This window comes from Triturus cristatus, chromosome 2_2 (genome assembly GCF_964204655.1).
Source record: "Triturus cristatus chromosome 2_2, aTriCri1.1, whole genome shotgun sequence".
NCBI classification, from domain to species: Eukaryota; Metazoa; Chordata; class Amphibia; order Caudata; family Salamandridae; genus Triturus; species Triturus cristatus.
The window spans coordinates 804,923,988-805,156,777 of NC_140582.1; the positions used below are offsets into that span (position 1 = coordinate 804,923,988).

The 232,790-nt window shown below is 45.0% G+C and overlaps 1 protein-coding gene across 1 annotated transcript; it reads left to right on the forward strand.

The window, feature by feature from the left end:
- The first annotated feature begins 49,291 nt into the window (after nucleotides 1-49,291).
- Nucleotides 49,292-231,448, forward strand: USP46 (ubiquitin specific peptidase 46). The gene is made up of 9 exons (XM_085642106.1): nucleotides 49,292-49,845; nucleotides 73,999-74,079; nucleotides 130,321-130,534; nucleotides 145,482-145,708; nucleotides 157,928-158,004; nucleotides 177,678-177,761; nucleotides 199,542-199,739; nucleotides 211,484-211,562; nucleotides 229,333-231,448. Exons 1-9 carry the CDS (start codon nucleotides 49,810-49,812, stop codon nucleotides 229,432-229,434), a joined length of 1,098 nt encoding a protein of 365 aa, XP_085498232.1. The 5' UTR covers nucleotides 49,292-49,809; the 3' UTR covers nucleotides 229,435-231,448.
- Nucleotides 231,449-232,790: the final 1,342 nt, after the last annotated feature.

Here is a 232,790-nt window from a genome sequence, read left to right on the forward strand (position 1 = left end):
TGAGGTATGTGTTTCTCCATGTTGGCTCAAACCGACACTTTCGGTTAGTAATACTTTCTTAAACATACCTATTTCTTTATAGCCTTTAAACTGGACACAAGCAACAGCTGTGCAGACAAGGAATATGGCACAGTCCATGGGTGGCCTAAATCTAATACTGCAATTTTTTTAATGATCTTTTTTCACCTCATTACTGATTAGACTAAATTTAGGCCTACCGAGGGACTGTGCCATAATCCTTGTCTGCACTACAAGCCCAGACAAGGAATATGGCACAGTCCCTGGGTAGGCCTAAATCTAATACTTTAAGCCTGTTTGAATATAGGACCAGGGCACAGCTGATTTTGAGTACAGTTTATTTAATTACAGCAGTTCACTGAGTGTTTCCCTTGAGACTGCTTGTGACACATCTACGGTTGTGGGTCTTTTGGCCCTAATTACCTAGTATGTACACTTGGTGCTTTGTTGTAACCTCATTGCCGTCAAGCTGACTATGTACATCATTTCTGATACATGGTTCTTTTAGGTGTCTTCCATTCTTATTCTGCCCTGATGATGGCCCCAATCTAAATAATTGTGCTAAGGAGTTGAAGCGTCAACAAAATTCTATGTGGACTGGTTTTAAATTTTGACTGTGTCTCTTGACACTCATACTATGAGTGCCATTTGTAACAACATGCTGTCACAATCAGTCACATGTATTTATTTTCAATAGAATACATGCGCCCTTTTTAATCACTTTACTCACTCTCATGGCACCGTTACTCTGTAGGAGCACCTTATCTTTTGAAAAAATATGAATGCTCTGTCATTTATGAATATAATTAATTAAATAAATCACTTACCGCATAATTGAAACACATCTAGAGAAGATTTCTTTATGTTGCTATAGCAGTGGAAATCCAAGCTAACACCTCCTCAATAGGGATCCCCTTTTTGATAATAAGTTTACTGATGAAGAAGCCATTCATTTCAGAATCATTGGAGGCCTTCTTTCAGACTCGTTTAGAAGACTAATGTTAAGAGAAAATTCTGATGGCTGCGAGAGCAGAAGAATGAGCAGACCGACAAGCTGCTTACATGAAAGTAGGACCAGTTCACAATGAATCAGCCCTGACCATGAAAAGCAAGCACATGAAAAAAACCTTGATGCACGTAACTCAACACCTTTAAAAAATTCAAAACGATGCTCTTGGTGTGGATTTCCACTTCCTTATAAAAGTGAATGTACAGCTATTGGACAGGTCTGTAAAGGATGTGGGAATTGAAATCAATTCATAACTGTGTGCCATGACGGAAAGAGAAGATGGACACAAGAACGTTTCAGAAGCAATCACACCCCGCCCACAAAACCAAAAAGCATCATCAACTACGACGAGTGGAGATCAGGCAAAACCCTTCATCATCAAGTTCATTGTACAAAGGCTCTTCAACGTCAATATTGAGCACTGCTGAAGAAGATAAGTGTGCCATAAAGGTATCAATCAACAAGCAGTGTGCCAGTGTTGGATTAGCTGCATGGGAAGATGATCAGAATTCAAAGTAAACATGCCAAGCAAAAGACCAGAATTCTTTTGGATACTGTTCCAAAATCACATTGAAAGTGAACAATCACCCAATAACTTTTATCATACAGTGTTGCGTTGATTAACATCATGCCTGTGTAAGGTTTAACGGGCTGTCAGGCATGAAGGTCTACATCTGAGCCACTGTAAAGCCAAGTGTCATTCTCAATGACAATGCGACACAAAAAGACATCGGTGTAGCCACCATACATTTTCTACAAGGGACTTCGTTGAGTGCCTGTTTACTCACCTTTGCCACCGCTGCTGAAATGGGGTTGATATCCCTCAACTACAACCTCTGTGCCCATTCTGAGATCACAAGCCAATTCCCATTGTTTTTCCACGGCCTGGGAAAACTCAAGAATATGAAAGTACAGCTCCATCGCAACAAAGACATTTGCCCTGCTGCTCAGCGACACCGCAGAGTTGTTTTTCATCCACAAGAAGCTGTGGAGAAAGAACTAGAAGCGCCCTTTAAACATGACATAATTGAACGCTCCACAGGCCCCACACCATGGGCTTCACCCATAGTCATATTTCCCAAAAAGGACAGTAGTAGATCTGTGAGCATTTGCGTTGACATGCGCCAGTCCAACAAATCCATTGAGCGAGAGAGAGAGACACCCTGGTCCTCACAAAGTGGATTTGATTATACAACTGAACTGACCCAAAGTATTTTCCCTTCTTGACCTGAATAAAGTATATCATCAACTTGAACCAGAGGAGAACTGCAGGTACATTATTACCTTTTCAACTCATATTGGGTTGTTCAGATACAAGAGACTGACCTTTGGAGTATCTTTGGCTGCTGAGATATTTCAGGATGTCATTTGCCGAGTAATTTAACCTGTCACACGTGCTAGTGATGACATATTGGTTTTTGGGAGAATGCAAAAAGAGCACGACAAAGCCCTCAACCAAATGTTCAAGTTACTCACTGATGCAGGTCTCACTCGGAATTCTGCAAAGACCACACCCAAGTTTTTTGTTCATATATTCTCTGAAGGGGGAATGATTCCAGTCCCAGGTAAGGTGCAAGCACTGTCATCCGCTTGCCCCCAAGATGTTACTATGCTGTGATTTTTCTTAGGCATGGCCAGTTATTGCTCAAGATACATTTGCAACTTTGCTACAACGAGTGCCCCATTAAAAGAATTAACAAAGTGAAATGTACCTGGCCATTGGTCCCCAGAGTGTGACAGAAGTTTCAGAGATATTAAACATGCGATTGAGAATGCAACTGAAATGACCTTTTTTGACCCCAAGTTACATCCTGAGAGAATGGTTGACGCAAGCCCAGTCGAGGTAGGGGCAATCCTTGCTCAACACAATGGTCATCCAAATGCTCAAAGACGTATTGTGGTCTAAGCCAAATGGTTTACTGTTGTCAGAGACCTCCAGGCACTATTTACAATTTTTGGAACTCCAAAGGCCAAGATTCCCCCTCGCATTGAGAGGGGGGGTTAAGACTTCAAGAGTATGACTATGAGATTATACACAAGTCGGGGAAAGATCAAAACCGCACAAACTGCTTTTCACGAGTGCCGATACATCATCACAGCTCTACATCCAAGACAGCTGAAGCATTTCTCAACTTTATTGTGAAATCCAGTACACCAGCGGCTTTGACGGTGGAACAAATCATTGCTACCACCAATACTGATAAGGACATGATCGTTATACAAGAAACTTTTCCACACAATCATGGAGAAGAAATACCTGACCCATTGCCGACGATGTTGAGTTTCAAAAGTTTTAAAATGTACAGGATGAGTTTTCTGTCAACCAAGAAGGCGTAATACTAAAAGGTTCGCAATCATCATACCTGAAAGTCTAAGGCGGAGAATCATCGAACTTGCTCATGAAGGACATCATGGTATTGTAGCCACCTAAAGAGCCTTACGAGGTCAAGAGTGATTCCCTCGGTTAGAGGAGCGAGTGGAGAAGGACCTGAATGCATTTCACATTTGCAACTGGTTGTCTCCTAAGGTTACACAGCAACCAGTGACAATGTCTGACCTTCCTGCCAATGCATGTGAAAGGGTTGCTTTTGACTTTTTTGGACCCTTTGGAAATGGACACCATCTAATGGTAGTCATCGATGAATAATCATGGTTTCCTGTGGTGGAAGACCTGTCGTCAGCAATCCATGACAAAAGTCATAGAATGCCTAGATGACATATTCGCGATATGCGACATTCTTTCAATTCTTAAGTCTGACAATGGACCGCCCTTTAATAGCAAAGAGTTCAGAGAATTTCTGGTCCAACTCAATTTCAGACAGCAAAAGAGCACATCTCTCTGGCCCCAAGCCAATGGTGCTGCTCAACGATTCATGAGTACCCCAAAGAGAGTCATTTAACAAGTGTCCCTGGAAGGAATCGACCTGAAACAAGCCTTGTACCAGGCCTCAGAGCCTTTTGATCAACTCATCACTTCACTACTGGTGAGAGTCCAGCCACCTGCCGCAATTGACGTAGGGTCGGTCCGTCAACACTGTTCAAGTTTGATAAAAGGAAAATGAAGACCTATGGAAACCAGCGTCACTATGCCCAGGAAACAGTCTTTGTTGAAGAAGACTGGGTTCTGGTTAACCAGAAACAAAATCAGAAAATGGACACTCCTTTTGCAGTCAATTCTCTACAGGTTGTGAAGCGCAAAGGACATATGGTGACAGCACATCGACCTGGACAGACCATCACTCAGGACATATCACATTTTTAACACCTACCACAATATTTGTTGAGTCCTGAAACAACGTGTGAGGCGATCCTGCCAGTAGGTGTGGCTCAAGTGCCTGAGCCTAAGTCACAGCTGCCCGATCAGGTTGGACGCCGATCATCTTGGATCACATGAGCCGGCAGACAAGTGCGAGCGCCTCACCGACTAATTGAAGAGATGTGATTACTAATGATCTGTGCCACTTTTTATTTAACAAAGTGGGAGGTGTAGCATATTGGTATCATATGCAGTAGGAATCTTGTGGTTCTGGGGTAGACTCCTGACAGAAACTGTGTAATATGCTGGAAGGAGTCAGAATGTGGTTGTCTGAAAAAGTATGATGTAATATGCAGTGGGTGAGTTAATGCTGAGGAATAAAGAAGTGTTTAACTATAGCTCCCGTGTGGTGCACCGCATCTGCATGCTCCGGGGTTGGGGAAGATGCTACAAACACTTCTTTTCATTAAGGATCTCTCATTTGTTCTTGGAGAAAAGCAAAATTTGGCCCTCCTTCTAAAACCTTAAAGTGGATCTGAACAATTAAAATTACTACTCTTTCACAGGCCTTCCTTTCCCTGAAATGATTACGGAGAACTGTGTAGCAAAATACACAGTTACTAACCCAACAAATTGATGAAAATAGTCTCCTGAATGGTTTTCTTTCAAGTTTCTGAGCTGGACCTAGCACTGAAACTGCGATGCTCATCCATTATTGATGATACCTATCAGATGCTAAACAAAAATTGATCATGTTTTCTATTCCTGTTGGACCGGTCTGCAGCATTCAATACTGTTGATCACAAATTACTATTCAATAATATAGTAATAATATGTCTACTCATTTTGGTATCAAAGAAACAGTATTCTGATTCACTTTATTCGGCTCATGCATAAAACCTTAAAAGTATTCTAGAACAATATGTCATTCAAAAAGAAATAGACCACATTTTACAATGCATGAATAAGAAGGATTAAAAGAAGGGGATAAATATTAGATCTTTGAAAAGAAGAAAGGGCACAAAGTGCCTTGCAATACAAAATGTCCCCAGTCAAACATGCTAGAACATGTGGGAGCCACTTAGAGCCACAAACGTATTAATCACAACAGGCCCTAAGCCTCACTGCTGATTTAAAAAAATTAAGAACATATAAAACAGTGTTGCCGGATAGCAGTTGTAAAAATATGAAAGCGGGGCGCACCTGCCTAAAATCCATTCGTTTCAAGATAAGAATGATAACATTTCTTCGGGGAATCTTATAAAAATGACCGAACATTATAAAATGGAGCATGTCCTGTGGAGACTTCCCGTCATAGCCACAGGACTCTAAGCTCTGGCCTCTACTACACCCCGAGGCTGTGCCAATAAAAGATGGAAAAGATCCAATCAAAACCTGGTTAATAAAAAAACGCTCATCGGCATTAAAGGCCCCTAAAAGATATGGCTCAGTGGATTGTACAGATTTCAAAATGACATACCTATGAACATTGGGTTTCGTCAACTCGCACCCCTCCCTTTTAATAGTCCTCAGAATAAAAAGGACTCATTTATTTGGCTCAGATCTTTCTTATGCACCAGTTCTGGTTCGGAAAAGAGTTCTGCTCTTCCCAACCTCCCTAAACATGTCTTTATGTAGTTAAGCCATGGGATGTGATGAACATGATCAAGGCCAATACACTCCTTTAGAATTAATTTACTTAGGGTGGAACCCTGATACAACCATAGCTTCAACCACAATATGAGGGACCGAAGGGCCAGCAGATCCGAGATTTAGGGGACTCCCAGCTCTTCATGGGCCATAAAGTTTGAGGTGCCCTGTGGCACACATAAAAGACGTTTCAAAAAGTTATTTTCCACCAATTGAAGTCCCTCCATAGTGGTGTGGCCCTACATTTTGCTGCCATAGGAGACTTTAGCTAGTTATGAAAAACAATTGGTCCTTCAAACATCACAATTCAAATGACGATAAATATAGACCGGAATCAGTACTATATTGTATTGAAGATGTCCAGCCGGACAATTAATTTAATGAATCAGGTAATTAGTACTGATCAAACACAAAGTGATCGAGTGGGACACAATCCTGTATCCTTCAAGAAAAAACAAAAGACATTCACAAATAAACATACATTTTTCAGGCAAAACAGGAAAAAGCTTTGAGCCAATACAAATAGTCAAGGCAAGCTTTTTGGTCAACAGCTGTTGCACTAGTTTTAACAAATCAGTTTAACGTGCAAGCTGTTAAAGAAGTCGACGACGTTTCGATCCATGGCTAGATACTTGGATCATCATCAGGACAAGGAGATTTGCAAGCCTGAGGTAGTATGCTGCTTGCGAAAAAATAGGAACGTGGAGGGAGGCAGGGGACATAGAGTTAGGGTATTTGAGGAAAAGGTGAGAAAAAGGTAGAGAACCTCCTGGTGATTCACACTCTGTGAAAGTGGGTGATAGGAATAACCGAGCGGAGTAGTGGTAGGTCTAGTTTGTAGCCAGTGTGTGATGGCAACAATTGGGGTGCCTAGAGGCAGACATGCCGGGGCTGGTATGATGTGTAGTTAGAGGGTAGCAAGTGATGAGAGAAGAGACCTCACGTGATTTGGTCATGCTGATAACTGTGCTATTCCTTGGAACGGGTGTTTTGGGAACAATTGAGCTGGTTTAAAATTATGTGGTAAGTTAAAAGTGTGAAAGGGTGGTGAAAAGATCCTGAAAACGGTTGCGGTAAAGCGTGATTTACAATTGCGGTGCTGATGGTATCAGCCAATAGCTTTTAGGTGATGCGGTGTCACTAGGGGTGAGCTCAAGAACGCGTTAAAAACCGGGCGGAATTGCGGTTTGTGAAGGTGAGAGCAAGGCACAACACATACGGTCCTAGCGCATTAAAATTGGCATGGAATGGCAGCGCGGGCTGAGGAGTTTAAGCACAATTGAATTCAAGGCTCAAGGACGCGTTATAAACCGTGGTGGGTTAGCGGTTGGTGAGGGGTGAGAGCACGGCGCATTACAGAGAACTGATTACACTAACCTGGATAGGCAGCGTGAGCTTGGAGAAGTTAAACAAAAGTGGGATCCAGATGGTAGGAAGAACTCTATTATGAGCGATCTGGAAAAAATAATGGGAGTTTAAGATGCCGCTGCGAGTGTGCATAAGCGTGCTACAAGGAAATTGAGGAAACGCTTACCGAAGTAAATTATCAAGATTGCTTTGTACGAAAATTAAATGTCGGAGTAGGCGCTGTCATGCAGGGATGGTCGGTTGGCATCTGATTAGACATAACGCTGGCTAGGTGCCGATCACACTTCCAGCCTGAACGGGAAGGAAGGATGGGCTCATTAGAGGTCCGGGAACATGTAAGGTGCTTGCGGGAAATAAGCGCAGTTGCTCAGTTGGCTTACCGGTAGCGTATGTCGATCACAGGCAGAGTCACCGGGATAAGGAGACGGCGGGCGAGTCGGTTCAAATACACTAACAGGCACACGTGATCAGGGGTGCGGCTGGCATGAATGTGCGCACGTGATCTAAGTGAAACTAGAGAAGGAATGGCACAGTGAACAAACTCCGGACAGCCACGCAGCACACAAGGACGCCATTCGCAACCACCACCACCTTATCAGGGCGGCCAATATAGTACTGATTCCGGTCTATATTTATCGTCATTTGAATTGTAATGTTTGAAGGAACAATTGTTTTTCTTAACTAGTTGATACCCAAGGTCCTTCCTACCTTGCAGGCTCCCTTGTTCACACTAAACGTAGGAGACTTTAGCACTACATTTTGCCTGATAAATCTGCAGGAGTGCCGCAATCGGTCTCTTGCCAAGATGTGAGGCAAAGTTAAAAATAGCGGTATTGGCACGCAGTAGATCTCCCCATTTCATTTTTTCGTCTAACAAGACTGACAAATATGAAAAACCCTCAGTACATTGAAGCACTGCTTCACCAATCCTGAACTGGTATTGCATTTTTGTGCGGGATCCCACCTGCATCACGTAGGATTTGGAGTCGTTTATAGACAAGTCCAAACCTTCCATGAAGGATGAAAAAGAATTAAGCAGAGATTGTAAACCTCTAGCAGTCTGGGACATAAGGACCGCGTCATTTGCGTACAGCAAGACTGGCATGCCACGCAGTCCCACCTGGGAAAAATCTACCTTAGTTATTAATAAGACCTGCTCTAATTTATTGATATACAAATTAAACAAAAAGGGAGCTAAGATACACCCCTGGCGTACTCCTCAAAGGAAAAGTACTGAACTGTTAAATCATACCTCAATGAAAGTTACCAAACTAGGAAGATCAACAACACCTTATGACACCTTACAAATATCCTATTAGGGTTCCATAGGGCTCAGTGCAATCATTTTCAATCTGGACCTGCAACCATGAGGTGGATTTCTAACTCCTTAGGCCTATTTTAACATCAGTATACTAATGACACACAGATCTATGTGAAGATCGATGATCACCTATCTATTGACTAAAAGACTGCATTGCTAAAGTACAAAGCATGATATCCTCTTTAAACCAAAACAAAACTGAATTTCTTATCAATAGCTATGATCCCAAGAAGCCCACTGTACTGGATTGGGATCTGAAACTAATAACAGCAGGTTTACGCTCAACAACAACCGACTGCTTCACATTGGAGACCAAATTGAACTAAGCTATGCACAAAGGCAACATGGCAAAAGCATCGCTCCACCAATTAAAACTGCTGAAATCTATCCTAAAAAAGTTATTCCCTCACATGATCTAAAACAAGGTGTTCTGACTGTATCTTATGTGGAATGTGGAATAGCTGCACTCACTAGCCTCCCTGCCATAAGGCCAGGCACTCTAAAAACTATCCAGAAAGTAGCTACAGAAGTGATCATTGAGACTTGGAAATGTGGCCACATCTCACCGATCTTTATAAAACTGAAATGGCTCCATCTTCAAGCATGCTACAGGTTCAGTTAGCCTGCATAGTTTTAATTGCAAATGTGCTGTTTATTCAATATGCACGGTATTTTGCCTTTTATGTTCCTTGATATATTTCATGTCACTATGCTAGTTTGTTTCAAACGTATGTTTATGTAATCATTGTCATTATTCCTGATAACACCTGGCTAATCTTAGGTATGTCACCAATTACGCAGTTTAGATTGAGATTTATGCAACTACTACATCTTACTCTTGCAGATGCAGTTTTCATGCTCTCCCACAAATGAGGCCCAGTGCCTACTTTCGCTTTGATTTGGCCTCTCAGGTTAATTATATGATTTTCTATTCCACCCGATTTTTAGATTCTTCTGTCTCTTTTGAGACATATATCCCTAATACTTCTCCCATTGTACCTTAGGTGCCCTAATCCCCCCTACACAGTCCTGAGGAAGACCCCCCTGTAAGGTGGACAGTTACCTACTTATCCTTGGGGTCGAAACGTCGACACGATTACCTTATTCCAGCTCTAAACAACGGATATTTTTGTACTGTGTTTTATTAAACTGCATGGCTATATGTTAATTATATGACCATCCATGTAAACAGTGGCTTAATAAATTAGCCTGTTTTGTATATTGTACTTTAATCCTCTGAATTGCACCAATTCTTTTGTTCCCCTATATATACACCATTTCCGCACAATTCACCTTTATCCCCTTACCTTTTTCTCTCTCCTTCTGGGCACATTGTTAATATTAGTTAATGTATTTTTTGATAACATTTGCTGAAAATGAGGGTGTGATTAAACAACACTTCTCAGTTCATTGTTGTTTGTATGTTTTCTTTTTTTTTTTTTTTTTTTTTTTTTTGAAAAACCTTTATTGATGTTTCAATCATTTACATGTATGGGCCTACAACCCCCCGGGGCCGGCCGCTAAATAATCAGGATAATAAAAGGCGAATGTCAACACAGGCGGCACCTCGGAGAGCGAAGTCTGAAGTTCAATATAGTCCGGCCAATATGCCGCGCAGGTAGGGCACCAGGAAAGAGAAGGTTTTTCATTTTATGATGAAACAAAAGAATAGGATCAGGTGCCAGACAAGTTACCAACAGTGAGAAGGGCCAGGATAAGAGACAAACAATTAGCAGCAATACAGTTAGGCGATGGTGCAGGCGCGAGAAAGTACGGATGGGGAAAGACATCAAAGAGAGTTGCGCCTACTGGTCCCCGTACCTAAAGCCCAGCGAACCCCCCAGAAACTGTGGCACACCTGAAGAGCAAACGATTCACAAGCAGGGTGGTGTATCGCACTGATCCCAGAAAAAAAAAAAAAAAGGCAAAAAGAGACAGTGGAGAAAAAGGAGGCCATGGAAAAGAAGATAAAGACGAAAGAGTCCCCTCCCCCATCCCCCCACCCTGCACCTCTGCAAATGAGTATGGCCCCACCCCCCAGCAGTGTGCCTGTCGCCCTGGAACTAGACCCGAAATATAGAAGAGACAGGGAAAAAGAGAGTGAGAAAGGGCCCACCCAGACGGGTGGGCGGAGAGAACATAATAAGTTGGAGGAGGGCCATCAAAACATATCCCCGGCTTCTCCCTCCCGCACGGTGAGGTCTCCCCCCAGCAAACAAGCAGCGGCACCAAGCCGATTATATCAACAAAAATAGGGGAGGGGGGGGGGATGGGAGGCATTACACACCAACTGTTCGAATGACCCCGGGAGCGCACAACCATGAGTCCGCCTATCTATGAAGTGACCCCCCTCGAAGGATCAGCCTCAGCCTTGACCACTTTTTGCGATTCTGCCCATACCTGCCCCTTGACCCAGCACCATGTCCAATGTCCCAAGGTATAGAAGTGTCCAAAAACAGTTGGGAAACGCCGCACACAGGTGGGGTGGAAGTCTCTTGGCATCCGAACAGACCGCTTCATGGAGGGGCATCTTTTCCAGTGTTGCCCGAGGATCTGCACTGCCCACAAGGACCTGAGAGGCCGGAGCAGCCAAATAAGATACACGGTGCTGAAAGTGTCCCTGGGCCGCCAGAGACCGCGCACGGGACAAGGCCACCATCTTCCGCGCAGGTCCAATACCTCCGGAGCAGATCAAGTTCACCGTTGGCCGATCACACGGTAGCATATGGTCCGAAGTGTCCGGCTGTACACTAAGCGCGGGGGGGGCCACAACATCTTTCTCTTGTGGGCAGTGTGGAAAGCCACTGCGTATCCGTGGACCAGCATGCCGCCACTGTCCCAACGCTGTTACCACATCATCCAGCTTCCCCCCCAGGACCCCGGCGCCATGAGCGAAGGAGTAATGAAGGGCATCCAGGGCTTCCAGGAGGTCGCCATATCCCAGAGCGGCTCCCTCCGATCGCTCCGCCACACTCCCGAAAGTCACACACCCCCCGTCCCGCTGCGTCCCAGCGGACAGGATGGCCGGCTGCATAATGACAAGATGGCCGCTGGGAAGGCCCGACTCATATAGGGGCCAGGACCAAGGGAACAACGCCTCGAGGGCCACGTCGCTGGAGACAGAGATCCCGGGACAGGCACAGATCCAGCCGTTGCGCGGTCACAGGCAACAGTCGCCTCCGCCACGGACCATCTCCCGCAAAAAGCCGGGAGCAGCCCGCAATGATCAAGGCGGGCCAGGGACGGCGCCCAGGCAGCTCACCAACAAAGGCAGGGGCAAACGCCACAGAATCCGGAAATCGTACACCCGGGCATGTCCTCAGTCCGCAGCGCTCAGTAGAGGGGAGCGGCCACGGCAAAATGCAGGCCGAGGGGGGCTCCACTCCGGTGGACCGGCTCCACCCAGGCACCACAGGCCGCTGTTGTTCAACTGCCACCCGGCCAAGGTGCCCACTCGAGGTCCCGGCTTCGGGACCGCACGGGCCGCAAAGTTCGATCGCTGATTTCTCCGGGTGTGTGGCAGTCAGAGACCTCGGAGTCACGCGGTCGGTTGCCACGTTCACTTACGGACACATTCTCGTGGTGCAGAAGAAGGATCTCTTGCAGGATATCCGTGCGGGGTGCGGAGGCTCACGGAGCCGGGAATCTACGCTGCCGTCTCGGTCGCCATCTTGGCTCCTCCCTCGTTTGTATGTTTTCTTGATGTATTGTTAGTTTCTCCTCTTGTGTTCAAACAGTGCTTACTGGGAACACTTCCTATTGTACTGCATAGTTTTAAAGTCACTGCAACTATACGCTCCTCACCATATAAGTAAGGAAGTTACTTTATCTGCAAACATAGGCACAAATAATGCTATCCTTGGCATAAAACAAGGCAATAAGACATCTACACTTACCCACTCTTTCTCTGACTTTGCTCCCAAAGCATGGTATAACATCTCCAAAACAACAAGACATGGCCAGCTTCAAAGATAAATTGGAAACCATTTACTCCTTACCCAACTCAACAACAAACTCATGATCTACGGGTTGTTGAATGCATTATGATGACCTTTGGAATATCTTGAATTATCATATTATATCGTATTAAAGGTCATCTTGCAATGCACATATTTTATGCAAATATGCTTACTATGTACTAAGTAACAAATGTTTTAATTGGTTATGTAAGAGTAATCTCTCATCTTGTAATTTACATTTTCATTTGTCATATTCTATAAACCCTTTATGTTACCTTTCAAAATATAAGACCAATCCCGTCTGCAATCAGTAAAGTATAGAAAATACTCAAAATAACTAAATAAGCTCCCCCAACTTTTTTTATCTTCCTATTATTAACATATTTTCACATGTATTCCGATGTAAAGGATGGAGCTTGCCTGGGCTATGTGAAGGGTAGAGGGTAACCTTTAACAGCCAGCGCCATGCGAAGAATAGAACTATGCTATGTGAAGGGGAGAACCTGACACTCCAGAGCCTGCACCATGGCCTTCTTCAGAAGCAGGAACACAGTGGCACTGCCCTGCTGGAAGTGTTCAGACCTCCTTCCCACACCCACACACACATAGCAGGATAGGGGAATACAAAGTGAACTATTAGCTAACATTACAATTTGATAGCTCTAATGTGCCAAACAAGAATCTATTTTCCAGCTGCTCCTCATATTATGCTCTATTCACAACAAATTAGTGAATCTACACCCTGAGATTTCACATGGATGTCGATTTACTCATTTTCAGAATTCACAAAAGTTGTCCAGGTTATGTCTGAAAACCTGCCACAGTCATGTGTTTCCAGGTGTAGTTCTGGACAACTTTTGTGAATTATATTTAGGGCTCCCAGTTTTAGGGTATTTATTTTTTTACCATTTACGTCTGCATTTATCCATATTTATTTTTGGGCCAATTAATTGGTATTTAGCCATATTTATTTTGTGTTTTGAGAATAAATAGAGCTGTAAAATTGTATAATTCGAAGTTTCTTTAACTCTTGGACGTGCATTTTAGTGAATTAAGCAGCCACTTACAACATAAGACTACACTCACAGGTACATATTAGCGTTATACTACAAATATGTTTTAGCATATTCCTGTGTTTAAGGAAATCTCATCCTGTTTTTTAACTCTCCATGCTGTCTATCTGCTCAGCTGTTGTCTGGAATTCATGAAAGACAGCATAGAGAGTCTCTCAAAAGAAACACAATGTTCTGGGTTTTTTCTGCTTTTAACAATAAAAACAGAAAGGTGACACTTTGTTTTTTGTCTGTATTTATCTGTAAAAGTCAGTAAAAACGAAAAACTGGAAGCCTTCGTTAAATTTTGTCACACGCAAATAAACACCCACATATTTTTTCATGCAAAATTGAAAATACACTTACTAATTTTTCTCGTTTCATTTTTTTTTTTTGTTGAAACATTTTTTATTAGTTTTTAAAGCAACAACAACTGTACATTACAGCATTAACTCCCATGTACCATAAAAGTAGCCCCCCTCCCACTCCCAACTCGTCCCCCCCCCTCCCCTCCCTGTGTCAGTGCGCCCCTGTCCCCCATTTCACCCTTGATGTGCCCCCCCGACCCTGGAGTTCAATTGCAGTTGCTCACCTCCTCTCTATGTAAGCAAATCGTCCCTCGTGTCCAGGCCTCCGGTATGTGTCTGGGGGCCGCCCCCATCCCCTTCCCAACTCAATCTTCAGTTCCCCTCGCCTCTTGCCGACCTGATGCGCTCCCTTCTTCCTCTACCTCAGACATCAGCCCCTGGAGCTCCACTACTAACTCTTCCCATGCCCTTGCCGTCGCTAACGCTTTCTCATCGTCACCCCTCAGAGCCACCTGCACCCGGAGTGTACCCTCTGCTCCCGCCCATCTCACTAGCGCTGCCCTCCACCGCACATAGCTAGGCCCCCCCCTGGACTTCCAGTGCAGGGTCAATTCTCTCTTGGCTAAGATTAGCCCCAGGTCGTAGAACTTGCTAGTGACCTTCGTGCGGCGGGTGTGGGGAAACCATAGTAACAAGCATGTCCCCATCTCCGGAGTGAGAGAGCGGTCTGTCATCTGATTCAGGCAATCTACTACCTCAGCCCAATAATCACCTAACTGTGGACAGGCCCAAAACATGTGGCGAAAATCCACCCCTTCTCCCCCACATCGAGGGCACTGAGAATGCGCTCCACCAAAATATTGCTGGATCTTGGCCGGCGTCAAATACGCCCTATGTAATGTAAAAAACTGAACGAGCTGGAATCGTGCATTCCGAGTCCCCTTCCAGGCCCTCCGCACTAGCGTAGACCATGTGGTTTCCGGAATCGTTTTCCCGAGGTCCCTTTCCCACTTTTCTCGCAGGGCGGCTAGAGGTTGCAAACCCTCTGTCGATAATCTGCGGTATAGGCATGTGATTGCTTTGGCCGTCCCTGCTGCCATTACAACATACGGACAACCCGCCGCGGTCGGGGGTTCTGACAGCCCCATGTTCCAATGCTTCTGAATGCTCGCCACCAAAGCCGCATGGAGCAGAAAATCCCCCTGCGGGAGCCCATAAGCGTCCAGCAATTCCTGGAAAGACAATAATGCACCGTCCCGGTAAAGGTCCCCTACCATCTGTACCCCCAGCTCCTCCCAAATCGCTAGCCCCGACCAATCTCCCCCATGTGGGAGCGCCGTACACATCCCAAGAGGGATTTCCGGAGCGTATGGGCGGACTATAGCTGCCCGTCTCTGGCACCTATTCCAGCACTGCCGGAGGGTGCGTTCCTCCAGGGTCAGCTGGGTTAAATCCAGTCGCTGCTGGAGAACAATCAAGGCCAGCACATGCCGTGGGATCAACCTGTCTCGTGGGCCCTCAGGGCCTCGATACTCCCGGGCCACCGCCTGTGTGAGCCACTGGAGCTGCGCCGCCAGATAGTACCATTCAAAGTCAGGGGCTGCCAAGCCCCCCTCCGCTCGTGGCCTCCTCAACGTGGTCAGCGCCACCCGTCGCCATCCCGACCCCCAAATGAACCCCGTCGACAGAGCCCGTAAGCGCGCAAAATATGACGCCGGGATCCATATAGGGAGTGTGCGGAAAAAGTAAAGAAGGCGCGGCAGCGCTACCATTTTCAGCAACGCTACCCTCCCGGCACACGAGAGCGGGAGTGTACTCCAAAATCCCATACTACCCTGTAGTCCCCGAAGCGCCCTGCCGACATTCCCCTCCAACAAATCTGCCTGGGTATGATAAATGTTAACCCCCAGGTAGCGCAAGCAGCTGCCCTCCCATCGAATATGTCCCGCCGTCCGCGGTGCACCGCCGCCCCGCGATAATGGGAACAGACACGTCTTACCCCAATTGACCCTCAGGCCGGACATGCGGCCGAACTCCTGCAACAGCGCGGTCGCGCCCCGTAACGCATCACGCGCGTCGCTCAGAAACAACAGCAGGTCGTCCGCATAGAGGGAGATGTAGTGGTCGTCCCCCCTCAGGGAGACTCCGGAATAAGCACCCCCTGTCGGGCGTGAGCAGCCAGCGGTTCAACTGCCAGCGTAAACAGCAAGGGGGACAGGGAACAGCCCTGCCTCGTTCCCCTCCGCACACGATAGGAAGCCGAGATAGTAGTTCACGTTTTCACCCGGGCCGTGGCCCTGCTGTACAACAAGGTGGTCCAACGGACAAAGTCCTCCCCTAAACCGAATGCTCGTAACACTTGATACAAATACGGCCACTCCACACTATCGAAGGCCTTTTCTAGGTCGACCGACAGTGTGCAGGCCTCCGGGTAGTCGTCCCGGTCCAGCTCCATCACTCGCAGCAACCGTCGAATGGAGGTGGCTGTGCTGTGCCGAGGAATAAAGCCCGCCTGATCTGGGTGGATCAAGGCGGTCATGTGGGTCAAAAGGCGTGACGCCAAGATTCTACTCAGGATCTTGTAGTCCACCGTTAGCATAGAAAGCGGGCGGTAGGCTGTGCGTGCACCCGCCTCGCCACCGGGTTTCAGCAAGGGTATCACGATCGCCTCCCGAGCAGAGGCGGGCAACTGTCCCAACTCCCATGCCTCGCTATACAGGGTCTGCAACTGTTGCACCAACAGCTCCGGGTATGTTGCATAAAACTCAACAGGCAAGCCATCTGCCCCCGGGGCCTTACGGCGAGCCATATGTTTAATCGCCATTCAGATTTCGCTCAGCGAAATCGGGCCCCCAAGGTCCTTTCCAGCGTCCGAGTCCAGTCGAGGCAGGCGGGCTGCCAACAGAAAATCAGCAAGGCCCTCGGGTTCCTGCGCCATAGTACTGTCATATAACCCAGCATAATAGCTGGCGAACCGCATATTGATTCCCACCTGGGAATAAACCGGGACCCCCCCCCTCCTCCACTAGTAGGAGTATAGGGTCACCGCGCGCCGCCGGGTTCGCCAACCATGCCAGAAGGGAGCCCACCTTATCCCTTTCCGCATGCGCTCGGACTATATAGGCTCTATGATCGTGACAACGAAGCTGCTCCATGGAGACCGCCACGTGTTCTCGCGCTTCCACCACCCCAGTCGCCTCGCCGTCCCCGTCTTGAAACTCCCGCTCCGCTTCCCGCAGCCGAGTCTCCGCTCCGTCCACCTCTTTTAACAAGGCCCTCCGTACCCCGGTAGTGGAGGATATGCAAGCCCCCCGGACGACCGCCTTAAACGCATCCCATTCCGCCGCTCGGGTCGTTGCCGTCCCTGCATTCTGCTCGAAATACTGCGTTATACAATCGCTAATCTCTGCCTTGAACACCAGGTCCTCAAGCAGCACGGTGTTAAGGCGCCACGTAGGGATCGCCTGCCGCTGCCTAGACCATCGCAGCATCCCCACGCACGGGTTATGGTCCGATATAGTCCTGGCTAAATATTCACTATGTCGCATCATAGGTTGAACATCCGGTGAGTAGTGTTTGCAAGTATATTATGGTTTTAAAAAAACTTGCTGCCTCCTTCCTGGCCTCCAGCAATTTTCTGAAACAATAAAAATTTCATGATAACTTCGGTGATTAATTTTCTTCCTAGAGAGAGATCAGAGTTTTGTCTAGTGGAAGGGTTGACTCCTGGAAAGGTAGCACAGTGGGTTAATGTGCCTGCTGCAAAGAACATGTACCATGCAGATCACAAAGTGCACTGCTTTAATGGGGGGACCATGATGAATGGTCATTTAATGTCAGCTGTAGATGATGGATCCCTGAACAGTGTCATGTATGTGCATGTTTGCATTGTGCTGAGGGGATTACCAGGTAATTGTTCACGCAGCTCTCTGATGGATGTCACATGCGGGTTTTCTGAGTCCCCAGATAGATCATGCAGTCTGTGTGTTCTCTTTTGCACTGCCAGTCACCGGTGTATTCAACTATGTAGCCTTGGACCGTGTCATGTATGTGCATGTGACTTGCATGATCGAGGTAACTATTAGCGGCGATACTACGTGTCTCTCGGTCCTCTTTCAAGTGCTTGCCGTCCTTTTTCCCCAGCAACTCCCCCCCCCCCCAGGGGCGGCAATCTGAGGGATAGCCCCGGGCGCCACAAGCTCTAGCTACGCCTCTGGTAAGGTTAGAGTCTGAGGGAACGATGAGAAAAAGAGTAGAGCATTGAGGGGGAGGTGGATTAAAGAGGGCCAGAATCAATAAGGAAAGATAAGATGCTCCGGGAGGATGGGGGGGAGAGATGGATGTAAATGAAGCAGAGCAGGGAAAGAAGTTATGAGGCTGGTGGAGAGATGAGCGTTGAAGGGATCGAATGGATAAGATGTGTGGATATAACCGAAACAGAACCAGCAAGGGAACATGAGTAGAGTGGAGAGAGAAGTAATGGCGAGAGGAGGATAGAAGAAAGCAGAACCACCCAAAGATGGTAAGAGGTTGGGCGGAGAGACACAGGAGGGGAAAGGTGGAAGTTAGATAGGCAGAACCAGCAAGAGAACGTTGACGCAAAAAAATAAGTACAGTCTAAAGGGGAGGTAAAAATTAACTAAAAATTTTCAGCTGGCTCAAAACTTGCCATCTTCGGGCATATGTTGTTGCAGCTTTCTCAAAACTCCTAGAAAAAAGAAATCAACTCCAAAACACTTTTCATAAAAAATTATTTACTAATTGACATTATGCTGGTTGGCTTCTGACAACTCTAGGAGACTGAAGTAGCATTTGGTGCTGAGTCAGATGATTTGTGGCTGACTCTTGATCATGGAGTTAGAGCAACCTTAATATTACTAAACCTTAGTGCCATATTTGGCACTGGTTCCCAGCCAATGCGTATAAATCCACTAGTACAACCTGTAATTTAAGTTATTCTCCTGGTGTGGCTTAACTCCATCCTATCTGGGGAATCTGAAACAATCCACTTCCCACCTATTTCTGTTACGTACTAAACCTCTGGCTTGTGGATTTTATTGGGTCTCCGCTATTTAATCCTTATCATCCCCAGTTAGCCTTACTCATACAGTCCTTTGGATTCTTGCTGATATCTTGCACATATTGATACCCAAACATGATTTCCCTCAGTGGCAATCCGGTCTCTGCTGAAGAATATGTTTGTACGTGAATGCTAGCAGTTGATTTCTGAATGAAGACAAATTCATTAAAACCTGATAGTGACAAATAAAGGGTTCTCATTTTTAAAGGATCTCATAGCATATGGTGTTCTCTTTGGTGGCTGGTGGAAGTAAATCAATCGCCGACATTGGCAGTGTCAGCAAAATAATCTTGGATTCATTTTGCAGCATCTTCTCTTTTTTTCAAAATATAATAACCATGTTTCATCCACTTGCGTTTACTACATCCATAAGCAACAGAAAATCATTCCTTTTCTGCCCTCTCACTACCATTTTTTTAAAACACATTTTATTATGTTTCATGTTTAACAGTTTACATCCATTAGAGAACCAGACATTTGGCATAGAGGTCTCAGGCTTCTCAAAGCAACCGGGTACATGAGGGCCATTTTAGATTCTACGTCCTGTCATAATGCCTTTCTTACAACAGTATGCACTCATATTGATCGTTTCTGTTAAACAACGTTTTACCCACAATCATCAAATTGTCTATGTAAAGGATAAGGTAGAAATACATGAAGTACTGAGGAAGAGAATAAGTGAAATGGAGCAAATAAACTAAAAAAATCCTCCCTCCCCTTCCCCCAATTTATCTGGCCCTACCCATCATTCCCTCTGAGCGACACACACGCTCCCCCTATTGCTCCCTCTGCCTCTGAATGGAGTGAATTCTGATTATGGACTTTTGAATGTAATTAAAACACCAGGCTGCGTGGGGGGCCACATTGTATGCGCTGGGGGGGCTTGGGTGAAAAGGAGGGCACCTACCGATCGAGCACCACAGGGACTGGTGCCGGTGCAAGTGCCTTGAAAGCTTCCAGAATAACATCCTAGTCCATGGAGATTACATTTTTACGCAGTCCGCGGGCTTCTTCGCGTCTAATTGCAGCGCTTTCTGCACCACCCTACCTCACTACCTCCCCATGCCATGCGTGGAGCGGTGGGGGTTTGGCTGATTTCCACCTCATGGTGATGGAGCGTTTGGCCATCAGGAGGGCCAGATCAACAAAGCGCAGCTGTACTTTCTGAGTTTTCGAACGCAAGGTCAGACCTAGCAAACAGCTACCTGCGGTACTTGGCACAGGGAGGCACGTCACCGAGTTGATTCTAGTGAGCATTTCTGACCAGAATTCAGCGGGGAACAACCTTTACAACGCAACTTTTACAACGCACTACCATTACAACGAAACTGTTACAACGCAAGTGGATTTACAACGCATGCCATTACAACGCAAGTCTTTACATGTAAAGACTTGCGCTAGATGGCGTGCTAACATTACAAATAGTGTAGTTTACTATCCAAACACCTTCCCTACTGTTAAGTGGACTGGAGTTGGAATAGTAAATTACACTTTTCTAATGTTAGCACGCCATCTAGCGCAAGTCGATGTAAAGACTTGCGTTGTAATGGCATGCGTTGTAAATCCACTTGCGTTGTCACAGTTTCGTTGTAACAACATGCGTTGTAACAGCACGCGTTGTAACGTCATACATCCGAATTCAGCAATCACCAGGCATAGCCATAGCATGTGAATCAGACCCGCTTCCTCTAATTTGCATCTGGGGCAGTGGTGTTGTGCATCCGGGAACATGTGATGTAAACGATGTGGGGTGAGATATGCCGTGTGTAGCACCATGTATTGGATGAATTTAAATTTGGCGTTCCGCTGGATTTATTTGGGGTGTTCTATAATCCCATTCCTTGTCAGTAAGCTCTTTACCAAGATCCATGGACCATTTTTTGCGTAAGTCCGTCAGGGGGATTCCGGTGTGTGCTTTAATGCTTTTGTATAACCATTTAGTGAGGTGGCGACCTTCTCCCATGAGGTAGATCATGTGCATTAGCTCGTGTTGGGCAGGTTCTGTCCTGAGTGGGGCCCAGTGTTTCTTCACATAGTGGAGGACTGCAGCATGTGTTAGACAAAGCGCGTCCGTGACCCCGTTGTGTCTGGTGAAGTTACCGTGGTCCATGAGGGTGCCCCCATCAAACAGCGCGCCCACTGTGGTGACCCCGCCCTCAGCCCAGGAGAGGATTCTCTGTGCGGTGAGTAAACCGGTAGGAGTGTTGATGCCCAATAGTGGTGTGTTGTCTGAGTATGAGGGCAGCGTCTCGTGTAATGGAGGGACTTTTTCCTGTTTGTGAGCGCAGTGCGAAGAAGTGTCGGGGTACAAGGGGATATACTAGCCCGCGGTAGTAATAGTGTGTGCAGCTCCCCTCTGCCTATTTCCTGGGATGTGTATTCAATTTCATGCAGGTTTCGCCCTGCCAGCCAGTACGATAGCCATTGGAATTGGCTTGCATAACAATATGCACGGAAATCCGGGGCGCCCAGACCACCCTTGTCTGTGTCCAGTTGTAATTTAGGCAGTCCCACCCTACGACGGCCGTTACCCCATATCAGTCCCCCGATCAGTCAATAACTGGTTCAGTGAAGTAAGTGTGGGAGTAGGGATCACCACCGGTAAGTTGGTAAAGAAGTATAAAAGATGAGGCAGAACCACCATTTTCGAGATAGCCACTCGGCCCATTACTGAGAGCGGCAACAAGGTCCAAAATGCGATCTGTGACCGTAGTGCACGGATGGTTTTATTCAGGTTACCCTCAATGAGGTCAGTTGCAGCTCTGTAGATTTGCACATCCAGGTATTTAAACGTGTGTGAGGCAACCGACAGGGATAACTGCCCGAACGGAATCGCCTCTGGGCGTTCCCCGGGGTGGAAAAAAAAAGCGTGCGACTTAGACTCATTTATGGTGAGTCTTGATAATTGTGCAAATTGAGCAAAAATATCTGGTATCGATGTGAGCTCCGTGAGTAGATCATTCGCATATAGTATGATGTTGTCTGCATAAGCGGACATCACATGCTTTATGTTACCGACGGCATATGCCTTTCTGCTCTGCAGACAGCCGTAACTTGAGGGCTAGAGGTTCTAAAGCTAGTACAAATAGTAAAGAGGATAAGGGGCAACTCTGTCGGGTGCCCCTACCAATCCGATATTCGCACGAGATGTGTCTACCGATGCGAGCCCTCGCAGTGGGGGCAGAGTATAATAATTGAACCCACTTCAGATACCCTGGGGGAATGCCAAACTGTCAAGTACCTGCAGCATGTAGTCCCACCTAAGAGTATAAAAATGCTTGCCGCAGGTCTAGGGTAAGACATCCTGCATTGTGGCTGTCCGGGGAATCGATTCAATGATGTGGTATAACCCCCTAATATTGAGCGAGGTGCATCGCACAGGTACAAAGCCACATTGGTCTGGGTGGATTAGTTTATGCAAATACGGGAGTAAACGGCGTGAAAGGACTTTACTTAATATCTTATACTCAGTTGTGAGCAGGGACAGAGGCCTGTAACTCGAGATGTCAGTCGCTGAGCGCCCCGGTTTGGGGAGTGACACTACTAGAGCCTGCATTGTGGTGTGTGGCAACGTCCTGTGTCATTGCAGATTAATATAAACGTTCTAACTGCGGCACTAGGGCATCCGAGAATGTAGCGAAGAATTCAGCCGGTAGGCCATCAAGGCCAGGGGCTTTATTGCAGTGGAGGTCTTGGATGGCCGCTTTGATTTCCGCCCGGGTGATGGGGCCGGAGAGATCGTCCTGTGCTGCTTTGTTTAGTTTGAGGAATGGGAGGTCAGCTAAAAAAGTGTGTAGTGATTCTTCCGCCAGTGGTGGGGGCGATTGATAAAGTGCTTGGTAGTACTCGCAGAAGGCGTCATTGATTTATCTTTGCGTGTCCACAGTGACCCCGCCCATCATGAGTACCTCATGTATTGGGGTGTGTGGGGGGGTCGTCTCTCAATATGCGCGCCAAAACTGGGCCAGCCTTATCAGCTTCCACATGTTTTGTGTGCGTGTATGTAATACAGTCAATTTGCCTCCGCGTTTCTGGAAGTTCTGCATGTTTTATATGTGTTTCCTGTAAGAGGATACTCTTAGTAGGATCTACTGCAGCTACCTGTTCCAATGCGTTCAAGGAGTTTTCAACCTCCTTGAGGTGGTTTTGCATTTCATGCCTAGCCCCTGCTGTGGTGCTAATGGCTATCCCCCTGATTACCGTCTTAAAAGCGTCCCACTCCACCAATGGCGTAGATGCGGTGTCAGTGTTTTCTGTGAAGTAATTGGTAATTCCCGTGGACAGTGCACTACGGAAGACCGAGTCCTCAAGCATTTGAGGCCATCATTTCCAGGTAGGGACAGGGGTGGGAATTCTGCCCCAGGCGATGGTGATCTCCAAAGGATTGTGGTCTGAGAATGTCTTGCCAAGGTATGTAGCATGCGTTACTTGGGTGGTGGTGTGAGCAGTGCAAAAAATCCTATCTATTCTGGTGTGTAGCTGGTGTGGGTGCGAAAAGAAGGAGTATTCTCTACTATTTGGGTTCCTCAAATGCCAGGCATCTCCCAGTGACCAGTTTTCCGTCTATTTGCATAGTGCCTCAGCCTGCCGCACTGTACCAGCACCTGGCAGGTGGGGTGTGTGATCTACCGAGGCTAACATCCATTACTGCATTGTAGTCCCCACCTAATATCCATCGGTATGCTGCCCAGTTAGCTAGTATTGGATTGAGACTTGTAAGAAATTTGTCTTGCTCAAATTTAGGAGCATATATGCCCCCGTGTACTACTTGTGTGCCGTCTAGCATACCTCTCACCAGAACATATCTCCCTAACGGGTCACGCGTTGCTCCAGCATTTTGAGGGGGACCCCATTCAAGATGCAAATGGTCACGCCTCAGGCGAAAGCAGAATAGAAAGTGGAGTGAACCAGCCCTGTCCATTTCTTGCGTAATTTGATTGACTCTGCTGCGGTGAGGTGAGATTCCTGTAGGAAAACTATAAGTGCCCGTCTCCTATTTAACTTCAAGCCCTAGAAATCCCAAGATTGGAATATGGGGCTATAGCCCTATGTGGCCTCCTCTGATCGATGACAGCCCCGCTAAGAGGCGCTATCAACTCAGCCGCAAGACTTATCACAGGTTCAAAAAGAAACACTCACATCTCCCCAGACCTTAGAGCCCTCAACTGGCTACCGTTCGAAGCTAGAATTCATTTGAAAATTGCATATATGATGTATAAGGCCTTACATCACAACACTCCAAGCTATCTATCTCAGAAACTGGTGCTCTCTGCTGGTAATAGAGCTTCTAGGAGCTCCAGGAATCTTCTACTGAAACCACAACGATTTGCCAAGAAGAAAACTTATAACCGGACCTTCTCGGGAATGGCTCCTAGGATTTGGAATGCTTTGCCTACAGCAACACGGCTGAACCCTTCTACTGCCTACTTAAAAAAAGAAGTGAAAGCGATTCTCATGGCTAAACTCACTTGAATTATGTACTTATCACTGTAATATTGGTGCAGATTGGGGTGTACAAATTCTCCCTACTTCCACGGATAGAGTAAATTCACAGATACACGCACATACACTCATCATACGCTTGGGCCCATTTCACTAACATACACTCAGATTACTCTATCAACACTGAACCTGTGGAAAGAAAACCCTTCTAAACACCCTGCATCTACACTTATGGTCGATAAGACCTAATTGACACTGTCTTGAGTCATGATTTAACCAATAATAATCAACAATAATCAAAATAGAGTACTCAATAATTGACAAGAAATAACCACCAACACAGTATCTCAAATAATGGTAATTTATATAAAATTAGTTCAAAGAAAATCAATTCAAAGGCAAAATCATTATTCTCATAATTACCTATTCTAGCTAGATGTCATAAATGGGTCAGGACAGGTCTCTCGATAGAAGTCTCTTAGGTCACCGTCCTCATAGCATCGATCCTCACCAACGCAAGTTCGGGAAAAAGTGGCCTCAGAATCCAAAATGCAACGAACGAACCCTCTCTAAGCTAACAATATTTATAATGAATTTAACAATAGAAGGCAACATAAAATGTTTTCGATATCCGCTGAACCGCTGAGCAAAGCGAGCAGGAAAGGATGTAGCATCGCTACATTTGGAAAAACTCCGCTCAGAAAAATCACAAAAATAAAAAGACGGAAGACGGAACTAAATCTTGAAAATGTTTCTTTTTCATGTTCATATTTCCTCGGAACCAGCATGGTGATCACAATGTTCATTGAGGCTCCTTTGTCTTCCAAGGACATTTGGATGTCCGCCCAGAGCTGCTGTCCTCACGGAAAACTTTTAACCAGGCGCAGACTGTGGTCAGATGACTCTCGACCATGTTCAGCAAGGCCTTCTCATCAAAATCTCAGCACTCAAATGTAGGCTTTAAACGGTAGCCATTTTTCACTAGGCCAAAACGTATCATCTTAATTAAAAGAGACAAAAACAACGTTACCACAGCATAGTGATTAAACAGTGTTAACCCCACTAATACCCTTATGTGAATGTAATTATCTAGCCTTTGCAACACAAGAAAAGCATTAGTACATGACTTCTAAAAAGCGTTTTTGTGCTTTAAAATAAAACAGCACTCAGCAACATTTATTAATAAAACAAGCACATTATTAGTAAACAACACAAATGCTTCCCCACGTATAGTTTTCTCTTGTTATTTCGTATTGGTTAATTAGAACATTTACACAAAACAAACAATTAGTAATTATAAATTAATAATTTTAATTTCTTTCGACAATAGACAAACCAGAGCTTAAAAAACCCAATAGATTTTCAACAGAAAACTCTGCTCCAGCAATCCCCCCTTTGGTGATATTATCACCAAATAAACAACCCAAAAAAAAAATTTGTAAAATGTAATCCCAATTTTTAGGAGAAACTGGAAATGTCTTTTCTTTTTGACAACACTAGACACCAGACTCCCTTTCATCATCCCTCTTTGTCTCCAAATAAACACTCTCCCTCAATTCTTCTAATTCTATTTCTTGTGGATCTCTTTTTCTTTTATTTCTCCTTTCAATATTTCTTTTAATTAATTTATTTTTCCCTCCCCTGTTTTTACAACACAAACACACCAATCTTAGTATCAATAAAGCAACAATTATACAAGTCAAAGGAAACAATATCTTACCTATAATAGTACTACCTATATTTGCAATAAAATTCTTAACAGCAACTATTTTATTAGCTATTTTAGTCCAAATACTCTCAGCTTCCAGTGGTACTAATTCTTCATGCAAGTCAGTAATATTTTTGATATAGACCTTCAGGTCTTTGCTTTCGTCTGGAATGTAAGTGCAACAATGTTGAACTTTCAATATTCCACAGACCCCACCCTCCTTGGCTAATAGAATATCAAGGGCAAGTCGATTTTGCATAGACATGGCACGTACGGCAATCAATTCCGTATTCACCAAAACAAACCCTCCAGCGGTATTTGTCGATAAGCGATCCACTACTGTTGACAGTTTCCGAATCCCATAAGCATTCAAAGAAATTCCCACTGCTGGAATTAAAGCTCCAAAAATGTCACCCACTATTTCTGACCAAGTTTCTCTCTTAAAACGTGTTAGTAAATTAATATGTTCTACATCTTCTATTCTATCTATATGAAAAATCTTCGGAAAGACCAGGCCCACATAACATGTGCCATACCAATGATCAGGCAACTTGTAATAAGCCTTGTTCCCACAAACATAATACACTCCTGGGAAAACTGGATCCTCTCCTCCTCTAAAACCCCATCCTGTCGCAATGAAGTATGTATCATGACACTCACTAGTCCCAACAAAGTATGTATCATATTGGGATTTCCTTCTTGTAATGCACAGCTTACCCTTCTGTGGTGCATCTAAAGCTAAAGTTGAACTAGCTCCATTTCTCAAGTCTTTTCCCATCTCAATATCCCAAATTGTCTCACTCACTTTGTATTTCTCTGCCTTTTCATGCATGCTCAATCTCCTTTCCTCCACCATGTTTAGGAAAGCTTTCTCCTCTTCTTTCAGACTGCAAGTTAAATTATTCTTAAAAATGTAATCTAATGTTAATTCTTCTTTTTCAATAAAAATCTCACCAAAAATGTTAGCGTCTTTAGCTGGATTCAGCTTTTCATTCATAGGCAATTGCCCAAAAATACTATCTTTGTTAGACATCTCATAATCTATTTTCCCTAGCAAATAAAAAACACTACTTAACACACTACAAGAAATTCCATACGTAGCTGGTAAATGGTGATAAGTAACACCCTCTGAAACGGATGCAGGTAATTGCATACAAACATAGCAATCCCTCACTTCCATTGTCTTCACATATTCATACAACAATTTCGAAAAAACATTGCTAGAAAAATCATTAATTGACCTATCTTTATGCATGTAAGTATTACTAATTCTAGTTGGAACTACTTTTTGTGAATTCTTCTCTACATTAGTCTCATTCTCAGTATGTATTTCAAATGTACCTATTGTAACTCTAAATGTAACTAATAAAGCTAAAACACCCCATAGTAGCATCAATAATCCAGTACAGCAACAGCACATTCTACACCATCTTTTCAAGAAGGCACATCTACTTTGATTATTCTCTATGTTAGCCATTTTACTACTTTGACCGTGTCTTTTGACTCAGCCTCTACTACTCCACTACTGTATCACTCTTTATTTCTGGATTACTTCAGACAGCTGAGTTTCAGACTTTCTCCTTTTCACTTTTCTCCAAGTGATTTCTTCAGTTCACTCAATTTGGATATTCATCACTTTTCACTCCTTCTTCTTCAGCAACATCAAATTGTATCAGATCATCAACAACATCCTGTGCATCCGACTCTTCTCCAATGTCAGTCAGGATAACTTTTAAGATTCCAACAGATTTTTCCTTTTCCTCAACCACTTTTCTCAAGATCCCCTCCGGATTGTCTCGATTCACTGTTTCTTCTTCTTCTCCTCCTTCAGACAGTGCCACATACGACCATTCCGGTGATCTGTACTTTTGGTTGGGTCTTCTAATTCTCTTTATCTCCTCAGGTTCTCTTGACTCCTTTTGCTCCTTTCTTTTTACTTCGTTTTGACTCGACACCTCATTCACTTGTTCAGCTTTCGATGTATTTGCTCTTATCAGTCTGTATCTCAGCCTCTTTACTCTGTTGTTAGGCCAAAAATCTCCTCTTACAAACTTTTTCGGTCTTGTTTCTGTATTATTTCTTTCTCCAATCTAAGTTCTCTTTCTCAGAACTCGACCTTCTGATTTTTCATTCTCACTTTCATCCAATTCTGTTTCAAATGCCTCTTGTTCTTCGGCAGTTTTCTTTCGCTCCACAGTCTTTTTCACCACTGTTTGAGACTTCCCTACTTCTTTCCCTCCTCGAGTCTCCGACACGCAATCTTCTTGCTGTCTACTTGTCCCTTCACCTAGCTTATCAGGAATGTTCCCTACACCTCCTCGGGGGTCTTCCGCAATCTGTCCCTCTCTATCTTCTTCTGACCCTACTTCTTCAGGTATAATCTCAAGTGGTTCTTCAATCTCCTCTTCTGATTCAGGAGTCTCTGTGGAATTACTCTTTTCTCTTCTTTTTCTTCCACTGCTTTTTGGAACTTCAGGCTCTCTTACAGAATCTGATCTCCCTTCTGAGACTCTCAATGGTTCTCTTGAAGTCTTTTCTACTTCTTTTCCTGAACTTTGATTTTTTCTCACTCGTTCTGGGTCTTCATCATCACTGAAATCTGATTCTTCAAAATACTCCTTACCAGTCCCATCCTTTGGGTTTGGAATTCTCAGAGTATGACTCGCATGTACCCAGTTTTTCACACCAGCACACTTCACTGCAGTTGTCGTAGTCAAAATAACTTGTCTTGGCCTTCCCCACCTTGGAACCAAGCAATTTCTTCTTCTGTGTACTTTAATCCTCACCCAGTCCCCTGGACTCAGATCATGAGCTTGCTTCTTCTCAAGTGTGGTAGCTTCTTCTCCAACCTGGTGAAACACAGAATGAACTGCGTCAGCCAGGCCTTTACAGTAATCCAAAATCATGTCATCAGTTATTGTCATCAACTTATTGACAGGTACAAATGCATGACGCATTGCACGTCCCATCAAAATCTCGTGCGGACTCAACCCAGTAGTTCTATCTGGAGTAGATCTAATAGTCATTAGCACTAGAGGCAAGACATCAGGCCATTTCATTCCAGTGGCTAAACACATCTTACCAATCCTGTTCTTGATTGTGCCATTTATCTGCTCAACAACACCAGAAGCCTCTGGCCTGTATGCACAATGTAGCTTTTGCTGTATGCCCAATGCTTCACAAATCAAACTCATGAGCTCATTATAGAAGTGTCCACCTCTATCAGACTCAACCCGTACCTAGGAATCAACTCTCTTAACAGTAACTTTGCCACTGTTATTCCATCATTTCTCCTAGTCGGATAGGCCTCCACCCATCTTGAGAACAAACAGACTACCACTAGAACATACCTCAGTCTGTTCACTTGGGGCATTTCAATGAAATCTACCTGCATTCTCGTGAAAGGACCACCTTCTCTACCTATCGTTCCCAGACTCACCACTGTCTTTTTCCCAGTGTTAAATTGCTGGCAAATCAAACATCTCTGACAGATGCTCTCTGCAATTGTCCTGAACTTTGCATTGTACCAAGTCTGTTTAAAAGACCTGATCATCGCATCCCTCCCCAAATGTCCCTGGCCATGATACATCCTTGCCATTGTCGACAGCATTGAGTTTGGCATGACTGGTCTGCCATCTCTATAGACACAAACATGGTCTGTTTCTCTTGGGGCACAATCTGCCTTGATCCAGTCTTTCTTTTCTTCCTTTCCTGCCTCATCCTGCAACTGTTTCACTTCATCCCACGTTTCTAGGACATTAGTAAACATCACAGAACAAAAAGACATTTCTCCTTCTCGTTCCCTATTAATCGAGTGATTGTTCTTAGCACAATATTGTGCAATGTCGTTGGCAAATCTATTTCCAACTGTCACAAAATCATCTCCTTGTCCATGAGCAGCACATTTTACAACTGCTAATTCTTTAGGCAGCTGTATCGCCTCAAGCAATTTCCCAATCACTTCAGCATTCTTTATTGGAGTCCCACTCGACGTCAAGAAACCTCTCTGTAGCCAAAGTTGGCCAAAATCATGCACAACTCCAAATCCATACTGACTATCAGTCATCACAGTCACTCTCAGATCTTTCCCAATTTCACAAGCTTTCGTCAATGCCACCAATTCTGCAACTTGTGCAGATTTCACTCCTTTCAATGATGATGCTTCCATCACTTCTGAAACCTTGCACACTGCATATGCTGCACTCAGCACACCCTCATCATTCCTCAGGCATGATCCATCTACAAACAGCACATGATCACTCTCAAGTAAGGGAAGATCCCTTATGTCTGGTCTTGGTTTTGTACAGTAATCCAGCACATCCAAACAATTGTGATCATCTTCTGTCTTCACACCCACATTTTCAATATCCGGCAACAATGTCGCTGGATTCACATTCACACATCTCTCCAGAGTCACATTTGATGCTCCCAGAATGACTTTTTCATATTTAGTCAGCCGACTATGTGACATGTACTGAGTTCTGCTTCTTGTCAAAAGAATTGCCACATTATGAGGTACGAATACCCTTACAGGATATCCCATTATAATTCCCTCACTCTGTTCCAGACTTCTGCATGTTGCAGCCACAGATTTCAGACAACCTGGTAAACCCACAGCTACAGGGTCAAGTGTCGATGAGAAGTACGCAATAGGCCTTCTCAGTAATCCATGCTTCTGAATTAACACTGAAAGTGCACATCCATTTCTCTCACTGCAGTACAATTCAAACTCTTTCTCATAGTCTGGCATACCCAAAGCAGGGGCTTCACACATTCTGCTCTTCAGCTCCTCAAATGCTGCCATTTGTTCTCCATCTAGTTCCAATGGATCTGTCATCTCACTTTTTGTCAGCTTAATCAGTGGCTTTGCTATCAGCGAGAAATTAATTATCCACTGACGACAATAACCCACCATTCCCAGGAACATTCTCACTTCCCTCTGGGTCTTTGGGGCTTTCATTTCTCTGATAATTCTAATCCTGTCATCAGTCACTTTTCTTAGACCTTTTTCAATATTGTGTCCAAGATAATGCACCTCTTTCTTGCAAAATTGCAATTTAGCTGGAGATACCTTTAACCCTCCATCTGCCAGATGATTCAGTAAAGCTATGGTATCTACTTCACAAGCTTCACGTGTCTTTGATGCCACAAGTAAATCATCAATATACTGCACTAGTACTGAATTTTCAGGCATAATCAAGCTCTCCAATGATTTTTTCAATAACTGATTGAATATCGAAGGACTCTCCGTATACCCCTGTGGGATACGACACCATGCTAAAATACGCTGGCCAAACCTAAATGCAAAAATCGGCTGGCTGTCATGATGCAATGGAATTGAAAAGAAAGCATGACACAAATCAATCACTGTGTACCACTCAGCATCATGTGGAATCTGATACAAAATCACTGACGGATTTGGCACAATAGGACAACATGCCACCACAATTTGATTAACTTTTCTCAAATCCTGTACAATCCTGAACTTCCCATTAGGTTTCTTTAGCCCAATTATCGGTGAGTTACACGGGCTACTCAATAGTTCTCTTAAAACTCCTTGCTGAATCATTTTCTCAATAATAGGAGTTATTCCCTCAATTATTTCTGGTGTCATTTTGTACTGAGGAATGTTAGGATAAGTAATTCCTTCTTTCACTGCAATTTTCACAGGATCTACATTATTCATCAATCCCACATCCTCTCCAGTAAAATCCCAAACTGTCCTTTTCACTGTGTCTCTCAGCTCTTGAGGCAAATCCTCCGGATCAAACACAGCATATGCACCAATTAACTCACTCTCTCTATTTTCTAGAGTCACTCGGTACAAAACATCCTCATCTGGTGTTTCAAAAGCTATTCCATCCGGTGTACAAAAAATTGTACAGTTCATCTTACAAAGCAGATCCCTGCCTAACAAGTTCACTGGACTAGTGTCACAGACAATAAATCTGTGCATGTCTGAAAATTTCCCTATTTGTACTCTTACTGGTTCAGTAAGACGTGTCTTGATTTGTGTATTGGCTACACCAACTACTTGGATTGCTTCATCCGAGAGAGGAAGATTTCTAATATCTGTTGACCTGACAGTTGATCTTGTCGCACCTGTGTCTACTAAAAAAGTAACACCTTCTTCATTTCTTTTTCCATCCACAAATGGTCCTGCCTGGTCTATTTCTAGAGTTGCACCAAGTATGCACTCTTCCTCCTCTCTTCGGCACCGTCAATAATCACCTTCAGACTCACTCCCTTCATTCTTTAACAAGTACTGCTGTACCTGGTTAGAGCGCCTTGGTTTGTTTACCTGCTCATCATTGTAGAATCCCGAATCCTGATTATACTTTTGTGATCCTCTATTCTGCGGCAAGGGCGGTTTTGGCTCTTGACTTTGCTGTTTCACAACAGAAGGTTGTTGCTGCTGTCGATTAATCCCTTCGTTCTGCACCTGTTGATTTAAGGGTTTACTCTCATTATTCGCTAATGGTGGATTGGTACATTCAGATCTCCAATGTCCCAGTTGGCCACAGTTGTGACACGGGAACTTTTTTTTGGCTTCCTCAAGATTCCCCTTTCCTTTCCCTGCATATCTAGGCCTATTCCCTGGATTATTTCCTGCATTATTCGCCTGTTCCACCAACTGTGCTTCCTGTCTTTCCGCAACTTTCACTTGTGCCCACATTGCTTTCTCTTTCAGCTTTCTCTGTTTTGCTTCAATTTCATCACTGAAGTATTTTGCATGTCTCAAAATCTCATCGATTTTCTTACTCTGCCAGTCCACTGTATGCTCACGAATTCTCTCACTAATCTCAGGTCTCAGGCCATATACAAATCTGTATACAAAATGACTCAAAACCTTGTCACCCAGGTGTTCATCCCCACTGAATTGTTTAAAAGCCAGTATCAGCCTCTCATAAAAAGCATGAACCGATTCTTTTGCTTCCTGATGTGTTCGATCTATTTTAACCCAGTCTGTCTCTTTTGGAGGTACTTTATTTTTCAGATATACGATCACCTGCTCATACTTTCTCATTACCTCTGGATCTGGTGCTCCTGTTCTCTGATCTCTTGGATATTCCTCAGTAGGCCAACTTACAACTATTTTACACTCAGCCCACAAGTCTGCTGGAACAATTATATCAAATAGACTATTCAGGTCAATCCACAGCACTTTTGACAATTTCACAAACCTGTCTACCTGCCTATACCACTCGACGGGTTTTTCTCTCAGTCGAGGGAAATCATTCGTAAATGATAAAATATCCTGTCTGGTCCATGGAACATGTACATATCCTCCTCCAGGTATTTCTCTCATAGGATAAGCATCCACTGTTTTCTCTTTTTCTCTCACAGGAAATGCTGAATAAGTCCTATCCCCTGATTCTTCTCTTTTCTTGTACCACCTATCCTTCCACTTCTCAACATCACCCCATTTTCGCAATAAAGCGATCATCTCTTTAATCTGTCCTGTTCTACCAGCACCATTCAGATTCTCAATATCTTTGTCTGTGAAATCCATCCTGTAAGACTTCTGCAAAGCTTTCACTTTATCAATGTCAACTCCGTGCTCATTCGCTATTGCTCTTAATCTGTCATGTGTATTTTTAGCTCTCCAGGTGATATTTTTACACATAAATAACAATTCACCATCATGATGATTTTTCAGAATTTCTGTAGGAACTGTCCCTGCAACAAGCTCTTCCAATTCTACACGTAACCTAGCCACATCAATTGCCTGTGAATCTTTATCCCTCTTTTGAAGAACTTTCATCCATTCATTCAAATCTTCAGCTGTTATTTCAGTAGATTTTCTCACTGGAACCACTTTCTTCTGCGGTTCTAAAATCGGCATCCCTGAACAACTAGCTTCACCAGCATCCAATCTTGAATTAGACTGTATCTCTAATCCTTCACTACATGTCTCATGTCTGGATTGTCTCAAATCATCATTTTCTGTCCTTTTTCCTGAATCTCCTGAAGGACCAGCCAAACTAGTCAATCTATTCCCAACATATGGAATCACCAAATTATTTTCACCCGTCCTCTGCTTATCAAAAACAGGCATAACCGGACCTATGGTTACAGGCACCGTAACAGCTTCTAGATTCTTTGTCAGCTCTCTAATCTTTTCAGTCAACTCCGATGTAGTTCTGGCTAATTCTCTCGTATTTTCGCCACTGCTTCTATTCTCTCTTTCCCTGAAAGGATTACCACTTCTTAACTCAGGTGTCACATTTTCTGTCTCAATGATACGCAATGTATCTCTTATCGGAGAAACAACTGGTGTGCTCTCTTCTGGTTCTGGTCTATATGGAGGTGGTCTTTTGTAAATCATGTCATTCAAGACTTCATCCTCATACTCATTAACTCCATATCTTCTCACTTCTGCCTCAGAAACCCTTTCTGTACCCTTCTCTTCAATTGTTCTCATAGGGTATAATCCCTCTGACATACTAGCATCTCGCCATCTCTTCATTCGATCATGATGAGTTTCACGATCATGTCTCCTCCCAAACATGTACCTATAATTTCCCCCAGACCTTTGTTTTTCTCGCTCATGTACTTCCTCTTCCCATTCCACTAAAGCCTCAAACTGTGTCGGCCTTGGTCTTGGGTCAAGACACAACATCTTTTCCCGCAAATTTTTCAAAACGGCCAGATTAAATGAACCATGTTCTGGAAATGCTAGAACACTGTCTTCTTTAGTATACCTAACCCAATTCTCCAACCATATACAGGTATGATACCCATATCTCGCAGCCATAAAGGATGCAGGTGTTTTCAATGGAGGTAACAATTCACCTTCTCTCGTTTTAACATCTTTATCCTTGTCAAACCAATTTTTAATCTTTCTGAACAAAGATTTTTTCTTTTTCTCTTCTTGGTAATACATTTTAGTTTTTACCAAACTTTCTAATCCCTTCCGTAATACAACTGAATAGTACGATGTTTTATCCAATAACAGCGCGACTCACACTAACGCACCAATCCTGGAGCGTCTACGTCACAAGAATACAAGGTGACTCTTTCCAATCCTTGCGCGGCTCACACCAACGCACCAATCTCAGCGCGAGCACTGTTCTGATCTAATATCCAATCAGAGCGCGGTCTGTTTGACGTCAGCAGTCGCTGCAGTCTCTCCTGCTCCTGTCTCCTGTCAGTCGTCTACCTCTCCTTTACAAAACTTCTCAGTAGACTTCGTGTCAGATTCTACAAAATCTATTAGTTACAACATATAAACATCTCCATTGTCTGCTTCGCTAACCAAAGAATAGTAAAGAAAATCTATTTCACAAGAATCCCGTTGACACAGTAGCACATCCCTCTACTCTGCCCTTCTAACATGCATTCATTAACTGTTTTCTCTAGGACTGCTCCAAAGAGTTTTACAATCAACTAAATGTATGAGCATTCACGCACATTCATACAAGAAAATGTAGTACATACACACAGAATCCTGCTTTTCCCGAGAACAGCGAACAATCTGCCCCACTACAGAATTATAACATACGTTAACCAAGCAGTGTTTACCTCTGCCCAGTCCTTCAGACAAGCTCAGAGAATACCTATTACTCCTCCCGCAATAAGCTTTAACGGTGAACCTTACGGATCCCTGGGACTTAAGACCAGAGTTTCACAGATAACCTTCGCTACCATACACACTCCTTTTATACCAGAAATATTTCTAATAGTAACACACAACAATGTCACTAATTCCGAACACAGACAATGTGACGCGCAACTTCAATTGTCACACGTTTTTTTTTCCTGCATACGTACAGGACCAACAATCCCGTCTTTCCCAAGAGCAGCATATACTTCCCTCTGCCCTACTACGGAACTGCTACCAGCTCCCAAATTCCAGAAGCACTACATAAAACTCAACATGACGACTTCAACATATAGTATTAGTACATATACCAACATCAATCAATAATCAATAAATCAAAAGCCAATGTACAAGCAATCTAATCAGATCAAGACAATCATCAATAACCATCAAATTCTGCTACCAGGAAATTGGTGCAGATTGGGGTGTACAAATTCTCCCTACTTCCACGGATAGAGTAAATTCACAGATACACGCACATACACTCATCATACGCTTGGGCCCATTTCACTAACATACACTCAGATTACTCTATCAACACTGAACCTGTGGAAAGAAAACCCTTCTAAACACCCTGCATCTACACTTATGGTCGATAAGACCTAATTGACACTGTCTTGAGTCATGATTTAACCAATAATAATCAACAATAATCAAAATAGAGTACTCAATAATTGACAAGAAATAACCACCAACACAGTATCTCAAATAATGGTAATTTATATAAAATTAGTTCAAAGAAAATCAATTCAAAGGCAAAATCATTATTCTCATAATTACCTATTCTAGCTAGATGTCATAAATGGGTCAGGACAGGTCTCTCGATAGAAGTCTCTTAGGTCACCGTCCTCATAGCATCGATCCTCACCAACGCAAGTTCGGGAAAAAGTGGCCTCAGAATCCAAAATGCAACGAACGAACCCTCTCTAAGCTAACAATATTTATAATGAATTTAACAATAGAAGGCAACATAAAATGTTTTCGATATCCGCTGAACCGCTGAGCAAAGCGAGCAGGAAAGGATGTAGCATCGCTACATTTGGAAAAACTCCGCTCAGAAAAATCACAAAAATAAAAAGACGGAAGACGGAACTAAATCTTGAAAATGTTTCTTTTTCATGTTCATATTTCCTCGGAACCAGCATGGTGATCACAATGTTCATTGAGGCTCCTTTGTCTTCCAAGGACATTTGGATGTCCGCCCAGAGCTGCTGTCCTCACGGAAAACTTTTAACCAGGCGAAGACTGTGGTCAGATGACTCTCGACCATGTTCAGCAAGGCCTTCTCATCAAAATCTCAGCACTCAAATGTAGGCTTTAAATGGTAGCCATTTTTCACTAGGCCAAAACGTATCATCTTAATTAAAAGAGACAAAAACAACGTTACCACAGCATAGTGATTAAACAGTGTTAACCCCACTAATACCCTTATGTGTATGTAATTATCTAGCCTTTGCAACACAAGAAAAGCATTAGTACATGACATTTAAAAAGCGTTTTTGTGCATTAAAATAAAACAGCACTCAGCAACATTTATTAATAAAACATGCACATTATTAGTAAACAACACAAATGCTTCCCCACGTATAGTTTTCTCTTGTTATTTCGTATTGGTTAATTAGAACATTTACACAAAACAAACAATAAGTAATTATAAATTAATAATTTAAATTTCTTTCGACAATAGACAAACCAGAGCTTAAAAAACCCAATAGATTTTCAACAGAAAACTCTGCTCCAGCAATATAACTATTAGTCTTTATTAATGATCTCCTGTTATCGGAATCACCCATATTTCTATGTTCCCATGCATGTACCTGTGTCCAACACAGCGGCGGTGCGTCCATTGGGGCGCAGGGGCGGAGCCCCACTTACCACACATGCACGCAAATCAATCCCCAGACCGGCAGCAATGGCAATGCAAATGATGCTTTGCGTCGGACATGAAGGGGGTGGGGCCGGGGGGCGAGCACTGACAGTTGAGAGTTGACAGACAGGCAGCGGCTCGCAATTTTATTGCGCATGCTCGAGTTTGTCTCACGACAAGCACGAGCATGCGCATTCGCCGCACTGTCTGCCACTGACTACTGTACTGAGAGGAGGGGGCCGAGAGGCCGAGGGTTGCCTCATGCAGCAGCCCCCCTCTCGGTATCCGGGCGAGCCCTATCCGTGCTCTTTCGCCAATCCAGGGCAGGCGCTGCTAATGCAGCGTCTCTGGATTGGCTGAGAGCCTGATACAGTCTCTCAGACCAACGAGTAACTGCTAATTGGGTGCCGCGCACCTATGGCCAATCATTGTGGCTTATGTCTGAACACAGTGACAGTGATTGGCCATGAGGTGCGCACTCCAGCAGTCGGTCGCGTCATCACGCACGCGGTGGTGCGACACTGTCTGCTCATAACCTCGTGGCGGCGGTGCGTTCAGAGTCAGGACCCGTCGTGTGACTGAGTGACTCGTGTGTCGTCGTGAAAAACTCGTGATATCACTGCATAAAAGTACCTGAAGTAAGTATATTGAGAAAACAATAAGAAATATGTACTAAAGAAATACAACTGAAAAAATTAAATAATAATACATATTTTTGGAGATGAAAATGCCATCTTGTCAAAGGGTAAGCTGATTTTCGGACTCTTCGGTGTACAAAGTTACCTGCGTCGTGGACATGCTGTAGCTCTTACACTGTCTGCGAGCTCCCCGCGCTGTTCACGTGCATCAAACTCCTCACGCCTAACCTTAACCTAGCTCCTCACTCTGCCCCAAGCCACACGCGCTATGTGCTGAATACTCCGCATAGTGTCCGTAAGTATAAAGCTCCCGACACAACATGTCGTCTACATCTGAGCTAGGCTAGCTTCTCACACCGTCGTCAAGCTCCCCTCAGAGTCCGCGCTAAGTTTCTCACACTCGGCCATGCGCGTCAAACACCTCACACACTGCCCATGCACGCCAAGCTTTCACACTATGCCCATGCACACTGAACTACTCGCACGCTCTGTCCGGGTGGGTCAAGCTCCTTGCAGATTCACGAGACGCAGTTTCACGCTATTTTTTCACGTTGGACTACTACCAGTGTTTTCACAGCGAATTCAAACGGGTGGGAACTTGGGAAGGGGTGATTGGACCATGCCAAGTCACCCCCTCCACACCTGCTGCGCGCCCTCCAAATATCCATGATACACAGACACGTTCGCCCTGGAGGGAACTGTGAGGCCTGGTCGTCGCTCTGCAGTTTAGAGTGTGGTGGCCGAGGCCTGACTCTCTTTCTTTCCTCGGCAGAGCGGTGTTTGTTTCTCGACCTTCATTGTCGCTCTGCCTCTTTCCCCCGAGGCAGGGCTGCGAAGAATGTCGCAGTGTTCCCTCTCCGGCCGCTGGGATCACTCCAATCTCAAGTAACTGGCCTGACAAGTTTTGCGAAACTGAAACCCGCAGAATTCACAAGAGCGAGCGCGGGGGTTGTGCTGGGAGAGGCCGGACCGATGGACGCCTCTCCCACCCTCTACAACAAAGGGAGTAACCAGACAATGTAAATAACCCCACTTTGAAATAAAACTTTTAGTGGCACCAATCATGCGAAGCAAGTGGGTCCAACCCTCCCTAGAAGAGCCGCCTTGTCCATCTATTCATCCTTTTGCCCTCACATCCATCTTCTAATACCCGCTATTTCACCTTTACATCTTTCAACCATCATTCAATCTTTTCCTATTCTATTCTATCCATCTATTCATCCACTCTGCCATCCATTTGTCTATCCATCCAGCCATCCATTCATCTAACCACTCTGCCATCCATCCTTCCATGTATCCACCCCCATCAATTCATCCATCCATCGATTCTCTATGCCTTCTATTCTGCCATCAGTTCATCCAATCATCCATTCTGCCATCTACCAATCCACCCATCATGCTTTCATCTACTCTGCCATCTACCCATCCATTTATCTATCCACTCTGCCATCAGTTCACTGGTCTTTTTACCCACTCATCATCCCTTTACTCTGCCATCCTTTTACCTGTTCTTCCATCCCTTCACTACACAACCCTTTCACTTGTCCATCCACTCACTTAGCCACCCCTCAGCCATCCCTTCACTATCCTATCATTTCACCTGTCCATCAACCTAGCTATTCACTCACCCATTCACCCACTCATCCATCTACCCATGTATTCATTCACCCACTCATCCATACATCATTTCACCCTTCCTTCCATTCACTATTCCTCCATCTTTCCCTCTTCTATTTACCCATCTTTCGCTCTTCTTTTCTCCTGCTTACTCTTCTGTTGACTTGCATTTCTTTATAGCAGTTTTTATCAGCTTTGTCTGGTGAGTTGCAGACAGAAGAGGCCCATAAAGAACCCCCCCCCCCCAGCTGAAGCTGCTAAAGCGGGGGTCCACAGCACCACTGCATACAACAGGCCCTCAAGAGTGGGCACAGGCCAAATACCAACGCTGACCAGTCTCAATTCCTCCTGATGCTTCTTTCTTCCACCACCCTACGCTTCCTGTCTCTTTATCTCAGTCTTGCAGGCTGTTTTTAATCCCAGCTTTCACACTTTGTTCGTGTTTTCTTGTCTTTCTCTTCCTCCTTCTTTCTCCCGTTACTGCCTTTCTGTCTCTTGCTAAAAGTCCGAGGATGGAAAATTTGTTATGAGCCAAAAAATTAGAACTGGTGACACAGGTAAGGCACTGACCACAGCGCATGCAAGCAAATGATGTATTTATTATAGAGTCAGGTTCTTTTGGAGAAGTTAAAGATGTGATGGGGAGAAATAAATTGTGAGCTCGTTGATGTGGAGAGTGGGCAGCACATACGTCTTGTTTGCCAGTTATGGGCCTTACCAAGAACTTAGTTAAGATTACAAAGAAGGCTAGAGTGTCTGTAACTCTGGATATTTTAGATATATTTACAGAGGGCTTAATGCACCAGCAGCTCCACCCACAAGATCCACCCAGAGTCAGAGATTCCATGTTCTAGAGGCCCTAGTGCGCGCAGTTATTTCTTTTTTTATCGCTCTCCTTTCCTTTCCTCTTCTCTCTCACTCTCACTACGTGCTCTCTTTCTCTCTCAACTTCCTCTCTCTCAGGGTAATGCCTCGTCTTCCAGCGATCGCTTATTTTAAGTCTCTTTCTTTCCGTTAATCCCCCTTCCGACTGGATCCTGTCCCACCTTTGCTGCCGGCCCAGAGCGGTGAAGGTGAGCTCGCAACTTCTGAAAGAACATCCCAGTGCAGGCCCGTTCCATCACATTACGCATATGTTCAAGGTCACACACTGTGGAAATTCTGCTTGAGCCAGTCACGACCATAGCCCCGGGAAAGGATTTACAATTATGGCGCGATTCCCCGTGCTCACATAATGCTTAAGCGTTGATCCCTAGGTGAAAAAGTGCAACCGCTTTGAGGGTCGGAAGGGGGGGGGGGGGCCTCCATACATGTTTCTGGCCATTCCCGGGGGCCTCGCCGCCTCTGCCGGCGGAGTCATTAAAGCATTTCACAAGGCAATAAACAGGCAGGAGGATTATGCTAATGAGATTCCTAGGTCCAGCTAGGGCTTTCTGCAGGACGCAGGCGAGCAGAGAACGGCCTGACAACGCTGGCAAATGTAATTTTGAATAGGTTCTTGCACATATTTACACTATTTCACAAGTTATGGTTCTCTGCTGCACTTCTTAATGTATTGATTAAAGGATAATTTGAATTTAAAATTGTGATCTATTGTATTCCATAAAGATACTGAAAGCTAAAGATCATATCATTATTACATTTAAATGTAAGCAGGTTCCAATGGATAATTTTAACGTAGCAGACTAAAAAAAAGTCTGGTTTCCCCGAACATCAAACAAAATAAATATTTTAAGAACACTGTAGTTATTTTATGTTAACTTGAAGAACTGACGCTGGTAAAATTCATTGGGATTACTTGTATTTTAAAAGCAATGCTTGTCTAGTTACAGCACGTTATTTTTATTTTCAGCACCTTCTAAAGCTTGACAACCCTTACCAAATTTTTGGTCATATTTCCGGCGAAGAACAAGACCTCCTTTGCTGCTCTTTCAACCCGGCTACGACCCAGCAAACACCAGAGTTAAAGGTAAGGAAACTGATGCTATTTTTTTTTAGATTGGAGTTAGAGCTATGTGTGTGGTCACTGTACATGGTGGTTGGGGTAGGCACACATTCTGAACATTGTACCCTCAGTGGATGGAATTTACTAACAGCCTTAGCCCTGTGATTTGGCCAATAACGGTTGTTAACAGCACTAACTATCCCTTGCCTTGTTCAAGGCCCTCAAGCAGTGTCTGTTTCAGTGCCTTCAGCAACCACTATGGCACACAGAGGCAGCAGGCAGTAAGGCTGTATTTTTAGCAGTCATGTTGTGCAAAGGGGAGCTGTTGGAGATTTATTGCGATACTGCACAAGATATATGTATTTATACTGAAATTTGATATTATTGCACCGCACCTTATATGTTGTACTTTGATTATTGGCAGGTTTCTTTAATATATATTGGTAAGGCCAGCATCGGCATCATGAATACAGTACAAGAGCTGATTACAAGGTCATTTCAGGCACGGCCACTTCAAGAGAAAATAGATTTAAAGCAATTGGGACCTCATCGGCCTGACCTAAAACTACAGCAAACTTCCCAGGACAGAGGAAAAATGTCCACACATACATTCTCAAACGCCTGGTACACAAAAGCTGATTGGCTTACAGGGTGCCCTTTAAGAAATTCTCTGTTCTGCTTCCCCTGCTTGCTGTTTGGTGGTGAGTTTTCTTGGACAAATCAAGGAGTAACAGTCTTGAAGAATTTGTCTGAAAAAATAAAGAAGCATTCACGCACAAGAAAGCATATGGAAAACCTGACTAGACTGGGAATGTTGGGGGAAGATGCTCCGATTGAGCAGCAGATAAGTGATGCATACCGCAAAGCAATACAGAAACACAATGAAGCAGTTGATAGGAACAGACAGATTCTATCCAAAATAATTGATTGCATTCGTTTCTGTGGTGCTTTTGAACTGGCATTGCGAGGCCATGATGAATCGGAAGGTTCCCCAAATCCTGGAATATTCAAAGGCCTTGTGGATTTAATTGCAAGCTTTGACAAGGATATGCGTCTACTGAGCTTAATTTTTCCAGAGCTGCCTCAAAAAAAAAAACTTATTGCGCAAAGCTATGATGGTGCGTCCGTAATGAGTGGAAGCCTTAGTGGAGTTCAGAAGAGAATTCGAGATGTGTACCCTAATGCTCATTATGTGCACTGTTACGCTCACCAACTTAATCTTATTATGCAACAGGCAGTATCAAAGATCACCGAGACACGGATTTTCTTTCAGGATATAGGAGGCATGGCAGCATTCTTCCCGCATTCCCCCAAAAGAACAGAAGCACTTCATGACATTGTAGACAAAAGCGTTCCAAGGGGATCCTCAACTCGTTGGAACTTTAACATCCGTACAGTCAACCTAATCTATGAACATAGAGAGTACCTTCTGAAATGTTTTGAAGCCATAGAAGCCAATGACGAGTTTGATTACAAAAGTCAGATTGAAGCCCATGGCTTTGGTAGAACACTACAAGACAAAGAGTTTCAGTTCTTACTGTTTTTATTTCATGATATAATGGTAGCTGTTGACCTGTTATACAATCAGTTACAAGCACGAGAGATAGATACTGTCAAAGTGCAAGTATATACTACTATGTTTGTACAAAGCATAAGCAAAGTGAGAGATGGGGTTGACAATTTAGACAGCAAACTGCCAGAGAAATCTATTTTCGCAAACCGCAGGAAAAACATCACCACTATGGTCCGAATTGCAAAGGAGATCTGTGACATTGTAATTGTGCAGGCAAAAGAGCGTTTTTCTTAGACAAAACATTTGGTGAGTGCCACATTATTGCAAAGTCAACAGTTTGCCAAATATGATGAATCCTTCCCGGAGCGTGCTCTGAATGAGGCTGTGGGAGCTTATCCTATGCTCAATAAAGAAGAGCTGAGAACTGAGTTGACTGTACTGTACGCAATGCCTGTGTACCGGAAGGCCACAAGTGCCTTGTCTTTGCTGGCTTTAATTCATAAACTTAATATGGAAAAGTCACTTGGAGAGACAGTGGCTTTACTTAAAATTGTCATAACCACTCCTATGACAACAGTCGAGGCAGAACGATGTTTTTCAGCCCGAGGCAGAACGATGTTTTTCAGCCTTAAAGAGGATTAAGACATTCCTGAGAAACACCATGCTTGAGGAAAGACTCAATGCTTTGGCAATGCTCTCTGTAGAGAGCAAGCTAGTTCAGAAAATCCCGGACTTTAACACTAAAGTTATTGAAAAGTTTGCTGCTCTTAGAGAGAGACGTGCTGATTTCATTTACAAAAAGTAAACAATTTTGAATGCTGCTACTTTGCAACCAGTTTAGTTTGTTAAATAAAAAACATCTGTGAGTGGAGGTACTCAGAAATGCATTGTATCTCGAAGTCTGTTATGAAGCTCTGTGGTTATACACTGAATAAGCAGCTACCTATGTTACATGACATCTCTTTATTAATGTTATAACCGCACTTTCACAATTGCTTTATTAACCTTCCTGCTTTCTCAAATTTGCTTGAAAATGCACCATTTCTCTTCTCTTTTTTCAAAATTTTCTCGGGGGGAGAACCCCCCCGAACCCTTCTTATAGGGGTTCAGGCTCGCTCGCTACGCTCGCTCGCAACGGTGAAGTATACCAATCATTTTATGCCTCACCACTTTAAAATGTCACCAGCCGCCCCTGGTCCAACATCTTCCTTGTAAAGCGCTCTGATACACGCAAGGGTCTTGTTCCCGCTATATAAAACCTTCAAATAAAAATATAAAAAGATAACTGAGCATGGATTCTATGCCTTTTATGTATGGATTCCAGGCCCCGCACATTCCAGGTGATAATGTTGTAGCTATCCTGTTTCTGCGTGTGAGCCATAATAACGTCGTGTCCCTGTCGATTATGAGAGGGCCGGTAGCGTGCGGGGTAGTTTCGTGGGTGGGCCAGGCTATTAAGAACTCTTGAACTATAACATGTAATACTCGGTCCAGCAGGAAAACTGTGCTGGTCCAAACCATGTACACAACGGTACTAACATTTTACAGTGTATTCATTGCATTCGCCGTAGGGGGTTGCATGTTGGTAGGCTAACTAGGGAGGTGATAGCACAGTGCGAGCTCAACCCAGCATGGACCAAACATAACATCAATCATATCAAAATCGGGACATTGGTAAAGATTACTTGCTGTGGATACATCAATATAAAATTACAGCACAGTCCATCTGGAGTTCGTGACATCTCACTACTGACTGACCATTATCCTTAGAAGCCATCCGCAGTTTGAGGTGTGATAGAACTAAATAATGCTAGGCTAGTCTCTGAGTCTGAGTGAACCGTGTTGTCCTCAGAAGAGTCCGACAAGATGTTCTGGGTTCTTTCCCGGAACTTGCTTGCAGCCGCCAGTGCCTCCGTGCGACCCTGCAGGGCCTGCTCCATTGTGGGGTTCTTAGTCTGGGATCTGGTTCCATGTGCATGGCGCCAGGACTGCCGGCTCCGCCTAGGTTTCGGAGAACCCGTGATGCTTTGTGAAGAAGGACCGGACCCCGATGGAGGGAACATGATTTCGAGCCATTCCTCCACCTCCTCAGGGGTGTCAAAAAACTGCAGTTTTTGGTCGTGGATTACCTTCAATCTGGCTGGGAATAGTAGTACGTACTTGACATTCAGTGCCCTGAGTTTTTTCTTTGCGTCCAGGTATAGGGAACGTTTACGTTGTACCAGTATGGTGTAATCTGGATATAGCGACACTCGCTGATTTGCGTACTGGATTTGGGACAGCTCCCTCGCCTTCTGTAGCAGTAGGTCCCTGTCTCTGTAATTCAAGATTTTTACAAACAGGGGACAGGGTTGGGTCCCTACCACCGGTCTGACAGTAGGTATTCTGTGTGCTCTTTCTACACAGAAGAAATCTGAGAGGCCCTCCGGTGCCACATGGTCCCTGAACCATTGCTCCATAAATTTGTGGCTTGTTGCCCCTCGCATCGTTCTGGCAGACCTACGAATCGGATATTATTGCATATGGCTCTCCCTTCTACGTCGTCCACTCTGTCCTGGAGCCCAGTTACTTGCCTTTGAAGTTGTGTAATTTGTTCCCCATGTTCTTTGTGCTGCGGTAATATTTCCGCTAGTGCAAGGGTATTGTCCTTAACGGTGGCAGCAAGTTTAGCATGATCCGCTTTTAGAAGGGTAAACTCTGTTGTCAGGGAGCCGATTTGCTGCTCGATGGACTTTCGGGAGTCTCGCACTTCCTGCAGAATGAGATCCAGTTTATCTGGGCGAGGCTCCATATTGGTAGGCGGGATACTGTTCGGCGGTTGCGTGGAGGAGTCCTTTTCTTCAGTGGGGTGATTATCCATGGTGTTAGTGTCTGGTGTCTTGCCTTTGGGTCGCCCCATTCTCTGGATAGGACTTGTGCAGTCCGGTTGGGAGGATCCCAATGTGCACTAAGCTATAGCATCTGGGGCGACCCCATGCCAACACATCCAGGACCAGTGGGAGAGGCCCAGGCAGGATCGGCAATGAGAGCAGCACCCGTCCCCCGCAGGAGACACGCTGCTTGCGGTGAGGTTGGCAGGCCCGACTGCTGTCCCACTGGTGTGAGTGAAGGGAACCCCCAGAGTCTCTGCAGTAACTGACCAGCCCTTGCATGTGTGCCAGGTGGTGAGGTTAAGTCTAACCCAGCAGTAGAGGGTCACAGTGCAGGTCTCCCTCTCTCCAGCATTATCGCGGCGTCACCAGGTGGAGGCTCAGGGCCGTGCAGGGACCCCAGCAATTGGGCAGGATTCAATGGGCTTCACTTTATCTAGCTGTGCACTACTGCAGAGTCTGGCCGTGCCGATGGGCCCCTCCAATGTCCACATTGATGCCACCACTGGCACACTCAGAACCCTCCGGGTTCAGTCCCACTCACAGTCTGCCTCAGCCCCACACCACTGCACACGAGGCACACTTCGCCAGGCGCCCCCGAGGGTTGCGGGGCGTCCGGTATGTCAAGATCTCCACTGAGGTCAAACAGGGCCACCGTCATGCTCATGGGGTACCTAAACATGTAGCGCTCGGCCGCTCCTCACCTTGTACGGGTGCTTTCCACAGTTCTGAGCTGATGCTCCAGCAGTCCGGGGCGGGTCCCCTCCAGTCGCCAGGAACCGCTCACAGCGAGCGCCAGCTGGGGCCAGAGGGCATTTCAGTGGCGTAGAGAGGGGGGGAAGAGGCCAAGCTGCAGGACCGACCAGCGGGCCCCACCCAGCAGGACACAGCCGAAGCAACCGCCACCAACAGTAGCAACCCAGTCAGGCCAGCTCCACGCAGTCACCATCAACCGAGCGCGAGGAATGCAGCCGGGAGGCCCGATCACCACTCAGCGGTGCAGTCTCCAGTATCAGGTAGGTGAGGACACCCCCGACCACTGCCCCCCCATCCACTGCAGACACCGCGGCCCCCACAGCTCCTGCCTCGTCCAGGCGCGCTCTCTTCTCCAGGTAGGGGGCACGCAGCCAGAGCAGCAGGCAAGCCTCGGCAGCGCTCTGTCCGCCCAGCGAGAGCCACAGGTCACCGGGGGAATCCACGGCCTACGCCCTGCAGCACAGCACAGCAGTCGCCGCTCGCCGCCTCCACTAACCACTCAGGGTCCACACCAGAAAGTCGCTAGTGTGTACAGCTGCTGGCGATCGAGAAGGGATGCCTCTGGTACCGCGGTGCTCTACGCAGCTCTGCTGGGATTGGAAAGTCGCCGCCCTCTGCTTATAGTTCCCTCTGAGTGGGCCGCGGCCCACGCGGCCTCCGTGTCACTCACAGCTCCCCTTGTCAATCGATGTGGCCGGTCAGGCTTCGGCGGCAAAAGCACAGCCAGTCAGTTCAGAGCCCCCCTGCAGGGTCCCCGCAAGGGTGTGTAAGGCCGATGTCAGTCGATCGGGTCGGATTTAAACAGGATTTCTGTGGTCCGGGCTCACTCACAATGTGGCCGCCATGATCGGCGGTTAGCCGCGCCCCCCGCCCTCTCACTACCATGAGGCTGTTATGCAGTCAATGATCTTATCACTAGATTAAGCAAATGCTCTCTTTTTTGGGCTTCCCTCCTGTTTTGCATTCAGTACCCTTCAAATCATTCAGAACCCTTCAAATCATTCAGGACCGTGCTAGGCTCCTCATCTGAGATGGCTGCATCGCTATGTCATTTCTTCTCACCTTTTTGCTGTCTGCTGGGTTTTTGGTCCGAATCTCTCTATTTGCAAGGCACTATCCACTTGTCATTGTGCACTGTATTAAAAAGGATCTATCTTTCGACAGCACTCCTTACGTTCAGTCCAGAACCCCAAACTCTGTGTCAACCAAACTCCTGTGCCATCCTAAAATGTAGATGGTCATGATTGGAGGCAGATCCTTCTCTTTTCTAGTTGTGCAGGACTGGAACTATCTCCCTCTTGAGCTATGGTGTAACTCCAGTCTTTTGGAAAAATACTCAAAACTGTCCTTTCTCCAAGTTAGTAAAGTCTGCACCTCTCTTTTGGACATCTCTTAGTGCCAGAATCAGAATGACCGGTTAACATTATAATTTTCATTCATCCCATTCAATAGAACAATAACCAAGTTTAACTAATTTAAACTACATTTGAACTTCATTCAATCTACTTAATAGCGATTTAATATCTATGTACGTATTTTATTAGGATTATTAATGCTATTTTAACCATTTTACTGATATCCAAACTAGGTAAGTAGCTTTTTGCAAAGCAGCTTTATCAATGCCATATGAATTATGGCCAATTAATATTACCTCCTATGATGTCACTTCCTGTGAGGTTAAATCTTCTGCAGATCATAGGGGCCTCGCATGTTCCTATTCTGCCCGGGGCCCATCATTTCCTAGGACCACCTTGGCAATGGGTAAGTTAATCGTATTTTAATGCTTCACATTCAGGCTGCCCAATGTCATGTGTGACTAATTCATTGTCTCCTGGCTTTTTTTAGTCACCAAACGTTGCATTCTGGGATTTTTAGTTTCGCTTGTAACCTTGTCTGAAGGTACCAACGTCCCCAGCGAGTGTCAGGTCAAGTATACGCAGCACTGTCAGGAAGGGTATAATATGCCGCTTTCACCCTCAGTTGACTGCGCTCTGAGTGTAAAAGATACAGTTTGTTGAGGAAATGCACACGACTATCCACTATTTTTAATTGTAAATTAGTGGCTGTAGTATCTGCCCGCACCTCAGTTGATTTAATGAAACGGAGTGTGTATAGAACCCATACGTCAGGCACGAGCTGCCTGCTGTGTGCCAATAAGGCACAGTCTGTGCACATACGATAATGCGACTCATCCTGTTCCATGTGAATGAAACATCCCGCCCCTTCGCCCCATCCTGTGTCCTGGATTCACGTACATAACGGCGAAGCGGAACTGCATCTCCCAGGCAGTGCCGAGGCGCCAGGCCCCACCCCTGAGCCCGGTCATTGGCAGCTCCAGGGCCCTCTCGTGCAAGCCGGGCTCCCGGTTGGCCTTCGCCGCTGCCAATCTCGGCTGACCCTTTCGCTGTGTCAGCCCCTCTGGCGCCGGGCTGTGCCTGACATGGAGCCAAGGAAAGAGCAGGACAGCCGGGGCTGCCGCCGCCACCTTGCCCCGCAGGCCCTTAGTTGCCGTTCCGGCCCTTGACACCCCAAGTGCAGCTGTCAGGCAGGGTGAAGGGCAGCTATGGGGCTAGGACAGCAGACCCGGGGGGTGTGAGAAGCGGCCCGCTAAACCATCAACTCAGGGGGCTGCTGTTTAGTCATCCTTGGCCCTTCCTCGCATTCCTGCCCACCACTAGCCGGAAGCAACGTCTCCACTCGCTCCATCAATGTCTGTAGTATCAGCACTGCCCACCACTACCACCCCCGCACTCCTCCACCTCGGACCCATGGCTGGTACCCCCTTGTAACGATGGCGCTGCAGGATCCCTGCACCCTCTAGCCCATAAATGACTGTCCGGAACATCGGCTCCCTCTGTAATATGGTGAGTACATGCTTAAGGGGTCACAGGTGCATGGTTTGTCCAGGGAAGCAGTGCTAAGCCAAAACACCAAGCTGGACTACACATTCTTGCTCAATACTGCGTTTTAATGTTGTATGTCCTCATTACGGTGCACGAACTAGTGCCAATTAATTTTGCAAAACAGTACTACCATACACGCGTCCTTATTGATTTAGAAAAGAGTGAGCAATTAGACATGAAGTGGTTCTGTGTGAACTAAGTAATTTGAACAGTTTAGTTTTAATATACTATTCTGATTATTGTGACTATGCCTTTTATAAGGAAGAAGACAAAAAATAAAGACTAGTTGTACTCTTGACATCATTTGAGACAACTTGTGATCTTTGGTGAAAGCTGACCCTCCGAGGTGGCAAGGCCTTACATGCAGGTTGTCATTTATCCTATGCGTCTGTCATGCTCATCTCGTGTACGTCTGCCACAAACCAAGTTGTGTGCTCACATTCTGTTGTGGTGGTACTAAATTATATAAGCATTGATGAACATAGGTGTTGTCTCTTTCGACTTTATGGTATGACCGTGATACAGCTCTTTTGTCCAGGTTCTTTGTGCCGATATAGGTTCCAAGTAGAAGTGCTCATAGCTTAGATCTAAAATGCCAACTTTTGAGTATACAGCAAACCAGTTAATTGCAGATGCCGTGTTTCTACTAACACGTGATTATGATAAGATTGCTGTGACAAGATTGGATGTTGCAATCCAAAAATGGCTGCAATGATCAAATGCAAATTAACTTAGTCAAATTGGCGGCATCTCCCATCACAGAAGGCATAGATTAATTCTGAAAGAAGACAGTGTATGTTAGAGCGACTTGTAAACTGTGACTTTAATGTGGGGTAATAAGGTGGTGCTGGCACCCACAGGCGTCTTTAGTTCCTTTGTGGTGGTTCTTGCAGACATCTAGAGATGTCTCCTGAATAGCAGTGAAGATCCAGACTTAATCCAATTAATTGAGGAAGCCTGTTGATCTAGGGTGTACTGTTAGATATTTAACTGGATTGGTTAAGCCTTGGTGAGGGAGTTCTAAAATCTTCGGGGCAAGTGTATATTTGCAGGTCAGTCTGGGCTAAGAAGTTTGTTGAATATCACCTCTCAGTGCCCCCAATCGGAATCAGTGCTGTGGAGCAAATTGGCTAACCATGGATACTTCACTAGTAAAATACATATTCTTGGCTCGTTGTGAATCCCCAATTAATTTAAGTCAGTACCCATAACATTTGTTAGTCACAAATGTATAGTGCTTTGCCATTGTATAGATGGCATATCACTGCCCCAATTTAAATGGCATCTGCACCACTTTGCATCACTACCAATGGGAGACTGGAGAGATTAGGAACTGTTGATCTCAACTGCTGTAGCAGAAGTGAACGGCTATACCCTTGGAGTGCTGGAACATGACCCAGAATTGTGTGTGTTGGGAGATAAAGCTGTAACAACAACAAGGTGAATGATGGAATACCTGAATTAATCTTAGCCACTGGCAATTGCTCAGGGCCGCATTCCAGTCCATTGTTTTTTTCCCCACCGTGACACTCTTGACAAAGTCCACCATATGCAAATCAGTTGCGGCCTTGAACCTCATGGGAATAGTCCATCCGAACTGCATAGCAAGGCCTCCTTCTGAAGGGACTACAGACCACCCCAGACTGGTTTGAACTATTGGTTAGCTATCAGAAAGGGGATGAACCACACAAGTCTCAATACCACAGTCTCGGAGCTTTTTGTCCCGAAGACCCTTAACCACAAGTTCACAGACTGCGGTGTTTGTAATCTCTGCTTAGTGTGGTTTGGTGGATAGCATCTGAGACTCTGGTATTGAGACTTATGTGGTTAATTCCCCCTCTTTGTGATAACCAGTACCTCTTGAAAGCTGAATGAACCTCTGCTTCTCTTCCCCCCCCCCTCCCATTTTTTTGTGGGATCTGTACTGGTTTTACCTATTTACATCTCATCAGTGAGATATAGTTTGATTCCTATGGCTCAGTGAGCACAGGACCCTTGTTGGGCATACCAGTCGCATTTAGTCTGTAAACTGCAACAACAATAAGATGATGGGTGAAATGCATGAATTGATCTCAGCCACTCTGAGGCACATTCCAGTTCATTACTTTTCGCCAACCATGCCACGCTAGAGTAAGGCCCACCGTATGCAAATCCGTACAGACCCTGCTCCTCATGAAAACAGTCCTACCCGAACTGCTAGGCAAGTGTACCACCCATCACTTTTTTTTATTTACTTCAGTTGCTTGTGTTTTGGTTCAGGGATGACCTTGCGTGGTAGTTCAGGCCTGACTGTTACTTCTGGAGCAGGGTCAAGACTGATTTGCTAATGGTGGGTCAAAACTGAGGTGGCATGGTGTGCAAAATAACGGCGTACTAGGAGTTAGCCGGGGTTAATTCAAGCATTCCATTCATCACTTTTTTTTGTTTATTACATTGCAATCCTCTGAGTGGGACTTGTGTGCCTAGATGTGGGTCCCGTTTACACGGAGCCACTGGAACCGATCCATACCCAACTGATGAGCCTAACTTAAAAAAGGTGAAACCGGTCTTGGGTTGCTTGTATTGTGGTACAGGGGGGACCTGACCTCTCAGTTGGGGCTGGACTGTTCCTATTGGAGCAGGATCAAGACTGATTTCATATGGCTGGGTCCAAATTGGGGTGGCATGGTATGCAAAATAACGATGGACAGAGATGCAGCCCGAGTAATTATCAGCAGCTGAAATTAATTCAAGCATTCCATTCTTCATGTTTTGGAATTCTTCAGCGGGACAAAAAGATAACACAGGAAAAGCCACTCTGGAGGGGGGGTGGCTGCCCTAAAGAGGTGTCCTGGCTGAAGGGATTCCTTGAATGGGATAGGATAGGAACATTAACTATGGGGGATGTATGGATATTAAATCACATGTTCTCCTCTTGAACAGATGGTTGATGAATTTGAAACCCATACATCGCAACTCTTTCCTTAATATGAGACATGTGTTGAGGAATACAAAGAAAAGCTGAATTCTATTCCCAATTTTAAACCACAATGAAAACATAGAAAACTAGGTTCTCTTTAGGCTCTAGAGGGCGCTGGTGATGAATTCTTCCGACCCCCTCGTGACTCTTAGAGAGTGATGGGAATAGGGTACAGGCAAATTAGACAAGGGACTATGGGTGTAGGCCAAAATGGAAGCTAGACAGGTGGTGGTCTCTGCAAGCTGCACCTCAATAAATTCAACTTCTTCCATAGTGTATTGTACTCCCAAGAAACTGTGGAAAATGGTAAGAGGGACTAGCCGTAACTCGCTGAGATGTAGAACGAGCAGAGGACCCTTACACATGTGTGTGTAGGAATGCTTTTTTTATACAAATGTGCAGTTAACAGATATTTGCAACAGAAATCCAATAGGGGCTACTCTCTGTATACACGTAAACTGGTTGCAATAGGTTTTGTTATGGCAGAGATATATCTCCGTCCACTTGAGGAACAACAGAACCGCTATGTAAGGTGATTGTGAGGGATGGCTTTTTATGCCTTTGCTGGGAACATGGTGGGACTATTTTGAAAAGGCAGCCTGTGTTCTTCCCCTGTTGATAGTACCACAATTGGAACCTGTTTAGAGCATATTCTGCTTTAGCGGTGAATAATGTGTTGAGCCCAAACATTTTTCCTTCAGTAATCCCAACTTTTCATGGGTAGGATGGTCATAATAGACTTGTGGTGCTGTTTAAATCTCTGTTTGAAGATTACATTGGTTGTCCTGCAACTTAGGTTTGGCCAAAGCTGAGTTTCTTTTTAGTGCACCTCGTGAGGTTGCCTTTCCGGCAGCCCACAGACTCTGCGTTGATAAAACAGAGTAATTTTGCAAATCAAGAAATGTGCTAAAGTGGTGGCACACCACTGTATGCCCCTCAATTGTGAATCTGGAGCATGCCTGGGTTGAGAGCTCTGCTAGATGCACATGACTCAGTACCTTAGCCAAGGAGCATCTGGGCACTGTCATTTACAGATGCTCCTTAGAACTGCCTCAATCTCATATTTTTGCAGGCTGGGTCTTTTCTTGATGTATGGGCTGTTGTATTTGCCAAGTTTGTGATATTTTACAACTGCCTTGATTATTGTTGCTTTGCCATGATAACAATGTCAATAAAGAAATATTCAACAAAAAAAGAAATGTGCTGAGGTGAAACCTTGAGACTCTGTTGGTTGCCTGTGCCTACTTGCGTTCTTCCTGCACTGTTTACATGGAGAGGTATTGTACCCAGTCCAGATGAAGTAGGATAGGTGAGTGATCCAAAACTTTACTTTCCAGAACAGAAAACTGTTAAATTGCTGTCAGAATCGAGTGTGGAACGAGATAGGAGCAGTTCTGTCGCAGGAGCTTTGCCCACACAACACAAGGAGTGTTCCTATTTAGCGAGGATACAGTAAACTTCAGTCCTCCATTAGACCATGGAGCAGTATCTGGTCCCTCCCTTTGCTTTTGCCCACTGGGCTAGTCCCATTCAGTATAGGATCCAAGGGCATTATTCAGCCCCCCTCCCCCAGGGAACCTGCATGGACCTTGTTAATGGATGCCAGGAACTGTGATCTCACAGCATTGGCTAAGGATAGAGGGGGGGAGGTGTGCGTGTGTGTGTGTTTTTCTCTCTCTCTTTACGGAACAAGATTGGGGCAGGTCAAATAAGCGGATCTGGATAGTCTGCTACTGCTCTCCACTCTACCCACCCAATCTCCTTTACGTTTTTCTGACTCAGTGGGTGAGATGCTCCCCTTGTTTCAGGGCTACTTCAAGGGGACCTTGTGGCCACCTATATTAAAACTTTCTTACACTTGACAAAATGAGGGAGACCGTTCACTTTCAGTGAAAGGAGATTTCAGTTGTATGGACTGCAGCATTTGCAATAACTAAATAAGGAGTGTCAGTCTGTGTGAGGGGCACCTCGAAGCAAAACACCGTAGGGTCCTAAATCCACCTCGCTGCCGGTGATCAGGGCCCAACCCTTAATCCTCAAAGACCAAAGAGAAATGAAGTTGGTTAGAGGGAAGAGAAGGCAGTACTCCAGACATTAAGTCTGTATACAATGCAGTGGGACATATTTAGGGAGGAAACAAACTGGGTGGCCGACGAGAAGGTGTAAGCTGTATCCCAGTCAGAATGACAGAGAGCATACTGCAAGTTAATTTATAATGACTACTTTATACAGGAGGGCGTCACTTAAAATGGCTGACCATACCACTGTTAATGTAAAAATGAAAGAGATACCAACGAAAATGTACGTGTCCTAGTACACAAGTAGAGGCCAACATGGTCTTTGAAACATTTAAATATACTGGTGCAGCAGAGTCCTATGGAAGTCGGCGTGAGTGACAAACATATACATACTCTAAAAAGCATCAGCTGGAAGGACAGTGGGTTGTTACATTTCAGCTACCAGCAATAAAAGAGGGAAACACAGAAAATCGCCCTGTAAAGTGCTGACCATTGCCAGTGAACAGGAGGCTCACTGATCTACTGCTTCACCAAAGGTTGAGTTGTAGAATAAGGCATTCTGTTTGAAATGGAATATCGATGAGTGTAGGCCAAAGTAGTAAAGGGTGATCAGTGAAAATAGGTCGGGGTTTGTTTGGTCCTCAGGAGCCCGGTTAAAATGGAGATCTTGATTGGGTCAGACCTTCATTTTCTTTTTTCAAATACTTTTTATTCCTTTTCATAATACAGCACAAACCATAGTACAGTCATAACTTGCAGGAGAGAAACATAGTGAGATTGCATACAGTCTATCATTCCATAGAATATTGGAGCTGAAGAGATAAATCCATAGCGTCCCCTCATTTTGCCATGGACAACAATCGCAGCATCCCTGTACTACATGGGTCCAGAGGCATTAGTGGTAGACACTCCAGCTACCAGACCTTCATTTTCAACCCACTTTCTCATCTCCGATTGCAGCATTTCTCTTTTGGACAATGTAGGTTCTGCAACTGAAACAGGATCTACCATGTTGTCACCCAATGCCCCCCCACACTCCCTGTGGCATCCATGGCTGAAGAGTTGAGCTTTTCCAGAAATGCCTCAAGACCTTATGGCTTCTGGAACTATTCCAAGCGCCTGACCCATGCCTACTAGGCCCTATAGAACTACGGACCTGCCTACTTGAACCACCACCTAAACTTTCGTCAGCCCACCAGACATCTCCGCTCTGCATCCTTTTCTCTAACCCCCACATACGACATAGCAGATGCGGAGGTCGTTCCTCCTACCTAGCAGCGACGGCATGGAATGAGCTACCCTTTCATCTACGGACCTCTTCCAGAGTTCTGAAAGTCCATGAAGAACCGTTAATCAACTGTACCATGCCAGCGCCTGGATACTCTCACAGGTGACAAGTAGCACTCTACAAATCTACTGGTTGATTGATTTATTCTACCTTCGAATATAATGAACATTCTGGCAGATTCTAGTCGTCTTTTTCATCTTTACGATAGTTTATTGTGAAAGGTCAGCTGCATCATACATTTTATTGGCTATGATAGGTCTTGACGTGTTATTTTTGCACTAGGTTTGGAGTGGAAGGATTGGATCCTCTGGAATTCTAGTGGAGGATTTAAGACATCATTTTTGTTAGCTCTGGTATAAATGTTGCCAGAAGGAGCACGCCATTTGTCGTAAGCCCTTCTGGTACACATGAGATTTAGATATTGTACAGACAAGTCCTGTCCTCCAGGCCAGTCCTCTTTTTCTGCAAGTTCCACAATATCTGACCCAGGTTGAGTTCTTCAGACATTTGTTCTTTGTGGTCCTTCAAAGCTGAAAGCCTTTTTTACATCTAATCCAGGCAGACCTAAAAGGAAGCTGTGTAGCCTACAGAGGCTTCACGTCCATGGCTGTGCTGTCTCTTAAAAATCATAGAGTATCAACTGACACTAATTCTTTCTGTGGTGTCTTGTTATCCTGCCCACTGTTGGAAATGGCTGGGGTGGGCTGTGTCTGAATTTCTTGCAACTGCTATTGGAAATAGGAGCTGGCGAGCAGACCTGCATTTAAAATGTGGTAATCCGAGACAGAAAGATGATTACTGTAGTGCAACAGGTGTGGCACCTCAATTAGGAGTTCAAATAATGTGGATGGTCACTATGCATCGGAAGCATCACAAAACAGAAAATACCGTGCAGTGATTGCATCTCTGTGTGTCATGCAGTGCCCACTGGTGCTCCTTGGTAGACACCTCAGTCTTACAACTGTGGCAGCAGAGCAGATGCTGCAAGTAGAGCATACATTACATGAGGATATAGAGCTCAATAGTTCCCTTTGCTGGGCCTGCTCTACTTCTGCTCTTCTCTCCTCACTGCAGTGAGTGGATGAGCATCACTTTGTCCCCGAGAGCTCACCCGATCTTCCATGCAACCCTCAGTGACCTGCTCAGTCCTCTGCTGTTAGAGTGAAGCCAGACTGGCAGGACACTGTAAAGCGGTATGCATCGTGCCGTAGCCGATGGGCCCAAAGCTGATGTTGCATCACATGCTGCGTCAGTTCTCTTTATCGCCAAATCAACAAGCCATTCGCTGCTGCCTCCTTGGTACCTGCATGCGCCAGGGGACATCTTTCACACACCCAGCTTCTAGTCTCCACTGTTAGTGCTAGGGAACCGCTGATACATGCACATGGGTAGCAGGGTGTGCAGAAATTTTAATGAGATCCCACCATCTTGAATGCTGCCAAGAACCTCCACAATTTGAGATCTTAAGATACCTGCGATGATAACAGGTCAAATGTGATTACAGAAGGGCCTATTTCTCAGAATAAACAGTTTTGTACCTTCGACACAAAGATTTAAGTAAGACCTGCTGACCTAGAGGAGCCACTAAAATGTATAGCTGAAGTAAAAAAATATTGTTTGGATAAACTTGGTGTTTTTAGTGCTGCAGCTTTTTGAATATGGTGTAGTGGTCTCTGTAGAAAGGCATTGGGCAATTTCTGTAACACTGAGCTCCCGTAATCGAGACACAAGAAGATAAAAGCATTCGTAAAGCTGCCCACCTACGGATTTGAAAAGAAGTACATAAATCGTTGTTGCAAGCTGATGGAAAAAAAATGAATGGGCATTCGAGAGAGAAGGTGATAGTTGGCAAGATGTAGGATCCCATGATGGCTATTTTACGAGAGAAATTGCTGATGCAAACTTTATTACTACTGGAACTTTACTCGATATTAATGAGCGGTTAATTATGCTCAGCATATCGCCAGCCTTCCTCTGTAACACTTTATATTCAGTTTATCCTACATAATCTCTTCTGGAGAGCCACAATGTCTGCTGTGTTGTATTAAGCGATCACAATCTGGCCTACTAGAAAGAGTAAAAACAAAATTAATTAGGTTATCAATAATTCTGATCAGATCAATTTTGCCAGGACAGGCATCCCAGCTAATCAGACAATTTGGCATTGGTGGCAGAAGTTTTACTGAGGAAGAGATCGGCAAACTGGTTACTTCTCTCTAGTGGGCTGGTTATTGAGACCTTGGTGTGTTGAAATCAACTCGAGTTGAAAAAACTGCAGCCGAAATCGGGGGGGGGGGGGGGGGGGGCGGGTGAGAAGTAAAGGTTTTAGAAGTATAATGAAGTGATTTTGCTATATTATTTTCAAGCTTATATTCCCAGTTAAATTGTTACGACTATTATGTTTGTTCCAAAGAATGGAATACTATCTTGACCCCTCCCAAAAGCTAGAAGAGAACTGTGGTTTATCTGGTTCCTTACAAACTGCTCTCTGAATTTGCTTTTCTGGGGCAACAGTACGCTGTGCTATACTAAGGGATTTGTAGAGCCCATGGTGACCTAGAGGCATCCTAGCGCTAGTTAGGAGAGAGAACACCACAGAGGACAAAGAAACGCCTGGGGAATCAAATTTTAGAACACCAGGTTTTTAGAGCTTTGCGAAAGCGCAACTCAACGTCCATAGCTTGGATTGCCTAGGGAAGAGAATTCCAGCGCTTGGCCATTTTGAAACTAAAGGACCGTCCTCCACTTCTAGCAGTATCCAACATATCCTTCAAACATTTGTAGGAGTACTACTTCAGGGTCTTGACCAGTATTTTGTAAAGTGCTCCTAAAAGTTTTAGATCCTGACAAAGTTTACAATAGAGAGATTTTTCCAGTTGCAAACCATCTTGTAATTTTTAAAACTTCAGTTGAGCAGTTGAGGTCATCAAGTGCCTCTTAAAAGGAATGCAAGGAGTCTTACCAGCGTTAATTTGTTATCTGCGGGATGAACAACCATAAACAAACACCGTTCAGCAACCCCAAAGAGTTTAACATTGAACATTTAATTTACTGCTAGGCAGAATATGTGAAATACTCTAAAATATGTGTAGGCAGCATGACCAGCCGCAGATACCAGTACCCTTCACAGTCAAACATCAGGGTGTCTATAGCACTGTGTTGTATTTGCATTTCCTAAAAGCGAGACATTCAACAGATTAGTTCAAATTTTGTGTATTGATATTAATGAAACGTGTAGTAAAGGACATTCTTTTATCTCTGGGTCAAAAAGAGTACAGATGGATACAGAAACTGACAGTGGACATTTAAAGATTGACTTAGTATTTCATTTATTTTGGAAGACCCCAAATACAAAAAAACAAGTTCACTGCCTGGATGACTGAAATCGATAACTGGATGAAAGCCAAAATGTCTCAAGCTCAACACCGACCATACAGAAGTAGCGATCTTCGGTTAGAACACCTCGCCATGGGACTCCAACTGGTGGTCAGCCGAACTCGGGCCAACACTCAGCAGCCTCACCAGGAGGTTCGGAATAATCATCGACCGTAAACTGGACATCACCGCACAAGTTAACGGCATCGCTGCCAGAATCTGAAGATGTAGTGGAAGACAGAAAAAACGTCACTCCCGCCCAAGTCACCAGCAAGTTGGACTACGGGAACACTCTCTACGCTGGTGTCTTCAAACTCCCACGCAGAACTCACATCACACTACACCTCTGAGAGCACCACTGGTTTCCGAAACACGAACGTGCTCATTTCAAACTACTCACATACACATTCACTACTATACAACAATATGGGTTTATTTAAGACCGTAGCTTTTAAGAACTATAACAATACTAATATATTCTCTGTGGTACTATTGCTCGTGTTCACTGAATCTAAAATATATATAGTATTGCAAAAGGGATTCAGTGGCAGAAAATAAAAAACAAAAGTCAAGAAAATGAAAAGCGTGCTTCTTCTGACAACTGTAAAAACATAGAGCTTGTAGTTAGTCATCCATATCTGGTGGGTGAGGGAAACCGTCCTTTAACCCCTTCCATGCTGCGCGAATTCCGCCGCTGTGCTGACGGTTTCTTGCGCGGGCGTGGTCATGACGGAACGGTTCCGTCATGAGCACAGCTCAACCGTGGCTCATGACGGAACCGTTCCGTCATGAGCACCGAAGGGGTTAAAGGACGCCTTTCGGTTTTTGGTGCTGAGTCTTTTAGCCTAACTTCTTCATCCAGACCGAGGGTTTTTGTCTATTTGATTTTGTTTGTTTGTTTATTTTCACTCCTTGTTGCAAAAAACGGAATTCTTCTTTTTGAGGGAGCTTACAATTATAGCAGAACGTTTCTACAGGGGGCCTGTTGCACTTTGTGGATGAGCTCCTCTAAAGAAGCACTCTTAAACCTCATTTGATAGGTTTTCAATAGAACCATCAACTGTTCGTATCTGTTTGGTAGAATATGCTGCCTATGAAGTGTGCAGAAGATTGTTTAGACATGTTCAATACATCAGTGGCCCGAGGCACCAATGTGAAGTGATGGGAAGGAACCCGGTGGCTATAGACCCTTCATCCGCTCAAAGCCCTCCAATAACCATCCTCCGCCTTGCCCATGGGAGCGGGTTATGTGGGTGCCAGACCCCACCCACCATCTATTTGACAATGATGCAATTATATAAAGGAGAAGTGCATGTACCAGCCATTGATCAAACCTTCTCTGTCCCCCATAAATTGTGCCTGAGCTTGGCATTGATGGCAGCACACCAGCCTTTATTGTCAACAGCATACTCTGTGCCTCGCCATGTCATCAGGGGCTCCTAAGGATCAATTGTGTTGGAGCCTCCCAGTGAAATTGTGAGTTACGACAGCCGGCTATCCTCCTTTACCACCGTGTTTCCGGCTTTGGAGGACAGAGTGAAATTTTTACAGCTGTCCCATCCTTCCACTTCACTGGCAACAAGTGCTTGGTGGACCCAAATCACTCACAGAGCAGTTGTCGCCATTGTGGTGAGTGCCATGAGCATTTGATATTTAGTACTGCCAAAGCCATTGAAGTTCAAAATTGTATGGGCTATCAAAGTGCATTACTACGAGCAGGACTTTAGGTTAATTGTAGCCTGGTGTTCATCACTGTAATGGTATCAGGATCGTTTTGCATCCGGATGTATTAAGCTTTAGGAAGCTGTCTGGGGTCAAAGACAAGCATATAATCAACGAGTGATAGCAGAGGTATTTGATTTGTAGACGGTTAATGCAATTGTTGGCTTTCCAAAGGAAATAACCTTTCTTTTTATTTTCCTTGGTCGTTTTTCACCAGGTGTTAAGGTTTTCATTCCGTTTAAATGTTTTTAGTATTTAAAATGTATCGTTTTTATTATTAAAACACACAAATTCGGAGCCCTGTGTTAAGAAAATGAACAAGCATTTGCAATGCAATAGGTCTCGAATTTGGTAGACTTTGAGGTGGTGGTATTGTACATGACAATGCCTTCTATTTATGTGTTTTGAAAACCTGCAAGCAGTACGTACCGCTTGCAGGTTTTCAAAGCACATAAATAAAAGGCATTGTCATTTACAATGCCAATACCTCAAACTCCTGCAAATGTAAGATCTTTATAGCAATCGCGCTTTAGCTGTAAAAATCGTAAGCTATAGCACGAGTACTGTGATTGCTTAAAAAGTAAAGAACTAAAATATCTTTTTTCTATTTCTTTTTAAGCATTCGCTGCTACCATGGTTTAGCTTATGATGTTTACAGCTGAAGCGTGAGTGCCGCACTGCTGCAGATGACTTATGGGGCAGGCAGTTACTGTGCAAGCTTTGATCAAGTGCAGAGAAAGGTCAATGTAAGGCTGATGCGGGTGAGATTCAGTTATAGACAGACCAGGTACAGGACGTATAGCTAACTGTAAGTGTTATTGACTTACAGGGCAGGTTTAGCAGAGGCAGTGCCAGTACAGACAACTGGTGCAGCGCAAGCTTCAGACACCAGCACAAACACACACTAAAGCAGAGGTTACTCCTTAAAGACAACACACAGTCCAAGCTGCTTTATTATTAATAGATGTGCTGGTCAATTATAATATTTTTTTTATTTTTTTTGCAGTTTTATATAGCGCAAACTCTATCCGAAGTTATCAGAGCGCTGTACATCAGAACCAGTTGTTTTACAGTTGGACACATTTGTTTTTAGGCACAGGGAGATTATGCAATTTGCCCAGAATCAGGGGGTGTTTGAGCATCAAGCCAGACTCGTACCTTGTTCCCTAACTTCAAAGTTGGCTGCTCTAGCCCATAAGCCACATCCTTTGCTCACACCAAGAGCCCCTCTGTTAGAAATGGGGTTTCTGGTTGGCTACGTTATACACCTAAGCCAGGCAGAACCCACCACTGTAGTCCGGGTTAGGAAGTTACATACCCAATATAACCCCTGCTCACCCCCTTAGTATCTTGGCAGAGCAGTCCGTCTTATCCCAAAGGCAATGTGTAAAGTGTTTGTGCAACACACACACACCAGTGACACACTAGGCACAATACAAAAAGAGACTCCACACAAGGTTATATAAAAAATATCCTTTGTATTGTTCTTAAAACTCATAAGACCACAATCACATAAATCACTGTGCCACTAGGCACTTTCCATGACGTTATATAGATCATAAATCACTTTGCAATGAGGCAGTGGTCATAGCAGCATAGGTAGTGCATTAGGGTAAAATAAAAAATCGGGGAGAGAAGTTGGCCTAACGGCTAGGGCACTCGACCCCAGACCTGGGGAACTGGGTTCGAGTCTCGGTAATGACGCTGAACTTCCTGTGATTCTGGGCAAATCATTTAATCTCCCCGTGCCTAACAAAAAATGAATGCGTGTCCTCATGTAAAGTAACTGGCGCTATGTAAAGCGCTCTGATACCTGATTGGATTCGGGTCAAGTTTGCGCTATATAAAACTCTGCAAAAAAAAAAAAAAATGCACCATCACTTCACATATTATGCAGGTCCTGAAAAAATACTTCTTATCCTTTCATTGAATGACACAACCTACATCTTCACATCAGGTATGCAGCAGTTAGGTTAGAGGCAATCACCCTTTGAACCTTCGAGTAAACACTCCAGTCAGGGAAATGCCTGTTCAGAAACACAGGCCACATAGCAGTCACCATATAGCCCTCATACCATGGGGATCACAAAGTCAGGTCTTGTAAACAAGGAGCAGCACCTGCGCTCCTACTATATGGTATACAGTGCTCTTGTTCTCATAAGCTACTGGGCCATCCGCCCAGCTACTACAGGGAATGCGGCAATTTCCCCGATGAAATGGGAGCCTAGGAGGTGGACTCTCCCAGAATGCCACTACAAAGAAGAAGGGCTTCAAAGGTATGTGCCAATCAGGCAGCTGCTGCAATCGTGCAGAGCAGCTGCTAACACAGATGCAGCGTGTTTACTGCGAGAAAAAACTACATGGGGGAAGTGACGCTACCTAAATGTGGTGGAAGGAGAAAGGGGCCAGGGGCCAAGGCAGAACACCACTGCCTCGCTGAAAGCCCTCCCTTGCAGTGGAGCGCGGTTGGTGTGGCAGCAAAGTTCCTGTATCGGTCTTGCAGGGAACGCCCTTCCCTGGTGCGGTCTCTGTCGGGTGGCTAGGCCCCACTCACCACCAGCCTCTTCTGGGACTCCACAGCAGCTGCAACTCTCGAGACGGCACCCTGGGGCTGCCGGAAATTGGGTGGAGACTCACTGGGCTTCGGTAGGTTGTCAAGCAACCTCCCGGACGGGGCTGCAGGCAGAAGTCACTGAGTTGGCTCCTTTGTGTAGACAACCCCCACGCTCGCCACACTGCCATCACAAGCAGGGGGGGGAGAGGGCTTCTTCCTTCTCAGCTTTTCCCTCCTGACCCTCCAGAACCACTCGGACAGGGCAGTGCTGCACATGCTGCCGGCACATGAGTGTTTTTCACACGCTTTCCCCAAAAACTATCACTACTATTCCAAACATGGTCATGCTACACCTTTCCATATCTTAAATTACCACTGAAGCACATATCAGGGAAGTCTCAATGCAAACCTATGAGAGGACAGCCTCACAGCAGTGAGAAACCAAATAGGCTGTTTGTCATTACCAGGACATGTCACACAGTTGAGGCACGTCTTACTTTTTACCTACACAGCACCTTGCCCATAGGGCTAGCTAGGGCCTAGCTTAGGGGTGACTTATATGTAGTAAAAAAGGGGTTTCAGATGTGGCAACCACTTTACATGCCACGTCACTGTGGCAGTAAACTGCACGCGCAGGCCCTGCATCAGCAGAGGCCTGACACAGGTTTGAAAGGCTATTTTGGTGGGTGGCGTAAGCAATGCTCCAAGCACACTAGTAACATTTAATTAACAAGCCCTGGGTATATGGGATTCCACTGTACAAGGATCTTACAGGTAAATTAAATATTCCAAACAGTTGTAGACCAATCTTACCAAGTTTACAAGAGAGCACATGCACTTTAGCACTGATCAGCAGTTGTAAAGTGCACAGAGTCATAAAACCAACAAAAACAGGTCAGAAAAAAATGAGGAAGGAAAAAAGTTTGGGGATGACCATGTGAAAAAGACCAGTTGTAACACCCTCCCTGACAGTGAGGCACAAGTCATACAGCTTTACTGTTGCACAAATGACACTGTGTGGAAATCAGGCAGAGAGAGAGGGAGACAGGCTAACATGGAGCAATGCAAACAGAGAAAGCCGGCAAGCAAAATGTTAGTGAACATCCTTCAAACATTGTAGACGTGTGAATACGCAAAGATGCTCCAGAAATCATTGCTATTTTTTAGCGGAATTGACCACATGCAACCGATTTCCAACTCCCCCCTTGACTATAGTAAATTCCAAGATGAGAAAAAGATATCACCTGTAAGGACTGGGACTTGGTGAGCATAGATCCACATGTACAGAGAGTCCTGGGAGGACTCCGCGTACCACAGAAGGGCTGAGCAGAGAAAGAGGGCAGCTGTTGGGGCCATGCTGCTGCAGTGCGCGCTGCTTGCTAAGTAATGAAAAGTATACTGAGCTGAGCATAAAGAAAGGTGCTTGGCTGCAAGGTGTTCTGCGCTGGTGTTCAAGCAATAAAAGTTAAAGTGCAGCATGGCGCTGGGTGGCCATGGGTCTTGCACTGGTTTAAAAAACAAAAAGTTGAGTTCGGCGAGGAGCGTGGCTGCCATGTAAGTTAAAGCACAGCATGGCCCTGGGAGGCCGTGGGTCACATGATGTTTTCACAGCTCAGCTTCCTTTTCCGCTCTACAAGCGTGCGGGGGGCAGTTGAAGCGAGGAAACAAGATTGCAAGCCACAAATGGACTTTTTTTAAACGTAAATCCTTAAGATATGCTTGTTAGCTTATCTTAAGGAATTACTGCCTCCTACAGGAGATAGGAGGCAGCCATAGTCGAAGAGAGCGAGTGAACAGGGAGGAGGAGTCGGCTACAGCCCAGGAAAGGGAGCAAGCATGCAGTTCCTGAGCTTAAATAAGCAAAAAATTCGAGACAAGTGAGCCAAAACTAATAAATAACTATCCTAGTAACAAAACATGTAACAGGGGGGTGTCCTCATGGGAGGGTACAAAATGTGACATGGTGGTACTAAGGAGGGAGTACTAAGCCTATTGACCAATAAAAAGCCACAGTTTCCACAGGACAAGGACACAAGCCAATGAAAAATGTCGGCGGAGAGTGTCCGGAGCTTGAAGTACAGTGTGCCTTATAGAGCATCGTATGTGCTGCTCAGGTCGACCTGAAAAGCACTACACGCAGGTTTATGAGGATTGAGAAAAAAGGCATGCTACAATACTAAAAATAAAAGAATGAAAATAAATAACACGTAACAGTATAGAAAACAAAAACACATATCACAGTTTGAGATGACTGTCAATTTAGGGTTGGTATTTTTGTCTAATTTTTGATTTCTCATCTTTTTTGGTATTTTGAGCGTTTTACTATTTCTTCTAGGTAACAATAGAGTTGTGATTTTTATTATCATTTGCTCGTTCTATAGGGTTCAAGGGCATCCTTGCAGAGCAAGTATTGCTTGGATACCAACAGAAGCCGTGGGAAATAAATTTTCAACCCACCCCCACAATGCAGAAGGTTGAGATTACAATAGGGCCGTTCATGTTTGGTGGTGGCAGCCAAACTCTTCAGCCCACCAGTGAAATGCCCGGCTGGGAGAATGGCCAGTGCCGCCCCCTTGGAGATACCTCTCTGACTTTTATCCAGTAGCCTGGTCCTGAGAGGCAAGCAGGGGCTCTTCTCTTAATAACAAAAGGAATATATTTTGATAACCGGCTCCAGTGCATTGCATTTATGCTGGTCTGATCTTTAATATTGTGATCATAAATCAGTGTTTGCGCACCGATTGCTGCATGTTTTTCTACATTCCAGTCACTTTATGCTTAACGCTTATAGCAAATAAACTATATCTGTGAAATACGAAAATGGGCAGTAATTCCTCATATGTTGGATTCCAGTACAAACTAATGTTTCTGATGGAAATATGTACAATAAATTGACTCATAATGAAATTAATAGCGCAATCACTACAAACGTGTGCGACCTGATTTTTTTGCGTTTAGCTCACTTTTCTTTTGCCAATGAACTGACCGCTTCTGAAAACCAAATCTGGATTTCTTTGGTGCCGCATCCCACACTGGTATGGGTATGCATCCCATGCGAGCGAGTCCAGCTCCCAGGCCACGTGTCACAGTGGTGCTAGCACTGAGGAGGCGCTCTTCCATGTGGGAGGACAATGCTACACCATCAAGGGCGTGACGGGGTGGGGGGCAGACTTCTTTGCATAAAGTAGGGGCATGGCTCAGCTTGTCAGCTCGAGTGTATGGGTATTGCCTGGGGCCCCATCGTCGTCCCTTGCAACCCTCCACCCTCAAAGCTCCCTTACGCCATGCGCACCATATAGCGGTTTGTCCCACATGTGGTCTTTACCTGAAGAAGGTCTCTGGCGAACAACATAGGCCTCTGGAGGAGGAGGTCCTGCCCCTCGTAGAAAGGCACATCCCTGCAGCTTCTCAAGATACTGCGCTCTATGCAAGGACATTGGGGCTGCGTGGTGGAGGCTGTGTATACCAGCACTGCAGCTACTGCAGCTACAGCACCGGCTCCTGGGATACGAGGGGGGCCACTAAACCACAATTCCTTCAAGCCAGGTCAAGAGTTACATTTCCCTAACCTAGACCGTCCATCGCACCTTTGGTATACACCACTGGGAGACTGGGGACTGTGGGATCCCTGTCAAGTGGAAGGTGCGCAATCTTAACCGTGCTAATCACAAGGGGGTGACATTAGCAACCCCCTTCTCACACCACCCCCGTAAAAATATGAACAAGCTGTCGCCGTGAAAGCGCGGGGCAGGAGATGTGCTTACGCGTGCACAACTCCAATACAAGCTGTTGCCGTGAGAGTGAAAGCGTGCCATGCACGCGTTCTGCTCTAGCGGCGCGAGCGCAGACAGGAGATGTGCGTAAGCGTGCACAACTCCTGTCCTCGGCATGCGTGCACGCCCTGTCCCCCTTCTGTTGAAAAACCGACAACAATAGATCTCGCCAAGGTGCGCAGCGCATGCGCTGCGTCGCCAGGCGAGACCTAAAAGGCGAGCAGCGTATTCGCTGCGTCGCTAGGCGAGATCTAACAAGGCGTGCAGCGCAAGCGCTGCGTCGCTAGGCGAGATCTAAAAATGACTGTTGCTGCTACAGAAATGGTTCTCTGATGACAGCCAAAATGTTTTCCTCAATTATTTTAAAAAATGCAAATTGTCAAGATACTTTATCCTAAAGCTACAAATTTATTAGAAACTACTGAACCAATCACAAAATGACCGCTTTCTGAGTAAAGTTTTATCTCCCTGCTTCAGATTTGGTCTAATTCCAGTCGGAGGTTTTTACTGTAGGAGAAAACAAACATTCATGTGGGACGTAAAATGAATGGATATTCTCAAGTTTTTTTGTGATACTACTTACATGGCTGTTAAAGATTTTCGAGAAACTGTTACATCCTCCTTTAACCTTACAAAGAGATAATGCAGTCTCCACAGACAAAAAGATAAGTGAGATGACAACTTCTCTTTCATAATTACCCAATAAAGAAAGAACCTATTCTACAGAGAAGGAGCTTCATTATAATACCCGAGTTACTGAAAACCAACACAATGGCTCCCTAAAGTCCACCCAACTACACGAATTTCAGATGTAAAGATGGATAACCACGCAGAGTGCAGGCTCGGAGGGGGTAAGATTAGCATCAATTACTTTTATACCTCAGGTTGTCATCTGCTATATTCCCAGAAAGGAATGTCTTTTTATTGATCTTTAAAAGGTATTAAATCGAAACTGTATTGTAGTCTTTTATAGCTCCTATTAGACTTATTAAGGGCACCTGCCCTCACTGATGTGTTTGCTGCATTAACTGAGGTAGCCGTTCTACTAACTTACAATCACATCTATTCCTTTGTCAGTGTCATGTAAATCAGAAGGTTTAACATTGTGCATAGGGGTATTTTCATCCGGTTAGTCCTGGAAGCTCTCCTCGAGAAATCACCTCCACTCCCAGTTCCCATGAAAGGAACTAGTTACTTAGTGTTATCGCCGATTCACGTGTAGTCTACTCCAAATAATAGAGACTCGTAGCCAGGAAAGAGCAGAGCATTTGTTCTCATCCCTCGTGGACGGAGTGCAGGCAGAGACCAAAAGGCGTTTTTCCTAATTGTGGAACTGCTAAACAAACCGCATCCTGACCCGCCCAACTAAAATCGGTTAGACAGCCCAGGTGCTTTTTCCACTTTAATAAATGTCGTGGATCCTATTTTTGTTACTGATATTTTCTTTGGTGCAAAAAATTTAACTTGTATTTTTAGGTGCCTTAATTCTGATTATTGGTCTATATTTTGATAAGAGAAGCTTAAAAGCGGTTTATTATTGAAACAATTGTATATCTCTATATACGTGGGTGTATGATTCTAAAGGCTTAGTCATTCCTTAGTTCGTAGGGGATACCAAGAGAAATGTATTTTGTTCTTATGCAAATCTAACAAATGGTCAGGTTCACAATGGAGCTAGGTATAAACATGCCAATTTACTAACTTAGGGATTGATTTCACAATAAGTTGTGTGCACCGAAGCGTTCTCTAGATACACATGAACCATAATTTATGAGGCAACACGTTTCCTGATTTTGCCTTCGTAAATATTTTCTCACCTACCCATTTTGCTTGTATAATGTGATTTCTGTGTAAGGAAATGTTGTCACTCTGTCAGGTTTGTGTGAGTTACAGGCTGGGTCCCAACTTTGTAAATATTTGCACACATTTTGTTGGTAGTCTCCTAGCATTACAATGTTATAGATTTCCTCCTTCCTACAGCAGAAGTAAATGTGTTTCTTGTGCGGTGAAGGGGAAGATGCATCCCAAAAACTGATGACGTATGTGGGTGGTTTTCTCCATGAGAGCACCCTTGTTATCGCGGTTTTGGGAAGCGCTAATAATAGCATTAAGATTAGTCAAGAGGTCATCCTGGTTTGGTAACATTATGAAGGCTCATTGTGCATAAGGTTAAGGAAGACTCTGAAATGTTACCATCCTTTCATCGCTCCACAACATTATTCCTTTCATTGCACACCAGAAATGCTCAGTGTAGAAGTGCAAGTACATGTTTACATTGGATAAGTTGCCCTAGTGAAAAACCAACAGTGCCTTCAGTGATGTGATCGTAGTCTTTTGGACGACAGCCATTCGAAAGACTAAATCGCCTGGCCAATGCAAGACCAGGCATTCGTTTTTAACTGGTTCAGTGTTGTTGTTAAACTGAATAGCAATTAGGTATTCTCTTCAGGCAGACTGGTTCCTGTGGCCCATCTAGCAATATAAAAAAATAATAATAATTCTAACAGATCGGGAACAATAATACTATTACTTAAGCAAATGTAGAAACAAACACTGCATTCAAAATCATCAAACACAAATGGTGGCAAGAAAGGCCAGAGCTCACTCCACCAACTCTGAGATAGTCTGATCTTTGAAAGATTCTTTTTACTTCACAGTTCCAAAACCAAAAAAACTTACATCCTCGCGAGTTTAACAGGCACTTGATTGATGATAACCCTAGTCAAGTCCTAATTTCGGACTCTTACTCTGACAAGTGGAATCTTGGTTCCTGGAAATAAACCTACGTTGTATAATATTTGTGTTGCTGTGTGCTGCACGTCCCACACTTGCACATTGGTTGGTTGGTTGAAAGGACTATGGCAGGATAGAGACAAGCCGAACTTATCACAAAAGTGAGGATGTTCTCAATTCCAGACCTTGCCCATTCAATCCTGTTTGCTAAAAGTGCGAAGCTGCTCATAGATCTGTCAGTATGAGAGTGCTGACTCGTTTACCGAAGCAGTTTTTTGGCCCAGGTATCAATACTTCCACTGCTGCCTGGTGATGTCTCTTTTTTTTTTCTTTAGGTTTTAGCACTCTGTGGGACTGCATTTTCTTTGCTCCTGCCACTGCTTGTTCATCTGCCCCTCTTCCCAGTACTCCATATCCCGTTCACTACCTTCAAGTATTCTTTTTTTTTGGGTTGTGCTACTAGGCAGCTCGCTTCCTTTTTTAGGTCTCGGGACCATCCGGTCGGCAGACCGGAAGTCCGGAGATTTAATGTTTTTGAGAAGAGGGGCTTGCACCCGCCCCTCTTCTCCCCTGTTCTCCATTGGCTGGCCTAGTAAATGCTGGCCAGCCATTGGAGAAGAGGTCCAGTCACTCCGTTGAAGCCCCGTCCTTTTCGGATCGGGGGGCGTGTTTTTTCGTTGCTTTTCGCAGGGCGTGTTTTTCTCTCCTCCAGCCAATGGCAAGAGGAGAGAAAAAGAAACACGCCCCCGAATCCGAAACCGAGGCTGCGTTTCTCCGAGGCAGTTCTTCTCTGCCTCGGAGAAAGGCGGTGGTGTCCCGGCGTTGCTCCCTCACCTTAAATTGATTGACGGGAGTGTTCTTATGCGTGAGAAAATCATATTTAGGAAAGTTTTGCTGGTGTGCACCTGGAAATTTCTGACTGCCACATGTTTCAAGGCATAATCTGGAAAACGTTCGTTAATTTGAAAATCCGAAAACCTGCACCCAGGTGCGGTGGAGCCCAGTGGGTGAACATTTCTGGATTTTCTGTGAATGAGGTCATTGAATATCCAATAGGTAAATTTACATATCAAAAAGTCTAAATGCAATTCGTGAACATAGCCTGCTGTTGTTATCCTCCTGCCCTTGAACACCCCATAATGTACATTTCTCGGCTCCCAGGATTTGTATGTGTGTCGTACATTATTCGTGTCAAATGTTAAAAGGCAAGTGAGTGCAGTCAGTCAATAGTCAGTCCGCTGTATTTCACTTTTAAGGCTTTCCACTTTCAGGCTGTTCGTTACATGGTTTAGCTCTCTTTTAAAGTTTAGTGTTTGTGTTTTATAGAACACGAACCCTGCGAAACGTATCGTTAAAGTACTAGTCCCCATATGATGGTAAACAAGCAAACTACGGTTTCAAACTCCAGAGCCTGCAGTGACTGGCTGCATGCAATCTACACTTGGCGCCCAAAAAAAAGTTCATTCAGCACTCCGCAGTGTCTCCTGGACGCCTATTGAGGGACGGCGGGGTGGGGTGGGGGGCTTTGCACAGAGCCATGCTAGGGCCTGATTGGTGCAGGGCTCTGTCCCGGGATGAGCATGCGCATCTTCTCGATGGCGGGATTCTGGGGTCTTTTGTGTCCTTTTCACTGGGTGCATCTGTCGCAGAAACCGGTGCTTGCCACTGTTTTTGTTGCTGCAAGAACACTGTGACTTAACAGTTACATGTGTGTACCTAAAAAAAATTATCGGCTTATGTCCCCAAACAATAACTTACTTTCGTTTCGTTTGTAAGTAACGTTGACTTTTCAGTGGAGGGCGTGTCCGGGTGACAGACGTCATAAAACATTGAATGCCCGTTTTAACAAGCATTTACAATGCAATGGTCTCTGCATTGGTAAATTTAGAGCTATTGGCATTGCTCATGACATTATTTTTGTTTGCTTTTGTTTTTAAAACATTTAACCCCTTCAGTGCCCATGACGAGCTGGACTCATCATGGGCTGCAGTGGCGCTGTGCCCATGACGAGTCCAGCTCGTCATGAACTCCGCCCGCTAATGCAAGGCGCGGCACTGGGCGGGGAAAGGGGCGGGCATGCAAGGGGTTAAAGAAACGGCATTGTCATGAGCAATGCCAATAGCTCTAACTTTAACAATGCCGAGACCGTTGCATTGTAAATGCTTGTTTTGCACTAGGGTGCACTTTTTAATTTCCAAGTATTTTATTAGGTTTTTTTTAATAAACAGATACATTAGCATTTCTGTCACGAGGTTAGCCAAACGTAGTTTGTATTGCAGTGATTACAGGTACTTGAGATATATGTTTAGCTAATCCCCTCTACATTGACTTGCTGGGGAATTAGGCAAAGGATGATAGAAAGAAAGAAGCAGGAGAGAATTTGGTGAAAGGAGGAAACAAGAGAGGTTCTGTAGCAATGAGTCTAATGGGGTTTATAGCCATGTGACAAGGCCGACACCTCGTTAGTTAACCTGTGGCAGGGCTGGTAGTCCTACAAGGCCCCCCGATGCCTCTTCGGCCCATGGTGGCAACGCTCCTACTCGCTCAGTCGCCCCCCCCCCCAAGAGGGCTAGGGAAGGAGGGAGCCGGAATGGATTCAAGGGGGTTCGTAAGAGGGTGCACTTTTTGATTATTTTATTAAAGCCATGGCTTGACAGTTTTGTTTTTGTTTAGGGAGGTGGCTGGTGTCCTCAGTTAGGAGTTAGTTCCTTGGTTTTCATGCTGTGCCCATGGTCTTTTGTTCCTCCCATAGGGAGGAGTTATATGCTGTTGCGCATTAGACTTTCTACTTGTTTGTTTAATGATTTTGCTAAGTACACATGCAATTATTTGTTTTGAATTAAGAAAAACCCTCCGTCTGTATCTACCGGACACACCAAATGTGCCCTTTAGATCTTAACCCCTGTTTGCAAGGCAATTACCCATCTTCTTGACATCCTGCAGGCAATGCCCCCTGCGGGGTCACCAGGGGCTGGTAGGGTTCCCTCTTTCACTCCCGATACACAGCCTGCAGGATGCAGTCTTTGAAAAACATACTCCTGCAAGGAAGCCTTACAAGGCCATCCCTTCCCAATTCTCAAAAGAGCTCAGAGCAATGTTATGGCATAGGAAACAAGATGAGTAAACCTATTCACACATTTCCAGTTTCTGCTGAAAACAGTGCAGGCGTGACATGCATACACCGCAGGTACTTTATCCTGCAGTCCGTTTGAGGGCTGCCTGCTTGCAGAGATCTTAGCTCCGCATTATTGTCAGCTGAATGCAGTGCACGGGGTGTCGGATGGACATAGCTGGGAACCCTGAACAAGCGCATCGGGGAGCACGGACACCCTTACAACACCGTGCAGTTATATGACCAGGGACGCAGGTCTAGCTCTCTTCCGTTGCTGGGGACATTGGCATGCCTCGTGGGCATTCTTTCCACTGTTTACATCATTTCCAAACTAACGGTGAGGGTAGCAGATCTCGCATCGGTGCTCTGAATCGCGGCGCTCTGCAGTGTCCACTGTAATATAGGCCGTGGCCGTTCATTGGAGCATTCTTTAGCTACCGCGAGTGTGGTTCAGTTCCTTGAATTGCCTTCGTCTTAACTGTTGAAGCCACGCCGGCCGCGGAAAGCGCAATAGTTGTAGCACATGCTGTGTTTTCTAAAATGTGTCTCCTAATTGAACCGCGTTTTCTTCTTTTGTCAGGGCACCAATGCCTCTGCTCTGGAGAAAGACATCGGTCCAGAGCAGTTCCCCATCAACGAACATTACTTTGGGCTGGTAAACGTAAGTAGCCATTACAAATCATGTAAAATAGTCTTGCCTACTACTGTGGTATTGCTCTTTCATAAAGGAAAAAATAACACTACAAAAAGTAGTGCCCACAAATGTTATCGCTAACCTGAATAAATGGCTGATTCAAGTCTGTGTGAAATCAGATCTGTTGCTTTCAACTGATTGAACCCGTTATGATTATTTTTTTTTTAACTCGCATACTCCGAAGTTTAGTAGTGGGCACGTATTAATTTATCTGAATAACACCAAACAACTCAAAAGTATCATTATTTAGTGTGCAAATCTCTTTCGTTATATACTGTTTGTTGGAAATGACACTTTTTGCAGTCACCCCCAAACTTTTTGCTTAGAACTCTGAGCACTTTACCACTGCTAACCAGTGCTAAAGTGCATGTGCTGTCCTCTAAACATGGTAATATTGGCTCATACCCAATTGGCATATTTGACACTAGTGGCTGCTACTGAACAAGGGTGGTGGGGCAGGGTAGGGGGAATAAAAAATAAAATGACATAGCTGGGTGCCGCCAGCTGCCGCCTCCCCTCCGACGTCTTCACCGCATCGCAACAGTAAGCACACAGCCTTCCAGAATCCCCTTGCCAATCGGTCTGAACACCGTTGTTCGGCACTCAGATGGGGACAGGGAGGCTGTGCATGTGCCCTATCAGGCTGTGTAATGCAGCCTGGTGGGGAAAATGCGAAGTGCGCAGGACTCTTTTGACCAGCCCAAGAGGGTCGGCCAAACTGTCCTGTGCACTTTAGAGTGTGCTTAACACTCCTGCCCTGGCCAGCCCAGCCCCACCCACCCTACAAAGAAGCAGGAAGGAAAACTAAAATAATAATAACACTAGTTATTATCATTTTAGTTTTTCGTTTTAAACTGCTTGCAGAGCAGTGGGGCAACGCTCCTCTGCCTTAGCGAAGGAGCCGCCGCTGATATTTTATTTACCTATAAGTCCTTAGTGAAGTGCACTACATGTACTCGGGGCCTATCAATTAAATGCTGCTAGTGGGCCTGCAGCATTGATTGTGCCACCCACTTAAGTAGCCCTCTAACTATGTCTCAGGCCTGCCATTGCAGAGTCTGTGTGTGCAGTTTGAACTGCCATTTCGACCAGGCAAAATGAGCCTTTTGCCAGGCCCAAATCTTTCTTTTTAATACATGCGTCACCCCTAGGGTAGGCCCTGGACAACCCAGGAGGCATGTTGCAATGTATATCAAAAGCAGATCATGCACTTTTAAGTTTTACATGTCTTACTACTTACTGCAAGGCCTGTTTCTCCCATAAAATAACATTGGGATTACCTTATTACATGTTATAAGTGAATTTTCCAAATGTTAAGATATAAATGTTCAAGTTTGGTGTCTCTGAAATCCTAATTTATGGGGAAGTTGGATTTTAAATAAAAATTCTGAAATGCCGCTTTTAGAAAGTTGGCATTGTTTTGCTTAAGCCATTTGGTGCATGTAGTCTGACTCTGATCACATGACTGGGTGTTGTTGTCAGTTGGGGTTTGTGTATTTCTCCTAGACAGCCACACACAATGGGAGCTTAGGTGTGTCTCAATGGGCCATAGCTGGCAGGATGGGAGAGAGGAGCTGGGCACAGCCTCACTCACACCTGAATAGGCTTTGTCCTGCCTACACAGAAAGGGCTGCAGACCCCCTGCAGTGAGTCTGGAGCCACCGCAGAAAGGAAGGACCTCTGTGCACTTCAAAGGCATGTCTTTGAAGTTTCTCCCACTTCAAAGGCACCACTGGGTAGAAGTACTGAACCTCAGACATCACCACTTCAGTATACTTTTGAACCTGTGGACACTCTGCCAAGAAGAATGACTGCTGTGCTGCTGAAGGACTGCCACTCTGCTGGACTGTTGCTCTGCTGGACCCCTGTTTTGATGTGCTGGCCTGCTGCCCTCCTTTCTGGTTGAGAAGATCTGAACCTGCATCACTTGAGTCCAAAGTGACTCCACGGGCTAGTTGGCTGGCCCCCTGATCTGAAGCCTCTGAGACATAACAGGCTTCCAACCCCTGCACGTGGATTCTGCCATCTGTGAGTCTACCCTGCCAAGTGGTACAACTCCAGTCCTGAACCCTTGGAAGTGGGCAGGAAGTACTTGCCAGCCGAACCTAAGCATCATCTCTGCTGAGAGACGCACACCCGAGCAAAACCGATGCCTCTCCTTGCCTGGGCGGCGCATCCCTGAGCTTGACCGATGCATCGCTGCTACTGCATGGATTGGACCAGTCGCAAAAGACTCATCGCTGCTGCCTCCTGCATCTTGGTACCGATGTATCGCTTTGGAACCGCCGCTGTGGGATACCTTTCTTTGCGCAAGCTCTTTGCACCCCTTGTCGAAGGCAACCTCAACGACAAAACTTGGCATCACAGCTTCACTGCACATCTGAATCAATCCATTGTCCTGCTGCGCCTTGCACCTTTGGCACTGGACTTCGCAGCACAAGCCCTGTCAACAGGATCCTCGACACAACAGGGCCACGCCCCGCAGCCTCTCCACATCTCGGAACCAAAGCATCGCCTCTGCTGGGTGACGCATCCTTGACGTAGATCTATGCAACCAGTGGGCCTAACTGGGTCCCAATAGCCAGCCCGCACTCCTTCGCGGTTGGCCTGAACTTGTGACATTGTCCTGGCCTGGTGCGACCAGATAATTCCCAAAAATGCTTTGTGCTTTTGGTGCTTTTTTTCACTATAAACTATAAAAATAAATATATTCGGTTCTATTAATTGGATTTTTGTTGTTTTTGGTCTTGTTTTATTTATTCAAGTTAGTTTTATTTTTCTAACCTAGTATGGAAACATTTTGTGTGGTGTTTTACTGTTTGAAGTGTTGCACAGATGCTTTACACATTGCCTCTAAGTTTAGCTTTACTATTCTGTGCCAAGTTATCAGAGGGTGAGCATAGATTAATTTAGAGTTTGTCTGCCCCTTACCCTGATTAGGATTGTGGTTGCTGCTTGACAAGGGCTCATACCCCAGTCAACCCGTAACCAATTTCTAACACTGTTGGATCGATGTTCTACATTTCAGAGCATCACCTCTCAGTAATCAATGATTGTTTTGCTGAACGTCAGCCATCAGGAGATTAAAGATCAGGTTATCTGTTCACATCGTCCGGCTGTAAAATACACTTTGAGTTGGACAATTTCTAAATGGCATCTTAAGTTTGTTTACTATCAGACACGTTTCATTTGCATGTGGTTGGATTTTGTCAGTATTGGTACAGTGAGTGGAAAATGCACAGTGGATTGTAATACAAGTAATTACTAATATCCGAGATTAGTTTATTTATTTTATTTATAGAGTTTTATATAGCGCGAACTAGACCCGAACCAGGTATCCATCACTTTTGTTTTCTCAATGGCCTTAATAAATGGGACTGCTTTTTTATTATTTGAAATACAAGATGGTCCTGGGCAGGATTGTCTGGTGACTCTACTACTATCCACATTATCTATATAACAACTGGCCCACATGTTACCTATGGAGATGGTAGGCATGATACTAGAAATAGTCAATCAATTTGGGGAGTTGCTTGACCTGTGTGTTGGTTGTTCTAAGTTAGAGATATTTTAGACCTGGGTACTTGGAGAAAATCGGCTTATATAGGTAAGGGAATAGTGTGTGTTGTTTGGGAGCTAATGTATAGAATTTCATGAATACCTGCTACAAAGCATTAGAGGAAAGGTAGCTGGGTCCGGGGGTCTTGTATCTTGCTTCCAAGTTTCTGCCCTGGTTGCGGAAGAGTCGTCTTTTGCTCAGCCAGCGACTGCATTGTTGTGTTGGGGCCCAGTTTCTATAATAAGTGTCCTGTGTACTCTTGTACCTCTTCCTTGTAATCCAGGTGAGTCTCTTAGGTGTGCTGTTGTAAAATGGGGTAGAATGTAATGGGGTGCACGCTGGTTGTGTGCTGTTGATTGTAGAGTGTAGGGGATCATTTGGGTGAGGAATTTGTGGCAGCTTCTGTGGTTTGCTTGAATAGGTGTCTGAGTATTGTCTGTCTCTAGTGTGTGGGAGGGTCGTGTTTAGGGCTGTGAGTGTTATGGTGTTTGTGGGGTGTTGGGGGAGGATATGGGGATTTCAATGGAATGCCTCTCCCTGGGGCAGTCTGGGAGTTTAGGGGAGTAGTCTGGGTTTTTTGTGTCAGACCTGAGTGGTGAGTTTCCTCAGTGAGGGTTCATCCCTATTGCTTCTATTTTTGGGTGAGGTTAAGCTGTGTGGGTCTGATATGTCTGACCGGTGGTGAGGGTAGCCTAACAGTCTTCTTGTGGTTGTAGCTTCCATTTATGTGTAGAAATGTTGGTTAAATAGCTCCTCGTTGGTGCCAGAGGCTTGGGTCAGGATATTTCCATTCTTGTAGATGGAGATCGATCCTGTAGCTCTAAAGGCCAGAGAGGGCTGAATGAATAGTTTGTGGCCAAGCAGTATATTGGTTGCCTTTGCTACATGTAGTCAGTACATCACTGTGTATTGGCAGTGTGAATCGCATTTCCTTCATTTAGTTGTCTTGTTTCTCCTCTGTTTGCCTTTGTGGACTACGGCCTCGGTTAGAATTGTCACCCATGTTTGCCTAATATCTGCTTGCCCAGTCTTGTACAGTCCTGGTCCGTCCTGTCCTGTCAAAGCATACTCGTTGGGACGACTGAAGCTGCACGAGCAAACTCGGAAGGCGGTAAAACGGATGACAACAAATTATAAGGGATAATACTGATAGATTGGGAGAGAAAAACTAACGAAGACAAGGAACTATTTGGGGAAACTGTGAAGGAATTACAACCGGTTAAAAGATGACACTAACCATACCGACGAAACAGCCCTGAGGAAGTCGCGGCCACCTGACTTGGGCGACGAAACACGTGTTGGCTAAAAAAAGAACTAAACCAGAACATATGAGAATAAACGTAACAAATCCAAAGAAAGACAAGTATTGTTGATATCTATTATTTATGTAAAAAATCAAAAAGGGAGTGGACCACTTGTCCTGTGTAGCCAGGGTCTTATCACTGTTATTTCCTTCGTAAAAGAACCCTCATAACTATACACAGGTACCAGAGGCGGCATGAACTGGGTTACCGCTTAAGTGTAAAAGTGCAGCATCATCATAGGGTCTTTTTTGAATGTACGCTGCCCTCCACCCGGAGGAAGACCATCTGGTTCAACAGTAGTGTCCAGACATGAAAAACAAAAAATGTGAGAGGGTTCGTATCTAGTGAATTAAAATCTCTTGGTCATTGTTTCCATAGTGACTTTATTCTTGAAAGCTTGATCAGAGAGTTAAAAGAAAGAAGTGCGGGGTGAGACGGAGTTACTGGTCTGCCGTACTTTTCATGGTATAAGGGTCAACATGTTTCAGCCTTCTGCAAGGGTCTAAAGGCTTTCATCAGGACCGTTATTTGTAGGAAGGCGCTCTGTCGCTCCTAAAGTGAGAAAACTTGTCACTTGTTCTGAGTAGAGGGGTCAGATCAATAGTATCTGTACCTAGAAAAGGTAGAAAAGGTTACTTTCACCAAATTTTCTTGATTCGAGGCCATGATTTGCTGCTTCATGCGATCGTCTAGGGCAACTACTTGTGTGAAGGGAGGTAAGTGAGGATAATATGTAAATACAAAGCAAGTAGGCGAAAGCCAGGGGCAGTTACGTGAGGTAAAGAGATGCTAATCTCGGCGGGATGAAATTAAAAATTAAAATCATTGTTGAAAATTGCCTAGTTCATAATGATTCGAGGGGACACGTTGTGGATAAAGAATTACAAAGCCCTGTAGATAATATCATTCGAGGTATGTTTGTAATCATGCGATGGACTCAAAATGTCATCATAAACATCATCATTAATAGCGAGTTGTCGAATGTGCCGCTTATTGCGACGTGAGTGAGATGAGCTTAGTCACATCTTCTAAATAACCAGTCGTTGATGTTTCTAACAACATGCTACAGTAATACGTCAATGCGTGTTTACCTCAGACAAAGTTAATAATATTCATACGTGGATGCCCGGAGGCAGGCCGAGAATTCATTGCTGTAGTTAAATGAAAAAGACAAAAGAGGTAAATTAGAAAGACCTTACTTTAGTTTGGACGTTGTTCCAAAACAGCGGCGGCCATCGGAGCTTACCGATTCTCGCACGTTCGGTGTCTGCATCTGCCTCTTCTCGCGGTACACCCAACCAGAATCGTCCGTGTAGGCTTACCATTAAAAGGTGCAGAGGTAGTGGAGGTTGAAGAAGGACTCCACGTTGTACGGTTAAGATTGGCAAAGTGTCATGGTTGGCACGGTACAAATGTGTGTTGGAACCAACATGAAAAAAGGGGTTGTTACTGAGTGGGATTGTATACACTAATCTAGTCGAGACATTGCTGTTCGTGATGTAAAATTATACTTTGTTAGTGTGTGATGTTCCCTAGGGAAACTATCATGATTGGAATAAGGTATGGTGGTAGAGAAACTGCGACACTCTCATGATTCTGAGATCGAATGGTGGAATAAGTATTCGTTATGCGTAATTAGCGTGCCTTGGTGAATAGATTAATCAGGTACTGCATTCTTGTTTGTTTCAAATATTCATGTGATGGAATGCTTAAGTGGCTAAGGTGTACCATGGGATATTATCGTTGAGGCCTTGTTTGTCCGTGGACAAACGGTCAATCCAACGTTGTTCTTTCTCGTACAAAATACGTTCGGCATTGTAGTTGACAGTTCTCAAACTTTCTAGGACTACCCATTTTAGATCACTGGTGGCATGGTTGTTCTCTATGAAGTGTCTACTCATTTTGGTAGTCGCTCTTTTGCAGTTCACGTTGCTTTTATGTTCTGTGATCCTCAATTTTATTTTTCGGCAAGTCATTCCAATATATTTGAGGTCACAGGGGCAGGTGATCATGTAAATTACGTGGGTAGTATTGCAGTTGGTATGTTGTCGCAGTGTCCACGTAAGGTTGGGAAGAAGTTTGATGGTTTTGGTCACTTTTGTTAGGCTGCAGACTGAGCACGTCCCACACGGATAGTGTCCTGTGATCGGTGCAAGATTCCATGCTGCTGTTATGGTTTCTGTACTTGTTTGCAGAGCTGGTCTAGTATGTACTAGAAGATCTTTTATGTTCTTTGTTCTTTTGTTTGCAAACCTTGGTTTAGGCCATTGTAAAGTATCAGAGGTTAGAATTCTCCAATTTTTGTTCACAATCTTTTTCACTGTGTTGGACATAGTATTATATGTGGTGACACACGTTAGAAGATCCTCTGGTTCTGCCCGTGTGGATGTCTGCAAAAGATTTTCTCTCGGTTGGTACAGGGCTCTTTTCTGGCACTTCCTTATGATTTTTACTGGATAGTCTCTTTTGATTAGTTTTTCACCCAATTCTTTGGCTTGAGTTTTGTAAATTTGAAGATTGCTACAGTTCCTCTTGAGTCTAAGAAACTGGCTGAATGGTAAATTGTCTCTGAGAGGACGCGGGTGAAAACTATTGTAAGACAGCAAGCTGTTCTTTGCTGTTGGTTTGTGGTACGTCTTAGTTTGGAGGAGGTTATTCTTTGAATAGATAGTTATGTCTAGGAAGTCAAGTTTGTGTCTGTCGAAAGTGCAGGTGAATTTTAAGCACTCATCTCTGGAGTTGATCCATATAAGAAAATCTTCTAAAGACTCAGCAATGAATTCTCGGCCTGCCTCCGGGCATCCACGTATGAATATTATTAACTTTGTCTGAGGTAAACACGCATTGACGTATTACTGTAGCATGTTGTTAGAAACATCAACGACTGGTTATTTAGAAGATGTGACTAAGCTCATCTCACTCACGTCGCAATAAGCGGCACATTCGACAACTCGCTATTAATGATGATGTTTATGATGACATTTTGAGTCCATCGCATGATTACAAACATACCTTGAATGATATTATCTACAGGGCTTTGTAATTCTTTATCCACAACGTGTCCCCTCGAATCATTATGAACTAGGCAATTTTCAACAATGATTTTAATTTTTAATTTCATCCCGCTGAGATTAGCATCTCTTTACCTCACGTAACTGCCCCTGGCTTTCGCCTACTTGCTTTGTATTTACATATTATCCTCACTTACCTCCCCTCACACAAGTAGTTGCCCTAGACGATCGCATGAAGCAGCAAATCATGGCCTCGAATCAAGAAAATTTGGTGAAAGTAACCTTTTCTACCTTTTCTAGGTACAGATACTATTGATCTGACCCCTCTACTCAGAACAAGTGACAAGTTTTCTCACTTTAGGAGCGACAGAGCGCCTTCCTACAAATAACGGTCCTGATGAAAGCCTTTAGACCCTTGCAGAAGGCTGAAACATGTTGACCCTTATACCATGAAAAGTACGGCAGACCAGTAACTCCGTCTCACCCCGCACTTCTTTCTTTTAACTCTCTGATCAAGCTTTCAAGAATAAAGTCACTATGGAAACAATGACCAAGAGATTTTAATTCACTAGATACGAACCCTCTCACATTTTTTGTTTTTCATGTCTGGACACTACTGTTGAACCAGAAGGTCTTCCTCCGGGTGGAGGGCAGCGTACATTCAAAAAAGACCCTATGATGATGCTGCACTTTTACACTTAAGCGGTAACCCAGTTCATGCCGCCTCTGGTACCTGTGTATAGTTATGAGGGTTCTTTTACGATGGAAATAACAGTGATAAGACCCTGGCTACACAGGACAAGTGGTCCGCTCCCTTTTTGATTTTTTGCATTAAACATAGGAAGCCAAATGGACCACAGCTTCTTTTTCCCTCCCCTTTGATAATTTGTTATTATTTATGTAATACATGTTGACATTAGCGTGTGCTGGGAAACCAATTTTTTGTTCAAACTGGGTGACTTTGGTCATCCAAATGGGGAGTGGGTGATCACTCCACCTCAAAGCACTGCACATAAATAAATACACAAAAACTTTCATGTGTACGTCTGTAGAGCGCCACAGAACCTTCTGCAAACCTCACCCACCTTAGCGTTTATTTTGCTACATGTCGTTTAGTAGTCAACACTTCACTGTGTAGTGGCTGTGTGAATTGCATTTCCTTCATCTAGTTGTCTTGTTTCTCCTCTATTTGCCTTTGTGGGCTATGGTCTCATTTAGAATTGTCACCCATGTTTACTTTAAATCTGCGTGCCCAGTCTTGTAGAGTCCTGGTCAGTCCAGACATTAGAAAATATACGTTGGGTGTCACCATTCCCTTGTCTATATCTAATAAGCCTCCTCTGTATTGGACTCTAACCTAATGTCAATTTTGTCATGCCTTTATCTATATAAAGCTGTAGCTATACTGCGACAAGTCCTTCCAGATGTGTTTGTCTGTTTGAATGATTTTTGTAGTTAGCAATAAAAGGGCGGGGACAGTATTGTTCCCAAGATAATAGTTGAGTTTCTCATATACTTAATTCTGCAAAGTGTTTGGGCCTTGGTCACAGCGCTGAGCGTGCAGATATTGCTACTGGTGTGGCGTGACCAGTCCGTTGTAGGATTTAGTAGCATTGCCTCCGCCAGTAGATTTTGCCTTTCTCTGTCTAGAGTGTGAAGGATTTAGGAACCTTGCCTCCACATGTGGTTTTTACCTTTCAGAGTCTCTATCTGGGTAGTGAGTTTAGGGAGATGCCTTATGCCCTTTGTTCGCATGTGCACACATTACTTTCTCTGCTGTTCTGCTAGTGTATTCACGTTTGTGCCTTTGCTCACTGTGTCACTGGATTCAAACTAGCCTGGCTGATGAGGGGTGTTATCCCAAAACCGGTCCCAAGATCCTTGTTTCCGGTCCAGGGAGGACCCGGCTTGGCAGTTCGCGCTAGAATGTTCCCATGAGGAGCAGGGGCATTACTGACTTGCATATGGCTTGGTCCAAATTGGGGTGGCGTAGTGCGTAAAAGAACAAGGGATTTAACCCAGATCCCTTGACTGGGGTGAATGTTTGATTTATTCTGCATTCCGTCCATTATTTGTTGCTGCAACACCTTTCATCCTAAGTGAGATGGGTATGCCCAGACGTGGATCCCTTGCTCACTGTTCCACTGGATTCAAGCTAGCCTGGCTGATGAGTGGCGATATCCTGAAACTGGTCCCAGGATACTTGTTTCCAGTCTAGGTAGGACCCGGCTTGGCAGTTCTTGCTGGACTGTTCCAATGAGGAGCAATGTCGAGGTTGATTTGCATATGTCTTGGTCCAAACTGGAGTAGCGTAGTGAGCAAAAGAACAATGGCTTTAACCCAGATTTCTTGACTGGGGTTGCTAGTTTGATTTATTCAGCATTTCGTCCATCATATGTTGCTGCAACAATTGCAGAAACTTAGGCCCATGTTTGTTGGGGGCTTGGGGGTGGTAACCCTCTCCTCTGCCATGTTTTGTTGAGTTTTGTCCCCCCCCCTCTGTTCAGCAGCTTACGGTGTTAATTTTTTCCTGGGGTTGATAGCTCCTACTTTTCTTCAGTTCTTTTTATGCATGTTTTCAGGTCCTTGCCTAATCTCCTACTCGACTGCGAATTTGTTGTTTCCTCAGTTCAGCTTTTTTCTCGGGTTCTATTTGTGTCTGGTGATGTCTTAATTTTTTGAATGTAACTATAGTGTCATCTGGTTGGTCTTATCTCACTTTAGGGGTAAGAAAGACCCCTGCCGATAGCTTCCCTTCTCAGTCTTGCCATCCATGCATGCCCATTGACCGCCTTATAGATTGTGTTTAGGCGGCCCTTTCAAGAAGCTATATAATTTCAAAATAAAAGCAAAGGACCCACCTTTCCATACTGTGTGCAAACCCTGGTCTTTATGCTGAATGTAATTTGGGATTGCCCATTGTTAAATACATTTTGAGAAAATACCTTAATAGATACTGTGCTCTTCATCATTCCATAGGCGCCTACGTAATGAACTAGATGCCATTTTAATTTGTTATCGATTCAAAATTGCAAACGGTATGTGGATAAACATTTTTTTGAAAGTGACCTACACATAAGCACATTTTTACATGTGAAGTGGCCCAGTAAATGGCCTCTTCCGTGCCCTGCAAAAACTTAAAATGAAAAAAAATAATAAACATTTTTCAAGGACTGTGAGGTGTGGGGAACTGCACAGTAGCAGGTGGGGGCGAAACAACGAGGAGGCAGTGAGAGAGCAATTCAGGCACTTGAGGCTGGAGACAAAATAATAAAAAAAGGAATAGCCAGAAAGGGGTGGGGTAATACAATGGAGTCATGGAGGATGAGGGAGCAACGTGGAATTGTTCACAGGGGCAAATATATAAAGGGGGTGGGGAGCAGCACACAAGAAAGAGAGGTAAATGAATCTGTGCGCACTCATGGATTTCTAAAAGAAAAAAGTTGTTCCCTAAATATAAGCAGTGGCAGCCATTTAAAAAGATGGCAGAGAGACTATGCTCCAAGGGAGGGCCATGTACAAGAAGAGGAAATAAAGGAAGCCATTCAATAAGAAATAAACAAATGACAGTGACAAAGCTAACCAATGGTAAACCATGGACAGGCTCTGAGCCTAATTTAAGTTTTTGCTATGACCCACAAGGAGTTTTTCACAACCAGACAGCTAAAAGCTGTCAGCTGGGAGAGACTTAAAAATGAGTAAATGATTAAAGAAAAATGGAGGGATTACAAAAGTAAATACTAAAGAAGTATGAAAACCTGAGAAATGTTAATTAAATGAATAGATGGTGGAGGGCCTAAAAAAACTTCCAAAATGTAATTTCTAGACACAGTCCTCGGAAAATGAGAGACGTTCACAATACATGTGTGGACTAACATGAAAGCGGTTTCAGATCATTAAAACATTTTTATATTAGTTTCTCCATGACCAGAGTCTGGCCTTTGGATTCATTAACATAGTGCAGTCATTTACAAGGTCCACCCCCAGGCTGATCCAGGGCACTAAGGCAATATGGAGAGTCCATGTGAGAGGGCAACTAAGCGCAAGGTGCTCACGGGGGGGGTGGAAAGCCAAGCAGAATCAGGGCCTTGTGGCAAGTTTCATCAGGGGGGTACGAGTCCCCACCAGCAGCGGGAATCTAAGCCAAGATGCAGAGGAAACCCAGCCCCCCCCCCCCCGCTTCCGTATTGAGGCCCCACAATAAGTCTGAAGCCCCAGTGTGGGTTCCAGGCACCCCCTCCAAGCCAGAAGTGCAGAAAAAATGTCTTCCGAAGCAGTCGGTAGTCCAGGCGTGCTGCACTCTAGTTTCCCCTATGCAATGCCTTCAGGTCTTACAAGGTGTTATTGTAGAAGCACATAAATACAGGAACTCAGTACTCGTAATACACTCTTTATTATCTTGAATCCACCAGGCTAACAACACTTCGCCTCTCCAGCTCGTCCCCGACATCTGAATCAAAAAAGTACACTCCATTCATTACCCCATTTGGATGTTATCAGTTTAATAGGATGCCTTTTGGACTTGCATCTGTGGCTGCTGTTTTTCAAAGGCTAATGTTCAACCTGTTAGGGAAGGAGGCAGGCATCACATTTTTCCAAAATGACATTTAGTCTTTGGTGGAGATAGAAGTAGTCATGACTCAAGGTTGTGGAAAGTACTGTAAATTTAAGCTGGAAAAGGATTAATGGTGAAAATTTCTAAATGTAAATTCACACAGGAGAAGGTGACATACTTGGGACATGAAATTGGAAGCGATGGAATAAAACCCAAGGATTACCTCATCAATGCAATAAAGGATACCCCAGTTCCAAGTCCTTGGTTGGTTTGATCAAGGAAAATTACACATCATTTTGGATTCTAGTAGTTCGGATCAAGTCAATCAATCAATCAGAACATTTATAGAGTGTGCTACTCACCCGTGAGGGTCTCAAGGCGCTGAAGGGAGGGGGTGAGCTGCTACTGCTCGAATAGCCAGGTATTGAGGTGTTTCCTGAAGGTGAGATGGTCCTGGGTCGTTCGTAGGTGTGCGGGGAGGTAGCTTCATGTTTTGGCTGCCAGGTAGGAGAACGATCTTCCGGCGGTGGTTCTGCGAATCCGTGGGACGGTGGCGAGGGCGAGGCAGGCGGAGCGGAGTTGGCGGGTGGGGGTGTAGAACGCGAAGCGGCTGTTGAGGTATTCGGGGCCCATGTCGTGGAGCGCTTTGTGTGCGTGGGTGAGGAGCCTGAACGTGATCCTCTTGCTGACGGGGAGCCAGTGCAGGTCTCTCAGGTAGACGGATATGTGGCTGTGGCGAGGGATGTCGAGGATGAGTCATGCGGAGGCGTTCTGTATGCGTTGTAGTCGTTTCTGAAGTTTAGCAGTGGTTCCTGCGTATAGGGCGTTTCCGTAGTCCAGTCGGCTGGTGACGAGGGCCTGGGTGACGGTCTTTCTGGTTTCGGTGGGGATCCACCTGAAGATTTTACGGAGCATGCGCAGGGTGTTGAACCAGGAGGACGAGACGGTGTTGACTTGCTTGGTCATCGTGAGGGAGGAGTCCAGGATGAATCCCAGGTTGCGTGCGTGGTCCGTGGCGCGCAGCCCAGCGCTGAGGGCCACCAGGAGTCGTCCCAGGCGGATGGGGATTGTCCGAGGATGATGACCTCCGTCTTGTCTGAGTTCAGCTTGAGGCGACTGAGCTTCATCCATTCTGCGACATCTTTCATTCCTTCCTGGAGGTTGGTTTTGGCGGTGGCTGGGTCTTTGGTGAGAGAGAGTATCAGCTGGGTGTCGTCGGCGTAGGAGATGTTGACGTTGTGTTTGCGTGCGATGGCGGCGAGGGGGCTCATGTAGATATTGAAGAGGGTTGGGCTGAGCGAGGAGCCTTTGGGTACGCCGCAGATTATCTCGGTGGCCGCTGAGTGGAAGGGAAGGAGGCGGACTCTCTGGGTTCTGCTGGAGAGGAACGAGGTGATCCAATCCAGGGCCTTTCCTTGGATCCCAGTGTTGAAGAGGCGGGTTGTTAGGGTGCGATGGCATACGGTATCAGAGGCTGCCGAGAGGTCCAGGAGGATGAGAGCGGTTGTTTCTCCGTTGTCCATCAGGGTCCTGATGTCGTCGGTGGCTGCGATGAGGGCGGTCTCGGTGCTGTGGTTGGCACGAAATCCGGACTGGGATGGGTCGAGCGAGTTGTTTGCCTCGAGGAATGCGGTCAGCTGTTTGACGGTCTTCTCGATGACTTTAGCCGGGAAGGGAAGAAGGGAAATGGGGCGGAAGTTTTTGAGGTCTTTGGGGTCCGCTGTGGGTTTCTTCAGAAGGGCGTTGATTTCTGCGTGCTTCCAGCTCTCAGGAAAGGTGGCTGACGTGAAGGAGTTGTTTATGACGTTCCGGAGGTGGGGTGCGATGATGATGTCGGCTTTGTTGAAGATATGATGGGGGCAAGGGTCCGAGGGGGAGCCAGAGTAGATGGTGTTCATGAAGTGGGTGGTGTCTTCAGTGCTGGTGGGGGTCCAGGCGCTGAGGGTGGTGGTGGTGGGGGTCGTTGGGTCGGTGACTGGAGGCGGAGTCTGGGGTCCGAAGCTGTCGTGTATGTCTGCGATCTTGCGGTGGAAGTACGTGGCAAGGGAGTTGCAGAGGTCTGGCGACGGTGTGATGTCGTTGTTGCTGGCGTTGGGGTTGGAGAGCTCTCTGACGATGTTGAAGAGTTCCTTGCTGTTGTGGGTGTTGCTGTCTAGCCGCTCTTTGAACGATGACCTTTTGGTGCGGCGGATCAGCTGGTGGTGTTCGCGAGTAGCGTTCTTGAGGTCTGTCATGTTTTCTGTTGTCCGTTCGTGGCGCCAGGTTTTTTTGAGGGTACGGCAGGATTTCTTTGATTCTTCGAGGGCGTCTGTGAACCATGAGGTTTTCCTGTTGCCGGTCTTGCCTGGGGGGTTCTTCAGTGGGGCGAGGTCGTCTGCGCAGTTGGTGATCCACTGTGCGAGGTTGTGGGCTGCGTCGTTGGTGTCAGCGGTGTCGGCTGGCGGGTTCTGGCTCAGTGATGAGAGGAGCTGGTCTGTGGTGATTTTGCTCCAGCATCTGCGGGGGGTTTGTTGCGTGCGGTGGTGAGATGTATTCTTTTTGAAGGTGAAGTGGATGCATCTGTGGTCGGTCCAGTATAGTCCGGTGGAGTGGCTGAAGGAGACGTGGTTGCTGGCGGAGAAGATGGGGTCGAGCGTGTGGCCAGCGAGGTGGGTGGGGGTGCTCACCAGTTGTTTGAGTCCGAGGTTGTCGAGCAGGGTGGTGGTGTTTTTGTCGTTTTTCTCTAGGTGGAAGTTCAGGTCCCCTAGGAGGATGTATTCTGGTGAAGCTAGGGCGTGCGGACTGATTAAGTCGGAGATGGTTTCGCTGAATTGTGTGCGCGGGCCCGGGGGTCTGTAGAGGAGCGTTCCTCTAAGGGTGGTCTTAGGGTCGGTGTGAATCTGGAAGTGTAGGTGTTCGGCGGCGGAGAGTGTGTCTTCGGCGTTGGTCGTGACGCTGATGGTGTCCTTGAAGTCAAGATAGTAGATGAAGGATATATGGCAATGAATATGCTAAAAGAATTCCCTATAGTTTCAGGACAACTTTAGGTAACCTTAAGGGATTTGAACACTATCATTTAAAAAACCAATGCTAATCCATAATGCTTTGCATGCGTGGGTTTGAATCCCTCCCTTGTCGCCACATTGTCGTGTTTAGAAGCACATAAATACAGGAACGCAGTACTCGTAATACACTCTTTATTAGCTTGAAGCCGCCAGGCCAACACGTCCTCTCACCAGCTCGTCCCTGCTGTTCTCAAGTACCTTGATGTTCAATATAGAACATCAAGTCATCTAAAGAATAACATGGCAACAAGAGAACATAAAACGGGGCCTCACCTCCTGCTCCCAGGCCCAGTCCGCTTAACACAGACAGTTCCCTGCCGCACCACCACCAAAGCTCTCTCCTTGATAGTTCAGCGGGAACCCGAGACTGGCACTTTATAAAATCAATGCGGGGCGTGCCCAGCTCAGCAGAAGGGCTCGACGAAGCAGGGACCACACTCCCACGCGAGCACCGCATTAGGCCCCAATCAGCTCTGCAGTGTGCGTCGTCTCTCCACCTCCAGTGCCAGCACTCAGAAAGTGTTGGTTCCCCTGTTCACCTCCTCGAGTTTTGTCCTGTGTGGCAGCTATTTAGACTGGCCTGGTCGGTGGAGGGAATGGAATGGAGAGACACAAAACCACGTCTCACTCGTCCGCCATCTTGGCCGTGCGCCCTCTTGTACATGCTTAGACAATCTTCCATGTGTAGGTGATGGAGCGGAAATCTCACGTTAATCTCTCCTTGCAAAAGTACCATGACCCTTGTTTTCCGCCCAGGGCGAAGGATCTTTTCCACCATGTTATGACCAAGAGGATACTTACATAAACATGAGCGTATCAAATGCAAATAAATATTTTGGTCAATAATGAGAGTTTTTTAAGTAGTTTTAAAGGTATTTATTTTCCAATCAAAATGTACGTTTCTCTGACTCCTCATTCATTAGTCATATATCAATCCGGTTACAGAATTGAAAATAGTAAAAATAGAATCAGTACAGGGCATATCCTAAAAGAAGGAATCCCTATTCTAAGAAAATGAGGCATAAATCAGGTCAGGCAGAACTCATAAAGAGTTCAAGAAATACAAACCAAGAGTGAGCTTGTCATGAAGCTAAATCAATAATTAATTGCAAAATAGGGCAAATAAGTCTTGGCAAAGCCAGTTAGTCATAGCATAAAGGCTTTTTAGCAAAAAGCCTGCATCTAAATCTGCCCTCGTTCACTCACAGCTGATTTTTTTCTCTCCTCTCGTTCAGCTACATCTCCGTCTGAGCCTCTCTTCTCCCCCCCCCAGAGGCTTCCCACAGCAGCTCCTCTCTCTGCTGAACTCAAAGTCCTGACAAAAAGAACCCAAAAAATCCCCCACACCTCAGCTAGGAACCCTTATATAGTTCAGCAGAAATGTTTCAAAACATGTGACATCTCCATCCAGTTGAAGTGCAGAAAGACAGCAACACACTCGGCTGACTGCTCACATCATCAATCAGGCGAGTTCTTAAAACAATTGTGAATTTTGCTCTAAAGGATTTCATCCTCCCGATAAAGAAACTATTTAATTTTCAAATAAACAGAAAATATTTATTTCAACAAAAACTTATTTATTTGGGCTGGAGACAGTAAATATGTTTTAGAGTAATAAGAAAATGTGCGCTGTGCAGTTACTCTAGTAATAAAATGAATGAGGCTTTGGTTAAACAACTGAATACTGATAAAAGCAAATTACAGGCTGTGAGTTATAGGAAGCTTCTTTCTTTCACAGAGAACAGGGAAGGGCAAACATTCCATTTTGATTTCAAGGGCAGTGCTAATGCTTTCAACGCAAACTAAATCAGAGCTAAACTGAACACATTTAAAGTAAAAAATCAATTGATTGTGCATGGGTTTACATCATTCATTAAATGAAAGCATCTGACCAGGCCTCATGTTTTCACTTTTCCAGCACCAAATGTCTGCGTGCCACTTTTAAAATGCAGTTTTATGTCTGAAGCTCAAGGCAGGTTTTGTCATTAGTAATGCTTAAATCCATAGGAGAAATCAATGCGCTTTCAACCCACCCTTTGATGATTCTCAAATCATCACACCTTAAATTATTTGTAAATCATTTTGCTTATTTCATTTCACATGTGACATTTGTTCAAAGAGCACTCTTATTAGTTCAGTCAAATATATGTTTTCTCTACCCAAGATATTGCTTCTTATCTTTAGTGTATATAGACATGGTAATTTCATTAGCAGACTTAATTTCTATCAGATGTATAAAGAATCCCCTAAAACTAGTATGTTCAGTATCACTTATTACAAAAAGCTGAGCACATAGCAATTTTATATCTATTTCTAAGGCAACACAAGGTTTGTCTGTAACCAGATCATGTATAGCCAAGCTCAAAGGTTCCGTGCAGAGTTCTGCAAGTAGCTACTTGGAACTGTTTGTTTTCTGTAAAATAAGTAACAAAAATAATAAAAAGGTCCAACAGAACAGTTTTTTTTCTCTTTTCTTTCATCATTCAATTATTGTTTTCTTTTCACCTCTTGATAGTTCTCAGTTATTGTTTCAGCTATTTCCTCGCTCTTTTTGTCTCAAGCTTGCAATCAAGATGGTGCTGTATAACTCTGACAGAGCACCATCAATCCTTTGGACTTTTCCAATCCTTCCACTTTCATCTTCACCATGTTCAGATTCAGACGTTTCAGCTATGGGTGCAAATGATTTTTCAGGGGACCACTGCAGAACTTTTGAATACCCCTTTATCCAGCTTTTTTTCCCACCTCCACTAGTGAGCCCACAGCACTTGCTCCTTCTTCCGAGGCTGGACCTAACTCATTAACCATTTTGACAGCACTTTCATCTGAGCCATTTTCCACTTTTTGCTTTTCCAGTCCCACCTCAGTTTGCTCTAGTGCTGCTTCAGACTCTGTGTGTTCCCTTACATCTTGACTGACCCTCTTCCGTGGCCTTATGACCACTGCTGGCATCTCTTCTGGAAGAGGAGCTGTTTTATCAAGGAGACATGGGACCCTACGTGTATGAAAGGCATGCACCCAGTTTTGGAAGGCCACCACACTTCACAACAGTTATTGCGACCAGGATCACTTGGAACAGCCCGTTCCATCTTGGTTACAACCAAATCTTCAGATTGTGCTTTTTGTTCCCAACACCATCCCTCAGATCAAGGTTGTGGCACCGTCCACTGTGCAGATCTTGTGTAGCAGCTGCAATCTGGTGAGAAACTGCACATTCCATATCAGCCAATCCTTCGCAGCAACGGCTTGTCTTCTCATCTGTGGTTTTCTCAAGTGCATTTGCATGTACATATTCAAGCCACTTCAGTGATGTTGAGACACAGACTTCGGCAAAGCGAGATTCTGTGGTGTCTTTGTGTTACTTGATTATGCTTGAAATTTCAGGCAGATAGTTACAATGCAATCTTTGTCCAATCTGTAGTTCTGTACACACCATCTTTGAGGACTCCTTGATAGAGAGAGTCTTTTGATTTGATTTCAGAGCAACTGGCAATCTATACCTGGACATCAGTTTTTGCAATAACACATTTGCTACTGTGTAGTTGTAATTTTTCTCATCTGTTCTGTTTCAACCTTTTTTCTTCCTCTGAAACATTTTCATGAACCCCATTTAACTCCACTAAGTGTAAGTTATTGACATCAACATTAGATAGACAGTGTCCTTCGCAGATTCACATGTGAAAATTCCATTGAATGTATAGGCTAACAGGACACAATATTGTGCAAATGAATTAGCATCTCTTTCCCATGACAATAGTGCCTCCCATTTGAGCTGTTGGACTGCATGCTATAGTGAGGGCAGTCAATTTTGTATTGTATGAGGTAACTTCTGGAACCCATTAAGCTTTTACAACATAATGTATCGGTAAAACAGCATGTGCTGCTCCTAATGTCGCATTGTTACCTCTCAAACATGGGCCATCTACAAAATGGACATGGTTGGCCTCAATAAGGGGTTCATCATTAGGATCTAACCTTGGCTTTGTGCATAGATTCATGACACCTAGGCATTCATGTTCAGTTTCATCACAAACAATTTCATTTGCTGGCAGTAGGCTCAATACATTTAAATTTGGACATGTTTTGATCACGGTATTATTCAGTAGTAACCCCACAGAGTAAGGTACCATTTCAGGTACTGGACAGTCCCTCATTATATTCTCACTCTTTTTGTGACTGACATCAACCCCAGCTACTAAGTTAAGGCAGCTGGGCATGTCTGTGTCGTTTGGGTCAAAGGTTATTGGGAAATAAGTCGCAGACTTTTAAACATATTCATGTTTTTGACCAGTCATTGAGGGAGCGCAGCCCTCCCTCCCACTGCAAATTGGTGCATTTTCGTTTAAATAAACCGGCATCCCTAGTGCCAGGGCGTGACACGTTTTCTCTTTCAATTTTAGGAATGCTTTTGTTCAATGGAAGCGGATCTGGCACATCCTTCTGTGTCAGCCTCAGTAAAGGCTTAGCCACTAGGGAAAGGTTTGGTATCCACTGTCTACAGCAGGCAACCATTTCCAAAAGCACCCTGACTTCTTTCTCAGTCTCTGGTGACACCTTTCTAGCTCCATTTCCAATTATGGGTCCCAGATATTGTTCTTCTTTTTGACAGTACTCCTGACTATCCTCATGCAAAGGCTCTGTGATATAAACGTGGCGATAATCAATAACAGTAAGCCATTCTACAGTACATGGAATGTGAAAAAATGTGTTGATTGGATTCGGTACTGTAGGACAAAATGGAACAATGATGCTGTTAATCTCTTGCACTCTTCTGTTCTTCCCATTTAGTTTCTGCAAACCTGTGATCAGAGAGTTATATGAACTCCCAATAAATTGCCTCAAAAATCCTTTATCTCCAATTATGGTGAAATTCCTGCAGCTGCCTCTTGTATTAAATTGTATGATGGTGTTCTTAAATACGTCATCTGGTTTTAATTTGACTAAGACCGGTTCTGCACGTTTTATTAATCTGTCCTCTTTCTCTGTGAACACCCATACTTCTGGGTTTACTATTTCTTTCAGATCAGAAGGTAATTTCAGCTGTCATTTCTGAAAACAATCCTACAGGTGTTGGGCCATTTTAAACTGTACATTCCCATCAGGAATCTGATATTTAACATTGTCCAGTGTACAGTTAACTGTGCTGTTTAATTTGCAATACAAATGTTTTCCTGTTAGGCCTATAGTGCTTGAGTCACAAACAACAAATTGGTAACTTTTCTCAAACAAACCTAATTTTCCTGCAACCTTCTCTAAAACTGGGTGTGGAATCTTTCTGTTTAAAACTCCTACAACCTGGGTATTCTTTCCTAAGTGGGGTACGTCTGCAGCTTCCACTGTTCTCATAATGGATCTGGTAATGTCAGAAATGTTAGGACTAAAACTTTCATTTTCAAATACAGCAAACTCTTGAAACGGTTTCTGATTTTTGTTTCTGAAAATAATTCATATTTTCTTTGGACAACTGATTTAAATTATTTTAGCGTGTCCCATATTTTGTGGCAGCATCTCGGCTTGGAGAACTTGTGTCATTGGTACCTGTTTCTGAATTGACATTTGCTGAACTGGGACATTTTGCACCTGTATTTCCCGGTTTGCGCATTTCCATTTACTGCATCAGATGTAAGTCTACACTTCCTCTTCCAATGCTCAAATCTGTTATAAAGATGGCAAAAGGTCGCTTTTTCCAACATTGCGACATGCATACCTGAATTTGCACCAACTAAAAAATCTCTACCTCTAGCCTGTGAAACAGCAATTCTTCCTTGAGGACCTTTTACTCCTGCTTGTGGAACAACAGCTTGTAACTCACCTTCATTCTCTGCAAACAACGATTCTGAAAATGTCTCTGAGCAAACGCCCTCTGTACCATCATATGTTTTTCCTTGAACTCTTTCTGCTTCATTCCTTGTTCAGCACTACAGTACCCTTCAACCTTCAGAGTCCTATCTAGCAACTTTCTTTGACAACAAACCAATATTTGCTTCTTGTGCACACTGATATGATTAGAGAGCAATAATCCAATATCAAACTGAGACACAAAAAAATCTCATGTCGCTGGCATCATGACATTCTCTCCCACTGCGTGGTTTAAACTCTTGACACACTCCATCACAAAACTCATGAACCCATTCGTTTAGTTCTTGTGTGGTTTTATTAATCTGTACTTAATTAATATCTTTTGGTGGCACTCGGCCCTTCAGAAAAATAATCACTGCTTCATTTTTCTCCACAACAACAGAAGTTGCTGCATTCATGCAAACCTCTTTTATTCTCTCCTCACTTGGCCCTTGCAAAACGTTACCTTCAAACCACAATTCAATTTGCATTGCAGTGTCAAAGTACATTTTCAAATTTATACAAAACACCTTTAAACTTTCTACAAATGCATCAACTTGTGGGTACAACAGCATAGGCTTGTCTCAACTTTGGGAATGCGTTCACTAATGCTGCAAGTTCACCTTTGTTCCATTGTACATGAACATGCACCTCTCCCACTTTTTCTCTCAATGGGTGAGCTAAAGCTTCTCCATCATCATGTTTATTATTTTCCTCAACAAAGTGTGGTGGTTTCTTTTTCTTCTCCTGTTTCCTTGCTAGGTCTGGTGGTTTGTTTTTCTTTTCATGTTTCCTTGCTCACTTGTCTCCTAATTTCTCAAACCCATTGCATTAAAAAATACATTTCACCATTGCTGTAATGGGTGATTGCATTCATGAAGAATGCATTGTCTCATTTGCTTTATCATCCATATGTACCCTAAAAACCTTTCTGAAATGGAAAACTTCCTGAAATTTCAATTTCATATTTTTGTGCTAAATCAGTCAGTCTATCATGTGTAGTTACTGCACATATTGTAATTTCCTTACTCAGGGAAATTAATTATTTTTCCAGACATTGGTTCACACTTTCAAAATAAATGTTTTAATATGAAACATTTTGGTCTCTCTTTTTCGGGGTCTGGGTTAATTTGTTCCATCATGATCTCTATCTTTTTTATTCCTGCTGCTACCTCAAAGCATGGTTGAAAAATCCCATCTCCAAATATATTTATTTTTCCCTGGGCTGATGGTTTTGTAAAGATCATTTTCCCCCATCTTGCAATGCTTGAACTGACCGGGCTAGTTTCTGTTCAATAATCTGTTAATACTGAGATGTTGAGCTATACCATGATGTAAATACTCCTTCTACAGCTCTTTGTGCTTTTTGAGTAGGGACCATATTAATTAGGACTGTCACAATTTGTCTAGGCACTGTCTGTGCAACTACAGTTTGCAGTATTTGTACTGAATCAATCACAATTAAAGCAGTAATACCTGGAGATATCACTGTCAGTATTGCAGCAACAGGTGGTGGGGCAATCTGAAATGTCTGTAAAGTTCTCTCAATCTGTATTTCTCTTGATTCAACAGAAACAGTAGCCACTGTAGTACTTGCTGGTACACTATTATTAGTATTTGTAGTGGGGACCAAATAAGGTGATGGACACTCAGTTAACAATGCATCCAATATTTCATCCCTTAAATCACTATTAATTTGAAGCTTTTTGTCATCCTTAATTCCCTCCTCCGGTATCTGATCCATTACCTTTTTATCTTCTCTTTCCTTGTCTCTTGCTGTTTTTTCCCACATGCTTAAGGCTTCAAATTGTGTGGCTCTAGATAGTGACTTTATTTCACATAACATTCCCCTTAATCTGTCAATAATTTGTAGTTCAAAAGAATTATATTTTAGAAAACTCAATGGACCCTCATTCTCCGTAATCTTTCACCACTGGCAAACCCACAAACATGAATTTTGTCCCAAATTTGTTGACACAAAATGCATAGGCTTCCCCCCCCCCAGGAGCATCACAAATCAAATTTTTCACATTACCTCCCACCAGTTTCTTAAAGTCTTTAAACAATTTCATCTCTGCAATAATTCAATTCAACGTTTTAATCAATTTTGTAAATGCCAAAATATCTTTCCTTCAATCCTGTCCCAATTTTAAATTCTTGAAGACTTTCATCCAATCCCAATACACTAATCACAGCATACTCTGATGTTATTCGACTCCCTGCAACAACTGCCCCTCCTTTACAATTTCAGTTTCTTCTTCTTTCTCAACACGATTTAACACAAAACATAAAACAACTTTGTCTGCTCCACTAAAAGAATTCTAGATCCTCACGCAATCTGAAAATTTCATTCACTCCCAAGTAAATGTCGGCCAGCGCGATTTCATCCTTTTGAGAAAAAATCTTTAGTATTCCTCCTGGTGCACTCTAGAAGAAACTCCCAACAACTTTAACTCGTCACACTTTCAAAATGTTCCCTTCCTCTGCGCTGGCAACGACGTCTCATGTACAGCACCCACATAACCGCAGACAAACACACTTTGGGCCCGATTACGATGCAGTAAGAAATGGCTCTGACTGTCTGTCGGAGCTATTCTTACTGCATCGTAATCTCCATTTTGATGGAGTCTTTCAGAAATTATTCCAAACAGGAGTTCCAAATGGCTTACGACGGGCTCAAAAAGCCCGTCTGCCATTCGGAAGGCCTTCTGCAGTCCCTCGGCCAACTCTTTCCGGCTGAGGGATTACAATGGCAGTTTCCCATTGTCCTTCTGTGCCAACCTATCTGACACAAAAAGACATTGGGAAACTGTCTTTGGGGGCCCCCAGCAGAGCCCCCATGGGTGCAAGGCCGTCAAATGGTGGCCTGCCCCCTGTTGATCCCTGCACCCGGTGGGAGGCCCCTTGAGGCACCTGCCACTGGTGCCGGGATGAATAGCACCCCTGCTCTTTGCTATAAGAGCATGCATTCCGTTTGGAATGCATTCTCCCATAGCAAAGTATAGGATTGGGACCGAACAGGGTTCGGTCACATCTTAATAGCTGGGCGGGAACTGACGACAGGAGGTCGTTCAGTTCCATTACCAGAGCAATGTCGAACAGACTCCGGTCTGTCTGACATTGCAATTGGGCCCCTAGTGTATGCTACACTAAGACCCATCCGTAGGTGCATATCCCGGGATCTTACGCCGTTACAGACCCGTTTTCAACTTTAATATAACAACCACCCTAGTCTACACAAAACACTTAAACATTTCTCTGCACACTAACAATAGTTCACAACCCTATTGATTCTTGCACCATTCTTGAAACGGTCTTCTCGCATTACCATCCAGTACCGCTTTGCCATTCTTCAAGTTCCGGGCATTTTAATCAGTAATCCGGACGTTTTGAGGATTTGGACATTTATTCTAACTTGGGAAATTATTTTGTAGCTCCATTCAGGACATTAACCTCAACTGCGCTCCTTTTGGTTAGGTTGTATAACCATCCTCTGCTACCAACTGATGGAGCAGAAATTTCACAGTAATCTCTCCTTGCAAAAGTACCATTACCCTTGTTTTCCGCTCAAGGCAAAGGATCTTTTCCACTGTGTTATGACCAAGAGGACAATTGCATAAACATGAGCATATCAAATGCAAAAACATATTTTAGTCAATAATGAGAGTTTTGAGTAGTTTTTAAAGGGATTTATTTTCCAATCAAAATTTAAGTTTCTCTAACTCATCATTTATAAGACGGATATTTATCAGGTTACAGAATTGAAAATAAAAAAAAACAGAATAATTACAGAGCATATCATAAATTGCATACAGCAGGTTTCATAAAGGAAGCATAAATGATGATAGTCAGAACTCATTAAGAGTTTATGAAATACAAAGCAAGAGTGAGCTTAGCTTGAAGCTAAATCAATAATTAATCATTGCAAAATCTCCCATGAAGAGAAATAAAGCATAGGGCAAATAAGTCTTGGCAAAGCCAGTTAGTCAAAGCATAAAGCTTGTTTTTTTTGTTTTGTTTTTTACCAAAAAGCCTGCATCTAAACCTGCCCTTGTTCCCTAACAGCTGATTTTCTCTCTTCTCGTTCAGCTATATCTCCATCTGAGCCTCTCTGTTCTCTCCCCCAGAGGCTTCCCACGGCATCTCCTCTCTCTGCGGAACTAAAAATCCTTTTAAAAAGAACCCAAAAAAGCCCCCACACCACAGCTAGGAAAGGTTATGTAGTACGCAAAAATGTCTCCAAAAATTGAAGTGCAGAAAGACATTGACACCCTCAGTTGACTGCTCACGTCATCAGTCAGGCGAGTTCTTGTAACACATTTGAATTTTGCTCTAAATGATTTCATCTACTAACTTCCTGCTAAAGAAACAATTTAATTTTCAACTAAACAGAAAACATTTATTCCATCAAGAACTTATTTTTTTAGGCCGGAGACTGTAAATACATTTTACAATAAGAACAACGTGTGTTCTGTGCAGTTACTTTAGCAATTAAATGAATGACGCTTTGTTTAAACAACTGAATATTGATAAAAGCAAATTACAGGCTGTAAATTATAAGAAGCTTTTCTTTCATGGAGAACAGGAAAGGGAAACATTCCATTTTTATCTCAAGGACAGTGCTAACACTTTCAAATCAAACTAAATCAGAGCTGTATTTCGGCTTTGCTGCACTTTAAAATGCGTGTTAATTCAGTACAAATATATGCTACTTTGAAAGTTTAAAACACATTTTGCAAATTAAATCTACATTCTGTAGTGAGGTCAAATCTAAACTAAACACATTTAAAGTCAACCATGAGTTAATTGTGCATGGTTTTACATTATTCGTTAAATTAAAGCATCTGACCAGTATTCATGTTTTCACTTTTCCAGCACCAAATGTCTGCGTAATGCTTAAATCTGAAGGTTTATCTACGCGCTTGCGTAGGCTTTGGTAAAGCTATCGCCCCACACAGATGCACATGGCCATCACAAAGGACAAACTACTGTAAATATGATAGGTAAAATTGACCCAAATAAGTCCACAGTTGCTAAAATGATATAATTGAACGCTTTTTAAAAAGGCAGTATTTTTTATTTCAAATAACCAATCCCCGAAAATGCACCCCCTTTGGAAATGGTCACCTGAGCAGATTTATGTGCGATGAATGCAAAGTTGTATGAAAAAAGGAGACAAAAGCCCTTTTCTTTGATACGTATTCTGTGCCTTCAACTGGTGTGCATTCAAACAAGGGATTTCCCTCACTAAATCTCTTTCCTTGGCTCGAGGCTCCATATCACTCGAGCATGCAGAGAGTAAAGAGATCACAGGGGAATGTGAAGAATGCGTGTCAATTGGGATATTGGACATACTTCACAGCTGACCAGCTTGCCACCTCCCTGAGCCAGCACCCTCCTGCCAACTCAGCGAACCCCAGCCAGGCCGCCGACAACCTCACGAAGTGGATCAGCAACTGCGCGGACGAACTCGCCCCACTGAGGACCCCGCCTAGCAGACCCGGCAGCAAGAAGGCCCCATGGTTCACCGACGAACTCAAGAGCTCCAAGAAGAACTGCAGAGCCCTCGAGAAAGTCTGGAGAAGGGAACCGACACCGGACAACAGGACCTCCTTCAAACCTGCCACCCGGAAACACCACCAGCTGATCCGCGCCGCCAAGAAAACAGCATTCAAGGACCGGTTGGACAACAACGCACACAACTGCAAGGAACTCTTCAACATCGTGAAAGAGCTTTCCAACCCCAGCGCAGGAAACAACGACATCACCCCATCGCAAGACCTCTGCAACTCCCTCGCTTCATACTTCCACAACAAGATCGCGGACATACACAGCAGCTTCAACAACCAACCAACACACACCATGACCGAACAACCGCCCCCCACCACCACCCTCCACGCCTGGACCCCGATCAGCACCGAAGACACCATCCGCACGATGAACTCCATCCACTCCGGATCACCGACCGACCCCTGCCCTCACCACGTCTTCAACAAGGCCGACGCTGTCATCGCACCCCACCTGCGAGACATCATCAACACATCCTTCGACACCGCCACCTTCCCTGAGAGCTGGAAGCACGCCGAACTCAGCGCTCTACTCAAGAAACCCACAGCGGACCCCACCGAACTCAAGAACTACCGCCCCATCTCGCTCCTCCCGTTTCCAGCCAAAGTCATCGAGAAGACCGTCAACAAGCAGATGGCCGCCTTCCTCGAGACGAACGGATCCCTCGACCCCTCGCAGTCCGGCTTCCGAGCCAACCACAGCACCGAGACCGCCCTCATCGCCGCCACAGATGACATCCGAGCCCTGATGGACAAGGGAGAAACAGCGGCCCTCATCCTCCTAGACCTCTCCGCGGCATTCGACACGGTCTGCCACCGCACCCTAGTACGGCGCCTCAGCAACATCGGCATCCAGGACAAGGCGCTGGAATGGATCATCTCCTTCCTCGACGGAAGAACACAGAGAGTCCGCCTTCCACCGTACAAGTCAGAGGCCTCCGAAGTCATCTGCGGCGTCCCCCAAGGATCATCTCTGAGCCCCACCCTCTTCAACGTCTACATGAGCCCCCTCGCGGCCATCGTACGCAAACACAACCTCAGCATAATCTCCTACGCCGACGACACCCAGCTGATCCTCTCCCTGACCAACGACCCCGCCGCCGCCAGAGCCAACCTGCACGAAGGGATGAAAGAGGTAGCCGAGTGGATGACAACCAGCCGCCTGAAACTGAACTCGGACAAGACGGAGGTCCTCATCCTGGGCTCCTCACCCTCCGCCTGGGACGACTCCTGGTGGCCTCCTGCCCTGGGCACCGCACCCAAACCGACAGACCATGCACGAAACCTGGGCTTCATCCTGGACTCCTCCCTCTCCATGACCAGGCAAGTCAACAACGTCTCCTCGGCGTGCTTCAACATCCTACGCATGCTACGGAAGATCTTCTGGTGGATCCCCACCGAGACCAGGAAGACCGTCACCCAGGCCCTCGTCACCAGCCGACTGGACTACGGCAACGCCCTCTACGCCGGTACCACCGCCAAGCTCCAGAAGAGACTCCAGCGGATCCAGAACGCCTCAGCCAGACTCATCCTCGACATCCCACGAACCAGCCACATCTCCGGACATCTGAGAGACCTTCACTGGCTCCCCGTCAACAAAAGAATCACCTTCCGCCTCCTCACCCACGCACACAAGGCCCTACACGACCAAGGCCCGAGCTACCTCAACAGCCGAGTCAACTTCTACGCTCCCAAACGCCACCTCCGATCAGCCAACGACGCCCTCGCCGCCGTCCCCCGCATCCGAAGAGCGACTACAGGAGGAAGGTCCTTCTCCCACCTGGCCGCCAAGACCTGGAACTCCCTCCCGACCGACCTGCGCCTGACCCAAGACCACCTCTCCTTCAGGAAGAAGCTGAAGACCTGGCTGTTCGAGCAGTAGCGGCACCCCCCCCCCCCCATCCCCCCAGCGCCTTGAGACCCTACGGGTATGTAGCGCGCTTTAGAAGTGTCACTGATTGATTGATTGACTTAGTGAGTCTCTTATGGAATCATTTTCGAGAAGGATGTAAGGTGCAAAGGCAACTGCAGGACACCTTACTTCCAATCACGGACCAGGGACAGGAATGAGAATCGGAATGTCCTAGCACCTGGATATCTTGCTTTATCTCATGAATGGCCTTGAAGACTGAAATTTCAGGCTATGCCAATTCTGGTGGGGCCTTAAATAAAGCAGTCACTCCAGAATAGAGTGATACTTCTTAAACATGAGAAGGTATGCAGAACACTCCACAGGACCCAACACAATTCAACATCCTTTCCAGTTTTATCCTTCTTTTTAAAGGTCCAAATGGAACTCTTCCAACATGCCACAGTGACTTAATGTGGAATGCAGACCCTACTGTCAACAAGCAAACTCTTCAGCAAGTACTTGAAGGAGAATCTTGAAAACTGCCACTGAGCGTCAGCCATTGATTGTTTGGTGCATATTCATCTGCTTACATTATTTGTGCATTTGAATGCAAGTTGTCTCTCTTTGCTCCTGCTTTGCCTCGGTCTGAGATACTCATGCATGTCGGACTGAAGAGCTGAAGCCCTTTGATAACCTGCCCCAGCAATGTTACTATTTCCCAGTGGACATGCACCAAGCAGCATCCGAAAGCTGTTTCATATGATACAATCTACAAAATGATTTGCACACTTAAGTGCAACACAAGTGTGCAAAAAGACCATGTGCAATCACAAATGATCTATGGACATTTTATACTGAAGATGGAACTTTCTTCCCTAGAAAATCTGCCAGTTCTAGCTGTAGTGACGGGAACATGCATGGTGCCACAAAGGCTACTGGGTGTGTCAAGATGAATATGGCGATCACCCACAACACTGTAATTGTCTGAGCATTCATAACCTTTTTTTCTCACCCAGTTTGCTCATAATGGGTTTTGTCCTGGCCATTTCTCAGTGTATCAGCAAAGTGATGTCCGGCAAGGTGGGGGTAAAGGAAGAATATGAAGGGACATGAAATATGCGCCATGCCACTTGTGGGTGGTCTTGTTTCTGCATGCTGAGTAAAGCCAGCTCTTTATTGGAGACCAGTAACATCAACTGACTTAGCCCAGGGACAACAACTGACAATAGGACACTTTTGACTTCAAGAATAACCTTTTAATATAGGATCTCTCTCTCCCTCTCTCTCTCTCTCTGTCTCTCTGTCTCTCGTGCCATGCACAAGCTTCACTGTCATTGGCTGCCAACACTCCAAACCAGGAAGTGTTGGCAGCCATCTTGTGACTCGGTAGAAGCGAGTCTCCAGAAAACCGAGAAACAAAGATCTAAAACAAGAGAAGGGGGCAGTGTAGAAACACCCTGACCTCCTAGGTGTGATGAGGGGGTCCCAAAAGGACCCCCAGGGCCAAAATAAGCATAAAAAACAATCTGCTCATTTGGCGCTGGGGTCGAAGGATCCCGTGTTTTATTTTAATGAGGTCCCCGGGTAGGTAGGTCCCGGGGGCATTGTTAAAAAATAATAGCGAGGCTTGCTGGGGCTGCGGGGGCCCGCTGTGGTCCCCTCCGCTCTGGGACTTAAGTCATGTTGGGAGGGGCATTGCGCGGCCCCCCTCTTGGAGCCCTGCATGTGCTTATAACTTTGGCGTCGTTTGACGAAGGTTTACGAAATTATCCAAAAAGTTTCTCTTTTGATCGGCTCCTATATTGAAAGTTTGGGGGTTATTGGTCTAGGGGGGTTTGAGAAAAAAGGGGGTAGCAAAACGTGTTATCTCCATGCAATTTCCATACGAAACTTTAGAGAACACTACAGGTGAAACTGCTGAACGGAATGACGCCAAATTTAGCAGGGAGAAAGGCGATTGTTCAGAAAGCACGCTTTTGTTTAAATGGTGTAAATCAGTTCAGTAGTTTTAGGGAAATATCACATTTTACAGATATTGACATTTGAGAATTCTGACATCTGATTGATTGATTGAGTAGTTACGAGCACAAGCTTGCGGCTGACTGGCTGTGAACTGTTGAAACTAGGAAGTGTTGGCAGCCATTTTGTGATTTAGTTTGCATCTGTCAGTGTAGAAGCCATCGGGTTCGTAGTTGTGTGTGTGTGTGTTAGTTAGTGTGTGTGTTAGTTAGTGTGTGTGTTAGTTAGTGTGTGTGTTAGTTAGTGTGTGTGTTAGTTAGTGTGTGTGTTAGTTAGTTAGTGTGTTAGTTAGTTAGTGTGTTAGTTAGTGTGTTAGTTAGTTAGTGTGTTAGTTAGTTAGTGTTTTAGTTAGTGTGTTAGTTAGTTAGTCAGTCCCCTTTCACGCTGCCTCTCCCTACATCAGCAGGTCGTGGCTATGCCTTTACAAGCCAGTGCGTCGGCTCGGAGCTCTGTGAGTCAGTCTGTCGGCACGATCCACTGCACTATCCTAAAACACTATTTCCAGCACGAACTTTCAAACACTGCACTACTCTAAATCCTAAAACACTACCCGCAACACAATCCACTACAGTATACAAACACCACTGTAGTACCCTAAACCAAAAAACAGTACCAGTCCGTCGGCTCTCAGCTGTGTGTCTGCGAGCTGTCTGGTCCGCAGCTGTGTGTCTGCGAGCCAGTCCGTTAGGTCCATAGGTGTGTCTCTGCTAGCGGGGCAGTTGGCCCGTTGCTTTCCCTTTGCGAGTTAGACCCGAGCTCTCCCTCTGTGATCCAGCAAACTGCTGTGGGTTTGCGAGTGGACGACCCGTAGCTCCTCTTGTGCGAGGTGAGCCCACGGGCCGCAGCTCTCCCTCTGTGAGCCTGCCCGACGGCTCACAGGTCTCCCTGTTATAGCCGGATCGCAGCTGTCAGTCTGCGAACCGATATTGGGATTATAAGGCGGCTCTAAAAAGAACCCTTGTGTTTATTAGTTGGTGCTACATATAAGTGTGGGTGCACAGCTTCAGGTTATTCAGAAAAACTCGATTTCCCTGATCTGTGAAGTGTACTCCATCACTTGTGTTGATATGAGCCATATCGAAACGTATGTTGTTGTAGATGGACCCCATTCTATGGTCTCTGAGGTATGCAGACACAGAGCTTTGTTAGCATTCTTCCTAGATTTTTCAATCTGAGGACAAAATTGGTTTGACCATTTCCACTTCTGTCTTTGGCATATATTGGAATATACAAAGACAGTTTGAGGGAAAAGCAACATCAATTGTCGAAAGGTGTCCTTCATATGCATTTCCAAACCTATGCCAGTCAATGTGCCTAGGTCGTTTCCACCACAGTGCACAATCATGAGGTCAGGGTGTTGGAGATTCAAACAGGTTTTAACCAAAGGCAACAATTGGTGCCACTTCAATCCTCTCTGTGCAAACCATTTAATGTCCACATTTTGTAAACCTAGGTCTAAGTCAATACGTCTCTGTTCTGCATACCTCTTGCACCAGAAAACATAGCTATGTCCTACGATCCACACCAGCATTTTGAAGGTATGGCTGGGAGGTACGGATAGATGTCTGTAGCTCATGCAGTCCGTTCGTAGAATAAGAGATATGTTTAAAGATGGGGAACTACTTTTTTTCCCCATACAAAACGATAACTGATTGGGAGATGAAAAGTATTGTTTTTTAAAAATAGGGTGCACATTCGTTTTGTGGAAAAGCATGTTTGTGATTGGTTAAGAAACAGCAGTTTAAACGTGGAGTACATATCATAGGATCAAATTTGCTCAACTCAACCACACCTGCTACTTGCATTTGGCAGGCACTGTTTGAACTTGAAACAATTGTGAACTTTTAACCTGCACGTGCCGTTAAATGTTCGAGAAAATGTTGCACAAAAATATCGTAAGGTTTAAAAAAATTGATGAACTTTTAACCTCCACGTGTTGTAGAATGTTCTAGAAAGTGTGTTCATAGAATACATTGCACTTCTGACTTCTATGTGTCCTTGAATATTAAAAAAACTGTTTATATGAAAAATTAAAAAATAACCAATAGAGAGAAGTTTTGCAATCTAAAAGAATCAAGGAACTATTCTAACTTTTTCTTTACATGTATTTATGTGTGGAGCAACAAAATTACAGACACAACAGCACCAGGGAGAGGAACAAGCAGGGAGTGGGGGGATGGGGGGAGATGGGCACAATGGCACACATGCACAATTAAGTACATCACAACTACAGACAAACCATGGCCAAAATGAAACACACCAACAAGGAGCACAAGTCACACAACCCGCCAACATCACACCATTGAACAAGCACAGAAGTGAAAACCACAGTACCTGAAAGGGAGAAGGGTGAACAAAACCTCATATGAAAGGACATCTCACACACAATGCAGCACACACACATAGGAAGCAGAGCACACCAACATCCAACACAATGTTGTCCAAACACAAACATTCGCACAATCGAACACAGGAGCCATATGCACTCGCCTGTGGCAGATAAACGTCCAAAAGCGTCAGTACGAAACAGGCACATGAGAACGCATAAGTACAAACCCACAGTCCGGATAGGGTAGCAATTCACGTATGGCAGGCAGCCAGAGAGTCCGTGACACACACATTGGCATACAAATGAAGACACAACACATTTGGAGACAAGTGATAATGTGCAAACTTTATTTAAAAAAGTGCGGGTCAGTACGGCCAAGAGTAGTGCCACGATATGCCTACAAATGCAGCAGCATGCCTGAATAAGGAACGTAGGAAAATGTCCATGTTCACCTCGGGGTAGTCCATCACCAACACACGTCGGTGTCAAGCAGCGTTGGTTGTTGTCCGCGCCTTGGACATGAGTCGACGCCAATGCAGCCATGTCCACTGTCGTCTTGCGACATGTGACCAAATGCACAAGATCCAGACGGATAATCTTACAGATTTTCTTCAGAAACTACCTCCATACAGGCCGGAGGTGGGTTACACCAACATTGACTTAGCCAGTCAATCCCTTAGTAACACCCTCCAATTGGCTATTGATCACCTGGCTTCAGAACGTAGGGAAAGAATAAAGCCCAGAAATAAGGGGGCCCCCTGGTTTAATGAAGCCTTACGGATACATAGACAGAGCTTGCGTAAAGTGGAGAGACAGTGGAGGAAAGCGTATAACGCCACTGATCTGACCCTTTATAAAGCTGCTTTGGCTTCTTACAAGAAATTATCACCTCCAGGAAAGCTGAATATTATGAGGCTCGAATTAGAGACGCCTCTAATAAACAGAAGGAAACCTTCAAGATCGTAAAGGAACTTAGTAGAAAGGTCGGTGTCAAATCAACATTAATACCTTTCGACGTTGACACCTTGCAGTCCTTTTTCCTGCAGAAAGTGACAGATCTTCTTCATGAGATCGATAGATCTCCTGCTGCTTTGAGCACTCAGGGACTGGCGTTGCCCCCCCATCTCACCAGCTCAATTTCTTACACACTTCCCCCTTTTGGACTCAGAAGCTTTGGTCTCGCTGATAAATAAAACCAAATCTGGCTCACCGGCTGATCCTTGTCCACCCAGGATTTTGTAGCTGGCTCTCCCAGTCTTGGATTGTCAGATTCTCACGCTTCTCAACAATTTCCTGGCCACCGGCCAGGTGCCATCTAACCTGAAGGAGGCTAGAGTCATCCCTCTATTGAAAAAGCCAGGGGCTGACAAGGCTGAGCTGAAAAACTATAGGCCTATCTCGCAACTCCCTTTCTTGGCCAAGGTTATGGAGCAGCATGTTCTGAAAACACTATCCGGCTTTCTTGATAAATCCGAGCTCCTTCACCCACGTCAGGCTGGCTTTAGAGCCCATCATAGCACGGAGCTAGTTATGTTGTCGGTCCTTGATGATCTTAGATTAAATGCTGATAATAGAGAGCCAAGCGCACTTGTGCTCTTAGATCTCTCCGCAGACGGTCAGTCACTCTATCTTACTGACCCGACTAATGGACTTGGGTTTTAGGGGCTCGGTCTATAACTGGTTAAAATCCTTTTTATCTGGACGCTCGCAAAGGGTTCAACTCGGCGATTGTATTTCAAACAGAGGTGACACGCCATGTGGCGTGCCCCAGGGCTCTGCACTGTCCCCTTTACTCTTTAATATATACTTACGACCCTTAGTAACTGCACTGTCTAATTTGGACTGCCGAGTTTTTAATTACGCTGATGACACTCAGCTTATCCTCAGGATCGACAACTCGGCCCATGCTCAAGAGACAGTCCAAAGTATCCTAAGATTTACCACTAACTGGATGACGGTTAATTCCTTAAAAATTAACCCTGACAAAACGGAGGTTCTCGCCATTCCAACAATTAACAACTCTTGGAGTGGCTTGTTCTGGCCCAAAGAACTTGCCCATCACCAGTTGTGAAAAGCCTGGGAATCAAGATTGATGTAGAACTTTCTTTGAGCCACCAAGTCTCCTCAGTGGTGGGCATTTGCACCGGCGTCCTGAGACTACTGAAGAAACTGGTTCCCCTCCTATCAGTTTCCTCTATGAAATCCATAGTCTTGGCTACCATTTTATCGCGCCTTGACTATGGGAATGCACTCTATCTTGGACTCCCTCTGAAACTCACAAACCGACTCCAAGTTGTACAGAATGACGCCGCTAGGCTGGTCTTTAGCCTTCCTAGGAGGACCACGCTTCACCCCTGTTGCTTAAGCTACACTGGCTGCCCGTTAGACAGCGCGCAAAATTCAAGGGCCTATGTATTGCTCATAAAACCCTTTATGGTCACACCCCTAGCTATATTAGGGAACGCCTGGTCAAGTATGTTCCAGGACGTTCACTCCGTTCTGCAGACACCTTTCAGCTAGTCTGCCCTCGGAGTAATTTGGCTACCAAGGGTGGACGAGCTATTTCTGTTATTCTGCCACGACTTTGAAACCAATTGCCGGATGCTTTACGAAAGGAACCAGGTCTGCTCCCCTTTTGGAAGCTGCTGAAAACTTTGCTGTTCAAAGACATATTCTAACTTCTCCGTCACCAGGACTGTCCGCACTGGTTGAATGCTAATCTCCTTCTGTCAGCGCTAAGAGACCTGTTGGTATACACGCGCTATATAAATCAACTTACAAATACAAATGATGTGGCGGGACACGTGCAATGTGGCACATCGAGGCGTGGTTGCAGGTACCTTGTCACTCGTCCATGAACGCGAGTGCAGCTGCGTAAGCCACTATCTCTAATGAGTGATGGTTGGCCACAATATTTGACATGTCGTCTACTTAATCCATCAGCTGACCAGTACAGATGTACTGACTCCAACCACTGTACCCAATGTACACCAAAGCAGAATCGGAGAGTGGGTCAATTTGCTCACTGCATACTACGACACGTGCAATCTCCCAGGCCCAGTTCCCAACATGCATTCCAAACATCCATGCATGTCATAAACTGGCATCAGCAGGACACTCATGGTCGTGGGCCAACAGGGGGCGCACACATCCGTCGTAATCCATGTCAGCTACCCACACGTTGGAGAGGCACACGTCCATGCACCACTCGGATAGGCCAGTGCGACATTGCCTCACAGGTTGAATGCAGGTGACATCCACAATGCGGAAGCTCAGCCGGTAAGTTATCCGCAGCACTGCCAAAGGCAGTGCACCCAGGACATGCAGCAGACGTTTAAGGTATAGGTGGACGTGAATGGAGTCTACCATGTGTTCGGGATGCCCTGTTATTGAGTCAGTGGCTCTGCTTGTAGCTGCACTGGCTTGCCGTGTGCCAGTCTTGTGGATGAAATGGCACAGCTTGGTGCAATGAGCCTGGTCTGTGTGCAATGGGTGCAGGGCAGGGGTGTGGTGGGAGTACGTGTGAAGGCCATTTCATGCACGCTAACTATGACAAAGGACTTTTGAGTGTGGGATGTGTACTCGTTCTCAAATCGGGCAATGCGTAGTGTGGGAGACGGATGGAAATATTATCGTATCTGTTGCGGGGGGGGTGGCCATTTGCAAGTTCCTTCTCGGAGCAGCAGATGTGCTAGCGCAAGATAGCTCAGCCAAAGAACCTTTCATCCCTACAGTAACTTCTCCAGCTGCATTCATACAGCATGTGTATAGAGGCCGGTCATGGGTGTTGTGGGATGTCTGCGACCCTGGTCATCATGGATGAGATGCCCAGCACGTGGCACATGGGTGGGTTCACTGTGTTATGTTGCCAAACAGCTGCTCCTCCCTCCCACGAGCCCCCACACATTTGTGCGCTGCACTGTTGTATCCCGTGCACTCCTACGGCACACCATTGTAATGCCTATTCGCGTATGTCCTGCGGCATTCCAACCACACGGTGACACTGCCCTTTGGAGGTGGTGCATGCCACTTTACAACATCGACTGCTGCGGCCCTTGTGGCGGCCACACCAGAACACAGAGACACAGTTACCGCACTTCCTGCACACGGACATGTCCGAGACACCCCGTTCCCCTTGCCGGATAGGCACACCCTGCACTGACCTGTGTACGCCGGACCAGCACACGCCGCTTGTGCATGCAGGAGGATGCGTGCGTAGCTTCATGTCCAGGCTCACTGCCAACGCTGAGTTGACATGGTAACGTCTGCTGAAAACCGCACACTGTGATGTTGCAGGGCCCGTGCCCATTATGCTAACACAATGACCACATGGACACACTTGCTCAGATGCGGGTTCGGGGGCGTTGGCGGTCCTGGGGTTGTTGCGATGAGTGTTGTGGCCCTCATGGGTATCTGTGTATCATGCTCATTGACTATATGGCACCTTTGGGTGTTCCGGTGTGGCTCTTGGCTGTGTTCCCTTCCATGCTGCAGGTAGTCCTCCTGCTTAACACCAGCAGAAAGCAGGTGTAAAATCCCTGGTGCTAATGCGGCTTATCGCCGGAATTTGTTTCCCATCGCAGTTTTTGCCTTTCGTTGTGAAAGTTGTGATGTGGTTTTTTCGTGTACAGAAAAATAAACGAACTGGGCAGTGTATCCCGTCAAGATCCAGCACCTGATCCACTATTCCCAATTAACATAAATACAATGAGATTTCTTCATTGATTTTGTGTGTACACTGTAAATGCACCCACTACCACAGTGCAATTCAATACAGGATTTTTGTATGTAGAATAAATCGCAAAGGTGCACCTCATGTGTTTTTGCATGGGAACTCCTACTCTTCATCTCATTATCAGCACTTTAATGCAACTAAAGTTGAGATAAATCTAACCCACTATTCAGAAGCTTGTGCAAACTTCAGACATCACCAGTATTCCCACGATAACTGCCCCAACATTTAACACCATGGTGGACACCACCAAATAACAGTAATAAGAACGTGAAAGAGTCACACAGCACTTAAGTAACCCCCAAAAACTTTATTGAAATTTAACAAACTCAACACAAAACAACAAGGCGGAAGACTCCTGTCGGGTCCATCAATGTCGACGACACAGCCTGGAAAATAAAGCACAAAATAAGGACGTGTGTAATGCGCATATCAAAGGAGTGAGACACCGAGAAAGAGAGATGGGGAAAAAAGCCAGAGCGGAAAAGAGAGGAAAGGAAGTGAGAAAGGGAGAAGGGAGAGAGAGAGTGAGAGATGGAAGTGAGAGAGAGGGAAGTGAGAGAAGTCAGAGAGTGAGAGAGAGAGAGAGAGACCTCCGCCCCTGCGCATCCATGACCAAATAATTACCTGCTGCCACCGGAGTGTCTACCAGTGGGCACTTCACGTGCCTGTGAAAGCTCCAGGGCCCGGTCCCGCCACCGTGGCTTGGTGCACATTATGTGGACCAGCTCCGCGGCCCAGCAGATCCCACACATGTCGCTGAGCGCGGAGTCATCAATGGCGGAGACCACATCAGCTTCTGGTGCGCTAACCCTGTGCAACGCAAGTCAGCGCAACGTGGTGGAAGGCTGCTGACAGCCATACAACTTAGGGTGCGACTAACCCTGTGCAACTCAATTCCGCGCCACATGGTAGTAGGCCCCTTACAGCCATATCATCTTCGGGTGGTACTAACCCTGTGCAACTCAAGTCCGTGCCACGTGGTGGTAGGCCCGTGGCGGCCGTACAGCTCAGGGTGCGACTAACCCTCTTCGCAACTTTTCATGGAATCTTTATGATTCAGACCTGTGGAACGTCCACCATCCAGTCCCCAAAAAAGGATGTGACGTTGTCGATCCATTATATTTGCATGGTCACATGGCCTGTGACGCATGTGCCGGATAGATGTGGTGTGTGCAAACCTGCCGTCGGGGAGTGGCCGTGACATGTTGACAACTAGACCACTGACCTGCACACCAACAGCGAGTACGCCTGCGACAGGTAGCTATGAGGGGCCAACGTCCGAAACGTAATCGGAGTGGCGTACGACGGAACAGGGCAGGGATCGCCACAATGACTCTGGGGGCTCTGGGCGTGGTTCAGTACATGTCCGGACAAGGAAGTGACTAATGCGTGTGTCCCCATTGTAGTGTTTACGGCACCAGAAACACAATAGGCTATGTAGCATACTGTGACTGGCATCCCATTAGATGAGCATCATTGACGTAAGGTGAATTACTGTCTCTACTATCTTCCACATATTCATACATAAATTAGGGTAGACATAACACAGCAGTGCGTCACTGAATGTTTATTGCACATCCAGTGGAGTTTAGCAGCTGGAGTGGTAGAGGGACAGGACAAGCACCCTTCACAATATGGGCTCGTGGAGGGCGAACCAGAGTCCATCCGGGGATGACGGGTACCGCGGAACTGGAAGGGTACAATCCCCAGTGAGGTCGCTGTGTCATTGGTCATTGAAGAGGATATGGCAGGCCATGTCGCGGACCAAGGCGAGCGCATCAGAATGTAACGTGGGACAATGGAAGGTCGTGGGGCCATGTGTGACACCAAGGATAAATAGGCCAGGTGGCGGAAATGAATGGTAGTGCCTTCTTCTGATCTCCAACCCGTCCACGTCCTCGTATGTGTGCACTGCCCCACCTGTGGGTTTTTCTGTACCAGCTGTGGGACTGTGTGCCACTGACACATGAGTGGACAAAGGTGGATTGTCTTCCGCACTGTGTGCCACTGATACTTCAGGGGGCGCAGTGGATACGCCTGCCACACTGTGAGGCACTAACACACCAGGGAGCAGAGATGTGAAGGGTGTGGAGGCAGCAGCATTCATCTGCACCATGCCTTGTGGCAGCAATGCCATGATGAGGATCTGAAGGGCATGGTAGATCCCAGCTACATTTCATGTTCAGCGGTGGGTGCCATCCTTTACGCCTCCATCCACAGCATGTCCTCCATGAGCCTCTGCATGTGTGGCAGGTCACAGCATTTAAAAAACTTTGAAATTCACAGAAAAAACCATAGGTTTCAGACACGTTCTAGTTAGAAATTAGCATTTAAAAACCTTAGAAATTCACTGAAAAAACCATAGGTTTCAGACATGTTATAGTTGGTTGGACATTTCACTCATACAAAACCATAGAAATTCCCCTGTTATAGTTAGTTCAGCTAACTATAACTTGCGCACCCGCAATGCACTGCTGATGACGTTACATATTACATAATTCATGACACGTGAAAATCTGATGCACCTCCTCACACTCTAATATAACCTTTTGATACATCCACTCTAAAATATAGAGTATCATTTTAAAAATCGACACCCCAATACCAGTTACTGCATACGCACTCACTGATTCCTAGGTCTAGACACACATCCACTCATTCACTCATACAGTCCCTCATACCTGCAGTCACTTATGAATACAACACTATCATATGCACTCATACGTCTATACAGAGACTCACACACTGCCACTCACCTATGGAGTTATTCACACACCTAGTCAGTCATGCAAAGAATCAATCACACTCCCGTTTACTCACCTATACAGTTATACACACACCACCTTACGTATTTATACAGGTTCGAGGCATGTGGGCTGCTGAATTCATATCTGTGCATAGATCGCCGCCTAGTGTTGGGTCCGGATGTTTGCACGTTGTTGTCCTGGAAGAGTCTTCGAAGTATCCTGGGATAGGTGACTCCTCCCCTGGACTACAGTGCGCATGGGCATCCTCTCCATCCTCAGATTGGTTTTTTCCGCCATTGGGTTCGGATGTGCTATCTTGACTCAAGTTAGGAAAATCTTTTTTCAGGCCAAAAGGCCTTTAGTTCGCGTCGGTACTGTTCTCGATCGGTATCGATAGTATCTTTGTTAGTTTACTAACTTCCAGAACAAACTTTCGCATCTTACCCGACCGTCGATTCGACATCAACGATGGAATCGAGGACACCATTCAAGAGGTGTCCGGTATGCAATGCGAAATATCCCCACGTCGACGTCCATCCGGTGTGCAACAAATGCCTTTCACCGGATCACGACGAATCTACATGCATGGCCTGTGCCAGATTTCGATTCAAGAAGACTCTACGGAATCGACGAGCGGCGAGACTCGAGGCGCAGCAAGCGGCACCGGCCCCGGCCGACATCTTCAACGCCGAGACCGAAGATGTCGAAGAAGTGGAGAACCTACCCTCCAGTCCCGTTTCCGAGCATGACTCCGGATCGGAAGACGTCGACGAAACACTCTTTCGCAGAGATGAAGACGACACCGAGGTAGGAGACTACAATGAGGCCTTAGGGGCCGAAGAGAGTAGCTCCGGTGACGAGCAAGGCCTACAAGTTCAGACTGAAGAAAGCCCAGTGCAACAGTCTATGGCTCCGGTCGAGGGATCGCCTTCGGGCCTTACCCAAGACCTATCCCGCAGTTCTTCGGCCCCGCCCTCTGGCCCGGCCTCGGACATTCAGCGGCAGCCATTAATGCCAAAAACGGCTGGTTTCCCTTCTTCAAAACCGAAACCGAAAACTGTATTGGTTCAATTGAAACCGAAACCGAAAGTGGCGCTGGTCGGATCGAGGCCCTCCACACCTTCGACGCCAGCAAAACACATCGGCACCGAGCACACCAAACGAGACTTCGGTGCCGAACTCGAAGCGGCCGACGTCGGAGTCGACATAAGGAAGAAGGCCTTCGGTACCACCAAACCTGCTCGGCTCCCGGCACCGACGCAATCGACTCCGACCCCAAAGGTCAAACAGCCTACTGCGTCTCACACCGCTTCCACTGCGACGCCAAAGCCACACTCATCGAAAAAGTCGACGGCAGCGCGCAACCAAGATGGCCGCGTAGGTGCGAGGCTCCCGAGGACCTCCGCGACCTCCTATGACTATCCTGAACATATCCTGTCCTAGATGAGGGGACTGTGTTGGTGAGCCTGAGCTGAGGTGGCACCCGTTTTCCGCTTCCAAATCGGACCTCGGACACCAGCTTTAGCACCGATTGAGGTTTGCGGCCTACTCCTAACCGAACCCCGGATTTGCGCTGTGGGGCGATCCAGTGTCAAAGTGAACAACAGCGGCGGGCAGGGTTGGTGGCTCGCGTACCCCGCACTTTCACTTTCGCACCCCCCTTGCTGTCTCTGCGAGGTTGGGTCGCGGGGCTTTGTGTGTTGGTGTGGCCTCGCCGGGGGACCCTGCCTGCCCGCCGGCTGTGATCCGCCCCGCAGATCTGGGGTGGCACCCCCCCGGAGCCCGTGGACCGGCTTGCCTGCCCTTCACGACGTGGCTGGTGCGACCGGGAGACTGGGACCATGGCCACGAAACAAGATGGTGACCGGGCAAAGATAAAATCGACCCGGCGTGGCGCAGCCCATCAGTCCAACAGCATGGATCGATATACCCTCCAGAAGGGATCTCCCGAGGTGCCACGCAGGTCCCCTGAGGGCCCTACTGATGCCCCCGATCTGCCCACGGATCTGACTCTGCGGGATGTCATGGGCGCCATCGCCGAGATGTAGGCCTCGGTGGGCCAGCGTTTTGATACACTGGCGCAGAAGATCGACTCGGTCCTCGTGGATGTTGGCCTGGTAAGGGCCGATCTCTCCAAGACCAACGACCGAGTCGATTCTTTGGCCCACACCGCATCGGGCCTTACGACAGATGTGGCGGCCCTACTAACGGAGGTGCGCCGGCTTGCTCGGGCGAGTGCGCTGATGGGTCGCCACCTGGAGGACTCCGAGAGTCGGGCCCGGAGGAACAACATCCGTATCATCGGGGTGCCTGAGGGACGTGAGGAGGCGGCGGCGGACCTTTTCGTGGAAGACCTGATTGTTACCCATCTCCAGCCACGGGGGCTGAGTAAATTCTTTGCTGTGGAGAGGGCCCACAGGGTTCCCGGGGGAAGGCCTAAGGTCGGAGCCGCCCCGAGACCTCTCATTGCCCGGATTTTTAATTTTCGGGACAGAGACGCTATCCTGCAATCCTCCAGACTACAGGGACCGATTAGACTTGACAATATGGACATTAATTTTTATCCTGATTTCACCCCTGCTGTCCAGAAGCAGAGACTGAGCTTCCTCGGTGTCAAGCGCCGTCTTCGGGACCTAAACCTCAAATACGCCATGCTTTTCCCAGCTAAGCTGCGAGTGGAGGTGGATGGTCGCACGCACTTTTTTGATCGTCCCGAAGCGGCCGGGGACTGGTTGGATACTCTGTCTGGGGATCGGGATCGGGGTGGCGGGGGGGGAGCGGCCGGGGGAGAGGGCTCGCCGGATCAAGACTGAGGGACTAATATTAGGCCTCGCTCGGGACAAAAATGATGCCACTTTTGACCATACGTCGGTTCGCTTAAGTTCCCCTCCTATGGAGGTTGTGTGGGGTCTCTTGGGGGTTCTCCCTCCTCCTCTGGGGGTCTAGTTAGTTTACCTATCTATGGGGCGACAGGCACACTGCACGTTGGGGGGGCTGTCTGGGCTCATGCAGGGGTGCAGGGAGGGGGGAGTTCTGTTGGGGTGGGTGGGCAGGGATGGGGTGTTGTTCGTTATTATCACAAGGCAACCCTTTTTTTGTGTTGGTTCTACTGTGCTCTCAGGGGGACGGATGATGGTTTCTGTGTATGATGGGGGGTAGGGAATTAACTTTGTTGTCTTGGAACGTTAATGGACTGGGGGACAGGATCAAACGAGGTGTGGTCCTACAGTATCTGAAGCGACTCTCGCCCGATGTAGTCTTTCTGCAGGAGACACACCTTATTGGCAATTCCTTCTGCGCCATGAATCGGCGTGGCTACCGCCTCGTGGCCCACTCGGGCTTCACGTCAGGCTCAAGGGGTGTGGGTATCATGGTAAAGAACTCGCTCCCGTTAGAAATTGATGAGGTGCTCCACGATGATAGGGGACGTTACACTGTCTTGGTGGGGAGAATGGAGGGCAAAGTGGTTGTCTTTGTGTCAGTGTACGTCCCACCGGGGTTGCAGTCGACCACCTTTGCAGACCTGGGGCGCCTCCTCCTTGGCCTTCCGGGGGGGCTTCTGGTGGTGGGGGGAGATTTCAACGCGGTGGTTTCTGGGACTGTGGATCGTCACCCCCCTAGGGACCTCCCCCGGGCACAGGCGTGGCTACCCGGCCTCTTGGATACACTGGGATTGGTGGACTGCTGGCGCTTAAAACATCCCACGCAGCTGCAGTACACTTTCCACTCGGGGGCCCATGGTAGTCTCTCACGGCTGGATTATGTCCTTGTCCCGGCGGCCTATGTCGGGAGGGTGGGGGAGGTGCGCCATTTGGCACGGGGTATCTCGGACCACTCCCCGCTTCTGTTGCATTTCGATGTCTTTCCGAGGGGTGAGAGCAGGGTGGTCCCAATCAATTCCTGGTACCTGCGCGACCCCACCATTCGCGCTGACTTGATTAAATCCCTCCAGCGCTATTTTGATGAGAATGTGGGGTCAGTGCCTTCGGCTATCTCCCTGTGGGAGGCCTTCAAAACAGTACTCAGAGGGGAGGCCCTATCCCTTATTTCCCACGCCCGGAGGCGCGAGCGGGAGGAGGTGACCCGGGTGGAGGCTGAAATAGCTGAGTTGGAGGGTAATCTAGAAGATGGGGTGACGGATGCTGCACTACATGTCCTCCAGCTCAAACAGGCGGCTTATAGGGCCCTCGTTACGGAGGCGGCCAGGGGCCTTAGTAGAGAGCAACAGGGGCGACTGTATGATGTGGGTGATAAGGCTGGTAAACTGATAGCGTGGTTGGATAAAAAGGAGAGAGCGAATCGTGTGGTCCCGCTGATTGAGAAAACGAATGGTGTGTGTGTAACTGAGCCAGAAGAAATTCTCTCCTGTTTCGCGGATTATTTCCGCGAGGTGTATTCCCCGGTCTCTTCTTGCTCTGAAGAGGATTCCCGTGCCCTGCTCAGGGATATCGCGCTGCCTTCCCTTTCCGGGGAGGACAGGGTGTCGCTGGACGCCGCTCCCACCTCCGACGAAATCGCCCTCGCCATACGCTCGGTCGCTTCTGGCAAGGCCATGGGCCCGAATGGTATCCCTATCGAGTTGTATAAGCTGCGACCGGATACATTGGCGCCTCACCTCCGCGCAATGTTCCTGGCGGCCCACTCGCTGGGCTCCCTCCCGCCTGACCAGCGTCTGGCTACAATCGTGGTGATCCACAAGGAAGGGAGACCTCGGGACCGGGTTACTTCTTATCGGCCTATCTCACTACTGAATGCGGAGCCCAAAATTCTCGCCAAGGTACTGGCCAATCGGCTGGTCGGTGTGGTGGGAGATCTGGTTCATCAGGACCAGTCTGGCTTTATTCCCCATCGCAACACAGCCCTTAACCTGCGGCGTTTGCATGGGGTGCTCGCGCGCGTCCCATTTATACGGGAACCGGCCATTTTGGCGTCCTTGGACGCCACCATGGCGTTTGACACGCTTGAGTGGCCATACATCTGGGCGATGCTTGCGAAGTTCGGATTTGGCCCAGGGTTCATCAGTTGGGTCAAACTGTTGTATTCGGGCCCATTGGCGCAGGTGGTCGTGAACGGAAGAGTATCGGCCCCGTTTGAGCTGGGCCGGGGCACGCGACAGGGCTGTCCCTTGTCGCCGCTTCTTTTTGCGCTTGCCTTGGAGCCCCTGGCGGAGTGGCTGCGGTGGGAGCCTTCCATCCGTGGTCTCCGTTGGACCCCCGAGTATGAGGACCGCGTATCCCTATACGCTGATGACATCCTTCTGTACCTAGCCTCCCCACGTAAATCACTTATAGTGCTGGTTGATGTTTTACATTCGTTTGGGCGTAACTCCGGTCTCGTCATCAACTGGGCTAAATCGTGCGTGTATGTTCTCTCTGGGGAGGCTCCTATTCTCCCGCGGGGCTGTCCGATCCAGATCGCCCCGCAGGGATTTCGGTACCTGGGTGTCTTCATTACTCTGGACCCGGAGGCCCGGTATGAACGGAACCTGCTTCCCCCCCCCCTCCAGCGCCTGCGGGTAGATGTCGCACGCTGGCGGCGCCTGCCGCTTTCGCCGCTCGGCCGTGCAGCATTGTTCAAGATGATGTCTCTGCCGCGTTTCCTGTAAGCTTTGCAGAACACTATGGACTTAGTCCCGGCGCGCTACTTCCGTGAGGTGGAGAGTCTGCAACGCCGCCTGTTCTGGGACGGGAGGCCGCGTATTGCCCTGGCGAAGCTGACGCTCCCATGGTATGACGGGGGGATTGCCCTCCCGGATATTAAACGGTACTATTGGGCCTCCCAGCTCGCTGCAATTAACCATGGCCTATACAGGCCCGCCTTAAACCCGGCATTCGAAATGGACAAGATGCTCCTGCCAGGTGGCGACTACAATCGAGCGCTCTATTCTAGCGCGCCCGACGCTCGTCTGACGGGCCCCACGCGTGTCATGGTGCAAGTCTGGCACGCGGCCAATGCAGCTATGGGGTGGAAGGACCGTTTGACCCGGGCGTCACCACTATACGCGTCTGAGCGGTTAGGTTCCCTGTGGACCTCTAAGGGCTTTGAGAAGTGGGACATAATAGGTATTAGTAAAGTGGGGGATCTCTGGACGAGGGGAGGATTTAAAACGTTCGATATGCTGCAGACGGAATTTCAGTTGCAGGGCAGTGAATACTTTCGGTATTTGCAGGTCCGTCATGCGCTGGGCTCCGTCTTCTCGGACGTTGCCTCCATCCCGGAATATTCCCCCCTGGAGTAGAATGCTGGATGGGCACGTCCCGGACAGCACGATCTCACTTATATACAAAAAGCTGATAAACGACCGCTCGGGCCTGTTGACTGCCCTTCGTGCGGCTTGGGTTGCCGACGGGCTGGAGTTGGACGACGAGGACTGGACCTCCGCGGTGGCCTCCCCGAAGGAGGTGGCCATACCGGCTCGCCTTCGCTTCGTCCAGCTCAAGATACTCCACCGGGTCTACATGACGGGGCCAAAGCTTCTGCGTATGGGCTATGCTGTAGATGGGTTGTGTAAGCGTGGGTGTGGTGCTTTGGGGACCTTTCTGCATATTTTATGGGAGTGCCCGGAGGTGGAAGGGTACTGGCGTGGTGTACATGAGGTGCTGCGACTGGTTACGCATGTGGCGCTGTTGCCTGAAGCGAGGAGATGCCTGTTGAATGTGTGGGAACCGACTGATTACTCGGCGCCGCAGACGTGGTGGGTGACTCTGGGATATATGATAGCCAAGCGTGATATTGCTCAACTGTGGGGATCCCAGAGGCCCCCGACGGTCTCGGCCTGGAAAGAACACATGGACTGGTGCATGTTTCGAGAAAAGGTGGTGTATGTGACGAGGGGTAAGCCTGGGACATGGGTGAAAGTGTGGGGCCCCTGGAACGCCTACCGCGGGGGTATCTGTGCACCACCGTTGCTGCCTGATACCTCGCCAGCCCCATCCCCTTAGCCGACTCGTTCCCCCGCTGCCGGGCATTGGGTTCCCCCAGTCCTCGCTCTGTTCTCTTCCCCCTCTTTAGACTTCTGTGGATAGTTGGGATCCCCCCTCTAGGGGAGCACGTGCTGCTATTTTCGATTGTGGGTTGCCTTGTGGGTGTGGTTTTCTTGTTGTTTTTAATTTAAATGAAACCGCATAATGGGGTCTGGATGATGTGGCTTTTGACGTTGTTACCTATTGGGAAATGCTCCTCCGTAACACCACGTGTTCCACAAATGTATGTCGTATGCTCCTATCATTGCTAGCGGCCGGCCGGAAGGTTGTAGGCCCATACTTGTATACTTTTAAGACTTGTAATAAACGGTTTAAAAAAAAAAAAAAAAAAAGTCGACGGCCATTCCCGCCCCTCGACTCGATGACCCACCGGCGCCGAAAAAATCCACGACCGCCTCAACAGAACCGGTCGGTGCAAAAGACTCGAGGGCGCTCCAGACGCGACCCATTGCTGCGCAAAGCACCAAAAAGAAAGTGGTCCTCCAGGACACGTCGGGCTCCGAACCAATTAAAGCTCCAGCAGCCTCTTCGACACCAGCCAACATTACTTTTGGCCTGCCACCATCCACGGCCCCGAAACTGTTCCAAATCAGGACACGGGTGACCCATACCACGATCACGCCTGCCTAACGCTGTGCGGAGACGTCTCCATCGCATCTAATCGACGCCGACACCGGCAGGATGATTATCCACAAACGGAAAATAACTTCGGAGCCGGCTTTGGACTCCTTCAGGATTCCACTTAAAAGAAAGCTGCCTGTGGCTTCAGAACCAGTTCTTTGCGAACCTTTCCACTCACCCTACCTGGATCCACAATCCCTCTCTCCCACACACTCCGACACGGATGCGTTGGTGGACTACATGGGTGACCAAGTCCCCTACCCTGGAGACATGGACCCGGACGGCCAACAGGACCCTGATCAAACTTGGGATGACCCTGTGGACCCAGGTGCACCTATGGATGCACAAGACCCGCAACTCTATGGAGCAAAAACATCTCCCACAGAGGACACGGCAGCGTTCAACGCTCTAATTGAACGTGCTGCGGCCAATCGTGGGGTGCAACTTCACTCGGACACCGTCGAGGACGACTTTCTTATGGATACTTTTGCATCCTCAGAAAGGAATATAAAAACTCTACCCATGTTGAAGGGTGTCCTCAAACCAGCAAAGGACATCTTCAAGGAACCCACCAGGGCAAGAGTGATAAACCCCAGGATCGACAAGAAATACAGATCAGCGCCTGGGGACCCTACTTACATCAGGGGCCAATTACCTCTGGATTCCATTGTCGTTGCGAATGCTCGCAAGAGGGCACACTCACAAGCAACAGGTGACGCTCCTCCCCCGGACAAAGAGTCCAAGGTGTTAGAGACCTCTGGCAAACGGGTTGCCGCCCAGGCAGCCAACATATGGCGCATTGCCAATACTCAAGCACTCCTCGCTCGCTACGATAGAGCGCACTACGACACATTAGAGCAACTAATCCAACATCTCCCTGACCAATTCAGAGAAGGTGCAGAGATCCTCATCAGAGAGGGACAGCTCCTCACAAACGCATCCATCAAGTGCGCGCTGGATGCCGCAGACACAGCTGCCAGGGCCATAAACACTAGCGTCATGCTGCGACGACATGCCTGGTTACGAATCTCCGGATTCAAACCTGAGGTGCAAAACAACATACTCAACCAGCCTGTCAACCCCGACTATTTATTCGGCCCGGAGGTTGACACCACACTAGAGAAAATAAAGAAGGACACGGACACTGCAAAGTCCATGGGGGCTCTCCAGACTCAGTCCTTTCGGAGCGGCTCCTTTCGTCGCCCCGGAAATAGAGGAGCGGGTAGAGGACAGGGGTCACAGCAAACATACAACAAGGGCAATACACAAACCACCTACGATAAAAACACCCGGGGTGGATATCGTGGCTCCAGTACAAAGGGCAGAGGACGCGGCTACGGCAACACCAGGTCCTCCCCCAAGAACAAGCAGTGACGCCCTCTCCCTTCCTCCCGACCACATAACACCTGTCGGGGGAAGGCTACAAAGGTTCCTGTCCACGTGGAACTCCATCACCACGGACAGGTGGGTCAAAGATATTGTCAAATACGGTTACTGTCTAGAACTAACCTCCACTCCACCCACAATACCTCCAAAAAACCGTCCTATGTCCTCAGAGCACTTAACGCTCTTACAGCAGGAAGTGCAAAGTATGCTTCTAAAAGGCGCAATAGAGGTCGTACCCGTCCACGAGCAAGGTACGGGGGTGTACTCCCTGTATTTTTTAATACCGAAAAAGGACGGGTCACTCAGACCTATATTAGACCTGAGACCCCTAAACAGATACATTCTTTCCGAGCATTTTCACATGCTCACTCTACAGCAAGTCCTCCCGCTGCTCAAGCAGGGAGACTTTCTAGCCACACTGGACCTCTAGGATGCGTATTTCCACATACCCATTCACCCATCACACAAAAAATACCTCAGGTTCACTGTTCAAGGGCAGCACTACCAATTCAAAGTCCTTCCCTTCGGCGTGACAACGGCACCAAGGGTGTTTACAAAGTGCCTAGCTACTGTGGCGGCACATCTACGGAGGCAGCACATACACGTCTACCCTTACCTGGACGACTGGCTCGTTCAAGCGAAGTCAGCCCAGCAATGTGCCAGCCACATGTCCCGCACCATTCACCTCCTTCACAGTCTGGGGTTCTCACTAAATTACCCAAAATCCCATCTACAGCCCGCACACGTACAACAGTACCTAGGTGCGACTATAGACACTCTGGCGGCCACAGCTCAGCCAAATTTGGTGAGAATCAACAGCATGCAAATGCTGATTTCAAAGTTCAAACCACAGCACTCCCTTCCCGCGCGAGTGTTCATGCAGTTGATAGGCATGATGGCCTCCTGCATATTCATAGTCCCCCACGCGAGACTACATATGCGCCCGCTTCAGGAGTGCTTAGCACGTCAGTGGAATCAGGCTCAAGGACAGTTGAAAGACCTAGTGTTGGTGAGCGGTCGGGCATACAACTCTCTGCATTGGTGGAATCCACAAAACCTTTGCAAGGGCCGACCGTTCCAAGAGCCTGTCCCACAGATGATACTGACGGCGGACGCGTCTCTCCAGGGATGGGGAGCTCATGTACTCCATTACACAGTGCAGGGACTATGGACACAACAACAAAAGAAGATGCACATCAACCTTCTAGAGCTGATGGCAATCTTCCTTGCTATGAAAGCATTCAAAGTACACTTGTGCAACAAAGTCGTGTTGATCCGGACGGACAACATGACTGCCATGTACTACATACAGAAGCAGGGAGGAACGCACTCTCCACAGTTGTCTCATCTGGCTCAGAGCATGTGGAAGTGGGCCATTCAAAGGAACATGTTCCTCATGGCAGAACACCTCCCCGGCAAGGACAACCAGATGGCGGATCTGCTCAGCAGACACAGCCACCAGATGCACGGGTGGGAGTTACACCCATCAGTACTCCAACCGTACTTCCAGCAGTGGGGTCATCCAGAGATAGACCTATTCGCGACAAGCGAAAACGCAAAATGCCAAAGCTTTGCCGCCAGGTTCCCACATCCGCAGTCGCAGGGCAATGCGATATGGATGAACTGGTCCGGCAGATTTGCGTACGCTTTTCCCCCAGCACCACTGATACCGCTGGTGGCACGCAAACTGCGTCAACACTCACTGACGCTCGTCCTGGTTGCTCCAACGTGGGCACGCCAGCCGTGGTACACCACCTTTCTCGAACTTTCCGTGGTGCCGCATCAAAGGCTGCGGATCAAACCCGAGCATTTGACGCAGAACCATGGAGAGATTCAGCACCCAGATCCGCAACAGCTGAACCTGGCAATCTGGCTCCTGAAGTCCTAGAGTTTGGCTACCTCAACCTGCCACCTGACTGTATGGACATCATTAAGGAGGCCAGGCGACCCACTACCAGAGCTTGCTATGCAGCCAAATGGAAGAGGTTCGTCATTTATTGCAATAATAATGACATTAACCCGCTAGATGCATCCATCCAAAACATTATTTGTTACCTATTACACCTATACCGATGCAATCTGGCGTACACCTCTATACGTGTCCATTTGACCGCAATATCAGCCTATCTGCAGACCAGGCAGCACCTCTCTCTATTCCGAGTGCCTGCCATCAAAGCATTCTTGGAAGGACTCAAACGAGTCATTCCACCAAGCCACCCACCGGCTCCGATGTGGAACCTCAACTTGGTCCTCACACGCCTGATGGGTCCACCCTTTGAACCTCTACACTCATGCGAGATTCAATTCCTTACCTGGAAAGTAGCTTTCCTAGTAGCGATGACTTCTTTGAGGAGAGTTAGTGAACTCCAGGCACTAACCGTTCAAGAGCCATTTATACAGGTTCATGCCAACAGGGTCGTACTACGTACCAACCCCAAATTCATGCCAAAGGTGGTATCGCAGTTCCACATGAATCAAACCATTGAACTGCCCGTTTTCTTCCAAAACCCACAAACTGTCGCAGAAAGGGCACTCCACACACTAGATGTCAAAAGGGCCCTCATGTATTATATCGACAGGACCAAACCCTTTAGGAAAACACAACAACTTTTCGTTGCCTTTGCCCCACACCACAAAGGTAACGCTATCTCCAAAGCAGGAATAGCCAGATGGATCGTTAAATGTGTTCAAATTTGCTATCAAAAGGCTAAACGCACTTTAACGATTCCCCCACGAGCCCACTCAACACGTAAGTTAGGGGCCTCAATGGCTTTCCTAGGAAACATTCCTTTGCATGACATGTGTAGAGCAGCCACCTGGTCCACTACACATACATTTACCAAACACTATTGTGTAGATGTGCAATCAAAACAGCAGGCAGCTGTAGGACAGGCTGTTCTCAAAACTCTTTTTCAGACCGCTGCAGCTGGCACTGGTAGCCGCCGCTAATAAGAGGGCACTGCTATATATTCTATGCACAGATATGAATTCAGCAGCCCACATGCCTCGAACTGAATATGCTACTTACCAGTATGCATCTGTTCTTGGCATGTAGGGCTGCTGACATTCATATCGCCCTCCCTCCTCCCCGGCGCCTGTAGCAGCTGCAGCTCTCAGAATTACTGTAAGCATGGTCATCACTTTCTATATCTACTCCATCACTGCCACAATGGCGAAAAACAATCTGAGGATGGAGAGGATGCCCATGCGCACTGTAGTCCAGGGGAGGAGTCACCTATCCCAGGATACTTCGAAGACTCTTCCAGGACAACAACGTGCAAACATCCGGACCCAACACTAGGCGGCGATCTATGCACAGATATGAATTTCAGCAGCCCTACATGCCAAGAACAGATGCATACTGGTAAGTAGCATATTCATTATTTTGTCCTTGTAATCTGCCTGGTCACCTGAACATTCTTCTACAGCCAAATGGGCATATCGTAATGATCCCCTTGCTCCTCCATATGATAATGACAAAGCAAGGGGATTGAATCATGACTGCTGTAATGTAGAAGGATATAAATAGAACCATACAATTCCTGAAGAGTAGTTTAATCAGGTAGCAAAGTAGAAAGGTGATGCAGCTGAAGCTGTGGGGGGGGCCTATAATAACCCACACCAACTTTTGCAATACCTAAGCAAGTGTGAATACTATAGTGATGGGCCCATAAGTCATTCTCATTTCTGTTTGCAAAAGCAATATCAAAGGTCCTCCAATGGATCTTTGGTAGCGCTAAAAGGGACTAAGTGAAGAAATCAGAGAACTATTCCTTCATGAGGACCTGTAATGAAGAAACAGCTATTCATAGATTGCACAACAAATGCATCAATATTCTGACAAATAATTATCCTAAAAATAAGTCATGACTCCGGGAAATCACAACAGACGCTATTCTTTCTAGGTACCTTTTTGGTATTATTTCAGAAAATATGAATGGTCATAACAAATACAAATCATAAGAAACACTTTTTTCACAATATCACAGGCATAACACAAGTAGAGTAATTACAATCAGAGTAACTTGGAAATCATCAAATTCAGGCGTGAAATAAGGAAGGAAGAGAGAAATAAGGAAACATCAGGATAATCACAGTTCAGTTACCTCTCAGTGAATTAGAGAAAACTAATGCACAGCGTGCAATTAGTCTAGAAAACTATCTCCACGGCCGTAGGAGAATAGTATGGGCAGCACCACCAGATGATGATGTGCAAAGTCTCTAGGAAAAAGTTCTCCGCAGTCAGGATTGCCAGCCAGGTCAGGAATCCGCACAGCACAGCATACAGCATACCACGGATGCAGGACAGGCCACCAGAATGTGAAGGAGCCCCAGCTGGATTTTCCCACCAGCGTCTTTGTGCTTGAATATTCCTGCAGTTCAGGAAACCTAAGGACATTAATATTAGACACACAAATTAATAATTTCTTCTCATTCTATTACTATTCATAATCCTATAAAGAAATCTTCCATTCTACATATGTTATTCTGATTCTTAAAAATACGTGCAGCCTTGCACGTTTTCGGTCGTACCTTCTAAGTCTTCACGTTTTAGTAATTTTGTTTTTCACACATATTAGTAATTTATTGAAACACACACATGGGTAGATTTCTCGAGCAGATTTTTATTAGCAAAAATCATGCCCCTTCAAAGGCAATGAAAAACCCACGAAGGGAGAAATGAACGACAAGTGAAGCTGCTGTCCAGTTGAGAACTCCTGAAAATAATGATCCACTGGACAACAGGAACACTATGGATACAGTATGAGAAGACATGAAAACTCCATCAGAACATCACATATTAAAGGGATACAAGAATGACCAATATCTGCCTCACTCAGTATTTACAGCACTTGAAGTAAGAGGGAGACAGTGACAGTAAAGAAACCTATTTTTATGGGCTTGAGTTTGGCTAGCTAGGCTTGGATATTTAGGGCCCGATTCTGATGCGGTTTGGAAAGCTTCCTGACCGAATAAGTTCGGGAATGGTTTCCGATCGGATTGGGACAGTCCAACCGACCGAGTACGATGCATCTGGATGCTTCCAGATACGATTTGGTTTGACTCCCATTGACTTCAATGGGAGCCTTTCTTCCGGCCAAATGCATAGGATCCCATTGAAGAAAGGGTTGACTGGGGAAAATCAGGCACCCCCTGGTGCCTGCCACACTGTGCATGGCTGGTAAGTGGGGACCCAGGGGTACCCCCACGGGCCCGATTGGGAAGACTCCAGGTTCAGGGGGTCCCACTACAGGCCCCCAAAGTCTGATTCCGACTGTCGATTCGAGTCGAAGGGCACGATTCGGAAAGGCTGTCCAAATCCAGCATTGTACTCGGTTGTTTGTAACCGCAGCCTGTAGAGACGTACAATTCTGCTCCTTACGGCTCGGTCATTCCACATGCCGTCTGTTTTTTTCCTAGCGCCTAACTCATATCGTCTTCGGTCAGTCGGAAACCATTCAGAGGCGGTCTGAAAGACATGTTCCCGATCCGATTTGGACAGAGCCAATGCCATTAGGAGGCCTTTCGCCCCCGCATCAGAATCAGGCCCTTAGTGTCTCAGGCTGTGGGCTAGGTTGGTACCATTTTTCGGATGGAACACTGAACAGGTGCAAGACATTCCAGAGATGCATGCGTATGTTTTTTACATTTTGAAGCCGCCACAGTACACCCTCCTTGAAGCCACTCCTGTAGCCTCACAGTATCTTCTGCAGGGCACAGCTTCTCTCACTGACCCTGTTACCCATTGTAGTGTGGTGGGGTAGGCCCCAGGGTTGTGTGAAGGACCACACACACACATTGATTGCAGTGGTGGTCTTAAAAACTGACCACGCCCAGCTCCCGGGCTATTTATTCACTCTGCCGGCCGTACGCCAGACACTTCCACTATGCTTATGCTTGCAGGGGGGATACAGTATGGTGTTGCCCAACTTCCGGCAAACTACACCCATCATTCACCCTTTGGTTCTGTGAGATGCAGCGGTTGTAGGCTCAGGATGAGGCTGAGAATCTCTGTGCACATGACTGTAAAAACAAAAGTGGGACTAGAGGGCACCACAGAACGTTGCTCTGTGCCAAGACAACAAATGCGAAGCAGACAATAAATGCGAAGGTTCGGAAGGCCGCAGAATTTGGGGAGTGCCTTTAGTATGACAGGCTCACACTGTCGGTGAATGAACTGGAGAAAGTTCTCTTTTGCCCGTTTTGTTTTCTAATGTATCCGACACGTACTGCTGGTGATTAGTGCATATGCTATATTGTGACCCACCTGTCATGCTTAAGACAGTACACAACACAGAGTGCAGTATTGGCAACATTTTTACCAAAGTACAACTCCTCCCCTCCTGCAGCGCTTCTCAGGGATGTTTTAATTTTCTGGGATGAGGGTGGTTTTTTCCGCCTTAGAAGTGAATAAAAGTTTGTTTTTGTTGTGACGATTACTGAATTACTAACTCTTATGGCTAGTTTCGCAACATGTTTACTGTATCCGTATCCTGCTGGATCTGGTCTGTGACATTTATACTTGGTGTTCCTTGCTTAGTACATCAGAGAGAACATTCTAGAAGGCTTCACTTTGTGTATCTCTTCTAAAAGCTGCCCTGCGGTCTGGTAAATATCACTTCGGACAGTCATTCATCATTACCCCTTGCTTTGACAGTTTGGGAACACGTGCTACTGTAACTCGGTGCTTCAAGCCTTGTACTTCTGCCGGCCCTTTCGTGAAAACGTGCTGGCCTACAAGGCCCAGCAGAAGAAGAAAGAGAACCTTCTGACCTGCCTGGCCGACCTCTTCCACAGCATCGCCACTCAGAAGAAGAAGGTCGGGGTCATTCCACCCAAGAAGTTCATTTCAAGGCTACGCAAAGAGAACGGTGAGTGGCTTTCCAATCTTTCTAGTGTCTTTGCAGAATGCTCATGAGATTATAACTAATGTCTCAATTTAACGTACTGTTATGGAAGCCCTGGCTTGTTTCAGGCTTATAAGGCCATTCATTACCATTATATGGCCACTGCATTTTACGTTTTTCTTCAGTGTGCCAGATGTTATTGAATAAAGAACTGTGCAGGCTCCAGCCAAACATAATTACATGGCCACATTGTTCACTCAGAATGCTGCTTTTCACTGTATTTATTGCTGTGTTGATTGCTTTTTTTTGTGTACATTGACATGTGCGTGCTTTTTTGTTGTAATTGGTATATAGCTAGATTGCTATAGAGCATAGCTGTAAACAAGGCTGCAGGATAGCCGAAACGCTTCAGGGCAGCACAACCACTTTGAAATAAAAGCAATTTGAGCAGCTTTCCAAGAAGCGTCGCCGTCCTTGATTAAACGAGGAATTGGTTGCACAAGTGTGTGAGAAAAGGCCCTGTTCTGCAAGAGGCTGGAGCAGCACTGGTACCTGCTATTGCGGTTTTCCTCAAGTCCAAGTAATTGGAACGACTCCAGCCCGCCTCGCAGTGCAGACTACGCCATGGGCTGCTGCCTTGCAGCTCGTGACTTCACGAGGAGGCAGGTTCACTGCAACATTGCCTCACGGCCTGGCGGACCCCTGTAACCGAGGCTCGAACGTCAAAGGGGACCCTAGGACGCCCCAGGGCACACATACAAACAGGGGGAAACCACTTTGGACACCCCGTACTTTTGTTTGCATCAAGTTCGTCCATCATGCACTTAGACTCCATGTTTTACCAAGCGGAATACTCACCAAGGAACAGTGCTTTCTGGGAACTGCAGTTTCCATCTGGCTGTAGTGGTCACTCGACCATGTGATTTTGGTGAAGCAGACTCCTGCCAATAGGAGTGATCGAGGCAATTCAAAGGAGGGGTGGACCTACAACCCTGTCAGTAGCGGCATCGGAAGAAGGCTATTCAGCCGAAATGCATTATGCCCGATTCTGCCTAATTAAAGGTCTTCAGAAATTCCCCGATGTGGCCTCTGAACTTTTTACTGGAGGGGTTGTTGTGTATATGTATGTGTGTGTGTGTGTGTGTGTGTGTGTGTGTGTGTGTATATATATATATATATATATATATATATATATATATATATCCATTTTTTATTTCTCTCTTCATACACAAGTTTCTGAAAAAGGGGGGCCCGACCCTGCCAGGGTATGTGTGTAATATATATATATATATATATATATATATATATATATATATATATATGTACACAGAGAGAGATACATGCTCGTATGTCATTGTTTGTTTTGCCATTAATTATTCTTTTTATTTAATTATTTTTGCTTTATATATTTATGATTTTTAAAAAGATATTACGTGTATTGAATAGTTAACATTTGCAATACATTCTGTATAGTCATGTTTATATGTTGTGATATGAGTGATCATAATAAATAGAGGCCCATAAGCAGGTGGTCAAGTATTTATATGTAATAACCTATATACATTTTGAGCATGAATAGAAGACATGTATATATTTTATCCATAAGTCATATACACATTGGTTAAGTATAAATATAGTAAAATATATGTTTGTACAAATAAATGCACATATCTGAATACATACTTATGTTCAAAGTATACTTGTTTGCAAATACACAGATATGCACGATTGGTCTCTTGTGCATATTATTGCTGTACATTATTTCAAATATGGTGGTCATGTAGGGAAGGGGAAGAGCCAGCTCTTCTGAAGAGAAGATGGTTATCTGGGGTTTTATGTTGGGGATAATGAACCCCATAGTTCCGCTGCTTGAACAGAGAAAGATGTTCCCACCCATGTTTTTCTTGTTCTGTGCTGGGATTGTGAGGTGGGACGCAGATCTGGAGCAGAGGTTTCTTTGTTATATGTATTTGGGGATTTTTCTTCCTGATCAAAAGTGGTCCTGTTCCATGTTTTGCTTTGTGGGTGATGCAAAGCATCTTGAAAGTTGATTTTCTAGCAACCAGTAACCACTGTAGGGCCCTTACAACAAGGGAGATGTGGGCTTGAGGTTATGTGTCGGATAGTCTGGCAGTAGAGCTTTGAATTCCTTGTGGTCTTTTCATAGTTGATAGAGGTGAGCCATAGTTGAGGCCATTGGTGTAATCAAGTTTAGATAGTAGCTTGGACCTTGTGGGGGAAAAATGTGTCGCAGAGTTTCTATAGTAATGAATCTTGATCTTACTAACTTATGTTCTTGGGCATTCATTGAAGGCTTTGAGTAATCCGTCCTGCATGGTCTAATCCCAACAGCTGTGTCTGAAACAATGAGGGTTATGCCTTTTCTTGGCTGAATCCTTTCACACTATTACGGTCCATCTTTTATTTTGGGGCTATGGGAGGATTCTGCAGCTGAATACTTTAATTTACTGTCTCGACAGGTTGTTGACTGACATTCTGGTGTGGTCAGTGCTAGATTTAGCCTATTAATTTGCCTGGGTGCCTTTCAGAAACCACTCCTGTATGTTTGTAAGTAGCTACAGCACAGACCTATGTAGCTGCAAAGCAGTCTTTGTCTTGCATACTGTGCGGGATCTGAAGCTGACTATTTTCTGTGCAAAAGCTCAGGAACTTGGAGTTGTCAGCAAGACATTCCAGATTCACCCCTGGAACCTATTGTTGTTTGAAGCTGGTAGAAAGGACTGTAACTTGCCTTTTCATTGGGTTTAGCTGAGGTGTTGTGGCTACATGACACCTTTGGGTACAACTGATTGTTATATACATGTTAGTGAATGCTGATACTTGCTGGCAATAGAAAGGAGCCTCTGCAGATGTGTGTACTGTACCCCAAAATTTGTACTTCCTACATTTATACACCCCAAGATTTTACCTCCTCTGGTTCACTCACAGATTAAATTGCGTGTTATGAGGAAATAAATATTCAAACAAGGAATCTCAATAATTGAGATCTACCTCAATAAAAAGTTAAAGGTTTTAATTACAAACTTCAAGAATAAGCAGTACAGAGTTAATGCCATAAAGGCTCTCAAGTGCAAAGTTGTGCAGAGTATGCAAAATCTGAAATTATTTTAAGTCCCAAATAAGGAACAAAATCAAAAGATATTCTGACAGCATCCCTAGTAGAACAGGATTGTCTTCTGGCTTGCACCCTAAATCATGGGCTTCTTAAGAACAATATTTGCATAACAAATTGGACAGACTATGAAATAGTCATGGTGTGAGAAAAAGTATAATTTATTTAGCATATCTGAACACAAGAAAAATACACACCATTATCTTAACACAAAAACACTATCCCATTTCTAAACGTATTCCGCAGCCTCTATACCAATTACATCTGGAGATATCCTAATATGAAACATTTAGCAATGGACTTTTAGCAATTGAGTGGACTAGTTTTCACTACGGAAGGAACCTACATAATGTATCAAGTCACAGAGTAGGGAAAAGCCCATCGAAAGCTGTGTAATCAGAAAATTGGAAATAAATTACTACTCATTGGTTTGCCCATGTTCTTTGGAGCCTGTGGGAAGATGATGTATGCAGGGAGTGCGGGGGAGCAGGAGTAAGTGACAAAGATGGCTCCTAACAACAAAATGTGGCATAACTAAAACATATTATTAATCGCACTACTATGCATCATATGAAATTAGTTTCAACTGTAATGATGTTAGTTCAGCCAATATTTGCAGAATCATATGTGAAAAGGCATAATCATTGTAATTATTAATGAACAAAACATAAATCCCCTAAACAATCTAACACCAGTGACATTATGGACGTAGACCTGAAGAATATCTGTAGTAGCTTCTCTGTAGCTTGATGTCCATGCATGCTGTATTCTAATGATGTAATTGTCATGACAATGGAATGCTATGCTTTGAATACCAGGAGCTATTCAGTTCCTGGAAGCTGTGGAGATGAACAGTCAATAAAGTAGTCATTCTCACACTTACCTGGCCCTGTGTGATCGCTACAAATTTAGCGACGAGTTGGACTGTTCCTCTGTCCACCCACGTGTGCAGCGTTGTTTCCTGTGTTTCCAGCCTTTTCTCCTGTGTTTCCAGTCCTTGTGGATCTGAGTTGGTGTCAGTCTTTTTACAGTACTGCGGAAAACCACTGTTCCTGGATGTTGGCAGTGAGATTAAGCTTCGTCTCATTTGTCATGGATTGCGCTGGATACTTTGTGCTTTCTCTTCCTGATCTGCATCTCTGGTGAGCCACGTCTGTGTTTTAAAATGAACTGCTGTGTCGAGCAATATTAGAGAGATTGTTCATTGTGGTTGTCACAAGAGTGCAGGTGTCGTCGTGCTGCAAGTTTGGAACTCAGTTTTTGGTTTGGAGAATCGCTAAGGGAAGAAGTGGTCGTGTTTCTCCCCTCATGCCCTGTGTGCATTGACCGTTGGAGTTCACTGAAGGAGAGATCCTTTGCCTGCCAAGGTTTTCCAAAAATGATGACGTATTAGAATCTTGTTCGAGGAGACAAACGCGGCGTCAGCAGAAGCTTCCGTTTCACCAGACGCTTCGCTCTGTTTCCTTGGGAACTTGAAGCTTTGACGAGCAGTGCGTGCTTGTAGCGCGTCATCTTACGTTTCCAGGGTGACGGCTTGTGACGCGTCTGAGGAGTTTAATTTTATTCGTCTATCTACCAGGAAGTTGAAAAGCAGTGTGTGCACGAGTGCGTCAACAGAGGCTTACAAGGTGACTGATAACACGAAGGAAGTGAGTCTTCTCTGAAGTAGGAAATGATGCGACGTATGTGAGGAAGCCTTCATCTGAGGGAGTGTCCTTCATCAAAGTCGGGAAGCAGTGTGTGCGTGAGCACGTCACCGGAGGTTTCCAAGGTGATAGTAAACAAAAAGGAAGCGCATTCATTAATTTCACAACAATTATGCTCATTTCCCCGGCAAGTCTGCGCGCACTCCTAAGACTTGAGTGTTTGTTTTTTCAAATGGACATTTTTCATTTCTGGTTTTCTTCTTCCTTATTGGAGGTGCAGCGATATATATAACACTATATTTGCTGCAGTGCTGTGTTTTATTAATGGGGAAAGAGGACAGTGGTGACTGTTTTTATTAACAGTTTGGCATTCACATTTTTTTTCTAGTGAAGAGACAAAGTGAGGGTTTTTGTTTTTTTCAAGGTGGTGAATTCTTATCAATTCATGAACTAACATCATATTTTTATTTTTGCAGGTAGCAGTTGGACTATTTCAAATGTGACAATTCTTGCTTCTTGTGTTAATTGTGTTTTACTTCAAAGGTATCCGGCTGACATATCGCTTTTACCTATCCAACATATCCATTTTCAAGTGTATTTATATTTTCATTTGGTGCTCAATATGCAGAACGTGCAACCTCCTCCTCCTTTTTTACAGTTTCCAGGTGACCCGCCTGTTAAATGGAAAGTGTGGTATAGAGCTTTTGGAAAATATTTAGGCGCTATAGGGGGTTCGAGGTTCAGCGCAGAAAGGAAGCGTTTTATTCTAGAGCACAATTTTGGTTTCGAGGATCAAGCGGTTTTAGAACATCTTCCTCCCTTAGTTGCTGTTTTGGGTGAAGAGGAATTGAATGTATTTGATCAAGCTGTGGGCATGTTGGAGAAACAGTTCGATGTAGAAAGCAGCATAGTTGTTGCTAGGCACAAGTTTTTTACCAGGAAGCAAGAGTGTGAGGAAAGCATTGTGTCTTGTGTTGCTGCTTTGCACATTCTGGCTTCGGAATGTGAATTTGAACAATTAACTTCTCAACTTATTCGTGACCAAATTGTTGTACATTGTTGGGAGAAGAAAGTTCAAGAGAAATTACTGACTTTAAAGAATCCCACGTTGGATGAGACGATTACTATTGTCAAAAGTGTTGAGCTTTCTCAAAAAGCATCGAACGAACTCAAAACTGAAAAGAGCGCTATGGCTGTAGTGAAGGATCATAAAGATCAGGGTGAAAAAATTCAGATAGACAAAACTAAAACACAATCTGAGCAAAAATGGAACAGATTTGTCTCCACTAAGATTGAAAAAAAAGGTTCTTATTCAAAGAATGTATATAATAAGTGTGGTTTTTCCATCGCATTTTCCCAATTCAAAGATATGTCCGGCAAAGAATGCGTTTTGTCGAAAATGTGGGAAGCAAGGTCATTTTGCCAAAATGTGTGGTTTCCGAGGAGTATAAATGTTGTGTATTCTGAGGAACCCAAGAGTGATTCTATATCAGAAGTTATTAGTTCTCTTACAGATTTTGTAGTAGTTGTCAAAGATGATTCTGAAGATTGTGCAGATCCCATTGTAGAGGTGTTGGTTGATGGGAAATGCCTACACCTATTGGTGGATTCGGGGGCACGTATGACCATGATCACAGATGAGTTGTTTGAGAGTACTTGGGGGAATAGGCCTCTTAATCCTCCTGATAGAAGTCCTGTCTCCTATGAAGGGAGGAAAATGGACCCACCAGGGTTCTTTGTGACTTCTGTAGTTTTTAAGGATAGGCATATCCAAGGGTAGGTGGCCAAAAAGGAGCTTAACATTCTGGTTTGGAACCACCAGGGGTTGTTTGGGATGACTCTTAGGCCTGGTACTTCTGAACAGGTGTCGGTGGTGGATGAACAAACTGAAGGGGAGAGTTTTGTTTCTTGGTCCATGAAGTACCCCAATGTTTTTCGTGACAAGCTTGGTTGTTTTAAGGGGTTCAAACATTTAATCAAAGTCAAGGAAGGCGCTCTCCTGATCAAACACAAATTACGCAATGTGCCTTTTAGTATCGGGGATGATCTCTCATTGGAACTTAAGAAAATGTGTGAGTCTGGAGTTATTGAACCGATCGAGTCCTCATTATGGTTATATCCCTTAGTGGTTGCGCGCAAAAAGAATGGTACTCTTAGGATCTTGCTTGACTTGCGCAGTCTCAACAGAGAGATTTGGGTGGATTCTCACCCTCTTCCTCGTATTGATGACATACACTCAAAATTTGCTGGTGCTGTGTTATTCTACAAGATTGACTTAGCGTCTGCATACCATCAGGTTGAACTGGGCCCAGATTGCAAGCGTGTGACTGCTTTTGTATCACCAGTTGGTACCTTCCAGTTTAGGAGGATGCCTTTCGGGTTAGCCTCGGCAGCCTCAGTTTCCCAGCGTGTTATGGAAAAAGTTTTCGAGGGTGTCACAGATGCTGTTATTTTTCAGGATGATATTTTGGTGGCTGGGAAGAACAAGGAGTCGCATGACAGGAATCTGGCTGAGGTTTTGGGAAGGTTGGAAAGTCAAGGCATTGTTGCTAACAAACTTAAATGCGTTTTTGGTGTTGATTCCATTGAATATTTGGGACATCCTATTTCAGGAGACGGTATTGTGCCAAGAGAAGGTCTCATCGAGGCTATTTCTAATGCTCCTTGCCCCACTTCAAAAGAGCAAGTTTCTTCCTTTTTGGGTTTGTGTGAATTTTACACTAAGTTTATTTCTAATTTTGCTGCGAAGACTGTTCACATGAGGGATCGCCTCAAAAGAAAATCTGTGTTTATTTGGGATAACTCATGTCAGGAAGTTGGGGTCATGTAATATTCTTACTCCTTTTGATCCTCCTTTTCCATGTACGGTGTCTGTTGATGCTAGTCTTGATGGACTAGGAGGTATGATCTCCCAAGTCAAGCAAGGAAAGGAATTCACCATTGGTTTTGCTTCACGGGCTCTACGCCAAAGTGAGAAGAACTACTCAGTCATTGAGCGAGAATTGCTTGCGTGTTGTTGGGCTGTTGAACGCTTCAAGTGCTTTTTATGGGGAAAACATTCACACTCCTTACTGACCATAAACCCCTCATTCCTATTTTGGAGGGGAAGATTGTCAAAGATCACACTCCCAGGATTGCCAGGTTGAGTTCAAAGCTGCTGCAATACAATTTCGGGGTAGCACATATTCCTGGTGGGCGTAATACACGTGCAGATTATCTTTCCAAGTCTCTTTTGCCTCTGGGTAAATCTGAGCATGATAATGATGCTGATGAAGATTGTCTGATTGCTGCAGTCGATGCTTATGGTGTGACTTTCTCTGAGTGCGATTGGTTTCGTGGTATGGAGTCTGATTCTCTACTTTAGAGAGTTAAGGATTTTATTGTTTCTGGTTGGCCAAAGGAAAAGCACCTTGATGGTGATCTACACGCTTTTGCTAAGGTTGCGGAAGAGCTTACTTTGGAGGGTGGAGGCATAATCATGCGTGGGGATAAGTTTGTTCCTCCTGAATGTCTCAGAGGTCGCATCATTGAGTTTGGCCATGAAGGACACCTTGGGCAGACAAACACTAAAAAAAGGATTTGCAGTGTGTATTGGTGGCCTTCCATGGATCGTCAAATTAATGAGGTGGTGATGTGTCTAACTTGTTTCACCAGTGATAAGGTTGTCAAAATTGTTTCTCCCCCAGTACAACAGATCGAGGCACCTGAAGGTTCATGGTTGAAATTGGCCGTAGACTTTGTGGGACCTTCTAATGTATTGGGGAACAAGTACAAGTTTGCTCTTGTAGTTGCTGACTATTTCAGCATGTGGTGGGAGGTTTGTTTCATGACAGATCCTAATTCACAGGAGGTTATCAAATTTCTTCAAAGTGTGTTTGCCAGAGAGGGTTTCCCAAAAGAAATTGTGTCCGATAATGGGGTACAGTTTACCTCCAGGGAAATGTCTGAGTGAACGAGCAATAATTTGTGTTGAAGTCTGGGTCTTGGTTAAAATTACTGGTGCCTCCTCTTCAACAGAAGTTCTTAATGCTGAGTGGCAAAGCACGTGCAGTGTAACATGTAGCATTTTTTAGTAAGAAAAGAATAGCTATTGTGTATGCTAAAATACTCAAAATTTGGTTGCTTTCATCACGAAATGTCTGTTACCACAGGCTGATTGCCTCGAGCTGCATGAATGCTCATATGTAGGAATTGAACTAAGAAATCCCCAATACAGTAACTTGCCCTATTTACCAGCTGAGCAATGCAAGTGTTTAGGCTGGTATTACTAGATGGAACATGCATACGTTATGAGAAACTGCTATATAACTTTGGGTTGAAGTGAGGAGGGGTGACTATCTTGTTCGGTTCTAGTTAACCTTCACTGTTGCTAGTCTACAGCAAGCCTCCAGAAGCCTAACTACTGATGTGCCGTCTATGGAAGTCTGCTACATATATTCTCTAGAGAGTAGGTAGGAGTTGAAGGCATCCCAAATGGAATATGAACGCTTAAACTGACCAGTATTCATTTGAGCTTGCAGACATTAACTGATGAAAAATAAGCCTATGTTGTCTGGAATAGTTTTTGGTTGATTTTGACATTGAAATGTAATTTCTTATTACAATTGATCTCACATTTTTATAGGATTTTTTTAAAACTAACCAGCTGTTGTATGGAGTGCTGTGGATTAGATGGTGACAGCTTCTCTTTTACTCTTTTGTAAAATTTCTATTAGGGCTTTTAGGTTAGAAGTAGGAGCACCGTAAGTCTTCCTTGCTTTTGCATTGGAGCCTCTCGGTAGGTCAGTGCTCCACTGCAGCTGAAAACAGACAACAAGGTCTCCAGTGTTACAGATTGCTTACTGACACTGTAGTAATCCAGTGCTGCAGAGAACGGACCGAATAGACTCTGATGCTGCAGTGCACTGAGGCTTTAGTGTTCCAGTGCTACATCACACAGACACTGGGGATCCAGTAATAAAGATGGCTAGCTTTGCTACAGCTCATAGGCACAAGCAGCTCTAATACTACAGTGTATGGTCATGGAGACTCTAGTGTTACAATTAAATCCTCTGGGCTAAAATGCTGCAGATACTGTAGACTGCAGTTCTATAAAGTACAGACATGGGGACTTATTATGCAACATACATTCCTGGGAATTCCAGTGATAAACTTTTTAAGCACTGGGTTCACTGAGCAACATTTTACAGGTACTGGGGGCTTAATGCTATAAATGATAAGTTTATTTTGGCCCCGATTTTACACCTCGCAAACACTGTAGGCATTGTGTTGCCCCACTGCATCTGGTCTCTCCTTGGGTATCTATAGTCCTACCCAAGAGAGGGAGGGCAGGTAGGTATTTCCCATGTATAAATTGTTGTCCCCACCCCAATGCTCTGCTGCTAAATTAGCTTGTTTTGAGAGCAGAAAAGGAGTTTAGCGTGTGCTTCACATTAAAGTAAATTTTTTTATTCTCCCTTTGTTGCTCTCCACTTATCCCACCCTTCATTTAGGGATATCCCAACCCTTTGAACTGTGAAGGAGGTTGTCTCAGTGTTTCTTCTCAGCTAGGGTCGAGCTGTATGAGACAATTCGATGAAATGGAGCACTAGGGCAGACTAGTCCAAGTTAAAGAGACCCTGCTATGGAGGATGTGTCTGGAACATAACTGATATATAAATGGAAGGAGAGCTTAGGTGCACAGATTGTAGTGATATCATTTTTAAAGTATTTATAATTTTGATGAACTAGATAGCTGGGAGAGTCATATCGGGCGACCTTGAATCCACAACTAGGGTGCTGTATGCTGTTTGAGCTGGAGGGTGCAGTCCTTTGCACAATGAGCTTTACAATAGGGTTGCTTTCACTGTCAAGGTGCTTTCTAGAGGTCATTAGAATCTTTGTAAATTTTCACTTATTTCCACTTTTGGGAAGGGAATAGATTTTGAAAATACTTTGAAGTCTTGGGACTTGAGAATTTGAACACCACAAGGAATTGCTTAATATAGCCTTATAGCCCGCCGTAGCGGGTTACACTGGCTATTAGAACATTGGAATGTGGAGCACTCCATTGCAGACAATGAGTGCTCCGTGCTTCTACGGGCCTGTAAAGGCCTGCAGAGCAACATTCCGATGTTGTTTTAAACAAAGGCCTCTCGGAGCTTGAGATTTGTTTTATTTGTTAGAACATTCTGCCCTCTTGTGGCAGAATGTTCCAATGGCCTTATAGCCCTTCGTAGCAGGGCTATACCAGCTATTAAAGTCCCGGTCCCTTGTTAAAGTCCCTCGCCTTTGGCATGGGCCTTTAGTGCGGGAGCGGGCCTATAATAGCCGGTATAGCCCGCTACGGCGGGCTATAACGCTATATTAGAACATTGGAATGTTGGAAGCTCCATTGAAAACAACGGAGTAGCTCCGGGCTTATAATGGCTGGTATAAACCCGGAGCTCCAACATTCCAATGTTTCTTTGTTCACAGCTGTGTCTGTGAACAAAGGCTCCAGGGAGCCTGAGGGAATTTCAATCCCCTCGTGCTCCTTAAAGCCTTTGTTTTTTTTATTTGTTAGAACATTCTGCCCTCTATGGACAGAATGTTCTAATAGCCTTGTAGCCCTTCGTAGCTGGGCTATACTGACTATTAAAGTCCCGCTCCCTTGTTAATGCTGGGCCTTCAACATAGCAAAAAACATTAATGATGCTAATAAGTCTCATAGGCAAAAGCTTTTGGCTTTACCAATGCTAGTCTTGTTTTACTGTTTGTTACAGCAGTCTTCATTTTAAACACACGCTTTACAAAGTATGAAATTTCACATCCTAAAAGAACAGGAAGAAAGAAAACTACAAGTCACATTAACACAATGCTCAAATCACAACAGAGGTCCTGTTTAAATTCCCTCATCACAGAAAAGTGTGCTTCTTTCTTTACTGCTCAGAAACCTTGTTCAAGTGTTTATCATGTGTTTTACTATTCCAAGTTATGCACGCTCCTTAACTGAAGTCTTTTATAATTTACTACTGTGCTTGTATTGCTTATGACAGTGACCTGTTTCTCGTCACCGGCACAGTGCCCGACGCCACTGAGCGCATCCTGGTTTTTAGGTTGAACTTTTGCAGCGCATGCGCTGCTCTGCGAGGCATGCTGTATTCGGTACATGGGCTATCGGGGACTTTGAACACGCCCACCGCTTTTGGTTGGTTAGTTGACCTGCTTTTTTAAATTCCTTTTCTCTGGTTGGTTAATATTGTGCATCTGTCCCGCCATTTCGGTGTTTGGTTCCCTCCCAGTGGACATCACCAATTGATTATTTTGGTTGACCAGCTCTGGCCAGCTCTTAAATCCTTGCTTGCAACCACCCCCTGCTTCCACTTCCGTTATGAATATATCAACATATCTGCACTGTACAGGGTTGCTGCTGGAGATCACACGGGTCGTCGGTGGGTAAGCAGTGTGGAGTGCACATGTACATTATATAGCTTGTGTTTGTTTATACAAACCCTCATAACCGTTTCTGTGCGCTTTCTGCAGAGGTTTTTGACCAGTTGCGTGTGTATGTATGAAAATGTGTACATGTATACTTTAATGTATGTCAGCACTTGTGACACTTAGTTGAAAGTAGTGTATCTCTCTAGCTATACATTTAATGTATGTGCTTTGCCTCATCGCTGATGAAATCTCTCAATTAAGTTCATATGTATATGCTCAAAGCAGCATCCATCCATGTCATTATCTGAAGGGGGAACATTTAGGCCCTTTTCTACAGGCCATTGTCCTGCTGTTGAAGAATGTCATGAGATCCCATAGGTAATATCAAGCTTAAACAAGTATTTGCAATGCAATAGGTCTCGCATTACTTAAAGTTTGACCTATTGTCTTTGCAAATAATAATTTAACACCAATAGCTCAAACTTTCAGTAATGCAAGACCTATTGCATTGGAAATGCTTGTTCTTTTAAGTCTCATGATAAGAACAAAGACACTTAATTCTCGCGTTTGAGGCGGACATAAAATCCATAGCATCAGAAAAACAGTTACATTCCAGTGGCTGCTGAAGCACTATTTCAACATGAGCTTCATAGGTGTGCAACGCAGTACCTTGACAGTACCCTCTTTCTAAGAGAGCTGATTGTCCATTACAGTCTTGATCAATCTGTTGTATTTTCTAATTTTCAGAAGGACTGTGTGAGCTGGATATTTGTTTAGGCTATGTTTAATGTTTATCACTGATTCTGGTAGATAAAATGTGTTTTGGTATAGGTTGCTTGTCAATCACTTAGCTTCTAAATGTTCAACACAAATTACACTATGGATGTGCAAAATTCTACCCAACAACCTGCTTGGGAGGGGGATAGGAGAGTTCATACTCCCTGCCAATACATCCCTTAGTCTCTTTGCTGTGACTGACAAAGTTTTGACAGTTCTAATATTGGTGTTTTTTTGGGGTACATAACTGCTCTAGTTCACAAAGACATAGCGTAACGAGGAAAAGGGAAACCTGTGGCTATTGATGACTTATGAGGAAGTTAAGATATGCAGAGAGTGATGTGGAGGTACATAAATCAAGCCTGCAACACATAGCACGTGAGAGGGAGTCGTATTTGACTTTGAGGTGAAGATTTTGCAATTACAGTATACTGAATAGTATTCCTTATTAATATGTTTACTTATGTAAATATGTTAGCATTGTTCCTAGCACTATAGGTTGGCCTTGCAAGGCCTGTGTGTGCCCTGAGTGCTCCCTAGAAACACCACTGCATCCTCCTTAAGGTTTCTAGAGGCACTGCTGCCTTCACCCTCCAACTTTGTCCTTTGTCTTTCATTCCACATCATTCCCCCTGATCTCAATGTATTCTTCACTCGGTCTCCTTTTCCTTTCTCGCGTGATCACCTATTCCAAGTCCTCCGCTTCTTTTAGGCTTTTTCCTCATATTCCCACTTGCTAATTTGCTGTCCACCGCTTACCTTCATCGTCTTTCCTTCCTTGTTCTCACTAATCTTTCCACCGACTTGCTCACGATGGGACCACCATATTCCTCCACCTGTGTCATCATCTTCTCTTGTCTCTGCATGGGGGTATGCCAGGCATTTGTACTGGAGAGATATTGCCTTCTATATGTTTGCAGTTTCTCAGAGACCTTGTCTTCTGCATCGGTGAATGGTGTACGAAAAAGTATATCAGCCATAAATATAATCGAGATATGGAACCCCACCTTGAAAATAAGAGACAATATGTTGCAGTCTGTGATTATATTTTCACAGAACTTCTTGTTAACTTGAAATAATTAAATTAAGTAAAAATGGGAATGTGTTACTTGATATGCCTTCACAGAACAAAAGGACTCTATTTTTAGGTCGTGCTTAGCAGCAGCGCACATGCGCTGCTCGCTCTGCGCGGCATTCAATAGTAGCGTATGCTGTGTAAGCCTCGCCTACTCTCTGCCCATGCTTTTCATTTGCTGGTGTCATTGTCCTTGGTAAATGCTGGCTTCCTATTCATTATGAGGCTTTTTAGTTCCTCCTTTTTACCGCCTTGTCTCCATTTGTAACTGCCCGTGAGATCTCGATCTTTTACTGTGTCGTAACTCGGGAGCTTTCATTACCAGTTTCGAGAATTATTTACTTAATTAAGGGGCCCAGGGTGCCAGCTTCATTAATGGTGGCCGCTTCCTAATGTAATTTGCATTTTGTTTTCTGTTTCTTTAAATTAATTTCAAACTTTAATACGGAGTGCGGTGCCCACTTCAGGGACACCGCACTCAGTTTATTATTATTTTTTTTTTATTTAATACCGAGCGCGGCGCCCGCTTCAGGGACACCACACTTGGTTTATTTTATTATTTTTTTGAAAATCCAATACAGAGCGCAGTGCCCGCTTCAGAGACACTGCACTTAATTTTTTTTTTCTTTTCTTTTTCTTTTGTACTGTAATGAGCGCAGCGCCCGCTTCACGGACACCGCGCTCTGCAATGCAATAGGTGTTGCTTTTGGTATTGTAAATAACAATGCCTTTTAATTTTTTATAAAAGGAATTGCCATTTACAATGCCAATAGCTCCAAAACTCGCAGTTGCGAGACCTGTTGCATTGTAAATGCTTGTTTATTATGCTTCATGTTAATTTTTTTTAATGAACTTTGTCGTTCCATTCAAGATTTCATTTTTGATGCGTCAAACGATGTCTTGAAACAAAATAAATGTATTGTTTGTTTCTTTACACAGATCTTTTTGACAACTACATGCAACAAGACGCACATGAATTTTTAAACTACCTGCTAAACACCGTGGCAGACATCCTGCAGGAAGAGAAGAAGCAGGAGAAGCAAAATGGAAAACTGAAAAATGGCAATGCTAATGAACCGGAAGAGAACAAACCCGAACCCACCTGGGTGCACGACATCTTCCAGGGCACGCTGACAAATGAGACGAGATGCTTAAACTGTGAAACCGTAAGTATTGAGCTATTTGTACATGAGAAGCAACACTACTAAATAACCTTTGGCACTCTGTCAACTATGGTTTGATTCATGTTAGATAAATTAAGGTACCTCAATAATAAACTGATTCGGTTTTCTGTCAGAAGGAGGATTGTGAAGTTAATACGTTGGCACATATATAATTTGACATTTTATTTTGCTGTAAACCCAAGCTCTAGAATACTAATGTTTAATGTCACTATACCTAGTATTGTGTTTTCATACAAACGTATCTTTTGGATCTTTACAGATGTTATCAAGTACGGGCCGCTTCTTTGTGAAATCATTGTTTTGTGGAATTTATTTGGTTAATGTTCCACTAGAAACCATGTAATCTTGTATTAACGCACTTGGTTATCATGTGTCGCACAACCTTCTAATACATGTTTTCCTCATACACAGCCAGCAGCAGCTTTTCTTAATCAGCACCAGGCAGCTTTGCATTAACGTTACGGTCCAAGGGACAGATCATCCCATCATTAATACCATAAAACATTCTTCATCTGCCCCAGACCTCATCAAATTTCCTCAGGCATCCCCATCCCATGTAGGCCACCCTCTTTACGTCCATGCTCTGGCCATTTCTGTCATCAATTTCTGTTAGTCTGGATCTGGCCATTAGCCATTCCCTGGCAGTGTCTCCTTTCTATAACCAGCCCCAACATGCGAAATGCTTATTAGGTTCTGGTTAAGTTCATTTCACTCCCCATTCCCAGCACAACAAAGTGAGGGGGACAAGGAATAACCTGACCACGGATTGCGGCCAGTTCCGATGTTATGTCCCCCAGAAAGCTTGAGTCCAAGAGCACCCTCGGATTGTGTTAATAAACGCACCAACTATCACTTTACGTTTTAGACGTGTAGGGCCAGATGTACGACTGTTTTTTGCGGTCGCAGACGGGTTTCAGACCCCTTTGCGACCGCAAAAAATTAGTTGGCCATGTACTATTCCCATTTTGCGACTCGCAAAATAGGAATAGTGAGGCGCTATTAGGAAGGGGCGTTCCGAGGGCGTCCCTTCCTAATAGCAAGTCCTCCAGGTATGTCTAACTCTTTTGCAACCGCAATTGCGGTCGCAAAAGAGTCTCGGTTTACCACCCTTCTCAGAAGGGTGGTAAAGCACTCTCAAACCGGAGGGGGTCCCCAGGGGACCCCTTCTCCTTTGGGAATGCAGGGAAAAATATGTTTTAAGGGCAGGCACTGGTCCCAGGGACCACTACCTGCCCTTAAAAAATTAAACAAACGTTTCATGTTTTTCTTTTTTTAATGCATCCCGTTTTCCTTTAAGGAAAACGGGCTGCATTAAAAAACATAAAAACTGCTTTATTGAAAAGCAGTCACAGACATAGTGGTCTGCTGACCCCAGCAGGCCACCAACCCCTGTGAGGCTGGCCATTCCCAATGGGGTCTCAAATTGCGAGTGGCTCATGAATATTGATGAGCCTCGCATTTTGCGCCCCCTTCTCCCCCATTGGGAATGTCTCTGACACTGTTGTACATTGGATTTAGCGCCTCGCAATTTGCAGCTCGCAATTTGTCGCAAAATGCAAGCCTCTAAATCCAATGCTCGTACATTTAGCCCATAGAGTTTTGGGTTCTACCTATTTTGTGAAGTCCACTTATGTTATAATATGGCCTATGTAGGATATTTAGCTGGATCAACTGCAACCTCTGTTTTATGGCTTCTTACCTCGAATACATAATAGGTCCCTCGAAGTCTGTATCCTCTAAGGGACCCACATACTCTCCCTGAGAACCTCCAGTTTCTGCAGAGTGTCCGGTTGTAAATGAGCAACGCTTTCTTTTTATCAATTCCTCTCATAATAATGCAAGTTTCCAGAGGGGTAATTTCAGGCAGCTCCTAGAGCCTGTCTAAGCTGTCTGTATTTGTACACCTGAGTGTTGGACAGTTCATATTCTTTCTGGGGTGTATTTTCACTGATTCTGAGATCTCCCACTTTGGATCTTCTTAATGATTCCCTTTGCTGGAAACCATACCTTTTGGCTACCTCTCTAGCATTTCTTTATAGTGTGATGTCTCTTGAGACTCTACCTTGCAAAGCCAGACACCTGGGGTGCTGTACTAGTCAGGCAGTGTCGCTTTTGTAGGCTTAATTGCTTTTGATTTATTTTCCAATACATGTAGTTGAAATGTGTGTTGCTCTACTGGGAGACTCTACTCGTGGCAGGGTCCTGACTACCTGCGATCTCCCAATCATTGATAACTTGGAGCTGGAAAGCCCAGTAGTATGCCCGTTTATCTGGGAGTATGAGACACATGGCTGAATTGTAATTTTAGGCGTGCCTCCATCCCTCAGTAATGTGTGGTGTTTTTTTCTGTAGCCACAGAAAGAAGGAATCCGGGATTGCAAAGGGAGTGTTTTGCATCACTTACAGCAGCTTTGCTAGTGTAATAATTTTAAAGATTGCTGCCTAGCCTAATTTAGTGAGCGGAAGTGTTTGCTGCTGTTGTGCATCTGTTTGGAAGTCCTGTATGACCACCTCTGAGCTTTCCCTTAAGAAGCATAGAGGGTCTGGAGTAAGATATATCCCCAGGTACATGAACCCCTCATCTGTAACCACTATGTGAAGTATACCACTTACAGCATAAATTTAATCAGTGTGAATGGGTATCGACTAACTCCAATTCATGTCGTACCCAGACTGCTCTTTGAATTCTTTTAAAAATTGAAAGCATTAACCAGACTGACCTCTGAGGTACTGTCACGTACAACAGGACATTGTCCACATCTATTGAGATCTTCTCCTTATTCCAAGGTTTCTTTTACGAAGAGTGGGTTCACTCGTGTATCTCCTATTAATTACTATAGTCCTGAAGGTGGGCTCATGGATTGGGACAATTTGAGACCGAAACGTCGACAAGTAGCCAATCTCTGTTGGAAAATATTTTAACCCGCACACATTCTGTCTTAATGCTAAGATGAAGATTCCCTTGTTCTCACTTGAGAATGGGTTTCTGATACATTGACAAATGTAAATGTGGAACAGTGTAGCCTTTATTGGATAACACATTGTCAGTGTATGGTGTGACTTCATTTTTCATTGAAGCTTAGCATTTGTTTTGCTTTAATATAATTTGTTGCATTAAACCAGTATATACACCAATCTGTGTGATTTTTAGGTCTCGCCTGAGCCAGCACATGCGCTGCTCTGCGAGACATTTAGTAAGTGGGCTTTTAAAAGTGCTACCACACGCTTTTGCTGGCCTAGCGCTTGCCGTTACACGCGCGGGCAGCCGGCAGCTTTCAGCGCCCGAGGCGCCATCTGGAACGCGATCACTTTCACTTTTGCCGCTACTCGCTTGCTTTAATTTTTTTATTTCCCGTGATTCTTCCGCCCTCTTTATCATGCCATGTGAAATAACAGAGCAAGATCGGTTTGTGAAGTAATAATGTGAACTCGTGCAGTGCTTTAACCACGTCACTGTTGTTATGTGCATAACCATCTTGAAATGCACTGACACTGTAGTCGTGAATATTATATTACAGTAAGCCGCCAGCTTTTAGCGCCTGAGGCGCCATCTTCAGCGCGATCACTTTCACTTTTGCCGCTGCTGCGCGCGCACCACTCGCGTGCTTCGTTCGACTTTGTTCCCAGGCATGTCTCGTAAGTCCGCGACTGACGCATTGCACGCCCCCAGTCCGAGAGCTCGTTCGCCAGGGCTTCCCAGCAGGATCAGGTTACTGCGCCCATAGAAAACTTTCCCCACGCTGAGAGCCGAATATCACTCTCTACTCCTCGGTCCTCTTGAAGAGCCTCGGAAGCAGATTGAAGCTGATAAATCTGAAACCGCGTCCTCCTTCGTGTACGCTCGTGTGCCCCGCCTCCTGGCTTCTCCCGCTGCTCGTGCTACAGATCTCTTGGTAGTCTCTTTCCCAACATGGCAGCTAAACTCTGCATGGTACAGCCTGCCTCTCTCCAATCCGTGCATCCCTCCCCTTACACAGCCTTCGGTTTCCAAACACGCCTCTACTGGTGCTTGCTTTGGGACCGAGCTTACTGATATTCGACACGCTACATATACCATTACAGCCTGCACACCAAAGGAAACATTACGGTACCTCAAAGTCATATACGCTATATCCCTGACAGTTGTTAATTTAAAGCATTTCCGTTTACCAATATATCTAATAAACTGCAAGGCTGCTCCTGAGCAAGTCTCGGAGCCACAATGATTATAATATATGCCTTTTAAAACTGCAATTTAATTAGTGTTCTTCCTAAAATAAGTAAATTCAAATAATGAGTACAATGCACTTTCTCCCGTTTTACATCCTTCTGGAAATGTAACTTTATATTTTGCTTTTTAAATGTTTCCTGTTAGTTCTGCAGCAAAGTATCAGGAGGGAGCGTTGTTTGGAGTGGACAGATTGGGCGTTTGCCCTTCCCTGCCAGCTTTTTGTGTTTTTGCCCTCACCACTACCCATTTTTCTGTTGCTTTTCATTTCCCCTTCCCCCAGCTCTGCTACCTTGCTGCACCTACGTGTTGCTTCCTTCTCTTCCTCTGTCACCCTCCTCTGCTCTTCTGTTGCTTTTTGTCCTCCCACCATTTCTCCATTGCTCTGCCACCCCTCCTCTCCCTTGCTTTTCGTCCACCACTCCCTAGCTCTTCACTGTTGCTTCTCAGTCTCTTCCCTTCCCACTGATTATTTTTCTTCTTAATAAATTATTATATTTTTTATATAATTTACATGCATCTCTCTCTCTAAATCTCTCTCTCTAAATCGCTCTCTCTCTCTCTATTTAAATCGCTCTCTCTCGCTCTCTCTCTCTCTCTAAATCTCTCTCTCTCTTTATAAATCTCTCTCTAAATCGCTCTCTCTCATTCTGGTTGTTTGACATGCTAGCTGTCTATTTGGGAGTAGGACATAGCTGATACTCAACAGTTACTATGTAAACAAGCACTGGCATAGCCAATAGGTCTCGCTTTTGGGACCTTATAAGTGTTTAGCCATGCAACAGTTGATGTTGTTGCACCAAGGATATTGTGCTGCATAACTAAATACTTATAAGGTCCCAAAAGCGAGACCTATTGGCTAAGCCAATGCTTGTTCTTTTTCTGTCTAATTGTTCCATGCAAATATTACTAATTAATGCAGGATGCCACAAAAGGACATCTAAAACAGACTTTAACCTTGCAATTTATGTACTTTTGAATGACTCCCTTGGTGGCAGTTTGCCCCATCGATAGTTTGATACCCTAGCCCACAAGGGACTATTGGGTTGCCCTTTTTACATACAATACATTGCACTATCTAGCATAAATCCAGTTTGATCTTGATGTCTGAGTGTTGTTTTGACTCTACCTAACCTTGTAGCCAGAGCTTTTTCTAAAATCTTTAATTTCGTGTTTCAAAGTGAAATGGGTCTATACGAGGCACATGTGTTTCTGCGTTTGCCTTTTTTGTATGATGGAAATAACTGTGTGTCAGAGGTCTGGTAATAGCTGACCCGTCTCTCTAGCCTCCAGAAATAAATGTAAAAGATGTGGCACAAGCAAGGGAGGCAGTCTTTTATATAGTTGCAAAGGAAACCAGTTGGAAGTGGGCATCTTTCTAATTTGTATTTCCTTAAGGCCTGCTGTTATCTCTTCCAGTGTAAGGTCCTTTTCTAGGAATGCTTTGTCTTCCTCACTCAAGTGGGGAATCGCCAAGCGACCCAGGAATGCCACTATTTCCCCTTTACAACTGGAACCTTTGGCTCAATATAGTCTCCTGTAGTATGTATCAAATCCTTGAGCTACTGCGCAGTTGATCATGGCTACATCCCCTTTTCCAGCCATATTTTGGCTGTTCTTATAGACTCTTCCTCTCAACAGCCAGCCATGCCAGTAAGTGACCAGTTTTGTTTCCTTCTTCCTTTAACTTCCTCTGCGTGGACAGATAATATTGCCTAGCCACGTCGTGAATCAGATTGTGATTCTTCCCTTGGTACATGTGACCCTTTGTTTAAAAAATAAGAAAGTGTCTTCCAAATTCCAGGAGTTTGTCTTTCAAATCCGTCATCTGTCGAACCCTACGCTTCTTTTTCTGTGCTGTACTGCTCTAGGCTCTATCTCAGAGTACCGTCTTCTAGGCTTCCCACAGTGTTACTTAGGACTCAATGGAACTTGTATTAGATTTGAAATATTGGGCAGATTCAACTCTGCTCCTAGCCATAACCTCATGTCTTCCAATTTGGTACACATTAGATCATTGAAATTGCCCCCCACTATATGGCTCGATGCATTTGATTCCAATAAAATTAGGCCTGTTTTATCAAACACCCTCTTTGGCAACCTAGGTGGGGCATATCTACTTATTACCTTCAATTTCCACCCAACCCATGTGCCTTGTATACCCACATAGGACCCCTCAGGGTCTATCCATCTGTTAGTAACCTGAAAGGGGGGGAAGGGGGCTTAGCTAGTATTGCTACTTTTCTATAGTCTTGTGCAAACCCTCCCCCGCCCAGTCCTTTAAGGTGTACTGAACCCTCTTCAGACACTATCTGTACCCTATAGGGTGAGTCGTAGCAGAATGAGGTTGGATGAGTACCTGTGGCTATATAGCCCCACCACCCCTCTACAATAGTCACTCATTAGGGTGACAACGATCTATATTTACATTGCCATCTATCCTTCCTTGTGACCATTTACCATGTGATCTGCCAGTTTGTGTGCTGTTACAAAACCAAACATCAAAATACCTGCAAGTTTACAACCACTTGCTTCGCAAACTTTGGAAGAGCCTGTCGCCTGTCATACTTACTATTCTCACTCAACCCGTTTCCCCAAATGACTCTAAATGTAATAGCTCATGTCCCTCACCCCATTAGAATAAGCCTGCTTAGCATTCTTTTTGTTGTCCCTAAAGGAATCCTCAGGATCAAGAGGATCTACAGTGTTCTCGATCATGTGATCTTCATCCACTTCATAGGGCATGGGGTGATCAACTTCCGTTGTGGGGTGGCATGAGTCTACTGCAGGATCCCCTGTCTACTCTGTGTCTGCAGACCAATCGTCCCAACTTCCCTTAACAATATATGTGCATCTCCCATAAGGAAGGCCTATAGAGCCCTGAGACAGGGAGTTGTGTATTATTAAGTAGGACATATAATTTGTATATGCCTTAACGGCAAAACTTCCAAATTGTTGTTTTTGAATGAATGAATGCATGAATATGGGGTTTATAAAGGGCATAGCTACTCCTGTAAAAGTGTCTCAGTGCGGAGAAACCCGAAGTAACTGAAAAAAGTAGAAGAAGAGCCTTAAAAAGCCAGGTCTTCAGAATAGCTCTAAACTGAGGCTGTTTTTTGCTGTGGAAAAGTTTGTACTCCCATTGGCTAACACAGATTTACCGGCCGACAACTCAGCCCACTAACTTTTAAGTGGGACTACTAAAATGAGAACTTTAAGGTATCGAATTAATCATGGCATTTAACCCAACTTGATGCCCAATTCGAATTTAATGAAACTTTGATGGAAACTTTTAGAAAATTGCCACTCTGTAGCCCAGTTTGTCCAGTTGCCTCACACGGTTGCTGGCCACCAGAGAGCCTTCTGCCCTCCTGGGGAGTGGCGTGAATGACTCCCAAGCTCGAACAATTATAGCCTGCTACAAAGGGAGGTGTCACCTCCTCCTTGCAGGAGCCAAACTTCCAGGGTGGGCTACCAAGCTTCTAACATCCAAGGAGTGGTTCAAACATCTTGAGAGTGGGATGAATAGTGCACCCTGGGATTGCTAGATGCCTCACACAGCTGGAAATCAACACACGGCGGGAGGGAATCTGGTAGCTCATTGGCTAGTGACCTCCTCATCCTCCCCAGGGCACTTTCTGGGTATAAATATGGCACCCCTGGAACCCTGAACATCAGATCACGGTAGAACTGGGGAACGGACCAAAGAAGGACTGCCCTGCTGATCCCTTGACCTGGGAATAGATGCTGCACAATCTGCTGGACTACACCTGCAGCACCTAGCAAAGAGAAGACTGCACCTATGACTCCTGGCTTGAGGAAACAACGCTCCTTTGCACTAGACCAATTAAGTGATTCCAACTGTCAGTCGGGTGACCCCCCCGTGACACTGCGTACCAGGGCCATCGAAGCTGAAGAAGCCCCATCCGGCAAGTTTGTAGCCACATTCCTGGAATTCTGGGCACTTCGAGAGACTGATCCTCAATGGCCAAAAGTTGCACCAGAATACTCCGAACCCGGACGCGTTTCCTGCTTCTGGATTGGTCACCCCAATGGACACAAGCCTCCCACCAAAGGATACCTCTGGAACCGATGTGTACGGAGTAGTGTATGTTTGGGATGTCACCAAGGTGTCAGTAAGAGTGTGGGTGTCTGAAATAGTATGAATGTGAGAGCGGTCAAAAACAATTCCATTTGTGTTTTGTTATTATGAAATTTGGGAGTGGTGTTTTGTTATTATGAAATTTGGGTGTGGTGTTTTGATGTAAGTGTATACATTTGTACAAAGATGTCTCCATAAAGATTTATTGAAAACAAATAAATAAAAAAAGAATAAATGATTTAAATAAAATTAAAACTATTAAATAGATTTGGTCGTCAGTGATAAATGTTCAGACGCCACGGTTGATTAATTCTGATAAGTAAGAATCAGTATTGGCATTTTGATTGGTTTGTCGTTTTATTGGCTCAGCCTTACTGATTAGGGCCTACCCCATCATTTTTTGCTCATCTGCAAGACATGTTCCCAGTATGTTTCCTTTATCTTACTGGCTGAATTTTTGTTTATCTTAGTTGGATTCTCCCAGGTGACTGCCATATTTGACTGGATGCATAAAGATTGCACGACTCTCAACCACGGCGTGTTACAGGATTTATCCCCAAAAAATTAGTTCTTGCAAAACTTTTTTTTAAGGAACAAACTCCCAAGTTGTTGATCTACTAGCCCAATAGGTCAGGATTTTGGTACGTGCAATATGGTCAATTTCCTTAAGATCTAAATCCCATCATAAAGTAATAACAGGTGTGCTAGCTGGGACATTTAGTAATGTTAATACAAATTTACTAACTAAAAACCAACCTGTGGTGGTGTGTGGGTCCACACAAAAAAAGACTATGGAGAGTGATCTGCGTGAGCTGAGGCGCATGGGCTAAGCATTTTCGATTGGGAAGCGCAAATAGCGGTCATCACAGCTGTATGCAAGAATCGTGACCAGGGCTTACTGTACCACTGCAATAACAAACTGCAGCTATGGTGGACTTTGCCTCTGCAACTACGAACTGTGTATGAGGTAGACTATGCCCTGCAACTAGGATTTGGACCCGAGGCGGGTTGCATGCCACCCATGAGCCTGTGCCTGAGCTGGACCGTGTGGCCCGTGTGGCCAACATCAAGAACTGCACCCAAGGTAACCTTCTGCTGCAGAGGAGGACTTTGCTGTGTCTGCCCCGGTAGTGTTGTGACCTTTAACTCTTCTCAGCCCAGCTGCTACACCTTGCTCGAGATCCAGAAGCGGGTTTCTTATCCACTGGAGACCCTTTTGTGAGGTCGTCGGACAGTGACCTCTCATGTTTTCTTATACGCCCCTTTGCTAGAATGCTGCTCATATCTCAAGCCAGCATGCCTCCTCTCATGAGGGAGGAGAGATGCGAACTGCAGCTGCCAAGAAAAGGACTCTCAGGACAGTTCTGTGGTGAGGCTGATGAAATGGCGACATATTGAACAAAGAACACTACAAACTGAACTAATGGGTAATTTGCGCAAATCCTTGATATAGGCCCAAGAAATGAGCTACGCCCCAGTGGGAGACAATGACTAGAATTGCTAAAGGGGTGGGACACCCAGGAAAAGGGGCGAAATGGGGCCAGAATCTGGCACAGCAGTGCAAGCACCAGTATTTTTCTTTACTAAAATAATTCACTGGGTTGGACAACCGGTTTTCACACTGCTGGGTGATTGTTGAGTTCTGAGCTTTAGCACCCACTGCCCCCCTGACAAACCTGTGACTGCTAGTCATTGCTACCACTGAGAGTCAAGTGTTGAAGGGGTTCAACTTGGTCCAGTTTTGCCGAGCCATAGTAAGACAGACCCAAGAACATACGATGGAAACTATCCCAACCCCACGATCCTGAGGTGCAGTAGCCCCTGCTTGCCCCATTTTAATTTTATGCAGTTTTATATAGGGCAAATGCGACCCAAATATATGGAAGTGCTTTACATGAGCACTAGTTACGTTACACGTCACTCGTCACATTCTTTTTTTTTTTTTTTTTTTTTAATTTAGGCATGAGGAAATTAAGTGATTTGCCCAGAATCACAGGATGTTGAGCTCAGATTCGAATTTGGTTGGCCCTAATGCCACATCCTCTCTACATGGCTCCCTGAACGGGGCCTACAAGGCACCTATCTATGAATGAGAATGCATCCTGTTTTAACAGAACCTGGATCTGTTAAACTTGTCGGTCTGTATATTTGTACAACTACTGAAAATCGGTTAAGTGGTCAGAATTTCTGCAGTTGCAAGTTAGTATTCGGAAAGTGGGCTGGAGCTGTTATTAGAGCTGCTGTTTTAAATGTAGTGAACACCCACAAAATAGTAATTTTGTAGATATCCACAAACATTTGTAGTATGGCCTCTTCGAGGAATTATCCACATGAAAGATCTGTTAAACACACTTGAGGAGCCCATGGTGCTAGCTTGCATCTGCCACATCTCGCAGCTGCTCATTAATTTAGTGTTGGAGAACTCCTAAGCTATGTCATGTACCTAAAATGATAGTAGTGCATGGAAAGTGGCAAAACAAATCCATAGCTTTGTTACCAAGTAGGAAAATGTATCCATCCAAGTGAGGTTTCCTCGATTCCTGGAACCTTAAGATGAAGAGCTTGAGCTGAGTGGCGAGACCTCCAAGGATCAAATCGGGTTCAGTTTTTCTCCAGGAATATTTGACTACTCTCCATGTATGATCGAGAGAGAGAGAAAGACAGAGATCGACAAGCAGTGATTGACCGAGATTGAGATCAACTGGATGAGACATCCAAGGGTGGGTGGCAGAGTGGCTCCACGTACCCAAGTCATTCTTTCTGTCCTAGAATTATGTTGGACATTGGGGTCATATTACAGTGCGATTACCGGTGCAATTTTGTCTGTCATTTCTGAATTGCAATGAATGTTTGGGTGTCGGTGCAAATTTGCGCTGCTGTTGGGACCAACTTACTGGCGTATACAATTGCTTTGACGCCAGTTTAGGTGGTTCAAATGTCAATGCAGAGCATCACCAATGCAGTTTATATGATCCAGTCCCTAGCAGTCACACGATGGAGCAGACTGTTCTATATGATAGTGGGGCTGTAGTGATATAAATGAGAATAAAAGCCTATCTTGACTACTGTAATGCCATTTATTCAGAAATGGAAAATGAGTGATGTGTGTTTGTTCTCTTGTGCAGTGAGTACTCGCATTCTACAGGACATACAGGTGTGGAAAAGAAGGATTGTGAGCACAGTATTTGCTTGACGTGGTCAGCCTGTGGCAGTTTCTTTCGAAGAAAACCAAAACTTGTATCTCAACAACCAACATTGCCACTTAACTGATTGCAAGTTAATTGGTGATTTCTAACATTGGCGATAATCGTTATTTCTGGGATGTTTTCCAAGTACATGCGGTTTCTAAATCTGAAGTCTCCCATTTGAATGACTAGCGGCCTAAACTTACACCACATGACAGTTCATTTTCTTTATGAATCGGGCTCTTGTGTATGCCAAAATTAATCTAAATTAATTTCATTTAGTAATATATGCGTTGACTATTTGCCGATCATTCAAATGGAAGCAAGTGCAAGGCGATCATATGCAATTGCTTACACAACGCTTATCTGTGGATCCACTTGTGTATACAAGTAGTGTATTTATTGTTCATTGATAACTTCTGAGAATTCGTTTCTTCCAATCTCTAGAGAAGGTTTCCAAACCTAATCAGCCTCTTAACCCTCATTGCTAATCCTAGTTTTGGATGCATTTTCAAGGTTTCTGTTCCCTAATGTTCCCGAAATGTGTCAGTTGCTTGCTTTATTACACCTTTTATGCTTGAAATGAGTAGGACCCTGGTTCGAAGAAAGAGCCATTGCTTTTAAGTTCCATTTACCTCTGAAGTTATCTAGACTTTTGTTGACTAAAGTTATTTTGTCCCTAACAAAATTATTTGTATTTTATGTAGGTAAGCAGCAAAGATGAAGATTTTCTTGACCTCTCTGTTGATGTCGAGCAGAACACTTCGATTACGCACTGTCTCAGGTAAATGTATGGAAAAATTTAAATTAACTGTATATTATCAAAATTGAATTTCCTACCGAAAATAAGAATGTAATTAATATTCAGCTTCCTGCTAAATAGACCTTCTGTCTTGATGTACCTGACAACCACAGACACCTGATACATAGCCTCAAGATGGCCCCCGAGTGGGAGCTCTTCCTGAGAGCTCCTGGTTTGGGGATTACCTTATCGGTCGATATCCCTACAATAACCAGCCATCCAACATCAACATCCACTTCCTCAACTGAAACAACACGCAAAACAGATTTTGTCGCCGCTTACCTGAAGAAACGAGCTGCCCAGATCTCATCAACGCTCTCTGCTGGATTGGGCCAACGGGACCGACGACACTCGTCCCCTAGCAGGCCTCTACAGAAGGGATCCACCGACGTGCCTGCCTACTTGCACAGCCTTTCTCTACCGGTGCCGATGTGCCCTCCTTCCACACATCCACAACCCACGCGTTGAGACGGTCCCGGCAGGGACATAACCACAAGCTGAGACTACCCTGACGTGGACAAAGCAGACCCTCCATCTACAGAATCTTCCCCCTGCCGCTTTCGAATCCCGCATCGGAGCAGACAACTTTAATCTGGTGCCAAGCCTGTCAAGACCGTCGTGCCTAGTCTGTAATGTCCCTCAAACGGACCGGTTATGGCTCCTACCAGACCGTGAATCAGGAAATGGTTATCAGGGTTTGGTCTACCTCCGTCCTGACTGGTACTGGCTGCCTCTGACCGGACTGCAACCGGCTGCCAATCCTGAACAGACCTCTGTGCCTCGCCCGCAGCGACCCACAAAAGGACCCTAATCTGACTCCAAAACAAGACCAAAAGCGGGTGAGTGGTCATAATGGCCCAGTGGCCTTCCGTAAAATTATGGAGGTCGTCCGAACGTCCAGCTTTCTAGGCTCCCGATCGACCTCCCACCCGCCCAGGCCCTGTCCCCGAGGTGAACAAATCCACCACTCGCCCCTCTGAGCGGGACACGGGCCCCAAACGTCACAGCAACTCCACCACTCCGAACCATCACTTCGAAGCCACTCGACTAAGCCCCAACATCGGCTCTCCCTGCCAGCTTTTGATCCCTCTGCCCACCGCCATGTTACGGTTGCTGAAGCCCTCTGTACGATAAGGGATGATTTCTGCCCTTCGATCTGGCCTCCGATCCTGGCCCCTCTCCCAACCTCCACTTTCTACACTCAATTATCAAAAATGAGACCGCCCAACCTTGCTCAGAGGTTGGTATTATCCGCCGACTGGACCTCCTTCGTCACAACGTTCTGTGCTCTACTGTGGTGCCTTGATGTTTACCTAACTACGAACAGCTCATTGTCGTCAATATATGTGCGGATGGTTAACTCCGCCTAACTCTTATCGTTGATTTGTTTGCCACTCTGAGCCCTCCTCCTCCAATCTCCTAAACACGGTGTGCTCTTACTTGGTATTTTGCCTCCGAGAAGGGCGCCGATTCTTCACGTTGCTTTGTTTCTCACTCTCCTAAATACTATGCTCCTAATCTGTTTCTGCCCCCGAGAAGGCCGCCGACGAAGTCGATAGTGAAGCCGCTGACCGGACCACCCACGACTCCCAACACGGGGCTCGTGGCTCTTTATTTTATTTTGCTGTGTATTGTTTTGCTTCTTTCCCTGACCTCCCATATAGCATCAACCGAGGCCTGGCTTTCTGGATATATCTACGCCAGGTTACCTCTATTTGCTTCTTTGCTCTGTCTGCTTCTCCTCCTCCCTCCATTCGCTCAAACACCGTGCCTTTCCTTATACTAGAATCTCACGACAGAGCCGATTGTGCAGCCGTTGGCTGGACCAACCACGACACTCCGCACGAGGACCTTGGCTCCTTTGTCTTTGTTTTGCTTTGATCTGTTTCTCTCCCGGACCCCACATGTAGCTGTAGTAGCGTCGCCCGTGACCTGCCGACTATGGATATATCCCCGCCAGGTAAACACCTCTCTTGTTTCTCAGCCCACTAATCTCTGAGCCCTCCTGCCCCAGCTTCTCGGCCGATGCTGAGAGGAACTGCCTACACTGGGTCTCAGCTAGACAGCCCTCCTCCCGAGCGATGTTGATATTTACTTGGTGTACGCACCCGGCGCCTCAAATACCGCTCTCCTCACGCACGCAGAGTGCCCGTAGAGTTAGCCCCCGCATCTGCTCGACTCCACGCTTATAATCCTTAATTACAAATTAAATTCAAACTACCTAGGCCCCCCCCCCTGCTGATCGCTGAAAGAGCCTTCGTGACGATTGCGCCCCGCAGGGCAATTGGTCTGTCTTCACTCTCCTGCCGAAAATTATCACTCTCCAACCCGCCTGTAAGTTGCATACACATGTTTAAAATGGCCGCTCCAGTCTGCTGATGGGCTCCTGATTGCTACTGTAAGATCACGCCCGGCGCATCATTTGCCCTGATCTCGCCTGCCGTTGAATGTTCCACTCTACCTGGCTCCCCTTATTACTGCCCTTAGGCCTGCCCTCGCTCCTCTCAGAAAAGCGCACTCTCCCTGACTCCCTCTAACAGTACCATGAACTGCTACTACCCCTACCCTCTCCCACACTCTATGGTTTTTGGCATACTAATTAGAAAGGCGCATCCCTTCGGCCCTTCCTATACCCCACGCCTTAACACCCTATCCTGCAAGACCTATACCACTCACCTTAACACGTTATCTTGCAAAATTCAACACCACTGAGGGTCATTCACTGGTAACCTTTTTACTCCCACCTCTCTATTAACACTAGTCGAAATAACCCACACCAGCATGCCACCTTCCGCTCACTTCAGAATGGACGCCAGACTCCAGAAACTAGGTATCAATAGGCATACAATTAATTACCTAACCAACCTCTCCAAAACCGCGAGTAAGTCTCTAAAACATAGACTACTCAAAGCCCACCCAGAAACCCTTATCTCTGACCCCTACTTCTGTCCAAAAAAAGGAGCGATTTACTAGTGACCTGATTTTTCACACTAAAAGAAGAGCTCAGTGGAGGATAGCGCTCCACTCTTTACTCAATCACCTCAGCTAAGAAATTACCCCACTGTATTAGATTACTGGTGATACCCTCACCCACTTTTAGAGCAAACGCTACCATCTCTATTTATAACAATGGGATCATACTCATTCAGGCCACAGATCGCAACCTGGCCATCTTTGACAAAAAATTCATTAAGAAATCGCTGGACCATAACGAAGCACCTACTCACCCGTTGAACGACCTTCCACTAACTCCAACCCAGGGTCAACTTGATCCCTCTCTATTGTCCCACAACCGCCAGTCAAATGCCCCTCCTACCTCGAACAGCTAGCTTAAAGCTCCAACCCCCTCACATGGGCTCCTCATACTCATCCACAGGGCCCCGACTACCCATAATTCCCCTACTCCCCTCCCGCCTGGCTGATGAGTCTGCTATCCCTAGCCCGGATCACCGCTCCCATACCTCCCACTCTCCCCTCCCTCCGAATGATCTCCTGCCTAACTGCCGTTCCCCACTACTTCTTGGCCCGCTCTCCACCTGGATTGCAACGCCCACTAACCCCCCCTTCCCCCTCCAGCCCCCAATCTCCTTGTTCTCCTCTCCATCTGAGACGGAAATCCTCCTCAGAGGATTTCTCCCCTCCCCCTCAGCCCCTCTCAGTGAACTCACCTACGTCCACCACAGTGAACAGCACTCCTCCTCCCATCCATGAACCACACACGGATCCGGCTGCTAATCTCCCAAGATATAAACCAGCAACTTCTCAAGCTCAAAACTGCCATCCAAAATCTCTTTATCACCACCGCTGACCTGGCCCTTGAGCTCGCTTCCAACAGGACCTCGCAAGATTCCCAGCATTCTGCCCTGCACCACCATTTCCCATCTTCCCATGTCACAATGTGTCCTAGTGACCCAGGGCTGAAACCCACTGGCCAGAACTGGAATACCCTCCCATACCCTAACGCTCCATCTCGAGCAGCCAGCTATTAGAAACAGACATTCTCTCCCTCCTCCGAGAGTACAACGACCCACATACGGCCTTCTCATCCCCTTCTGGATCTTCTCAAACCACCACTTTAAATCCACCAGAATTGAGCGGTCCCAAGCAAGACAACTCCGAGACCATACAATGTATCACACCTAACCCACAAAGAGCCCCCAGACTTAACACCAACACCTTAAACGCCAGCAACCTCTTGCAGGTCCCTGTTACACAGCCCTCTGTCATTGAACACAAAGCACACCTGAAATGCCTGCTACTTAACTGTAGATCAGTGGTGAAACATGCCACGGACCTTTCAGATCTCAGCCTGGCTCAGGTACTCGACTTATCCTCACCAAAACCTGGCTCAATGACTCCTGTGGCCCCATCCTTTACATTCTAGTCCCGCCCAGCCACAACATTATCAGACTTGATTGAGTTGAGAAAACGGGTGGTGGCATAGCCTGTATCCACCACAGCTCTCTCTCAGCAAAACAATCCTCCTCAGCTAATCTCTCATTCTGTGAATATCTTTCCCTTGATATAACCACCAAACATAGACCCATATGTAGCCTGAAGATCTCCTACCACCTGCCGGGAGACAACCTCCTGTTTATTGAACAAACTATGGAAACCATATCCTGCAACCTGGGGCGACACTCTTTCCCTCCGCCCCCTACCCCCACCCCCCCTCCCCCCCTCCCCCCAATAGATCTTCCTTGGAGACTTCAACCTTCACTGGAATGATCCACATGATCAGGCAGTTAATAGTCTCAAAAACTTCCTAAGCAATCTCCACCTGTCCCAAATCTGTGACACTCCCACGCACAAACTAGGCTCAACCCTAGACCTAATCATCGCCAATCCCAATTCCATTCATCTCAACTCTATTCTCCCCTGTGACTGGTCTGACCACCACTACACCTTCCGTATCCTTGAAAGCTGGAACTCCAAAAGTTCACAACTACTCAAACATAAACAGTGGAAAAGATTACTACATAATACCAACATAAATGAACTCATCTCACACTGCATAATCTCCCTTCAGATTAGACATAGAAACGTTCACGTCCTCACGGAACACTATAACAACTCCATGTTGTCTGCCCTCGATGCAGCTGCACCCCTTCAACTAAAACGGATACCCATCAAAGACTCCCAACCATGGTTTAATGACAGCCTTAATTCGGACAAACGCAGCCTTAGATTAGCGGAACGTGCATGGAGATCAGCTCCATCAACTGAGCTACTAAAAACTCTTAGACTAAAAAGGAGCAGATACAATAAACTCATCAGAAAGGCTAAAGCAAATTTCTTCAAAACCCAACTTGACAAAGCCAAAAAACGTCCAAAAAGACTCTTTGAGCTGATGAAGTCACAATCTAATAACACTTCAGAACAATCACCTCACATCTCCCCCTGCCCTCAACCGAACTGTGAGGCCGTTGCTGACTTCTTCCTCGCTAAGGGGAATAAGATCGAATCTGACCTCAAATCGTCTCTCATCAAACTCGCTCCCTCTCCGGACTATCTTGACCCCTCCCTACCCGCCTCCTACGCTGTCCTTTCTCTCCCCTAAAAACAACGCTTCTTGGAGCCAATTCACCACCTCAACGAAACTGCCATCCTCAGCATTCTATCGACCCTGAAACCCTCTAATCACTTCAGTGACCCCCTCCCGCCCAACTTCTTTAAAGAAATAGTGGGAACACTAGTCCTGCTCTGGTCTAAGATCATCAACGCTTTGCTTTTCCAAGGGGAGATCCCGGACTGCCTGAAGGCGGGCCTAGTTCTCAGTATTCTCAAAAAACCTGCAGCTGACCCTGATGACCTTAATAACTATCGACCAATCACAAACATCCCTACCCTGGCTCGAGAAATGTGTACATGATCAACTGCGCAAACACATTGACCAATTCCAACTCCTCGACCAATACCAATTGGGCTTCTGCTCTGGCCACAGCAAGGAGACGGCCATCACTCATATAGTGGATGATGCCCTCTGTATGCTCGACCAGAATGAAGCTTGCCTACTAATACTACTCGATCTCTCATTTGCTTTTGACACGGTCAAACATGACAACCTCTTGGAATGTAGGATGGGACTCTCAGGCACTGTCCTCAAATGGTTTGCCTCCTTCCTCGACAACAGAACACAGAGTCAAATCCAATCAAACTATACCATCTCCAGTCTCTGCACACTTGGTGTTCCACAAGGTTCCTCACTCTCCCCAACACTCGTCAACCTTTTCGTGGAACCACTGACTGTAATCCTCAAATTCCAACATCCAATACCACATGTATGCGGATGACACCCAACTGTACATGAAACTATCTTCACCAGAAGATAACCATTCTCTCAACGGAACCCTGCATAAAACCGTAAACTGGTTAACCTCCAACCACCTCAAACTAAACGCTCTTAAAACTGAATTCCTCCTCATTTCACCCACTAGGCAAACCCCCACTGTAGTGAACTTCCTCACAAACCTCACTGCTCTCAACTGCACACCACACATCATTGACGCCACTAAATCACTTGGTGTTGTTCTAGATAAGAATCTAAACATGCAAGACCACATTAGAGCATCGACCAAAGGAGCGAACTACCATCTAGGCATCCTAAGAAAACTCCAACCTTACCTCCCACAAGATGACTTAAAATCGGCGGTGCAAGCACTTGTCATTTCAAGGCTCTAATATAGCAGTGACGCTATGCGGTCTCCCTAAACTCAGCCTAGCCCCACTCAGAGCATCTCTGAATGCTGCGACTAGACTTGTCACTGGCTCCAAGAAATCCAACCACATTTCGCCGGACCTGAAATCACTCAACTGGCTCTCACTCGAGGCAAGGATACTATTAAAAATTGCGTGTATGACCCATAGAGCACTTCACTTCAACACCCCTCTATACCTGAAAAATAAACTCAAACTATCTGGTAGTGCTCGGTCCTCAAGGCAGCACTCTGCTCCTTAAGCCAAAGAAATTTAAAAAACTGAAAACCTACAAACGCACTTTCTCCAGCTTTGCCCCGAGAATCAGGAACTCCCTACCTGTTGAAACAAAACTGATTACATCAACTTTTGCATTCAAAGGGGAAGTGAAGGCTCTACTGATGAACAATTTGCTGAACTAGTACTCTCTCCCTCACCGTCCTGGCTGGCGTAATGAGTTACCAACTGCCCTATGCTACAGCCCTGCATTGCCCTCTACTGTGTTATTGCTGTTCCCAATGTAACTTGTCGTAACTGCTACCTGGCCTCTGTCACGGCCCACATTTGCCCGTATTCATGTCAATGTTGCTCCTGATGTATATTCCCTAATTGCCTTATCGACCTGTATCCTCCTCAACCCTCATGTAAAGCGCTCTGATACCCGCTTGGCTCATGTTCGCACTATACAAAACTTTTTCATAAATAAATAAATAACCAGGCATTCCCCTGTGTTAGGATTGAGGGAGCTGCAAGGTTGGAAGCTGGTTTTGGTTGTCCTACGGTGCAAGTTCTCCTCCACTGCTACACCTGCCTCTCGTGGAGTACTGTAGCCTGACCACACACCTACGCTGAGCTGCTGCCTTGGTGCTCCCTGCTGCAGAGCTGTTAAAAAGTACCGAGAAACCGTAGTTTGGGAGGGGAGGAACCAAACCCTCCTCCTGATAAATGTTGTACACATCTGAAGGGTTCTTCGCTGTAGGGTGGCCCACACAGAACCATCTCCCCTGGGGTTGCAGTCAGTGCCACATATTGTTGGCTAGCAGCAGTATGTGGGCCTAGCCTGGTACTGGGACATGACGCAGTGTGGCAGATGAGTGTGTGTTCTGTTCCTTTCCAGTCCAGAGGTTTCTGCTGCTCCACAGACCATGTTTCTACTCTTCCAGATTGATAAATGCTCAGCCATTTGATGCGCTGGGCAGCAGTGGCTGGAAGCCACAACACGTATAATATTTCCATTTTACTGTTTGTAAAGCTAGTGTGATGCAATCTAGACTACGATAGGATATATTATCTGGGTTAGTTTTCACAGCATGGCAGAAGTCCAGGGGCCGAAATACTTATTTAATCACTTGTAATGTTGCTCTTAACAGCAGTCATCGTACTGCTGACTTCACGGTGGCTGGCCGTACTTACCGAGATGGAGCAGCTGCTGTCTACATCTTTTATAATAACGAGGACCATTACCTTTGTATGACACAACATCAGCACCCTGCTTGTCTACTGCGATACAGAGGCCCAGCCTTGGGTTGTGAAGGGGCATTCAATCTGTGAGAGTGCACACGCCTTGCACTTAGCTGTCCGCTGAGTATTTTTCAAGCTCTCTGGCTCGAGAGCCAGACCAAAGTGCTTAGTGGTAGGTCGTTAGTACATACAAGCTCGATTGTGGAAGAGGAGGAACCCATTTCAGATTTACCTTCAGCCTGGTGAAGTGCACTTCCCTTTTAACCAGAGCCCACACTAAATTCCATTGAGTGTTTTAAACATTTTAAAAGCACATCTCATCAGTGCAATTTAGTTTTCTTAGATTTCTAATTCAAAGAAATGCAAACCATGCTACATCTCAAATAAGAAATGTAACCTCACTGAATGATAAGGACATTCATTATGTAGTGAACTAGCAGAGGTTGCAGGAGTAGGCTCTCAAGGAGGGAAGGGACTGCTTCAAGAAAAGCACTGCAAGAGCGTCGTGAACCTGTATGCCCAAAGGATGGTGGTTGCAGAAGGTAGAGAGGCAAAGTGGTGCTGAAGAAAGCGGCTGCAAGATTTTGGTCATGCGAGGGCTGGAAGTGTGCTGACGGCTGCAGCAGAAGCACAGCATGCCGCATAAAGAAAGGCCATTGTGGAAGAAAGGGTGATGTAGGAGGCGCAGGGCTGAAAGAAGCCTGGAGGTTGTATGTGGGAGGAGATGTGAAATGAGATACCTGCAAAGGTGGCCGTGGGGGATGGGCTAGGTTACAACGCACATGGAGAGATGAGGATGCAAGAGGCCTGGAGAGTGTTGCACGTGAGATGGTGGGAGAGGGTCTGGAGCCGCAGGACAAGTATAGACCTCTTAGCAGTCGGCTACAGGAGTGAAGGCGTTTTCAGGACTGTGTACAAGGAATTAAGCTGTAAAATGGAGGCAGAGAGCTGCCGGGTTAGGGGTCCACAGGATGTGGGGGGTGAAGGGGAAAAGTGGCAAGTAATGGACTGCATGGGGCAGCAGGAGGAAGGGGACCCTACTATCAAAGGGTGAAACTCTAGGAGGACCGAGGCAAGGGCTGCCAAAAGAGATGTCGATCTGTTAGAGGCAGAGATGTTGCAAGCAGAATGATGGAGGAGCAGGGAGTGCTACCGAATCCAGAGTTGCAGGAGCTGTGGAGTGCCGCGTTCTATAAAAGAGGGGGATTAAGGAAGGGAAAGTAAGACAGTAGCAGGAATGGAAGCGGGGTGCTGCAGGAGGGATAGCTGCACAGGAGTAAGGACGCAGTTAGGATGCTGCATAAGGTCCTTCTGACTGCTGTGTAGCCGGACGGCTATCTCTGTTGTATGAGAGCTTGCGCTGACCAATCTGTGTCTGAGGCCTGAGCATATTCGGGATGGATGTGAAGACTGAGCCTTTAAGGTTGGTGCAGCGCAATCTGGCGGATAGCCCTGATACGGGAAGCCTGAGCATGTAAAATAACTGACCTGATGGATGGCCTTGCGTATAAGGCCAACCCTGTATGTTTGCAAGATCTGTAACACAATGAGCATCTGCTTTGTAAGCACTCCAGCATGCTTGAAGACTGAAAGCTCTGCTGTGTCAGGCCTAAGGCTGATGTTTGAGCCTTTAAAATGTATGTAACTTAGCGGATAGCTTTATTTTCTGAGGCCGCAGCAAGGTCTGTCTTAACCCAGAAAAAAATGTGTTTTGTAAAGATGGGAACTGTGATAGCGATGTGATATAGTCCATAGCTCAGTTTGATGTTCAAGCTTGTGAATCTTCTCTAAATTAAGAGATAGTCTTTCTGTTTGAAATCCAAGCTTGTGTTATCAATCTAAGCTGAGTGAGAACAATATTTTAAGAGAACACATTTTCTGCATCATTTAATAGGCCAATCAAGTTCATGCCTTTGCATATTATGTTAGCCCTTTTCCTTGAAGTAAGAGAGAGTGGACAGGTACACTAGGGTATTTAGGTACGGTTAATAAACTAAGCACAAGTGACGATTCAAATGGGATGCGATCACAGGGAGATGACATGTACGATCATGGAGAGACAAAAGCTGATGAGCTTGGGGAATAACTATAAGGGAGAATCTTAGGATGAACAGCAATAGGAATGAGGAATCCTTGAGGAGAGATGTCAGGTTTGAGCTACACTGCGTCAGTCTTGCCTGGATGAGGCCCACCGGCTTGGGAAGCCTCAAATAGAGGAGTATATGAATGGGCCCTCCTCCACTGACTCGTCACTCGTCACTCAAGAACTTGAATCCAGGGTGGTGCCTGCCATCACAACCCCACACGTGAAGCGTTTCGAGACCGGCACTGAGATAGCTGAGTCTTTGAAGAATGTCATGGGTCACTCCACGCTGCATGCATACACCCGGAGCAGTAAACGCATGCTCCCGTGATTGCGGACATCCCCTTGCCCAAATTAAGCCTTGCAGAGTGGGAGACCCTGGACCACCCACTAACAACTGTGGAGATTAATGAAGCCCTCCCCACAGAATACTATCATAAAACGTGGCAAATTATTATACCTCCCATTTTAAATATGTACCTTGAAGCCATCGACGGAGGTTACTTTCCTACGGAAATTGACCTGGCCACTATTGTGGTCTTGCTTAAACCAGGTAAACCACCTGACAGGTGCACCTTTTACCAGCCCAACTTCCTTATAAATGCGGAAGTTATATTGTTTGCGAAGACCCTGGCGAGTCTGCTCACCCCGATCTTGAGCCACCTAGCACATTTGGACCAGTGCGGATTCATTCCCCATCGTGGCATCAGACACTGCATCTGGAGATTTCACCGGGCACTGGCCCACTTTCGGACTCTACAATGTGCCACGGCGCATATGCTTCTTGATATCGAAAAGGTCTTTGATTTGCAGGGCTGGGCCTTTCTACATGAGGTCTTGGGCAAGCTGGGCTGTGGTCCCTGATTCTTATTCATCTGAATCTTATATGCCAGACCGCAGTTGCAGGTAAATGGGGCATTATCAATTAGATTCTGGATTAGCCGAGGTATGAGACGGGGCTGCCTTTTGTCCCCTGTCTTGTTGCTCTGGCGATTGAGCCATTGGCGACTTGGATACGGTGTGACGCCCAGGTTTGGGATTTTGACTGAGGAATAGCCTTGGGGGACACAGCAGCTATATGCACAAATGTCTTCTGTTTATGGCACGCCGGCTGAAACTGGACCCCGCCTTCTTTCCATTTTGGACACCTATGGAGCCGTGTTGGGGCTGCAAGTTAACTGGTCCAAGTCACTCCTGGTTACCCTATGAGAAGACAAATCCTGCCACCCTTATCTCCTCATCCAACGCCTTAGTTTTCAATACCTAGGGATCCATATAACTTGGAAGCCAGACCTGTCTTGGACCCTCATTCTCGGGCCTCATACCGCTGTGGTGCAGGAGGACCTAGATAGATGGACCAAATTGCTGCTCTATCTGTTGAAAAGTTGCCTTATATAAAATGAGGGTCCTACCTCGCTTAAGGTATAGCCTCCAGAATTTTCCATTCTCCATACCAAACCTTTTGTTCAATGCCATCATTACTAAAGCCCATAAGTTCATCTAGGCCAGTAACCTCCCCCCCCCCCCCTCCCCCCATGCCTTATTCAAGTTGAATTGTTGCATTATCTAGATTGCACATACTACATACCAAGATGCATAGCAAGCTCGGAAATGCTTAGATCCCAATTGCACTAGATGCGGGGATGACATAGGAGATTTCTGCACCATGGTCTGGGGATGTCCCATTATTCAGCAATACTGGCGTATTCTATTTGTACACTCGGATGTTCTGGGCTTACAGTTTGAAGACTCCCCTAAAGTCACTCTACCCGGGATCCTGGATGACCTGGGAGGCCTCAGGTGCGAGTGGGTCTTGGTGGGTATGGGGACATTATGAGCGAAAAGAGAAATTGCCAAACCCTGAAAGAGGCCGAACGCCCTCCAACTGAGACTGAAGAGCTGGCATAAAAGCCTGTGTGCAAAGCTGGAAGAATTGGTGTGCCTGTGAAAACCATCTAAATGCCTTTAATAGTAGGTATGCCTGCTGTACCAAACACTCGTACTTGGCACTAAATTAGGACCCGACGAATTTTTCTTGCAAAACCCCACTTTATGCATAGCGTGCAAGCCCAGAAATGAGCCAGGAAGTGAGCCCAACCATTTTAAGGAAGGAGTAATGGGTTGGTACCTTCACCTTATCCTTTGGATCCCATTATAGGGACAATGCACTGCATTTTACAACATATTTTTGCAAATATACTTAACAAAAAGTCGCAACATTTTGCGCACAGTTCATCATCTTATGCACAGTCAAGGAACAAATGTAGAATCATTAAGGTGTTTCTTAAGTTCACAAAACGTTCAAAGGGAAATTTGTGAAAGTGGTCACAATGCATTCATACATAACCTTTGAACTTGACATCTCTTTTTTTATAAGAACATTTGAACCGATTTCCTATAAAAACACTGTGCAGGCCCTCCAGGGGAGCCCTTAGAGGTTGTCCATAGAAATCCCCATACAACGTGATTACCCTCTGCCCCACCTTAAGCATTCTCCCTCTCCTTCCCATAATAAGACCACCATTTTCTCCATATCTTGGAATAATATTTTTTTTGGGGGGGCGCCCATGTGCTATGAAGATAGATTCGTCCAACCGGAGGTTCTGGGGAGCACTAATTGCAGCTGGACCTCAGAGCCTGAGAGAGGAGCCTGTCTCCTAGGCAGGATACTGACCGCGTTGATGGCAGCAAGATAGACCAGGCTGAATGAACCTTAGACTAGAACAAGGGGAGAAGCTCTGTGGCTTGCGTTGAGACGGCCTGCTTGGAGAGAGAATATTGGAGCCGTGAAGGCTGGGTGAGCCAGTACTGCTGTACACCATCACTGGTGCTGCTACGTCATCAGACAACTTTCCCTGTATCTTCCTGGGAGTCTGTGTGACTGAAAGGCCTGGAGTTGCATGAAGAGTCCAGACAGTACTGCGACTCGACTCCCTTGGTGCTGCAAGGGGGCCCTTCCACCACTGCTGTCATATTGTGCCCTCCCACCCCCAAATATGGCCTCATTGTGGGAGTGTTAGATCCTTTTACTGTAGACTGCAGGGCCACAGAAAAACGTACTTCTGTCCTTCGCATGTCTGACCTGCGAACTTCTGGGGAGAGGAACAAGGGAAGTGGGGTGATATCCTAGACCAGAGCTACACCGACACTGCATTCTGATATTGACGTACTGTGATGTGCTTTAGTATCACTTCTGTTTATTATTAACAATCCTCACTTATTGATCTCAGCATGACACCGACAACCCATTCCGTGCCATCCGCGTACATACAATGATTTAGATCAAGGATACTGGTAACACAGGAAGTCGCCTACAACCCAATAGGGCCGACCACGTTTTTTCTATAGAATGGATTGACGTTCATAATGAGAAGAGTTGCATAAGAAGGACTGATTTTGAAGTAAGATTAAAAAAAAAAAAAAATGCCTCCTCCCCCTTCCTTTGGAACTGCCATTAGACTGAGAGATGTGCAATTAACCCACGTGTCCCTCCCCCAAGGCCCCCTCAAGTACCCGGCTGCTAATGCCCTCCATCACTCAGAGGGCGAGGGTTCTGGGATCAATCGCAAGATGCAGGGATGGGATGAGCAGGACAGCTCTTGGAATTATTTAGAAAAAATGTAACTAAAAGGGGCCCACAGTTCTTCATAAGAAGAGCCCTCAAACGTCCCCGCCATGGACAATCGCTACTTTCCTAGAAGGAGCCACAATTGGTGTAGCCAGGCTGTATGGACTGGTGTTTTGTCTGTACCCCAGGCTGATAGTATAACTCGATGAGCTGCATTCAATTCAAGGGCCATCTGTCTCCCTCGGATTGAGCGCAGTGGGAATATCAATGCGTTTGGGAGCCCTAAGAGAGTGTAAGTGGGGAATCGTGGGATAGTAGTGTTGAAAGCGATGTCGATATCTTCCAGAACTTGGTCCCAGTACCTAGTCAATTTGGGTCAGTGCCATAGGAGGTGGAGCAGAGTCCTGGGGTTTCCACATCCCCGCCAACAGTCCCCCGAGCAGTCCTCATTCCACCTCCAGATGCGGTCCAGCATAATTGCAGTAAGAGATGATCTTATACGCTGTTTCAGTGTTTACTACTCTCTGTGCTGTTTGGTGGACACTGTAAAAAAATGGAAAATATCCTCTCATTCTTTGCCTGTAATGGGTCTGCCCACTTCAGCCTCCTATGGTTTTTGGCCAGGGGTCCTCTGTCCTTGCCCCGCTTTACCCAGGCAGGAGTAAATCTCCGAGACCAACCTCTTATCATCCGACTTAAGGAACAACCATTCTCCAAACGGGGTTATCGGCCTGCTTGCACCCATGTGTACATTGGGACTCCTCACCCAATGGCGCAATTGCACATATGAAAAACGGTCTGTTTCCAGCAAGGAATAGTCGATCTTAAGTAGGTCAAACAATATCAGCCCATCTTAATCGAATTGGCAGCCCATTCGCTTACAGCCTCCATAACACCCAATGTCCGAAGCTACTTTGTGTGAACCCAGGCGGAAAGTCCAGATTCGTAAAAAGGGGGGGGTCATGGGCGAAGCGAACATAGTGAGGCCCGCTGTAACCGTCACTTTATCCCAAACCTTAAGAGTCGTTCATGTCACAGGGGAGGAGTACAGGCCCTAAGCCATGTGCCAACGAGACAGCCACACTTCTTTCTATACGTAAGAGCCCACTACCGCTTGATCCATGAATACCCAGTGTGATTTGTTTTAAATGGTCTCTCCAGCAACCGGAAAGCTGCTTAATAGTTGCAGATGACCACAATCGACAAGTAAACATTGCTTGTCAACCCCCACCCCACTCTGTGCAGAATGCCTGTTAATGTAATGCATACTTCCGGATGAACATTGGTGCAGCAGCAAATCATAACACAACAGTGAAAGAGGAGTTGATTCTCCGCTAAGGGAAAGTTCACTACTAAACCATCAGAAGCTGCAAGATCGTCAGCACCCGCTGAAGCGCAGCGACATGGACAATGACACCCTTGCAACTAGCTTCTCACCCACATACATTATCCTGCAGGCAATCGGTGACACCAGGGCAGCACCAGGGGAGCCCATGGTGAACAGGGATCAGCAGTGCTTTCCTCTGGAATGATGTCGATCAGGGTGCAGATCATGCTTGTTGTTACCCAAATGCAGGTGTGTGACGAGCATTCCTCCCAGCAGTTCAGATCTCTCCGGCTGCATCAATCTATATTAAGTTGGTCACTGCATGGGAGCAATTTACCAGGCGTGACTCCATTAGAACATAGGAAATGGAGACTTTGAGAAAGGAGACATCTCAAGTATTCACAAAACTCAAATCCATAACACAGACCTGTACACCTATTTAGGAATTCATAAGCGAAGGTCCAAGACCCCCTGAGGACATGGACTTGCACGCAGCATTGATAATGGTCCCGTTTCGAAGACGATTTAATTGTAATTGCTTTTATTTCCTCATCGCTTACTTGGATCGATTTCCACGAAAGAGCGTTTTCTCATACTTTAAGGTTTGCGGAAACAAAACGCAAAATGAGTTTTCATTCAGTGCTGCATTGTCCTTGCAGGAAACACTGAAATCGCCCTATGGTTTTGCACCTACCGAGCCAATGAAACGTACTCTTGTGCCCCAGTGAGGCCATGTGGATTAAATGCATTGCATTGACGAGGGGACACTGAGTACTTCCGGGTCTGTGCTGGCACTGACCTGACGAGCAGAAGTACACACTGTGCATTGCATCTACAACCGAAGTGGCTGCCGCCTGTATGTAAATCACAGCACTCCGCTACAAAAGGCGAGGGTGTAATGAGCTTTATTTGTCCCAAAACAGGAACCTGATTTGTTTTCTTTTCTTCAAAATGCAAGACTAAAAGTAAAGTTTTACAGTGTCCTTCCTGTCCTTGTGTGTTTTGTTAACTGCTTCGATTTGACAGATATCTTGCTTTCTTCTGTATACACGCCCCTCCCCCCTCTTTCTGGCTGTGCTAGAGCATGAATGCCCTCAGACAGGTGGATGAGGGTTTTGGCGTCTCTGTCATATTCGCGGATAGTGATAGATGTCAGTCCCTTCAAGCTTCACAAAGTAGGTGTCAAAAAATCCTCAAAGCCCCTGAGCAGCCTCATCGACGGGTAGGCTCCACCTTTCGTTAACCCCTGTGTTTTTCCAATCGCAGGGGGCTGGTCCATAACTGGATAGGAAGAACCGGAATTGAACTAGGAGGAAGCGGATCATTTGTAGCGGCTTGGAAACCGTAATTCTGTCTACCTTTGCATTATGGGCCTGATTTACCCAGAAAGTAGTACATCTGCACTCCCAGATTTACACCCACTTGCAAGTATACAAGTACTACTTTCTGAAATTAACAAGCATTCCCATGAATATGCATGGGAAGCTGCGACAGGGATTGGTCTCCTGTGTAATCCTGTGAAGGCGATGACATTTCTAGAAAGGTCCTTTTCCGGCTGTGCGGATTTCCCTGTTGTGCAGCCCCGCTGCAAACGCCCAATTTTCTTTCTCCATGAGGAAAATATTTTCCCCCACAGAGAAAGCCCTTGCTCTACACCTCCACTCCTCCTCAGTATGATCTGTTGTTTACCTTCCTACCCTGAAGAGGGATTTAGGGCAGCCCTTGGCCGGAGTAAACATCTAGCCCTTTCCGGGGCGGAAGTGGGAAGGAAAGGGATTTGTGAATGTCAACAGTCATATTTGTGGACGTTCACAAACTTCCAAGCTAAGCAAGCCTTGGAACGTCAATTTCATACTCTGGTTCTAGTGTACTTTTATTTACCATCAATCTTAAGGGCATTAGCATTATATAAAGAGGCCAGCGTGCACGCTTACCTTAGTATTGTTTTCTTTATCAGGAGCTTTCTGTCATCATGTGGAACTGAGAATCGAACATTTGCACTACAAGCGAACACTAGAGCAGATAGATCGGTAAACCCTATTGCATCCAGCAGTTACAGACCTTACCGATAGATCGGTAAGCCCTATTTTGCCCTCCGGTTACAGGAGTTGCACCCAACGGTTACAGGACCTACCGCTAGATCGGTAAGCTCCAATGCATCCACCGGTTACAGACCCTACCGATCGATAGGGAAGCCCTATTGCGCCCACCGGTTACAGACCCTACCGATAGATCAGGAAGCCCTTTTGTGCCCACCGGTTACAGGAGTTGCACCCAACAGTTACAGGACCTACCGATAGATCGGTAAGCTCTAATGCGCCCACCGGCTACAGACCCTACCGATAGATCGGGAAGCCCTATTGTGCCCACCGGTTACAGGAGTTGCACCCAACGGTTACAGGACCTACCGATAGATCGGTAAGCTCTAATGCCCCCACCGGCTACAGACCCTACCGATAGATCGGGAAGCCGTATTGCGTCCACCGGTTACAGGAGTTGCACCCACCGGTTACAGGACCTACCGATAGATCGGTAAGCTCTAATGCGCCCACCGGCTACAGACCCTACCGATAGATCGGGAAGCCGTATTGCGTCCACCGGTTACAGGAGTTGCACCCACCGGTTACAGGACCTACCGATAGATCGGTAAGCCATAATGCGCCCACCGGTTACAGACCCTAGCGATAGATCGGTAAGCCATAATGCGCCCATCGGTTACAGGACCTACCGATAGATCAGTAAGCCCTATTGGATCTCCATGCACCTCGTCTGTCTGCCACCCTACCCAACTCTGCAGCATCCCCGGCCCGACTGTTGGTCTTCTGGATGCTGAGCTGAACTGTGATTGTTACTGAAGAATAGTATGGTATTGATATTTCAAGGTGAAGAAAAAGACTTGAGTCCTCTTCACGTGGTTTAACATTCAGTAAACTAAGTGTTTTCCGAACATTTCAAACAGGAAATGCGAAGATTTTGAGAGGAAATCCAGACTTATTCTTTGCGCTTTCGATGGCACTATGATGAATTTCCCCTGCCCCCTCTGTGTGTGATCCATGAATAAATTCACAGACAGTTCTTTGATATTAAATCCTATAAAATCACTGGTGCAGGACCTCATTTCTGCTTTCCACTAATGGCGGTCATCCTCAATATTGTAGTAACTAGATGTGTCTGAGGTTACTTATCACATCATTTGATTACCAGTGCATTGTGCTGCAGTTATGCGTATCCAAGTTTGTGCTAGCTACGAGCCACCATGTTTTGACCCATCTGAGTTGCTGACGATGGGGTGGCCTTGTAAACATTATTTGTTGTGCCTAAATAACACCAAACACAAAATAATAAAGCCCTGTTGACTTCAGTAGTGGCTCAGTAATTTTGAGAGGTGCGGCTCTGTAGTTAGTAATTACTGCAGTTGGACTGTACCTGAAGCTGTTGCAAACCAACCACAATTACGTTAAATATATGATGCTGCCCCGATACCGCAATGACTGTGCAGGCTGGTGTTTGTGCTCTTTTGACCTCTGTGCACAACAGCCTGAGCGCTTAGTCATTTCAGTGTAAAGCAATAACAAGGGACTGCTATTGTATGTAAAAGTAGCCGAACCCGCTTGCCTATGCAAGAAAACTGGAAAAGAGAAAATAATCCAAGTCTAAAAATAGAAGCCGCGACCAGCAATGGCGCAGCTGCCTGTCGACGCCGATGGGATTAGGCAGAACAGGTCAGAAGGAAGTCCTGATGTGTGACGCTAGGTCAGCCTGGTTATTTATCCGGGAAAAGAAGGCAGAACGAGTTGTACAGAACGTTTCATACAACTCTGATAACTTCAGAGACTGCAGGATTCATCATTTGGAATATGCATCAGTCGTTCTTTGCAGAGTGGTCGGCATATGAACATTCATGTGCCAGATAGCAGCCCGAGTACCTCAAACAGACCGTAATTATTCGCCAGCGTGGTATTTCTGCGCCTGTCGCTTTTCCTTCTGGAGGCATTTAAACATGTCCCTGTTGGTGAGAACCAGCCCCTCTCAGCGACTCTTGAATGGGTTGTTAAATCCTGGGATGTAGTGCCTGGGCCAGGTGAGCAGCCCTTCTCTCAGGCACAGTAACTTCTGCCCTGTAGTTAAAGCTCCCATACCATGCCTCTTTCTACCGACATTCTCTGTGTCTTTTGGTAAATCGCAGCTCCGAAGTGGCTTCAAGATGGCAAGGTTGGTTGTGAATTGTTTGTAGTTGTGAGTTGTGAGGCAAACCCATGGCGCGTTTGTGTGCATTTAGTGGTGTGAGACGTGGAATATGGAAGAATGATCTTTGCACAGTTTAGTATTAATGGTCACTAGTTGAACCCTAGGTGCATTTGAGAGAAAGAGCAGTAGTTGCTTAGGTCTTCTGCTTCAGAAAAGTAATTGGTACCCTTAATATACAAATGCATGTGTTCCATAATTATGTTTTTGTTCTGGTTGCCTTTGCGCCATCTGTCATAACCCTGAAATTCATTTTGTAAAATGTTACTTTGCAGAGACTTCAGCAACACAGAAACGCTCTGCAGCGAACATAAGTACTATTGTGAAATCTGCTGTAGTAAACAAGAAGCTCAAAAAAGGTAGGATAAACCAAATATTTGCATTTTTAAATATATGGCTAACGCAGTAACCAGCTTGAGAAAGACGGCATGAATTTCAGGACGCAGGAATGCAGAATTATCTCATACTGCTAAAAGACAAATCCTTTATATTGCTGTTCAGCGAACTCTCTGACGAGGCCTGCTTCAGAACTCTGCTTGAAGTCAGCTATTTAGTCTCACTCATCCACCTTTCCCCAAGTTAAAATTTTAATTGCCTCTTCTCTCTTTCTTTGTTCTCTGTTTCATCCTATCTTATCTAAGTAATGTGCTGATCATTGTTTTATTAAAGTTATCCAGCATTTCTTTTCCAGTATACACCCTGTTCTCCATTCTCCTGTTTCATCCCAGTTTGGTTTACTTTCCTCTTATGTCTAAACTTGATGACTGCCTTAATTACCAAACCACATCCCCTGTCTATGGAGGTCAGACTGCATGGTCATGTCTGGGTTAATATCTGTTTCAGGTTTCCTTAGCCCTTCTGAACTGCTGCCAGCTCTTGCTACATACTCTTACGTCTATGGTCTCTTACCTGCTTAAATTTCCTTCTTCTTTTCATTTTTGAAATGTACTTTACCATTAAGTAAAAAAACAGCTTGATCCATTATTGATAACTCACTGTTAATAGGTCTGTCTTCCACTGCTTTCTATATAAAAGTCAATAGCATTTCTTCTACATTTTCTTCCTTTCATAGCTTATTTTATTCTCTGTTGTCACTCCTTCACCTGTTGTCCATTCAGTCCCTCCACAAATATGATGGTTATTTTACTATTGGCCGGGTGTACACTCAAGTGTTAGTTGAAGCGATTTACTTTTATTGGATGCATATGTTTGACTCACGACGATGCCTTGACACCGCAGAGGGCACCACCGCAATGCCGCACCGCGACCCTGGTCTCACCGACGCCGCCACCGAGCCGCTGCTCGCACCGTGTGGGCATCTTACTCCTCACCGCCTCGCTTCACGACGACGCCTTGGCCTCCCCGATGCCGCCGCACCACGCCGAGATCGACGCCGCTGCTTGCACCGTGGGTTGAGGGCACCGCTCGTAAAGTTACACGACGCACCGCCCTCATCTCGCACCGCAGCCATGGCCTACCTACGTCAGCTCCATTGACTCCAGTTCGTCAACCGACGACAACGCCTCAGCAACGACGACACCGCTGCGTGCACCGTGACGAGCACCGCCTTCATCTCGCACCGCGACCCTGGTCTCACTGACGACGCCATCTGACGCCGCCACTGAGCCGCCGGAGGGACCGCACTGCACCGCTGCACTTCACACCGCAACACCCGACGCCTGCCTACGCCAGCGCTCCTGATCCCAACAGAGAGGAGATCGGACCTGCAACGCGTGTTACTTCGAGGGCTCCGGCGACTCCTGCACCGACCTCCGGAACCGACGCCTGTGGACGCCGTGTTTTCGGAAACTCAATGAAGAGGTCGGCGGCGCCCTGCATTTCTAAAAGGTACTGTTTGCGGGTCTTCCCAACACCGTAGCTGGCCCGCGACGCCGTGGTCAGCCATGACAGTTTGGATATGTTTGCTCACGACGCCGTGAAAGCCCCGGATGGAGCTATCGACATCAAGGAACTGTTTTTAAAGCTTATTCTGACAACTGTAGATTTTTAGGTACTGTATTGTGGATTTTTTTTTATCGTTTTTGGTCTGGTATATAAAAATATTGGCTATTTTTCTAAACTGGTGTGGTGTCCTTTTGTAGTGCTTACACTGTATTACTGTGGGTTATGTGTAAATGCTTTACACACTGCCTCTAAGATAAGCCAGGCTGCTCGTGCCAAGCTACCAAGGGGGTGAGCAGGGGTTATTTTGGGAGTGTAACTCCCTTATCCTGACTAGGAAGAAGGGTCCCTATTTGGACAAAGGTGCGAGCCCTTGCCAACTAGAGACCCCCATTTCTAACCGTGCACCTCATGAGTGTTGCTTTGCTGCACTGGTAATTTAGAATGCATGCCTAAGATGTGATCCATTATGTATTTATGCTACATGCAATGTTGGCAGTAGTTACTGGTTGTGATTTTCACTACTTGTGTGTTCTAATGGTGATGACAGTGGCCCGATTGGCATTGTAATGTATATAATCCCCTGTAAAGTAATACCTATTGCCAGGTGGCACTGTGTATATATGTGACTGCGTTCCAATGTGTTTTATGAGTAATACAAAGGCTATTTTTACATAATCTTGTGTGGAGTGTATTTTGTGGTGTGCCTAGTGTGTCGCTGCTGTGTGAGTGTGTTGCGCAAACGCTTTACACATTGCCTGATAATAAACCTGACTTCTCGTGCCAAGCTACCAAGGGGGTGAGCAGGGGTTATCTTCAGTGTGTAACTCCCTTGCCCTAACTAGAGTAGTGGTTTCTGCCTGGTTTAGGCGCTTGCCCTAGCCGATCAGAAATCCCACAGCGCGCAAACGATAATGTGTGGAAATGTCATCACCTAGTGTATTGGTTTGTTTTGATGGTATTAAAATATTTGTTTTCACCAAATTATAGAATTATAAAAAAAATTCCTTCATAGGTACTTTCCTAATTCTGATATATTCTGAAATTTATGCACAGGTAATTTACAGATATTTATACTTTGTGTGCTAGAAAAAAGCCTTTTCATTCAGAGCAAGCTTCACATAATTATCTCACTTTGAAGTCAGAGAAAGAACAATAAACACCAAGCTCCCTCGGAAGACCGAGCCTTTGATCTCTGTCATTGAAAAGACAGGAAATGTGACCCGATAAGAACAATATTTAAAGGTCTGTTTACAGCAAATGAGCACTCATGGAAGAATACAGTAAATAGGCTATATCCACGGGAGGACTAACTCAAGCTGGACATCCTAAAACAAATAAAGCGACACAAAGCCAATGGTAAGCAGTGGGCAGAATGCATTCCCAAGGAAGCGTTTAAATGTCTTCTAGATGTCTTTAGGTAGACTTCAACCTAAAAATGATAAACACGGAAACTACACAGGAACAAGACACATGGCAGGACAGGATAGCTCTACAAAGCTGTGAAGAGGAGTTTCCGTCCCTACAATAGCTCATGAATCTAAAAAAAATGAAAATTGCCCCCATGCTTTGGAGAACCAGAAAGTCCAACTACTCTCTAACCATATGTGATAAAGTTTTAATTTGGTGAGGGAACCTGTCATGTGAATAAGACAACCACTCATATTGAGAAAAATAAAACATCTCCAGTGCGGAAGTTATGTCACTCGCTTCAACTGTAATTTGGAAAATACTGCCTCTTTTGTTACAGTGCTAGAAATTATTTGAAGAAATACCGAAGTCATGTAATCTGTATAGATTTCTCGGTGACTCCTCGTATGACTGATCTATTGTGATGACATGTTGTTAATATTTTATTGACTCTGGGCCTACACAAAGGACAATCCACTTCGGACGGGATACGTTCCCTACATTGGCTGCCTATAAAACAACGCATAGATTTTAAAGCACTCACATATGTGCATAAGGCAATCTATGGTGGAGCAGCTGAAGGTCTTGAAATGTTTTTTATATCATATGCTCCTTTGCGTGACCTAAGTTCAGCCACTCAAGGCTTGGTCAGAGTACCAAAGATTAAAAGAGAAGGCTGGGGTGGCCGCACAATTACATACTGTGCAGCCAGACTCTGGAACAAGCTGCCCCATCTATGAGGCTCCAACCCAACCTTTAGATTTTTAGAAAACATTTAAAAACCAGGCTCTTTGCAATGACATAGGCCGTCATACTCCGCCTTCCCCCTGCTACAGCACCTTTCAGCGCCAAGACGCCTCGGCGTTCGAGCGCTTTAGAAATATATATACATTGTGGTGCATGCCATTTTGACTGCTGCATGCAGCAGAATATTTTATGAGAATGCTGGCATTGCAATTTTCTGTTGACTGTTCAGCAGAAACCTCAAGTCTTCCAGTGGTAGAGGTACCTTTTCTGCAAGCAGAGTAAAAACATGTAAATATATGATTAGATACAGCACCATATGGAAGCCACTAAAATTGAACAAAGTCTGCTAAAAACGACCCATCTCTCATTCTCAAGGTTGATAAAATGCTTCATGATCATTTCAACACCTAAAGACAATTCAGCTTGTGGTATGCATTATGTAAGTAGTTATTCTTATTAGCACTACCATTCTTGTTGTTGTTAGTTAATATTCCTCCACTGGCTCTTGATACACAAAGACGCTCAATTCAAACTCCTCACACATACATTTAAGGCACTACACACACTCGGGCCCCAGTCGCATTTCCTACCACCAACCACCCTGACACTTCCATTCAACAGGACTCCAACTTGCACACATTCCACACGTTGACAGAACCAGATCAGTAGGACGGGTGTTCTCTTACATTGCTCCTAAAGCATGGAATAGCTTCCTGCTCTGCATCAGAGCCTTCTCCCCTCTTCTTGAATTGTGCAAGAAGCTGAAGACCTGGCTTTTTTAATTAACCAAACTACCATAGGCAGGGCTAGACACACAAACCGACTTAGCGTCAGGGTACCCTCATGAGTGGTCATGTCCTTTACAAAAGCACATAGCATAACATAACGCCTTTGAGTGTGTTATTCATGAATGAAAGATTGTTGCATTGCCACTGTGTCGCAGAACTCATCTAGACTGGCTTAAAGTAACCTGAAAACACTGCCTGCACAGGATTGCTCAGTAGGTTTGTGTTAGGGTTGCAGTCCAACTGGCTTTCTAATTCAATGTTGAGTCCTTGCATAAGAAGGTTAGATTGTGACACCTGGGGCTTTGTGGACCACCAAGGTTTTGTATCCGCTCTCCAGGCTAGACTCTTAAAATACACTGTATGGTAGCATGTTTTCAAAGGCGCACATAAACCCGCCAATTCGCACATAATACTAATGTTGCATGACCTCGAGACAAAACCTCATCTTCCCTCTAAATTAAACTACCAGTAGAATCCAGTTGAACATTACTCGCGCATAGGACCTTCTGGCTTATATACCACTATCAGTGAGTCTTACATTGACTTCAGTCAGACATGAGAATTGGAACACTTGGTTCGACACCAGTTATGTTTACACTGCCAAATTGCTTGATAAAGCTACTTGGAACAGCTGAAAACAGTAATTGGATCACCAAATCTTCTAGACCCTCATGGCAGCCGGGTTTGGTCACCTTGTTGGTATTGAATGTCGTGATGTAAGGGTTACTGGAATGTGTTTTGTCACTGGAACCATTTGAATGCGATGACAATGATGGAACCTGAATACCTGAGGAGGTAGTGAGAGGAGGACCGGAGCGTTTGAAGGATGCAGGGCCGGACTGGTATGTCCGGGCACCGGGCAATCCCCCGGTAGGCTGGAGGGGGTGGGGGGCCGGTTTTGTGACAGGGGGCCGGTTCTATTGCTGGGGCCGATTTGGCCGTGTGGAACCGACCCCTGCGTGTGTCAGAGAGAGACAGTCATTACGAACAGCCAGGCATTACCTTTTCTTTGCTCCTTTCGTTTTTTTGCTTCTCTGTGAAATTGATCCAAAAAAGAAATAACAGTCCTGGCAAGTTTCACGCATCAGGCGTATGCGTATTTCATCACGCATGCGCACTTTTGCAAAAAAATAAACCTTTCGCAATCGCATGTCTTTCTGAGCTCCCCGGCACAGTCGTGGCGTTGTAACAGATTTACCCGACGAGGGCACCAGCGTGATTAATCATGGCTGTTGGTTCCTGATGCTGCAGCACAAGTGGTGAACAGACTGACTGCAATCTCAATAAACTAGTGGCAGGCTACAGGGGTGGTAATGGGAGTGGCGCCATGACAGAGTTCTGTGCCGTGGGTATTTTATTATCTCCGTCAAACACTTGAGGGTCCTGACCGGCGGCGGCCTCTGGAGTTGCTCCTCAGCAGCCTAGAAGCACACCAGCCCCTCCTGTGCAGCTGCTTCGAGCGACACAATTATGCCGATGTTTATTGCAGAGGTAGTCATTGCGGCGAGGTCCGGCCCGTACAATTACCGCTCCTCGAGTCAACTCACATAGTAAGTTGCGCCTCAGTGAGGTATCAGTTTTCTACAAAGTGTACTTTACATTTTATTAATAGTGCTAGCGCGCTGCCAGTGGTTCCGGGTCTAATAATTTCAGTGCCAGTCTGTGACCTGAGTTTTTTGGACTACATAGTAAAGGTTGTGCTGCTTATTCACAGCGAAACCCTCTGCTGTGCAGTCCCAGCTATGTTTTTGCTTACACGAGTGGCATCGTTCAATAAGAATGCAAAATGTCTTCAATTTGTAGCATTCCTTAAAAAGTAAAAATTTCTTTAATTGCAAATTGTCCTTGATTTATGTGTGGTACAACGTTCCCGTCGTGCGCTCTCTATCAACATGTAACTAGCGTGTGTGGCAGAGTTGTTTTTTTTTTTTTTACAAGACATGCGAATACAGTGTAGGTGTCTTATTCCATTGTTGTAAAGACAGAGGCCTAAATTGTCACAATTGTCTACTCTAAGCTATTAACCTAAGTTGTGCCAATGTAGCTTTGTTTTTAGACTGAATTAATCTATTTAGTAAACGGGTTCTCTTGGTTTCTTCTAGCGAACTTAATTCAGCACAGCTCACGTGTTCAGTTTCTATATAGTAGCTCGTAGCTCTCCGTGACAGCAAATTCTGAAAACAAATGTGTGCAGGGGCCCTTCTGTTCATCTGGGCACTGGGCAGTGTGCGGGCTCTGCATTCACCTTATAATGTTATGCAATTATTTCATAACCTGTTGCAGAGGCCTGCTTGGGAATTGTTTAGCAGTGACACAAGTGTATTTTAAACCGAACCCCTCTTATTTTGCACATACTCCGGTTCCTATCTACATGACTGTGTTTTTGTCTTAACGATTGCATTTTATTTCCCATGGGCTGTTTCTTTAGTACATTGTGGCGTCTTGAGGTCACCTAAAAGCGATCTTGGGAGTTTTGTACTTCGTTTTCATGTTACACCTGACCTAGTGCTGTCATCCGTACCGGAGTGTGCACGTGCCCTGCACTCCACATGCGACCTAAGCAGAATTTTGCTTGTAAGACCTGAACCCTTCTGGTTTTATAAATGACAAACCAAAAACCTTTTTTTGAAAAGCAGTATGAAGACGGAAAAGGGAGAAATGGTCCCTTAAAAATAAAAACATGCTTGGACTAATTACAGTTCACATTTAATGGTTCTAAAAATAATTTCTTAATTACCATGATTGATCATCTGTGTGCAATTTATATCCCATGAAGTCTTAAAACACAAGCCTTTTGCTAGCAGGTCCCCTTCCTGTAACATTCATCTTAGAAAGGGGCAGTAGGTTAGTAAGTTTGCAATTCAGGGGCTCTGCAGCAGCTTGAAAGTCTTTCCAAAGCTTATTACTGTTTTTAAGGGCGTAAGTTCTGATATTTTGCTTTTTCCATGGACGTATGTGTTTGGTTTTATTTCAGGGGAAAATGTCTCCGGTTAGTGCCCTTCCATTTCTGGTGCTTTGCTGCAGTTTTAAGACCTTGTTAGCGTTTCTTGTTGCTCAAATGGGTGTAATTTCTGATATTTATCTGTTTCCCTAATCTTCATTACTTGATTTTGCCCGCCGCGAAACAGTGTCACTCATAGTCATTGAAATGTCACTCATAATTTCACTGAAATTATGAAAATGTCACACATAGCAATCTGAAACCTTGGCAGCTATGAAAACATGTTTGCTGGAAACGTCCCTTTTTCTGATATTTTTCAATTTCTAAGTGTGCAGCCTCGGAGTGGAGAGAAATAAAATATTCAGAATATGAAAAATAACTAACTAACAAACTAAAGCAAGACAGGGTGGTTGCAAGGTTGCCAGATTGATTTATTCACACCTAAACCCATTAGCGCCACTTTACAGTGTATGCCAGGGAAGCGCTACTTTTGTTTTCTCATCTCTCAACATTGCTTAGCCTGGGTGGGAAAGTGCACAATTTCTGGAGGCACCGAAATACCTGCTTGAACGGTGAATTGGAATTGGAAAACAAAATATGTACAGCGGCTTTATGTTCACGAACGTGGTCTTTTTAAACCATACTGCTTATGTTTTGTAAGGATATAAGCATGGGCACTGAAACGGGTCCCTTCCGGCCCTGTAGTCTGGCCTTAACTTTTCAGGCAAAATCTAATTTCTGAATAATGAGTGTAAAAAGAAAAAGGTAACCATGTTGTTCCTAGTTACATTTCACATAGTTTACTAAATCTTGCATTCCCTATGAGAGTTTGCTTTTTCTAGGATGTTGTTAACTTTTTTTTAGGCAGCATATTGCTCTTGTCTAGTGCGTGATTTGAATTGAGTCACATCTAGGTGTTTATAGCGGGTCAGTGCAGTGCAAGTTTCTCTCAGTGGGGCAGTATGGTGTTCAGTGGGGGAGAGGAGGGGGCACTATTGTCAGAGCTGCTGAATTTGGAACTGGAGTACCAGGTTCAGCCTTCATGACCAGTCCGCCAGACCACTCTCCTAAGGGAGCACATTCCCATGCTAGACCTTAGAAGGCCCCACAAGACCATAGAAGGCCCGGTGTCTTAGCACCAGCAGGAGGACCCTAACAGTGGCAAGTGTGGGTTAACCTAGAAGGCCTGTCCGCCACAATTTATTCTGAAGTTCACTTTCAGTCTTGCAGGCAGGCCTATGAAGCAGCACAGCCAAGAGCAACAGTGACTCTGTCACTGAGGTCACAGGACCCTTGAGCAGGGTGGCTCTAGGGCAGTGCGACCGCACCAGGCGCTGACCAGCCACGGTCCGTGCAGGTAACAGCAGTGGGGCAGAGGGGCCAGGTAAGAGGGGATTTCGAGGGATGATGCAGAGGGAAAATTAAATAAATAATTAATTTCCCTCTGCATTGTCTCTCAAAAGCCCCCTTTACCCGGCCCCACCACCCACCGCTCTTACCTGCACAGACCGCGCCTGGCGCTGACTTCAGGTGGGGGCGTTTTGCAAGTATAATATGGTTTTAAAAGCACTTGCTGCCTCCTTCCTGGCCTCCAACAATTTTCGTCAACAATAAAAATGTCATGATAACTCCAGTGATTCATGTTCTCAGTAGAGACAGAAGGTGTTTAGTCTAGTGGACGTTTTGACTCATGGAAAGAGGGTTAATGTGCCTGCTGCTAAGAACATGTACCATACAGATCACAAAGTGCACATAATGTAAATAGTGTAACTGCAACAAATGAAACTGGTCCTAGGATGCTTGTTTCCAGTTCAGGGAGGACCTGGCCTGGCAGTTCGGGCTGTACTGTTCCCATTGGGCACAGGGTCAAGACTAATTTGCATATGGCTGGGTTCAAACTGGAATGGCATGGTGAGCAAAAAAACAATGGATTTAGGCCCAGATCTCTGTACTGGGGTGAATGCCTGACATTGTTCTGCATTCTGTTCATCAATTGTTGTTTTTGCATAATGTAAATAGGTCAGTGGGTTCCTGCTTTTGCCAGAGAGGCCCTATTGTTACTTGCAGTTAATAAGTTTAAATCCTAACATAGAACAGTGAGCTATTAACTGTCATGTAAGAGCTGCATGCAAACTGCAAGGTATAAATTAGATTGTTATGGTTTTTTCCCCAGTCTTCCATTATCCTAATGTTAGAAAAAATGGTTCATTTGGGTAGAAATCAATTCTGATTATTAAAGAGAACCCCCAACCATGGTATTACGTTTTAAATTCTGAGTTTGTGTTTCTCCAGACCAATCACTATTAAGCTATGATGTTTACCAGTATGGTTGTCATGTGACTCCTACACCTTGTAGTCCTTTTTCTTATGTAACATTTCCTATACAGTGATTTACACACGTATGATTGATTGTCTCTGTGTAATATGTGTGATGTAAAGCGCTCTGACACCTACATGGGTATAAGTGGTGCTGTACATTTTCTGATACTTTATTATTTTGACATTTTCACACATGCTAACAGCCTCTGCAAAGATCTTTAACTATTAGTACCAGCGGAACATACAACTGCAGCAGTGAGAAAGGTGACCAGTCAATCTTTTCATGGGGCCCTCCACTTCAAAGCAGCACAAGTCACATTTCTTAGTAACTTCTGATACGTTTGAGGTATAAACAATTTATTTGTTAAAATCGTCCAATTATGCAGCAGATGATGTATTATGTGGCGCTGGGCGGCACTGTATGGGGGCGTTGCGATCAGGCCAGAGAAATGAATTAAAAGCAAAAGGGAGCAAAAGGGTCCTAAAGGGTCAAGGGGCAGCAGGGCTAGGCCCCGGCCCGGTTCCCCAGCATAGTGGTTTTGTTTGTTGTGAGCAGGGGCGGAGCGAGGTGGTGGCTGGCCTCAGGCTCTAGGCCAGGCAGGCTCTGTTTGATGACTCGGGGAGCGGCTATCCCGGACCCCGATCTTCCATGTAACTTAGCCAGCCATGAGCATCACCACCCCTCAGAGGTCGAAACATGCTACATGCATCAACCTGGAATCCTGGAGGACCTCGAGGGCATGTGGTGAGCAGGGGGCAGGAGGAGACTGGGAGCCTTCGTTATATTTCGGCTAAAGCATCACTCGGGCCTTTTCTAGAACTCATTAGAGAATACATACACAGCAAAACTAATTGGCAAAAAGTATCTTGCCTCACTCAAGGGAAACCTAACTGGTCTTCTGTTACTTTTTTTTAAAAATTATTATTATTATGGGCCTTTTTTCCTCAATGAACTGAGAAATTCAGACACTTCCCTTTTCAAGAACTATTCAGTGAGTGCACCCTTATGGCAGAACAACTCACCCCAAAGGGCACCCAAATTTTGCAGTTGCACCAGACTGCTACAAATATCAGTCATTCTTTATAAAAAAGCAAACAAAAAATGCCTCAGCCCACACACAGCATTGCTGCAAACAGGTTACCAAATGTTTAAAGTAAATAAAGTGGGTGTTCATTGTCCCATATTGCTGCATTCACCTCAGAAGTGCAGTCACTGACCTATCACTGTTATTACACCCTGGCAGTGACATGCTGCATCAAGAAAGAAAATCAGTCCTCTTTAGAAGTGTTACTTTCGGTCGCACTAAAGAGTAGCAGCTCTTTACAAAAGTGTTGGTACCACAAGGGTTGAAGTACACATTGTCTTGTACACTTTTTACTATTAACTTTTGCACAATTGTTTGAAGTTAAGTGCGTTTTTAAATGACTTTATGCTATTTTATATGAAGAATAAATTGGTTATATTTAAATTCATGTTTCGTGCTCAACATTTAATTTTTTAGTGTTCTCTGTAGGAATGTCTGTGATTTATGACTGGGTATCCTGGTGTTCCATAAAGTAATCACTTACTATGCTTTAAAAGTTAATACAATCTAATATGTAATAAAAAATGTGCTGAAAAATGCTTCGTTTTGGCCTTTCTGTCTCAAATTTTCTTTGTGGGACAACCCCCTAAACTCCCCCTAGTAGTTGTTGCTCACTGCGCTTGCTCGCTACACACCATGTGGGGGCTGGTCTCACTTTTACTTTGTTCTCTCTGATTCACTACTTGTGTCTATTTTTGGTGCTCTCTGAAAGAATGTCTATGGGTACAGATGACTGGGTGGGTAACCTGATGTTCTTTAAGGTCATCATCTACTATTTACTGTGCTTTTAAAGTCGATACAATTGAATATGTAATGAAAAATGTGCTGTAAAATTCACCATTTTGGTCTGTCTTTTTCCTAAATTTTCTTGGGGAGAACCCCCCCAAACCTCCCTAGTAGCGGTCGGGCTCGCTCGCTGCGCTCGGTCGCTACGACTGGATGGGGGCTGGTTTGGAAAAATTTGCCAGGGCTGCTTTCATTTCCCAGTCCGGCCCTGGAAGGATGTATACCGAGCTGCCTCCCTCCCTTCTGTGCTAGGGTTGAAATCTACAATAAATCGAATTTGCACAACTACGTGTGGAACATTTGTTATAATCTTGTCGACAAGCGACCCTAGAACAAAAACGCTTGCACTGGCCGTTACAAGGACAAGTCTAACAGGGTGAACATATAGATACTGTGGTTCAAGCCTTTCAAGACAGAGGAAAGGTTTGTTCAATGCATCTCCATGCCTAGCTCGCATGTCCATAAAATTGTTGGATTACAGTTATTATGCAAGTTATGTGCCTGGGGGTAAGAACAGAATCGCGGACTTTCTTATCCGGTTACCCAGTTCTGATAAGGTCACAGGTGGAAAGTCTGTGGAAGCTGAAGATGATGAGGAAAGCTGTCTGGCTGACATTAAAATGAATATAATGATGTCTCTAAAAAGGAATGAAAGGATGCTTTGGAGAAAGATGTGGTGCTATAAAAGGTGTGGAAGTGTATACGTGATGGCTGCTCTAATAAGAGCGAAATGGATGAAGATACACGTGTCGTTTGGGAGTCGAGATACAAGCTGTCTGAGGATGGTAAAATGGTATGTAAAGGAAGAACAATTGTCCCTAGCGCACTCAGAGACAAAGTATTGGACATATGTCATGAGGGGCGGTTGGGCATCACGAAAACGAATAGCAGAGTGAAAGAATTATATTGGTGGCCGGGGACTGATGTGGTGGTAGAAAGGAAAGTAAGAGAATGCGAGTTGGGCAGTGACTCAGAGAAAACGTTCGTCCTCTTTAATCCGCCACTGATTCCCATTGAGTCTCCAGATATGCCATGGGAAAGGGTCAGTTTCGATATAGGGTGTCCCATTTAGGATGGCATGGTGCCCAGATACAAATTGTTTGTTTTGATAATTTTGCCACATGTCCAGAAATAGAAGTTGTATCAAAAGTTGATTCTAATGCTGTTGTGAGTTTTCTGGACCGGATAATGTTGAGCGAAGGCTTACCTTAATGCATTATTACAGACAATGGTCCCCAATTCACTGGAGAGATCTTTAAAGAGTATTCGTGTAGAAATGGCATAGTACATAAAATCACCTCAGTGTATCACCCTGCCGGAAATGGTGCTGTTGAGCGCTTCAAAAGGGTGATAAAGAATGGCCTACAACGAGCGAAAAATGCTCAACTGTCATGAGAGAAATAATTATGGAGGACTGGGTGGGCGTACAGCGTGACATCTTGTGCATCAAGAGGAAGAGGTAGTGAGAGTAGCACCAGAGCAGTTAGAGGATGTATACTGGGCTGCCTCATTCCCTTCTGTGCTAGGGTTAAAATCTACAATACATCTTATTTCTCCAACTACGTGTGGAACATTCATTACATGGAGAAAACAACATGTTGGTTCTTTTTTCTAATTCTCCTGAGATCTGAAACATACCAATCAAGTTCTGCTTAGCTCTCTCACTCATGCTCTTCAGTTAGGAACTAAAGACTCTCATGTTCAAGCATGGTTATGCCTTTGAATGTTGGCCTTCAACTAGCAATACTACCTCCCTGGCCAGCGTATTGTCTCATTCCCCTCTTTTGTGTTCCTCTCCTCCACACCCATTGACTACAGCACCCTGTTTCTTTGTAGCCAGGTTCTGTGTTATATATATTCCTATATATAAAACTATGCTTATATAAATCTGTTCCACCATTCCTACTAGGTGAAGTGTGCATAGTTGCAAATGGCAATTTGATGGTAATACCCAATCTTTTGGCCCTTTTTTGGCACTCAAGATATCTTGCTGAGCATTATGTCTTTTTAGGTCGAGCCTGAGCCTGCACGCATGCGCTACTCTGCAAGGCTTTTTGTAAGCACTCTAAACTACTCTGTGTGTGTCTGACTCTTTCACGCATTGGGTTGGTTTTTACCTGTGTCATTTTGTCATCGTAGCCTGCAAATGGCTAAAGGTGGGTGCATGGCCCACCTCTTTTGCAAATGTTCACTCCCTCAGCGTTTTGCTTGTGGAAGCGAGCAGCTGTGCGCAGGGCAGCAGCTGCAGTGCCTCCTTGTCTCCGCTTTTCTCTTGATGCCCGCCCTAACTACTCCTATTGAGCTGCTTGTTTATTTATATTGTGCTCCGCAGCCCCGGAAGGACCCTGACGCCTTTATTATCCTTCGGGATCACAGATGGACAAATTCCTTTTTAGGTCTCGCGAGCCAAAGGCTCGAAGAGACATGTTATATCTGGGCTTTTCAAAGTGCTGCCGTGGCCTAAAGCTACAGTGCACGTAAACGTGCACGCGCGCAGCACCATGTGTCTTTCCTCTGTAGCGATCGTAATCACGATCACTTTCACTTTCGCGGGCTCCTTTGTTGCTGGCATTCCCCCCTCCCTTCTCGTTACTCACTGCCCCTTAGTCTGCGCTTAGATGTATAACCCCAACCAGCAAGCCTCGCCCGTGTGCTTACATAACCATATCTGGCTCACGGGCTTAAAAGCATGCTTCGGTCTCCTCTTTGCCGAGTGATACCTAATCCTCCACTAATGCGGAGAGGCAATTGCGCCTTACATATTGTATCACTTATTCTTCCATTAGATTAAAACATCTTTTCCCTTTTTGGATCTAATACAGTGTGTGCTCGGTAAAGCGATGTATACAACACATCTTGTTATGTGACCAAATCTCGGTGACATTTTGAGGAGCCAAACACGTATCTTTAAAGTTTGTCTATCTAAATCCGGCCCGTTTATCTGTCAGCTGCAACACAGAAGCCCTGCTTTGAGCATTTTACAAGACTTAATTGTCTTGCGGGTTTGAAAATCGGCTTGAGTTTCTCGTTGACAGGTTTAAATCTTACAAATGCGAAGTTGCACTCCATTCGATAGAAAGGCCTTTTTTTAAGCTTTTGCAACTCACTCGAGAATATGGCCCTCCTCTGTTCAACACTTGGAAATAACGCAGTATTCCATTTTTGGCACTATACTGAGTAACAAATACATGTTACCTGGCTTCCAGTCCTTTATTATTTATCCTTTAATTTTTATCCTTTACCCTGCCAGTTGCCTCATATGGCACAACCTTTACGACCGGAAGTTAACGGAGCACTTTACTACACACCAGTTCTAAAAATGTCAGCTCACTGTGCTAACATTTACAACAAGGACATTTGTTTTATATTCAGCGCGACTGCTCTGTGCACTAATATCAAGGAGTGTTTCATTTTACTTTGCAATTCGGGGTGCACAGTTGGGAGCGTTTCAGTATCTACGCATGCTAACGGGGGCACCGATTTGCTGTTATTTATTTTATAGTTGTAGCACAAACACCCACGGAAGGTATTAGAGCTCCTCACATGAGCTCCAGTTCCGAAGCGGCAACTCGCCGCGCTTACATTTTACAACGAGGACATCTGACGGCATTAGGTTTGCTCTCTGGCTCACTTGCTGAACACCATGAATCCAACAAACGGCTCTTACCCTCTCTTTCCTCGATCTGTACCCCTGTGAACTGGATCCAAAAAAGAAACACAGACTTTGGCTGCAAATGTTGTCTTTTTCTGAGATGTTTTCTATTCCAAAGTGGAGCCTCGGAATAGAGAGGAGAAAAAAAAATGGTTCAAAACACGAAAATTGGCCAGATTGGTTTTATTCACAACCAAAAACATTAGCACTACTTTGCAAAGTTCTTTGAACAGTATTCACTTCTCCTGCTCTGCTGCTGCCCTCCACCCCTCTCTCTTTCTGTTATCCCTCTCTTTCTGTCTCGCTCCTCTTCACTAGTTGAAAACTATGACTCCTACCCCCTCTTTCCTCTCCTTCATTTGTTGCGATGTGAAATGTATTCAAAAAACAACACTTAGGCTGCAAATGTCGTCTTTGTCAGATATTTTTCTATTTGAAAGTGCGACCTCAGCACAGGAGAGAAAAAAAAAGGTTTAAAATACGAAAAACACTAAATAAAGCAAGACAGAGTGGTGGCAAAGAGAGCAGGTTGGTTTTATTCACAAACTCACACTAGTGCCACTTATAAGAGTTTTTCTAGTAAAGTGCTGCTTTGTTTTTCTCGTCTTTCTTTGAACAACATTAATTTCCCCGGTGGGAAAGTGCACTATTTCTGGAAGTACCACCGTACCTTGTTGATGTGTACAGTGGAAAACGTTTACGGTGGCTCGTCTTTGGTCCAATCGCAATAAAACCAACCGATCGCATGGATTAATCTTTCTCACCACAGTGTAGGGTCCCCCTTCTAAATATGATAAACTCAACCCCTCACCATAGCATCTCCCACCTCCCTACAGGGTTCCGTCTGCTCGGCGGCTCACAGCCATTCTCATTCTCTCTCTCTCTCTCTCTCTCTCTCTCCCTAGCTCTCTCTCTCTCTCTCTCCACCTCGCACTCTCTCTCTCTCTCCCTCCTCTCTCTCTCACTCTCTTTCTCACTTTCTTTCTCACTTTCTCTCTTTCTTTCTTTCTCGCTCCTGCTCACGTGCTAAAAACCATGGCTTCAACAAACAGCTCTTATCCTCTTTCCTTTATTTGTTCCCCCGTGAAATGGATCCAAAAAAGAAAGAAACACATTAGTTGCAAATGCCATATTTTTCTGACATATTTCTATTCCAACAAGCATTGGCATAACCAACAGGTCTCGCTTTTGGGACCTTATAAGTATTTAGTTAAGCAGCACAATATCCTTGGTGCAACAACATCAACGGTTGCATGGCTAAGCACTTATAAGGTCCCAAAGGCGAGACCTATTGGCTATGCCAATGCTTGTTTCTGGTGCTCCTCAGCCCCAGAAGGACACTGACGCCTTCATTATCTTTAGGGATCACAGATGGATACATTCCTTTTTTGTGGTGCTCCGCAGCTCCGGAAGGACAATAGCTATTGCACATTAGTTAACCCAAGCAGCACGACGTGTTACCTGGACCAGATTATTTTTCTGAAATAAACATTTAATACAAGCAACTGATTACAGTCTATCGAGTATTTATAGAGTTGATTAATTTATAGACGTAAAAAAATGGCATTTCCGATCGAGCGATGTCACGCTGCGCCTCTGTAATAAATCTCTCACAAGCTTTAAACAAGCACAGAACAATGCACTTGATGTTTTTAGTTTTCAAACCAGGAGAGAGAAACTCAATAAAATCCGGGCAACAAATGTCTGAATAAATAATCTACAACATGCGTCCATCACACCCCAGAATTCACATTTCTATTGTTATATATATATTTTTTTGTGAGCTGGGCGGATCTGAGACTAAATGTACAATCCGTAAGAGCAGGGTTATCCGAGGACACATTAAAAGTGTGTGTGTGTGTGTGTGGGGGGGGGGTGGGGACGGGTGCGCTGCTCTCTTACCTGCACAGCCCAGGGTGCACACCTTCCGGGGCACCTGGCAGCAGACACCGGGGGTGGGGAGCTGCTTGTGTAAAGGGACCGCAGACATTGTCACGCGCTTCGGAATGCTTTGTGGCGCGAGCACGTGACACAGTCCGTTCCATACCTGTCAGAGCTCCTTCACTCTAATGGTCTGCAGAAGCCCCTCTGCAGCCTCCCTCCCTTTTCCTTGAAATATCTTGCAGTGCTCGGGTGAGGCAAACGAAACCCTGTGATATTTAAAGCTCGAGAAGAAGGGAGAAGGAAAGAGACTTTAAAATGAGCATGTCCTCTCTCTCTATTCTTCCCCATCACGTGCCCGTGAGTGCTGTCATTTGGGTAGCTGTATAAATTAGTGGCGTGTGGTGATAAAGCGTTAATGTGAGGGCCCAGGTTACTTTCTATAAAGGCGTATAATGCGGCTCAAAATAGCTGCCTTCCTGGATTTCGCAGGGATCTCTTTATTGCTTTTCAGATTGATGTCATTTCCTGTTTTGTTGCATATTCTCTTCACCTGCCACCCTGCTGCAGAGGGTGCATGATGGACAATCAGTGCATCCTCGGTCTGGGAAGCGCTGTGGGCGCCCTTGCCGTAGTTACATTACTAAAGTATTTTTATACGCCCCCATGCCGCACTTTTATTTTAATGGCGGACGTCGCTTTTCGTTATAGCGGCTCGACGTATTTATTTTAACACGTTCATTTTTTTGTTTTGTTAAAACGCTCCCAGGCTGCGCTTTAACTTTAAAGGCAGCCACGCCCCTTTCTGTATGCCACCCTCACTGGAATCAGTTTACAAAATACACAACTCTGTAGGCTGTAGCGGTGTGCAATGTGTGGCGTCATTTCCTGGTTCCCTCTGCCTAACTGTGTTACGGTAAAATGCAGCAATTTCATTTCGTTATTTATGTGCAATTGCTCTAGCTAAACACTTAAAAGATCCGAAAGGCGAGAACTATTAGCCATGCCAATGCTTGTTATTTAGTGTTGTCACGCAGTGGGTTGTATGTTCTTTGTTATTATCAGGAAGTTGCCTTGTACCCATTAACTCCATACAATGTGGTGCCCATCAAAAGTTGTTTTCTTTGTGATGTTAATCTACATCTCTTGTCTGTTCTGAACCAGTCCTCGGTTTCACTCATATACAATAAGAACAGAGCAACAGGAATTATTATTGGAGATTAATAAACAGTGACCTCGTAGCTTTCCTTGTTGGATGTAACACAATAGATGCAATCTCGTTCCACCTGAAGTGGAGGTCGTTACGTATATTTACATCTTTCCATCCCATTACCACTAGGATACTAAGGGTCAATGCAATGCTCCACGCTGCAACTCTCGTAGAGACATTTTATGTTTTTAGTTGTCTGACTTATTTTCTCACCAGGGTCTAGAGGACTCAACATGTTATCAATTTTCCTGCTCGCTCCACAGCCCCTGATTGTGATCTCTTTATACTGACTCCTGGTTCCTCAGGACGTTCGCGTCTGTGTTCCCTGGCACCGGCCATCACATCACCTAGCTCCTCCTTTTCTGAATTTCAAATGTTAATGCTATAACCCCTTCAACCCCCCCCACCCTCCACCCCCCCAACACACACACACACACCCTGAGACTGCTTTTGTGTTTACGATTATCTTTCATTCACAAGAGACTTGCTTTTTACATGAGGGCAGTATATTTTGTGGAACAGTCTCCCAGGGCATAGACTGATCAAAGGCCATTATCAGTTTACAAAGGATGTTACAATAAGGGGTGCAATTGTGTTTTACCCCCCCCCCAAACAAATCACAGCATGTTTTGCTTGTTGCATATAAGCATAGCATATAACCTTACTCTACGAAGGTCTTGTGGAACTTAATCGCATCACTTTCAAAAGTCAGGATAAAAATGTGCTCAGTTTGAGCTTATTGTACCCATGTCTCTTAAGGAAGGTGTCGATGGCTGAACAAAAAGTTACGGTCACTTCTCTCACGTTTCTCAAATTGATTGCTGCATGAGTTTTATTCTCCCCTCTCTTTCTTAGCCCTCTAAAATGACCATTGTTGTATGTATAAATAATCATTTTACCAATTGTCTGTGCATGGTTTTATATGTCCAAACTAGCTGCAAATCTACGAAATGTTAAATATAAACGAGCAGTCCACTGACAATGTTGAACGCAGTAGAGGAGTTTAGACCATGTTCCGTACCTCTTAGATGAGCGGGGATTTACAGAGTTGGTCACAGTATCTACTACAGACAAACTGAGCTGCAAAACTCAAAATTAAGCGCACCAAAATTAAAGGGAAATCGAAGAGGGTGATCTACATTTTTTTATTATCAATATTTGTGACATTAAAACAGTTCACGTATTTTCATATAAAATTTTCGGAATTATCTATGTGACTGTGCGGGGGTGAAAACCTCCACCTTAAAATACCTAATTTATTCGGAACTTAAAAGAACTTCATATAAGGATATGGATATTAATGTTACATCATCCTATAAAGTCTTAGACATGCACAATTTACCTGACTTGGAGTTGTTAGCGATGTTAATCATGACTCGTAAAAGTATCTTGAGAAGTGCTGTACTTAGCAGGCAGAGGGAGAATGGCCTGGTAACGCTGAAGAAACACAAACACATGGAGCTAGTTATAGAAACATTTGCCTTTCTATATCCAGATAACATCGGGTCCAGTCTGCCAGGTCAGCTTACACTGAAATATTTTAAGGTTTAGGCTGTTTTATATTCATTCATTCATGAAACTTTATTTCAGCTATTACGGCCATAAAAGTACATACATATACACAACCACTTAAAATTAATATTGAGAAAGAATTCAATGTCGTAAGAACCACTTATTATAAAATAGTACAAGCATAGATAGCAGTAATAATCACTCATTGGGAAACGGGAATAAAATGATAATCATCACTATGGGAAATATAATCAGTGCAACCCAATCATTAAAAATATAAATTAAACTAAAAAAGTTAAAAGGAAATTCACAGCCTATGTTTTTTTATAAAACCTAAGTCACAATAGCAGCCAATTAAAAGCAGGTCTTAATAGATCTCATATCAGTTGTTTGATAAAGTATCTATGCTTACAGGCTAGGTTTTTGCCAAAACTAGGGTCACAATAGTTGTCAAGTGGGAGCGGGTATTACTAATTCTCACATCGATTTTTCCATAGGTACCTCCGCTTACACCACATTGCAAAAAGAAACTTAGAAATTGCAACAACAAAAACCGGGTTAGTATCAGATTTTAAAACCCTGTAGGATTCCTTATAATTTCTAATACCTAGGTTCCTACACAGTTGAGTAACCCACTTTAACCTTGCCCACTTATATGCCAAGCAGAAGAACAACACATGAATTACAGTTTCCTCCTCTTCTAGGCACCCCGGGCAAAGGTGTGTGGTAGCGCCTGTCCATTTGTTGGTTAGTGCATGGAGCGACAGCGTCCCATATCTAAATAGCAAAAACTGTTTTTTTGCTGTTTGCGGTTGAATAAAATCCAACACCTGCTCCAATTTATATTGCTGTTTTATGTCCAGGAACCCATAGGTTAAACTAGAAGAGTTAGCGGTCTGCAAAATGCACCACAATTTATACTCCTTCAGTACACAAACCAATGATTTATATTCCTATTTATGAATCAGAGGGAACTTGGAATCGAGTATTCCAAAGAAAAACTGCATGCCTACTCTGTGGGTATAAAATGGAAACGCTTAGGCATACACTGTGCAAGTACCTAAAACTTTTGTATGGAAACTATGCTTACATATGATTTTTAAAGATGCAAAAATAAGATGTACCCTACTGCTGTTAAGTATTATTTTATACTAAAAAATAATTGTTTTATTATGCAATTATTGACATTTTTTAGCCATGCCTATACACTGTTAGGATCTTGTGTTCACTAAATCTTAACTTTATTCTTATCTTATATTTATGACTCATGTAGCATATTTGAGCTATTTTTCTATCTTATATTTATGATGATCGTGAAAAAAAGTCTTATTGTAATCTGTGAAAAATACAGTGCATAAAACCTAGTACCTTGTTTATAAACCTTTTTTGTGAGTAATTGTGTTTGACAGAAGACATAGGTCCAACTTACTCATGAATGATCACAAACAAAACATGCATTTTCACTGAAAATTAGTTTGACTGTAAGTAAGCATGTCCTAATTCTGAAAATTCCCAGTTAAATCCGGTGTAAAGCACAACTAATCTCTGAGTGTTTTTTTTAGTGAATCAATCCTCGAAATTCAAACATAATCCACACCTAGGGCATTAGTACGAATAAAGTAGTCTAGGAAAAAAGCTTGAAAACTGAAGATGAGGGTGAGGGATAAATAACTCATTGCACTGCTTTCCTTCGAGTTGAACAGACATTGCTGATTGGTATTTAAGAGCGATGCCAATTAGAGTTGGTAAGGGTGCATTTCTCAGAATTGCTGCATGCCTTGTAATGACAAGGTCCAGAAACTTAAGGGAATATAAATGTTATACTTGAAGATAAGGTTTATAATGTACAGAATTCCTTTTAATGCATTGAAGACAATAATAACATTGAGTTTTAATGATTCCTCAGAATGCGTGTAAAAAAGTTACCAATGATACTTGCACTACATCTGAAGAGGTTTAAGTACATGGAGCAGCTGCACCGGTACACCAAGCTCTCTTACCGTGTGGTATTTCCATTGGAACTGCGGCTTTTCAACACATCCAGCGACGCTGTTAATTTGGATCGCATGTATGACCTGGTGGCTGTTGTTGTTCACTGCGGCAGGTATACTCCAATAACCATCCATTGTTTGGCATGTTTATTTTAATAGTAGCAGTAAGTAAGCTGTGACCATGTTCCTAAATATGTTCAGAAGTGGTTTCTGCATACAAAGTGCCATTTGTCACATCTTTTTGTTCCAATTGCAAATAAATTACTTTGTGTATTTTTTCTGCGAAAAAACATTTAATAATCCATGTGTGCCATGTACCTTGATGTAGAAGAATGTGATCATGTGTGAACTTAATTACGTTTGTGTGATTCCTTTCTAAGGTAGCCTTTTTTTTTTTTTATTGTTTTTACTGATGTTGATGAAATAAAAACCGCTCACTTTAGTGACATTCTTTTTCCTTAAATTTGAAAACTCGTGCACATCAAAGGAAACATTAAAGTGATTCATGAAGGGATTGATTATTGATGTTCTTGCGCTTTATTTGAATGCTGTTTGTACATTTTAGGCATTCAGTACATTACTATGCAGGGTGCTGCATACAGAATATTTTCCAGTACTGAACAGGTAGCACCACACCCGCTTTTAGTGTTCTTTTCTGTATTTTCCACAATGCACGCAGTGTCAACATCATTAGGTGTTCATTGGTCCTTATGTCTCATAGCTTTGTATTTTAAATTTGCATCATAACTATTCAAGCTATACCATCTTCTTGAAGATCAGGGTGTGGAATTTCTTTGGTCTTATCTCTCAAATGCGTCCCGAAATCTGACATTGGTTTTTTAGGTCTCGCCTGAGCCAGCGCATACGCTGGCCTGGCGAGACATTTAGTGAGTGGGCTTCAGAAATCCGACCACAAGCTTTTGCTTGTGGCCTTAAGCTTGCAGTTATGCGCACGGGCATGTGCACAGCCGCCATCTGACTTTTCTCGCGATCAGGCGCCATCTGGCTTTCCTCTTGCTTGCTCTCCCAAGCGCCTCGCTCCGCCCCTCCCCCACCACAGAGCGCGATCACTTTCACGGCCGCATCACTTTCACGGCCACGCGGCTCTCTCGTTCTACTTTATCTCCAATGCTGATGGCCACATCACCTTTTCTGACGATTTGCGATCTTTGGCAGTGTTTTTAAATGCGACTTGCAAACTTAAAACTCTGTGACAAGTGTTCGTAACCCCTCTTTGTGAGAAGATTTACTTAGCGGCGCAACTAGGTAACAGAGTGAACTATATATATATATATATATATATATATAATGCCAAAGCCTTTCTGGATTTTTATTTGATGGGTTGCTCGTGAGTACTTTATTTATATTTAATTCTAAATTTGCGTTAATACCTTTTATTGCACCTTGGCAGTTAAACCGCTGCCTGTTTTTCAAATATCTCACTAGCGCATGAGCACAGCGCGCTCCCACTTACCCGTTTCGAGTTCTTCGGATATGCCGACATCTCATCCTTGTGACGAGTGCCTTCTCACAATCCTACTTGCCTGGTTAGACGTTTTGAAGCACAGCGTTGCGGTGAGCCACCCGGCTCGGCGTGCCCTATGTGCCGCCATCTTGTGTTTGCCTGGAGCGGCTAATATTCGGTGTGCTCTACACATTCTTTGCCAACCACGTTTTTACTTGCCAATTCTGAACGTCGTCATCATGCAGCAGGTGGCATTGTTTTTTTTTATTTATGATGTGGAGCCCTTTCTTTATATTCCTGGAGAGACTCTACATTGGCGGTTTCCTAAGGAAACAAAGGTACTGTTTCATGTCCTTGTGACCAGTGTGTCTACTTCATTTCTTAAGCATGACCACGATATTCTGCTGACATGTTCTCCTGCATGCTGCTTTTCTCTGCCTCATCTGCCTACAAGGTTCGGTTTTCCTGGTCCTATTACAACGGTGACTACTTTTCTTATTTTATTTTTTCTGGAACATTTACAATATGTACTGTACTTGCGTTCATGCATGTTTCCTCTCAACTAAGTAGTCACTCATCGGACTCTGATTCTGAATAATTTAATTATTTAATGTTGTGCATATGGTTGTGCATATGTTTTTTAATGTGCTTTGCGTGAGTTGCCCTAGTGCAATTAATTACTATTAATTCGTGTTGTTAATTATATTTGATACAACTCGTTGAAAATGTTATGTTTTGATGCTTACTTTTAATTTTTAAATTACTTTCAGTAAGCTGTTCTACACATGTTATGATGATTCTTTGAATTTTCTTCGCAGGTTTCACCGTTCTTTCTATGATATAACTTCATTTTGTGAAATTTCCAAGCATAGATGTTTGACACCTGCATTTTCATTAATGATTCTTTATTTAAACTCTTGAGATTTTATTCACAGCGGTTCAGTGCACGGAACCCTGTATGTGATGTTTTATTGGCCTTGACCCAAAAGTATAAGCTATGATCCTAAAATGTTGACAAAGTGACAACCCAAGTCACCTTCTTGTCAAAAATGTGCACAGTGAGTTCTTTTTCTTTCAAATAATGAACTTATTCTGTTCTTTTTCCATTGCGTGACCTTTGTGGACAGATTTGTGCAATGGGTTATTTTGCTTTCACTTTACAGCCCGATTTTCCATAACTGGTTTTCTATCAGGCGGTGGTTGGGTTAGACACCTTTAAATTCAGCCTCATTGTCTTCACCCTCATAATAAGCAAAAGGGTTGCCAGTCTGCAAACTTTCCACACTCTGTAATACCTTTTTTTCAGTCGCTTTAAGGAGATGATGACTTTCTTTAAATTTCTGGATTCACTTCAACTGTAAAGTTGACAGATACAGGGTTTCCACCGTATTCACAACCGTCAGGAACCAACCAAGCCTTCATTCCTGAGTGTTTCTTCGATGGTTTAATATGTAGGGAGATTTGCAGTCTTGGGTTCCTACCATTCAGTTTATTGTATAACTAGCTTGGGGGCAATGAATACTACCACCGAAGCCCAGTCCTTGTAATATGTTATCTTGATACCATGTAACAAGGTGACATCGCTAGCTTGAGTCAGCACTGAGCAACCAGCAGTCGGTTGCACATTAATACAACCATAGTCACCCAATAGTCTGTCCAGCGGAGGCACTTTTAACCTACAACCCTTTGCAGTTTTTTTAATCTCATACGTATAATGTTGAAAGTGAGACTACCGTATCAGAATCAAGCAGGTTAGGTAAATAAACAGGTCTTGAAAATATGATTTAGGGTGACTTAGCAAACAAGTATGAACACTTGCCCATACTCCAGTATTGCACAGCTCTGTTGCTAGTGTTCAGGATACCTTCAGGTAGGAGCCCCATCTCAGCTGCTGGTGCACTGCACAACTCTGTTGCCTGTCACATGCAGTAAAAGGTTCTCCTTGTATGTCAGTCACACTTCTGATTTACCTTTGCCATGCTTAAATATAATGGGCTATCCCACATAGTTTGCTATCTTCTTCTATGACAAGGTCCTCAATCGACTCGATAGTTTAAAAAAAAAAAAATCTGCTAACAATATTGAAGATACATTTTGTGTTGATTAGTGATGCCCAGGCACCATTTTCTTACTTTTGTATTTAGGCATATTGAAGCCATTGGCCAACATAAACAAGCATTGGCATAGCCAATAGGTCTCGCCTTTGGGACCTTATAAGTGTTTAGCCATGCAACGGTTGATGTTGCACCAAGGATATTGTGCTGCATAACTAAATACTTATAAGGTCCCAAAAGCGAGACCTATTGGCTTTGCCAATGCTTGTTCTGTTAGGTGTCAGAGCTATAGGATGGCTTATTCAGATTCGTATTTTCGGGATTCATATTTACTGGAGGATAGATTTATATTCAATTTTATGTGCGCCTTATACTTTAATTATTTTAATTCTAATGGCTATTAAACCTACTCACATCAGTGTGGCACACATTCAACAACTCTGCGATAGAGAGAAGCTAGACATACATTTCCTTCAGGATACAGCTCTTAGGGTAGTTGTTTCCAGAGCCATAGATGAATATATGATGAACGATCGCACAATATGCAATACAGTGGGATACTTTTAAGGCTGCAATTGGAGGCTGCTTGATTGCAGTTGCAGCAGCTGCCAAAAAGGAAAGAGTTTTAGTGCATTTGTAACTAAGCACAGTTGAAAGATGTAAAGGAGAATCACAGATGCTCTGGCTCCAAGACATTTCACAGGGTGGTTATTGGAGTGAGGAAGCAATTACGTACGCTCCTCGTTAATAAAGTGGAGAAGACACTACTAGTCCTGAAAAATAATTGTGTATGAGACCAGAGACAAAGCACACTGTCTCCTGGCTATCAAACAAAGGCTTAAAGAAACAAGGCGAGAGTTTATGGCCTGAGAGGTGACCGTGGAAAAATGATCTTCGATAGCAGTGTAAAAGCCTCTTGTTCAGTTTCTTACTCTAAAGAATACAGTGGAGAGGCAAGCAAAAAACCCTTTTGGATGGTCTAATGTTTCCCCGATTAAGGAAGGAACTAGCTGTACAAATATGGGTTCAAATACAGGAATTGGAGATTCATATGGCTATTAAATATTTTAAGTCTGGTACACAGCAGGTCCTGACAGAGTTAGTGGAGAATTCTATGGGACATTCTCCTATAAACTGGCCATGCTTCTTTCAGCGGTGTTTTGTTCCTTTCTGTAGAGGATGCAAACCGTGGTTTTCCTCAAGCCGAAGTAAGGTCATTTGGGTTCCACAACCTGCAGATCTATGACATGGTTAACTCTGGATGTGAAAATATACATGAAAGTTCTGTTGAAGACACACTTGCGATAATGTCTGTTGGCTGGTACACCATGTGGGAAAGGTGAAACATGGGGTTTTGAAGTCTGTTTGCTGATAAAGGCTTTCAACAGTATAGATTGGTTATTTATGATGAAATTGATGGAGAGATTTGGGCTCAGGCGGTCCTTTAATAACATGGTGGCACAAGCTGTTGGCTACCAATGGCTAAGGAGGTGGTTGATAAGATACACTTGCCGACCCTTCCAACTTTTCTGGGGGGCTAGACAGGAATATTTCCTGTTTTTATTCCTTTATGTGATAGAACCACTCAACATGAAAGTATGATCAGATAGTAATATTAAAGGCGTTACTTTTGGAGCAGTGGAACACAAACTATTTGTTTGAGGGATCCAGAGGCAAAATTGCTGCTGTTTAGCAGTGTTTGAGGAATTACACAGAAAATCCCGATAAAGGTAAAGGAATACATTTGAGCTTCTGCCTCTTGGTCTCTTAAAAGGAGAAATGCATGACTTCTAGGGTAATGTACCTCTTAAGGTCACTAAGGGAGCATTTTAAGGTCTGGACTCACCCATAATCAGGCTGCAGATCTTCCGCTGTGTTATTTACTGGAAAATGTTTCCTAAATCTACAGTGTCACCACACACTGGGATATGTGGTAGGCAAGTGCCCTCGAGAAGCTGCCACCTTCTCAGAAGGAAGCGGCCAACGTGTGAAAAACCTTCTTGGTGGATGAAGACTTCAAATGATTGAAGAAACCTGGGAATCTGATTTTGGAATTCTTCAGAAGCGAAGAGCCAGGATCAGCAAGTGAAGGGAGCAGGGAAACGAGCAAAGAGGCGAGCCTTTATGTAGTAAAAGAACAGGAAAAGGAAATTAGATTAAACCTCACATGACAGGAAACACGAAGGATTGGGAAAACCAGAAATGAATCAAGGAAAAAACAGCCATTATAAAGAAGGGAAACAAACAGGAATGAAAATTTGAACCCGACTAACTGTGTAGCAGCTTTAAAAAGCAGGAGCAAACGCTCAGACAGGTGACTGCCATTTTGGAGCTGAAAGAGCAAGGAGCAACAGCTAGGAGTCCAGGAGGGAAGAAAGACTGCAGCTGCAGGCTTCATGCAGGATTTCCCGAGACCTGGAAACCACTGAACCATGCAAGTTACCACAGTTCTCACACTCCAAAGTGGCTGAGACAGTGCTGTTGCAACAGGACAGCCCATCTATGCATTGTGTGAGAGTCAAACAAACATTGTAACACTGGATCTATATGGACCATCCATGGCTGGGAGATCCTGCTAGGGTTTATTATGCTTACTAAGACACCATAGACCCCAAAATTCTTAGTATAGTCAGATTGCCGCACAGTTCTGGAAGATTGGGATAACGCAGCACAGACCTGTCAGGTCACTTCGACCCATGTCCCTTGACACCCATACATGACAACCCAGAGTTTGTGCCTGCCAGGAAGGGGCAGTCCTCCAGACCTGAAAGACAGGAAATTTGTCAGATGTGCTTGTGAAAAGACAAATTCCATTGTTTGAAGATTGCACGTGCCGTTATGGTCTGTCCAAGCTTTTCCATTAGCAACCGTACTAGCGCTAATTTCCTGTAATGCACTCAATTGGTGCAATACTAATATTAGTGTGTCCTGTTTTATGAGCACCGATCACGCTTGTTCTCATTGACCCTCAATTTGAATACTTAAAAAAAAAACGTTATTTTGATTTTCTTCAAATTATGATTTGATAAGCCTTGTTATACAGACAAATCCTTTTGCTCTACCTTTTAATTAGGGACACCGTTCTTTTATCGTTCCGGTATACTCCAGGTCCCTGTTTTTGTTGTTGTTTTTTTTACATATATTAGGTGTCTGATTGTAGGACACAATGTTCAATTCTCTAGGCCCGATGAGTGCATAAAGAAGCCCAAAACATCAATGCTGATCTTGTTTGGCTCTTGGGTTCCATTACTTCGTGTATTTTACCCTCACACACCCACGTTACCGGATCAGAACTGTCTTTAGCAATCCATTTTTTACACTTCTTTGATCGAGATAGCAGAACCTTATAATAGTGTAGGCGCCCTCCCTCACACAAGAACTGATATTCACTCCTGTCTAACAAACCAAACTGTGATATCTCTGCACAGGGTTCTCGAGATCCACATAATGATTCGATGATTCTTGTTGGTCTTATGCAAAGCGACTCAGATCTTGTTTTAGGGTTTCGTTTAACCATTCTGCTTGTTGGGTGGTGTTCTGCGGCATAAGGAATATTTCATTTCAGAAAAAAACATTAACTGAGAACGGAAGTGTGATAACTTCACGAGGTGGTAGGCCATGGAGACAGTTTGGAAATTAATCTGCCAAATAAGTCATATTAGTTGTAGCAGTAGGGAAACTATCTGATTTTAATTAGTCCTTTTTTTGTTCTATTTTTATCTATTTTCTTTAATAAACAGGCTTACAAGTACTGGAAAATAACGTTTTGGAAGCAATTTACCTAATGAGCCAAATATTAAATATTTAAATCAGTCATTCACACTTAATAAAGGTTGTTTGTGATCTCCTACAAAACCGTTTTGTTTAATCCATTTTCACCATAATTATTGCCACAGTCCGTACCTCTTCTTCCTAATCAAACTCTATCTCCAGCTCTTGATGTTTCGCACTGGTTACATTCTCTTTCTGAAGAAACCTTCATATTTTTAGGTGCTGAATCAATGCGCTTCCAGTGGCCAGCCCCTCCTATCACCCTTTACTACTGCCACTTAAACTGCCTCTAAGTTCCCCACATCCGATTGACTCTGCGTTCTTATGTACCTCTTACATTGCAGTAACCCCTTTTGTGTTAGTCAACCCCGCTAGATTCAATGAAATGTTTAGAGAGTTACTACTACTGTCAAACCAGTCAGCACTGGCCGTATGATGGCCGTCAGATGACACGGTAACTTCCACTTTAAGTCTACATTTCTCCCCGTCAGCAAACAGATTAATTTTCGGCAGCCCATACTTCTTGTTAATCCCATATACAGCACTTTGGTTAAAGTAGTCAGTAAGAATTAATTGGTGCCATCTTCCCCAAGGCTCTGCTTGCTGCTACTTAAGATCCTGTGTGGGGCGACTGTGGGACATCTTCACTGCAGAACATTTCCATGATCCTCTCAGCTGCAGGAGTTCCTTCAGTGTACCTTCCTTATAGCTGCTCTCGGATGTCTTCGTGAAATGGTGAAGGAAAGACGTATTTTCTCTTTTTCAATGCAGTTCCATGGTGTGTGGATGTAAACCTGGTAATATACACAGCACTATGTCATAGACAGCAGAACTTACCATCACTTGACTCGGTGAGCAGACAGTAGATTTATCTCCATTGGTTACAGACAGCAAAGACAGGCCTTGCGCCACTGATTTATCCTTTGACAAGCGCGTACCTGTCTGTCTAGCCATCTGCTGGTGTGCGTAGCTATCTACATCCATATATCCATCCTGTTTCTCTTATAGATAAACCTATACATGTTAATACTGACATAGCTCACACAAGTTATGCGGTGGGCAGGAAGACCCGTACCTTCCCTTCACTTTGCAGAGCCACCTGCAGAGATAACGGACTTGCTCGGGTTAGGTAGGAGTATTGCAAGCTCTGTATCCATACTATAAAACACCACTGTAGGGGAAACCTACCTTACACCTGCACCACTCACACTTAATTGGGCCCACACTGGCAAGGAAAACCTTGATCAGCCAGATCACAATAACACTACAAAAAGGGAGTGGTCCCAGTGGAAGCAAACTATACAACGTAACTACAAGCAAAGTTGGGTTCCCTGCACCCAAAACTCCACAAGTAGCCAAAGGCCTTTGGCTGTGTGCAGCAGAAGTTGGCCACAGAGCCAGGTCTTGCACCAACTCTGTGCTGGCAGCAAACACCCACAGTACTCCTTTGGCTGTGCTCATGGGAGCGAGCCAGAGCATATGCCCTTCTTCGAGTCCGCCATGTGAGGCTAACTGTTATGTGTGGTGGTTGGCCAAGCTTCGAAGTAGGGCCCGGGGATGATCCATAATTTCTAATTCAGCATAGGATTCACAAATGCAATTCAAATATTTTTTTGATTTTTTTATTGCGAGGGTCCCTTTGTTGCCTCCCACATGGGCCTCGGGGTCAGAGTAAGTTCACCGTCCCCTTTTACTTTTAATTTTTTACCAGCCTAGTCCTGTGTGCACAGTTTTTGATAATGGTGGATGCAACAATTTTTTTTTATGATGGTCAGCCAATCATCTAACAGACAAAAGGTGATGTGAGGCATGCTTGCAATTAGCCTAACCGCTGGCAATTGCTCGGGGTAGCATTCCAACCCATTGTTCTTTTGCCCAGTATGCCACGTAGTTTGGACTCTGCCATATGTAAATCAGCCTTGACCCTCCTCCATAGGAACAGTAAAGTCTCAACTGCCAGGTCAGGTCCTCCCTGAACTGGAACACTAGAAACTCAAGACGTGTTTCACCCTGAATGGCGCTCATCAGTCATATCTAGCTTGGTTCCAGTGCCACAGTGAGACGAGTATGCCCAGACATGGGTACTGTCCTATAGGACTCAAGCTATACTTCACTGATAAGACCTTAGTAGGTCGAAACCTGTCTAGCGTGGCTCCAGTTGACAGTGAGCATGGTATCACTAATGCGATCTAAGTAGGTCGAAACCAGTCTAGGGTTTCTCATGTACCCATCTGGAGGTGGCCTGGCAGTTCGGGTTGGACTGTTCTATTGGAGCAAGACCAAGGCTGATGTGCATAAGGCAAGTCTCAGTCTAGAATGGCACAGTGGGTGAAAAACAATGTTCCGGAATACAGTCCAGAGGGATCATCCTCCAGTGGCTGATAGTAATTCAAGCATTTATTTCATCACCTAGTTGTTTTGCAGCCAATCATCGTATGACTGATTCGCAAACCCATAATGGACAAAGTGAGGAAATGCTCCCTAGTCTAATGATGTGCCTGTACGTTTTTCAACTGGATTCTCAAATATTCTGTGGATTCGCGAATCCACAGAAGAGCTGCAAATTAATAGACCAGGTATCACTAAAGCTTATCTCTTCATGCCTAGACCAGGACACTAGTAAACCCCCATTTCCCGAAATACTGAACAGATTTACACCAAAATATGCAAAAGCACTTCCTTGAGTAAGTATTCTATTTGCATGCCAAGATCGCTGTAATTAAGTTCAGCTTATTCTCTATAGAGAAGCAAAAAAATTCTATGTGAGGTAAAATGGGAAATGCCACTTGTGGTACACCCCCTCCCCCCCCCTTCCTTATGCCACCGCTTAACAGATCTGCACGTAACTTGCCATGAAGAACTCAGAGTGGATGTGCTTTTGTTCTGGAATATTTCATACAGGCTTGTCGAATCACGCCACAGTTAATAAGAAAACGAAAAATGTGTTTCCAATGAAAAGTCTGGCTTAACCATAACTATAGCTTCTTTTCTTATATACACACTGAAAAAACAACTGCTAAAGTGACGTTATAGTTAGGTATTTGAGTAAGGCACAAGCTAACATAAAAAAAACAGAAAACTAACTATACTGTGTGCCCTTATCATGCACTGCTTATGATCTCAATTAGCATGGGAAATCACACTTTTGTGGCCCCCATTTTTACTGCCCCCACTTGATGGACCAGCGCAAACCTTTTGATAAGGGAGCGAGGTGGATGAACTCTTGTTTGAAAAGAAATGCACGGATTCATGAAATGGCGCCAAAACAAAAAACTTTCTTCTATGGAATCTCTGACCTAACTAGAACTACAAAGTGGTACCTGTGACTGTATAATATACACACATAAATGTTTGTATATAATATATTCACTAGGGAAAAATAGTTCAAACTTGAATTGTGTTTTTGACACAAATGCGATAATACACTTAAATTCGCTAGTTACTGCACTGAGCACGCCATAACTCCACGTTGGGATCTATTTTTTGCTGTTTCTGGATTGCTTGCAAGTTAGTGGCCATACTGGAGCTTTTTTTTGCTACTGTTTACTTGTTTTATTATTTTCATTGATATAACATTCTTTAACCTTTTAATTTGTTTTGGACTTCATTATAAAGTTCAGAAACGCCCATGGGCAACGTTCACTCTGTAAAATTGCATAAATAAGTAAACCTAATGAAGATCGACCCAAAGGATTCATGCGCTTTAAATCTTCTGGTGTCGTGTGGAGGCCTGCATGACTGGAGTCGTTTTCTGCAGACAAACACGGCCGCCTTGCATGGATCTACAAGGGGCCCAGATCTGTTCCTGACTGTCCCTGCTCCAGCCTTTTGGGTGTATTGGCCGTCAGGCTAGCAGTATTTGTGCCTGGTTGAGCTAGCTTCATCAAAAACATGGCTAGCCATAAAACATCTGATCTCGATTGTATGCACTTTGTTGTGGCTCTAAAGAGACCAGAGGATGACTACAATCTTTGTCTGACACCCCAGCAGAACTTTCCCTCATATAATGTATAGTTTTGTGCTCTGAGGACAACAACTTAATTAACTTTCAGCTATATGTATTGAATGTGTCTGTGGAAAATGCCATTAAATACAGAAAGCGTCTATAATTTGATCTGATAAAATGTTTTGGAATATTACTTGTATGATTTTGGTTTGTTAGCATACCTCCATTAGCCTTGTGGTAGAGTTAAGAACAATGTTTCAGTGCAGTGGAAGGCAGAGAGGTATTACTTCGGAAGGGTGAATGTCTGAATGAGTATTCCACATTTCACTTTGTTTTTGACGCTTTTTCATGTGCAGTGGCAAAGTTCCATAGGGTTAAGCTACGTGCTGCCTCTGTGTAAACTCTAGTTAACATTAAAATTTGAAGATGACTTTTTTTTTATTATTAGTGGAACACTTAAGGGAACTAACTACCTGTGTTTTAAACCTAACCGTTGACAAGGGAAGCAATTTTGTTAGTGGCGTTGTATTAAATGTGCAAACTGAGGCATGTCCTGACCGAAGATCTGTTCTTGTGTGTGGGATGTATGCATTTCTGACGTTTACATTTGTTTCTTCTCAGCGGCCCTAACCGCGGACATTACATCACCATTGTGAAGAGTCATGGCTTCTGGCTTTTGTTCGATGATGACATTGTAGAGGTCAGTCTTTCTTGTCGTCTTATATCACAAATGTTGTTGCATTGCTTTGTTAATCTTTTAACATTTCTGTAGTTCTACATATGTTCTAAACGCCTTGATGCCGGGTGGTGAGCTAGAAAGGGCCTTGTCGCAACACTGCTCCTGAGCTCTAACCTTGTCGTGTCAGACTAGGCAAATGCTTCGATGAGCAGGTTTGAGGAGTTCACTGACAGTAAGTCAGCCTTTCTGGGTCATGGAAAGAAGAGTACAGTCAAGATATTTTTAGAATATATATATTTTTTAGCAGTATCTATGTATGAGAGTTTTGGGATGGCATAAGTCAGTTGGGGAAGATCAGCTGAAGACATGTATACCAGGCATGTGTATGAACGCCGACCGCAAAGCAGTCTCAGAGTCTGATAACTCAACTAAGTGTCATACTTAGTGTAATACAAATCCTCTCATAAGTATTTGTTTCATGCGTTAAAACGTCACTTTACAGTCCTATTTTACCTATGGACGACTAATGGGAAAAAGTGAGGTGTCCAAAAGTTATGGTTGTAGAAAGGAAGTCCCTGTGCTTCTGATGCCTCAACCTGGACCATGGCCGTATGTGTTGTACTTAACCTTGCAAAAAGTGGAGCATTGGTGTGGATGAAGAGCACAGCAACAGGGGCCTGACGATGCAGCAAAAGGAGCAACCACGCGAGTTTGAAAGATTTCAACATGGCCCAACTCATGTATCTCTTGTTCAATCAATCAATAATTACTTTATTCGATTGACTTTGACAATCCTTAAAGTACAGTAAAAACAATCGGATAAAAATATTAAGAACATCAGTTAATATCATTAAGTGAGTTCTATACGATTCAGTCTCAAGCATCAGCATAATACACAGCTATTAAAAATCTCGACACATACCAGCAAACGTTAAAATTATCTAAGAATTGTAAATATAAAAGGGCTGATCTTGCTTTATTAAAATTCAGATGTGCAAATATTAGGCTTATTTATATATTTTTTTTAAATATGTTTATTAATTTTATACAAACTTAACATGAGACACCTACAGTAATCTCTTCTTCGCAGTGGAAATTCACATCTAAACAGTGCAGTACCATACATGAATCAATAAAGTGTTGTACAGACCACATGACTGTTTACAACTTGGCGACACACATTTCCTCATACCCATTTTCGTCGCTTCATGAGGGCACAACATTGCAGCGTATAATACATACAATATAGTTTCATCTCTGCTATTCGCTCTGGAGACCAGAGGGAGTGGCATCGTATACCGCATTACCGGTGCTCACCTCAGTTGTATCCTTGTTCGCTACAAATGTCTTACAAAGCCCAGAAGATCTTTGGCCTATTACGTGGTGGTAACATATCAATATAATTTTCAGTTTGGGTGCAACAAAACAGCATATTTCTTGACCACTGAGCCAGTGTAAGAGGAGGTCCACGCAACCAACATATTGCCACACTTCTTTTTGCAATTAATAAGCCCATATCTATTAGCCTTCTTTTCGCCTTAGGGATAGGTTTGGAGTACCCAAGCAAAGCGAGCCTCGGGTCCGGCATTAACGACAGTTCCGTGACTCGGTTCAATTCAACAAAAATCAGTCCCCAAACATGAGCTATCCCTGGACATACCCAGGCTAAATGAAAAATATCAGCAGACTGTACATTACACCTATCACATGTAGACTCTTCTCTTAAGCCATATCGATACAGTCGCTCTGGTGTATAATAAACCTTGTTAAGAAATTTAAAATCAGTCTGTCTCCCGTTCAAGGATATACGCTTTATGCTTATGCAGCAGTATGTCCATATGTCGTCTGTAATATCGCTCTGTAAGTCTCGCTGCCAAGCCAGCCTTGCTTTAGTGTATTTGTACCTCCTACTAGACATCGAGATGTGATAAATCTTAGACACCATCCTAGTGGGTGTTTGCGCTTTAATGAGAGTTGTCAAGGCTTGCACCTCAGGGGGTTCTGCCCTGTCGTCTCCTAGTAGCTCACTAAGTGCATGTCTAACTCTGTGGAACTGGAATTTAGTGATAAGTGCCGGTGTGTCCTCATCCTCTACCATGTCTCCCCATCTCCGAGCCACACCATCAATGAAGAGGTCACCTATGCGATGAGCATAGTGTCTGTAGTGCTGTCAAAACCCCTTTGTCCATACATGGTGCGAGCCATCGGCACCATTCGAAGCGGGCCACTGGGGAATAGAGTATAGTCCCTGCCTGTAATTTCAGTAAGTAGTGCAAGGCGTGCGTAACTGTGTTAAGTGAATCAACTATCCCTGTCCTCCGATCAGAGGGTGTAAACAGCAAGGATGGAAGAGGCTTAGGAGCTGCAACTATTGTTTCTATACGGACGTGTGGAATTTCGAACGGTCCGTGTATCCAATGGTATGCATGTGCACTCTGTGCAGCTCTATAGTACAAGTCCAAATCGGGTGCCCCTAGTCCCCCCCATTGAATACGGTAGTGTAAGTATTTGCCAAGTGACGTGGGCCTGCCTGCCAGTCCAGGCTAGGTGTATCATAAGGGACTTAAGGCGTTGAAAAAACACTTGTGGTAATACCATATGTATATTCGCGAAGAGAAATAGGAAGCGTGGTAATATAACCATTTTCATAAGGGACACTCAACCCATCAAGGACACTGGGAGGCGTACCCATCGGTCAATGTCTTCCTCAAGCTTATTAATTGCCACACCATAATTTTCCCTGAAAACCACTTCGGAGTCTGTGTGTAATTTAACCCCCAAATATCGCACCGCATCTGTGGACCACTGCAGTGGGTATTCGTGTTCGAAAATCGCTGTGGCGGGTGTTAGGGAAACATAATGGATTTATTCCAATTGACACGTAGGCCAGACATGGAGCCAAAGAGCACAACCTCCCGCAGTACCGGAGACAGGTTGGTCTCGGGATTGCGGACATACAATAATGTGTTGTCTGCGTAAGTGGAGACAATCAAGTTTTAGTTCGGAAAACGTATGCCTATGTGGTTATGATACTCCCTAAGCGCACAAGCCAGGGGCTCGGCCACTAGGGCATATAAAATGGGGGGGCAGCCCTGTCTTGTACCTCTGGTTATTTGTTAGTAACCAAGGAGACGATTTTTATACGGGCCGTGAGAGAATTATACAGCACTCCCAGCAGCTCGATAAATACCACGCCTACCCCCATTCTCAGGAGAACCTGCCGCAAGAAGGACCATTCGAAAGAGTCGAACGCCTTCTCCATATCAAAAAAGACCACTAAGGCGGGTATCTCCGGCCTAGTATGCTGCAAAGCGGCGTACACCGTACGTAAGTTATACGTCCGATTTCTACCCGGCACAAAACCTGCCTGTTCCGGGGCCACTAAAGTCGGCACAATTGGGATTAATCGGTTGGCTAGCAACTTTGTGAAGATTGTTGTATCAACGTTCATTAGGGATAGAGGTCGATACGAGGCACAGTTATCCGGAGACTTAACCGGCTTGAGGATAGTAACTATAATCGCTTCTCTCATAGAAGGTGGCATCGTACCAGTAACACACATATCTTCAAAGAGCGTTGTCAATTGCGGCAATAAGAGGTCAAGGAACGCCTTATAGAAGGCTACTGTTAGGTCATCCCCCCAGGTGCACTTCCCGCCTTCATGTTAGATAGGGCAAGCAGTATTTCCTCCCTAGATAGTCAAGCATATGCTCGTCCATACTTCCGCCTCTCGAGGCATATAATGCCAAATAGTATCCGCGGAATTGCTCCGCAACCTCCGCTTCTGTCAATTAAGTGTCTCCGTTTTGGAGTTCTGAGTTCTGGGACCACCGTCTTGTCTCTACTCTGCTTGAGTAGCTGCGCAAGCACCGCCCCCAGGCGTTCCCCTTCACCATAGACTCGGGCAGTGGCATATTTGCCCAAGTGTTTAATCTCTGTATCTGCTTCTGTGTGAAATTATTCTAGAGTCTGTTTCAATTCTTGGGTGAGCGCTTCATCAGGTCCAGTTAGCAGGTACTTTTCCAATGTCAATATTTTGCGCTCTAGATCAGCAAGTCTATTGCGGATCGACTTGGACACCCGCATGTTTGGATATTGCTACATCCCTTATATACACCTTGAATGTTTTCCATACAGTCTGGAAGGAGTAGACTGACCCCACATTTTTCTGAAAGAGCAGTTCAATATCCGTGGCCATTTCTTCCTTAAAGACAGCGTCCAGTAGAGAATAGGGGGGAAATCGGCAGGTAACGGGGGGAATACGTGCCTTAGGAGAGTCAAGCACCAATAAAAGGGGGGAATGTTGAGAATAAGTACGAGGTAGAATCTTACAAGTCTTAATATTTGTAAGTAGTTGCCTAGTCGCAAACCAGTAGTCGATCCTTGTGTGGACATCATAATACGCGGAGTAGTGTGTGTATCCCCCTTGTCCCGAATGTCGCTGGCGCCAGACATCACACATGTCCAACCTCACTAACGTGGCATCCATAATTTTAGCCAAAGCCGATATGCATCTCTCCGGTCCGCCAGACTAGTCCAAAGTTGGGTCTCTAACCAAATTAAAATCCCCTCACCATAAGAGTTGCCCAAACATGCGAAGGTACACCACGTCCGACAATTTACTGTAAAAATCTGGGTTATCAAAATTCAGGCCATAAACATTAACCAAAAGCAAGTCTATCCCCTTCCCTCTACACCTAGTGATTACATATCAACCCTCCACGTCAGTCTCTAAAGGCTCCAGCTTGAACGCTTTTTTAGGATTCACCCACGTAAGGACCCTCCTAGCATGTGTGGTAATTCCAGACATATGTGTGTTGCCCTGCAAGCCTCTAGTGCGTAGCATAGGGCTGTCCTGCGGGAGGTGTGTTTCCTGCAATAGTGCGATATCTATGTGTCATGCCTGTGCAGATAGCTTAAAATCTTGCTAACTTTCCTATAGTCATTTAGTCCACGTACGTTCCATGTGAGCACGGTGACAGTGTCCGGGTAATCATCCCTGCGGTGCCTAGTCGTATCTGTCATTAGTTTGTGCTACGCATAGTCGCCAAACTGTTAGTATCGCCAGTCTAATACATCTATGGTACAACACGTTGCAAAGTGTCACATTAGTAAAAAATGTCCATGAGAGTCTCAATACGGTCCCACCCACCACCCACATCAGGTTATTCCCAACTGCCCCTGAACGACAATTTGTTCCCCACCCAACCCCAACCAAAGGCAAAAGATCTTGTACAGTGTCGCTTAAGTTGGTTGCAATATCCCACCCCTCCCTGTCCCAACTTAAACAAAAACAGTGTAATTCACACGAGGGCAGATGTTGCGCACAACAGAAAAACATATGCAGTGATCTATCCTAGCGCACAGCGCAATCCACCGCCATTATGAACTAGCCTTCGCAACCAAGACTTACCTCACATGTTCAGATTTTATGAAATGCAATGTGACTTCCAAGGGTACTCCCCCTGCTGCACATAGTGCTCCCAACTTGGAACAATAGATCAAGACCACTGTGACCAATAACCACTCTCCCGATAGGATAATCCCTCATTGGTCAGACCCACGCCCCCCCAACCAAGTCCAAACAGCACACAACACCCCAGCAAACATCTATTGAAAATACCGCAATGTCCAACTCAGTCCTGTTCTTCCAGGCCACCGCCGACTGCTCCCTCCAGCACTTCTTGTGCCGGGCTTCTTCGAGTCTCCTTGGTCCACTCCTTGAGTGCTTTTTGCAGAGCTGTGGGATCAGTGAAAATCCGTGAAGAGCCATTTCTGTTAACTCGAAGTTTGGCGGGGTATATCATGGCGTAGTCTATATTTAGGTCTCTCATTTGGCACTTGTACGGGGCAAATTGTCTACGCGCTTCTTGCACATGTGTCGTGAAGTCTGGGTATAAGGAAATGCTGGACCCCTCATATTGCAGAGATTCCTTGGACCTTGCAGCAGCCAACGCAGAGTCGCGGTCCCTATAATTCAGCAATTGTGCTATTATGGGCCGAGGCGGCGCCCCAGGAGGGGGGCGTGGGCCCAGCGATCTATGCTCCGTCTCCACCACAAAAATGTTAGAAAAAACTTCCTTGCCCAGTAGAGTGGTCCACAGCGCCTCAATAAACTTTTCCATATTGCCCGTTGAAGTCGATTCTGGGACCCCCGTGATGCGCAGATTATTTTGGCCAGAGCGCGCTTCCAAATCTTCGGTCTTGTCTTGGATGATTTGCAGGGCTTTCTCCACTTTTAGGTGACTCGTGTCCAGTGATGTTTGTGCCTCTCCCACCTCAGTGATCCTGCACTCTGCCATGTCTATTCTGTCCGCATGCTTGTCTATCCTTTCGGACATTCTGTCCATGCGGTAAGTAGGGCATCTATTTTATTGCCCAGGCCTGCCAGACTGCCTTGAAGATTTTTTTCCACTGTGATCAACATGGAGCGGATATCGCCCTCCCCCATGTCAGGTGGTTGGTCCAGAGCGGTATCTTCGTCCGCCCCAGCAGTGTCACGGCTTTTTGACTTTCTCTTTGAGCTTAGGTTTATTTCTGTCAACCCTGCCTCGCAGTAACAGCGGTACGCAAATGGGCAGAGAGGTCCCGAACAGCTCAACCTGGTGCCAGCCTCTTTAGAACCAAGTACAGCAACGAAGAAGGGACGTCGAAGGCGTTAGAAGGAGGATAATGTTCGAATTATGTGGCGGCTTCACAGAGCCGGGTTTTTAAGCGGCCATCTTGCTGTCCGCAAGCTCCGCTCCAGGCTTATATATTTTTGACGCAAATTAGCCCATTTAGGGCAAGTTAGTACGAGGTGTAAAGTGTCCAGTGCAGAAGACTCATCTCAGGAACAAACAGGGGGGTCTTGTGGCCTTTGCCATCCTGCTACAAGCTGCGGGAACATATACAGTCGGAAATATGTTAAACAACTTCTATGGTTCACCAGCATATCCAGTGTTAGATAAAATTCCATGTTATTACAACATTTTACCATAGCAAAATGTATGCAACATCATTTACTCTGTGAGTCTTGCAATCTGAATTCCTGGGTATACTCGAAAAATGCTTTCTTGACTCCTGCAATGACTTATTTGGTTATTTTCTCAGGTGAATTAAAAGCATACAATAGGCCCTGATTTGACAGGGTAGTTGTTAAATAGCTCAACCATGGTATATGCAAACTAAAGTTCAAATTCAAACAATATCTTAATAATCTGTTAAACTCCAGTTCTTTTTTAGTCCATATAGAGCACCATATTAGTATTGGGCGCAAACGTATATAGTCAGCTATATAACTTGCCCCTATTTCTTCATGTGTTATTTCTGCAGGGACGTTCTGTGGGATTCGTAACTGTTTACTTAGATATTTGTTTTCTGCCCTTTGTATTAAAAGTAGACTATTTGTAACCCCAGATTTCTGCCCCATAGGTTACAGCCGGAAAACACTTAGCATTATAGAGATGTAATATGGACTTTATGTGACTATGGCCTAAACGCCTAGAAAAAGCATCGATACTAAAAGCTACCCTGTTAAAGGATTGAGTATGTGATTTCAATAATGACACCTAGGGCAGGCAGTCTGTCATCCAACAGTATGCCTAGGTAGCTAAACCTGTTCACCTTGCCTATAATGTTATCCTTTATCACATATTTTCTGGTCTTGGTGCCTTTGGGGCCTAAAGTCATAGTATATGATTTAGTATAAAGAATTTTTAGTCCCAAGTTTTCCATAAACTCATAAAATTGGTTCAATATAGATTGCAAGCCATTAGTTGTCCAGGACATAAGAATGTTATCATCCGCATACAACAATGCGGAAACCGTTCTATGTCCTATCTTTGGGACGTCTTTACAGTTAGCCCTTAAAAACCGATCTAATTGATTTATATATAAACTAAAAAGAAAAGGAGCTAAAATACATCCCTGGCGGACCCCTCTCACCAGCTTAAAGTGCTTAGTGCATTCTCCTGATGGGCCAAATCTTAGTCGCCGCGAGCCCTGTGTGTAGGTTATGCAAAAGCGCAACTATCTCTTGTTCGAACTTTCTCTTCTGCACTTTCTCTTCTGAACGGATTTGTACAAAGCATATTTGAGGAGGCAGCAGCACTAAGAGAAACTTGGTGTGCCTGCCAACCCTGCTATCACTCACTCCACTCTCCACATTTCACTCTGTTAAGAAGCAGTTGAAAAACAATCACAGTGCAAACCTAGACGACAGCTGGAGGCCTTTATCACGTCATCTGGGTAAATAACTCTTTTCCAAACCTGGTTCAACTATTTCAGGATTGTTTGTTTTTGTTCAGACACACTTGCTTCTCCCTTTTCTGTACAGCATGTCAGCGTTCAGTGGCGTCCCTGTTGTTTCCATCCGATCTGTCAACGCCCCTGCTGTTTCCCTCAGATCTGTCACTGCTCAAGGTGGGGCAGTATGGATGACACTGAAGAAAGTGGGCATAGCCCGTGATTCGTGGAGATGTTGGAAGTAATGTGTCATGGAAAATGTCACCACAGAAGAGGCTGGGAGAACTCTCTATTTTATGTATTTTTCGAGACTTGCATCGCTTTGTGCAAATTTTACTTCGTTTATTTGAACACAGATAATTGGTGTATAAACAGATTAATGGGTTGTTAATGTTGATCACACATAAATCCTGGAACTTGTAAGGCCGCTTACCCCTCTCCTGCTACTCTAGTAAAGAGGGGCCAGTGACCCCCTCAGGCCCCCGGTGCCACTGCATCTGTTGCCGCATTGATTGCTGCAACCCGGAGGGGTTGGTCATGTTATTTACCTTTTTCTGTATCCGTTTTGTTTATCACAGCTAATGCTGTTCGAACTTTGTATTTTCGTTGATTACATGTACAGTACGTGGTTGACTACATGTACGTTCCATGTTTATTTTAGATGTGTTTTTGGTGACTGTTCAACAATCCAGTTTGGTCTTATGCGCATATTCAGTCTACATGCTTATGTTGTGGTAATTGTCGCTGTGGTATGTGCTGTGCCAGTCTTTTATAAAAAAATTAAAAAAACAATAGAGCCCAGAAAAAAGTCTGAAACATACCTAAAATAACAGTGCATTACACATGTCGAACAGCAAATCAAAATTAAAGACCTGCTATCCCAGCATTGCACTGACTGAACATAGCGAGCAAGCACAACTCTTCAAAAAGGCATTGAAAAGCTAAACCAGTTAAGATTTTTTGTTGTTGAAAAATGTATACAATTTTGAAGGACCATTTTTGAGATGTATAGAGTAAATCTTATATATTTCAGTGTCTGCTTGAAGGGACACTAATGGAAATATTGCCTTGTATTTATGTCTGTCATGGTTCACATAAGCAATAAATCATGCATGTGCCTTTGAGAAAACCGGGCGCACTAGCAAATATTTGTGATACAGCAGAAGCAGGGCCTCTTTGAACTGGTCATCTAGGAAAACATATGGCGATGGAAAACCGTGTGTGAAAGAACACCCATTTTACATACAGTGCCAGGACCTTCTGCCCATCACTTTCCTATCTTTGATAGCCTAAAATATATGTGTAAAAATGAATTAATTAATAGAATTGATGGTCTTGTTTGCCAAGATAATGCAATCATATAAATGTGCATATCCACTTATGCATGGTCATCTGTTCAGTCAAGCCAGAGAGCTACTCCCAGCCTCTCGAGGCTAATGGCTTATGTTTACTGCGCCTTGGAGTTGTTCACTGTGCCAAGGCACGTTTCATGGAGTGCTGAGGTTGCTCCTGAAGATACTAAGACTAGTGCGGGTTACTTGTTGCTGATCCTACTGACTAAGAAAGAGTTATCCGGTTACAGATACTGCTCTAATGCCAGTGTCCACGTGGCCTTCGTATGATCGAGCTACACAGAGAGCTAACAGTGCTACAGAGCCAAAACTGGGGTCCGCTCCAGAGACAAGTTGCTACGTGACATGAACGTTGCCCTACTATATGTAGTTCAGCATGCCTTTTTTCAGTACCTGCCAGTCATCCAGTATGCAACACATGGTTGTCATGGGAGTCTCCACATTTCCCTAGTATGTACGTTACACATTACCATGCTAGTTTATAGTCTCTGTCTGGATTGCCATCAATTTGTGAAACCCCAAAAAAGTTTTCATGGCATTTCACGTCCCTCTTTTATGTAAAACACCTTTGTCTTACCATTTCCCAGACATAGTCAGTGCCGGACTGGCCTCAGCGGGCACCAGGCATTTCCCCGGAGGGCTGCCATGGCGGGGGAGGGGTCGGTTTTGGGCCCCTGGGGGGCCGTTTTTGTTACAGGGCCGTTTTTGCAGCATAGCTGAAAATCGGCCCATATAACAAAATCGGCCGAAACCGCCCCTGGCAAACTGCTCAGCAGTACATCCAACACCCATCGGGGGGCGAGCTCTTTGCCAGGGACAGTTTTGGTTCCCAGTCCGGCGCTGGACATAATGTATAACACACTGTTAACATGCCAGTGTGCACCCCCAAGCATGTCAAGCACCATTATCAGGTTACTTTCCACCCCGCTAAGCATGTAATACACCATCCCCATGCCAGTTTATTCGCTCAGATGTGTGTAGCACTATGGTCTGCCAGGTTGAATGCATCCATTAAGTATGTAAAACACTATGCCAATGTCCACGCCCCTAAGTGAAGTTCTGCTATTGTACGCCTTCATCCGTTGGCTCGGTATATGAAGCACAGAGCACCATGGGATTACTATGATACTATCCTCGAATCTACCATCCTCCTCCTCGTCCTGTGCTTCGAGATCATGGGAAACAGCCTTTACCACGAAGCATTTTCTACGTGTTACGTTTACAACGGTACACTTACCTCGTAAACGTCTTCACAACGCGTAATGCTTCAACGACGTCTTTAGCACGCAAGCAACGTCATCACGAAAAACGTCTTCCTGGTCGGAAAAAAAGCGTCAGTCCTTCGTTAGTGTCGGCGAAGACCTAAGAAAAAGGAAAAGAAAAGAAGAAAGGGGGCTTGGGGGGTCTCCCCCCCCCCCCCCAAAAAGAAAAAGCGGGGTAAAGGCAAGATCGAGGTAAGGGCAATGCGAAGAAAAAACATTTCGTTGTAACGCATGCGTGGTAAAGGCATGCGTTGCAACGGAATGCGTAGTAACGACATATATTCGAGATCATGTGACGTACTGTAGTGGTTCCCATGCTGATTTGGGATTCTATGGACCATCATCCCTGGCCCACAGATATTTTGCAGGCATAAGTTAACCCCATCTGCCCTCTGTGCTCCAGCCAGCACTTGAAAGGAAGCCAACCAAACAACTAGGCAATTGACCGTTGTGGCATACAGTGATACAATGTCTGTCACTGCCAGTTAACCTCCAAGGTGGGTGGTTAGTTTGCATGAGGACATGCCCAGTGAAATGTACTCTCAACATCTGTCTGACAGATTCCTTTATGATTGCACTCCGCTCCATTGTAACGCAAACCAGTGCAGTACATGCGGGTCTGTTCTCAGCTATATCAAAAGTATCCTAGTTTATCACAAACGTGGCAATTCTTTAGAGGCATAACAAAATCTTTAATTCAGGAAATCATTTGTTTAAAAATCCCACAGCACCAGGTTTTGAAAGGAAATGAAATTCAAAGCTTATGAAATCGTTTTCCCATGCCCCACTGCATTTCAGGAGCAGTCTTGTCGGGAGGGGTCTATGCTACCATGCGTAGGAATACACTTCAGTGATCAAGAAGCACACCTACACAAAATGTAACAAGTGGAAATTTCAAACAAAGGTCAACACACAAACGTGCTGTCAAAAATGTGTTGAACTGTTCTGGAAGGCAACTAGTATACCTTTGGAGATGTTTTGTATAGTAGTTAGACAGATCTATACCTGGCTTAAAAAAGGTCGATTAATCCGTTAAATGAGGATACCAGCAGGGAAAATCGATGGTAAACATCCGAATTACTAATGTAGTTCATGGATATCCTTCGCTTAATTAACGATTCCATTTGCAAATGCTTGTAAACAACACCATCAAATTACAATCAGTCTTTCGCCTGCCTGGCCTTACAGTGCTAGAGTAAAATTAGCCTAGAATAAGACAGTATTTCCCAGGTCTTTTTGATGGATTTTCAGGGTCACAGGCAGGGCTCTCCGAGGCCATTTCAGTGCATTGGCCAGTGACTAAGTATAACAAGCATTGGCATAGCCAATAGGTCTCGCCTTTGGGACCTTATAAGTGTTTAGCCATGCAACAGTTGATGTTGTTGCACCAAGGATATTGTGCTGGATAACTAAACACTTATAAGGTGCCAAAGGCGAGACCTATTGGTTATGCCAATGCTTGCTTTTTTGGTAGGCACAGGGAGATTAAGTAATTTGCCCAGAATCACAGGATGTGGAGTCGACCCTGAGGCTCAAACATTGGTTTCCCAGCTCCAGCCATCAGACCATATCCTCACCCCAGGATGAGAAGAAGCAATGCTAGGGGAGGGAGAGAATCGACAAGGAGGGTGGAGGTGTGGTAGAAGTGGAGGAAAAGCAAGAAGCGAGAAAGAAGAAGGGTGCGGGTGGGGGAAGCAAAATCAATATAGGATTCTGTGGAACGTTTGTATCACAAACTTAGTAATAGCTGAAGTTTTATTCTATTCATTTTTTAAAACCTTTGCAAATATTGCAAATTCACAAACATAGGCGTTCAGAACTTAAACCGCTTATAGAATTAAAAGTTAGTGAATTTGGTCTGTAGATAAGAGTATTTACATTTTTGACATTTTCCAGGAGCAGATGGGAAATGGGTTGGAGGGCTTAGGTGTTATCTGGTGTTTCCACATGGAGCAGGGGTTGTTCACTGCAAAGATCTGCACCTTTCTAATGACTGAGTTAAAACAATTTCATTCAGTTTTTATTTTATAATGGCTTGCTACTTTGAAAATTGAAGGTGCTTTAATTCGACGTTGAGAGTGAATGCTGTGCTTGAAAGTGAAAACGTTATTCCTGGCTGAATATAAGATTTCACATTGTTTTTCTATCAATGCAGTTGTAAATCTCACTAGCTCAAATGCAGCATGCAACCCAGACACTTTGACCTTGCGCGTTTACAATAGGAACCCCAAGTTTCATTGCTTGAAATCAGAAGTGAAATTTAGCCTGCAAGTCGACAGTAGGTTTTGCCCGGAATGGAAATAAACTGCTCCTTACAACTGAACACAGTTTCCTTTCAAGTCACAAAAACAGGATGGGGTTTATCAATCAATATAATTGAGAGTTGCTGCTTGGTCGTAAAGAGTGTTTAAAAGAACCGTCTGTCGGTACTGCTTTAGTGAAATTTGTTTATGGCCAATGCACCAACCTGTGTCTCGAAGCACTGAAGGGGGTATGTATGTTGAGGATTTATCCTGTCCTGCTGCCCGTTCAAGAAAATCAGTGTCCCCACGGTATGTGGAGGAAAAGCGAAGGCACACAAACCCCGCAGAATTCAGGGGGGGGGACCTCGCTGGGTCCCCCACGCCTGAGTTGAGTAATGCAGCCGTCTGTGATCGTGCAATGCAGTTTTAAGTGGCCCTCACACTGCCCCTAAGGTCCGAGTCAGCGGAATGATCAAAGGCAGGTTTCATAAATAATGAAGCAGACGTTGCAGCGTGTCCAGAGTCTTCCGGGGCCACACGGACCTTTGTTAAACAAGCATTGGCCACGCGGAATGCATAGATGGGGGCTGCAGCGGGAGAGGCGGAGGGAGTTGTGTGCGTGCGTGAAAGCACTTAATGAGCCATGACGGCTCGTGTCTGTAAAACAAGGCTTAATGAGATTAAAAAAAAGGCAGATGGCGGCTGCGCGCGTTCACGCGCACATGTATGATGCAAGCTTTAGGCCAGGAAAAGCTAGTGGGTAGCACTTTGAAAACCCCCTTACTAAAAGTCGAGCAAGCAGCGCATGCGCTGCTCTATGCTCGACCTAAAAACTGCACTGCAACCCTTTAGTCAATTTTCATGTTGAATTTCTGTAAGTTTTTACAAATGTCCCTAAAACGCCACCGATTGAGCTAAATCTAAAAAGTATTTTTAGTTTTGTTTTTATGAAAACTGCTTGTTATTTTAATACAATGTGTAACTCTTGTGCATGGTTACACACAACTAGTAGGGTAATGAGCGTAAATAGATTTTAAAATCTTTAAACTGAGGTAGTTACTCTCCAAAACAAAGTGTATGACTATACAGTTGTCTTAAGAGAGGTTTTTGAAGTGCCGAACCAGACTACACACAATCCTCAAAGAGCATCTGTGGAGTTGAGAACATGTCTGCTCCTTAACCTTTATGGCCACGTTGACAAAAAATGTGCATGCTCTCTGTAAGTAAAATCAAATGACTCCTGACACTTTACAAGTAGCTGCTTCCATCCCAGTGCATCATGAAAGGGTTTCAAAGAGTTTGGGAGCTTTGCACTCTTATTGTGGAGCTTGTAGAGGGAAATGTTGGCTTGTGTAGGGCTTTGAGAAACTGAATTCACACTTTGAGGAAAGCAGTTTTGCTTGCCATTCTGAGTACAGACCTCTTAAACGAGTGTTGAAGAGTTAAACCTATAAGATTTGTGGACTGGTCCCCAACCTGCTTGAATCTCATTTTAGGAGCGAGTCCATACCTAAAAGTAAGCATTTGATTGTAGATTTCTAGTCTAGAGTTCCAGCCGTGCTCCTGTGATGACTTTTTTGGGTCATCTTCATTGTAAACTGATTGTTTAATGAACATTGGTCTTTCCTCTGTGCGTCTGTTGAGTGGAACTCAATACAGAGTTGTCTTGGTTTGTCAGACTACTCCATGATATCTTCTCTGGACAGCTTGTGTACCCAATAAGACATCTGCATAAAACGCGCCTGTAAGTAAGTGGATTCTGCCTGTGAAGACCCTCAGTTGTTTGCTTTTGGGCCTCAGTTTTTTGTTCTTCTGCTGGGGTGTTGCATCTGGTACTGGCAACTCACCCATTCTACTTCTCTGTGGAAAATGGAACTGAGTTGTAACCTCGACCGCCAACTTTTAAAATGTCAGCTGGGATAATGGACTCTGAGCAGGTTGAGCATGACACTTGCACATGTGTAGGTGGAGCGAGGAAGACTGGTCTCTGGCACAGCCTGATATCGCTTGACAGGTCACACTGGGCATGGAGATAGAGCCAAGACTATATTGTAGACTGTAATTGTAAACTGGGAGGAACTGCACCAATTCGCCTGACTCTGTATATTGTGGAATGGTTTGGCTGTACTCTTTATATGGTAGTATGCAAATAAACAGTTTTTTGTTGTTGCTTGGAACAGGGTCGGTGCCTCGAATACACATTTGTGGGTCTAGAATCCAAATATAAGGTCAGTTGTGACATGTTTGGATCCCTTAAAAAACTTTGATTCAGCATATTTTTCTAATGGGATTTGCCATTGATAAAATGCGTGCCTTGAACTGTTGTAATTACACTGCTGCACTAGATGGCAGACAAAGACCCCAGGGCACAACAGGCACAACTCACCTGCTAGAGGAAGGGGACAGGGTTGGAGTCTCCTTAGCCGTTATCATAAACTTACCTGCTAATCTAGGGGAAGGATGATCCCAAGATTGAAGTCCAGGCGGGCCCAGATGTCTTTCCCTGATCCTCAGCTGTGCATCACTTTGGGGTGCTTGGAAGGGAAAAGGCAGGCCAAGGTGAAAGGAAATGTCATCGATAATGCATCTCATTTCTGGAGAACACAGTAGTCTTTAAATACTTTCCACAGTGAAGAGAAGCACAGAGTAGGTCCCTGGTAGAAATAAAACGAGTAGAGGGATGAAGGCTCAACGGGTGGGTGCCTCATCGATCGCACGGAGCTCTACCTCCCTTCTGAAGTCACTGCAAAGGTTCAGAAGACTGAGAAAGAGTCTGCAAGAACAGAGGAAGGACCAGCTAGTTTGACGTACTCGAATAAATGAATGAATGAATGATGGTATTTATAAAGCCCAGCGTTCACTCCAAGCAGCATCTTGGCGTTAACGAAAAAACATCTGATGATCTGTAGTGGGGGAGAAAACCAAATTGAGGCACTAGAAGCAAGAGATTAGATGACAGATAGAACAGTATGGTCTGTGCGGTACATCAGGCCCCCCCCCCTCCAGTGGGGGTTGACTACAGGGCTTTGAGTGCTTGGGGAGGCCAGACTCCCCTGCAGAAGAGCCTTCCTATTTTGGCCCGTGAACGCTGGTCGGCATGTGTGCCCACACCCACCCTGGCGCAATACTCGATCGATTTGAAAAGAAAGCTGTTTATGCATGAGAGATGGGGGGTTAAAAAGAAAGTAGCAAGCAGGGAAGCCGTATGATGGTTGCCTGGGAGTAAAACCGGAGCTTCTTCATAAAAATAAAATGTTTGTTGTGTTCTTAAAATTAAAAATCCTAACTTCACGACTGCAAAAAAGAAATAATTCTCCTTGGAATGTCGCAACAGAACACCCATAAATGACTATTAGGATCAGCGGGGGCTCCCAAGAGCCAGGTGCACCTCCTCAGTATACAAATGGGTTTTTGGAGGTTGCCTAGAGCAGCAGCATGACCCACGAAAGCCCCCTTACGAGGGACAAAATTGGACACTACAAGTTCTCAGGAGGAAAAAAGTGGGTGCCGTGGAAGGGCAGGCCACCTGCCGTCAAGAAGCCGCTTCGGCCTGTTCAGGAGGCCCTGGGAACGCTGGCCTATTGTTTAGTGGGGTTAGGAGTGGTTATTAGACGCTCTTTTTTAAACAACAAATGTTAATGATAAAACTGTGCGCCTTACTGTTTGCAACTTATGTCAAAGCCAAAAGAATGTATTTAATTATGGCGAAAGGCAAAGGTGATATACCTAATAAGTTTATAATTTGAAGTGAAACCTGCATTGCCAAAGGCAGTATTTTCTGATTCTGAATACCTCTGACTAAGCCTTTTGGTATGCCCTTTTAGTAATGAATAGCTTTATATGATTTTGCTATCGATGTTTAAAAGGGTATATGAGGTTTAGTTCGTGCTGGTGCACAAATTGTCACACTTTACCTCCGAGATGGTGGGAACAGATGAGATTGAAGGGGTTAGTGGCCCCCGTGACATTAATTTAGCTTAGGTGGTTTGCCCTCTGGTTATGCTGCGAGCCCTCTAGAAGGGGTATCAATTTGTAAATCTACATACGATTTTGTAACTTTGTGCATAGAATTTAGTTGTGTGTCTATTAAAGTACTTTTCCTTTTTGGCGAAAACACACTGACTGGGCAGTGATTTATTAAGTGTTTTTTTGCGTTGCTAAGTTCTGGGTTTCTAGCCCTGAACTACTCCTGGCTATGTACAAAAGCTAGCCCCTCAATTAAAATCGAATAGGGCTCTCCAGTCACCCAAATGCAAACTCCTCTAGCTACAAAGTTCAGTTGGCAAAATTTAGGGCTTAAACACTACAGCTCATTTTACGTAAAGCGCCCTGGGAGCACAACGAGCATGTGTGTCCACTTTCCATACCCCCGGGGCACTTTGGTATTCCAGAATTGCCCGCAGACGCTTGCGTGGACCAATCTATACTACAGATAGCGCCAGTGCCCCATGCAAATGAGGGGTACACTTTGCTTTGTCATGTTGTGAGTTGATATACTATAAAGTACATTCTCCTCTGTCAGTGCTTTAGCGCATAGAACAATATTTAGTATGTAAAGAACTTAAAACAAAATAACTTGAAACAGAAAAAGAGTTTGTGTGCACCATTTCAGAATAAGACAATACAATACAACTGGGGTATTGAACTCAACTGCTTTGTGGTGTCTCTGTACTGACTTCCATAACAAACTCTCTTGTTTACTTTGCAGAAAATTGACGCACAAGCAATAGAGGAGTTCTATGGTCTAACATCGGACATATCAAAAAATTCGGAGTCTGGATATATATTATTTTACCAGTCAAGAGACTGACCATGGAAAGCGAACAGTGACGCAAAAGAAGAAGCACTGCTACTTGATGGCTTATTTGCTGCTTAAATGCTACCATGGTACACTCCATCCTGTACCGCGCCTGTTGCTAAAGATACCAGATGTCGATGTGAGCTTTCGTTAGTCCAAAGCACTTTAAATGATGCAGCATGCAGAAAACTTAACTGGCGACTTTCTGTGAAAGTGCACTTTTCCTTCATATAATGGTGCAAAGTAGGAGCATCATACGTGATTGGTACTTTTGGGTACTCTGATTAGGAGTGTATTATAATTGTGATTGTTTATACTTGTGTTTATAGCAGAAAGAACTTGGCACTTTCCGACAAGCTCTATGCTGGTGCAGATAAAGGGTTGACCCAACCCCTCATTGCAGGCGCCCCCCTCCAAGACATTCAGCTGGAATCCTGCTTTGTCTGGGAATGCGTCCCTCAAACATTGGACCACAATAGAGCACTTGGGATTTCTCCTTGGCAAGCATGTGAGATGCAATCAGTAGAAATGTTTTTGTATGAAGACTTGTGTCTTGATCAAAGTTCAGACTCCTTTGCATTTTTCAGTAACAAGAGGTAGTTAATGTTTACCATGTTTGCAGCTTGGCTCAGTACCTCTAATCCTGTGCTTCCGTAGCTTAAGCAAGACCTTGGCCTCCTCCATGAGTGACCGCCAGATTCGTGGACATTGGGAAGAGAATTTGGCAGGTTATTCCACAGTGTTGACAATTTTGCTACAGTGAGCCGGGGTCGGGTGATATCCTGCAGTCGGAAGATGCAGACCGTTCTCTTTAGCTGTCTCAATCTAACAACGTCATAGAAATGCATCTCGTGGGTCCGAGTGACAAGACGCGCTTTGACTGCGCTTCCATCCTCAGTCTCCTGAAGAACTGTTGGACCCTGCTACTCTGGAGAGCCTTGTTTACAAACGTTAAAATACACTTTGCCAAAGTGGAGACTTCTGTTGTCAAGCGGTGGTAATTAGCGGCGTCCTTGTAGGCTACCAACAAGGATAATTGCACTAAGATTTCTTCCAAGTTGAGCCAACTAGTTTTTAGATATGCTCTGCCAAAAACAAACCATGAATAAATAACTGAGATAAATTGACTGTTTTCATATAACTTCATTCTGGGAGATCAAATGTTCTCCTCCTGCTGTCAAGCATGTGCGTAACCTTGCAGAGACCTCCTGCGCCCAAGAGAATGTTTTGCTTTTCAAAGTATGCTGTCATCACATTCAAATATCAGGAAATTAATGTGCAAATCACAACACAGATTGACATCTACATCTCGGCGTCTAATATAAACACACGCAAATGCCATATTGGTGAGGAGAAAAGTCTTCCAGATAAATTCTGTAAATGTGACCGATTGTTGTAGATTTCCCCAATTTAATTAATTATTTTTTACAATGTATGTAAAGCTACATTTCTTACATGTATGTAGTTACATTTCTTACATGTATGTAAAGTTACATTTCTTTCAACCGTGTCCCTCACCACTCACCTTTCCCTTTCCATATTCGAAAAAAAATGTGATCATAGCCTGTGCAATGTAATATAATGTAGAGTTTTGAATCCTATCTTTGGTGATTCTATGGTGGTGCTTCCAGGCATATCTTGCCCTGTATGGGGAGTGTGGAAAGGCAGATTGGTGTGCCGAAAGGATGTTATCTGTTCATGCCAATGAAGTAGAAAGATGTACATATTATTTTTCTGTAGATTAAAACTATACTTTAATCTTTCCCTGACCTTAAAGCCAAATGCATACAGACTAACAAGGATAAATTGTTTTATCAAACGATATGTTAAATATAAATGTATATTGTTTATCTTCAATTTAGACTGGATGTGTGCAATTAGAAAAGCATGCACATGTTCAAGGCTGCACATTTGCACAAGGAATTCACTGCTGAATAAACTAAAAATGCCAACAACTCTTCTGAGGATGTGTTCTAGTAGTCTTCAAGCTGCCTTTTGGTAATTAAAGCACATGTATATTCGCAAACATTCATGTGGTTTGTTTCATCTGTTCATATCACTATGTGCTACATACTAGTAGCTAATAGTTTCATCCAGGAACATGCTTTGAGAGGTGCGGCTTAAGTGGGATTTTTTGGTTCTTGCGTAGCAATCGCCCGGTGCTGTGATGGGCAGAGTTAAAGAATCCGCAAGGCATGTATCCATAGGCACAGCAGCTTCAGAGCGTGTATGGTAGTTGCAGGCCAGTCATTGGAATTTTGTTGAGGGCTTGGTGAGCACTGTAAAGTATCAGCACTGTTTAATGTGTTTGAATAATCTGATGTGGTCCCTCTACTGATTATTTGCACGTTTTGATTACGAGTTTAAGACTTGGAAATGGTCTCACCATAAGCAAGAACAGGTGAATTATGGTTATTTCATCATTACTTTATGGTTGACAATGGCTTTGGCATGTGTGGCAACAGTCTTCCGCCTGTCACCAAAAAATGGAGAGGACAGTTCTAGATTGGTTGTCTTCGAACGCAGGCATATATAATGGGCCTCATATTCTGTGCCAGTCAACAGAGTTACTTAGCATCTTTTGCCTATAATTTATAACTCCTACATGGGTCAGCTAGATGTCGTGCAATAGTATCATAAGGCTTCTGTTCATGAGTATGCCATTAATACACAACTACATACAACCGCCCTCTTCTCAAAGCACCTCAGAAGACGAAATTAACCTGGCTTACACTTTATCTTAAACTGAATGCCCCTAAACCAGAATCTGTCTTTTTTTCCTCAGAAAGAGACTCTAAAAATACAATCCTGGTGCAACCTTTAGCCTTCCTCTTTGTATCACATTCGTTGGCTTCCACATACATTCTCAACTAAACTTAAAAAATGCCCAATCTGCATTCTTTTAACTCTGCTTGCTACACAAGGTCTGGGCCACTGAATAATGGGGCGGGGGAGAGCCAAATTATGCAGCAGGATTGGCTAATTTATGCAGCAAGAAAGGCTAAATTATGTGGCATAGTGCGCCAAATGGTCTGATAGTTTTACCCAAACAAAGCAAATAAGCTACAGAAAGGTGACCAGCTAACATTTGCAAATGGGCCGTCCACTACGCAGCAATGAGTGTTGCTGCGTTTTTAGTAATTTTTGAACTGTTTGAGCTAGAAACAATTTTTTTCTTGCTATAATCTGCAGATTATGGAGCAGATGATGGATACTATGGCACATGTGACATACCGATAAATACGTGAAAAACGCTGCACAATCGCATAATCCCAGTGGTCCTGCAAAAGGTTAAACACTACATACCCACAACTAATTCTAGGCTGCAGATCAAGCTCAGAGACTGCTTCATGGATCTACCCACATCA

Bases quoted from the DNA above. Each gene is read 5' to 3' on its own strand.
- USP46 (XM_085642106.1), top strand. From the start codon at position 49,810: ATGACTGTCCGGAACATCGGCTCCCTCTGTAATATG. The intron at 49,846-73,998 runs GTGAGTACATGC...TTCTTTTGTCAG, and splicing joins TCGGCTCCCTCTGTAATATG to GGCACCAATGCCTCTGCTCT. The intron at 199,740-211,483 runs GTATACTCCAAT...GTTTCTTCTCAG, and splicing joins GTTGTTGTTCACTGCGGCAG to CGGCCCTAACCGCGGACATT.